The sequence below is a fragment of the Lampetra fluviatilis genome, chromosome 57, assembly GCF_964198595.1.
Source record: "Lampetra fluviatilis chromosome 57, kcLamFluv1.1, whole genome shotgun sequence".
NCBI classification, from domain to species: Eukaryota; Metazoa; Chordata; class Hyperoartia; order Petromyzontiformes; family Petromyzontidae; genus Lampetra; species Lampetra fluviatilis.
The window spans coordinates 1511652-1790758 of record NC_136331.1 but is presented as its reverse complement, the minus strand read 5'-3'; the positions used below and the strand labels follow the sequence as shown (position 1 = coordinate 1790758).

General features: G+C 54.4%; 4 protein-coding genes and 1 long non-coding RNA gene across 9 annotated transcripts; 3 read left to right on the top strand and 2 right to left on the bottom strand.

Annotated features, from left to right (window-relative positions):
- Positions 1-40175: 40175 nt before the first annotated feature.
- Positions 40176-45711, bottom strand: LOC144950393 (uncharacterized). Of its 2 annotated transcripts, XR_013640374.1 has the most exons (5): positions 45270-45711; positions 43626-43679; positions 42407-42474; positions 41063-41126; positions 40176-40550 (listed from the first exon to the last, which is right to left on the bottom strand). It is a non-coding gene; the product is annotated as an uncharacterized LOC144950393 (long non-coding RNA). The 2 variants fall into 2 exon arrangements; XR_013640373.1 differs by lacking the exon at positions 42407-42474 and having other exon boundaries at positions 43555-43679.
- An 805-nt stretch (positions 45712-46516) lies between these two features.
- UBXN11 (UBX domain protein 11) lies at positions 46517-103392 on the top strand. The gene is made up of 14 exons (XM_078880313.1): positions 46517-46607; positions 71153-71193; positions 71931-72050; positions 77400-77503; positions 78473-78521; positions 83155-83252; positions 83868-83976; positions 84538-84761; positions 90055-90132; positions 95206-95383; positions 100388-100491; positions 102081-102142; positions 102658-102804; positions 103090-103392. Exons 1-14 carry the CDS (start codon positions 46540-46542, stop codon positions 103259-103261), a joined length of 1554 nt encoding a protein of 517 aa, XP_078736439.1. The 5' UTR covers positions 46517-46539; the 3' UTR covers positions 103262-103392.
- Positions 103393-113069: 9677 nt separating this feature from the next.
- Positions 113070-199938, bottom strand: MAP3K4 (mitogen-activated protein kinase kinase kinase 4). The gene is given in 30 exon segments (XM_078880308.1): positions 113070-114487; positions 116860-117039; positions 120807-120913; positions 121613-121735; positions 122273-122432; positions 122618-122734; positions 124611-124681; positions 125168-125359; positions 125769-125864; positions 127462-127559; positions 128400-128505; positions 129419-129485; positions 131127-131205; positions 133423-133556; positions 134075-134236; positions 134686-134835; positions 135926-136918; positions 137873-137956; positions 138957-139056; positions 141010-141126; positions 142125-142282; positions 143522-143671; positions 144417-144725; positions 145915-146234; positions 146515-146654; positions 146656-146918; positions 150218-150818; positions 150820-151552; positions 164263-164495; positions 199669-199938. Coding segments are annotated over 30 exon segments (6111 nt in total). The 5' UTR covers positions 199710-199938; the 3' UTR covers positions 113070-114460.
- Positions 199939-207218: 7280 nt separating this feature from the next.
- On the top strand, positions 207219-218487 carry MRPS35 (mitochondrial ribosomal protein S35). The gene is made up of 8 exons (XM_078880314.1): positions 207219-207441; positions 208755-208813; positions 209562-209729; positions 210296-210356; positions 211211-211350; positions 214364-214473; positions 215853-215922; positions 217096-218487. Exons 1-8 carry the CDS (start codon positions 207243-207245, stop codon positions 217366-217368), a joined length of 1080 nt encoding a protein of 359 aa, XP_078736440.1. The 5' UTR covers positions 207219-207242; the 3' UTR covers positions 217369-218487.
- Positions 218488-222855: 4368 nt separating this feature from the next.
- Positions 222856-273214, top strand: LOC144950247 (uncharacterized). 4 transcript variants are annotated; one of them, XM_078880304.1, is made up of 27 exons: positions 222856-223060; positions 227452-227498; positions 230910-230994; positions 231201-231261; positions 231840-231891; positions 233925-234038; positions 236107-236204; positions 237284-237397; positions 242745-242866; positions 243617-243786; positions 245332-245649; positions 246513-246687; positions 249286-249531; positions 251294-251511; positions 252440-252655; positions 253809-253836; positions 260490-260666; positions 261028-261296; positions 261714-261841; positions 262313-262429; positions 263990-264112; positions 264685-264777; positions 267588-267918; positions 269231-269352; positions 270308-270376; positions 271567-271717; positions 272243-273214. In XM_078880304.1, exons 3-27 carry the CDS (start codon positions 230964-230966, stop codon positions 272777-272779), a joined length of 4080 nt encoding a protein of 1359 aa, XP_078736430.1. In that variant the 5' UTR covers positions 222856-223060; positions 227452-227498; positions 230910-230963; the 3' UTR covers positions 272780-273214. The 4 variants fall into 4 exon arrangements, with proteins under 4 accessions (XP_078736430.1, XP_078736432.1, XP_078736429.1 ...); XM_078880306.1 differs by lacking the exon at positions 227452-227498; XM_078880303.1 differs by lacking the exons at positions 222856-223060; positions 227452-227498 and having other exon boundaries at positions 230110-230994.
- Positions 273215-279107: the final 5893 nt, after the last annotated feature.

Here is a 279107-nt window from a genome sequence, read left to right as displayed (position 1 = left end):
GGAGGGTGGTGGGGCTTAGAGGGGGCGGGGCGGATGGGGGATTCAGGTGGGGGGGGTTAGAGGGGGCGGGGCGGGTTGGAGGGGGCGGGGCGGATGGGGGATTCGGGTGGGGGGGGGTAGAGGGGGAGGGGCGGATGGGGGATTCGGGTGGGGGGGGGTAGAGGGGGAGGGTGGGGGGGTAGAGGGGGCGGGGCGGATGGGAGATTCGGGTGGGGGGGGTAGAGGGGGAGGGTGGGGGGGTTAGAGGGGGCGGGGCGGATGGGAGATTCGGGTGGGGGGGTAGAGGGGGAGGGTGGGGGGTCTTAGAGGGGGCGGGGCGGATGGGGGATTCAGGTGGGGGGGGTTAGAGGGGGCGGGGCGGATGGGGGATTCGGGTGGGGGGGGGTAGAGGGGGAGGGGCGGATGGGGGATTCGGGTGGGGGGGGTAGAGGGGGCGGGTGGGGGGGTTAGAGGGGGCGGGGCGGATGGGAGATTCGGGTGGGGGGGTAGAGGGGGAGGGTGGGGGGGCTTAGAGGGGGCGGGGCGGATGGGGGATTCGGGTGGGGGTGGAATATGGGGGATTCGGGTGGGGGGGTAAGATGGGTGAGGGAGAGGAATGGGGGATTTGTGGGGAGGGGGGCGGTAAAAGGGGGTGGGGGGAATGGGGGGTTCGGGGAGGGGGAATGGGGTCCGCGCGCCACGTGACCCATCGCGTGACGTCACGACACTTGATAAAGTTTATTTATCAGCATACGTATTTATACTGGAGGAATCCGATGAGCTATGAAGCTCTTTTTCACAGATGTCCAGTTGGGTGAGATCGCGTCAATATAAAGGCGTCGTCAAACCCGCCACCACCCGACACAGCCAACCAGCAAGGTTTTAGTGGCACGTCAACAAAACGTGGCCGTCGTGGGACCTCATTTGCCAGTCCCAAAATATGCGAATAAGTTTTCCCATTTTTTCTGGCAACAAAACAGCTGTGTTAAGATTTCGATTTAAAGCTTTCGTGACTGCAGGGATTCATATTCTTGGTTCTTTCGGTAAAGTCACGTCGAAGGGAAATAATACAATAATAAAAATAAAAAACAAATTTTCTTGCTGTGGATTTCACACCTGATGATGATTGCTTATGTTGCAGTCGAAACGTGATAATTGTTATTGTTTTACATTTTTATTATTTATTATTTCCCTTCTACGTGACTTTACCGAAAGAACCAAGAACAGGTGTTCAGATGTTAAAACACCAAACTGAAACCTTTTACAAGGACTCATGTCTGCATTAACCACAATACTTGTGGTCAGAATGCAAACAAAAAACACACTCTGGTCTAACACGGTTCTGAGAGGAGGCTCAAAAGAAAGCTGTCTCTGGTGTGGACCAATCAGATTTAAAGAAAATGCATAGATTATTAGAGTGTTTTTTGTTTGCAATCTGACCACAAGTATTGTGGTTAAAACAGACATTATTCCTTGTAAAAGGTTTCAGTTTGGTGTTTTAACATCTTAACACCTTATAATAATACAAATATAAAACAATAACAATTCTCACGTTTCGACTGCAACACAAGCAATCATCATTAGGTGTGAAATCCACAGCAAGAAAATTTGTTTGATATTATTATTCTTTTATTTCCCTTCGACGTGACTTTACCGAAAGAACCAAGAATATGAATCCCTGCAGTCACGAAAGCTTTAAATCGAAATCTTAACAGCTGTGTGTTGGAGAAGTAAACCCACTAACAACATTTACCATTCGAGTTTACAACAACAGCAGCAGCCAGCTTCATTGCTTTGGCCATGTGTGTTTGTTGTAGTACGGAGTTAGAATGATGGCTTTAATCTAAGTTGTCTTGTGGTTGTTGTTGTTGTTTGACTTGTCTTGTGGTTGTTGTTGTTGTTTGAATTGCATCCCACTGGGATTTTTTCACAGCGTTGGTGAACGCTGCTTTTTTTCTATAAGTCTTTGCAGTTTTTCCCTGGATTTTTCTGTTTGCGCAAAGTCACTTTAAGATGTTTTCTTGTTCATGTTTTTTGTTTGTTGCGGTTGCACCCGATTCAAGAGCCGAATGGCTCACAGGGCTATACCAAATTAATGAAAATGAAACTGAATCAGGCGATTTGCTGGAATTGTGAAGAATGTCCTCCTCGAGGGCAGTGTAGAAGGTGCCAGTGTCATCACTGTGGCCCTATCGGGTGCGACAAGACCCGAGGGTTAATGGGATCGCGTCAACTTCGTCTCTCTGTGGTGGCTTTGTCCACAGCTCATGGGCGTACAGTGCGACGATTTCAATTTGTCGCGCCGGACATCGTGACGTCACGGCGGGGGTTGCCGTTGCTACGTGACGTCACCGTTGCAAGGTGTTGGGGTGGGTGGGGGGTGGAAGGCGATGCCAGCACTGAGGGTTTAATTCTGTATGTGTCAGTGATTCAATAGGATTTTTTTATTTTAGATTTGATAAAAAACGATGGCAAAATATTTCTCTATATGCCATGAGGAAATATGTAAGCCAAAAATAGCGATAATTATGTAATATGCAATAAAGATGTAAATAATTGGCACATTTTTTAAAGTATTTATTTATGCGTACGCTTGTCGTTCGTTTACATTTTAAGAATATCGATTAAGGATATTATTAGTATCCTCAAATAGCGATTCAAAATACAGCAATTACAGTGCATTATCCATAATAGAGTTTTTTTTGGGTTAGTACATTGGCTGAACACGTGGTATGCGGGTGACGTCATCGGGCAGAAGCGCGCGGTGACGTCACCGCCACGTGCTTTGCTCGGCCGCGTGCCAGCCAGGAAAACTTGTTTTTATTATAAACTAGCGGAAGTACCCGGCTTTGCCCGGGTGAAAAATATATTTCTTAAAAACCTTACATATATATACACAGATACTAAGGTATTGTCAAAGCCCGGTGGGCTGTTTGTACATTTCTCCACCAACAAATATATAAGAGGCTTTCACAAGTCCAAAAAGTTGTAGAAAGTGTGGGGTAGATAGTTGATGTCAGAAGGTTTCCGAAAATTGCGGTCTCCCCCCCCACCCCTCAAAAAATATCTTTACCCCTCGTAGGTATATATACTAACAACACCTTACATACAACGGAGGAAGTCGTATCTATTGACTCTGTAGTAGTATCTACCAGAGGTGGGACAAAGTCATTGTTATGCAAGTCCAAGTCGAGTCGCAAGTCATCAAATTCATGACTCGAGTCTGACTCGAGTCCAAGTCACATGACTCGAGTCCACATCTCATAGGTGGGACAAAGTCATTGTTATGCAAGTCCAAGTCGAGTCGCAAGTCATCAAATTCATGACTCGAGTCTGACTCGAGTCCAAGTCACATGACTCGAGTCCACACCTCTGGTATCTACTGACTGTACCGTAGTATCTACTGAGCCAGTAGTAGCTACTGACTGTGTAGTAGTATTTAGTGACTGTAATAACTACTGACCATAGTAGTATTTACTGGGCCTACAGTAGTATCTACCGACTATATACTCGTAACGACTAACTGTATAGTATCTGCTGACTCTATAGTTGTATCCACTGACTATAGTAGTAACTACAAAATCTATAGCAGTATCTACTCACTCTATAATAGTATCTACTGACTCTAGTAGCTACTCACCGTGGTAGTATGTACTGACTGTATAGTAGTATATACTATATACTGACTGTAGCAGTATTGACTGTAGCGGTATATACTGACTGTTTTAGTATTTACTATAGCGGTATCTACCAACTCGATAGCAGTATCTACTATCGCTACAGCAGTGTATACCGACTGAGGTCGTACCTGCTATCACTACAGCAGTGCATACTGCTGTGTTGGTACCTGTTATGATGACAGCAGTGCATATTGTGGTGGAACCTGCTATGATTACAGCAGTGCATACTGCTGTGGTGGTATCTGCTATGATGAGAGGAGTACATATTGTGGTGGTGGTACCTGGTATGATAACAGCAGTGCATATTGACTGTACTCATCATTCACCCTCACCATTCACCACTCACAACTCACCCTTACCACTCATCCTCACCACTCACCACTCCCACTCACTATTCACCATTCACCCTCACAACTCACCACTCACCAACCTCCCTCACCAATCTCCCTCACCACTCACCCTCACCACTCACCCTCACCACTCACCCTCACCACTCACCAATCACCACTCACCCTCACCACTCACTCTCACCACTAACCCTCACCACTAACCCTCACCACTCTCACTCACCACTCTCCCTCACCACTCACCACTCACTCTCACCATTCACCCTCACCATTCAGCCTCACCACTCACCCTCACCACTCACCCTCACCACTCACCGTCACAACCACCACTCACCCTCACCACTCAACTTCACCCTCACTACTCACCATTCATCCTCACCAATCACCACTGACCAATCACCACTCACCACTCTCCACTAACCCTCACCACTCAACCTCACCACTCACCCTCAAAACTAACCACTCTCTCACCACTCACCCTCACCACTCAGCACTCACCCTCACCACTCACCCTCACCACTCACCCTCACCACTCACCCCTCACCACTCACCACTCACCCATCACCACTCACAACCGCCACTCACCCTCACCACTCATCCTCACCACTCACCCTCACAACAACCACTCACCCTCACCACTCACCCTGACCACTCACCACTCATCCTCACCAATCACACCCTCACCAATCGCCACTCACCCGCACTGCTCACCCTCACCACTCACGCTCACCCTCACCACTCACCCCTCACTAATCACCACTCATAACCGCCACTCACCCTCACCGTCACCACTCACCCTCACTACTCACCACTCATCCTCACCAATCACACCCTCAACAATCACCACTCACCCTCACAACTCACCCTCACCACTCACTCTCACCACTCACCCTCACAACAACCACTCACCCTCACCGCTCAGCACTCACCCTCACTACTCACCCTCACCACTCACCACTAATCCTCACCAATCACACCCTCACCAATCACCACTCACCCTCACCACTTGCCACTCACCCTCACCACTCACCACTCACCCTCACCATTCACCCTCACCACTCTCCCTCACCACTCTCCCTCACCACTCACCAGTCACGCTCACCACTCACCCTCACTACTCACCACTCACCCTCAACACTCACCCTCACCTCTCACCACTCACCCTCACCACTCACCCTCACCACTCACCCTGACCACTCACCACTCATCCTCACCAATCACACCCTCAACAATCACCACTCACCCTCACCACTCACGCTCAACACTCACCCTCACCACTCATGCTCACCACTAACCCTCACCACTCACCCTCACCACTCACTAATCACCTCTCACAACCGTCACTCACCCTCACCACTCACTCTTACCACTCACCCTCATCACTCACCCTCACCACTCACCCTCACAACAACCACTCACCCTCACTACTCATCCTCACCAATCGCACCCTCACCAATCACCACTCACCCTCACTGCTCACCCTCACCGCTCACCACTCAACCTCACCCTCACCACTCACGCTCACCCTCACCACTCACCTCTCACTAATCACCACTCACAACTGCCACTCACCCTCCCCACTCACCCTCACCACTCACCCTCACCAATCACCACTCACCCTCACCACTCACCCTCACCATTCACCCTCACCACTCACCCTCACCATTCACCCTCACCACTTTCCCTCACCACTCACCAGTCACGCTCACCACTCACCCTCACTACTCACCACTCACCCTCAACACTCACCCTCACCGCTCACCACTCACCCTCAACACTCACCCTCACCGCTCACCACTCACCCTGACCACTCACCACTCATCCTCACCAATCACATCCTCACCAATCACCACTCACCCTCACTGCTCACCCTCACCGCTCACCCTCACCACTCACCCTCACCACTCACGCTCACCCTCACCCCTCACTAATCACCACTCACAACCGCCACTCACCCTCACCACTAACCCTCACCACTCACCCTCACCACTCACTAATCACCTCTCACAACCGTCACTCACCCTCACCACTCACTCTTACCACTCACCCTCACCACGCACCCTCACAACAACCACTCACCCTCACTACTCACCCTCACCACTCATCCTCACCAATCACCACTCACCCTCACTGCTCACCACTCAACCTCACCACTCACGCTCACCCTCACCACTCACCCCTCACTAATCACCACTAACAACCGCCACTCACCCTCCCCACTCACCCTCACCACTCACCCTCACCAATCACCACTCACCCTCACCACTTACCACTCACCCTCACCACTCACTACTCACCCTCACCACTCTCCCTCACCACTCTCCCTCACCACTCTCCCTCACCACTCTCCCTCACCAATCACCACTCACCCTCACCACTTACCACTCACCCTCACCACTCACTACTCTCCCTCACCACTCTCCCTCACCACTCTCCCTCACCACTCTCCCTCACCACTCACCACTCACGCTCACCACTCACCCTCACTACTCACCCTAACCACTCACCACTCACCCTCAACACTCACCCTCACCGCTCACCACTCACCCTCACCACTCACCCTGACCACTCACCACTCATCCTCACCAATCACACCCTCACCAATCACCACTCACCCTCACTGCTCACCCTCACCGCTCACCCTCACCACTCACCCTAACCACTCACGCTCACCCTCACCACTCACCCCTCACTAATCACCACTCACAACCGCCACTCACCCTCACCACTAACCCTCACCACTCACCCTCACCACTCACTAATCACCTCTCACAACCGTCACTCACCCTCACCACTCACTCTTACCACTCACCCTCACCACGCACCCTCACAACAACCACTCACCCTCACAACAACCACTCACCCTCACTACTCACCCTCACCACTCATCCTCACCAATCACCACTCACCCTCACTGCTCACCACTCAACCTCACCACTCACGCTCACCCTCACCACTCACCCCTCACTAATCACCACTAACAACCGCCACTCACCCTCCCCACTCACCCTCACCACTCACCCTCACCAATCACCACTCACCCTCACCACTTACCACTCACCCTCACCACTCACTACTCACCCTCACCACTCTCCCTCACCACTCTCCCTCACCACTCTCCCTCACCACTCTCCCTCACCAATCACCACTCACCCTCACCACTTACCACTCACCCTCACCACTCACTACTCTCCCTCACCACTCTCCCTCACCACTCTCCCTCACCACTCTCCCTCACCACTCACCACTCACGCTCACCACTCACCCTCACTACTCACCCTAACCACTCACCCTCAACACTCACCCTCACCGCTCACCACTCACCCTCACCACTCACCCTGACCACTCACCACTCATCCTCACCAATCACACCCTCACCAATCACCACTCACCCTCACTGCTCACCCTCACCGCTCACCCTCACCACTCACCCTAACCACTCACGCTCACCCTCACCACTCACCCCTCACTAATCACCACTCACAACCGCCACTCACCCTCACCACTCACCCTCACCACTCACCCTCACTACTCACCACTCATCCTCACCAATCACACCCTCAACAATCACCACTCACCCTCATCACTCACGCTCAACACTCACCCTCACCACTCATGCTCACCACTAACCCTCACCACTCACCCTCACCACTCACTAATCACCTCTCACAACCGTCACTCACCCTCACCACTCACTCTTACCACTCACCCTCACCACTCACCCTCACAACAACCACTCACCCTCACAACAACCACTCACCCTCACCACTCATCCTCACCAATTACACCCTCACCAATCACCACTCACCCTCACTGCTCACCACTCAAACTCACCCTCACCACTCACGCTCACCCTCACCACTCACCCCTCACTAATCACCACTAACAACCGCCACTCACCCTCCCCACTCAACCTCACCCTCACCAATCACCACTCACCCTCACCACTCAACCTCACCACTCACCCTCACCACTCACCCTCAACACTCACCCTCACCACTCACTCTCACCACTCACCCTCACCACTCACTCTCACCACTCACTCACCACTCACTCACCACTCACTCACCACTCACTCACCACTCTCCCTCATTCACCACTCTCCCTCACTCACCACTCTCCCTCACTCACCACTCTCCCTCACACACCACTCTCCCTCACTCACCACTCTCCCTCACTCACCACTCTCCCTCACTCACCACTCTCCCTCACTCACCACTCTCCCTCACACACCACTCTCCCTCACTCACCACTCTCCCTCACTCACCACTCTCCCTCACTCACCACTCTCCCTCACTCACCACTCTCCCTCACTCACCACTCTCCCTCACTCACCACTCTCACTCACTCACCACTCTCCCTCACTCACCACTCTCCCTCACTCACCACTCTCCCTCACTCACCACTCTCCCTCACTCACCACTCTCCCTCACTCACCACTCTCCCTCACTCACCACTCTCCCTCACCACATGTTAAGGGCGATCCTAAAGGAATCTACAACCTTCAATGATTCCTTTGCGCGATTCAAAGAATCGATTCCTGGCGCATAGGAGGTTTCCATTTTTAATTACAGAGTTTTATTTTCATTCGTATGTTATGTTTTAAAGTTTGCAGGAGTTTTTAATTATATTTTAGCCCCGGTCAACGCCGGATATTTCCCATTCGTAGCAGTTTATATCAACTCTATAACCAACTTATATTAAACGGAAATAAGGCGATTCTAAATGAATCTACAACCGTCGATTCCTTTTCGCGATTCAGAGAATCGATTCTTGGCGCGGTCGGGTTTATAATTTTAATTACACAGTTGTATTTTCATTGGAATGTTATGTTTTAAAGTTTTCAGAAGATTTAAATGTATTTTTCCCCCGGGCAACGCTGGGTATATCGAGTTTATACCACAAATTCGTCGCCTGACAGAGTTGCGTGTCGAGGCCTAGTACCGTGCAGAGCCTCCGGCCTCGCCTAGATTGCCCACCCGGCTGAGGCTGGGTGCTGGGGCCGTTACCCCACCCCCCCGCGCTACAATAATACTGTCTAATCGCTATATTTTTATTATCCACCGACCCTATAATAGTAATTGCACACATTGGGGTGGGGGGGAGTGAAGAGGACGTGAAACTTTGATGAATTTACCTCAGAGTCGCGTGTTAATGCGTGCGCATATTTTTAATGGTAATTCAAAATGGCGTCCACCCCGCAGCGAACGCGTTGCTATCCGTTGCCAGGGGCAACCGCCGTGGTCCGCGCCTGCCGGCAAGAGTAAATAAATAAAGCGTTAAATAAATAAATAAAGATAAATCGCACTACATCGATAATCGGTCCGATTTAAAGTTTAGAGACGAAAAATCGGAAATGCCTAAGTTTACCGCGGGGCCGGGGGCGTGCCCACCTGCAAAATTTTATCTCGCCGAACCCCACGGTCCGAGAGCTAAATCCCCCGGTAGGGAGCGTACGCAGACGGATGGACGGACGGACGGACGGACAGACAAAAAATGAATTATATAGGTTAGATGTTCTACTGAACTAAGGTTTCAGATTAGGATTTTTTATTATAAATGTTATACTGAACTAAGGTTTGAGATTAGGTTTTTTTTTATATATACATGTTATACTGAACTAAGGTTTGAGATTAGGTTTTTTTATATATACATGTTCTACTGAACTAAGGTTTGAGATTAGGGTTTTTTATTATAAATGTTATACTGAACTAAGGTTTGAGATTAGGGTTTTTTTATATATAAATGTTCTACTGAACTAAGGTTTGAGATTAGGGTTTTTTTTATTATAAATGTTATACTGAACTAAGGTTTGAGATTAGGTTTTTTTTTATATATATACATGTTCTACTGAACTAAGGTTTGAGATTAGGTTTTTTTTTATAAATGTTATACTGAACTAAGGTTTGAGATTAGGTTTTTTTTATATATACATGTTCTACTGAACTAAGGTTTGAGATTATGATTTTTTTTATTTATATATAAATGTTCTACTGAACTAAGGTTTGAGATTAGGTTTTTTGTTTTATATAAACAGAAGTGTGACGGCTATTCGTGAAAATGCAACGACTTTTACTGAGGTCTTGTTCCAGGAGGCAATCTCTAAGGGGCCGTCCATAAATGACGTCACGCACCTAGGGGGGGGGGGGTCAGACATTTGTGACGAGGGGGAGGTTTGAGAAATGTGACGTCACATAAAAATACTCAACTTTAATTAATTATATAATTATTATAACAATACTCCTACAACATCAGAGTGCAGCGCCACATTAAATACGCACTACAATGACAATAGTTTAAAGCGATTTGAAGCATGTTTTATTTCCAACTAAGGAAATATAGTTTTGGGGGGGGGGGGGGGGGCAGAGCTTTGTGACGTCATATTTGAGGGGGGGGGTCTGACTTTTTGTGACGCCGTGCGACGAGGAGGGGGGGGGGGTCAAAAATCGTCCAAAATCGCGTGACGTCATTTATGGACGGCCCCTAATTTAATCAACGACTTATCCAGATGACGCGGGCTGTCTCTCTCCCCCGTGCCGGACCGACTCAGGAGACGAGTCTCTGCTGGACATCTGAGAGAGAGAGGAGAGCTGAGAGAGATTAAGAAAAACCACAAGAGCTTTGCAGCTCATCAGATTCCTCGAGTTTATAAATCAACATTCAGATTCCCCGGCGCGTGGCTGTGCGGCTGTGGCCACTAGGGGGCGCAGCGGCACCGCGTTAGTCATCGCAGCAGCAGCAACAGCTTTTGGCGCTTTGTCCATCGAACAAAGACGGTGGTCACCGCATCATCATCATCGTCGTCATCATCATCATCATTGTCGTCACCGCATGATCATCCTCGTCGTCGTCACCACATCGTCGTCGTCGTCGTTGTCGTCATCGACGTCATCGTCATCACCAAGTCGTCATCGTCGTCGTCATCGTCGTCTTCGTCACCACGTCGTCATCATCGTCATCGTCGTCGTTGTCGTATCGACGTCATCGACGTCGTCGTCGTCACCAAGTGGTCATCATCGTCGTCGTCGTCACCACGTCGTCATCGTCGTCGTCGTTGTCGTCATCGACGTCATCGACGTCGTCGTCACCAAGTCGTCATCGACGTCGTCGTCGTCACCAAGTCGTCATCATCGTCGTCGTCGTCACCACGTCGTCATCGTCGTCGTCGTTGTCGTCATCGACGTCGTCGTCACCAAGTCGTCATCGTCGTCGTCACCACGTCGTCATCATCGTCGTCGTTGTCGTCATCGACGTCATCGACGTCGTCATCGTCGTCGTCACCACGTCGCCATCGTCGTCGTCATCGTCGTCGTCGTCACCACGTCGTCATCGTCGTCGTTGTCGTCATCAACGTCATCGACGTTATCGTCGTCGTCGTCACCAAGTCGTCATTGTCGTAGTCGTCACCACGTCGTCGTCGTCGTCGTCGTCATCATCGTCGTCACCACATCGTCATCGTCGTCATCACCGCATCATCATCGTCGTCGTCGCGCAGCGCTTTTCCAGATGCGCTTCTGCGGCCGTCTGGAACGCTCTTCCGATATCGGGAAGCCCACTGGGAGCTGTACACTTTTACATCCTAACTTGTTTATGACTTACATCGAGCGACTTGCTCTTACCCTCTTAATTCTACTTTGCGCGCCTGTCGTGTGTTTCTGTAGTCCATGATCTAGTTGTGTTTTGGGGGGGTTAGATCGCGTGAAAATAAATGTGTCGTTAAACCCGCCACCACCCGACACAGCCAGCCAGGAAGGTTTTTGCATCGTTCACCCTTGTTGCCTACTGACCCCGTGCACATATATAGTAGTCTAGTTGGAAGTAGTGTAGTGTATAATATTGTAGTGTATAGTAATGTAGTGTCTAGTAGTGTAGTGTATACTAGTGTATGTTATAGTGTATAGGAGCGCAATGTATAGTAATGTATAGTTGTGTATATTAATGTAGTGTATAGTGTAGTGTATATTTTAGTGTATAGTGTAGTGTATATTGTAGTGTATAGTAGTGTATAGTAATGTAGTGTATAGTAATGTAGTGTATAGTGTAGTGTATAGTAGTGTATAGTAATGTAGTGTATAGCAGTGGCGGCTCCTGCAAAATCTCTCAGGGGGGGCAAATGTCTGGATGATTGATAAGGTCCATCCATGCAATGAATACATTAACAGCTTAAGCATGTAAAGGCAACTTCACTTCTTTAATATTAATGAAAAATAAAGTGACTCTTACAATACATCTTGTTTGTTTATATACTCACTATTAAAACAAACCACTCAAGTTTATTTTATTAAAGATTCCACTAGGTGGCGATAAATTATATTGTTGGATGAAACGTGCTTACGTATGATGACGTTAGCACGTATGATGACGTAAGCACGTTAGGGCGAGCCCTCCCGGAAGCCATAGAGAATGCATTGCAGCGCCCCCGTTCGAAAAAAAGCATCTTTGAATGTAAGTCTATGGGGCCACTCGGGGCGATTCTCAGCCGTAGTGAAATCGCCCAAAAAGAGGCGGTACTCCACAGAACGTGACATGACGCTGATTGGACTATATCCAGAGGCTGACAGTGACGGCTAGCGTGACTCTGTGGTTGAATGACATTGGTGGTGCGTCGCCCAATCGCCCTAATGAAGAAACCGCCCCTGGTGTATAGTAGTGTATAGTAATGTAGTGTATAGTGTATATTGTATAGTAGTGTAGTATGTAGTGTATAGTAGTATGCATGTTGAACTTCTTTCGCACCGCACGTAGCCAACCGTGCTAATCGGAGGTGCGTTGGGTGCGACCTACGGATTAAATGCCGCACTCTGCAGCTGTAAATCAACCATCGCGACGACCGTGGTGCGTGCGATGTTGTTGTTGATGTTGTCGATGTTGTTGTTGTTGCATTGAGGCCAAGGCCGTTGAATGTCCCCACAGGAAGCGGCGAGCTCCCTTCAAGACGCGCAGCTCCCACGCAGGTACAGCACGCGAGACGGCGAGAGCGAGCGGGAGCCACGTGACATTTGTGCACCACGGATCCCGGTATAGTAATGTAGTGTATAATATTTTAGTGTATAGTAATGTAGTGTCTAGTAGTGTAGTGTATATTGTAGTGTATATTAATGTAGTGTGTAGTGTATAGTGTAGTGTATAGTAATGTAGTGTATAGTGTAGTGTATATTGCAGTGTATAGTAATGTAGTGTATAGTAATGTAGTGTATAGTAATGTAGTGTTTATTGTAGTGTATAGTAATGTAGTGTTTATTGTAGTGTATAGTAATGTAGTGTATAGTAATGTAGTGTATAGTAATGTAGTGTATATTGTAGTATATAGTAATGTAGTGTATATTGTAGTGTATAGTAATGTAGTGTTTATTGTAGTGTATAGTAATGTAGTGTATAGTAATGTAGTGTATATTGCAGTGTATAGTAATGTAGTGTATAGTAATGTAGTGTATAGTGTAGTGTATATTGTAGTGTATATTGTAGTATATAGTAATGTAGTGTATATTGTAGTGTATAGTAATGTAGTGTTTATTGTAGTGTATAGTAATGTAGTATATAGTGTAATGTATAGTGTAGTGTATATTGTAGTGTATAGTAATGTAGTGTATAGTGTAGTGTATATTGTAGTGTATAGTAATGTAGTGTATAGTAATGTAGTGTATAGTGTAGTGTATATTGTAGTACTGTATATAGTAATGTAGTGTTTATTGCAGTGTATAGTAATGTAGTGTATAGTGTAGTGTATAGTGTAGTGTATATTGTCGTGTATAGTAATGTAGTGTATAGTGTAAAGTATAGTGTTGTGTATATTGTAGTGTATAGTAATGTAGTGTATAGGGTAGTGTATAGTGTAGTGTATAGTGTAGTATATAGTGTAGTGTATTTTGTAGTGTATATTGTCGTGTATAGGTGGTGGAGTCTGCCGCCAGGGAAAGGGAGATGTCTCAACACGCTGCTGCCGTGATCCCCACCAGGACGTCACCAGGACAAGCGGACTGAGAAACGAACGAATCAGTGGCGACTGGGGTTGTGCTACGGGCACAGGAGGCGTTTGTGTGCTTCAGGAATATTTGTGAGTGTAATTCATCTCAGTGGCCCACCTCTAATTAGCCACGGTTGGCTACGCTCGTTTGCGGAATAAGTTCAACACAGTAACATACATGAACGCGTAAAGCACAATAAAATCCCCACCACGTGTTTATTACACATGCAAGGTTGATATGAACATTTTGTGTGAAGCACACAGAGAAAAAAAAAAGGAATTCATTTCAGTTTGCACCGGTGAAGCGTTGCACTCAAACATTCGCAACCCCGCGTGCCAATGGCGGAAATTCCACATTGCTATGGCGGGGGGCCAGTCGCCCCATCCAAGGGGCAACCACTGTCCCCTTATAATTACACCACACATATTCAAATAGTACACGCCTTTAAGGGACCGTGGATACATCATTTTTTTGTAAAATAGCATAAGGCACGCACTTAACACATTTTATTAATATATATATATTTTGTTGTATCGAGCGACATCGTGCAAATTTGGAGTCGAGGGTGGAACCACGGACGAGCGCGAAGACGGCAGCCACGCGACGAGCCAGCACTACCAACAATTGCCCGAGCTCTGGCGTCCCTTACGTGTATATATTAACTATATATATTAAGACGTTCTCAGCCAAATTGCACTCATTGTTGACACACGTGGGGGTGGGTGGAAGCCTGGACTTCCCAGACAAACCCCAGCTGGTGTGGGTTACACTCGATCCCAGCACGGATGGAACTGAACCTACTTGCTGTACTGCCCCGCCGTGCCCGTCGACGAAAGCCGGGAACACGGCGGCGACATCGACGCCCCGCAATGTCAGGGAGGGAGTTTCAAAGTGCACCTAGCCTGGCACAAGCGCCTTGGCGACATCGCTTCCACTTGGTGGTGGACGGCGTTTGCTGTTGTTGTTGTGATCCATCAACCGCCCCCCGCTGTTTCCAGGGGGGCTGGGTTACAGGCCACACGCGCGGCAGCATAGCCACCAGCGCCCGGATATTGTACGAGGTTACAAACCCTTTGCCCATCCACCGCTAGATGAAGGCCTCTCCGTGCCGTGAGGGTCACAAGCAGCAAAAGAGGTTAACACGACAACGCGATATTTAATCATTCATTTCAATACTGATGAGTTTTTTGTTTTGTTTGAGACGAGACACATCGTGGGTTAATGCAACAAACGAGTAGGACACCCCAAAAATAATAATAATAACACCTTTTCCATTGCCACATCCGAACCGAGCCAGCGCGGTACGGGTAGTTTTTTCCACAGCCTGTTTGCCAAGGTGAGCCGAAAAACTAAGCCGTGCTACGCTGCTAGCTTCACGGGCCCAAACTAAAGCTATAAACTATTTTGTAGTTTACCAGGTAAGGCCCACTGAGCTATGTAGCTCTTTTTCAGAAGCGACCTGGCCACAAATGATAGCTCGACGAAGTGGCTTATCATCATCATCATGATCACGTAGCAGCCAAATACTCCAAACGCGTGATGCTGATTCTAAATGTGGAGGGAACCCAGAGAAAACGCCACGCAACCACGGGGAGAGAGAGATAGACACCACAAAACTCCAAATATACAGCAGCAGGCATCGGGATCGAACCCACGACCTCCTACAAGCAGAGGCCAGGGGGAGAGCCAGGGTTGACCATGGCGTTCGTTGCGCGCGCAAAATCAGTCGGTAACGCCATGAGGACGCGGAGTCACCGCGTCGTCAACTACAGGGACTCCTCTACTTACGAACGAGTTAGGTTCCAGAGGTCTGTTCTTAAGTCGATTTGTTCGTAAGTCCAAATTTACTCCTGTCGATTCCAAGCACGTTGTACTAAACACGGGAAAAGGCTTTAAAGTTGTATCATCTCCTGTAGATGTAGATGCCACTGGTTCGTCATGTTCTGTAGATGTAGATGCCACTGGTTCTTCATGTTCCACAGATGGAGATGCCACCGCTGCCATCTATTGCGCGGGTCGGTTGAACGTACGACTCTTGGTCTGAACGGGCAACTGGATATCCGTGAAGGTTTGTTCGTATCTCTGAAAGTTCGAAAGTAGAGTCCCTGGACGCGCATCTTGACTCGTTCGATGCACGCGACGTCAGTGAGCACGGCACGGCTCGGCTTACGCAATGGAAAAACCCAACCCCCGGTGCCATTCCTGTGCCACGCCCGGCCGGCATGGGCTCTGGTATGGCTCGGTTTGCGCAGTGGAAAAGGGATGTTGGCCTCCTCTTCACTCATAAGTAAATACTGACGTGCGGGAGCGGTTGGCGTGCGTGTGTGAGTCACCAGGGTAATTGAATGTGTGTAGCCAGGATTAGGCAGCAGCGCACACACCTCAACATATCGGAGGGGGTTAATTGGTTTTCTAACCGGAGTGTATTACTGTTGTTATTATATATTTATTAAAGACGGTCACTGTATCGTGCGCTCTCAGATACGCTTCTATGGCCGTAATGAAAAGCTCTACTGTCCGATATTAGTAGGCCACTGGGAGCTATGCACTTTTAAATCATCATCTAGATTGTTGTGTTTATTTGTCCTTCCCCCACACATCCGATTAGCACGGTTGGCTATGTACGGTGCGAAAGAAGTTCAACATACATACGTGCATGTATAAGCAGCGATGGAAATGCCCCGGTATGATACCCATTCGTTATACAGTCCACGTTCACTGACACACCTCACTCACAAACACAAAGATCCCCCGTGTAGCCTTAACAGACTGTCGAGGCAAGTGCTGTGAGCGAGCACCGATGAAGGCCGGCAAAGCACACGAGGGGGTGGACGCCCAACCCCTCGCCTGGCCGCCTTTGTCTCCCCTGATGTTAACACACAGCACCAGCTACGCATTTAACACCGAGGAGGAGTTCCGGGACAAGGTTCAGATGTATTCGTGGTCGATGTCGGCTGCGAGCCGGAATCGAACTCGGGTCGCCGGGTCCGTAGTTGCGGCGCACCGACCACTCACCAATTGCCGTTTGCCCACCTCTGCGGACACACCGCAGCCGTACAGGAATAGGAATCGGTGTGAAATCGCCGGGGCACTTGACGGATGTGCTGGCATCCGTCGGCGAGTCCTCGCTTAACGCGCGGCCGGTGTTCGCCCGAACGACGCGGTCCTTTCATTCGGGAACACTTCCTCGCACAACGCCACCCGCCCCCCGTTGTAACGCCGTTTGCGACCATGGTGCGTCCGGGTACGGGTAGGCCGTGAGTCACTGGTGAGTCACCGTTTGTCACTCATTTCCCAACGTCTTGTCTATTCTCACAATTCAAGTTCCTAGAATCAACCCACCCGCACTTGCAACATGGCTTCATCCCAGAGGTCGCAATCGGGTACCCGTACCCTACCCGATACCCGGCCGGGAGCGGATAGCCGGGTATCGGGTAGGGTACGGGTAAGGAATCAAACCCCGTTTGCGACCTCTGCTTCTTCCTGTGCGCGCATAGTCGTAGTAGCGACACGGTATCTCGGCAAACTTGATGGTCGTTGCATAACTCACGGGGACGTTGTTTTCGCTTAACGAGGCACTGTTCAGGAACGCGTCTACCGTGTTAAACGAGGACTCGCTGGACTGTGCGTGCAAGCGATACCACGTGGCGCTGACGCAGCTGATGACAGTACGCGTCAACCCATATGGTTTACCCGTATTCTTGTGCACGGAAATTGAGTAAAAAGCGTTGGTTTTTTTGACGTATTGGTTTTGTGTTTCTCCCTTGTGATGGGACTTAGTAGGATGAACGTTAAGGTTGATAAGGGCACGGAGTGGCCAATAAGGTCTGAATTTGTCTGTAATAAGGTAGGACGATGCATATATTATCAGAGTGTGTTTTTTGTTTGCATTCTGACCACAAGCTTTGTGGTTAATGCAGACGTGATTACTCGTAACAGGTTTCAGTTTGGTGTTTTAACATCTTAACACACCTGTTTTGTTGCCAGAAAAAAGGGGAAAAACCTATTATCACATTTTGGTACTGGCAAAGGAGGTCCCATGAGGGTATGCACCGATAAGGGGTTGACAGGTATGTGATTACGCAACAACACCTTTTGAGATCTTGCACGACGACGACAAAATGAAGGCAACATTCGAATACCTCTGACAAAATAATGAAAAAACACCAACAACTAGTCTTAAGCACTGAGTTCCACCACCAACGTGACCACGTACAGTATGCGTACAGTATGCGCGCGGCCCGTTTGTCAATCCACTGCTAGATGAGGGACCTGACCACGCCGCACCTGAATTGGGCATGGCACCCCCCCCCCCCCCAACTTCACCAAACCCGCGCTGACCGGCGCGGTGAAGTATGGTCAATCCCCCTTTTGACTGACACGGCGTGGAGAGACCTTCATCCAACGGTAGGCTGACTAAAGGGCCGTGAAGGATTATCTTATTAAAAAATTCTGGCATTCATTCCGCTTTTCAATGACACCACATTTGTCACCCATTCTAAGTACTGTATGTGTACAAGACAAAGACACCCCGAGTAGCCACAACAGACTGTGGGGCCAAGTGCTGTGAGTGAGTGGCACCTTGGAAGGCCGGCACGGTACAGGAGGAGGTGGGTGGCCAGCACTACGCCCGGCCGCCATTATCTCCCTTGCGGCGATGTCTACACACGGCACCAGGTACTCATTTGAGACCGAGTTGACATAGGGGAGGCCCAAGAACCCGTTCAGATAATCGTCTCGGGTTTGTAGCACACTCCGCACCAGCCCCTACACTCCCGCTACCCATGTAAGTCTGTGTACAGACACGCGCACACAGAGGGATGTATGGATGGATGTACCTGCTTATCTATGGTGCTTACTCAATCTCATTGCCCCAACCTCTCGGTTTGCACTGCTCCTCAAAATACTTTTTCGACGCCACATTTTCAATGATACTGCTCAAGGTCACCGCGCCAGCTGGTGTTACTCGTTAGAAATCTCATCGCAGCCCGCTAGTCCTCGCGAGCGACTTGCTCCTCCGCGGAAGGCTTCTCCTCCAGATCTTCCGCACTGTCCAGCGATCGGGAGAAAGAGTAACCGTAATTCTGTCCCTTGGCCGTGGGTAACCTGCCAAACCCATCTTTGGATTGAAAATAAACCCCTTCCTTTGCGAAGCGGGACGGCCGCGCCTTGATCTTGGAGATCATGTCCATGTAGGACTGCTTGGAGTTGGACACGACTGCCGAGAAGTTCTCGTGTGGCCTGTACTTGTCAAAGGTTGGCGTTCGTGGCAGCAACGGTGAACCCACGGCGTTGGAAGCCAGCGCCGGCGGAATCGTAACCGGCGTCTTTTGCGCCGCCGCCGTCGCTGCCGTCAAGATGGTAGCCGCCGGAGGAGTAATGACGATCGGTGGCGGCCGCTTGCGAATCTCCACCTCCTCCTTGATGGGAGGGAGGAATTTGTAAAGCTGCCAATGCCTCTGGCGTGGGGGGCGGTCCCTTGAACTCCTTGGAAGGGGCAGGGGATTCGGAGAGGGGCCGATGCTCCTGAGCCAGTCCGGGAGATTCTCCAGGTCGTCCTCTGGGCCTTCGAAGAACCGCCCGGTGCACGGCTTGCCCCCGGCGAACAGGGCGCTCCAAATGCCGCGCCCGCCGCACCCGTCTGCATCCGCTTCCTGCGCGACGGCGTCGTGCACGAAGAGAAAGGGGTTCGTGCCATCGTCGCGCGGCGCCGCGTGGCCTCCGGGGGCAGGGCCGACAATCGGCACGTGCGCGAACGTGCCGTGAACGTCGTCGTAGTCTGGTGACCCGCTGTCTATGAAATAGTCCACCCACTGCGGGCTCGAGCCTCCGCTGGTCGAGCCGCTGTCGCCTCGGGACGCCGCATCTCCGTGAGCGGGCGACGTGCCGGGGGCGTCCGCCCCATTCGCTCTGGGCCCCGGCGCACGGTCGCTCACGTCGATGCCTCCCCTGCCTTCATCAGCAACCACCGTGCCATCAACGTCTTTAAAGGAGTCGAGGGTTTGCGGAAGGTTATCCGAGCCGGTGCCATTCACAGCTACAGTCCCTCCGTTCAGCCACACGGCATTATCGTTGACGGGTTCGGCCCTCCCGTGACTTTCACCGGACCTGATGAAATCATTCTCCCGTGAACCAATGCGGTTATTCATGGAATCCAAGCCTCTGGATTTATTGCCGACAGGCAGAGGCCGACCGTCATCCGAGTTTTCCAGCGCCGTGCGATCGTCATCTGCCAGACAGGGCTTTCTGAACACCGGAATGGAACCGGCGTTCGCCGAAGCCGACCCGACCACGCTGTGGCCCGCGTCGCTCTTCCCATCGTCGTCATCTCTCCCCTCACCGTCGGAATTCTCTCCCAGTGCTTCATAGCCGGAGCCACCGTTGTGAACATTCTCGGGCATCGCGTTATCGTCATCGCCGCCGTGCGGGTGTCTCCGTGGCGCGGCCGGGGGCACGCGTGCCGTGACATCTTCCCAATCATTGCCGCCATCAATTCCGAAGCCGTCTTCATCTTGGTGCGCAGGCTCCTCTTCTACAGAGGAGCTGTGCCGGAAACTCCTGCGCAGCATGCCGCTGCTTGTGCCGTCGCTCGTGCCGTCGTTGCTCGTGTCATTGATCTCGACTTTCACCTCACCGTGGTCTGCGCCACGCTTTGGTTCAAAGCCTCCATTTCCATCACTCGGGCCTTCGCCTATAAATGGCTCACCGCCCTCCTCTCGCAGCCATTCCCCGTCGTCTTCGCGGGGCTGTTGTGTGCCACGTGCCCAATCACTCTCGTGCCTTGGTCCAACATTGTGCGGATCGGTGAAATCCTCCCGGTCTCTTAGGTCGTCCCTTGTAGACTCTTGGAATGTGTAGCCATCGTCTAGACTTTGTGCCTTGCCCGTCAAATCACGATCTTCTGGATCGTGTGTCCAAACTTTGTTGTGGCTCAGTCCTAAATCATCTCCATCAATGGACCCTTCCTTCTCTGTTTGATTTTCCTTCGTTGAGGCTTGGTGTTTGTAATCAGAGTCTGGGCTGTGTGCGTTGTCAGCTGGACTATCTGTATCTTTCGTGGGCACCCACGCACTCTTGAGGCTGAGTTTTAAATCGTCCCCGTCAGTGAAACCTTCCTTCTCTCTCTGGTCTTCATACATTGATGCTTTGAATGTGTGGCCATCATCTGGGCTCCGTGCGTTGTCTGCTAGACTATTCGTATCTAGACCGTGCGCCCATGTGTTCTTACGGCTCACTCCTAAATCATCTCCATTAGTGGAACCTTCCTCCTCCATTTTATTTTTCTTCGGAGACACTTGGTGTTTAAAATCAGAGTCTGCGCTGTGTGCGTTGTCAGCTCGACTATTCATATCTACATCGTGCGCCCAAGCAGTCTTGTGACCCAGTCTCAAGTCATCTCCACCAGCGAAACCTTCCTCATCTCGTTGGTGTTCCTTTGTAGATGCTTGGAATGTGTGTCCATCGTCTTGGCTCTGTGCTTTGCCCGTCAAACCACGATTTTCTCCATCGCTTACCCAAACTTTGTTAAATCTCAGTCCTAAATCATCCCCACCAGTGAAACCTTCATTCGCTCTTTGCTCGTTATACACCGACGCTTTGAATGTATGGCCATCGTCTAAGCTCTGTGCTTTTCTCGTCAAACCACGATTTTCTCCATCGCTTACCCAAACTTTCTTAAATCTCAGTCCTAAATCATCCCCACCAGTGACACCTTCATTCACTCTCTGCTCATTATACACCGACGCTTTGAATGTATGGCCATCGTCTAGGCTCTGTGCTTTTCTCGTCAAACCACGATTTTCTCCATCGCTTACCCAAACTTTGTTAAATCTCAGTCCTAAATCATCCTCACCAGTGAAACCTTCATTCACTCTTTGCTCATTATACACCGACGCTTTGAATGTGTGCCCATCGTTCAGGCTCTGTGCCTTGTCTGCCAGACTTTCCTTATCTCTAGCGTGCGCCCACGCGTGCTTGTGGCTCAGTCCCACATCTTCCCCACCAGTGAAACCTTCCTTCTCCATTAGATTTTTCGTCGTGGACGGTCGCTGTTTGTAATCATCGCCCATGCCCTGTGCATCGCCTGTCAGGCCGCTGCTGTCGCCGGCACCATCCCTTTGACGGGCGTCATCTTCCCGTTCGTACGCAGGCCGCTGCTCCTCTTCCTCCTCTCCCTCCTCGCCCACTAGGCCGTAGCCTCGGCGGGATTCATCATCCCCCCCGCCGATGGCCTGATCTCGTTTGTCCCACCGGTCTCCGGGATCATCCCGCGGCTCGCCCTTCTCAGAGTCTGACCCCCCGTCCCGGTTCTCGTCCTGCTGCGTGAACTCTGGGTCTCTCCTGTCGATCGCGAGTTCACTCTTAGACAGGCCATCTCCTGTGTGCACCTGACCTCTGCTCTGCAGTTCGTCTTCTCTGTTGCACTCTGGTTGGACACGTACATGGACCAGGCTTGCCTTGTACCTTGAACTGTCCTTATCCTCGGCCTCCTCATCCGACAGGTCTTCCTTGGTTCCTACGTCTTCCGTTTGGTACCTTTGGCTCTTGGTGTCAACTTGAGCTTCCGGGTCACCTGCGTCTTTGACTTTATAATCGAGGTCATTGCTGGCGATGAGCTCTTCCCCATATCTCAATCTCCTCCTCACGGGTGCCACCAGACCCTCGTCATCTGCTTGGAGGCTCTTGACCCACGTTTTCCCCGTTCTGTAAACTTTTTCTCTCTCATTGTCCTTCAGGCTTCCCTGGTCGCTTAGGCCTTCCTGTTTAGACGTGGGACTTTCTGTCTTCAAATGTTCCTTCTTCAAGCCTTCCTTGTCTTCTGGTTGATAAGTTGATCCTTCCATGTTATAATCTCTGACCTCCTTGCGTTCACCACCATCCACGTGCCTTAGGCCTTCCTTCACATTTCCAAGGTCCTTCTTCTCCCTTAGGCCTACCTGAGGGAACGTCAACCCTTCCTTGTCGCTCAATGTTGGGCCTTTGAGGTGCCCTAACGCCGGGCCTTTAAGGTGCCCTAACGCCGGGCCTTTGAAGTGTCCCTTGCGGTACCCAAGCGCCTCCTCGTGTCCGACGCCCTCCTCTTGGCATCCCACTTCCTCCGTGCCGATCATTTGCCCGTGCCTCCATAGCCCCACCTTTCTGTACGGTGAACCCTGACCCTCCACGTGGCTCTCCTTTTTCGGGGCTGACGACCCCCTGCCGCCTATTTTGCCTTCCCGGCCGATCTTGCCCTCGCCCAACGAATCATCGGACGCGTCGGCCGGGCCTGCCGGGCCCACCTCGGACGCTGTCGCCATTCTCCCCGCCAAGCCATTGAGCGTGCCGCCCTCTCGCTCGCCACGGCTCGGGCTCGGCGTTTCACCGTTTCGGTAGCGACGCCTGGAATGCGCCGCCACCACCGTCGCCGCCGCCGAGCGATCATCTGTCGGCCGTGAAGTGCGACTCGCCGGGACGTCCACTTCCTCTGCCCGTCGGCCGTGCCAGGGCCCCCCCCCGCCGTTGTGAACACCCTCCTTCGATGTCGCCGCCGAGCCGCTACCGCTCTCGCCGGAGGGTCGTGCCTTCGCCTCCCGCGGCGCATCTTCTGGACCGCCTCCGTCATCGTTGGCGTGGAGCGGTTTGTGGACGGGCCGAGGCTGGGTCAGGTAGTCGCCGATGATGCGGCGGGCCGACTGCTTGACGATGTCCTCCGTGGGCGAACAGAGGTCGGCCGTGCGAGATCTAATGAAAGGTGCAACAACAACAACAAAAAAGGTTTGTCGTGAATCAGAACGTTCCGGTGCAACAATTCCCACTGATCGGGTAGCGACGTTCGTAAAGAAATGACTAAATATTTGCGCAACAACGTAAAAGGGTGGGGGGAGACATAAATGGGGGTGTTGCTGTACTCTATCCATGGGACCTTTATTTTACCAGTATCAAAAAAAAATGAAAAAGAGAATCGGTGTTTACCCATTCTGGCAATAAAACAGGAGTTGTGTTCAGATGCTCAAACACCAAACAGATGATACACCTACTGCAAGGCATCAAGTCTGCATTAGGCACACGTTGATTTTGGCAAAAAGTCCCGTAGATATAACTACTCAACCGGAGCTACTAATACTTTGATACTTACATTGCCTTTGTACTGTTCGCATTTTGGTGTTCGCCGGGCTAACACAGGTGGTGAGACAAGGCCATGAAAAAGGCGGTCTCTGGTGTAGGCCAATCAGTTTCAAATACAATGCGTACATTATTATCAGAGTATGTTCGCTTGCATGTTTTGCCACAAATATGTGTGGTTAATGTACACTTTATGACTTTCAAAAGGTGCATCATCTATTTTGGTGTTTGAACATCTTAATACAACCTGTTTTATTGCCAGATAGGGTAAAGCCGACTCTGGTTTTGTCAGCTGTACTGTACTCTTGTTTCCAAGCCTCGAGCTGTGGTTGTGGCCGCGATGGCTATGTTTGGCACTGTTTTGCTTTCGAAAGAGCCACGGCCGTCACCGTAATTGCGAAGGCGATGTTTCCAGCCTTTGAAATCGCTTTCGCCGCGAGGCACATACGCCGCGGAGATGTTAACTCCCTCGCCTGGTATGCAGGAGCTTGTGGGTTCGATCCCGACCCTGACGCCTGCGTGTTAAACTGTATATTTGTATTTTGCGTGTCTCTACATCTCTCCCCATGGTCGCATGGATTTTTCTCCCGGGTCATCCATTTTTTCCCCGCCACATTTAGAATCAACATGCGTTTAGACTTTAAGTATTCGTTTGCTGCTAGAAATGTCCACGTGATGAGCCACTTCGTTAAAGCCGTCGTTTGTGATGGAGAGGTCGCTTCTCAAGAAGTGCTACATAGCTCAGTGGCCCTCACATGGTAAGATAAAATATATAGTTTAAGTAGTTTCGTTTGCATATGTGCCATCTTGGCGTGCCCAATAATTAAATTCTGTCCATATTGGTAACTCGGCAGTGCAGCGAGTGCCTCTCGCAATGGGAAAGTTTGCGAGTTGGTGATTATTATAATTTTTCGTCATCATCATTATCATTATTGCCCTACGGAGTACGTAATGGAAAGCGGCCTACTGGACTAACACAGACTCGTTAAAACGCTTGCGCCGTTGTTAAAACAAATTTTGAATGTAATAAATAATACCGCAGCATGTGGGCGAGAATTAACTACGGGCGCATGCACGTGTGTTGAACGACTTTCGCACCGTACGCAGCCAACCGTGCTGGTGAAGATCAACAAACTAAAACACAAAAAGCAGTTCTAAAGAAATTCGTTTTCAATATAGATGATTTTAAAGTGCCTAGACCCATTACAGACGGCCGCAGAAGCACATCCGAAAGCGCCGCGCGATGCGGTGACCACCGATCTTTGTTCGATGGTCAGCCAAAAGCCGCTGCAAGGATGACCGGAATTCGCGTGATGGTTTATGTTCCTTGACGAGATTAGCAAGGCATTGTGGGTGACTTTGTGACAAGCACCTCATGTGTGTGATCAGTGCGACCTTGGTATGTGTTCGTTCGGCAAGCGAAAGCCAATGCAGCTCAGCGAGCACTGGACGGACACGGTCGGATCTTGCCGTGCCCCGCCACGACACGCGCCAGAGAATGTTGTACACAAGCTGCAGCTTTGTAATGCTCTTGGCAGACGACCCGTAACTTTGTAGAGTTGAGGGGGTGGGACCCTTCTTGGCTGTCACTCCGTCTCTAGTCTCGACCGTCTAAATTGACAAACTAATTTCTTTAAAGCTGCTTCTTCTTGTTGTTGTTGTTGCGTTGAGTTTGATGGACTTCCCCCACACCTCCGATTAGCGCGGTTGGCTACGTACGGTGAGAAAGAAGTTCAGCGCACACGCACGTACATAACACATACGTCGAACACGGATGCATTTACGGCTTACTGCACCTCAGTGGGGGACGCGGGGGGTGGGGGGACGTTAGGGGGGGGACGTTAGGGGGGGGACGTTAGGGGGGACGTTATGGGGGGGCGTTAGGGGGGGCGTTAGGGGGGAGCGTTAGGGGGGGGCGTTAGGGGGGGGCGTTAGGGGGGGGCGTTAGCGGGGGGCGTTAATGGGGGGCCTAAGCAAAACTAGCGCAGGACGTCCGAAAAATGAACGATTGAGTGGGGGGGGGGGGTTAAAAAATACCATTTGGACTCCGTGGCGCGGGTGAGGTCACTCGGGTTGACCTTCAGCGCCTACAGCTGCGCGCATGCCGCCCCCCATTGGCTGAGCCACCGCCCGCCCGCGTGGTAAACACACGTGGGGCGTTGCAAGGCAACGCACAACGACACAAAGGATCCCCCCGCCTCCCACAGACTTGGGGCGAGTGCTGCCCGTGTCGAGGAGCTGGCGAGCACCTGTGAAGGCCGGCACTGCTGTGGCTGGCCAGCAACCACCACGCCCGGCCGCCTTTGTCTCCCCAGTGGCGATGATTTTACAACACCGCGCGCCAGGTACTCATTTGAGGTTGAGTCGACCTAGGGGAGGCCCAGGACCGGTTTAGAATATCGTCAATGGTGGTGTTGGCTGCCGTGAGCGGAAATTGAACTCGGGCCGCCGGGTTCGGAGCGCGAACCACGGCACTAACCGCTCCCATAATTGCTTAGCACACACACAGATACACAAAGACAAAGACAGCCCCCGGGGTATAGCCTTCACAGAGTGTTGGGGCAAGTGCTGTTAGCGAGCACCTATCAAGGCCGGCACGGCACACGAAAGGGTGAGTGGCCAACACCATCACGCCCGGCCGTTATTGTGTCCCCAGTGCCGATGAATTTACAACGCCGCACCAGGTACTCATTTGAGGTTGAGTCGACCTAAGGGTGGCCCAGAGACCTGTTCATGTGATAATCGTCACCGGTGTTGGCCGTGAGCGGCAATCGAACTCGGGTCACCGGGTTCGTAGCGCAGCGTAGCGCTAACCACTGCACCACCGCTCCCTCCACACACAGCGTTGTACTGTATCTCAAACTGGCTTGTCGTGTCTCTGCCGACCCGATTTTTCTGTCATCTCCCTCCCTCCTGTTCCTCCCCCTGCTGCTGCTGCTGGGCGCCACGGTGGCCAGGAGATGTTAACTACCTCGCCTGGTATACAGGAGGTCGTGGGTTCGATCCCGACCCTGATGAGATGTTAACTACCTCGCCTGGTATACAGGAGGTCGTGGGTTCGATCCCGACCCTGGTGAGATGTTAACTACCTCGCCTGGTATACAGGAGGTCGTGGGTTCGATCCCGACCCTGATGAGATGTTAACTACCTCGCCTGGTATACAGGAGGTCGTGGGTTCGATCCCGACCCTGATGAGATGTTAACTACCTCGCCTGGTACACAGGAGGTCGTGGGTTCGATCCCGACCCTGATGAGATGTTAACTACCTCGCCTGGTACACAGGAGGTCGTGGGTTCGATCCCGACCCTGATGAGATGTTAACTACCTCGCCTGGTACACAGGAGGTCGTGGGTTCGATCCCGACCCTGATGAGATGTTAACTACCTCGCCTGGTACACAGGAGGTCGTGGGTTTGATCCCAACCCTGATGAGATGTTAACTACCTCGCCTGGTATACAGGAGGTCGTGGGTTCGATCCCGACCATGATGATATGTTAACTATCTCGCCTGGTATACAGGAGGTCGTGGGTTCGATCCCGACCCTGATGAGATGTTAACTACCTCGCCCTGTATACAGGAGGTCGTGGGTTCGATCCCGACCCTGATGAGATGTTAACTACCTCGCCTGGTACACAGGAGGTCGTGGGTTCGATCCCGACCCTGATGAGATGTTAATTACCTCGCCTGGTATACAGGAGGTCGTGGGTTCGATCCCGACCCTGATGAGATGTTAACTACCTCGCCTGGTATACAGGTGGTCGTGGGTTCGATCCCGACCCTGATGAGATGTTAACTATCTCGCCTGATATACAGGAGGTCGTGGGTTCGATCCCGACTCTGATGAGATGTTAACTATCTCGCCTGGTATACAGGAGGTCGTGGGTTCGATCCCGACCCTGATGAGATGTTAATTACCTCGCCTGGTATACAGGAGGTCGTGGGTTCGATCCCAACCCTGATGAGATGTTAACTACCTCGCCTGGTATACAGGAGGTCGTGGGTTCGATCCCGACCCTGATGAGATGTTAACTATCTCGCCTGGTATACAGGAGGTCGTGGGTTCGATCCCGACCCTGATGAGATGTTAACTATCTCGCCTGGTATACAGGAGGTCGTGGGTTCGATCCCGACCCTGATGAGATGTTAACTACCTCGCACAGTATACAGGAGGTCGTGGGATTTGATCCGGACCCTGATGCCTGCTGTTGTTTATTTGGAGTCTGCGCGTCTCTCTCTCCCCGGTTTTCCCCCCTCCAACGCCACGCGTTTGATAGACTCGGGTTGCCACCCAGTCCACTGCGGACCAAGCCCGGATGCTGTTTCTCCGTCAGCACTGCGGTCTATAATCAACACGGCACCATCTTCTTGGTTCTTTCGGTAAAGTCACGTAGAAGGGAAATAATAAAATATTATTATTATTTAATTATTTCCCTTCTACGTGACTTTACCGCAAGAACCAAGAAGATGAATCCCTGAAGTCACGAAGCTTTAAATTGAAACACCGCACCACTTATATGCAACTGCGACTGCACGCAAACAGCCCGCCACGCCGGACACGAATGCCCCAATTCCCCTGCAACTTTGTCCGGGTCCAACCCATAGAGGTGGCAACCCCTTGTGATAGACACAAGCAGGGCTGTCCATACGGGGGGGTGGTGGAGGCCCCCCCCCAATGCCTTCAAACGTTTTATTTGATTTTCGATTTAAAGCTTTTATTTTATGTTACCAGGTAAGGCTCCACTGACCTGTGACGTCGCTCTCAGAAGCGATCTGACCATCACAAATTTCAGAAGCGATCTGACCATCACAAATTATAGCTCAACGAATTGGTTTATAATCATCATCGTGTGGAATTTTATAATAGCAGCCGAATACTCTTTAAACGCGTGGTGTCATTGATTCTAAATGTGGAGGGTAATACCGGAGGACCCGGAGAAAAATCCACGCGACTATGGGGAGAGAAACACGCAGACTCCAAATATACAGCAGCAGGCGTCAGGTCGAGATCGAACCCACAACCTCCTGTATGCCAGGCGAGGTAGTTAACATCTCCTAGCCACCGTGACGTCGAAGCGCAGCCCCCACCCCCCAAAGCACGGGGCCCGGGGCAGTCACCCCCGATTCTCCGTGTAGATGTAGAGACGACGACCAACATTTCACATTCAGGTGGGGGTGTGAGAGTGTGAGACAGAGAGTGTGAGACAGAGAGTGTGATACAGACAGTGTGTGAGACAGAGTTTGTGAGACAGAGTGTGTGAGACAGAGTGTGTGAGACAGAGTGTGTGAGACAGACAGTGTGTGAGACAGTATGTGTGAGACAGAGTGTGTGAGACAGAGTGTGTGAGACAGACAGTGTGTGTGAGACAGTATGTGTGAGACAGAGTGTGTGAGACAGACAGTGTGCGAGACAGAGAGTGTGTGTGAATGTCTTTGTGTGTGTGGGGAGCGGTAGTGTAGTGGTTAGCGCTTCGCTGCGCTACGAACCTGGCTACCCGGGTTCGATTCCCACTCACGGCCAACACCAGTGACGATTATCTGAACCGGTCCCGGGCCTCCCCTAGGTCGACTCCGCTTCAAATGAGTACCTGGTGCGGTGTGTAAACATCGCCACTAGGGAGACAAAGGCGGCCGGTCGTGGTGCTGGCCACCCACTCCCTCGTGTGCCATGCCGGCCTTCATAGGTGCTCGCTAACGGCACTTGCCCCATCAGTCTGCTGAAGCTATACGGGGGGTCTTTGTGTGGCCCAGTGTTTGTGTGTGCAATCCAGAGAGACAGACAGAGAGAGAATTTCGCTTTGGGCTACGAAACACAAAACAATCCCAGAAATGTGTTTGTGTGCGTGTGGTGGGCGTTGCGCTGATTTAATTTCTTTTTTCCTTCAACTACAAATAAATGATCAATCATCGCAAACTAAGAAATTGGCCGACGACGTCTCCTGCTCCTTCGCACATTTTTAAGAGGGCCGTAGGAGGGGTGGGGGAACAACCCGATAACACCACTCCACCACCCCTCACGCGGGGCTCCTTGGAGCACGTGCTGTCAACAGGATTGTTTCAGCACGAGCCAAACTCTGGACTGGTTTCCGCATTCAGTGTTTCATCAGTAGCAGTCAGGCTTGTTTGAACAAAATGCTGTTGAACCGACAGCATGGCATTACCCCAGCAGTGGATAGACACTGGGTGGCACATGTATGCAAGTACTGACCCCAATGACCTTGGGGAGAGGAAACCGGGTACTCACGCGGTAGGGGCCGTTTCTTCACGAACTCCGACCCCGCGGTTTGACCTCTGGCCCCGATCGCGGTCTCCCTCCGACGCGAATCCGCTCCGCATCTTCACTCCACGTGGAAGCTCTACCTGGGCCTCGATAGCAGTCCCAGCTCTGGTCCCAGTCTTGGTCTCAGCCTTGGTCACAGTCTCGGGCCTTGTCTCTATGCTAGCCTTGGTGTCAGCCTTCGTCTCGGTCTCAGTGTCAGTTCTCGCTCTAGTCCTGGTCCCGGTCTCAGTCCTAGTCTCTATCTGAGTCTTGGTGTCAGCCTCGGTCCCGATCTTGGTAGCAGTCTCTGCCTCCTCACTCTCCTTGGCGCTTGGGCTATCCTGACCGGCCTGTACCCCAGTCCCAGGACTCTGGTTCCCATTGCCGGTCGAGACCGAGGATTTCCGCCTGAAGTTCTTCGAGTCCTGCAGGATCATTCCCTCCGACGCCAGCTTTTCTCGGAGCATCGCAAGCCTCATTCGCGCCGGCAGCATCCCCGGCCTGGGACTGCCCAACACCTCCGAGTCTCTCCGAGGAAATTTCTCCGGCGACCCTGGCTGATCGCCCATCGTCTGCGAGGGCCTCCTTATCGAGGGTTGGGCCACGCGGGCCCGGCCCACCGACTCCACGGAATTGTCCGTGCCCTTTCGAGACTCAGGAGAAGAGTCGGCTTCTGTCTCCCGTTGCCTGGACTTGTCGCGGACGGGACCCCAAGGTGATGCTTGCCTCTTCCACCGACTGGACTCCTCACGGAGGGAGCCCCCAGCTTCTACCCGTTTCTCCCACCTCCTGGGCTCTGCATGGAGAGGACTGTCAGAATCGAAGAGGCCCTCCTGGCTCCTGGACTTCTCGAGGACAGGAATCCTTGCTGCTGCTGTCCGACTCTCCCACCTCCTGGGTTCTTCGGAGAGGGAAATGGCGGATCCTCTCTTGCCCTGCATCGCGGGCTCCTCCTGCAGGAAGCTCTCAGTGGCTCCCGTTCTTCTCGAACTCCTGGATACTTCAGCGGGAGGGCCATCGGGATCTATTCGTCTCTCCCACTCCCTGGACTTCTCAACGAGGGGAACCCCAGCTGCCGCCTGCCTCTTCCACCTCCCGTAATCTTCGTGGAGAGAGCTCGACACCCCTCGCCTCTCGACACCCCTGAGCTCTTCAAGAGCATGGCCTGCTAATACTCTTTGTCCACGTGTCACGGGCTCGTCGTGAAGGACGGCCTCGAGCCCTCTCCTTGAACCGCTAGAGTCTTCACGGAGAGGACCGCCAGCTTCTGCCCGCCTTGCCCGCCCCTTGGCTTCCTCAGAGAGAAGACTTTTTTCCAAGTGCAGTCGTTTCTCATCGTCCCTGGGCTTCTCAATTAGGGGAACCCTGGCTGTCGCCTGTCTCTTCCACCTCCTGGAATCGTCGTGGAGGGAAGTTGAAGCCCCTTGCCTTTCAAGACCCCTGGGCTCGCCAAGACGGTGACCTGCCGATCCCCCAAGTCCCTGTGTCCCGGGTTCCTCTTTCTCTCGCAGGAAACGCTCGATGGCTATTCTTCCCCTCCATGTCCTGGATTCTTCGCGGGGGGAGCCGTTGACCTCTATCGGCCTGCTTTGACTCCTGGATTTCTCAAGGACGGGACTCTCGGCTTCGATTAGCCTCTCCCAAATCCTGGACTTCTCACGGACAGAACCTCCAGCTATGGCCTGCCTCTCCCACCTCCTGGAGCCTTCGCGGAGAGAACCCCCAACTTCTACCCGCTTCTCCCACTTTTTGGGCTCTGCACGGAGAGGAACATCAGAATCGAAGAATCCCTCTGGGCTCCTGGACTTCTCGAAGGCGGGAATCCCTGCTGCTGCTGCTGCCCGCCTCTCCCACCTCCTCGCGTCTTCATGGAGAGACTTCGCCGATCCTCTTCTCGCCTGAGCCGCGGGCTCCTCCTGCAGAGAGCCTTCAGTGCCCCTCCTTTGAAAACTCCTCGATCCTGCACGGGGAGGACTGTCGGCTTCCACCAGTGCGTCTTGACCCCTGGACTTCTCAAGCAGAGACAGGGCAGGTCTTCTTACCTCCCGCCTGCCGGCATCCTCCTGGGCAGGGCTCCCGGCCTCCCATCTCTTCCATTTTCTGGGCTCTCCCTCGTCTTCCCCCGGAGGCTGTGGCCTTCTTCCGCCGTTCTCCTGCCTCGCACCGCCGAGTCTCTGCCGACCTCCGGGCCGCTCCTCCCGCAGAACGTTGGCGCCGCCTCCTCCTCCGGCCCAATCGTCCCCTCCGGCCCGTTGCTCCGCTCGCCGTGGAGGCCCGGCCTCGGCTTCTCGCGACGCTCTGCGGTCTCCCCACGCCGCTCGCTCCCCGGCCGCTCCGTCGCCGCTACCGCCGCCACGGCAGCGGTCGCGGTCGTCGTCGTCATGCAGAGCTGGGGACGGACCCCGAACGGCGAGCGCCTCGACCGTGGGGCGAACGGGGCGCAGGAAGCGACCGCCGCCTGCGGTCACGGCAGCGGCGGCGGTGGCAGCGCGGCGCCGTGTCCACGAGGTCCCGGGCTCGCCCATTCCCCTCGCGCTGTCCCTCGCACCTCTTTAACCGCCTCCTGCAGTGGCTTCTTCCTCGATCTGGAGAGATGGGGAGTGTGTGTGAGTGTGGTACGTTCACATTTTTACCAGACCAGGTAAACAGGAAAATGTGCATGCCCCTGAAAGCGCTCGCTCACGCCACTAAACTATTTAAACTATTGTTTATTTTACCAGGTGCAAAGCCCCACTGAACTATGTAGCTCTTTTTCAGAATAGACCCGGCGATCACAATAGATAGCTTCATGGAAGTGACTCATCGTGTGGACATTCATTGCAGCCAAATACTCTAAACCAGTGGTTCTTCTTAACCTGGGGTGCACCACAAACGCCTGGGGCGTGCGAGACATGGCCACATTCTTTTAGAAGGTAAATCATCGAAACACAAATTAAGCACGGGGCAACGGAAGTGACAACTTACTTTGTTTCATCAAACCCTATGTAGCTATTAACATTGTACATTTATTAACGATTAAGGGTCCAGTACAGGTTAAGAACCGCTGGGCTAGACTGCGACGTCGAAACGAATCGCCGGGTTAACTGACTGCACTTTTTTTGAGTCGTCTCGTTTCGATGGAAATCGTGAATGCGCGCGAGCGATCTGAAACACGCGAAGTATTTTAATTTGCTCGTGATCGTGATCTCATCACGTATTTTAATTTGCCAGCGATCCTGATCTAGCGACGTGTTTTAATTTGCTCGTGATCGTGATCTAGCGAAGTATTTAAATTTGCCAGCGATCGTGATCTAGCGACGTGTTTTAATTTTCCAGCGATCGTGATCTAGCGACGTGTTTGAATTTGCTCGTGATCGTGATCTCGCGACGTGTTTTCATTTGCTCGTGATCGTGATCTAGTGACGTGTTTTAATTTACTCACGATCGTGATCTCACGACGTGTTTTAATTTGCCAGCGATCGTGATCTAGCGAAGTATTTTAATTTGCCAGCGATCGTGATCTAGCGACGTGTTTTAATTTGCGAGCGATCGTGATCTGGTGAAGTGTTTTAATTTGCGCGCGATCGTGATGCGATCTAGATGCGATCTAGATGCCCGCCCATCTCAACCGATTGCATGTTTGACCCTCCTCCTCCTCCTTGCCTAACTGCTGACCGATCGTAGAACAACTTCCTTCCCACCCACCCACCCAGTGGCGAATGATCCTCGTAGCAAAAGTAGCAGCGGAGGAATCAACGAGTGGCAGTGACCATGGCAGGAGCAGCAGCGGCGCTAGCAGAGCAACACGCAGGTGACCGACTGCCCGGTGAGTCAGGGGCTGCAGCGAATCGGCCGGTGCTGTGATCAGTGCCGGATTATCTTCGTAACAAAAGTAGCTACATCTGTAGTAGCTACATCTGTAGTAGCTACATCTGTAGTAGCTACACGTGTAGCACGTGTAGTAGCTGCACGTGTGGTAGCTGCACGTGTAGTAGCTGCACGTGTGGTAGCTGCACGTGTGGTAGCTGCACGTGTGGTAGCTGCACGTGTGGTAGCTGCACGTGTGGTAGCTGCACGTGTAGTAGCTGCACGTGTGGTAGCTGCACGTGTGGTAGCTGCACGTGTAGTAGCTACACGTGTAGTAGCTGCACGTGTAGTAGCTGCACGTGTAGTAGCTACACGTGTAGCAGCTGCACGTGTAGCAGCTACACGTGTGGTAGCTGCACGTGTGGTAGCTGCACGTGTGGTAGCTGCACGTGTGGTAGCTGCACGTGTAGTAGCTGCACGTGTGGTAGCTGCACGTGTGGTAGCTGCACGTGTAGTAGCTGCACGTGTGGTAGCTGCACGTGTAGCAGCTGCACGTGTAGTAGCTACACGTGTAGTAGCTGCACGTGTAGTAGCTGCACGTGTGGTAGCTGCACGTGTGGTAGCTGCACGTGTAGTAGCTGCACGTGTAGTAGCTGCACGTGTAGTAGCTACACGTGTAGTAGCTGCACGTGTAGTAGCTACACGTGTAGTAGCTGCACGTGTGGTAGCTGCACGTGTGGTAGCTGCACGTGTAGTAGCTGCACGTGTAGCAGCTGCACGTGTGGTAGCTGCACGTGTAGTAGCTACACGTGTAGTAGCTGCACGTGTGGTAGCTGCACGTGTGGTAGCTGCACGTGTAGTAGCTGCACGTGTAGCAGCTGCACGTGTGGTAGCTGCACGTGTGGTAGCTGCACGTGTAGTAGCTGCACGTGTAGTAGCTGCACGTGTAGTAGCTGCACGTGTAGTAGCTACACGTGTAGTAGCTGCACGTGTAGCACGTGTAGTAGCTGCACGTGTGGTAGCTGCACGTGTAGTAGCTGCACGTGTAGTAGCTGCACGTGTAGTAGCTGCACGTGTGGTAGCTGCACGTGTAGTAGCTGCACGTGTAGTAGCTGCACGTGTAGTAGCTGCACGTGTAGTAGCTGCACGTGTAGTAGCTGCACGTGTGGTAGCTGCACGTGTAGTAGCTGCACGTGTAGTAGCTGCACGTGTGGTAGCTGCACGTGTAGTAGCTGCACGTGTAGTAGCTGCACGTGTGGTAGCTGCACGTGTGGTAGCTGCACGTGTAGTAGCTGCACGTGTAGTAGCTGCACGTGTAGTAGCTGCACGTGTAGTAGCTGCACGTGTGGTAGCTGCACGTGTGGTAGCTGCACGTGTGGTAGCTGCACGTGTAGTAGCTGCACGTGTAGTAGCTGCACGTGTAGTAGCTGCACGTGTAGTAGCTGCACGTGCGGTAGCTGCACGTGTGGTAGCTGCACGTGTAGTAGCTGCACGTGTGGTAGCTGCACGTGTGGTAGCTGCACGTGTAGTAGCTGCACGTGTAGTAGCTGCACGTGTGGTAGCTGCACGTGTAGTAGCTACTTATGTAGTAGCTGCACGTGTAGTAGCTGCACGTGTGGTAGCTGCACGTGTGGTAGCTGCACGTGTAGTAGCTACTTATGTAGTAGCTGCACGTGTAGTAGCTGCACGTGTGGTAGCTGCACGTGTGGTAGCTGCACGTGTAGTAGCTGCACGTGTGGTAGCTGCACGTGTGGTAGCTGCACGTGTAGTAGCTGCACGTGTAGTAGCTGCACGTGTAGTAGCTGCACGTGTGGTAGCTGCACGTGTGGTAGCTGCACGTGTAGTAGCTACTTATGTAGTAGCTGCACGTGTAGTAGCTGCACGTGTGGTAGCTGCACGTGTGGTAGCTGCACGTGTAGTAGCTGCACGTGTGGTAGCTGCACGTGTGGTAGCTGCACGTGTGGTAGCTGCACGTGTAGTAGCTGCACGTGTGGTAGCTGCACGTGTGGTAGCTGCACGTGTAGTAGCTGCACGTGCGGTAGCTGCACGTGTGGTAGCTGCACGTGTAGTAGCTGCACGTGTGGTAGCTGCACGTGTGGTAGCTGCACGTGTAGTAGCTGCACGTGTAGTAGCTGCACGTGTGGTAGCTGCACGTGTGGTAGCTGCACGTGTAGTAGCTGCACGTGTGGTAGCTGCACGTGTGGTAGCTGCACGTGTAGTAGCTGCACGTGTAGTAGCTGCACGTGTAGTAGCTGCACGTGTGGTAGCTGCACGTGTGGTAGCTGCACGTGTGGTAGCTGCACGTGTAGTAGCTGCACGTGTAGTAGCTGCACGTGTAGTAGCTGCACGTGTGGTAGCTGCACGTGTAGTAGCTGCACGTGTGGTAGCTGCACGTGTAGTAGCTGCACGTGTAGTAGCTGCACGTGTGGTAGCTGCACGTGTAGTAGCTGCACGTGTAGTAGCTGCACGTGTAGTAGCTGCACGTGTAGTAGCTGCACGTGTAGTAGCTACGGGCCCCACGCTTTCAAGGGCTTCGCGCTAAATTATTTCAAGCTATCAATTCCGGTTCAGTGATTTTGCACTTGCCCTATTACTGTAGTACTATACTGCCTTCAACTTTTACGAACAACTGGGTGTTTAAAGTTAGCGATTTGTCCTATTATCTGGCCGTATAGCAAATGAAAAAATAGAATTAATTTACTGTGCAAGTTAAACATTTATGCGTTTTAATATTTGTGTTTTTTTCCTTCACTTAGGGTCCCTTTATAACATCATGCTACAGGCCCCGCACTTAGCTTCATCCGGCACTGCACCCACACATGCCTCCTCGCACGCTGCCCCCCTGGTTGGGTCATTCGTGCCGGTGACAACACCTCGCCCAAAGCGCGCGCACGCCGTGTTCCACCACCCCCCGATTCACCTGCTCATCGCTGTCAATTGGCTCTGCCTGCAATGCGCCACCATACCGCCTCATCACCTTGCCGGGTGTTCCTGGGCCTCCCCTAGGTCGACTCAGCCTCAAATGAGCAACCTGGAGCGGTGCGTAAAAACATCGCCTTGCACCTGGCGTGGTGCTGGCCACCCGCCCCCTCGTGTGCCGTGCCGGCCTTCATAGATGCTCACTAACAGCACTTGCCCCAAAAGTCTGTTAAAGGCTATACGGGGGATCTTTGTCTGTGTGTGGGTTGAAACATCGTCACTGGGGAGACAAAGGCGGCCGGGCGTGGTGCTGGCCACCCATCCCCCTCGCGTGCCGTGCCGACCTTCATAGGTGGTGCTGCTACTCGCTAACAGCACTTGCCCCTACAGTCTGTTAAGGCTACACGGGGGGGGGTGTCTCTTTGTTGTTCCTGTGAACGTCACCGTCACCTGTCACCTTACGCCGACGGCAAAATGAAACAACTCGTGGGGTCGCCACCGAAGTCTATCAACGAATCCGTGAACCCCCCCGGGTGGTTCCCTTCTGGCTGAAGCGTCCACCGCTGGTCCACCTCGCCCCGCTGTCGGCCTGCGTCGTCCCTTGCGAAGTCGCCCACGAAGTCGCCCCTCGCGCGACTCCCCGTCCACTCACTCCACCACCCACCCCAGCGGGGTCGTCACACCACTGGGTCGTCATCATCATCACACCGCTCACCTGTCGCTCTCTTCACCCGCTGCTCATGTCGCACACCCGTGGCCCGGTCCGGCGATGTCGCGAACTCGCCGTTGTCACCTGCAGCTCCAAAGCACCGCGACTCCACGTGTTGATTGAGACGAAGAGGAAGATGACGACGACGGTGACGATGAAGATGTCGACGCTTTAGCCGCAGCTCGCCTATCCCGCGGAGTTGCGTTGCGTGTTTAAAGTCTCCGCTCGAGCCCAGGTGCACCCCGGGGGGGAGGGGTGTGGGCGGGGTGTGGGCGGGGTTGTGTGATGGCGAGAGAGCGACTCCGTCGTCGTCGGCGGCTCTTGTTTGACGACGAGCGACGCGGAGACACCCGCAGCGGGAGAAGCAGCAGAAGCGAGTGAGCGCGGCGCTCAGAGAGAGACGCAGGCGGGGACACGGGAGCACCCCCCCCACCACACGCCTCCCACCACCCCCCACCACACGCCTCCCACCACACGCCCGAACCTGCACGGGGCCCTGTGCTGATCGAGACGCGGCAGACGGCACCCACGGAGAGAGGGGGAGGGGGGAGGAGGGGGAGGAGGGGGGGGAGGAGGGGGGGGAGGGAGGGGGGAGGGGGGAGGGGGGAGGGAGGGGGGAGGGGGGAGGGAGGGGGGAGGGAGGGGGGAGGGAGGGGTGTGACGGGGCTGGGCGGGGGAGGGGAGTTGGGGGGTGTGGTGCTGAGTTGGAGGCGAGGGAGGGGGGGCGAAGGGGGGGGGCGAGGGGGATGCGAGGTGCGGCGAGGGGGATGCCAATTGCGGCCCCCCCCACCACCCCACCCCCACCACCCACCCCAGACGCTCCGCGTGCATTCCGGGACGTGTTCACCTGCGCGGCGGGGTCGCCTCCAATCCTAATTAGAAGCGGCGGTCATGGACATGTGGGGCATTCCGTGTGTCCGTGTGTGTCTCTCTCTCTGTGTGTGTGTCTCTCTCTGTGTGTGTCCGTGTGTGTCTCTCTGTATGTGTGTGTCTCTGTGTGTGTGTGTGTGTCTCTGTGTGTGTCTCTCTGTGTGTGTCTCTCTCTGTGTGTGTCTCTCTGTGTGTGTGTCTCTCTGTGTGTGTATCTCTCTGTGTGTGTCTCTCTGTATGTGTCTCTGTGTGTGTGTGTGTGTCTCTCTCTGTGTGTGTCTCTCTCTCTGTGTGTGTGTCTCTCTGTGTGTGTCTCTCTGTGTGTGTCCGTGTGTGTCTCTCTCTGTGTGTCCGTGTGTCTCTCTCTGTGTGTTGTCCGTGTGTGTCTCTGTGTGTGTGTGTCTCTGTGTGTGTCTCTGTGTGTGTGTGTCTCTCTCTGTGTGTGTCTCTCTCTGTGTGTGTCTCTCTCTGTGTGTGTCTCTCTGTGTGTGTCCGTGTGTGTCTCTCTCTGTGTGTCCGTGTGTCTCTCTCTGTGTGTTGTCCGTGTGTGTCTCTCTGTGTGTGTGTCTCTCTGTGTGTGTCTCTCTCTGTGTGTGTCTCTGTGTGTGTGTGTCTCTCTCTGTGTGTGTCTCTCTCTCTGTGTGTGTGTGTCTCTCTCTGTGTGTGTTTCTCTGTGTGTGTCCGTGTGTGTCTCTCTCTGTATGTCCGTGTGTCTCTCTCTGTGTGTTATCCGTGTGTGTCTCTCTGTGTGTGTGTGTCTCTGTGTGTGTGTGTCTCTCTCTGTGTGTGTGTCTCTGTGTGTGTGTGTCTCTGTGTGTGTGTCTCTCTGTGTGTGTGTCTCTGTGTGTGTGTGTGTCTCTGTCTGTATGTTGTCCGTGTGTGTCTCTCTCTGTGTGTGTGTGGGGGGAGCGGTAGTGTAGTGGTCAGCGCGCTGCGTGACAAACCTGGCGACCCGGGTTCGATTCCCGCTCACGGCCAACATCAGTGACGATTATCTGAACCGGTCCTGGGCCTCCCCTAGGTCGACTCAGATTCAAATGAGTACCCGGTGCGATGTGTAAACATCGCCACTGGGGAGACAAATGCGGCCGGGCGTGGTGTTGGCCACCCACCCCCTCGTGTGCCGTGCCGGCCTTCATAGGCGCTCGCTAACAGCACTTGCCCCTACAGTCTGTTAAGGCTACACGGGGGATCTTTTTATCTTTGTGTGGTGCTGAACTTCTTTAGCACCGTACGTAGCCACCCGTGATAATCGGAGGTTCGGGGGGGGGAGGACAACAAACTGAACACGACACCGACACGCAGCAGTTCTGAAGCGAATGAGTGTTTCAATGGTGCTCTTTTATCGACCCCTTGAGGGTAGGAGGTATGATGGGGCGCTGTGGTCGACCACACTTGTACAGCTGCACGGGCGTCACTCAAGATCACAGCGACGTTTGTTTTGCTACAATGAGCATTGTTGAGACATCGCTGCTCAGGTACAGTTTACAGGACTGAGGCAGTTCTGGAAATTGCACATTCCTATGACAAGGGGGGAGGGTGTCTGTACGCGCGTCTGTTTCACAGAAGACGTGTCCGTTGGTACTAGTTTTATCGACCCCTCGCACATCGTGGTACTAGTTTTATCGACCCCCGAGGGAGGCAGGGTGGGACGGATGATGATGGGCCGAGCCAGCTATCACGAACAAACTTGAGTCGAACGCTGCTCGTGGGCTAACAAAGCGTCACATCCATGCTGGACTCTAGCCAACACGAGGGGCATGTCAACACCAATTACATGTAATAGCCGCTCGCTTTGTGGGCAGTAATTGAGGATGAAGGCGTGAGATCATCAACTCCGGATTCGCGGTGGCCGAGTCCCCGATTTGAACCCAGGCCCTCAGCGATGGCGGCTCGGAATCTTCTGACCTTTTGACCCCTCCCGACACTGGGACACATCTGTGGACAGCAGCAACAACAAGAACAAGGACAAGAGCTTTGAAGCTCTTCGGATTAAAGATTCGAAACGAGAAAAAAAAAGATTCTAAATGAAGATGAAAATAAAGATACAAAATAAAGACAAGATGAAAATAAAGATAAAATAAAGGCGAGAAAAAAAGAAAGATTCTAAATAAATATTCGAAATGAAGAAAAAAATAAGATTCTAAATAAAGATGAAAATTAAGATACAAAATAAAGATAAGATGAAAATAAAGATAAAATAAAGATGAGAAAAAAATAAAGATTCGAAATAAAAAAAATAAAGATTCCAAATCAAGATGAAAATAAAGATAAGAAAATATAGATAAGATGAAAATAAAGATACAATAAAGGCGAGAAAAATATTCTAAATAAAGATGAAAATAAAGATACAAAAATAAAGATAAGATGAAAAGAAAGATACAAATAAAGATGATCTCCCGCAGTGGAAATGAAGATAAAAATACATAAATATTCTGATGCCCTCTGACCTCCCACGGCCGCCTTCGCTTGCAGTGTTCATCGAAGCGCGTGTCCAGGGATGATGGCATCGCTCTGTTTATCAGGGTGGCCACACACACACAGACAAAGACAAAGATACCCCGTATAGCCTTAACAGACTGTTGGGGCAAGTGCTGTTAGCAAATACTTATGAAGGCCGGCACGGCGCACTAGGGGGTGGGTGGCCAACACCACGCCCGGCCGCCTTTGTCTCCCCAATGACGATGTTTACACCCACGCACACACAGAGAGACAAAGATACCCCGTATAGCCTTAACGGACTGTTGGGGCAAGTGCTGTTAGCGAGTACTTATGAAGGCCGGCACTGTGGCACACGAGGGGGTGGGTGGCCAACACCACGCCCGGCCGCCTTTGTCTCCCCTAGTGGCGTTGTTTTTTTACACACCGCACCGGAGTGCCCATTCGAGGCCGAGTCGACCTAGTGGAGACCCAGGAGCGTTTCTAACAATCGCCATCGCTGGGTGTTGGTGTACGGTGGTTTTTCTGCAATATTTTGCTGTCTTTTCTTGGATTTTCTGTTTGCACTTAGTCACTTTAAGATGTTTTCTTGTTCATATTTTTGTTTTTTGTTTGTTGCGGTTGCACCCGATTCAAGAGCCGAATGACTCACAGGGCTACACCAAATAAATGAACTTGAACTTGAGTTGGTGAATCGAACCTCGCGTCGGCGGTAGGGGGGGGGGGTCATGGTGCAGTGTGCTAACCGCTGCGCCACCGCTCCCTGCTGGTGACACAACACACAGACAGAGAGAGACACAGAGGGACAGAGAGAGAGAGACAGAGGGACAGAGAGAGACAGAGGGACAGAGACACAGAGAGACAGAGACAGAAAGACAGTGAGACACAGAGAGAGACAGAGACAGAGCGAGAGACAGAGGGACAGAGACACAGAGAGAGACAGAGACACAGAGAGACAGAGAGAGAGACAGAGAGAGACAGAGACACAGAGACACAGAGAGAGACAGAGAGACAGAGAGAGACACAGAGAGAGACAGTGACAGTGGCCAGGTAGCGTGGCCGAGCAGTCTAAGTTGCTGGATTAAGGCTCCAGTCTCTTTGGAAGCGTGGGCTCAGATCCCACCGCTGGCAAAGCTTGTTTTGCATTAAACACAACGTGCAAAATAGTCTTTAAATAAAGAGACAGAGTCAGAGGTCGGTCGGTTTGCTGCGCGTGGGATGCCACTGACGTGCAGCCAGGGGCCACGCCCGCGTGGATGAGGCCAATCGCGCTCAGACGTCACGGCAACACGCATCGGTGTGGATCGCCAGGTATTTGCACATCGTACAGTACAACCTGACTTCCCGGCACGTACGATTGGAGTTCGTTCGAGTCATCGCGGTGGCGGAGTTCAACGCGCCGAGTGGCCAGCAACAATCGGCACTGTCGTGAGACGAAGAATAAAACAAAAGGATACCCGATAAGGGCGTAGCAAGGTGGTAATGATTGCAAGAGTTTAATTATGACGGTGGTGGTGGCAGTGGTGGTGGTGGTGATGATGGGAGGAGGGAATTCCAGTGGCGCGGTGCGATCGGAAAAAGCAGAAAAGAGAAGTGGGGCGAGTGAGTCAGTGGGTAGGTGAGTGGGTGGGTAAGTGGGTGGGTAAGTGGGTGGATGGGTAAGTAAGTGGGTGGATGGGTGGATGGGTAAGTAAGTGGGTGGGTGGATGGATGGGTAAGTAAGTGGGTGGATGGATGGGTAAGTAAGTGGGTGGATGGATGGGTAAGTAAGTGGGTGGATGGATGGGTAAGTAAGTGGGTGGATGGGTAAGTAAGTGGCTGGATGGGTGGATGGGTAAGTAAGTGGGTGGATGGGTGGATGGGTAGGTAAGTGGGTGGATGGATGGGTAAGTAAGTGGGTGGATGGATGGGTAAGTAAGTGGGTGGATGGATGGGTAAGTAAGTGGGTGGATGGGTGGATGGGTAAGTAAGTGGGTGGATGGGTGGATGGGTAAGTAAGTGGGTGGATGGGTGGATGGGTAAATAAGTGGGTGGATGGGTGGATGGGTAAGTAAGTGGGTGGATGGATGGGTGGATGGGTGGATGGGTAAGTAAGTGGGTGGATGGATGGGTGGATGGGTAAGTAAGTGGGTGGATGGGTGGATGGGTAAGTAAGTGGGTGGATGGATGGATGGGTAAGTAAGTGGGTGGATGGGTGGATGGGTAAGTGGGTGGATGGGTAAGTAAGTGGATGGATGGGTGGATGGGTAAGTGGGTGGATGGGTGGATGGGTAAGTAAGTGGGTGGATGGGTGGATGGGTAAGTAAGTGGGTGGATGGGTAAGTAAGTGGGTGGATGGATGGATGGGTGAGTGGATGGGTGGGTGAGTGGGTGGGTGAGTCGGTGGGTGAGTCGGTGGTTGCGTGGGTGGATTGGTGAGTGAATGAGTGGGTGAGTCGGTGGTTGCGTGGGTGAGTTGGTGAGTGAGTGGGTGAGTGAGTGGGTGGGTGAGTGTTCTTATGACCCGCAGTGTCGTGGATAAACACATTCCGCTCAGTGACCAGCACATGGCAGTGAAGCCATGGATTTTTGCACCTCTCCGTACGAAGTTTCGAATGCCGCACCCAGACGTGGGTCACGTCCTCGTCGCTGTGAATGTGAAATTAGGGATCAATAAAGTCATATGAATACAAATCGATGCATTGTTACATGAAGGCAAGTCCAGATATTGTTTAGCAAATTGCTGTTTTCATTTACATAGCATAGCAATTATTAGTTTAAAATATTTTTCATAGCATATTTGAATATTGCATCTGCCTCGTCGTCGTAAAAACTAATTTTTGTTGTTGTTGTTACGTTCTGACCACGTGCTAAGCCCCCCACCCCATCCCTTCACTGGACGCGTGCGAAGCAAGAGCTTTATAGCTCATCGGATTCGTCCTGCAGTATCAATAAATATTCAGATTCTGAGTGAGCGAGTGACTGGGAGTGAATCAGGGATCTGAGTTCAGGCGAACGGTGACTGTGGCAGTAGAGGCGATAGTGGAGCGGTAAGGAGGGCGAGTGAGCGAGTGACTGTGGAGTGAATCAGGGAGCGCTTCGCAATTATCAATCAACAGCGACAGGAGGGTGTGCCCGGGGAAAACCGGGACAGGTTGTAAACCTAAGTGGTCCATGCATCGGCCCCCTCGTCCTCGTCGCTGTGAGTGTGAACTCGGGCACATTGCAGAGTCCGGTCACCTCTCCCCTCCACTCTGGCAGGTAACAGGTGACACGTCACGTGGCTCCAGGGCAGGTGTGGTCAGGTCAGGTGGGCGTGGCCAGGTAAGGTGGGCGTGGCCAGGCGAGGTGGGCGTAGTCGGTGGGCGTGGCCAGGCGAGGTGGGGGTGGCCAGGCGAGGTGGGCGTGACCAGGCGAGGTGGGCGTGGCCAGGCGAGGTGGGCGTGGTCAGGCGAGGCGGGCGTGGTCAGGCGAGGTGGGCGTGGTCAGGCGAGGCGGGCGTGGCCAGGCGAGGCGGGCGTGGTCAGGCGAGGTGGGCGTGGCCAGGCGAGGTGGGCGTGGCCAGGTGAGGTGGGCGTGGCCAGGCGAGGTGGGCGTGGTCAGGCGAGGTGGGCGTGGTCAGGCGAGGTGGGCGTGGCCGGGCGAGGTGGGCGTGGTCAGGCGAGGCGGGCGTGGTCAGGCGAGGTGGGTGTGGCCAGGCGAGGTGGGCGTGGCCAGGCGAGGTGGGCGTGGTCAGGCGAGGCAGGCGTGGTCAGGCGAGGTGGGCGTGGTCAGGCGAGGTGGGCGTGGTCAGTGAACGTGGCCAGGCGAGGGGGCGTGGCCAGTGGGCGTGGCCAGGCGAGGTGGGCGTGGTCCGGCGAGGTGGGCGTGGTCAGGCGAGGTGGGCGTGGCCGGGCGAGGTGGGCGTGGCCGGGCGAGGTGGGCGTGGTCAGGCGAGGTGGGCGTGGTCAGGCGAGGTGGGCGTGGCCGGGCGAGGTGGGCGTGGCTGGGCGAGGTGGGCGTGGTCAGGCGAGGTGGGCGTGGTCAGGCGAGGTGGGCGTGGTCAGTGAACGTGGCCAGGCGAGGGGGCGTGGCCAGTGGGCGTGGCCAGGCGAGGTGGGCGTGGTCCGGCGAGGTGGGCGTGGTTAGTGGGCGTGGCCAGGCGAGGGGGCGTGGCCAGTGGGCGTGGCCAGGCGAGGCGGGCGTGGTCAGGTAAGGCAGGGGTGGTCAGGTGATTCTGATCCCGATCGATGTTGGTACCTCGAGCGGAGGCGCCGAGTGGAGCAGTTTGCGTGGGGGCGGCTGCGCTGTACTCGAGCCATAAAATCCTACAACGCCATAAAATCATGAAATCGTAAAATCCCACAATGCCATAAAATCCTACAACGCCATAAAATCATGAAATCGTAAAATCCCACAATGCCATAAAATCCTGCACGCCATGAAATCATAAAATTCTACAACGCCATGAAATCCTATATAAAATCCCACTGCCATAAAATAAAAATCCTACAAAGCCATAAAATCAAATCCTACATAAAATCCGACAAGTCACGAAATCATAAAATCCTAAATAAAACCCACAATGCCATAAAATTAAATCTTACATAAACTCTTACACGCCACGAAATCATAAAATCCTACAACGCCATAAATCTTCGATAAAATGCTCACGCCATGAAACCACCGATCAGAGATTTGCCACCCCCACCCCCCATATATGGCCATCGTGGATCGATAATCGTGCTTAATCGTGATCGATTCCCGCTCGCTCGATCCACCCTCAACAAACGTGAAAAAAAACAAATCCGCTACCGGGTTCTTCGTCAAATTTCGCGGATTAATCGTCGCGCGTTTCGATTCATTTGCCAAATCGATCCGTGGATCGAGTCACGATGTCACGCCCCCCACACAAAGACAAAGGTTCCCCCCGACCCCCGTGTAGGCTCTAACAGTGTTGGGGGGCAAGTGCTTGTAGCCAGCAGTGCCAATGAAGGCCCGTGAGCTGGGATCCAACTTTTAGGGGCCGTCCATAAATGACGTCACGCACCTGGGGGGGAGGGGGTCAGACATTTGTGACGATGTGTGACGAGGGGGGGGGGGGGGGAGAAATGTGACGTCATATCAAAATGCGCAACTTTAAATAAATATAGACAACACTTCTACCTAATTAAATAGACTTTTTAATAAATGTTTTCTCCTACATCATCAGAGTGCAAAGCCACATTAAATACGCACTACAATGACGGCCCCTAACCACTGCACTCACCGCTCCCATCAACTCCCCCACCTCCTCCCCTCAGCAACCGTCGACCAATCGGCTCGCGGCTCGGATCCGCGTCCCGGTTGCTAGGGAGGCAATGTTGTCGGGAGCCGGGCCGCTCGCTCCGTGGACCGCGCCGCCGAGAGGAGGAGGAGACGGGGGGAGCGAGAGGCTCAGAGGGGCCCCAGAGAGAGAGGGGAGAGGGGGGCTGGGGGGCGGTTGGGACCCCCACGGGGCCGTCGAGACGGAGTGGAGGGCGACGGCGAGATGAGCTCTCCCTTGGCTCAGCTCGGACGGACGCGCAGAGCTCCGCTCCCGGATGGAGGAGACCTCGGGTGAGTGAGTGGGTGAGTGGTGAGTGGGTGAGTGGATGGGTGAGTGAGTGGGTGAGTGAGTGGGTGAGTGAGTGGGTGGGTGGGTGAGTGAGTGAGTGGGTGGGTGAGTGAGTGGGTGAGTGAATGGGTGAGTGAATGGGTGAGTGGGTGGGTGAGTGGGTGAGTGAATGGGTGGGTGAGTGGGTGGGTGAGTGGGTGGTGAGTGGGTGGGTGAGTGGGTGAGTGAGTGAGTGAGTGGGTGGGTGGGTGGGTGAGTGGGTGGGTGGGTGAGTGGGTGAGTGGGTGAGTGAGTGGGTGGGTGAGTGGGTGGGTGAGTGAGTGGGTGAGTGAATGGGTGAGTGGGTGAGTGAGTGGGTGGGTGAGTGGGTGGGTGAGTGGGTGGGTGAGTGGGTGGATGGGTGAGTGAGTGGGTGGGAGGTGGGTGAGTGGTTGGGTGAGTGGGTGGGTGAGTGAATGGGTGGGTGAGTGGGTGAGTGAGTGAGTGGTGAGTGAATGGGTGGGTGGGTGAGTGAGTGAGTGAGTGGGTGAGTGGGTGAGTGGGTGAGTGGTTGAGTGGGTGGGTGAGTGGGTGGGTGAGTGGGTTAATGGGTGGGTGAGTGAATGGGTGAGTGAATGGGTGGGTGAGTGGGTGAGTGGGTGGGTGAGTGGGTGGGTGAGTGAGTGAGTGAGTGAGTGGGTGGGTGAGTGGGTGAGTGGGTGGGTGAGTGAGTGGGTGGGTGGGTGAGTGGGTGGGTGGTGAGTGAGTGGTGAGTAGGTGAGTGGGTGGGTGGGTGGGTGAGTGAGTGGTGAGTGAGTGGGTGGGTGAGTGGGTGAGTGATTGAGTGGGTGAGTGTGTGGGTGAGTGGGTGAGTAAGTGGGTGAGTGGGTGGGTGAGTGGGTGGGTGAGTGGGTGAGTGATTGAGTGGGTGAGTGGGTGGGTGAGTGGGTGGGTGAGTGGGTGAGTGAATGATTGAATGGGTGAGTGTGTGGGTGAGTGGGTGAGTGAGTGGGTGAGTGAGTGGGTGAGTGAGGAGGTGAGTGAGTGGGTGAGTGAGTAGGTGAGTGGGTGAGTGAGTGAGTGAGTAGGTGAGTGGGTGAGTGAGTGAGTGGGTGAGTGAGGAGGTGAGTGGGTGAGTGAGAAGGTGAGTAGGTGAGTGGGTGGGTGAGTGAGTAAGTGAGTGGGTGAGTGTGTGAGTGGATGAGTGGGCAAGTGGGTGAATGAGTGGGTGAGTGCGTAGGTGAATGAGTGGGTGAGTGAGTGCTCGTCCAGAAGCTGCGTTTTTTAGATTACTGCTGCTGCTGCTATAAATATGTAATGCGGGCGTAAGCGACCTTCCGGATGTCACGTCACGGGGGGTGGAGTCATGTGACGTGGGGGGAAGGTTCGGGTCCTTAAGCGGGTAAACCGGAAGGGGAAGGCAGTCGGGGTGTGAGTGGAAAAGAGTGAGGCCACGCGGGCGAGTGTGGAGAGGGGGGGCGCCGACGGCCATCGGGAGCCAACCCCGAAGATAAGAGGAAGCTGCGGAGTGGTGTGCAGCTGCAGAGGAGACAGCCAGAAGGGCGGAGAGAGAGAGAGAGAGGGCTGCGTGTTAGAGGCAGCGGTGTGGCTGCCAGGAGGAGCTGCGGAGAGAGAGAGAGAGAGGGCTGCATGTTAGAGGCAGCGGTGTGGCTGCCAGGAGGAGCTGCGGAGAGAGAGAGAGACAGCAAGAGGCTGTCAGAGCTGCGGAGGGAGAGGAGTTGCAGCGAGTACAGCCAAGGGGGGCTGTGTGAGAGAAACAGCAGCGGAGCTGCTGTTGTGGATCGGGCCGACATTGGAGTCAGCACCGTGGAGAAGCTACAGAGTAAAGACAGCCGTGTGGGTGTACAGCACGAACCGAATAAAGGACACTGAGCCAGACATCGTGGTCCAGTCGTTTATTACACTGGTGTCGGAAGTGCAACGGCATGTCGAAACAAGTGAGGAAGAAAGTTAATCCGGCGCCTGCATCGGCTTCTTCGTCCGACGACGACGAACTCCCTCCAACCACGGATCCTGTTGGGGTGGTGGAGGAGAGCCCGGCTGAGGCGACCACGGGAACGGGAGTGGAGGATGTTGGCGCGGTGGCGGGTCCGTCGACATCATCAGACGCGGATCAACGATGGCAAGCGATGGCGGTACAACTGGAGGCACTTAAGGACGTCCTGGCGCATCTATGCCATCTCGTCGCGCCAGGGACGATGGATGATGCAAGTGGTGCTCCGCGGGCCGCCACGTTGCCTGTCCTGCCGCCGCCATTGCCCATGCGGCAAGAGGCCGCCATTTTGCGCGCTCCGTGGCGCCAAACCGCCATCTTGGCCACGCCGCGGGCCGATGCCATTTTGAATTTGCCATCACAACCACCACCATTGGAAGACGGCGGGAAGAGGAGTCGGAGTCGCCACCTTACAACGGTTAAGGAATTTTCCGTCGGTGGGGACTGGAGCGCGTTCGCCTGCCGCTTCTTGGCGGCGGTACGCACAGCAAGATGGACCGATGCGGAGGCTTTGGAGGTGTTGCCGACTCTCCTGGACGACGAATCTGTCCGATTCTTCCGTTCCATAACGACCGATAAGAAGGCAACTTTATGTGGTGTTTTTCAAGAAATGGCCGATGCTTATGAGCCACCAGATGATGCGCATCGGCGATTCGCTCAACGACAACGAGCACCAGAGGAGTCGCCCGTGGCGTTCAGGGGTGCGGTGCTGGAGCTGGCCATGGCAGCTTATCCTGAGACGCCACAGGACCTGCTCGAGCCTCTCATATTAGGGAAAATGTTGGAGCTGTCTCGGGATCTAGGGATCCCCATGCCTGTGTGTGGGCATGAGAAGCTAACTTCCCGGACGGCTGCTAAGTGTCTCGATGCGCAATTCAACCTCCGTCGCTGGAAACAAGTGACGGCGTGGACGGGGGGGCCCGTCAAAGAAGGGGATGCGCTGGGGTGGAACCCTGCGCAGGCTGTCTATGTTCCGGATGACCGGGGCCCTCAACAACTGACGGCCGCCTCCGCTCCATGGACGGGACGCGGCGGGCCGAGACCGCGCGCGGCGCTACCAGAACGGGGCCGTCAGGAGGCGAGGCCTGCGCTTCGGCGCAACGAGGCCGAATGTTTCCGCTGCGGGCGTAGGGGCCACTACGCCAGAGACTGCTGGGCCCGCTTCCCGGCTCCGCCGCAGCAGGAGGCCTCGGCACCGGTCAAGTCGGCTAAAGATCCTCCGAAACAGGCATGTCGGCACGCACCAGACACTCGGCAAGGCTTTACACCTCACCCATCACCGTCGTTGCGCCATCCTAACGTTGTGGTTAAAGCATGCCCTTCGACGGGGCCTTGTCGCTCGGTCACGCAATGGCGCAAGTTGGCACGGAGAGTCGTCGCGGCCGCTACGGGCTCGTCCACTGTACCGGGGTCTATACAAGGGGTGGACGTACGCATTTTGGTCGACTCCGGCGCGTCTGCGACTATTATTTCGGATGTCATTTTTCATCTGTTGGGCATCCCGCCGGGGGCTGTGCGTCCGGTTTATGGGTCGTGCGTCGCTGCCAACGGGGGTAGCATGGGTATCGTGGGTCAGGTGGATGCTAAGATATCTATTGGGGATGTGTCGGCCTCGGGTGTTGTGTTGATATCGAGATCTTTGGCGGTTCCTTGTTTGTTAGGCACCGATTTTTTGGCTAAGATGCCCATTTTGATCAAAATCAATGAGAATTGTATTGAACTGCCGGGGGGCCGTCAAATCTCGTTTCTGCCGTCGCCCTGGGGGCGACCTGCTTCGGCCGTACAAGTTCAGGCGCTGTCCGTCGCATCTGTGGACATCCCACCTGGTACACAGATGCTTATACCCTTGCGGTATCGGAAGCCCCTGCCTGATCGGCTAGGAGCAGTAGGGGTCTTGTTGTCACCGTCCGCCGCGATAACAACCGGGTTGGCGTTAGTGGGGGCACAGACCATCGTCCGGCCGGATCAATTACCGTTTTTACAGGTGCTTAATGCGGGGGGAGAAAACGTCCGTGTCCCGGCCGGTACGGTTGTGGCACATGCCACTACGGCGTTTGCGACCCATGATTGTCCACATAGCCGGGGAGTTGTTGCTGGGGTTTCCGAGCCAAGGAGTTCGGATGATCGTTGGGTTGCTCATTTATGTGACGAAAATTCTTCCCTGTCCATGGAGCAACGTGGTGCGCTGCGTAAATTGTTGTTGACATATTCCGATGTGTTCAGCTCCGATGATTTGGATTTGGGCCGCACTTCGTTGCTTTACCATCACATTGAGACGGGCGATGCTGCCCCTATTCGATTAAATTCGCATCGGATGAGTCCTGCGGAGCGAGAACACGTACGGGGGGCAGTGGAAGACATGTTGGCTGCGGACATTATATCGCCATCTAACAGCCCATGGGGCGCTCCAGTCGTCTTGGTTAAGAAGAAGGATGGCAAATTGCGATTTTGTGTTGATTTCCGCAAATTGAATAAGATATCGGTGGCAGATGCGTACCCCCTGCCGCGTATGGATGACTCCCTCGACGCATTGTCGGGGGCTAAGTTCTTTTCCACACTGGACCTCTCTTCGGGATTTTGGCAGCTTCCCCTTGACGAGTCCTCACGGGAGAAAACCGCATTCCGTACGCCGCAGGGGTTATTTCAATTCAACTGTCTCCCGATGGGATTGAATGCGGCCCCTGCTACATTTCAAAGATTGATGGAGCTCGTTTTGACGGGGTTGCAGTGGGAGACATGTCTTATATATTTGGACGATATCATTGTCTTCAGCCGCACATTTGATGAACATTTGACGCGGCTGGAGACAGTGTTCACGAGGATGCGTTCTGCCAAATTGAAATTCAAACCAAAGAAATGTCACCTACTGCAACGGTCCGTCCGCTATTTGGGGCACATTGTGAGTGCTGAGGGAGTGCCCACGGATCCGGAAAAGACGGCGTGCGTCCGGGATTGGCCGACTCCGGCCACCGTGGGGGATGTTCGGCGGTTTTTGGGATTTGCCTCGTATTACCGAAGATTTGTGCCGGGTTTTGCGACGATTGCGAGGCCCTTGCATCTCCTTACGGGTAAAGGACGGAAGTTTGTTTGGGGACAGCCGGAGGAGGCGGCCTTTCGGAGTCTGCGTGATCTATTGGCCACGGCCCCAACATTGGATTATCCCGATTTCGATCACCCATTCATTCTTGATACGGACGCGAGTGACACAGGTATTGGGGCGGTGTTATCACAGTCTAAAGGGGGTGTAGAGCGTGTCGTGGCGTATGGTAGCCGAGTCTTGTCTCCTGCGGAAACCCGCTACTGTGTCACTCGCAGAGAACTATTGGCGGTTGTTTTTTTCCTACGGCAATTTCGACCATACCTCTACGGTCGTTCTTTTATTGTGCGTACGGATCATGCGGCCTTGCAATATGCCCTTAAAATTGACCAGCCATCCGGACAGTTGGCACGTTGGTTGGACACGCTACAGGAATTTTCCTTCCAAATTCAACATCGGAAGGGAGTGCGCCATGCGAACGCTGACGCACTTTCCAGATTACCGCGGCGCGCCCCTTGTAAATGTGAGTCGGGGACGCATAGGTGTTCGCCGATTCCAAACCCCCCTCAGCCGCTTACGTTGGCCGTCGAGAAGTCGGACACTCCGATGGAACCGGGACCGGCTGACGGGGTTTTGAATCTGCCGCGGTCTGTCTGGATCCGGGAACAGATGATGGATGAGTCATTGGTGTCCTTGCGGAAGCGGTCTGCTAAGGACAATGGGAGTCCGAGTACGGCTGTGGGGCCGCAAACCGCTCTCCGAGATGGTCTGCTTATGTGGCGGGAGGGGTTCCAGGAACGTTGGCGCCTGGTGGTACCAACGTCCTTGCGATTCGAGTTGATTAGAACCCTCCATTGTGACACTCTCTTACATTTAGGGGTGCAGAAGACCTTGTTGACGTTGCAACGTCATTATTTTTGGCACGGCATGGCGACAGATGTCGTAGGGCACGTGCGCGCGTGCCCTGCGTGTGCACGACGTAAGCCGCCGAAACATCCTTACGTGCCGCCTCTCCAGTCGATTCAGGTGTCTCGAGTCAATGAATTGGTGCCACTGGACATATTGGGACCTTTTCCACCATCGGCGAGGGGTAATAAATATTTGCTGGTAGGGGTTGAGTACCTCTCCCGTTGGCCGATGGCCTGGCCGTTGCCCGATCAGTCGGCCGCGGCCATTACCGACGCCTTTTTGTTTGGGTATATTATGGATAAGGGGGCGCCTGAGAGACTCCTCACGGACCAGGGCAGGAATTTCTCTTCTAAATTATTGGCGGAAGTGTGCGCGGGCCTTGGGACTAAGAAAGTACGGACATCCCCATACCATCCGCAGACGGATGGTATGGTTGAACGGCTGAACAGGACATTGTCTGCCATGCTTTGCCATACCGTAAGTGAACAATAATCAGATTGGGATCTGCACATCCCCGGGGTGCTTTCGGCGTACAGGATGACGCCTCATGCGGCTACAGGATATTCGCCGTTTTACCTTATGTATGGTCGGGAAAACGTGCCGCCGGTGGATGTGCAATTGGGAACTGGGGTGAAGGGACCTCGTAAACCACTTCCTGAATACATTCAGGACACGGTTCGCCGAGTCACGGAGGCGCGGGAGAATGCCCGCGTGGCTACGGCCAAAGCCCAGGCCCGGAACGAGCGATATGCGCGACGGTCTGAGGGGGAGTGCCCTTGGAAGGTTGGGGACCTAGCCTGGCTTCATTGTCCACAGGTACGTCCGGGGACCTCGCCGAAATTGCACAAACCCTGGCATGGTCCCGTACGCCTCATTGCGGTTCCCAACCCACAGTCAGCACGCGTCCAGATTGGGTCTCGTCGCTGGGTTGTGCATACGTCGCGCTTGAAACCATATGTTGCTCCCTTACATGATGCGTCATCCCCCAATGTTGCCTTGCCGGGGTCTGTTGCTGCTGACTCTCCCCTGCCTGCGTCCATTGATCTTGCTAGAGCGCCTGTCGTACCTGTTCCAGACAGGCCGGCCGTGACATTGCGGGGGACGAGGGGCCCTGCTCGGAGGACGCCTGCCAGGTCTGCGGGACCTTCGAGCCCTGCAGCCCTTCCGACCCAGCTGCGGGCACGGTCACAGGACAAGCCCAAGACTAACTCTTTAGAGACACGGGACGGCGGTGGACTTCCAGCTGCGACAGGGGGATTACCCCCTGTCATTCCTCGACTTTCATCGCGTTCCCGTTCTGCGAGTGGGCCGCCGACCGTCCGGGACGGGCCGGCGACCCGCACACGTTCCAAATCGCTTACGTTTCGTTGATTGTTGCTGTCTTGTTATTTTTTTCTTACAGTTGTATTTATTGCATGCTTTTTGTACGTTCGTTGATGTTAATTGCGTTGTTGTTGTTGTTCTTGCTGTTACATTGTATGCTTAGTGTCCTTTAGGGGGGGAAGCTCGGTTCGCCGCATTACGATTTGCTATTGGTCAGCCGAGGTCGGCTGGGATTTTTCTACGGGGGAGGGTGGTGTAATGCGGGCGTAAGCGACCTTCCGGATGTGACGTCACGGGGGGTGGAGTCATGTGACGTGGGGGGAAGGTTCGGGTCCTTAAGCGGGTAAACCGGAAGGGGAAGGCAGTCGGGGTGTGAGTGGAAAAGAGTGAGGCCACGCGGGCGAGTGTGGAGAGGGGGGGAGCCGACGGCCATCGGGAGCCAACCCCGAAGATAAGAGGAAGCTGCGGAGTGGTGTGCAGCTGCAGAGGAGACAGCCAGAAGGGCGGAGAGAGAGAGAGAGAGGGCTGCGTGTTAGAGGCAGCGGTGTGGCTGCCAGGAGGAGCTGCGGAGAGAGAGAGAGAGAGGGCTGCATGTTAGAGGCAGCGGTGTGGCTGCCAGGAGGAGCTGCGGAGAGAGAGAGAGACAGCAAGAGGCTGTCAGAGCTGCGGAGGGAGAGGAGTTGCAGCGAGTACAGCCAAGGGGGGCTGTGTGAGAGAAACAGCAGCGGAGCTGCTGTTGTGGATCGGGCCGACATTGGAGTCAGCACCGTGGAGAAGCTACAGAGTAAAGACAGCCGTGTGGGTGTACAGCACGAACCGAATAAAGGACACTGAGCCAGACATCGTGGTCCAGTCGTTTATTACAAATATACCACGCATATACAGGAAGTCGTGGGTTCGATCCCCACCCTGACGCCTGCTGCTGTGTATTTGGAGTTTGCGTGTCTCTCATCATCATCACGGTGGCTAGGAGATGTTAACTACCTCGCCTGGTATGCAGGAGGTCGTGGGTTCGATCCCGACCCTGACGCCTGCTGCTGTATATTTGGAGTCTGAGTGTCTCTCTCCCCGTGGTCGCGTGGATTTTTCTCCGGGTCCTCCGGGTTCTCCCTCCACATTGAATATCAACGTCACCACGCGTTTAGAGTAGTTGGCTGCTGCTATACATTTCCACACGGTGATGATGACGACGATGATTAGAAAGAGAGCGACACGCAAACTCCACATATACAGCAGCAGGCGTCAGGGTTGGTGGCCAGGTCGCTTCTGATAGAGAGCTATAAATAGCTCAGTGCCCTTGTCTGGTCAAATAACATAAACATCGTAAAGTCTGGGCAATGTCAGTCTGGGAGAATGTCAATCTATGGGCTGTGTCAGTCCAGGGTGTCAACTGACGCAGCAAATGATTCTGACTCAATCCAGCTCTGTCATGGACCATCGTGTTATTTTTTACACGCTTTTATTTAACTCACTCTGTCAGTTGTTGTTGTTGTACCCTCAAATCTTGTAACCCAATTTTAACCCACTTCCCAATGTGGTATCGACTGCAAACTTGGTATACATATGTGATACTGATGACAATACTATATTCCAGAGGTGGGACAAAGTCATTGTTATGCAAGTCCAAGTCGAGTCGCAAGTCATCAAATTCATGACTCGAGTCTGACTCGAGTCCAAGTCACATGACTCGAGTCCACATCTCATAGGTGGGACAAAGTCATTGTTATGCAAGTCCAAGTCGAGTCGCAAGTAATCAAATTCATGACTCGAGTCTGACTCGAGTCCAAGTCACATGACTCGAGTCCACACCTCTGCTATATTCTATCATAAAAATAAAATAATTTTTTTTTAAACATTCTTTTTAATATGTTGTGTTTCGGCTTGGGTCTAATTGTCCACGCTCAACTAACGTTGGCTGTAATGGGCCACGGCCCCTTACGTTATGGCAAGCCTGATGGCCACTTCCTGGAGTCGTGGAGTTCTGCCATTACTCGTACATTTCATTAAAGCGTGTTTTAAAAAAGTGTTTTTAAATATTACTTTCTCTAAACCTTGCCAAGGGAGCGTTGATCCGAACAAAGCCGACACGCGCACAGTACTTTCTTTCTCTGCCTTCCTGCCAGTGGGAGACACATGTAGGCCGACATCTCCCAGGGCTTTCACGTGCAATCCTAACGCGCCGATGAGAAAAGAAAGAGCGAGATAAGAGAGAGATAATGCAGCGCTCTCCGATGACAAAGCTTTTGAAACGTGAACGTTCCATGACAGCTCAATGCCGACTGCGTGTGTGTGTGTCGTGTGTGTGTGTCGTGTGTGTGTGTCGTGTGTGTGTGTCGTGTGTGGGTGTGTGTCGTGTGTGGGTGTGTGTCGTGTGTGGGTGTGTGTCGTGTGTGGGTGTGTGTCGTGTGTGGGTGTGTGTGTGTCGCGTGCGTGTGTGTGTGGGTGTGTGTCGCGGGTGTGTGTGGGTGTGTGTGTGTCGTGTGTGGGTGTGTGTCGCATGTGGGTGTGGGTGTGTCGCATGCGTGTGTGTGTGTGTGGGTGTGTGTCGCGTGTGTGTGTGGGTGTGTGTGTGTCTTGTGTGGGTGTGTGTCGCATGTGGGTGTGGGTGTGTCGCGTGCGTGTGTGTGTGTGTGTGTCGTGTGTGGGTGTGTGTCGCATGTGGGTGTGTGTGTGTCGCGTGCGTGTGGGTGTGTGTGTGGGTGTGTGTCGTGTGTGGGTGTGTGTGTGTCGCGTGCGTGTGTGTGTGGGTGTGTGTGTGTGGGTGTGTGTCGCATGTGGATGTGTGTGCGTGTGTGTGTCGCGTGCGTGTGGGTGTGGGTGTGTGTGTGGGTGTGTGTGGGTGTGTGTCGCATGTGGATGTGTGTGCGTGTGTGTGTCGCGTGCGTGTGGGTGTGTGTGTGGGTGTGTGTGGGTGTGTGTCGCATGTGGATGTGTGTGCGTGTGTGTGTCGCGTGCGTGTGGGTGTGTGTGTGGGTGTGTGTCGCGGGTGTGGGGAACGGTGGCGTAGCGGTTAGCGCGCTGTTCAGCAAACCTGGCGACCCGAGTTCGATTCTCGCTCACGGCCAACACCAGCGATAGCGATTATCTGAACAGCTCCTGGGCCTCCCCTAGGTCGACTCAGCCTCAAATGTGCACCCGTCGAGGTGCGTAAAAACATCGCCACTGGGGAGACAAAGGCGGCCGGGCGTGGGGTGTTGGCCACCCACCCCCTCGTGTACCGTGCCGGCCTTCATAGGTGCTCGCTACTCGCTTAACAGAACTTTCCACGACAAGTCTGCGAAGGCTACTCGGGGCAACTTTGTGGCGTTGAGTCGTGAGCACGGCATGCGGTGAAACAGGCTCAGCACTTCACGTCAGCCGGGGTCTGTACGCCCACGCTTGGGGGCTGCGAATGTGAACCTTTAAAAAAAAGTTTAAAAAATTAACCCGTAAAAACAAAGTTTTTCACTATAAATCCTTTATATGCGTGGCACCGGTTTTATTTTATTATTCATTTCTGTTTTTCTTGAGTAAGAGTTTCATTTTTATCACATTGGTATTTTAAATAAAATATGAAAATTGTTTTTCCTAAAAAGTGGAAAATTGTGGAAAAAAAATTTCACCAAAATAAATTGTCACGCACAACGAGTCTGTGTGCAAAATGTCAGCTCGATTGGATCACGGGAAGTGGGTTAAAAAACGACCGAAAGATTTGCACGGTCGTAAGCGCGCAAGCAAGTGAACTTAATATAAAGGATTTAAAAAGCAATGAGATTTTCAATGCACGCACACAAACGCACTTTTATTTGCACTGAAAAGTAGAAAATATATTTATTCGACCCCAGAGTTAATCAATTGTTGCATCACAATGGGATTTTTGCACGGAGCATTGTATACGGTGCTTTTCTGGACCAGTTTTTTTTAAATGAAATCTCGAATTGCTACGCGCGGAGGCGAGACTGGGTAGAAAATTGCAGCTCGTTCGAGCTTCGTAGATCCGACGATATTGAGCGAACAAAGATTCCAAAAAATATAAACAGACAACCACGCGAGTTCAATAGAAGTGTGCAGTAATAATGAAAGTGTGTGGTGATAATGAAAGTTTGTGGTGATAATGAAAGTGTGTGGTGATAACTCCACGTGCCACACGACACGGCCCCCAGTGCAAACAACACCACCACCACAAACAACACCACCACCACCACCACAAACAACACCACCACCACAAACAACACCACCACCACAAACAACACCACCACCACAAACAACACCACCACCACCACCACCACAAAAAACACAACCACCACAAACAACACCACCACCACAAACACCACCACCACCACAAACAACACCACCACCACAAACAACACCACCACCACAAACAACACCACCACCACAAACAACACCACCACCACAAACAACACCACCACCACAAACAACACCACCACCACAAACAACACCACCACCACCACCACAAACAACACCACCACCACAAAAAACACAACCACCACAAACAACACCACCACCACAAACACCACCACCACCACAAACAACACCACCACCACAAACAACACCACCACCACAAACAACACCACCACCACAAACAACACCACCACCACAAACAACACCACCACCACAAACAACACCACCACCACAAACAACACCACCACCACCACCACAAACAACACCACCACCACAAAAAACACAACCACCACAAACAACACCACCACCACAAACAACACCACCACCACAAACAACACCACCACCACAAACAACACCACCACCACCACAAACAACACCACCACAACCAACACCACCACCACCACCACAAACAACACCACCACCACAAACAACACCACCACCACAAAAAACACAACCACCACAAACAACACCACCACCACAAACAACACCACCACCACAAACAACACCACCACCACAAACAACACCACCACCACAAACAACAACACCACCACAAACAACAACACCACCACCACCACCACAAAAAACACAACCACCACAAACAACACCACCACCACCACAACCAACACCACCACCACAAACAACACCACCACCACAAACAACACCACCACCACAAACAACACCACCACCACAAACAACACCACCACCACAAACACCACCACCACCACAAACAACACCACCACCACCACAAACAACACCACCACCACAAACAACACCACCACCACAAACAACACCACCACCACAAACAACACCACCACAACCAACACCACCACCACCACCACCACAAACAACACCACCACCACAAACAACACCACCACCACAAACAACACCACCACCACAAACAACAACACCACCACAAACAACAACACCACCACCACCACAAAAAACACAACCACCACAAACAACACCACCACCACAAACAACACCACCACCACAAACAACACCACCACAACCAACACCACCACCACCACCACAAACAACACCACCACCACAAACAACACCACCACCACAAACAACACCACCACCACAACCAACACCACCACCACAAACAACACCACCACCACAAACAACACCACCACCACCACAAACAACACCACCACCACAAACAACACCACCACCACCACAAACACCACCACCACCACAAACAACAACACCACCACAAATAACAACACCACCACAAAAAACACAACCACCACAAACAACACCACCACCACCACCACAACCAACACCACCACAAACAACAACAACACCACCACCACAAACAACACCATCACAACCAACACCACCACCACAAACAACAACACCACCACAAACAACACCACCACCACACCACCACCACCACAAACAACACCACCACCACAAACAACACCACCACCACCACCACAACCAACACCACCACCACAACCAACACCACCACCACAATCAACACCACCACAAACAACACCACCACCACAAACAACACCACCACAAACAACACCACCACCACAAACAACACCACCACCACAAACAACACCACCACAACCAACACCACCACCACCACCACAAACAACACCACCACCACAAACAACACCACCACCACAAACAACACCACCACCACAACCAACACCACCACCACAAACAACACCACCACCACAAACAACACCACCACCACCACAAACAACACCACCACCACAAACAACACCACCACCACCACAAACACCACCACCACCACAAACAACAACACCACCACAAATAACAACACCACCACAAAAAACACAACCACCACAAACAACACCACCACCACCACCACAACCAACACCACCACAAACAACAACAACACCACCACCACAAACAACACCATCACAACCAACACCACCACCACAAACAACAACACCACCACAAACAACACCACCACCACACCACCACCACCACAAACAACACCACCACCACAAACAACACCACCACCACCACCACAACCAACACCACCACCACAACCAACACCACCACCACAATCAACACCACCACAAACAACACCACCACCACAAACAACACCACCACAACCAACAACACCACCACAACCAACACCACAACCACAAACAACAACACCACCACCACAAACAACACCACCACCACCACCACGACCAACACCATCACCGCAAACAACACCACAACCATCATAACAAAGGTTTATAGGTTAGATCGCATAAGTATAACTGTGTCGTAACCCTCCACCACCCAACACAGCCATTCAGTAAGGGATTTGTCAAGTTAACAAAAGACAAATAGTTCACTACTTTAGCCCACCGGTGTGTTGGAGAGTAAATCCACAACATTCACAATCTGAGTAGTAAGACGTTCCGCTGGTAATTACATCAACCAGCATCATCGGGCGATTTGCCAGAATAGTGAAGCAATCCACCTGCTTCCGGTCCTAAATAGAGCAGCAGCATCTACAGCTTTAGTGCAGCCTGGAAGCGTATTATTAAGTTATACGTCTTACAACTGCATTCCTTATAGAGGTAAACGCATACTAATTAACTGATTACTAATCTATTATATAATGACAATACCCCCCCCCCCTCCTCTCCTCGGCCTCTGATCTCTGCACCTGATGGGTCCAGTGATGACGTCGTCCTGCTGCTGCTGCTGCTCTATCTAAGACCTGAAGCAGGTGGATTGCTTCACTATTCTGGCAAATCGCCCGATGATGCTGGTTGATGTAATTACCAGCGGAACGTCACGGTACTTAAGTCGTAAATGTCGTGGATTTACTCTCCAACACACCGGTTAGGCTAAAGTAGTGAACTATTTGTCTTTTGTCAACGTGACAAATCCCTTACTGAATGGCTGTGTCGGGTGGTGGAGGGTTACGACACATTTATACTTAGTCCAGTTCACCATAGGTGTCCAGTTCACCATGGGAGTCCACTTTACCATGGGAGTCCAGTTCACCATGGGAGTCCAGTTTACCATGGGAGAAGTCTGCAACCTGCGGCTCTTTAAGCGTCTTTTTTTTACTACCAAATTCGAACACAAAAAAGTATTCATGTTCTTAGGTTCTTGTTGTCGCCACGACGCTTGTGCCAGGCCATGTGCACCTTGAGGCCACGTGAAGTGTCGAACGCCCGCTGGCAGGAGGTCACGGGGCAGACCCAACAGGTGCCACGGGTCGACTGACCGAGATGACCGAGATGACTGGCTGATGCACCACCTGTGCCCCCTACTGTACCAACTTGCTGTGCTTTAGCCACCCGGTGCTCCGCTCATTGTTGTGATTGTCGCTCCTCTGCCCTCCGTTGTTGTTGGAGGGCGACTGCCTCCAACTGCTCAGTAGCGTCCTTCACGAGCCTCCTCCACAGAGGCCGATCTCGACACCGCTGGTACCAGTCATCGGCAAGTCCACTCAGCTCCACGTCCTCCTGTACCACATCACTCCATCTCTTCTCTAGCCCGTGCCGCGCCCGTTTAGCCCCCTCGATCCGGCCGAACAAAAGCTGTTTAGGCATGCGGTGGCTGGGCATGCGAGCTACATGACCCAGCCAACGCAGCCTTGCCTGCCGGAGGAGCTCACCGATGGGACTTTGCCCAGATCTTTCAAGGATTTGTGAGCTCCTCACACAATCCAGCCTGGTTAAACCCAGGATGGATCGTAGGCAGGCCAGCCTAAATGTTTCCAACCGGCGAAGATGCTCCATTAGGGGGGTCCACATTTCGCAAGCGTAGAGAAGGGAGGGAATGACTGTGGCCGAGAAGACCTGAAGCTTTGCACGGAGCGACAGACTAGGTAGCTTCCACACAGCGTTACGCAAACGATGAAAAGATATTGCCGTTCAACTGATTCGGAGTGAGACCTCTGCTGTTAAACTGGAGCCGGTCATAAGCACACTACCCAGGCATGGGAAACTCTCCACTCTCTCCACTACTGCCCCATCACTGATTGGGAGTTGTGGGGGTGGAGTGTCCGATGCTACAAAATACCCAGGCAGGTGCTTAGTTTTGGTGGGGCTGATGGTAAGGCCCCACCTCTTCGTGGCACCCTCCAGTCTCAGCAGCAGCATCTCCAACTCCTCCTTTGAATGACTAGCTATTCCAAATAATCAGCATACATAACGTGGTTGACCAATAGGGAGCCATCCCTTGATCGCACCCGGGCATCGATCAGCCTCCCATTATATCTGTACCAAATCGAAATTCCCCCGGTACAGCTATTGAAGGCTTCACGAACTACGTGGTCAAAATATATGTTAAATAATGTGGGAGCCAGAGGACATCCCTGTCGCACCCGAAGGTGTACAGGGAAAGGCTCTGACTCCCGGCCACGTAGTTTTACCCGGGCCCGCTCACCATCATGAAGGTCCTTAATGATCGTGAGCAGAGGGTCAGGGACTCCGAAAGCATGAAGAACAACCCAGAGCCCAGGCCTACTGAAGGTGTCTTCGGCCTTGACCAGGTCAATAAAGCAGAGATGTAGGTCTTGTTGGAATTCCCTACACCTCTGCTGTAGCAGACGGACAGAAAATATGGCATCTGTGCAGGACCGCCCTTTCCTAAAACCGCATTGGGGCTCTGCAAGCCTCTCCTCAGCGTGCCTAGCAAGGCGATGTTGAATAATCCTTGCCAGGACCTTTCCCGGCACACTGAGGAGTGAGATGCCCCTGTAGTTGTTACAGTCTGTGCGGTCCCCCTTCTTAAAGAGGGGGACCACCAGGGCATCCTTCCAATCCTGCGGAACCCATCCAGTGGTCCAGACTGTTGTTATGATGTCATATAGGGCAGTCCGTGCACAAACGCCACCCTCCCTCAGCATTTCGCTTGGGAGATCATCTCTGCCCGGTGCCTTTCCTGGTTTCAAACTCCGGATCGCCTTCAGTACTTCCTCAACAGATGGCAATTCAGCCAGCCACTCACAGGGGGTGACTTCTTCCAATATTTGAGGCACTGCAGCCTCAGCAGGGTTATCCCCACTTTGTGCCATGATGTTTTCCTGGCTGAGGGATTTCCCCTCTCCCAGGACCTCACAGAAATGCTCAGCAAAACTGCAAACCTTTTCCTGGGGTCGGAGATTGGATCACCGTTTTTTCCCCTAATGATGGTTATAGGTGTGGCGCTGCAGGTTACTTTTTTGATGGAGTTAAATAGTGATTTGTGATCGCGGGCCACTGAGGCAGACTCCATCTCCTCAGCAACCTGCGACCACCACCCATCCTTGCAGCACCTTACAACTCTCCGAACCTCCGAGCGAAGGCTGCGGTAAGCCTCCTTATTCTCTGACGTTGGATGCTGTAGCCGATGAGAGTGGGCCTGTCGCTTTTTCTCAACTATCCTGAACACCTCCTTTGTCAGCCAGGGTTTCTGGGGAGGTCTGGACCGCATACCCAAAGCAGCCATTGCAGCTGCATGAGTCACAGTCCTAAACCTCACCCATTTATCCTCGACATCAGGAGTGGGGGGCGATGCCAACCCCAGCTGCAAGCGATGATGAAATTCTCGCTTGCAACTTTCATCAGGTAACTGAGGGCAGGCCACTTTAGGTTGGAATGGGGTCCTGAGTGTACACCCACCACCAGAGTAGAATAATGGCAGGCGCATCTTACAGATGACTAGTCAATGGTCAGAGGGCAGATCAGCTCCATGGTAGGTCCTGGTGTCAAGGACATGGGCTCGCAACTGCTGGTCCGTCACTATGTAGTCCAGCAGATGTTCTTGCTTGGCCCCGGCATGCATTCATGATGTTGTGTGGATGCGCCGATGCCGGAAGAGCGTGTTGGTAATTACAAGCCCATGGGCTGCACAAAAATCTAGCAGCCTCCTACCGTTGTTATTGAGCTGATCTGGCCCATGCCTTCCAATCACTCCAGACCAGGTGCCAGCATCATGACCAACTCGGACATTGAAGTCACCCAACAAGATGACTCTGTCCCGAGTGGCCACTTTAGCCAGCACCTGTGACAGGAGGTCATTGAAGACATCTGGCTCATTGGCTTTTCCTGCATCCCTCCATGGATGTTCGTCTTCGGTGGGGACAGAAGTAACCACGACCACCACTCCTCGTCTCCGGTTGATGGGAAGGCGAGCCCAAAGTATCCTGGGGCTTACAGCTTCCCACACCTCACCGCCACGCTCCCACGCCCCCTTCATTATTTTGTTCAGCAGAAGAGCCACACCCTGTTTGGCAGTCTCTTGCCCCGAGTGGAGGACTGTCCACCCCTCATGGTGGCAGGAGTCAGAACTGGTCCACCGGACCTCCTGAATGCCACAGAGATCCAGGCGGTACCGGTCCAGCTCCCGACAAAGAAGTGGCAGCCTCTCCTCCGCAGTGAGCGTTCGAACATTCCATGTGGCCATCCGTAGTGGTTTTTCGTTGTTTCTGGAGGAGCCCCGAGGGTGAAGATTCAATCTCCTGGCTCCGCCAATTGGGGTTTGTCCAGGAGACGTCATAGACGCCTGTCCCCCCGGGGCCTCCGGAACAAGCTTATTTGTTACATTTTTACGTTTCATTCGTAGTTTAGTGGTAATGAATTGAATGTGGAGGGGTTACCAGCCCCTCGCACCCGTCCAGAGCCCCCGTTTAGCCACTGTCGTGGTCACAGATGCCATGAGGGGAGAGGCCAATGGGCATTGGCCCTCCCCCTATAGCACTGTTCACGACAGTGTTGCCTATCCGGCACCGTGAGGAGGTAGGGGGTTGTTTTGCCACTACAAACATCACCACCACCACAAACACCACCACCGCAAACAACACCACCACCACAAACAACACCACCACCACAAACAACACCACCACCACAAACAACACCACCACAAACACCACCACCGCAAACAACGCCACCACAAACAACACCACCACAAACAACATCACTACCGCAAACAACACCACAAACAACAACACCACCACAAAAAACACAACCACCACCGCAAACAACACCACCACAAACAACACCACAACCATCATAACAAAGGTTTATAGGTTAGATCGCGTAAGTATAAATGCGTCGTAACCCTCCACCACCCGACACAGCCATTCAGTAAGGGATTTGTCACGTTGACAAAAGACAAATAGTTCACTACTTTAGCCTAACCGGTGTGTTGGAGAGTAAATCCACAACATTCACAATCTGAGTAGTACGACGTTCCGCTGGTAATTACATCAACCAGCATCATCGGGCGATTTGCCAGAATAGTGAAGCAATCCATCTGCTTCCGGTCTTAAATCGAGCAGCAGCATCTACAGATTTAGTGCAGCCTGGAAGCGTATTATTAAGTTATACGTCTTACAACTGCATTCCTTATAGAGGTAAACGCATACTAATTAACTGATTACTAATCTATTATATAATGACAATACCCCCCCCTCTCTCCTCCGCCTCTGATCTCTGCACCTGATGGGTTCAGTGATGACGTCGTCCTGCTTCTGCTGCTGCTCTATCTAAGACCTGAAGCAGGTGGATTGCTTCACTTTGCTGGCATATCGCCCGATGATGCTGGTTGATGTAATTACCAACGTAACGTCGTACTACTCGTACTACTCAGATTGTAAATGTTGTGGATTTACTCTCCAACACACCGGTTAGGCTGTAGTAGTAAACTAAGTGGCGTTTTGTGCAGGTGACAAATCCCTTACTGAATGGCTGTGTCGGGTGGTGGAGGGTTTTGACACATTTATACTAACGCGATCTAACCAAAAAAACCTTCATTATGAATGATATTAATCAGGAAAGCCTGCCACGTGTTAAACAAACACCACCACCACAAACGACACCACCACGACCACGGGCCATGTGCACATCGTACTAAACAACAGACAAAGGTCCCCGTACAGCCTGTAACCTGTTGGTGGTGGTGGGGGGAAGTGCTGTTCGTGCCAGGGGTCGGCAACCATCGGAGTCCAATTTACCATGGGAGTCCAGTTTACCATGGGCAGGAGTCTGCAACCTGCGGCTCTTTAAGGGGCTGTTTTTTACTACCAAATTCGAACACAAAAAAAGTATCTTCTTGTTGTCGCCACTGACATCACCACGACGCTTGTGCCAGGCTATGTGCACCTTAAGGCCACGTGAAGTGTCGAACGCCCGCTGGCAGGTCACGGGGCAGACCCAGCAGGTGCCACGGGTCGACTTACCGAGATGACCGAGATGGCTGGCTGATGCACCACCTGTGCCCCCTACTGTACCAACTTGCTGTGCTTTAGCCACCCGGTGCTCCGCTCGTTGTTGTGAGCGTCGCTCCTCCGCCCTCCGTTGTTGTTGGAGGGCGACTGCCTCCAACTGCCCAGTAGCGTCCTTCACGAGCCTCCTCCACAGAGGCCGATCTTGAAACCGCTGGTACCAGTCATCGGCAAGTCCACTCAGCTCCACGTCCTCCTGTACCACATCACTCCATCTCCTCTCTAGCCCGTGCCGCGCCCGTTTAGCCCCCTCGATCCGGCCGAACAAAAGTTGTTTAGGCATGCGGTGGCTGGGCATGCGGGCTACATGACCCAGCCAATGCAGCCTTGCCTGCCGGAGGAGCTCACCGATGGAACTTTGCCCAGATCTTTCAAGGATTTGTGAGCTCCCCACACAATCCAGCCTGGTTAAACCCAGGATGGATCGTAGGCAGGCCAGCCTAAATGTTTCCAACCGGCGAAGATGCTCCATTACACACAGACACACACACTCACAGACACACACTCACTCACAGACACACACACGCACAGACACACACACGCACAGACACACACACGTACAGACACACACCCTCACAGACACACACACAGACACACACACACACGACACACACACACTCACAGTCACACACGCGCACGCACAGACACACACACACAGACACATACACACTCACACACTCACAGACACACACACTCACAGACACACACACGCACAGACACACACACGCACAGACACACACACGCACAGACACACACACGCACAGACACACGCACGCACAGACACACACACAGACACTCACACAGACAAAGATCCCCCATATAGCCTTAACAGACTGTAGGGGCAAGTGCTGTTAGCGAGCACCTATGAAGGCCGCAACGGTACACGAGGGGGTGGGTGGCCAGCACCACGCCCGACCGCCTTTGTCTCCCCAGTGGCGATGTTTACGGACCGCACCAGGTACTAATTTGAGGCTGAGTCGACCTAGGGGAGGCCCAGGACCGGTTCAGATAATCGTCACTGGTGTTGGCCGTGAGCGGGAATCGAACTCGGATCGCAGGGTTCATAGCGCAGCGCGCTAACCGCTACACTACCGCTCCCCACGAGGTGGGACACGTGACGAGGTGGGACACGTGACGAGGTGGGACACGTGACGAGGTGGGACACGTGACGAGGTGGGACACGTGACGAGGTGGGACACGTGACGAGGTGGGACACGTGACGAGGTGGGACACGTGACGAGGTGGGACACGTGACGAGGTGGGACACGTGACGAGGTGGGACACGTGACGAGGTGGGACACGTGACGAGGTGGGACACGTGACGAGGTGGGACACGTGACGAGGTACTGCAGTGTCCCAGCAGGATTCCGATCGGAGAGCAAACTCCGAGCCGGTTTGTGGCATTCACCGCCTCGTCAGCAGTGCAGGGTTCGCTTTCACCGGTCAGTGCTCATGAGCTGCTGCATGTTCGAAAGCGCTGCGCTACGAACCCGGCGAGCCGTCCTGGGCCTCCCCTAGGTCGACTCAGCCTCAAACGAGTACCTGGTGCGGTGTGTAAACATCGCCACGTAGGGAGACAAAGGCGGACGGGCGTGGTGCTGGCTACCCACCCCCTCGTGTGCCGTGCCGGCCTTCATAGGTACTACTCGCTAACAGCACTTGCCCCCACAGTCTGTTAAGGCTACCCGGGGGATCTTTGTCTTGTTTTGTGTGTGTAGGTTGGTGTCCTTCTTTCGCACCGTACGTAGTTGCGAGTCGCTGTGGGTTCTAGTTGAGTGTGGAGGATGGGTAATCATGTAAGGATAGCCTCAACTTTATAAACTTTATAATCATCTAAGAATAACCTCAACTTTATAAAGCGTCTTTCATCTTTAAGTATTGCAAAGCGCGGAGGACGGTCTTGTTGGCAATACTATTGTTGACACATGGGGGGGGGAAGAGAGACGCTTGGGGGAGTAGGAGGAGGAGGAGTTGGTGCCAGAACGATGCAACTTCGTTCCCGAGGCAGAATTACGCGTTCAATTACGAGGAAAGGTAAAATTTTCTTATTTGTATTACATTCCACGCTTTTTATTAAACTCACTGTCTGTTGTTGTTGTCGTTGTTGTTATATCCTCAAATCTTGCAACTCAATTTTAATAAATGTTTTCTCCTACAACATCAGAGTGCAGCGCCACATTAAATACGCACTACAATGACAATAGTTTAAGGCGATTTGAAGCATGTTTTATTATTTGGGGGGTAGGGGGGCAGAGCTTTGTGACGTCATATTTGAGGGGGGGGGGGTCTGACTTTTTGTGACGCCCTGTGATAAGGCGGGGGGGGGGCGTTCAAAAATTGTCCAAAATCGCGTGACGTCATTTATGGACAGCCCCTTTAAAAAAGAAAGTGGTGGGTGCGTGCCGCTCGGCAGAGGTGTCCCCCGCATGAGCGCCCGTCGCACACAACATTGGCCTCGTGAGAGGGCATCGAGATTTACGACTCGGCCATGACCGTGACATTCCACAGCGGCCCTCTGCGCGAGACGATCAGTAACAATCGTGGCCGCCACGATGTCACGTGAGAGGTCGAACGGCCTCTCCCGTTCACCACCACCACTCCCGTTCACCACCACGACTCACGTTCACCACCACCACTCCCGTTCACCACCACGTCTCCCGTTCACCACCACCACTCCCGTTCACCACCACGTCTCCCGTTCACCACCACCACTCCCGTTCACCACCACCACTCCCGTTCACCACCACGTCTCACGTTCACCACCACCACTCCCGTTCACCACCACCACTCCCGTTCACCACCACGTCTCCCGTTCACCACCACGTCTCACGTTCACCACCACCACTCCCGTTCACCACCACCACTCCCGTTCACCACCACGTCTCCCGTTCACCACCACCACCACTCCCGTTCACCACCACCACTCCCGTTCACCACCACGTCTCCCGTTCACCACCACCACCACTCCCGTTCACCACCACGACTCCCGTTCACCACCACCACTCACGTTCACCACCACTCCCGTTCACCACCACCACTCCCGTTCACCACCACGTCTCACGTTCACCACCACGTCTCACGTTCACCACCAACACTCCCGTTCACCACCACCACTCACGTTCACCACCACTCCCGTTCACCACCACCACCACGTCCACCACCACGTTCACCACCATGACTCACGTTCACCACCACGTCTTCCGTTCACCACCACCACTCACGTTCACCACCACCACTCCCGTTCACCACCACGACCATTACCACCACCACGACCACCACCACGACCACCACCACCACCACGACCACCACGAACACCACCACGACCACCACCACGACCACCACCACCACGACCACCACCACCACGACCACCACCACGACCACCACCACCACGACCACCACGAACACCACCACGACCACCACCACGACCACCACCACGACCACCACCACGACCACCACGACCACCACCACCACCACGACCACCACCACGACCACCACCACCACGACCACCAACACCACCACGACCACCACCACCACGACCACCACCACCACGACCACCACCACCACGACCACCACCACGACTATCACCACCACCACCACGACCACCACCACGACCACGACCACCACGACCACCACCACCACGACCACCACCACCAAGACCACCACCACGACCACCACCACCACGACCACCACCACGACCACCAACACCACCACCACGACCACCACCACGACCACCACGACCACCACCACAACCACCACCACGACCACCACCACCACGACCACCAACACCACGACCACCAACACCACCACCACGACCACCACCACCACGACCACCACCACGACCACCACGACCACCACGACCACCAACACCACCGCCACGACCACCACCACCACCACGAACACCACCACGACCACGACCACCACCACCACCACCACGACCACCACCATCACGACCACCACCACCACGACCACCACCACCACGACCACCACCACCACGACCACCACCACGACCACCACGACCACGACGACCACCACCACGACCACGACCACCACCACGACCACCACCACCACGACCACCACCACCACCACCACGACCACGACCACCACGACCACGACCACCACCAGGACCACCAACACGACCACCACCATCACGACCACCACCATTACGACCACCAACACCACCGCCACGACCACCACGACCACCACCACCACGACCACCACCATGACGACCACCAACACCACCGCCACGACCACCACCACGACCACCACCACCACGACCACCACCACGACCACCACCACCACGACTATATAGTATAGGAGTGTAGAATGTAGTGTATATATTGTACTCTATAGTAGTGTAGTATGTAGTGTAGCGTATAGTGTATTGTATAGGAGTGTAGTATGTAGTGTATAGTGTACTCTATAGTAGTGTAGTATGTAGTGTATAGTGTATTGTATAGTAGTGTAGTATGTAGTGTATAGTAGTATGCATGTTGAACTTCTTTCGCACCGCACGTAGCCAACCGTGCTAATCGGAGGTGCGTTGGGTGCGACCTACGGATTAAATGCCGCACTCTGCAGCTGTAAATCAACCATCGCGACGACCGTGGTGCGTGCGATGTTGTTGTTGATGTTGTCGATGTTGTTGTTGTTGCATTGAGGCCAAGGCCGTTGAATGTCCCCACAGGAAGCGGCGAGCTCCCTTCAAGACGCGCAGCTCCCACGCAGGTACAGCACGCGAGACGGCGAGAGCGAGCGGGAGCCACGTGACATTTGTGCACCACGGATCCCGGCTGCCCGAGTTTGATTGCCCACTCACGGCCTCCCGTCTCACCCACCCGCTCACTTGCTCACCCACTCACTCACTCACCCATCCACTCACCCACTCACCCACCCACCCCCTCACCCACTCACCCACTCACCCGCTCACCCGCTCACCCACCCACCCACCCACTCACCCACTCACCCGCTCACTTGCTCACTCACTCACTCACCCACTCATTCACTCACCCACTCACCCACTCACTCACTCACTCACTCACCCACTCACCCACTTACCAACTCACACCCCCACTCACCCACTCACTCATTCACCCACTCACCCACCCGCTCACTTGCTCACCCGCTCACCCGCTCACTCGCTCACGCGCTCACCCGCTCACTTGCTCACTCACTCACTCACTTACTCACCCACCCACTCACTCACTCACCCACTCACCCACTCACTCACCCACTCACTCACCTACTCACTCACCCACCCGCTCACCCACCCACCCACCCACTCATTCACCCACTCACTCATTTGCTCACTCACCCGCTCACTCATCCACTTACCAACTCACCCCCCCCCCCCCTCCCCGTCGACGCTGGGTGGCCGGCACGTGGCCTTCATAGGTGCCCGATAACAGCACTTGCCCCAACAGCTGCTCCAGGCTATACGGGGGACTTTGTCTTTGTGCGAGCAGCCCCGGAGGAGGCTCTGGTCTCGGGGCGTCTGGCATCCCCAGCGGACAGGTCGCCGCTGCTGCTGCCGCCGCCTGGGGGGGCCCTCGTGGCACGGAGCAAGCTCGGCAAGCCTCCCAGAGGTGCGTGTGTCAGTGTGTGTGTCAGTGTGTGTGTCAGTGCGTGTGTCAGTGCGTGTGTCAGTGCGTGTGTCAGTGTGTGTGTCAGTGCGTGTGTCAGTGCGTGTGTCAGTGCGTGTGTCAGTGCGTGTGTCAGTGTGTGTGTCAGTGTGTGTGTGGGGAGCGGTAGTGTAGCGGTTAGCGCGCTGCGCTATGAACCCAGCGACACAGGTTCGATTCCCGCTCACGGCCAACACCAGTGACGATTATCTGAACTGGTCCCGGGCCTCCCCTAGGTCGACTCAGCCTCAAATGAGTACCTGGTGCGGTGTGTAAACATTGCCACTAGGGAGACAAAGGCGGTCGGGCGTGGTGCTGGCCACCCACCCCCTCGTGTACCGTTCTGGCCTTCATAGGTGCTCGCTAACAGCACTTGCCCCTACAGTCTGTTAAGGCTATACAGGGGATCTTTGTCTTTTTGTTTGTGTCAGTGTGTGTGTCAGCGTGTGTGTGTGTGTCAGTGTGTGTGTCAGTGTGTGTTTCAGCGTGTGTGTCAGTGTGTGTGTGTGTGTCAGTGTGTGTGTCAGTGGGTGTGTCACTGTGTGTGTGTGTGTCAGTGCGTGTGTGTGTGTCAGTGTGTGTGTCAGTGTGTGTGTCAGTGTGTGTGTCAGTGTGTGTGCGTGTCAGTGTGTGTGTCAGTGTGTGTGTCAGTGCGTGTGTCAGTGTGTGCGTGTGTCAGTGTGTGTGTGTCAGTGTGTGTCAGTGTGTGTGTGTCAGTGTGTGTCAGTGTGTGTGTCAGTGTGTGTGTCAGTGCGTGTGTCAGTGTGTGCGTGTGTCAGTGTGTGTGTGTCAGTGTGTGTGTCAGTGTGTGTCAGTGTGTGTGTCAGTGTGTGTGTCAGTGTGTGTGTCAGTGTGTGTGCGTGTCAGTGTGTGTGTCAGTGTGTGTGTCAGTGCGTGTGTCAGTGTGTGCGTGTGTCAGTGTGTGTGTGTCAGTGTGTGTCAGTGTGTGTGTGTCAGTGTGTGTGTCAGTGTGTGTGTCAGTGTGTGTGTCAGTGCGTGTGTCAGTGTGTGCGTGTGTCAGTGTGTGTGTGTCAGTGTGTGTCAGTGTGTGTGTGTCAGTGCTTGTGTCAGTGTGTGTGTCAGTGTGTGTGTCAGTGCGTGTTTCAGTGTGTGTGTCAGTGCGTGTGTCAGTGCGTGTGTCTGTGTGTGTGTGTGTCAGTGCGTGTGTCATCTCGGTCATCTCGGTCAGTCGACCCGTGGCACCTGCTGGGCTGCCCCGTGACCTCCTGCGTTCGACACTTCACGTGGCCTCAAGATGCACTTGGCCTGGCACAAGCGTCGTGGTGACGTCACCGCCACTTAGTGGCGAATGGCGGTTGTTGTTGTTGTTGTGTCAGTGTTGTGCGTCAGTGCGTGTGTGTGTGTCAATTTATTAGCACAAAACTACGAATTAAACGTAAATCTGTAACAAATAAGCTTGTGCCGGAGGCCCCGGGGGGACAGGCGTCTATGACGTCTCCTGAACAAACCCCAATTGGCGGAGCCAGGAGATTGAATCTTCACCCTCGGGGCTCCTCCAGAAACAACGAAAAGCCACTACAGATGGCCACGTGGAATGTTTGAACGCTCACTGTGGAGGAGAGGCTGCCACTCCTTTGTCGGGAGCTGGACCGGTACCGCCTGGATCTCTGTGGCATTCAGGAGGTCCGGTGGACCAGTTCTGGCTCCTGCTACCATGAGCGGTGGACAGTCCTCTACTCGGGGCAGGAGACTGCCAAACAACAGGGTGTGGCTCTTCTTTTGAACAAAATAATGAAGGGGGCGTGGGAGGTGTGGGAAGCTGTAAGCCCCAGGATACTTTGGGCTCGCCTTCCCATCAACCGGAGTCGAGGAGTGGTGGTCGTGGTTACTTATGCCCCCACCGAAGATGAACATCCGTGGAGGGATGCAGGCAAAGCCGATGAGTCAGATGCCTTCTATGACCTGTCACAGGTGCTGGCTAAAGTGGCCACTCGGGACAGAGTCATCTTGTTGGGTGACTTCAATGCCCGAGTTGGTCATGATGCTGGCACCTGGTCTGGAGTGATTGGAAGGCATGGGCCAGATCAGCTCAATAACAACGGTAGGAGGCTGCTAGATTTTTGTGCAGCCCATGGGCTTGTAATTACCAACACGCTCTTCCGGCATCGGCGCATCCACACAACATCATGGATGCATGCCGGGTCCAAGCAAGAACATCTGCTGGACTACATAGTGACGGACCAGCGGATGCGAGCCCATGTCCTTGACACCAAGACCTACCGTGGAGCTGATCTGCCCTCTGACCATCGACTAGTCATCTGTAAGATGCGCCTGTCATTCTTCCACTCCGGTGGTGGGTGTACACCCAGGACCCCAATCCAACCAAAAGTGGCCTGGTCTCAGTTAGCTGATGAAAGTTGCAAGCGAGAATTTCATCATCGCTTGCAGCTGGGGTTGGCATCGTCCCCCACTCCTCCTGATGTCGAGGGTAAATGGGCGAGGTTTAGGAATGTGACTCATGCAGCTTCAATGGCTGCTTTGGGTACGCGGTCCAGACCTCCCCAGAAACCTTGGCTGACAGAGGAGGTGTTCAGATTAGTTGAGAAAAAGCGACAGGCCCACTGTCATCGGCTAAAGCATCCCACGTCAGAGAATGAGGAGGTTTACCGCAGCCTTCGCTCGGAGGTTCGGAGAGCCGTAAGGCGCTGCAAGGATGGGTGGTGGTCGCAGGTTGCTGAGGAGATGGAGTCTGCCTCAGTGGCCCGCGATCACAAATCACTATTTAACGCCATCAAAAAAGTAACCTGCAGCGCCACACCTATTACCATCATTAGTGGAAAGAACGGTGCTCCAATCTCCGACCCCCAGGAACAGGTTTGCAGATTTGCTGAGCATTTCTGTGAGGTCCTGGGGGAGGGGATATCTCTCAGCCAGGAAAACATCATGGCACAAAGTGGGGATAACCCTGCTGAGGCTGCGGTGCCTCAAATATTGGAAGAGGTCACTCCCTGTGAGTGGCTGGCTGAGGTGCCACCTGTTGAGGAAGTACTGAGGGCGATCCGGAGTCTAAGACCAGGAAAGGCACCGGACAGAGATGATCTCCCAAGCGAAATACTGAGGGAGGGTGGCGTTTGTGCACAGACTGCCCTACATGACATCATAACAACAGTCTGGACCACTGGACGGGTTCCGCAGGATTGGAAGGATGCCCTGGTGGTCGCCCTCTTTAAGAAGGGGGACCGCACAGACTGTAACAACTACAGGGGCATCTCACTCCTCAGTGTGCCGGGAAAGGTCCTGGCAAGGATTATTCAACATCGCCTTGCTAGGCACGCTGAGGAGAGGCTTGCGGAGCCCCAATGCAATTTCAGGAAAGGGCGGTCCTGCACAGATGCCATATTTTCTGTCCGTCTGCTACAGCAGAGGTGTAGGGAATTCCAACAAGACCTACATCTCTGCTTTATTGACCTGGTCAAGGCCTATGATACCATCAGTAGGCCTGGGCTCTGGGCTGTACTTTGTGCTTTCGGAGTCCCTGACCCTCTGCTCACGATCATTAAGGACCTTCATGATGGTGAGCGGGCCCGGGTAAAACTACGTGGCCGGGAGTCAGAGCCTTTCCCTGTACACCTTGGGGTGCGACAGGGATGTCCGCTGGCTCCCACATTATTTAACATCTATTTTGATCACGTAGTTCGTGAAGCCTTCAATAGCTGTACCGGGGGAATTTCCATTTGGTACATATATAATGGGAGGCTGATCGATGCCCGGGTGCGATCAAGGGATGGCTCCCTATTGGTCAACCACGTTATGTATGCCGATCATTTGGTAATAGCTGCTCATTCAGAAGAGGAGTTGGAGACGCTGCTGCTGAGACTGGAGCGTGTCACTAAGAGGTGGGGCCTTACCATCAGCCCCACCAAAACTAAGCACCTGCCTGGGTATTTTGTTCCATCGGACACTCCAACCCCACAACTCCCAATCGGTGATGGGGCAGTAGTGGAGAGAGTGGAGAGTTTCCCATACCTGGGCAGTGTGCTTATGACCGGCTCCAGTTTAACACCAGAAGTCTCACTCCGAATCAGTCGAGTGGCAATATCTTTTCATTGGTTGCGTAACGCTGTGTGGAAGCTACCTGGTCTGTCGCTCCGCACAAAGCTTCAGGTCTTCTCGGCCACAGTCATTCCCTCCCTTCTCTACGCTTGCGAAACGTGGACCCCCCTAATGGAGCATCTTCGCCGGTTGGAAACATTTAGGCTGGCCTGCCTACGATCCATCCTGGGTTTAACCAGGCTGGATTGTGTGAGGAGCTCACAAATCCTTGAAATATCTGGTCAAAGTCCCATCGGTGAGCTCCTCCGGCAGGCAAGGCTGCGTTGGCTGGGTCATGTAGCCTGCATGCCCAGCCACCGCATGCCTAAACAGCTTTCGTTTGGCCGGATCGAGGGGGCTAAACGGGCGCGGCACGGGCTAGAGAAGAGATGGAGTGATGTGGTACAGGAGGACGTGGAGCTGAGTGGACTTGCCGATGACTGGTACCAGCGGTGTCAAGATCGGCCTCAGTGGAGGAGGCTCGTGAAGGACGCTACTGAGCAGTTGGAGTCAGTCGCCCTCCAACAACAACGGAGGGCGGAGGAGCGACGCTCACAACAACGAGCAGAGCGCCGGGTGGCTAAAACACAGCAAGTTGGTACAGTAGGGGGCACAGGTGGTGCATCAGCCAGTCATCTCGGTCATCTCGGTCAGTTGACCCGTGGCACCTGCTGGGTCTGCCCCGTGACCTCCTGCCAGCGGGTGTTCGACACTTCACGTGGCCTCAAGGTGCACATGGCCTGGCACAAGCGTCGTGGTGACGTCACCGCCACTTCGTGGCGAATGGCGGTTGTTGTTGTTGTCAGCACGTGTGTCAGTGTGTGTGTCAGTGTGTGTGTCAGTGCGTGTGTCCGTGCGTGTGTCAGTGCGTGCGTGTGTCATTACGTGTGTCAGTGTGTGTGTGTCAGTGTGTGTGTCAGTGTGTGTCAGTGCTTGTGTCCGTGCGTGTGTCAGTGCGTGTGTCAGTGCGTGTGTCAGTGCGTGTGTCAGTGCGTGTGTCAGTGCGTGTGTCATTGCGTGTGTCAGTGCGTGTGTCAGTGCGTGTGTCAGTGCGTGTGTCCGTGCGTGCACGTGCGCGTATGGGGTAGCGGTAAACATCGCCACGAAGGGAGACAAAGGCGGCCGGGCGTGGTGTTGTGCCACCCACCTATCCCCTCGTGCCGTGCCGGCCTTCGTAGGTGCAACTCGCTCTCAGCACTTGCCCCAACAATATGTTAAGCCTATACGGGGGATCTTTGTCTTGTGTGTGTGTGTGTCTAGGGGTGCCGGTGCCCAGCGATGGGGAGCTGCTGTCGGTAATGAGCGCGCGCCTCGCTCAGCTGGAGCAGCGAGTGAAGCTCTACGCTCACGAGGTTCACGACAAGGTGAAGCAAGCACAAACACAGCACCTCTCTGTGTGTGTGCGTGTGCCTCTCTCTCTCTCTGCGAGTGCTGCTCGCTGACAGCACTTGCCCCAACAGTCTGCTGAGGCTATACGGGGGATCTTTTTCTTTCGTGCTGAGCACTTGCCCCAACAGTCTGCTGAGGCTATACGGGGTATCTTTGTCTTTGGTGCTGAGCACCTGCCCCAGCAGTCTGTCCAGGCTATACGGGGGATCTTTGTATTTGGTGCTGAGCACTTGCCCCAACAATCTGTTGAGGCTATACGGGGGATCTTTGTCTTTGGTGCTCAACACTTGCCCCAACAATCTATTCAGGCTATACGGGGGATCTTTGTCTTTGGCGGAGGCACGCCTTCCGCCTCCCCACTGCTGATATTTACTCACCCAGGTGCTTATCGAAGGCTAAGCGGACCTAGGGGAGGCCCAGAACCGGTTCAGTATATTCGTCACCGATGTTAGCCGTGAGCGGGAATCGAAGCCGGGTCGCCGGGTTCATAGCTGAGCGCGCTAACCACTGCACCACCGCTCCCCGCTGCTGGGGCAAGTGCTGTTAGCGAGCACCTATGAAGGCCGGCACTGTGGCACACGAGGGGGTGGGTGGCCAGCACCACGCCCGGCCGCCTTTGTCTCCCACGTTGACGATGTTCACACACCGCACCAGGATCTCATTTGAGGCTGAGTCGACCTAGGGGGAGGCCCAGGACCGGTTCAGATAATCGTCACCGGCGTCGGCCGTGAGCGACAATCGAACTCGGGTCGCCGGGTTCGAAGCGCGGCCGCCGCTCCCCACCAGCACGGCACCCACGCACGCGCCACCGCGGTATTAACCAGGGCCGCCCACTGGAGTCGGAGCCGCGCACCTCTGCAACAGCAAAGCAGCGAACGTCGCTGCTGCTGCTGCATCCACGGTGCCGTGTGACTTACGGCATCGTGCCGCGCTCTGCCCCGCAGGACCAGAAGCTGAGGAGCGCGCAGGAGAAGATGAGGTCCCTGGAGATGAGTGAGTTGTTGAACTTCTTTTTGAAAACTCGTTTTCTTTATCACTGCCTTGTTGCGTTTCGTTTGTTGTCCTTCCCACCCCGCACCTCCGATTAGCACGGTTGGCTATGTACGATGATGAAGAATTTCAACGTACCCACACACTACACTATACACTACACTACTATACACTACACTACTATACAGTACACTACTATACAACAACAACAACAACCGCCATTCGCCACTAAGTGGCTGTGATGTCACCACGACGTTTGTGCCAGGCTATGTGCACCTTGAGGCCAAGTGAAGTGTCGAACGCCCGCTGGCAGGAGGTCACGGGGCAGACCCAGATGCCATGAGTCGACTGACTGAGATGACTGAGATGACTGGCTGATGCACCACCTGTGCCCCCTACTGTGCCAACTTGCTGTGCTTTAGCCACCCAGCGCTCGGCTCGTTGTTGTGAGCGTTGCTCCTCCGCCCTCCGTTGTTCTTGGAGGGCGACTGCCTCCAACTGCCCAGTAGCGTCCTTCATAAGCCTCCTCCACTGAGGCCGATCTTGACACCGCTGGTACCAGTCATCGGCAAGTCCACTCAGCTCCACATCCTCCTGTACCACATCACTCCATCTCTTCTCTAGCCCGTGATGCGCCCGTTTAGTCCCCTCTATTCGGCCGAACAAAAGCTGCCTTGCCTGCCGGAGGAGCTCACCGATGGGACTTTGCCCAGATCTTTCAAGGATTTGTGAGCTCCTCACACAATCCAGCCTGGTTAAACCCAGGATGGATCGTAGGCAGGCCAGCCTAAATGTTTCTTACCTGCAAAGATGCTTCATTAGGGGGGTCCACGTTTCGCAAGCATAGAGAAGGGAGGGAATGACCGTGGCCGAGAAGACCTGAAGCTTCGTGTGGAGCGACAGACCAGGTAGCTTCCACACAGCGTTACACAACCGATGAAAATATTTTGCCGCTCGACTGATTCGGAGTGAGACCTCTGCTGTTAAACCGGAGCCGGTCATGAGCACACTGCCCAGGTATGGGAAACTCTCCACTCTTTCCACAACTGCCCATCAGCGATTGGGAGTTGTGGGGGTGGAGTGTCCGATGGTACAAAATACCCAGGCAGGTGCTTTGTTTTGGCGGAGCTGATGGTAAGGCCCCACCTCTTAGTGGCACGCTCCAGTTTCAGCAGCAGCGTCTCCAACTCCTCCTCCTCTGAATGAGCAGCAATTTCCAAATCATCGGCATACATAATGTGGTTGACCAATAGGGAGCCATCCCTTGACCGCACCCAGGCATCGATCAGGCTCCCATTATATCTGTACCAAATGGAAATTCCCCCGGTACAGCTATTGAAGGCTTCACGAACTACGTGGTCAAAATAGATGTTAAATAATGTTGGAGCCAGAGGACATCCCTGTCGCACCCCAAAGTGTACAGGGAATGGCTCTGACTCCTGGCCACGTAGTTTTACCCGGGCCCGCTCACCATCATAAAGGTCCTTATTGATCGTGAGCAGAGGGTCAGAGACTCCGAAAGCACGAACAACCCAGAGCCAGGCCTACTGATGGTATCATAGGCCTTGACCAGGTCAAAAAAGCAGAGATGTAGGTCCTGTGGGAATTCCCTACACCTCTGTTGTAGCAGACGGACAGAAAATATAGCATCTGCGCAGGACCGCCCTTTCCTGAAAACGCATTGGGGCTCCGCAAGCCTCTCCTCAGCGTGCCTAGCAAGGCGATGTTGAATATTGGTTGCTAGGACCTTTCCCGGCACACTGAGGAGTGAGATGCCCCTGTAGTTGTTACAGTCTGTGCAGTCCCCCTTCTTAAAGAGGGGGACCACCAGGGCATCCTTCCAATCCTGCGGAACCCGTCCAGTGGTCCAGACTGTTGTTATGATGTCATGTAGGGCAGTCTGTTCACAAACGCCACCCTCCCTCAGCATTTCACTTGGGAGATCATCTCTGCGTAGTAGGTTCAATGAGACGTAGACGACGTAGTTGGAGGCACACTTATTTATTATAACGTTTCACTCAGCACAGGCCAATGTATACAATACTCGAAGGGGTAACGGCCCCTTCACCCGTTTAACAGGGAGACCCCAGTAACTTTAACCGGCTAGCCTACTACCAGGTCCTCCACTCGAGAGCTAGGGGAGGCTTGCTGATCCAGCTCTGGTCAAGCTAGGATCACGGCACCCTTAGCCACCAGACCTGCTCTTACAAGAGCATCGGCTCTGGGCTCTCGGGGCCACGCCACTGGCTTGCCCTGGTCGGTCCTTAGAAGGACAGCGATCCAGGATAGTCCCAGGGCCTATCTAGCCGGTCTTCTCTCTTCACTGGTTTAAGCTGAACACTGAGGTCTGGACCGCGTACCCAAAGCAGCCATTGCAGCTGCATGAGTCACAGTCCTAAACCTCGCCCATTTACCCTCGACATCAGGAGGAGTGGACGATGATGCCAACCCCAGCCGCAAGTAATGATGAAATTCTCGCTTGCAACTTTCATCAGCTAACTGAGACCAGGCCACTTTAGGTCGGAATGCGGTCCTGGGTGTACACCCACCACCGGTGTGGAATAATGGCAGGCGCATCTTACAGATGACTAGTCAATGGTCAGAGGGCAGATCAGCTCCACGGTAGGTCCTGGTGTCAAGGACATGGGCTCGCATCCGCTAGTCCATCACTATGTAGTCCAGCAGATGTTCTTGCTTGGACCCGGCATGCATCCATGATGTTGTGTGGATGCGCCGATGCCGGAAGAGCGTGTTGGTAATTACAAGCCCAAGGGCTGCACAAAAATCTAGCAGCCTTCTACCGTTGTTATTGAGCTGATCTGACACATGCCCTCCAATCACTCTAGAACAGGTGCCAGCATCATGATCAACTCGGGCATTGAAGTGACCCAACTAGATTAAAATATCACGAGTGGCCACTTGAGCCAGCACCTGTGACAGGAGGTCATAGAAGGCATCTGATTCATCGGCTTTGCCTGCATCCCTCCACGGATGTTCGTCTTTGGTGGGGGCATTTGTAACCACGACCACCACTCCTCGCCTCCGGTTGATGGGAAGGTGAGCCCAAAGTAGCCTGGGGCTTACATCTTCCCACACCTCACCGCCACGCTCCCACGCCCCCTTCATTCTTTTGTTCAGAAGAAGAGCCACACCCTGTTGTTTGGCAGTCTCCTGCCCCGAGTAGAGGACTGTCCACCCCTCATGGTGGTAGGAGCCAGAACCGGTCCACCGGACCTCCTGAATGCTACAGAGATCGAGGCGGTACCGGTCTAGCTCCCGACAGAGGAGTGGCAGCCTCTCCTCCGCAGTGAGCATTCGAACATTCCATGTGGCCACACGAAGTGGCTTTTCGTTGTTTCTGGAGGCTCACCGAGGGTAAAGATTCAATCTCCTGGCTCCGCCAATTGGGGTTTGGCCAGGAGACGTCATAGACGCCTGTCCCCCCGGGGCCTCCGGCACAAGCTTATTAATTAGTGGTCATTAATTGAAGGTGGAGGGGTTACCAGCCCCTCGCACCCGTCCAGAGCCCCCTTTTAGCCACTGTGGTGGTCACAGACGCCTTGAGGGGAGAGGCCAATCTGCATTGGCCCTCCCCTAATGGCACTGTCCACGACAACGTTGCCCGTCTGGCACCGCGAGGAGGTAGAGGGTTGTTTTGCCGGACTATACAGTACACTACTATACACTATACTACTATACAGTACACTACTATACACGGCACTACTATACACTACACTACTATACACTACACTACTATACACACTAATATACAGTACGCTACTATACACTACACTATACACTACTATACAGTACACTATACACTACTATACAGTACTCTACTATACACTACACTATACACTACACTACTATACAGTACACTATATACTGCACCACTATTCTACATTGATAACGAATTTCTTTAGAACTGACTGTTTTCTTTAGTTTGTTGTCCCTCCCCCCACACCTCCGAAGATCAACGTGCACACACACAGCGCGTTCCCTCGTCATTCACGAAGTTCAACGCGCACACACACACATCGCGTTCCCTCGTCATTCACGAACTCGCTATCCGCAAGTTTGGCGATCTGCGAATCGCGTCTGGAACTCTGCACGACTGCTGCATCGAGAGAGAGATAAAGCGATGAGATATAAAGTGATGAGAGATAAAGTGATGAGAGATAAAGCAATGAGATGTGAAGTAATAAGAGAGATAAAGTGATGAGAGATAAAGCGATGAGATATAAAGTGATGAGAGATAAAGTGATGAGAGATAAAGCAATGAGATGTGAAGTAATAAGAGAGATAAAGTGATGAGAGATAAAGCGATGAGATATAAAGTGATGAGAGATAAAGTGATGAGAGATAAAGTGATGAGAGATAAAGTGGTGAGAGATAAAGCGATGAGATATAAAGTAATAAGAGAGATAAAGTGATGAGAGATAAAACGATGAGAGATAAAGCGATGAGAGATAAAGTGATGAGAGATAAAGCGACGAGAGATAAAGCGACGAGAGATAAAGCGATGACGGCGATGGCGGCGCGTGCTGCAGTGCATCCCGTGGAGAGCGACGGCTTGAACTACGATCGATCCACGATGACGACGATGGGGCGATGTGGACGGTGACTTGTGCCGCAGTGCGTGACGCGGAGCGCGACGGCGGGACAACGGACCAGGCCACGAGGGCTCTGCGGGACAGATGCTCTCAGCTGCAGGAGCAGGTCGAGCAGATGGAGGTGCCGCGCGCAACAACCGGGCACCGTCGCGCACTCACCGCCGATGCTCGTTGCGAGCCGAGTCACCTTGCGCCGCACGGGGACGGCTGACACCGGGGGTGCCCTAGGCCGCGCCCGCATCATCGTCCCCCTGCTGGCGGGATCATTTCCCCGATCGCTCCGGGAGAGTCGGCGGGAGAGGCCTCGCTGCCGGATGGGAAGTCCCGGCGGAGGCGAGAGGAATTCACTGGAGTTATATTCCTCGCAAATGTGTGGCCAGTGCTTATAGATGACTGTATATACAGCTCGAGTGGCTCCAGCATGTCAGCTGTATTTACTCTCCAACAATGATTAGGGATAGTGCTTTTACACTTCCTCGTCTTAATAAGCACACCTGAGATTTCCTGCACAATGTATACATCGGGCGTTGCACCTTATCTCACTGCATTGCAGCTTAGATAATTGGAATATTTAAAAAGGTCTCCATTGTTGTGGTAAAATTTCTGGCTTACCCGAATCCAAATCTTTTCTGACTTACCCGAATCCAACTCTTCTCTGGCTTACCCGAATCCAACTCTTTTCTGGCTTATCTGAATCCAACTCCTCTGCGTGACACTGTGGCGTGGGTGTGCGCAGGCGTTCCTGCGGGACTACGGACTCGTCTGGGTGGGAGACGCCGGCGGGCGAGGGGCGGAGGGTCGCGAGCCGGCCGCCGACGCCGGTGGTGAAACCCACGGGGGCTCACGTACGCACGTGCACACGCACTCACGCGCGTACGCATGTGCACACGGACTCACGTGCACACGTACGGATGTGTACACGCACGCATGCACGCGCACGACAAAGATCCCCCGTGTAGCCTTAACAGACTGTAGGGACAAGTGCTGTTAGCGAGCGTCTACGAAGGCCGGAACGGCACACGAGGGGGTGGGTGGCCAGCACCACGCCCGGCCGCCTTTGTCTCTGAGCAGCGATGTTTTCACACCGCACCAGGTGCTCATTTGAGGCCGAGTCGACTTAGGGGAGGCCCAGGACGGCTTGCCGGGTTCGCAGCGCAGCACTCACCGCTACGCCCAAGAAGGGCGCTCGCCTACGAGCATGCAGCAGCTCATCAGCACTGACCGGTTAAAGCGAAACCTGCACTGCTGATGAGGCGGTGAATGCCAAAAACCGGGTCGAACTAGGGGAGGGCCCGTGGCCGGTTCAGATGATCACCGTGATCGGTGTCGCGGGCCGTGAGCGGGAATCAAACTCGGGTCGCCGGGATTCACAGCGCCGCGCTAACCGCTGCACCGCCGCTCCCCAGGGACGACCGCCGACGCCGCCGCGGGCCTCCGCGTGGACTTGGACGCGGTGCTGCGGCACGTGCGGGAGCTGAACCTGGTGGCCGGCGAGGGGGAGTCCCAGGTGGAGCGCACGGCCGGAGGGGCGCGCCTGAGGCCCCCGCAGAGCGTGCCGCTCACCCTCTACCGCAACGGCATGCTCATGTTCGGCGGGCCCTTTCGGCCCTACACCGACCCCGCCACGCAGGTGAAGCGGGGACCCCCCCCCCCCCCGTTGCCTGCCACAGCAGCAGCGGCAGGCGACGGTGGCCGAGGGTTTATGATTATTTCTATTACGTACTCGACGACAAAAAACGATTACAACTATTTTTTATTTACGCGCTTTTATTTAACTCACTCTGTCTGTTGTTGTTGTATCCTCAAATCTTGTAACTCAATTGTAACCTACTTACCAATGTGGTATCGACTGCAAACTTGGTATACTTGTGTCATACTGATGACAATACTATATTCCATCATAATAAAAAAAATTCTAATAAATATTTTTAAACCATCTTTTTTACATGTTTCGGCTTGGGTCTAATTGTCCACGCTCAACTGACGTTGGCTGTAAATCACCACGGCCCCTCACGTTATGGCAAGCCTCGGGGCCACATCCTGGAGTCGTGGAGTTCTGCCATTACTAGTGTAGTGCTCGACTTGACACGACAGCTTCTTGTCTTTCCTCTTTCACTTTATTTCGCGTATACCGATCAACACTCCTCCAGCTAACACCGATCAACGCTTCTCCTCCGCGCTCTCCGCTCGCTCGCCGCGTTCCGCCGGCCTCACTCGCTCCCCTTCACTCCTCCATCGACTCTCCTCTCCACTCTCTCCGCCACAGTTCGGCTGCTCTTTATCAGCTCCGCCGTCACACTCTGTCGTAACTCTATCAGCTTCTCTTCCCACACTCCAGCCGCTTACTACTGGCTTCGTCGTCTCACTGCTACCCTACGCTTCTCCACTGCTACCCTACGCTTCTCCACTGCTACCCTACACTTCTCCACTGCTACCCTACGCTTCTCCACTGCTACCCTACGCTTCTCCACTGCTACCCTACACTTCTCCACTGCTACCCTACACTTCTCCACTGCTACCCTATGCTTCTCCACTGCTACCCTACACTTCTCCACTGCTACCCTACGCTTCTCCACTGCTACCCTACGCTTCTCCACTGCTACCCTACACTTCTCCACTGCTACCCTACGCTTCTCCACTGCTACCCTACACTTCTCCACTGCTACCCTACGCTTCTCCACTGCTACCCTACGCTTCTCCACTGCTACCCTACACTTCTCCACTGCTACCCTACGCTTCTCCACTGCTACCCTACACTTCTCCACTGCTACCCTACACTTCTCCACTGCTACCCTACGCTTCTCCACTGCTACCCTACGCTTCTCCACTGCTACCCTACACTTCTCCACTGCCACCCTACGCTTCTCCACTGCTACCCTACACTTCTCCACTGCCACCCTACGCTTCTCCACTGCTACCCTACACTTCTCCACTGCCACCCTACGCTTCTCCACTGCTACCCTACACTTCTCCACTGCCACCCTACGCTTCTCCACTGCTACCCTACACCTCTTTACTGCTATTAGCTCTGCTGCTTCGACTCCTCCATCCTCTGTCTCCTCCCAGGCGCAAACTCCCGCCTCCTCCAATAACCCCCTCTCTTTATCCCCGAGCCAATTAATCCCCAATTAATCTGGGGCATCCCCCGCGACGCCACTCGCCCCCAGCCCCCGCTGGCACCTGGCATGTTTTTCCCGACAATGCGGCGCCACTCAGCGACAACAACAACCTCTCGGCCAATCAGCGCCCTGCGTCCTTCATTACTCCCTGCCACCTGCTACCGTCCTCAGACAGCGCGGCCCCACATCTCGACAACAACAACAAGCAGCCAATCAGCGCCCCGTGTCCTTATTTGCTCCCTACTCGTCTCCGGCCCTCTACTCATGCCAAGCAACAGCAACACCTCGATCTCGGCTGCTCCCACTGTACGCCGTGTGCGCGTACACCGACTTCAGCGTGTGACGCGTACTTTCAGGCACTACATTAGTACAGTACATTTCATTAAAGCGTGTTTCAAAAAAAGTGTTTTTAAACATTACTTATTTAGTTATTCTATTGTCACCAGCTGTACGGCCCCACTGAGCTGCTACGTAGCCCTTTCTGCCGAGGCGGACCTGGCGATCACAAATGGTAGCCCCATTTGGCCACATGGCCTCCCAGCATTGAACCACTTCTTGGACCACATCAATTCCAGACACCCATCCATCAGATTCACCATGGAAGTGGAGAAAGATGGTAAACTACCATTCTTAGATATTCTGTTTGAGAGGAGACCTGACGGATCCTTGGGACATTCTGTCTACAGGAAAGCCACCCACACAGATTCCTACTTGAAACCTGATTCCCACCACCACCCATCTCAAAAGAATTCTCTCATCAAAACGCTATACCACAGAGCTCATGGCATTTCTGACCAACACCACCTGGCCAGTGAATTAAGACATGTACATCGGGCCCTCAGGATGAACGGATATTCTGACCGCACCATCCGCCAAGCTGTTTCTCCCACCATACAGAAACAGCCACATGAAACTCTGATCAAAACTATCACGTTGCCATACATAGCAGGTGTGACCAAAAGATCTCCAAAATTCTAAACAAACATAAGATCCATGTCCGATTCAGTACAGTACATAAAATCCGTGATCTAATTCCATCTGTGAAAGATGTCATTCCTGACTTACAATACCCTGGAGTCTACAAACTGAGTTGCAGTTGTGGTGATTGCTACATTGGAGAAACGAAACGTCATATCTCTGATCGTGTCCGTGAGCACAAGTCAGATCTGAAACACGGCAAAACTGATTCTTCCGCCATTGCCGATCATTGCTACAACGCTGTGGGCTCTCATGAAATTGTCTTTTCCGAGACCAAGGTGCTCTGCAAACCTCCTGGATATCATCAAAGGTTTGTACACGAAGCCATCCAAATATACAAACACAGACATAATTTCAACCGTGATGATGGGTACAAACTTAGTAATCATTGGAAAGATGTTATTAACCATGCAATAAAGATTTAACTACACATATTTGGACCATCTTATTTGACAGGCACTATTCTTCAGTTACCGTATAGTTTCTTCTTCTTTTTTCACACACTGGTTTTCCTACTTTAAGTTTTACCGCACATTTTTGGCAAATCTAGAATTAATCCCAGCAACGTAGCAAAAGTGCTGTTTCATCTACATAACAAAGGCTCAGTCCCATTGACAGCAGCCGCACCTTTACATCAGCCGCACCTTAACAACTCTTGGAACCTCCCAGTTCAACCAGTCTACACAACAAAGACTCATTCCTGGCAGCGGTTTCAGCCGCACCACCTCTACATAACAAAAGGCTTAGTCCCATTTACACGCACCTTTACATCAGCTGCACCTTAACAACTCTTGGAACCTCCCAGTTCAACCAGTCTACACAACAAAGGCTCATTCCTAACAGCGTGCTTCAGCCGCACCGAACCTCACAAAAATAATATTCAGGGCCTACCTTGGCTCCTCCCACCCTCAACCAGTATATATACAAGGACTGTTTTCTTGGAATTTCTCTCACTTGATACAGCAATCGTGCTGTGACGGTTCCACCTGAAGACGGAAGCTTGTGTTGCCTCCGAAACGTCGTGATTTTTATTTTATTTTTATTTTACTTTTATTAATTTTAATTTTAATTTTTTACCTACGTGACTTCACCAAAAAAACCTAAGAATCCAAATATACAGCAGCAGGCGTCAGGGTTGGTATCAGACCCACGACCTCCTGCATACCAGGCGAGGTAGTTAACATCTCCTAGTCACCGCGTATTTATGTTGAACTTCTTTCGCACCGTACGTAGCCAACCGTGCCAATCGGAGGTGCGCTCTTCAACGTATCTCTCTGTATGTCTGTGGGTTTCTACCAGGGACATGCGGTCAGGGGAGGCAGGGGAGGCAGAGCCTCACCTGTTACTAAAAGTAAAAAAAATAATCAAATCAAATAGAAATTAAGATTTTTCCATTGATCTGTGTTATAAATGTCATTTCTGTACGAGTCCAATCATTTTTATAGTCAAAATCGCCAAATTTGCGGAGCTCCGACGCAAATACAGGAAGAGATGAGAGGTGAGGCAGCAACGAGCTCAGCCTCACCTCTAATTGCGCAACCCCTCAGTAACTGGATGTAGCGCGGGCAATAAGCGCGTGCCTGTTACTATCTCAGTGTGTCACCAATGTAATGTTTGTAGACCCCTTCATTTCATGTCCTCGCCTTCCATGCTCCAGGTAACTTATGTCACGTGCGTGTATAAAAATATTTAGGCTCGCTGGTCTCGTCATGAAACTGCAATGAAAAAGCACCAGGGGAGGCAGCTATCACATCTGCCTCACAGTGAGGCCACGCCCCGTCAGTGAAGCCACGCCCCCCTCAGTATGTGAATCTGGCTCTGACACGAGCCAGTGCCTCCCCAGCCAGACCTCACCGCACGTCACTGGTCTCTATGTATCTCTGTATCTCTGTGTATCTCTATGGGTCTCTATGTATCTCTATGGGTCTCTCTGTATCTGTGCATCTCTATGGGTTTCTATGTATCTCTATGCATATCTATGGGTCTCTGTATCTCTATGGGTCTCTGTGTATCTCTATGGGTCTCTGTGTATCTCTGTGTGTCTCTATTGGTCTCTATGTATCTCTATGGGTCTCTGTGGGTCTCTATGTATCTCTGTATCTCTATTGGTCTCTATGGGTCTCTGTGTATCTCTGTGTATCTCTATGGGTCTCTATGGGTCTCTATGGGTCTCTCTGTATCTCTATGGGTTCTATGTATGTGTAATAAAGGACTCTTTCTCAATGTCGATCTCCGTTGTCCTTTATTTGGGTTCGTAGAATCTCGCTCACACGGCGTCCTTGCTCAGGCCCGCGTCTCCTCCGACGATCACTCCACAGCCACTCTGCTGCTCCGCTCTGCAGCCTCACTGCTGCTCCGCCCTGCAGCCACCCTGCTGCTCCGCTCTGCAGCCTCACTGCTGCTCCGCCCTGCAGCCACCCTGCTGCTCCGCTCTGCAGCCACCCTGCTGCTCCGCCCTGCAGCCTCACTGCTGCTCCGCTCTGCAGCCACACTGCTGCTCCGCTCTGCAGCTAGCCTTCCACAGCCCGCTAGCCCTCTGCGTCCTGACACCGATGGCTGACGGTGCCGACGTCTTCCCACGCGCAGCGATCGCGCCACCCTCCCCGTACTGCCCAGCGTGGCCTCCTCCCGTTTCACTCCGTCTCAACTCCCCGATCCCCTTCCGGTTCTCTCCCTATATCCTCTCCCCTACGTGACCCTAACTCCTCCCTCTCCTCACGTGACCCAGACTCCGCCCCCCTCAATCCTTGCTCGCATTACATATGTCTATGGGTCTCTGTGTATCTCCGTGAGCCTCCCCGTGACGGAGCGCTTGTCTTGTCTCAGGAGTGTCTGCAGGACATCGTGGACGGATACTTCCCCTCCGAGCTGCAAGGTCGATACCCGGACGGCGTCCCCTTCCAGGTGCCCTCCAACATCCCCGTGCTGGAACTCGACTCACTAACTCGCTAAAACTCATATAACTAACGAGCTAAAACTCATCTCACTAACGAGCTAAAACTCAACTAACTCGCTAAAACTCATCTCACTAACGAGCTAAAACTCAACTAACTCGCTAAAACTCATCTAACTAACGAGCTAAAACTCAACTCACTCACTCGCTAAAACTCGTCTAACTAACGAGCTAAAACTCAACTCACTCACTCGCTAAAACTCATCTAACTAACGAGCTATGACTCATCTAACTCACTCGCTAAAACTCATCTAACTAACGAGCTAAAACTCATCTAACTAACTCGCTAAAACTCATCAAACTAACTCGCTAAAACTCATCTAACTAACGAGCTAAAACTCATGTAACTAACTCGCTAAAACTCATCAAACTAACTCGCTAGAACTCATCTAACTAACTCGCTAAAACTCATCTAACTAACGAGCTACAACTCAACTAACTAACGAGCTAAAACTCATCTAACTAACGAGCTAAAACTCATCAAACTAACTCGCTAAAACTCATCTAACTAACGAGCTAAAACTCAACTAACTAGCTAGCTAAAACTCAACTCACTCACTCGCTAAAACTCAACTAACTAATGAGCTAAAACTCATCTAACTAACGAGCTAAAACTCATCTAACTAACTCGCTAAAACTCAACTAACGAGCTAAAACTCAAGTAACGAGCTAAAACTCAACTAACTAACGAGCTAAAACTCATCTAACTAACGAGCTACAACTCAACTAACTAACTCGCTAAAACTCATCTAACTAACTCGCTAAAACTCATCTAACTAACTCGCTAAAACTCAACTAACTAACTCGCTAAAACTCAACTCACTCACTCGCTAAAACTCATCTAACTAACTCGCTAAAACTCAACTAACTAACGAGCTAAAACTCATCTAACTAACTCGCTAAAACTCATCTAACTAACTCGCTAAAACTCATCTAACTAACTCGCTAAAACTCAACTCACTCACTCGCTAAAACTCATCTAACTAACGAGCTAAAACTCAACTAACTAACTCGCTAAAACTCATCTAACTAACTCGCTAAAACTCAACTAACTAACTCGCTAAAACTCATCTAACTAACTCGCTAAAACTCAACTAACTAACTCGCTAAAACTCATCTAACTAACTCGCTAAAACTCATCTAACTAACTCGCTAAAACTCAACTAACTAACTCGCTAAAACTCAACTAACTAACTCGCTAAAACTAAACTAACGAGCTTAAACTCATCTAACTAACGAGCTAAAACTAAACTAACTAACTCGCTAAAACTCATCTAACTAACTCGCTAAAACTCATCTAACTAACTCGCTAAAACTCAACTCACTCACTCGCTAAAACTCATCTAACTAACTCGCTAAAACTCAACAAACTAACTCGCTAAAACTCATCTAACTAACTCGCTAAAACTCAACTAACTAACTCGCTAAAACTCATCTAACTAACTCGCTAAAACTCAACTAACTAACTCGCTAAAACTCATCTAACTAACTCGCTAAAACTCATCTAACTAACTCGCTAAAACTCAACTAACTAACTCGCTAAAACTCAACTAACTAACTCGCTAAAACTAAACTAACGAGCTTAAACTCATCTAACTAACGAGCTAAAACTAAACTAACGAGCTTAAACTCATCTAACTAACGAGCTAAAACTCAACTAACTAACTCACTCAAACTCATCTAACTAACTCGCTAAAACTCAACTAACTAACTCGCTAAAACTCAACTAACTAACTCGCTAAAACTCATCTAACTAACTCGCTAAAACTCATCTAACTATTGAGCTAAAACTCAACTAACTAACGAGCTAAAACTCAACTAACTAACGAGCTTAAACTCATCTAACTAACGAGCTAAAACTAAACTAACGAGCTTAAACTCATCTAACTAACGAGCTAAAACTCAACTAACTAACTCACTCAAACTCATCTAACTAACTCGCTAAAACTCAACTAACTAACTCGCTAAAACTCAATTAACTAACTCGCTAAAACTCATCTAACTAACTCGCTAAAACTCATCTAACTATTGAGCTAAAACTCAACTAACTAACGAGCTAAAACTCAACTAACTAACGAGCTAAAACTCAACTAACTAACGAGATAAAACTCAACTAACTAGCTAGCTAAAACTCAACTAACTAGCTAGCTAAAACTCATCTAACTAACTCGCTAAAACTCAACTAACTGAGATAAAACTCAACTAACTAGCTAGCTAAAACTCATCTAACTAACTCGCTAAAACTCAACTAACTAACTCGCTAAAACTCAACTAACTAGCTAGCTAAAACTCAACTAACTAACGAGCTAAAACTCATCTAACTAACTCGCTAAAACTAATCTAACTAACGAGCTACAACTCATCTAACTAATGAGCTAAAATTAAATTAACGAGCTAAAACTCAACTAACTAACGAGCTAGAATTCAATTAACTAACGAGCTAAAACTCAACTAACTAACGAGCTAAAACTCAACTAACTAACGAGCTAAAACTCAACTCACTCACTCGCTAAAACTCATCTAACTAACGAGCTAAAACTCATCTAACTAACTCGCTAAAACTCAACTAACTAACTCGCTAAAACTCATATAACTATTGAGCTAAAACTCAACTAACTCGCTAAAACTCAACTAACTAACGAGCTAAAACTCAACTAACTAACTCGCTAAAACTCAACTAACTAACTCGCTAAAACTAAACTAACGAGCTTAAACTCATCTAACTAACGAGCTAAAACTAAACTAACTAACTCGCTAAAACTCAACTAACTAACGAGCTAAAACTAAACTAACGAGCTTAAACTCATCTAACTAACGAGCTAAAACTCAACTAACTAACTCACTCAAACTCATCTAACTAACTCGCTAAAACTCAACTAACTCGCTAAAACTCAACTAACTAACTCGCTAAAACTCAACTAACTAACTCGCTAAAACTCATCTAACTAACTCGCTAAAACTCATCTAACTATTGAGCTAAAACTCAACTAACTAACGAGCTAAAACTCAACTAACTGAGATAAAACTCAACTAACTAGCTAGCTAAAACTCAACTAACTAGCTAGCTAAAACTCATCTAACTAACTCGCTAAAACTCATCTAACTAACTCGCTAAAACTCATCTAACTAACTCGCTAAAACTCATATAACTATTGAGCTAAAACGCAACTAACTAACGAGCTAAAACTCAACTAACTAACGAGATAAAACTCAACTAACTAGCTAGCTAAAACTCAACTAACTAACGAGCTAAAACTTATCTAACTAACTCGCTAAAACTAATCTAACTAACGAGCTACAACTCATCTAACTAATGAGCTAAAATTAAATTAACGAGCTAAAACTCAACTAACTAACGAGCTAAAACGCAACTAACTAACGAGCTAAAACTCAACTAACTAACGAGATAAAACTCAACTAACTAGCTAGCTAAAACTCAACTAACTAACGAGCTAAAACTTATCTAACTAACTCGCTAAAACTAATCTAACTAACGAGCTACAACTCATCTAACTAATGAGCTAAAATTAAATTAACGAGCTAAAACTCAACTAACTAACGAGCTAAAACTCAATTAACTAACGAGCTAAAACTCAACTAACTAACGAGCTAAAATTCAACTAACTAACGAGCTAAAACTCAACTAACGAGTTAAAACTCAACTAACTAGCTAGCTAAAACTCAACTAACTAACGAGCTAAAACTCATCTAACTAACTCGCTAAAACTCATCTAACTAACTCGCTAAAACTCATCTAACTAACGAGCTAAAACTCAACTAACTAACGAGCTAAAACTCAACTAACTAACGAGCTAAAACTCAACAAACTTAAAACATTTTTTTACTTTGACCAGGCAAGGCCTGCTGAGCTGTGAGGCTCTTTTTCAGAAGCGACTTGGCCACGAATGATCGCTCAACGAAGTGGCTCATCATCATCATCACCACGTGGACATTCATCACAGCCAAACAACTCTGAACGCGTGACGTTGATTCTAAATGTGGAGGGAATAACTGGAGGAGCCCGGAGAGAAATCCATAGCATCACAACAAAGGCATTGGGATGCTGCTGGATTCTTCTAGACGCTATCTAGCTTCACAACAAAGGCATTGGCATGCTGCTGGATTCTTCTAGATGCTACCTAGCGTCACAACAAGGCATTGGGATGCTGCTGGATGCTACCTAGCGTCACAACAAAGACATTGGGATGCTGCTGGATGCTGCTGGATGCTACCTAGCATCACAACAAGACATTGGGATGCTGCTGGATGCTTCTAGACGCTACCCACAGCTTTCCCTCAGTCTTCTTTGGGCCCTGCGTACGCATCTCGCGCGTCTTCGCGGGCCGTGCCTTACCCTACAATATAAATGATTTATCACGTGGCGTCATGGTGGCTAGGAGATGTTAACTACCTCACCTGGTACACAGGAGGTCGTGGGTTTGATCCCGACCCTGACGCCTGCTGCTGTGTATTTGAAGTTTGCGTGCCTCTCTCTCTCTCCCTGTGTTCGTGTGCATTTTTCTCCCGGCCCTCCGGTTTTTCCCTCCACATTTAGAATCAACATCACGCGTTCACAGTTATTTGGCTGCAATACATTTCCAAGTGATGGTCAGCCCCTTCTTTGAGCTACCATTCGTGATCGGCAGGTCGCTTCTGAAAAAAGAGCTATGCAGCTCAGGTGGGCTTTAACTGGTAAAATAAAACATAGTTTAGTTTAACACGTAGTAGGGGCTTTCGCGACCAATATTATTCACACACCGGTGGGCCGAAGTAGTAAACAATTTGCTTACATGACGAACTTTTCCTGGCTGGAGGGTTACGACGCATTTATACTTTACGCGATCTAACCCACAAACCTTTATTGTGAGTGTATAGTTTAGTTTAGCCACTGCCGCCGCGTTACGGGAGAACAGCTCCGTTGGTCGGCATCTCCTGGCCACCGTGGCGAGCGGAGCAGCAGCCGCGGCCGCTTCCGAGCCAACAACTGGAATTGATTATTGGCTCCCGTGGGCGCCGGCGGGCAGGTGACGGACCGGCGGGGCGAGGTGTTCCACGAGCGCCGGCTCGGAGACGACTTCCCTGGCCACGGGGAGACGCTGGGGGGGGGACGAGGAGGAGGAGGCGGTGGCGGGGTGGAGACGTCGCGACTCGTGGAGCCGCACGCCGAGGAGCGGAGCGAGCGGAGTGGGCGAGCAACGGCTGGTGCGCAGACACACACACGGACACACACACGGACACACACTCATTCCCCGTTTAGCCTGTAACAGATCGTTGGGGCAAGTGCTGTTAGCGAGTAGCACCCGTGAAGGCCAGCACAGCACACAAGGGGGTGGATGGTTGGCACCAAGTCCGGCCGCTTTTGTCTCCCCAGTGGCGATGATTTTTACACACCGCACTAGGTACTCGTTTGAGTACCTAGGGGAGGCCCAGGACCGGTTCAGATAATCGTCACTGGGTGTTGAGCATCAGCGGGAATCCAACTCGGGTTGCCGGGTTCGTAGCGCAGTGGGCGAACCGCTACACTACCGCTCCCCACTACACTACCACTTACACACAACAACAACAACCGCCATTCGCCACTAAGTGGCGGTGACGTCACCACGATGCTTGTGCCAGGCTATGTGCATGTTGAGGCCACGTGAAGTGTCGAACGCCCGCTGGCAGGAAGTCACAGGGCAAACCCAGATGCCACAGGTCGACTGACTGAGATGACTGGCTGATGCACCACCTGTGCCCCCTACAGTGATAACTTGCTGTGCTTTAGCCACCCGGCGTTCCGCTCGTTGTGAGCGTCGCTCCTCCCCCCTCCGTTGTTGCTGGAGGGTGACTGCCTCCAACTGCCCAGGAGCGTCCTTCATGAGCCTCCTCCCCAGAGGGCGATCTTGATACCGCTGGTACCATCATCGGCAAGTCCAATCAGCTCCACATCCTCTTGTATCAAATCACTCCATCTCTTCTTTAGGCCATGCCGTGCCCTTTTAGCCCCCTCTATCCAGCTGAATATAAGCTGTTTAGGCATGCGGTGACTGGGCATGCGGGCTACATGACCCAGCCAATGCAGCCTTGCCTGCTGGAGGAGCTCACCGATAGGACTGTCCAGATCTTTCAAGGATTTGTGAGCTCCTCACACAATCCAGCCTGGTTAAACCCAGGATGGATCGTAGGCAGGCCAGCGTAAATGTTTCTCACCGGCGAAGATGCTCCATTTGGGGGGTCCACGTTTCGCAAACGTAGAGAAGGGATGGAATGACTGTGGCCGAGAAAGCCTGAAGCTTCGGGCGGAGTGATAGACCAGATAGCTTCCACACAGCGTTACGCAACCGATGAAAATATATTGCCGCTCGACTGATTCGGAGTGAGACCTCTGCTATTAAACTGGAGCCAGTCATAAGCGCACTGCCCAGGTATGGCAAACTCTCCACTCTCTTCACTACTGCCCCATCACCAATTGGGAGTTGTGGGGGTGGAGTGTCCAATGGTACAAAATACCCAGGCAGTTGCTTAGTTTTGGTGGGGCTGATTGTAAGGCCCCACCTCTTAGTGGCAAGCTTCAGGTTCAGCAGCAGCGCTTCCAACTCCTCCTCTGAGTGAGCAGCAATTACCAGATCATCAGCATACATAACATGGTTGATCAATAGGGAGCCATCCCTTCACCGCATCCAGGTGTAGTATGGTTTCAGGGAGACTTGACACGTAGTTGGAGGCACACGCTTATTTATTAACACCAGCACGTAACTCGGAAGCTTACAGTAACTGAAGGGGTATCGGCCCCTTCACCCGTCTAGCTACGGAACACAACAGCCTAGCTCACAGCTAGCTTACCCTAGGTTACGGCACCCCGAATACCCAGAGCCCGCTCTTAGAAGAGCGTCGGTTCTGGGCTCTGGGGGCCACGCCGCTGGCTTGCCTGGTCGGTCCTTAAAAGGACAGCGATCCCAGGGAGTTCCAGGGCCGGTCTAGCTGGTCTTCTTTCTTCACTGGTTACAGCTTAACACTCGACCCAGAGCCCTTCGGCTCACCGCCTTAAATAGCCATCTCCCCCCGAGGGGAGGGGCTGTGGGGGATCACAGCGTACGGCGAGGACGTCGCTGCGAGCACCTGCTCCGCGTACCGACGTAGCCACGCCCATTGTGTTTGTTTGCCACCCGCGGCAAGTCTAAATCAGGCCGTCTACAACGGCCACAACGGCTCTACACAGGCATCGATCAGCCTCCCATTGTATCTGTACCAGATGGAAATTCCTCTGATACAGCAATCGAAGGCTTCATGAACTACGTGGTCGAAATAGATGTTAAATAATGTTGGAGCCAGAGGACATCCCTGTCGCACCCCAAGGTGAACAGGGAATGGCTCCGACTCTCAGCCATGTAGTTTTACCCGGGCCTGCTCACCATCATGAAGGTCCTTAATGATCGTGAGCAGAATCAGGGACTCCGAAAGCACGAAGAACAACCCAGAGCCAAGACCTATTGATGGTATCATAGGCCTTGAACAGGTCAATAAAGCAGAGATGTAGGTCTTGTTGGAATTCCCTACATCTCTGCTGTAGCAGACGGACATAAAATATGGCATCTGTGCAGGACCGCCCTTTTCTGAAACCACATTGGGGCTCCGCAAGCCTCTCCTCAGCGTGCCTGGCAAGGTGATGTTAAATAATCCTTACCAGGACCTTTCACGGCACACTGAGGAGTGAAATGCCCCTGTAGTTGTTACAGTCTGTGCGGTCCCCCTTCTTAAAGAGGGGGAGCACCAGGGCATCCTTGAAATCCTGCGGAACCCTTCCAGTGGTCCAGACTGTTATTATGATGTCATGTAGGGCAGTCTGTGCACAAACGCCACCCTCCCTCAGCATTTCGCTTGGGAGATCATCTATACCCGGTGCCTTTCCTGGCCTCAGATTCTGGATCACCTTCAGTACTTCCTCAACAGATGGCACCTCAGCCAGCCACTCACAGGGGGTGACTTCTTCCAATATTGAGGCACCGCAGCCTCAGCAGGGTCATCATCCCCACTTTGCTCCAAGATGTTTTCCAGACTGAGGGATTTAGCCTCCTCCAGGACCTCACAGAAATGCTCAGCAAATCTGCTAACCTGTTCCTGGGGGTCGGAGATTGGATCACCATTCTTTCCCCTAATGATGGTAATAGGTGTGGTGCTGGAAGTTATGTTTTTGATCGAATTAAGGAGCGATTTGTGATCATGGGCCACTGAGACAGATTCCATCTCCTCAGCAACCCACGACCACCACCCATCCTTGCAGCACCTCACGGCTCTTCGAACCTCCGAGCGAAGGCTGCGGTAAGCATCCTCATGTTCTGATGTGGGATGCTTAGAGTGGGCCTGTCGCTTTTTGTCAGCCAGCCTGAACACCTCCTCTGTCAGCCAGGGTCTCTGGGGAGGTCTGGACCGCGTACCCAAAGCAGCCATTGTAGCTGCACGAGTCACAGTCCTAAACCTCGCCCATTTACCCTCGACTTCATGAGGAGTGGGGAACGATGCCAACCCCAGCCACAAGCGATGATGAAATTCTCGCTTGCAACTTTCATAATATAGCAGAGACCAGGCCACTATGGGTTTGAATGGGGTCCTGGGTGTACACCCACCACCAGAGTGGAAGAATGGCAGGCAGATCTTGCAGATGACAAGTCGATGGTCAGTGGGCAAATCAGCTCCACGGTGGGTCCTGGTGTCAAGGATATGGTCCCGTATCCGCTGTTCTGTTACTATATAGTCCAGCAGATGTTCTTGTTAGGACCCAGTATGCATTCATGATGTTGTGTGGATGTGCCGATGCCGGAACAACGTGTTGGTAATTACAAGCCCATGGGCTGCACAAAAATCTAGTTGTTATTGAGCTGATCTGGCCCATGCCTTCCAATCACTCCAGACCAGGTGCCAGCATCATGACCAACTCGGGCATTAAAGTCACCCAACAGGATTACTCTATCCCGAGGTGATAGAAGGCATTTGACTCATCGGTCTTGCCTGCATCCCTCCACGGATGTTCGTCTTCGGTTGGGGCATAAGTAACCACGACCACCACTCCTCACCTCTGGTTGATGGGAAGACGAGCCCAAAGTAGCCTGGGGATTACAGCTTCCCACACCTCACCGCCATGCTCCCACGCCCCCTTCATTATTTTGTTCATAAGAAGAGCCACACCCTGTTGTTTGGCAGTCTCCTGCCTCAAGTAGAGGACTGTCCACCCCTCATGGTCGCAGCAGCCAGAGCCGGTCCACTGGACCTCCTTAATACCACAGAGATCCAGGCGGTACCGGTCCAGCTCCCGACAGAGGAGTGGCAGCCTCTCATCCGCAGTGAGCCTTCGACCATTCCACGTGGCCACCCACAGTGGCTTTTTTCTATTTCTGGAGGAACCCCGAGGGTAAAGATTCAGTCTCCTGGCTCCGCCAAATGGGCTTTGGCCAGGAGACGTCATGGATGCCTGTCCACCGGGGCCTCCGGCACAGGCTTAGTTAGATTTTTATTCCGTGGTTTAGTGGTACTTGGATTGAAGGTGGAGGGGTTACCAGCCCCTCGCACCCGTCCAGAGCCCCCTTTGGCCGCTGTGGTGGCTACAATCGCCATGAGGGGAATGGCCAATCTAAATTTTCCCTCCCCCCATGGCACTGCTGCTCATCACAGCGTTACCGTCCGGCACCAACGAGGAGGTAGGGGGTTGTTTTGCCGCTAACCCACACACACAAAGAACAAAGAACCCCCGTATAGCCTTTAACAGACTGTTTGGGCAAGTGCTGTTAGCGCGCACCTATGAAGGCCGGAATGGTACACGAGGGGGTGGGTGGCCAGCACCACGCCCGACCGCCTTTGTCTCCCTAGTGGCAATGTTTTACACACTGCACCAGGTACTCATTTGAGGCTGAGTCGACCTAGGGGAGGCCCGGGACCGGTTCAGATAATCGTCACTGGTGTTGGCCGTGAGCGGGAATCGAACTTGTGTCGCCGGGTTCATAGCGCAGCGCGCTAACCGCTGCAGTATCGCTCCCCACACACACACACGTTTGTGCACGCACACCTACACAAGACAACGATCCTCCGTATAGCCTAAACAGACTGTTGGGGAAAGTGCCGTTAGCGAGCACTACCTACACACCACGCAGCGAACACGCACCCATTCACACACTTGCCCCAACAGTCCGTCAAGGCTGTACACGGGTGATCTCTGTCTCTGTGTTTCGTGAGAAGAGGGTGGTGTGAGCGTGGAGGAGTTCGTCAGCAAGCTTCCCGCGTGCGTCATCAAGCGAGGCAGCGTCGTGTCCGTCCGTGCGTCTGTACGGAGCCTGCTCATGGTGTGTATCGACAGAGACACGCACACAAAGACAAAGATACCCCCCTCCCCCGTATAGCCTCAACACACTGTTGGGGCAAGTGCTGTTCGCGAATTGCACCGATGAAGGCCGGCACGGCACCACATGTTGAGGGGGCGGGTGGCCAACACCACCACGCCCGGACGCCTTTGTCTCCCCAGTGGCGATGTTTACGCACCGCTACACCAGGTACTCATTTGAGGCTGAGTCGACCTAGGGGAAGCCCAGGACCGGTTCAGATAATCGTCACTGGTGTTGGCCGTGTGCGGGAATCGAATTCGAGATACTGGGTTCATAGCGAAGTGCCCTAACCGCTGCGCTACACACACAACATATAAAGATCCCCCATATAGCCTCAACAGACTGTTGGGGCAAGTGCTGTTAGCGAATTGCACCGATGAAGGCCCGCACGGCACACGAGGGGGTGGGTGCCCAGCAACAAACCCCACCACGACCGGTGCAGAGAATCGTCACCGGTGCTGGTGGCTGTGAGCTGGAATCGAACTCGGGTAGGCAGGTTCATCGCGCAGCACGCGAACCGCTACGCTACGTCTCCCCACGATAGATACATACAGATACATAGATACACATACATACAGACACATAGATACATAGAGATACATACAGACGCATAGATACATACAGATGCACAGATACATAAAGACACATAGATACATACAGATACATAGATACACATAGATACATATAGATGTATAGCCACATAGATATACATTAATACATATAGACACATAGATACATACGATACATACAGACGTAAAGATCATCCAGACACATAGATATGTACAGATACATAACAACAACTGCCATTCGCCACTAAGTGGCGGTGACGTCACCACGACGCTTGTGCCAGGTAATGTGCACGTTGAGGCCACGTGAAGTGTCGAACGCCCGCTGGCAGGAAGTCACGGGGCAGACCCAGGTGCCACGGGTCGACTGACTGAGATGACTGGCTGATGCACCACCTGTGCCCCCTACTTGTGCCAACTTGCTGTGCTAATGCCACCCGGCGCTCCACTCGTTGTTGTGAGCGTCGCTCCTCCCCCCTTCGTTGTTGTTGGAGGGCGACTGCCTCCAACTCCCCAGTAGCGTCCTTCACGAGCCTCCTCCACTGAGGCCGATCTTGACACCGCTGGTACCAGTCATCGGCAAGTCCACTCAGCTCCACGTCCTCCTGTACCACATCACTCCATCTCTTCTCTAGCCCGTGCCGCGCCCGTTTAGCCCCCTCGATCCGGCCAAACAAAATCTGTTTAGGCATGCGGTGGCTGGGCATGCGGGCTACATGACCCAGCCAACGCAGCCTTGCCTGCTGGATGAGCTCACCGATGGGACTTTGCCCAGATCTTTCAAGAATTTGTGAGCTCCTCACACAATCCAGCCTGGTTAAACCCAGGATGGATCGTAGGCAGGCCAGCCTAAATGTTTCTAACCGGCGAAGATGCTCCATTAGGGGGGTCCACGCTTCGCAAGCGTAGAGAAGGGAGGGAATGACCGTGGCCGAGAAGACCTGAAGCTTCGTGCTGGTCTCACTCTGCTGGTCTCACTCACAGGGTGACGACGATCCGGGGACTCGCACCAGAGGACTCATCACGGTGGAGACCAGCGTGGACAGGCGAGACAGCGGCGGCGTCGTCACCATCGTCGTTGTCATCGTCATCGTCGTTGTCGTCACTATGATCACCATGACGACGACCTTCATCATTGTCACCCATCTCTTCACCCCTAGCCCATCACGCCCCAGCTACGACCACGCCTACCCCAACCCCTACCCCTACCACTACCAATACCCCTACCACTACCCCAACCCCTACCCCAACTCCTACCCCGATCACTACCCGAACCCCTACCACTACCCCAACTCCTATAACTATTCCAACCACTACCATTACCCCTAACACTACCCCTCGTCATTATGCGTTGTTATAATAACGACGTGGTGTGACTGTGTGTTGTGGTGTGTTGTGACGCGGAGTGACGCGGTGTGACGCGGTGTGTTGTGACGCGGTGTGACGTGGTGTGACTCTGTGTGTTGTGACGCGGTGTGACGTGGTGTGACTCTGTGTGTTGTGATTGTGTTGTGACGTGGTGTGTTGTGATTGTGATGTGACTCTGTGCGCTTCCGTGCAGGGCTGAGCGGGAGGGAGTGGGGGGGTTGGAGTTTGGCCGCATCGCGACCCTGAGAGTGAGGTCGGAGAGCGGAGAGGAGCGCTACCTCCTCCGGATGGAGGCCACCCACACCATCACTCACCTACGGGCTTACCTGGACTCTCACAGGTACACAAACACCGTCACTCACCTACATGCTCACATGGACTCTCACAGGTACACACACACACACCATCACTCACCTACAGGCTTACCTGGACTCTCACAGGTTCACACGCACACCATCACTCACCTACGTGCTTACCTGGACTCTCACAGGCACACACCGTTACTCACCTACGCGCTTACCTGGACACGCACAGGTATCCATGCTATGTTCGTCACGTGACCCGTGCTATGTTCGTCACGTGACCCGTTCTGTGTCCGTCACCTGACCCGTGCTGTGTCCGCCAGCTCCAGGCTGGGGCGGTCTCCAGGCTACGAGCTGCTCGCCGGCTTCCCTCCGCGCGTCTGCGACGACGCCGCGGCCTCGCTGGACAGCCTCGGCCTGGCGCCCAGCGGCACGCTGCTCATGCGAGTCGCCCTGGCAGCCCGGGCTACAGCGCAGACACCTGCAGTGCCGTGACCTACAGCACAGAGACCTACAGCGCAGAGACCTACAGCGCAGGGACCTACAGCGCAGACACCTACAGCACAGAGACCTACAGCGCCGTGACCTACAGCGCAGACACCTGCAGCGCCGTGACCTACAGCACAGAGACCTACAGCACAGACACCTACAGCACAGACACCTACAGCACAGACACCTGCAGCGCCGTGACCTACAGCGCAGACACCTACAGCACAGACACCTACAGCACAGAGACCTACAGCACAGACACCTACAGCACAGAGACCTACAACACAGACACCTACAGCGCAGAGACCTACAGAACAGAGACCTACAGCACAGAGACCTACAGCACAGAGACCTACAGCACAGACACCTACAGCACAGACACCTACAGCACAGAGACCTACAGCACAGAGACCTACAGCACAGAGACCTACAGCGCAGAGACCTACAGCACAGAGACCTACAGCACAGAGACCTACAGCACAGAGACCTACAGCACAGAGACCTACAGCGCAGAGACCTACAGCACAGAGACCTACAGCACAGAGACCTACAGCACAGAGACCTACAGAACAGAGACCTACAGCACAGAGACCTACAGCACAGAGACCTACAGCACAGAGACCTACAGCGCAGAGACCTACAGCACAGAGACCTACAGCACAGAGACCTACAGCGCAGAGACCTACAGCACAGAGACCTACAGCACAGACACCTACAGCGCAGACACCTACAGCGCAGACACCTACAGCACAGACACCTACAGCACAGAGACCTACAGCGCAGACACCTACAGCACAGACACCTACAGCGCAGACACCTACAGCGCAGACACCTACAGCACAGACACCTACAGCACAGAGACCTACAGCACAGACACCTACAGCACAGACACCTACAGCGCAGAGACCTACAGCGCAGACACCTACAGCGCAGACACCTACAGCGCAGACACCTACAGCGCAGACACCTACAGCACAGACACCTACAGCGCAGACACCTACAGCGCAGACACCTACAGCGCAGAGACCTACAGCACAGACACCTACAGCACAGACACCTACAGCGCAGACACCTACAGCACAGACACCTACAGCGCAGAGACCTACAGCGCAGACACCTACAGCGCAGAGACCTACAGCACAGACACCTACAGCGCAGACACCTACAGCGCAGACACCTACAGCGCAGAGAGCTACAGCGCAGACACCTACAGCACAGACACCTACAGCACAGACACCTACAGCGCAGACACCTACAGCGCAGACACCTACAGCGCAGACACCTACAGCACAGACACCTACAGCGCAGACACCTACAGCGCAGACACCTACAGCGCAGAGACCTACAGCGCAGACACCTACAGCACAGACACCTACAGCACAGACACCTACAGCGCAGAGACCTACAGCGCAGAGACCTACAGCGCAGACACCTACAGCACAGACACCTACAGCACAGACACCTACAGCGCAGACACCTACAGCGCAGAGACCTACAGCGCAGACACCTACAGCACAGACACCTACAGCGCAGAGACCTACAGCGCAGACACCTACAGCGCAGACACCTACAGCGCAGACACCTACAGCGCAGACACCTACAGCGCAGACACCTACAGCACAGACACCTACAGCACAGAGACCTACAGCACAGACACCTACAGCGCAGACACCTACAGCGCAGACACCTACAGCGCAGAGACCTACAGCACAGACACCTACAGCGCAGAGACCTACAGCGCAGACACCTACAGCGCAGAGAGCTACAGCACAGACACCTACAGCACAGACACCTACAGCACAGAGACCTACAGCGCAGACACCTACAGCACAGAGACCTACAGCACAGACACCTACAGCGCAGAGACCTACAGCGCAGACACCTACAGCGCAGAGAGCTACAGCACAGACACCTACAGCACAGACACCTACAGCGCAGACACCTACAGCGCAGAGACCTACAGCACAGACACCTACAGCACAGACACCTACAGCGCAGAGAGCTACAGCACAGACACCTACAGCGCAGAGACCTACAGCGCAGACACCTACAGCGCAGAGAGCTACAGCACAGACACCTACAGCGCAGACACCTACAGCGCAGACACCTACAGCGCAGAGACCTACAGCACAGACACCTACAGCACAGACACCTACAGCACAGAGACCTACAGCACAGAGACCTACAGCACAGAGACCTACAGCACAGACACCTACAGCACAGACACCTACAGCACACACGTCTGTAGAATATGGGTGTACAGCATAACGGGTCTCTCCGATGTGTCTTTCGGATCGTGCCGCCATGTCATTCGGCACATTGTCCCGACGTTTCGCGCCCCCCCCCCCCGCCCCCTACGCACCCGGGAATCTTCTGTTGAGCTTATCTCAAGCCACCCGCAGAAAGTTCCGCGTGGAGAATGGAGCACGAAACATCCGGGACATCATTCCGGGCAAGGCGGCGCTACGAGGCGAGCGCACGTCGCAGAGTTGAAGCCGCGTCGGTGCGATCGCCCTCCACCTGCCCGTGGGTCAAAGCAGGGAGGTCGGGGGGAGGGGGATATACGTACGGCAATGTTGAGTCTCAAAGTAAAAAGTGAAATAAACGAAGGTGTCTTCTCCCACCTCGGATGCGCGGCGTCGCGTACCGTTTCACCCGGCGGCTTTGCTCACGTAGATCACAGGGAGCGCTAAACCTCTTCGTCTTGTCCAGAGAGAGTGGTGACCTTTCGCTGAGGTGGTCCAGGAACCGTGTTCTTCCAAGGGGTGCCACGGTGGCTAGGAGATGTTAACTACCTCGCCTGGTCTACAGGAGGTCGTGGGTTCGATCCAGACCCTGACGCCTGCTGCTGTATATTTGGAGTTTGCGTGTCTCTCTCTCATCATCATCATGGTGGCTAGGAGATGTTAACTACCTCGCCTGGTCTACAGGAGGTCGTGGGTTCGATCCCGTCCCTGACGCCTGCTGCTGTATATTTGGGGATTGCTCTCTATGTGGCCGCGTGGATTTTTCTCCAAGTCCTCCGATTTTTCCCTCCACATTAAGAATCGACGTCACGCGTTCAAGTGGTTTGGCTGCTGTGAAGATCCCCGTGACGATGGGCCACTTCGTCGAGCTATCATTCGTGATGGGCCAGGCCGCTTCTGAAAGAAGAGGAGCTACATATATAGCTCAGTGGGGCCTTTACTTTGCAAAATAAAAATATAGTTTATAGTTTTAATCTGGATTTGAAGCTTTCGTGACTGCAGGAATCCCATACTCTTTGGTTCTTTCGGTAAAGTCACGTAGAAGAATAATAATAGATCACGACGTTTCGATCGCCACACAAGCAACCGTCATCAGGTGAGATCAACACAGCAGGGGAAATTCTGAAGGAGAAAGAGCTGCTGCAACAAGAGGTCATACAGGTAGGAACAGTTCCACACAGCCCACCAGGGATTACACTGGTCAACACACTTTTTCTGGCATAAGGTATTCCAGCGGGTTTAATGTAATTTTGGGGTGCTGATTCCAAATCTGGCATCAGTTTTTGTCTATCACATCAGGTTTTTGAGATATCAAATATTGCATTTTTAATAAAAATTGCAGAAGAAAAATATTAAATAAATGTGGATATCTACATAAAATTATATTGTAAACACACTATCCTAAAAATACAGCACCATATTTTAACACTAAAGCAGTCACTGACTCGCAACAACTTGCAATCATAAGTGACAGAGTTAATTTCGGGTAAAATCAATGAAAATGGGGTATGCCGATAGCATAAAATGAGATGTGATAGAATCAGCACCCTGCAATTAGTCTAAAACAGCTGCAAAAGTCCAGGCCAAAATTTTTTTTTTTGTTGTTGACCAGTGTTATTTGTCTGTCGTGCATAGCCCCTCCCAAACATGTAGTACGCTCCCGGATTGGTTGAAGTGCGTCACGTGGCCGCGAGCTTTCTGTCGTGCACGAATGCGCTGTCCAACCAAGTTCCTACCTGCCCACTCCGAAGGAACGTGTTAAAAGGTAGGAGGCAAGTTGCTGGTGCAGGCTGCTTCTAAAGGGTAGAAATGGGCATAGCCCAAGAGTCATAAACGACTGCTGAGCGTGAGACAAGGCGGAGATCGGAGGCAGGGGGAGAAAGAGGGGGGCATAGATAATCGGAGGCAGGGGGAGAGAGAGAAGCTGTGTTCGTGAATGTGACTCAGAGAGTCGAGAATAGCTGCTAACGACAGGTAGGAAGGGGGGGGGGCATCATAGCCAGTTATGACCTAAACTGGTTAATAACATCTTTCCAATGATTGCTCAGTTTGTACCCATCTTCTCGGTTGAAATTGTGTTTATATATCTGGATGGCTTCATGGACACATCTTTGGTGGTAGCTCGATGATTTGCAGAGTACCTTGGTCTCGGGAAAAAACAATATCGTGTGAGCCCACTGCGTTATAACGATGATCAGCCACGGCAGAAGTATTGGTTCTGCCGTGTTTCAAATCTGCCTTGTGTGCGCGAACACGGTCCGAGACATGTCGCTTAGTTTCCCCAATGTAACTGCTGCCGCAGACACAGCTTGGTTTGTAGACACCAGGGTATTGCATGTCAGGAATCACCAGAGGTGTGGACTCGAGTCATGTGACTTGGACTCGAGTCAGACTCGAGTCATGAATTTGATGACTTGCGACTCGACTTGGACTTGCATAACAATGACTTTGTCCCACCTATGAGATGTGGACTCGAGTCATGTGACTTGGACTCGAGTCAGACTCGAGTCATGAATTTGATGACTTGCGACTCGACTTGGACTTGCATAACAATGACTTTGTCCCACCTCTGGGAATCACATCCTTCACAGATGGGATCAAATCACGGATTGTGTGTACTGTGTTGAATCGAACCTGGATCTTGTTTGTTCAAGATTTTGGAAATCTTTTTGGTAACACCTGCTATGTATGGCAAGGTGATGGTTTTGATTGGGTCCTCAGACGGTTCTCTCCCCATGGTTGGGAATACAGCTTTGCGGATTGTGCGGTTTGAATATCCATTGATTTTGAGGGCCTGGTGTACGTGCTCAAGCTCACTGGCTAGGTGGTGCTGGTCGGAGATGCAACGGGCCCTATGGTGCAGTGTTTTGATGAGGGAATTCTTCTGGGCTGGATGGTGGTGGGAATCAGGCTTTAGATAGGAATCCGTGTGGGTGGCTTTCCTGTAGACAGTGTCCCAACGAGCCATCAGGTCTCTTCTCGATCAAAACATCCAGGAATGGTAGCTTGCCATCCTTTTCCACTTCCATGGGGAATTTTATGGATGGGTGTATGGAATTGATGTGGTTGAAAAATTGGTTCAGTGCTGGCTGGCCATGTGGCCAGATGACGAACGTGTCATCCACGTATCTCTTCCACAAGGAAGGACGTAGGGTGGATGTCAGGATGGCATCTGTCTCAAATTTCTCCATGAAAACATTCGCTACCACTGGCGATAAGGGAGAACCCATAGGGGTTCCCTCATTTTGTTTGTAGAAAGTACCATTCCAGGTGAAGTAAGTGTTGGTAAGGCAGTGCCTCACCAAACTTGGTACATCAGGATTCAGTCCCTGTTGGACCAAGTCTTCAATGATTGCAATGGTGCCAGGCACAGCTACCTTGGTGAACAGAGTGACGACATCGAAACTGTTAAGCAAATCATCCGGAGACAAGTGAGATGTCCCTGATTAGAGAAACCAAGTGAGCTGAGTTAAGTACAGCGGAGGTAGTCTACCGTTTAGAAGCAGCCTGCATCAGCTGCTTGCCTCATTCGTTATATAACCTCTTGTTGCGGCTGTTCTTTCTCCTTCATAATCAACGTTTTTGGGTTTTGATCGCGTTATTTATAAATGTGTCGTAACCCTCCACCACCCGGCACGGCCAATCAGTAAAAAAAGTGTCACGTTGACAAAAGACAAATAGTTCACTGCTTTAGCCCACCGGTGTGGCGAATTGCCCGATGATGCTGGATGCAATTACCAGCGAAACGTCGTACTCAAATTGTAAATGTTGTGGTTTCACGCTTCAACACACCGGTGGGCTAAAGCAGTGAACTATTTGTCTTTTGTCAACGTGGCACTTTTTTACTGATTGACCGTGTCGGGTGGTGGAGGGTTATGACACATTTATAAATAACGCGATCTAAACCCAAAAACGTTGATTATGAATAATATTGGTCGCGAAAGCCTACGTGTTAATCTTTCTCCTTCGTCAGCAGTTCCCCTGTTGTGTTGATCGCACCTGATGACGGTTGCTTGCATTGCGATCGAAACGCCGTGATCTATTATTGTTTCTACCGACGTGACTTGATAGTTTTAGTTTGGCGGCCTCGGCCAACTTGAGCAGGACGGGGCGTCGCTCCGCGTAGTCACAGCAACGATCGGCCCGCATGCGGAGACGCGGGTCGGCATTCGGACGCGCCGCGTGGCGGCTCGCAGACGCCCGACCCGCCCGACTCGCTCGCTCGACCGACGACGACGACGCGGCAGGCAAAAGAGCGAGTCCACGAGGGCGGGGAGAAAACAACGACTTGTAGCTTTTATCATGAATTGCACTTGAATTGTGGTAATACAGAGAGGCATGGAAGCTTCCCCGACCCCTCATCCGCTGCCGGCATCGGCCCATTCCGCCGCACGACGCTCGGCGCGGTGGCGCGCCCCCCGGCTAAAGCGGCGTCGGCGACCGCGTGACGCCGCGCGGAGTACCCTGCAGAGTCTAACAATGAACACTTAGTCACGAACTTCCTGTACACACGACGGTGTCGACGTCGGACCCCCCCCCCCCCCCCACGGGTCCCAGGCGTTTGGCCGTCACCGCCGCGGTCGCTCGAACCGCGGCGGTGACGGGGGAACCGGGGCGCGGTCACGCGCGGCAGCCCGTGGCGAGCGGGTGAGCTGCCCCGCGCGGGGCTCGCCGGGGGGGGGGGGGGGGGCGTGGAGGGGGGGGGCCTCGTGTCTGCGGACGCCGTGGCCTGGGTCGCGACGTTCCAGCGCGGGCGCTTGCCCGACGCGAATAATCGCGGCGGCCGCGGTAAATAAAACAACAAAAAACGAGAATAGATTGAGGAGGTTCTTTACACGCGGCTGGGTAACCGGGCGTGGGTTTGGTTGTGAAGGCACGATCGCTGGGAGGTATTTTATATATTTAGATTTTTTTTGTCCTCTGAGATAAAGCTTTCGGGGGGGGGAGGGAGATCAGAAAACAAAACAACGGAACTAAAACAACCCCCCCCCTGCCCCCGCCAAAATAAAAGTGAAACGCCGAGAGAGAGACGTCGCGCTGCTTAGTCGCTCGCTCGCCCGCAGCCGGTGCGCGTGCCGCCAGCCTTGCCTAGACCACCAGCTCACGGGAGCTGAACGCATGGCCGTCCAGCGTCGTTCAGAGTACGAGACACCTAAGTTCTATATCTTACACAACAACAACAATCATTGTCATCATCCGCTATATATTTATCTTCTTGGTTATGCTTCTTATTTTAAATCTTTTTTTACATTACCAATCGAAGGTATCATTCTTGTTGTAAAAATTTATCTGGCCATTACAAACGGCACCCCCCCCACCCCCCCGCCCTGTAAAATTATTCTCGCGATGCGTCGACCGACAGCTCCAAACTCTACGACCATTTTAAAACGAACGCCTTTACACCACCACAACTAAAGTCAGCGCAGTGCGCGCGGGAGGGAGGGAGGGAGGAACGGGTGTCGGGAATGGACGGCCGATCCCAGGCAGTGGATTGATATTTGACTTCACGCTTGTCTACCTCGGAAACTTCGCCACCATTTTGGGCATTTCGCCACGGCGGCATCTTCTTGCCGACGGCGGTGTCACCGGCGATGCCGTGCGACGACGCTTCTGGCGGGGGGCCCTGCTAAGATTTCGCAGTGGGGGGGAGACGATGATGTTGCTGCTGCTGTGTGCGAGATCCTAGCCGAGTCATTTGCGGGTAATTTTTGCAGCACTGCGAGATTTGTTTGGCCAATAGCGGTTACACCGTTGCGGTTCCAACTAAATAGATTTCCGTAGCTCAGAGTGGACGCCGGTTCAAGCTCGCGGCCCAACACAGTCCACCACACCCCGTCTCCGCACCGCGCGAGCAGCCACACAGCGGTCGCAGCAGCAGCAGCAGCAGTAGCGGCAGCAGCGCCCATCGATTCAAGTTTCATCGCGAAAACGCAGACAGTGATTCCGACGTCGCAGCGCGCACGCGGGGGGAGGGGGGGGCTCGCTTAGTAACCGCGCGGTAATCGGACTTCGTGAGCCCACGTCGCCGTCGAACCTTCCGGGGTTAGGGACGCGTGACGACGTGGACCCTCGTGTGACGACGTGGACCCACGCGACGACGTGGACCCTCGTGACGACGTGGGTCCACAAGTGACGACGTGGACCCACGTGACGACGTGGACCCACATGTGACGTGGACCCACATGTGACGTAGACCCACGTGTGACGTGGACCCTCGTGTGACGACGAGGACCCACGTGACGACGTGGACCCTCGTGACGACGTGGGTCCACAAGTGGCGACGTGGACCCACGTGACGACGTGGACCCACATGTGACGTGGACCCACGTGTGACGTGGACCCACGTGTGACGTGGACCCACGCGACGACGTGGACCCACGCGACGACGTGGACCCACGCGTGTCGTCAAATCGCCGACTAACGGATCGCTCGAAGGGCTTCGTCGCCTACACGGTCGTCAAGAGTCTCGATCTGTAGAGGGGGGGGGGTGGTGGAGACGACAGCCCTCGTGCACACAGCGGGAGGGAGAGACTCGGGGTGGCTCCTCCACAGACGGGGGGTCCACACGCCCGTCCCCACGAGGAGCGCAAACCGAGTCGCTCGCGGAACCGCGCGGCTCAAAATCCGCGCCGCGCCCACTGCTCCGTCCGCCCGCCCGGCGCACGCAAACAAGGACGGTTGCATAAAAGATCCAAAGTACAAACGAACCAATCCACCGGCTCCTATTTACATCGTTGGGTTCATCACGGGAACATTTCTGACTTCAGGTTTGTCCGCAATAGGCCACGGATCTGTTTAGCGGCAGCGGCGGCGGCAGGAGCAGCAGCAGCAGCAGCTGCAGCAGCAGCAGCAGCTGCAGCTGCAGCTGGCGCTCCTGGGGGTCACCTCGTGGGGGACCATTGACATCCGTTTTTCTTGTGCCCACCGGACCCCGCCCGACAACATCTGGACCTTCGGTTTCATTCGTCGCCAAGTCGCGGAGCGGCGGTCGCGAACCGTCACTCGGTAAAATAAAAACGAGTTGCTAAAATGCGATCCGAGGCCTGGTCTGGCACCGACCACTTTGTGCACTCCTCACGGCACGACGCTTCGGCGCGCCGCGCGGTCAAACAAACCCGCGCGGCTGGTAAACGTCGTCAGCAGCAGCATCAACAACAACAAACAACAACAAACAACAACAACAAACACCGCCACGAGTCATCATTTACAGGCGTGGAGGTTGTGCAGCGATGGAACCGAGTGGCTGAAGAAAGGAGAGAGGGGAGGGGCGCCTCAGTGTGGGAGTGACGTTCTGTGGGCAACAGCTGGGATGGTAGACACTGGGAGGCAGCATCGACCAAACGTCCCCACACCCCCCCCCCCCCACCAGCAGTTCAGGTGGGGGGCTAAGTCTAAGTAGCACGGAGGGAGAGGAGGGAGGGAGGGAGGGAGGGAGAGGAGGGAGGGAGGAAGGGAGGGAGGGAGGGAGGGAGGGAGGGAGGGAGGGAGGGAGGGAGGGAGGGAGGGAGGGAGGGAGGGAGGGAGGGAGGGGAGGGGAGAGCTTTACGAGGGGGCGGGGGGCACGTTGAGGTAGAGAACGGGGAGATGATGGGGGGGGGGGGGCTGGGTAGGTGACGTAATACTTCCCTTTGAGGGGGGCTAGGGTGTGGAGTGTGCGTGTGTCTTCATGTGTGCGTGTGTGCGCGTGTGTGTGTACGCGTGTGTATGCATGTTTGTGTGTATGCGTGTGTACGTGTGTGTGCGTGCGTGTATGTGCGTTCACGTGTGTGTACTTGTGTGTTCGTGTGCATGTGCGTGCGTGTGCATGTGCGTGCGTGTGCATGTGCGTGCGTGCACGTGCGTGCGTGCGCGTGCATGTGCGTGCGTGCGCGTGCATGTGCGTGCGTGCGTGCAGGTGCGTGCGTGCATGTGCGTGCATGTGCGTGCATGTGCGTGCGTGCACGTGCGTGCGTGCATGTGCGTGCGTGCATGTGCGTGCGTGTGCGTGCATGTGCGTGCGTGCATGTGCGTGCGTGCACGTGCGTGCGTGCATGCATGTGCGTGCGTGCATGTGCGTGCGGCCCGCCCGATGGCTTGCCCCGTTACGACTGTGGCAACGGCGCCGCGAGCCACTTGGGCACAACCGTGTCGACATCGAGAGAGAGGGGCGACCGGAACACGCAACGACTATTTACAATTCACGCTGCACGAGGGACGGGGGCGGGGGGTGGAGAGAGACAGCGGTGGCGAAGGGCGGCTCGCCCCGACGCACTCCGCCACCTCGGGCCAAGAATCGATTCCCCGGGCCGACGATTGACGAGAGCGACGTACGTTTGGGTCGGTGGCCACAGCGGGCCCGGCAACCTCCCGGCCCCCCCCCCCCTACCCACGGGTCCCGGTGGCGTCTACAGCCGACGAGAGCGATCGCTTTGCCGGGCTCGGCGGCCGCGAGGACGTCGCCCCCCCCACCAACCGCCGCCGACGACGAGGAGCCCCGGGGGGAACGCGCTTCCCGTCGCGGCAACGCTCGGCATCGCCGCGCTCTCACGTAGGCACCGTGCGCCGCGGCGGTCGGCACTGCCGCGCCCCGGCGCGGTGATGCGCACCCCCTCCCAGCTCTCCCTTGCGTCACCGTCGCCATCGCCGTCGTCGTCAGCTCGCGGCGGCGGCGTGGGGCAGACGAACGCCGCTCAAGAGTCCGGTGCCGGGTCCCATACCCCCCCCCCCCCCCCGTGTCTCACCGCCGCCCCCGGCGACGCTCGTCGGCGCTGCGCTCGCGAACCGCCGCGGGAGACGCGACCCGCGCCACGGTCCGGTCGGGGGGGTGAGAGACCCCTCCCCCCGTAGCGCCGCCGGGCGCCGGTGGAGCAGCCGGCGATGACGGAGGGGGGGGGGCAATCTGTCCGGCGGTGGCGCCGCGTGCCGGAGGTCGCCGGAGGTCGCGCGGGGTTAAGGCCACGGTTGGCGTCGACCGATCCGCTCAGATTTCATCCTGATCCAAGCAGACCTGGGGTGAGGGGGTGAGGGTGAGGCAGGGTGAGGGAGTGAGGGTGAGTGAGTGAGGGTGAGCGGGTGAGTGAGGGTGAGGGAGTGAGAGTGAGGGAGGGTGAGGGAGGGTGTGGGAGTGAGAGTGAGGGAGTGAGGGTGAGTGAGTGAGGGTGAGTGAGGGTGAGGGTGAGTGAGGGTGAGTGAGGGTGAGCGGGTGAGTGAGGGTGAGTGAGGGTGAGTGAGTGAGTGAGTGTGCAGGAAGACTGTGACCACAGCGGTGCCCAGCGGCTGGCCGTGTGTGTGTGCCTCTCTCTGTGTAGTAAGGTCCTGGCAAGGATTATTCAACATCGCCTTGCTAGGCATGCTGAGGAGAGGCTTGCGGAGCCCCAATGTGGTTTCAGGAAAGGGCGGTCCTGCACAGATGCCATATTTTCTGTCCGTCTGCTACAGCAGAGGTGTAGGGAATTCCAAAAAGACCTACATCTCTGCTTTATTGACCTGGTCAAGGCCTATGATACCATCAGTAGGACTGGGCTCTGGGTTGTTCTTCGTGCTTTCGGAGTCCCTGACCCTCTGCTCACGATCATTAAGGACCTTCATGATGGTGAGCGGGCCCGGGTAAAACTACGTGGCCGGGAGTCGGAGCCTTTCCCTGTACACCTTGGGGTGCGACAGGGATGTCCTCTGGCTCCCACATTATTTAACATCTATTTCGACTGCGTAGTTCGTGAAGCCTTCAATAGCTGTACCGGGGGAATTACCATTTGGTACAGATATAATGGGAGGCTGATCGACGCCCGGGTGCGATCAAGGGATGGCTCCCTATTGGTCAACCACGTTATGTATGCCGATGATTTGGTAATAGCTGCTCATTCAGAAGAGGAGTTGGAGACGCTGCTGCTGAGACTGGAGTGTGCCACTAAGAGGTGGGGCCTTACCATCAGCCCCACCAAAACTAAACACCTGCCTGGGTATTTTGTACCATCGGGCACTCCGCCCCCACAACTCCCAATCGGTGATGGGGCAGTTGTGGAGAGAGTAGAGAGTTTCCCATACCTGGGCAGTGTGCTCATGACCGGCTCCAGTTTATCAGCAGAGGTCTCACTCCGAATCAGTCGAGCGGCAATATCTTTTCATCGGTTGCGTAACGCTGTGTGGAAGCTACCTGGTCTGTCGCTCCGCACGAAGCTTCAGGTCTTCTCGGCCACGGTCATTCCCTCCCTTCTCTACGCTTGCGAAACGTGGACCCCCCTAGTGGAGCATCTTCGCCGGTTGGAAACATTTAGGCTGGCCTGCCTACGATCCATCCTGGGTTTAACCAGGCTGGATTGTGTGAGGAGCTCACAAGTCCTTGAAAGATCTGGGCAAAGTCCCATCAGTGAGCTCCTCCGGCAGGCAAGGCTGCGTTGGCTGGGTCATGTAGCCCGCATGCCCAGCCACCGCATGCCTAAACAGCTTTTGTTCGGCCGGATCGAGGGGGCTAAACGGGCGCGGCACGGGCTAGAGAAGAGATGGAGTGATGTGGTACAGGAGGACGTGGAGCTGAGTGGACTTGCCGATGACTGGTACCAGCGGTGTCAAGATCGGCCTCAGTGGAGGAGGCTCGTGAAGGACGCTACTGGGCAGTTGGAGGCAGTCGCCTTCCAACAACAACGGAGGGCGGAGGAGCGACGCTCACAACAACGAGCGGAGCGCCGGGTGGCTAAAGCACAGCAAGTTGGCACAGTAGGGGGCACAGGTGGTGCATCAGCCAGTCATCTCGGTCATCTCGGTCAGTCGACCCGTGGCACCTGGGTCTGCCCCGTGACCTCCTGCCAGCGGGCGTTCGACACTTCACGTGGCCTCAGGGTGCACATGGCCTGGCACAAGCGTCGTGGTGACGTCACCGCCACTTAGTGGCGAATGGCGGTTGTTGTTGTTGTAGTGGTAGTAGTGGTAGTAGTTGTAGTAGTTGTAGTGGTAGTAGTATTATGATCCACAGTGGGGAGCGGCGGCAGGGTCGTGGTTAGCGTGCGCACCTTGACAAAGGCGTGGTCCAGCAGCAGCTGTGTGTGTGTGTGTGCCTCTCTCTGCGTAGTGGTAGTAGTAGTGGTAGTAGTTGTAGTGGTAGTAGTAGTTGTAGTGGTAGTAGTAGTAGTGGTAGTAGTAGTGGTAGTAGTTGTAGTGGTAGTAGTAGTTGTAGTGGTAGTAGTAGTAGTGGTAGTAGTTGTAGTGGTAGTAGTAGTTGTAGTGGTAGTAGTAGTAGTGGTAGTAGTAGTGGTAGTAGTTGTAGCGGTAGTAGTAGTTGTAGTGGTAGTAGTAGTAGTGGTAGTAGTTGTAGTGGTAGTAGTTGTAGTAGTTACTATCCATAGTGGAGGGGAGCGGCGGCCGTGTCGTGGTGAGCGTGCGCACCTTGACAAAGGCGTGGTCCAGCAGCTGGCTGGCCGTGCAGCGGTCGCTGGGGTCGCTCTCGAGGCAGAGAGCCAGGAAGTCGCGCCCCTCGGGGCTCAGCCGCTCGGGCAGCGGCGGCTTGTGGCCCATGCCCACGCGGTACATGATCTGGAAGTTGTGCTCGTACTCGTGCCAAGGCCGCTGCGCACACACACACGCGCACGCACACACACGCACACACACACGCACGCACACACACACACGCACACACACGCACACGCAAGCACACACACACCACATCGTCCAACGTCGTCACCACCGTCTGTCACGGCATCATCGTCATCCCTTCCTTCACCTCATTCTGTTCCTCGCTCAAAGCCTCATCCCTTCTCCGTTGTCCATGTACTCAACACTGCACCATAGACTCAACACTGCCCATAGACTCAACACTGCCCACAGACTCAACACTGCACCATAGACTCAACACTGCACCATACACTCAACACTGCCCATAGACTCAACACTGCCCATAGACTCAACACTGCCCACAGACTCAACACTGCACCATAGACTCAACACTGCACCATACACTCAACACTGCCCATAGACTCAACACTGCCCATAGACTCAACACTGTCCATAGACTCAACACTGCCCATAGACTCAACACTGCCCATAGACTCAACACTACACCATAGACTCAACACTGCCCATAGACTCAACACTGCCCATAGACTCAACACTGCACCATAGACTAAACACTGCCCATAGACTCAACACTGCCCACAGACTCAACACTACCCACAGACTCAACATTGCCCATAGACTCAACACTGCCCATAGACTCAACACTGTCCATAGACTCAACACTGCCCATAGACTCAACACTGCACCATAGACTCAACACTGCACCATACACTCAACACTGCCCATAGACTCAACACTGCCCATAGACTCAACACTGTCCATAGACTCAACACTGCCCATAGACTCAACACTGCCCATAGACTCAACACTACACCATAGACTCAACACTGCCCATAGACTCAACACTGCCCATAGACTCAACACTGCACCATAGACTAAACACTGCCCATAGACTCAACACTGCCCACAGACTCAACACTACCCACAGACTCAACATTGCCCATAGACTCAACACTGCCCATAGACTCAACACTGTCCATAGACTCAACACTGCCCATAGACTCAACACTGCCCATAGACTCAACACTACACCATAGACTCAACACTGCCCATAGACTCAACACTGCCCATAGACTCAACACTGCACCATAGACTCAACACTGCCCATAGACTCAACACTGCACCATAGACACAACACTGCACCATAGACTCAACACTGCACCATAGACTCAACACTGCACCATAGACTCACCACTGCACCATAGACTCAACACTGCCCGTAGACTCAACACTGCACCATAGACTCAACACTGCACCATAAACTCAACGCTGCCCATAGACTCAACATTTCCCATAGACTCAACACTGCCCATAGACTCAACACTGCACCATAGACTCAACACTGCCCGTAGACTCAACACTACACCATAGACTCAACACTGCCCGTAGACTCAACACTGCACCATAGACTCAACACTGCACCATAAACTCAACGCTGCCCATAGACTCAACATTTCCCATAGACTCAACACTGCCCATAGACTCAACACTGCACCATAGACTCAACACTGCCCGTAGACTCAACACTACACCATAGACTCAACACTGCCCATAGACTCAACACTGCACCATAGACTCAACGCTGCCCATAGACTCAACACTGCACTATAGACTCAACACTGCACCATAGACTCAACACTGCACCATAGACTCAACACTGCACCATAGACTCAACACTGCACCATAGACTCAACACTGCACCATAGACTCAACACTGCACCATAGACTCAACACTGCACCAGACTCAACACTGCACCATAGACTCAACACTGCACCATAGACTCAACACTACCCGTAGACTCAACGCTGCCCATGGACTGAACGCTGCTCATAGACTCAACATTTCCCATAGACTCAACACTGCCCATAGACTCAACACTGCATCATGGACTCAACACTACCCATAGACTCAAAGTTTCCCATAGAATCAACACTGCCCATAGACTCAACGCTGCCCATAGACTCAACGCTGCCCACACATTTATATATTTACGCGATCTAACCCAAAAAAACCTGTATTATGGACATTCATGTGTAATCGGTCAATTAATTAATGTTTAACATGTGGGATCAAACCTACGCATACGAGGGGGAAACAATCGATCCGTGCAGACGGAGTAGGTGGAGGCCACATTTCCCCTGTACCGCCTTCTCCTGTTACAGCCGACTGCGTGTTAAACCGACACCTCAAAACCTCGCCCATCTCGTCACGCAGCATGAACCGTCATCACGCAAACTCGTGATGATGGTTCATGGAGGCGCCTTTTGCTTCGGCCATCGAATCAAGACGGCCACCACATCGCGCACTTTCAGATGCACTCATGCGGCCGTCTGGAACGCTCTACCTTCCCATGTCAGGAAGCTACTCAAGCTACGCACTTTTAAATCATCATCGAGGTTGACAAAGAAATTTCTTTAAAACTGCTTTTTGTCTTTAGTTTGTTGTCCGTCCCCCCGTACACACACCAGAGGTCGCAAACGGGTTTTGATTCCTTACCCGGCTACCCGTACCCGGCCGCACCAGGGTCGCAAACGGGTAGCCGGGTATCGGGTAGGGTACGGGTACCCGATTGCGACCTCTGGGATGAAGCCATGTTGCAGGCGCGGGTGGGTTGATTCTAGGAACTTGAATTGTGAGAAGAGACAAGACGTTGGGAAATGAGTGACAAACGGTGACTCACCAGTGACTCACGGCCTTCTCACTCATTGGTGGGGGTAAGTCACGTGTGACTACCCGTACCCGGCCGCACCAGGGTCGCAAACGGGTAGCCGGGTATCGGGTAGGGTACGGGTATGGGGTACCCGATTGCGACACACACGCAACGGGGAAACACACGGGCGGGCGAGGCGCTGGCCGTCGACCCGCTCACGCGCTCACATCCGCACTTGTCCCCGACCGCCGTGCGCGTAGGCCACGTAGGCCGCGTAGGCCACGTAGGCCGTGTAGGCCGTGTAGGCCGGGTAGGCCGCGTAGGCCGCGTAGGCCGCATAGGCCACGTAGGCCGTGTAGGCCGTGTAGGCCACGTAGGCCGCGTAGGCCACGTAGGCCGCTTAGGCCACGTAGGCCGCATAGGCCACGTAGGCCGCATAGGCCGCATAGGCCACGTAGGCCGCGTAGGCCGCGTACGCCGCGTAGGCCACGTAGGCCACGTAGGCCGCATAGGCCGCGTAGGCCACGTAGGCCGCATAGGCCGCATAGGCCACGTAGGCCACGTAGGCCGCATAGGCCACGTAGGCCACGTAGGCCGCATAGGCCGCGTAGGCCACGTAGGCCGCATAGGCCGCGTAGGCCACGTAGGCCACGTAGGCCGCATAGGCCACGTAGGCCACGTAGGCCGCATAGGCCGCGTAGGCCGCATAGGCCGCATAGGCCACGTAGGCCACGTAGGCCGCATAGGCCGCGTAGGCCACGTAGGCCACGTAGGCCGCATAGGCCACGTAGGCCACGTAGGCCGCATAAGCCACGTAGGCCGCATAGGCCGCATAGGCCACGTAGGCCACGTAGGCCGCGTAGGCCACGTAGGCCGCGTAGGCGGCGTAGGCCGCGTAGGCCACGTAGGCCGCGTAGGCCGCGTAGGCCGCGTAGGCCGCGTAGGCCGCGTAGGCCGCGTAGGCCGCGTAGGCCGCGTAGGCCGCGTAGGCCGCGTAGGCCGCGTAGGCCGTGTAGGCCGCATAAGCCACGTAGGCCGCGTAGGCTGCGTAGGCCACGTAGGCCACGTAGGCCGACGCGGGGGACCTGGTCGCCTTGGTCTCGGCCTCACCTTCCCTGTCGCCATCTCGATGAGGACGCAGCCCAGGCTCCAGATGTCGGCCGCCCGGCCGTGCCCTTCGCCCCGTGCCCGCGTGATCACTTCCGGGGCCATGTACGCTGCACAAGGAGCAAAGATCCCCCGTTTAGCCTTTAACAGACTGTTGGGGCAAGTGCTGTTCGCGAGTAGCAACGATGAAGGCCGGCACGGCACACGAGGGGGCGGGTGGCTAACACAAAGTCCGGCCGCCTATGTCTCCCCAGTGGCGATGCTTACGCACCGTAGCAGGTACCCAATAATCGTCGGCTGGTGTTGGCCGTGATCGGGAATCGGAACTCGGGGCGCCGCCGAGTTCGTAGCGCAGCGCGCTAACCGCCACGCTACACGCACACGGGGCAGCAGCGTCGTCATCATCATCGTCAGCCGTGGTCTCTCCACTGCTGGATGAAAGCCTCACCCCCCCCTCCCCCACTGCTCCGTATGGATGGCGGACGTCGTTTCGGGCCAGCTGCCACTGCGTCGCTGCGTGCGTGTATGCGTGCGTGTATGCGTGTGTGCGTGTGTGCGTGCGTGTATGTATGTGTGCGTGCGTGTATGTATGTGTGCGTGCGTGCATGTATGTGTGCGTGCGTATATGTATGTGTGTGTGCGTGTATGTATGTGTGCGTGCGTATATGTATGTATGTGTGCGTGCGTGTATATATGTGTGCGTGCGTGTATGCGTGTGTGCGTGTATGTATGCGTGCGTCGGTGTGACCCATCCCCGTGGTTTGACGGGCGCCGCCGATCGGCGGGCGTCGTTGTGGTCGCCCGCTCACCGGCTGTGCCGAGCGTGCTGTTCACCTCCCCGGGCATGGTCTGCGAGATGTTCTTCAGCTTCACCGAGCACCCAAAGTCTCCCAGCTTGATGTGCCCCGTCGACGTCAGGAAGATGTTCGCTCCTAGCGACGGAGGGGGAATGAAAAAAGACATCCGGCGCTCGGCTGCACGGTAAAGAAAGGCAAAGGCGCAGCCCTTGCAAGTGCTCGCTCACGCCGCTGCCGCCGGAAGGGGCCTCCGGGAGAGGAGCGCCAGCGAGAGACCCCCGCCGAGAGAGGGCGTCCGGGCAACTCTCTCATGTTGGTCAGGTGCTTTGAGGAGGTACCAGCGATTAATATGATACAAAATATATATAAGTAAATATATAAACTATTTTGTATTTTGCCAGGTCAGGGCCCCGCTGAGCTGGGCAGCTCTTTCAGAAGTGACCTGGCCACCACAAATGACAGCTCAACGAAGTGGACAATTTCATCATCGTCATCGTAGACACTTATAGTAGCAGTCAAATACTCTAAGCGCGTGCGATGTCGCGCTGGAATGACGTCACTACAGCGTCTGAATGACGTCACTACAGCGTCTGAATGACGTCACTACGGCGTCTGAATGATGTCACTACGGCGTCGGAACGGCGTCGCGACGACGGTGGCGGCGGGCGCTACCCTTGATGTCGCGGTGCACGATGCCGCGCTCGTGCAGCTCCGTGATGGCCGTGCAGATCTGCTTGGTGTAGTGGCGGATGACGGGCTCCTGGAGGCCCAGGCGGGACACCTCCTCCAGCGTGCCCTCGTCGCAGTACTCCATGAAGATGTACATCTCCTCCTGCGCGCAGAGGCAAGACGCGGCGAGCGGTGAGCGCAGAGAAACACGTGGAGATAAACGGAGCTATGGACAGAAAGATGGACACAGATATATATATATACACACACACGGCACTGTCCACCCACTATTGTCGCTCAACATTGTCCACCCAGCATTGTCCACCCAGCAGAGGTGCGTGCACCCACCCGGTGGAGCTCCACGCCGTAGTAGCGGACCAGGTTGGAGTGGTTGATGCCTTCGAAGATCTTGATCTCGTCCGCCGTCTCCTTGATGGTCTTGTGGTCGTTGGGCTGGAACCGAATCTACAGGGCCAGCGAGAACGCACGCACACACGCGCACACGCGCACACGCATTCACACAAAGACAAAGATCCACCATGTAGTCTCAGCAGGCTGTTGGGGCAACCCCTGTTAGCGAGCACCTACGAAGGCCGGCACGGCACACGAGGGGGTGGGTGGCCAGCACCACGCCCGGCCGCCTTTGTCTTCCCAGTGGCGATGTTTACACACCGCACCAGGTACTCATTTGAGGCTGAGTCGACCTAATCGTCACTGGTGTTGGGCGTGAGCGGGAATCGAACTCGGGCCGCCGGGTTCGTAGCGCAGCGCACCGACCGCTACGCCGCCGTTCTCCACGTGTGAGTACGTGCATCATCGGAACGGAACTAAAACAGAATGACTTCATCGGTACCGAGGCTCCCACAAGGCCACGCGGGAGGGCGCCGGGCACAGTTTGGCGCCGGCCACCAGAGCGGCGGCGGCGGTCGTGTCGCTTCGCTTCTCCGCGGCGAGTAACGACGTCTTTAAAAACAAGCGGCGCTGCTGCTGCTGCTGCTGTTGCTGCTGCTGCGCCTCTCGAAATAAAACGAACGCCGAGCCGCTAGCGCGCTCCGAGATTTGGCGGTGAACGCGATCCACAGCCTGCACACTTTGCAGGCGTCGTCCGAACGGGAAAGGATTTAAAAAGGTCGTCACGGCGCACGATGGGAAGGCGGAGAGAGCACCACGCCCCACCGCCACCACCTGTGTCTCACTAGTGCTGATGTTTACTTGCGCACCAAGGTAGACAATAATGTGGGGCCGAGTCGACCTAGGGGAAGCCCTCGACTGGTTCAGATAATACAGCGTGTTTCAAAAAGATGGACCCAATTTCAAAGCAGTATATTTCACGATGGCTACATGTTACAATTACACAAAAAGTTACGAACGGTTTAATGAGTTATCAAGTTTTTTTAACCATTTTATAAATGCTCTCTATGTGCCCTCCACCTGCTGTACGGACAACATCGAGACGATAGTTGAATTCGTCCCAAACGCCTCTCTTCTCACGTTTTCCTCTGAGGTGCGTGGTCACCCTGTGCTATTCCCCTTACATCAACAGCAGCCTGCTTCCTCAAATTGTCGGCACCAACGACGAATGCTCTTTGACATTGGCGGATCAATGCCAAAACGCCGTAGAAACGCACGCTGCACCGCAATCACGGATTCAGTCTCGCTGAACTGCAGAACGCAAAACGCCCCTTGTGTGTTGCGGGGTCACCGTCTCGCGAGTGACTGAGGCTAGGGGCTGTTTGTGCGCTGGGAGAGGCATGGAGCGGTAATCATTTGAAACTCTATGCCCCGCCCTCTCTATGCCCCGCCCTCTCTATGCCCCGCCCTCTCTATGCCCCGCCCTCTCTATGCCCCGCCCTCTCTATGCCCCTCCCTCTCTATGCCCCTCCCTCTCTATGCCCCGCCCTCTCTCTGCCCCTCCCTCTCTATGCCCCGCCCTCTCTATGCCCCGCCCTCTCTATGCCCCGCCCTCTCTATGCCCCGCCCTCTCTATGCCCCGCCCTCTCTATGCCCCGCCCTCTCTATGCCCCGCCCTTTCAAGTGGTAAGAGTTTCATTCATGAGCGGTTCGTGGCTGCAGAGATATAGCGATTTCAAATCGGGTCCATCGCTTTGAAACACCCTGTATTATCGCCGATGTCGCTCCGCAAGCGGGAATCGAACTCGGGCCGCCGGGTTCGCAGCGCCAACCGCGGCACCGCTCGCTCGGCGAACCCACAGCGGCCGCGTCCGTGCCGTGGGCCCGTGCCGCCGGCGAGGGAGCCTGCGGCGCTTCGTGCGACGGCCTCTAGGCGCACCTAGCCTGGCACATGCGCACTGGCGGCTGCCCTCTGTGCCGCTGTCGTTACCTCCTTCATGGCCATGAGTTCTCCTGTGTCCACGTTGACGCACGTGTACACCTTTCCGTACTGCCCCTCACCTGGAGATGCACGCACACAGGTACGCACGCGCATAAAGACAAAGTTTCCCCGTATAGCCTTACCAAACTATTAGGGCAAGTGCTGTTAGCGAGCAGGCCCGAAGGCCGGCACGGCACACAAACGCGTGGGTGCCCAGCACCACGCCCGGCCGCCTTTGTCTTTCCAGTGCTGATGTTTACACACCGTACCAGGCACTCATTTAAGGCTGAGTCGACCTAGAGAAAGCCCCGGACCGGTTCAGATAATCGTCACCGGTGTTGGTGGCCGTGAGCGGCAATCGAACTCGGCTCGCCGGGTCTGTGGCTCAGCGGAGCGCTAACCACTGCGCCACCGCTCCCCTACACGGCCAATCACAGGCGCACGCAAACACACAGGGGAAGGGTGGGCGGAGGGAGGGGAGGGGAAGGAGGGGGGAGGAGGGAGGGGGGGTAGGAGGGAGGGGGGAGGAGGAGGGAGGGGGTAGGATGGAGGGTGGCATCCCTCACCGATCTTGTTGCCCCTCTGCCACTTGAAGGTGACCTTGCGGAGGCCCACGTGCATGAGGTTGTTGATGGCGTGCGGCGTGCTGCACACGCGGCCCACCACGCGGCGCCGCTGGCTCTGCGCGTCCAGCTTCTGCTCGAAGCGCGCCATCGCCTTGCGCACGCGCTCCATACGCCCGCAACGCGAGCTCTCCTCTGCACACGCACACACACACATGAACGCACACGCACATGAACGCACACGCACATGAACGCACACGCACATACACACATGAACGCACACGCACATGAACGCACACGCACATACACACATGAACGCACACGCACATGAACGCACACGCACATGAACGCACACGCACATACACACATGAACGCACACACATGAACGCAGCAGTGTTACAAACAAAGATTCTCGCCCCACCTCCTATAGCCTGAACAGACTGTAGGAGCTCCCCCCTCGACACGCGCACGCACAGACCGGCGAGTATAGGGGGGGAGTACGCGCGGACAGGCACGCGCAACATCACAAGCGCACGTGCAGACCGCCGTGCTTGCGCACGCGGGCGGGCGCGTGAGCACCGGTGCTGACCACGAGGGCCCTGACCTTTGGCCTCGTTGACGAAGCCCGTCAGCTCCCAGCTGCGGCGCACGGGGGTGGACGTGGCCACGACGAGCGGCTCCCCCCGCGGGAAACTCGGCTCTGGGTAGAGACAACAGTGGGAGACACGGGAAGACACGTGGAGACAAGGGGAGACGCGGGGAGACGCGGGGAGACACGGGGAGACGCGGGGAGACGCGGGGAGATACGGGGAGACACGGGGAGACACGGGGAGACACGGGGAGACAAGGGGAGACGCGGGGAGACACGTGGAGACGCGGGGAGACACAAGGGGAACACGGGGAGACGCGGGGAGACACGGGGAGACACGGGGGGGGGGATTGAGAACAGAGACAGTGGAGAGGAGGGAACAGGAGACACAGGGTCACAATTCAACTCAAGAATCAATATTACGCTTATTCATTTAGCATTGTGCCGATATAGTGGTAGCGACCTCTAGTGGCTGGAGTAGGGGGTAATCACGTGCACTCGTTAGGTGCGATGCTCACAGGACCGAGAGGCGACGGTCATCAACGAATCGACGCCTCGAGGCACACCACGTCCAGTATGCCCTCCTGCGATGGCCACCTCTCCTGGCGTGCAGGAGATGTCAACTACCTCGCCTGGTCTACAGGAGGCCTTGGGTTCGATTCTCACTCTGACGCCTGCTGCTGTATATTTAAAGTTTGCGTGTCTCTCTCTCTCTCCCCGTGGTCGCGTGGATTTTTCTCAGGGTACTCCGGTTTTTGCCTCCACATTTAAAATCAACGACACCACGCGTTTAAGAGTATTTGACTGCTGCTATGCATTTCCACGTGGTGATGATGATGATGATGAGCCCACTTCGTTAAGCTATCATTCGTGATGGCCTGGTCGCTTCTGAAAAGATCTACATAGCTCAGTGGGCCTTCCCTGGTCAAATATAAGTTTTTTTTGAGTCACGGTGCAGCCTACCAGCGACCGGAGGAGATATAATCAGAAAAATAATAATACTTCAGATATAATAATACAAATAATGATGACGTCAACTTGTAACGCGACGCCGCTACCGCCACGCCGTGTTCACTCACCATCAAAGAGAGACAATCCACGGAGGACCAGCAGAGAGAGACATCTCACGGACAAGCAGAGAAAATGTGCGGCATCCAAATGTCCTCTGAAACGTGTGACGTCGAATCGAAATGTGGTTGGAAAAATCGGGAGGACCCGGAGAAAAATCCACGGGACCATATTAAGGCGTTATCGGCCAATAATCATCGAGTGCCTGGGAGGAAATCGGAGCACCGCCACCACCGCCGCCACCACCGCCACCACCGCCGCCACCACCACCCCCGCCGCCACCACCACCGTCACCACCATCGCCACCGCCACCACCATCGCCACCGCCACCACCATCGCCACCGCCACCACCATCGCCACCACCACCGCCGCCACCACCGCCACCGTCACCACCACCGCCGCCACCACCGCCACCACCGCCACCACCACCACCACCGCCACCACCACCGCCGCCACCGCTGCCACCGCCGCCACCACCGCCACTACCACCATCGCTACTCGGCTTGATCGATGGAAACCCTGGCTGGGCCCTAACCGGGCACAGCCCTGACTAAGCGTGGCTCGGACATCACCCCCCGCCACCCCCCGCCACCTCCCGCCACCCCCCGCCACCCCCCGCCACCCCCCGCCACCCCCTCACCTTCGCGCTCCTCCGTGGGGCTGGAGTGGCGGCTCAGCGACTTGAAGGGCTCGCAGCTGAGGGAGGAGAGGCGGTCGCCCTCCGACAGGCTCAGCACCCTGGGGCACGCGGCGCACGCAACGTCACGGTCGTCACACTACCGGCGTTCGTGTCTCTGTACGCACCCCTACGTGTTCACGTGGGTCTCTGTGTGTTCACGTGGGTCTCTATGTGTCTCTGTGTGTTCACGTGGGTCTCTATGTGTCTCTGTGTTCACGTGGGTCTCTATGTGTCTCTGTGTGTTCACGTGGGTCTCTATGTATCTCTGTGTGTTCACGTGGGTCTCTATGTGTCTCTGTGTGTTCACGTGGGTCTCTATGTGTCTCTGTGTGTTCACGTGGGTCTCTATGTATCTCTGTGTGTTCACGTGGGTCTCTATGTGTCTCTGTGTGTTCACGTGGGTCTCTATGTGTCTCTGTGTGTTCACGTGGGTCTCTACGTATCTCTTTGAGTCTCTCTGTGTCTCTATGGGTCTACTGCATGGCCCACGGTTTTGGATGCACGGTGACTACTGTGGCTTGTCTTTAATGTATCTCCATGGGTCTCTACGAGTCTCTATGCATCTCTAAGGGTCTCCATGCATCTCTATGCATATGTACGTGTCCCTGTGGGTTCACTACATGGTCCACACTTTGGGTTAGATGGATAAAATTGTCTTTCATGTATCTCCATGTATTTAGAAGGGTCTCTACATAGCTCTGCATCTCTTTGAGTCCCCATGGGTTCTACTACACTGTCACTTGCATCTTAATCACGCAGCGTCGGCCTGGTGTTGATACTCTGATGTCGTTGAGGGTCACACCGGCCGTCTCTTACGAATGCCAAAGCCAGGAGGTGAGCGATGTATGGGTCTCGTACGTGGCGCCTCCTATTCTGGAGAGGGGGCTCGGGTTGGATACCTGATCGGGTCCTGGCTGGAAGAGATGGGCACCGAGACGCTGAACACGGGCGGGTCGCTGTGACAGCGCGGCACGCTGATGGGGCGTGGGCTGTTCCTGTGGATCGCTGGCACGGGGAAACACATGGAGCACACACGGGGCAGACACGGGGTAGACACGGGGTAGACACGGGGTAGACACGGGGTAGACACGGGGCAGACACGGGGTAGACATGGAACATGCACGGGGTAGATACAGGACACACACGGGACACACAGCGCACACACACAGGACAGATACAGGACACACATGGGACAGACACGCGATGAACATGGGCCACACACGTGTCACACATGGAGGTGGGGACGGGAGTCGAGAAGGACACGGGAACACACAGAGACACAAAGATTAGAAAAACAGAGACACACCACACACACCACACACGGACCGCCACAGACACACACCACACGCTGTGACACGTGTATACGCTTTCTTACGTGCCGGTGCGTGCGTGGCTCTTCGCTAGGTCGACTCAGTCGTAAACGATGACCCTGGCGCGGTGTGTAAACGTCGCTACTAGGGGAGAAAAGGCGGCCGGGTGCGGTGCTGACCACCCACCCCCTCGTGCGCCGTGCCGGCCTTCACAGGTGCTACTCGCTAACAGCACAGCAACTGTTAAAGTCTGTACTGGGGATCTTTGATATGTGTGCGTGTGGGGAACGGTGGCGCAGCGGTGAGCACGCGCTGCGTTATGAACCCGGCGATCCGGGTTCAATTCCTCCTCAAGGTCGACGCCAGTGACGATTATCTGAACCGGTGGTGGGCCACCACCGAGTACCCAATGTGGTGTGTAAACATCACCACTGGGGAGACAAAGGCGGCCGGGCGTGGTGCTGGCCACCCACCCCCTCGTGTGCCACAGTGCCGGCCTTCACCGGTGCTACTCGCTAACAGCACTTGCCCCAACAGTCTGCTAAGGCTACACGGGGGCTCTTTGTGTCGGTGTGGGGCTGCAGCAGCGTCGCAGCGTGGGTCCGTACCGACGCCGGGGCTGTGCGGTTTCCCGATCACGTGCAGGATGCAGCTGTTGATGAGCGTCTGCAGACTCTGCGGGGCACAAACAGCGCGGCGCTCATCACCGCCGGGCGGGGGCGTACCAAGGCGGCGCCGGCAGTGCCAAGGCGGCAGAGGTTCGTGGTTCGAATCCGGCGGGCCGCCCCCGTTAGTACTGCGGTCATGGGTATGACTACTGCGTGTTTTCACCGCAAATACCGCCCACCCAGTCACTCACACACACACCCACTCAATCACACACACAGCCACTCAATCACACACACACCCACTCACTCAATCACACACACACACCCACCCACCCACTCACCCAGTCACTCACACACACACCCACCCACTCAATAAGACACACACACCCACCCACTCAATCACACACACACACCCACCCACTCAATCAGACACACACCCACTCAATCACACACACACACCCACTCAATCACAACAATAACCACCATTCGCCACTAAGTGGCGGTGACGTCACCACGACTCTTGTGCCAGGCCATGTGCACCTTGAGGCCACGCACACACACACTCAGTCACACACCCACCCACTCAATCACACACACACCCACCCACTCAATCACACACACATTCACTCAATCACACACATACACCCACCCACTCAATCACACACACACACACCCACTCAATCAGACACACACCCACTCAATCACACACCCACCCACTTAATCACACACACACACATCCACCCACCCACTCAATCACACACACACCAACTAAATCACACACACCCAACCACCCACTCAATCACACACAGCCACCCACCTACTCAATCACACACACCACTCGAAAAGAGGAGGCCCGTGTGTGTGCCAGAATCACGGTCAACTGCATATCACTAAATCGGGATCATGCAGATCACCCGATCCTCCTACTACTGCGACGATAGACTCGCACGATAAGCACAACACCAAATCTACCCAGGTACCATTACTATAATATTTCACACGTGGCAGGCTTTCGCGACCAATATTATCAATAATGAAAGGATTTTTCGTTGTTGTGGGTTCGATCGCGTAAATATAAATGTGTCGTTAAACCCGCCACCACCCGACCACAGCCTAATTATTATTAGGGTTTGTTTTGTTTACGTGACAAACCTTACTAATTGGCCGTGTCGGTTCAAGTTCAAGTTAATTTATTTGGTGTAGCCCCGTGAGCCATTCGGCTCTTGAATGGGGTGCAACCGCAACAAACAAAAAACAAAAACATGAACAAGAAAACATCTTAAAGTGAATATGTGACTATGCGCAAACAAAGAATCCAAGAAAAGACAGCAAAATATTGCAGAACAAGCACCGTACACCAACACTGTGTGCAAAAATCCCAGTGGGATGCAAGTCAAACAACAACAACAACCACAAGACAACTTAGATTAAGGCCATCAGTCTAACTCCGTACTACAACAAACAAACATGGCGGTGGTGGCGGGTTAAACGACACATTCATATTAATATTTACGTGATCTCACCCAAAAAGAAACCTTTATTATGGATGTTATATTATTATAATTATTATAATAATAATAATCAGCGCAGCCGCAGCGCACGATCGTCTCAAAGTGCAACTTCCACCCGCTGACCGCTCGGCCCCAATCCCAGTGTGCTCCGGGAATCGGGGTCACGGGGTCAAAAGGTCGAGGGGAGGTGGACTCACCACAAAGTCCTCCTCGGGCAGAGCGGAGATGAAGGCCGGCTCGATGGCCGTGATGAACTCAAATCCCTGCGTCGCCCACCTGCAAAGATAAAGATCCCCCGTGTAGCCTTTGACAGACGTTAGTGGCAAATGCGGTTCAGCGAGCAGCACCTATGAAGGCCGGCATGGCGCACGAGGGGGTGGGTGGCCAGCACCACGCCCGGCCGCCTTTGTCTCCCCTGGTGGCGATGTTTACACAGCGCACCAGGAACACATTTGAGGCTGAGCCGACCTAGGGGAGGGCACAGGACCGGTCCAGATATTCACCACGGATGTTGGCTGGCCATCAGTGGGAATCGAACTCGGGTTCCCCTGGTTCATAGCATGGTGTTGCACCACTACAACTCATAAAGACAAAGATCCCCCGTATAGGCTTTAGCAGACAGTTGGGGCAAGTGTTGTTAGCGAGCACCCATGCAGGCCTTGACGGCGCACGAGGGGGTGGTTGGCCAGCACCACGCTTGGCAGCCACTGTCTGCCTGAGTGGCGATGTTTACAGGTAAAGTCGACCGAGGTTAGGGCCCAAGACCGATTCAGATCATCGTCCCCAGTGTTGGTGGCCGTGAGCGGGAATCCAACTCGGGTCGCCGGGTGCACAACCACTAAGCGCACAGGCTGAGTGTGTGGCTGTCCTCAAGTGAGAAATGTATGCTGTGACCCGGCACCAAAAGCAACAAACAAAAACCACAATAACTATTTTCCCGTACTGATCAAACACGCGACACTGCCACCATCACCGCACCGTCAACAACCGCGGGCGCCACCACAAGGGAATCACAGAGCGGGATTAGTCGCACCACATGGCCTCATTTCCACCAATCACAGCACGCCAACCCGACCACAAGACGCGGTTACGACCAATTGCGCAGAATGGTCGAGATCACATGACCACAATCAGGGCTTAATTTCGCGGCCGGGTCTGTCCGCCAAAATATTGAACATCGCCGGATCACCACGTTCATCATCTCACTCGCTGTGCCTGCGGCTACCGGTTACCTAACATCAGATGACATCTCGGTGGCGAGGAGATGTTACCTGCCTCGCCTGGTATACAGGAGGTCGCGGGTACGATCGCGACCCCGACACCTGCATATATTTAGAATTTGCGTGTCTCTCTCTCTCTTCCTGTGGTCACGTGGATTTTCCTCCGGGTCCTCCAGTTTTTCCCTCCACATTCAGAATCAATGTGCTCGGCTGCTGTACATTCCCAGTTGATAAGCCACTAAGTTGAGCTATCATTTGTGGCCAGGTGACTTCTGAAAAAGAGCTACGTGGCTCAGTGGGCCTTCGTTGGTAAAATAAAAATAGTTGAGTGGTTTAGTTTCACGTTAATACCAGCGGTACGGAAAATATATCCGCGCCTGGCACACCACCACATCCAGCATATATAACCGAATGCAGTCATCCAGTGACCTGCGAAAATTTTCCGTGAGAAATTAAGCCCTGATAACAATACAAGACGGACAAGACGGAGGCACGGACGGACAGAGGGAAGGGTCAGGCTTGTGATTGGACAGCTAAGCCGCGGTCGGCACCACCTTACACAAGCGCGGCTCCTCACCTCGGTACGACCACCGGCCGCGCGGTCGGCAGCGGTAGCTCGTGCCACAAGCGCCGCTCCCCCCTCGATCCGGCGCGTCACATAAGAGCGTCAACAGAGGTCGTCGCAAAACGTCGCGCGGATTCAACGACGGGCAAAGCCATCACGAGGCAACGTGCGATGCGGGGGACCGCGGGGGCCTCCCATCGCCGCGCGAAAACCGGTTCGCAGGAACGCGGTCGCTCGCTCGTTGTCACGGCTCTCTCATCACACGCGCACGCACACACCACGCACGGGCGGACGCACCAGGCAGGAAGAAAGTCTGGCAAACTGGCACGGACGGTGACACGGACAGACGGGGAAAGGGACGCGCCAAAACTACAGAAGCACACGACGGACAGCGATGCAGCGCGTCTTGTCTCTCGGGTCAGGCAGTTGGTTGAGAATATCGGCTCTCAAGCTTCCTGCATGTAAATATGTGGTGCCGTGTCAGGTGGGCGGGCGAGCGAGTGAGCGGGCAGGCGAGCGAGTGAGCGAGCGGGCAGATGAGTGAGTGAGTGAGCGAGCGAGTGGGCGAACGACTGTGCGGGCGAGCGAGTGGGCGAGTGAGTGAGTGAGTGAGCGAGCGAGTGGGCGAACGGCTGTGCGGGCGAGCGAGTGAGTGAGTGGGCAAGTAAATGGGCAAGCGAGTGGGAGAGCAGGCGAGCGGGTGAGTACCTGGGCCGCGTGCCTCGTCCGCTCTCACACTTGCTCAGCACGTACTCCATCCACTTGCGGGCGAAGCTGATGAAGTGGTCGCCCACGCGTTGCCGCGACTCGCCCGACATGAGCCGCACCACCTCCTTGTGGTACTGGGGGGTGGTATGGGGGGGGGGGGCACGCGGGAGAGAGCCGGGTGAGAGAGTGGAGAGAGTGAGTGTTGGAGAGTGTATTCAGGCGAGTGGGTCGGTGGTTGTGTTGTCGAGTGTATTAGTTTAGTGCCAACCCACATGCATGCACATGCACAAGAAGACACAAAGACAAAGAATCCCCCTAAACAGACCGCTGGGGCAAGTGCCGTTAGCGAGTAGCACCTATGAAGGTCGGCACGGCAACACGTGCGGGTGTGGGTAGCCAGCACCACGCCCGGCCGCCTTTGTTACCGCAACCGCACGTGGGCACGTGGGCACGTGGGCACGTGGGCACGTGGGCACGCGCGTGTCCCGTCGCGTGCTCGACTCGGCCGAGCGGCAGCGCTCGGTGGTTCCAATCCGGCAGGCCGCCCCGGCCGTCACCGCATGTGTGTCGACAACACAACGCGCACACGCGCGTGCAAACGCACGGTGGCAACCGTACCCACGCCCCGCTCCGTCCCGCTGCCGCCGCGCACCTCAAATCCGAAGTTGAACGCCTGTATCATGGTCTCCTTGTAGTACTGCTGCATGCTGTAGCGCTCCACCTCCTCCATGTCGCCCTCGGCCTCCTGCACGAAGCGTGCGTTCACCTCCTCGATGGAGCCGCTGATCGTGTCGCACAAGCCCAGGGCCTCCACCTGCGCGGCAACGGGCACGAGGGTGCGCAGCGACGGTGAGGGGCGGCGCAACAACATCAGAGACTCCGTGACCGTCATCACTGTTTGTACTTCTCATCTCAACATCCGATCTTCGCTCGCCGGCCCTTTTACACGTATAAAGCGTCAGCAATTTTATTCTGGTTTCGATCGTGCAGCGCTTCGCGAGGTTCGCTTCTGTGAAGGGCGCAGCACAAAATAAACACGACTATTCCTATCATCATCCTTCATTATTACTCTGGCGACTTGCCGCTTTGTACAGGCCACGTGATTGGTAGCAGTGCGGTCACCGTGCACGGCTCCCCACGGGTAAATGCGCAGCCCCCGCAGCCGCTCGCTCACGCCACCGCCGTCGCAAGGGGCCTCCCCCCGCGAGAGGTATTTGTTTGGTCTACTCTTCCACGCCCGGACGGACGTGTCGCGCGACCTGCCTTGAGCGCCTCCAGGGCGTGCGCGATGGCGGGCCGTGTGGACGTCTGCTCGCTGTGCAGCCGCACGGCGTAGCAGGCGACGCGCTGGAACGCCTTGCGCTGCTCCTGCAGCACGCCCGAGTGCAGCGCCACCAGCAGCAGGCTGCACACCTGGGGGGGGTCCCGCACCGCACGCGGTCAGGGGTCGCGAGGTCAGGGGTCGCGAGGTCGGGTCGCGAGGTCGGGTCGAGAGGTCGGGTCACGAGGTCAGTTTCCTTGCTGTGGTTGTCCCACCTGATGACGATTGCTTGTGTTGCAATCGAAACGTCGTGATCGATTATTTTTGTTTCTACCTACTGTTCGCATTTTGGCGTTCTCTGGCCTAACTCGGGTGGTGACACAAGGCCATGAAGCAGGTGGTCTCTGGTGTAGGCCAATCAGTTTCAAAGACAATGCAAACGATGTTAACAGACGCATGTTCGCTTGCATGTTTTGCCACAAGCATGCAGACTTGATTCCTCGCAATAGGTGCGTTATTTGGCTCTTGAGCATCGTAACACAGCTCATGTTTTATTGCCAGAAAAGGGTAGCAGCCTATTCTGTCTTTTTCATCATTTTGATCCTGGCAAAAAGGTCCCAGACACATGCCGGGCTGTTGGAAGAGGTGGGGGGAGTCACCCACACTTTACCCCGCCAATCACACGAGAAACCTATTCTATGGTTCACGTAAATATAAAGAATAAAAATAAAGTGATGAAAAATATCACGGCGTTTCGATCGCAACACAAGCAATCGTCAACAGGTGAAAAAATATAGTGGGAGAGCTACTGAGGCAGGAACAACATATTCTTTCTCTCCCGCTAGATTTGCTTGTGTTGCGATCGAAACCTCGTGAAATTTTTCTATCTACGTGGCTTTACCGAAAGACCCAAAGAATATGAATTCCTGCAGTCACGAAAGCTTCAAGTCAAAATTTACACGAAAAACCTGCCAATCACAGACTGTGGTGAACCCATCCGTGAGCCCATTTGTATTATCCCGCTGTTGGGTGGACAGAGGTCGGAGGTCAGAGATCGGAGGTCAGAGATCGGAGGTCATAGGTCGGAGGTCATAGTCGTGGAGGTGGTCGTGGAGGTGGTGACAGCGGTGGTAATAAGGCAGCAACCAACGAGAGGCTATCGCGGGCACGAACCAACGGAGAGCGACGATGACGACGGCGGCGACGACAGAGCTGTCGCTGCTGCGGCCGCGAGCCTCTCACCTGCACGTCCTGCAGCGTGTTGATGGTCTCCGTGGTGAGGCTGACCCTCATCGTCCGGCCGCACCACTCCGCTCGGCCGCTTCCCCCGCACCCCCCGGCCCCCCCGGCCTCGCCGCCCCGGGGTCCCACGCCGCTCGGCTCCTCACCCACGGCGCTCCCCTCCTCACCCACGGCGCTCACCTCCTCACCCACGGCGCTCCCCTCCTCACCCACGGCGCTCCCCTCCTCACCCACGGCGCTCCCCTCCTCACCCACGGCGCTCCCCTCCTCACCCACGGCGCTCCCCTCCTCACCCACGGCGCTCCCCTCCTCACCCACGGCGCTCCCCTCCTCACCCACGGCGCTCCCCTCCTCACCCACGGCGCTCCCCTCCTCACCCACGGCGCTCCCCTCTTCCCTCCTCCTCGTCCTCGCTTCTTCGCCGAGTCTCATCCCCTTTTCCGTCCGGTCGCCCTCTTCTCTCCACCGTCTCCTCTCCTCCTCGAGGCTTCTCGCCTCTTCACCCCGGTCTCGTCGTTCCTCCTCGCAACCGTCACCAACGCCACCGTCACCGTCGTCACCGCCACGGTCACCACCGCCACCGCCACCAATGCCGCCGTCACCACCGTCACCACCGTCACCGCCACCAACGCCACCGCCGCCACCATCACCGCCCTCGTCGCCCTCGTCGTACGCGGCCAGAAAGTCCTCTCCGCTTGCGCCGGGCTCCTCCACAGCGCCGCTGCCATTTCCACGTCCGGGCTGCTCCTGCTGCAGCTCCTGCTGCTGCTGCTCGTGGTGCCCGTGGTGACGGTGGTGTCGGCAGCCGGCGGCACCGCCCGCCCCGCCCCGCGGCCGCAGCAGCAGCAGGTAGCCGCCGGCAGCCGCGGGGCCCTCCAGGCCCGAGCAGTCGCGCCCGCAGGCGGCGCTGAGCAGCTGCAGCACCAGCGGCCGGTGCTCGCCGAGCGGCGCCGGCACGAACACCTGCACGGGCTCCAGGTCCTCCAGCAGCACCTGCGGGAGCGCGAGAAGGGTGGGGGGGAGCGCACGGTCACACTGCGCTGAGGATCCCCGATAAAGCGGAAACCGCTACGGGGGGCGGTAGAGGTGTAGCAGGAAGCTCGGGGGAAGCGGAAAGCGCCGAGCTGGCACCGCTGGGCTCCTGCTCGGTGTGGGGTGGCTGGTGCGTTGTGGGGGTGGCGTGCGCCGAGTGGTGCATTGTGTCGGCGTGGCGTGGTGAACTTGAGTGTGGGTGGCTGGTTTGTTTACATGATGTGTATGTAGGACAGGTAGGTGAGCGCGTGTGGGAGCGCGTGTGTGAATGCGTGCGGGTGACAGTGTGGAGGTGAGCGTGCGTGTGTGGGTGAGGGTGTGGGGTGAGCTCGTGTGTGGGTGAGCTCGTGTATGGGTGAGGGCGTGTGGGTGAGCTCGTGTGTGTGTGTGTATGGGTGTGTGTGGGTGAGCTTGTGTGTGTGGGTGAGGGTGTGTGGGTGAGGGTGTGTGTGGGTGAGGGTGTGTGTGGGTGAGGGTGTGTGTGTGAGGGTGTGTGTGTGTGTGGGTGTGTGAGGGTGTGTGTGTGTGGGTGAGGGTGTGTGGGTGAGGGTGTGTGTGTGTGTGGGTGTGTGATGGTGTGTGTGTGAGGGTGTGTGGGTGAGGGTGTGTGAGGGTGTGTGTGTGTGTGTGTGTGGGTGAGGGTGTGTGAGGGTGTGTGTGTGTGGGTGTGTGGGTGAGGGTGTGTGAGGGTGTGTGTGTGTGTGGGTGAGGGTGTGTGTGTGTGTGGGTGAGGGTGTGTGTGTGTGTGGGTGTGTGTGGGTGTGTGGGTGAGGGTGTGTGTGGGTGTGTGTGGGTGTGTGGGTGAGGGTGTGTGTGTGTGTGGGTGTGTGAGGGTGTGTGGGTGAGGGTGTGTGGGTGAGCTCGCGTGTGGGTCAGCGTGCCACGTGTGTGGCGAGGGCTGGCTGTGCCGCGTACCTTGACGTGGCCGCTTGTCGCCAGGAGATGGAGCAGCTCATCCACCGACGACGATAAAACAAACTCGGCAGCCAGGCCCAGATCCTGACGCACAGACACACAGACACACACAGACACACACAGACACACAGACACACACAGACACACAGACACACAGACACACAGACACACAGACACACAGACACACACACACAGACACACACACAGACACACACATACACACACAGACACACAGACACACACACACACAGACAGACACACACAGACACACACATACACACACAGACACACACACACACAGACAAACATGCACACACAGACACACACAGACACACAAACACAGACACACACAAACACACACAGACACACATACACACACAGACACACACAGAATCAGAATCTGTATCTATCCTGTAGGAATCTTACGAACTATGAAGCTCTTTTTAACAAATGGCCAGAACACAAAGACAAAGATCCCCCGTGTAGCCTTAATAGACTTTTGGGGCAAGCGCTGTTAGCGAGCACCTATGAAGGTCGGCACGGCACACGAGGGGGTGGGTGGCCAGCACCACGCCCGGCCGCCTTTGTCTCCCCAGTGGCGATGTTTACACACCGCACCAGGTTCTCATTTGAGGCTGAGTCGAACTAGGGGAGGCCCAGGGCCGGTTCAGATATTCGTCACCGGTGTTGGCCGTGAGCGGGAATCGAACCCCGGGAGGCCTGGATCTTTGCGAAGCGCAGCGCTCAGCGCTGCGCTCACTCTGCACGTGCACACCCACACACGTCGTCACCAGACACACGCGCTTGGCACTCCCATTGACACCCGGACGGACGCACTCACGTGCACAAAGACAAATATCCCCCGTGTGGCCTTCACAAACTTTTGGGACAAGTGCCGTTTTGCGAACGCCTGTCAAGGCCAAAAAGGCGCGCAAAAGAGGGGTGGGTGGCCAGCAGCACCCCCGGCCGCCTTTGTCTCCCCCAGGCTGACTCCCACGCGCACTCCAGGCTCTCACGGAGCGCACGCCGGGGCGCGCCTACGTCACGGCAAGGTGGCAGCACAGAGAGGAGTGAGCGGCGGGACCTTCTTGAGCATCTTGGCGAAGCCGAGAGCCTTGGAGGCTCGCTCGCGCGCCTCGTGGAAGAGCTCCTTCACGGCTCGGCACGTCTCGATCACGGAGCGCCTGCAGCGCAGGCCACACCCGGGGAGACGACGCCGGGGAAACACGCGTGACGTGGGGAGAGACACAGACACGTGACGCGGGCAGAGACACACACACACACGCAGAGGGAGGGGAGTGAGACACACACAGGGTGAGACACACACACACGCAGGAAGAGACACACACACGCAGGGAGAGGGGAATGATACACACACAGGGTGAGACACACACGCAGGGAGAGACACACACACACGCAGGGAGAGGGGAGTGACACACACACAGGGTGAGACACACACACACAGAGAGGGGAGTGACACACACACAGGGTGAGACACACACACACACGCAGGAAGAGACACACACACACACACAGGGAGAGGGGAGTGATACACACACAGGGAGAGACACACACGCAGGGAGAGACACACACACACACGCAGGAAGAGACACACACACACACACAGGGAGAGGGGAGTGACACACACACAGGGTGAGACACACACACACACACAGGGAGAGGGGAGTGACACACACACAGGGTGAGACACACACACAGAGAGAGGGGAGTGACACACACACAGGGTGAGACACACACACACGCAGGGAGAGACACACACACACGCAGGGAGAGACACACACAGAGTAACACACACAGAGTAACACACACACAGAGTAACACACACACAGAGTATCACACACAGAGTAACACACACACAGAGTATCACACACAGAGTAACACACACAGAGTAACACACACAGAGTATCACACACAGAGTAACACACACAGAGTAACACACACACAGAGTAACACACACAGAGTAACACACACAGAGTAACACACACAGAGTATCACACACAGAGTAACACACACAGAGTATCACACACAGAGTATCACACACAGAGTAACACACATAGAGTCACACAAAGATGAAAAAAGATCCCCCATATAGCCTTAACAGACTGTAGGGGCAAGTGCTGTTAGCGAGCACCTATGAAGGCCGGAACGGTACACGAGGGGGTGGGTGGCTAGCACCACGCCCTACCGCCTTTGGTGCGGTGTGTAAGCATCCCCAGTGGCGATGCTTACACACCGCACCAGGTACTCATTTAAGGCTGAGTCGACCTAGGGGAGGCCCAGGACCTGTTCAGATAATCGTCACTGGTGTTGGCCGTGAGCGGGAATCGAACCCGGGTCGCCAGGTTCATAGCGCAGCGCGTTAACCGCTACACTACCGCTCCCCACTAGAGTCACACACACAGTACACACAGTACACACAGTCACACACACAGTACACACACACACAGAGTAACACACACAGAGTAACACACACACACGAGAGACAGAGAGATATGTGGCTGACCGGATGCCGTCGGACTACACGCTGTGCAGCTCGGAGCACAGTACACACACACACACAGTACACACACAGTACACATACAGTACACGCACATAGTACACACACAGTACACACAGTACACACACAGTACACACACACAGTACACACACACAGTACACACACAGTACACACACACACAGAGTAACACACACACACAGTACACACACACAGAGTAACACACAGTACACACACACAGTACACACACAGTACACATACAGTACACGCACATAGTACACACACAGTACACACAGTACACACACAGTACACACACACAGTACACACACAGTACACATACAGTACACGCACATAGTACACACACAGTACACACAGTACACACACAGTACACACACACAGTACACACACAGTACACATACAGTACACACACACAGTACACACACAGTACACACACACACAGAGTAACACACACACACAGTACACACACACAGTACACACACAGAGTAACACACACAGAGTAACACACACAGTACACACACACAGTACACACACAGTACACACACATACACACAGAGTAACACACACACACGAGAGACAGAGAGATATTGGCGGTGTGGCTGACCGGATGCCGTCGGACTGCACGCTGTCGTTGGGGCTCACGTGCAGCTCCGAGCACAGGCGGCGCGCCCCGTGGCGCAGGAAGTCGCCCGTGGACTGCAGCAGCTCGCGAGCGATGTCACTGCGGCGACGAGAGCGGGGAACGGACGTCGACGCGGGCCCACGTCAACACCACGGGGTGGGCCAGCGGGTGGGTGGGTGAGAGGGTGGGCCAGTGGGTGGGCGAGCGGGTGAGTGGGTGGGTGAGCGAGCGGGTGGGTGAGAGGGTGAGAGGGTGAGCGAGCGGGTGGGCCAGTGGGTGGGCCAGCGGGTGAGTGGGTGGGTGAGCGAGCGGGTGGGCCAGTGGGTGGGCGAGCGGGTGAGTGGGTGGGTGAGCGAGCGGGTGGGTGGGTGAGAGGGTGAGCGAGCGGGTGGGCCAGTGGGTGGGCGAGCGGGTGAGTGGGTGGGTGAGCGAGCGGGTGGGTGAGCAGGTGGGTGAGAGGGTGGGTGAGGGGGTAGGTGATGGATTAGCCGAGCGGGTGGGCGCGCGGGTAGGTGAGTGGGTGGGCGCGCAGGTAGGTGAGCGGGTTGGTGAGCGGGTGGGTGAGCGGGTGGGCCAGCGGGTGGGTGGGTGGGTGAGTGAGCGAGCGGGTGGGTGAGTGGGTGAGTGGGTGAGCGAGCGGGTGGGCCAGTGGGTGGGCGAGCGGGTGAGTGGGTGGGTGAGCGAGCGGGTGGGTGAGCAGGTGGGTGAGAGGGTGGGTGAGGGGGTAGGTGAGGGGGTAGGTGATGGATTAGCCGAGCGGGTGGGCGCGCGGGTAGGTGAGTGGGTGGGCGTGCAGGTAGGTGAGCGGGTTGGTGAGCGGGTGGGTGAGCGGGTGGGTGAGCGGGTGGGTGGGCGGGTGGGTGAGCGGGTGGGTGAGCGGGTGGGTGGGTGAGCGGGTGGGTGAGAGGGTGGGCGAGCGGGTGGGTGAGTGGGTGGGCACGCAGGTGGGTGAGCAGGTGGGTGAGCGAGCGGGTGGGCGAGCGGGTGGGTGAGCGGGTGGGTGAGTGGGTGGGTGAGCGGGTGGGTGAGAGGGTGGGTGAGCGGGTGAGCGAGCGGGTGGGTGAGCGTGTGGGTGAGGGGGTAGGTGAATGCCGCACCAGAAGAGGGTGCCGGCCTGCGCCTCTCCCCCGCGCACGAGTGGCACCACCTGCTTGCTGAAGCCCCACTCCTCCTCCAGCAGGTTCTTGAGGCCATACGAGGCCTGGGGCAGGTGCTGCAGCATGCTGATCCAGCTCTGGATGTACTCGTAGTACACCTGCATAGAGACAAAGGTCCCCCGTATAGCCTTCACCGACTGTTGGGGAAAGTGCCGCGAGCGAGTAGCACCACCTACGGAGGCCCAGGCATGTCGCACCAGGGGGTGGGTGGCCAGCAATCACGTCTGGCCGGCCAGACGCGATGCGAGTTGCGATGTTTGAGGCTCGTTTGAGGCTGAGTCGACGTCGGGGAGAACCAGGAGCAGGTTGAGATAATCGTCACTGGTGTTGGTGGCCGTGAGAGAGAATCGAACTCGGCTGGCCGGGTAAGTGGCGCAGCGCACTACCTGCTACACTCCATGCAGACAACAAGAACCGCCGCCATCCGCCACTAAGTGGCGGTGACGTCACCACGGCGCTTGTGCCAGGCCAGCTGCTCTTTAAGGCCACGTGAAGTGTCACAACTTGCACTTGGCAGGAGGTCACGGGACATAAACAGATGCCATGGGTCGACTGACTGAGATGACCGAAAGATGCACCACCTGTGCCCCCCTACTGTACCAACTTGCGGACACACAGACACGTGCACACACGCACACACGCACACACACACACACGCACACACGCTCACGTCCCTTTTCCACTGGTCCATGCGAGCCGAGCCGTGACGGCACCGTGGTGCGCTGCCGGCCTCACTCGGTGCCAAAACCTGCCCCGGGGCCAAGCAGGGCCGGGCTGTCCTCTGCGCGAGACGACCTGGCGACTCCGCTTCGCTTGTAGGTGGTTGTGGTGGTTGTGGTGGCGGTGGTGGTGGGGGTCAGAGTGGTGTTGATAGTGGTGGTGGCGATGGTGGCAGTGGTGGTGGTAATAGTGGTGTTGATGACAGTGGTGATTTAAATGGTGGTGGTAGTGGTGGTAGTGACAGCGGTGGTGGTGATAGCGGTGTTGATAGTGGTGGTGGTGATAGTGGTAGCGGGGATAGTGGTGGTGGTGGTGTTGACAGCAGTGGAGGCGGTGGCGTTGTTGTTGTCGACGCTCGCGCTCTCACGGTGATGGTGGTGGTGATGGTGGTGATAGTGGTGGTGATGGTGGTGATGGTGGTGATAGTGGTGGTGGTGATGGTGGTGGTGGTGATGGTGGTGATGGTGGTAGTGATGGTGGTGATGGTGGTGATGGTGGTGGTGGTGTTGTTGTCGACGCCCTCACGGTGATAGTGGTGGTGATGGTGGTGATGGTGGTGATAGTGGTGGTGGTGATGGTGGTGGTGATGGTGGTGGTGTTGTTGTCGACGCTCTCACGGTGAGCATCTTCTGGAGGTCGTCCTCGAACTCGTCGATGTCCTGCTCGGGCTCGGGCTGCTCCCCCTCGAGCACCGAGTGCGTCATCAGCTGGTAGTACTGCTTCACGATGAGGCCGCCCTTGATCACCTCCTTGCACTCTCGCACGAGCTGCACACGCACGGAGAGACGCACGGAGAGACGCACGGAGAGACGCACGGAGAGACGCACGGAGAGACGCGCGTCCCCAAATGGGGCCTTCAACAGGCTGTGGGGGGCAGGTGCTGTTGGCGAGCAGCACTTGTCAACATTTTCACGGCGCACCACGGGATGTTGTGGCAAGCGCCACGCCCGGCCAACGCACACACGCGCGCGGGCACACAAAGACAAAGATCCCCCGTATAGCCTTAACAGACTGTAGAGGCAAGTGCTGTTAGCGAGCACCTACGAAGGCCGGAACGGTACACGAGGGGGTGGGTGGCCAGCACCACGCCCGACCGCCTTTGTCCCCCTAGTCGTGATGTTTGCACATCGCACCAGGTACTCATTTGAGGCTGAGTCGACCTAGGGGAGGCCTGGGACCGGTTCAGATAATCGTCACTGATATTGGCCGTGAGCGGGAATCGAACCCGTGTCGCCGGGTTCATAGCGCAGCGTAGCGCTAACCGCTACACCACCGCTCCCCACGGGCACACACACACACGGGCACACACACGCGCGCGGGCACACACACACACACACGCGCATGGGCACACACACACGCGCGCGGGCACACATACACGCGCGCGCGGGCACACATACACGCGCGCACGGGCACACACACACACACACGCACGGACACACACACGCAGGGCACACTCACACACGCACGGGCACACACACACACACACACGCACGCGTGCGTGCGAGCGTGCACCTGCTTGACGCTGAGCAGCGAGGGCTCGCCCGCGGGCCTCTGCTCGAGGCGCAGCTTGAGACACTCGTGGACGACGTTGAGGAGGATGCGGCACAGCACGAGATACGCGGGCCGGAACGACGGCAGGCCCATGCGCTCCAGCTCGGCCAGCAGCTGGCGCCCGGCCTCCCCTCCCCCATCCCCCTCCTCCCCCTCCTCCCCCTCCCCCCCCTCGCCCGGAGGGGCAGCGGCGCACTCCTGCAGGGTGAGCCGCTCCAGCAGCTCGGGGAGGTAGTCCTGGGGGCTGCCGCCCAGCGCCAGCTCGCTGTCCTGTGGGACACGGCGGCCATGGTCTATCCGCCGCTGGGTCAAGGTCGTCCTGGCTGGGTGGGTGGTTCGCCGGGTTGGTGGCCGGGTCGGTAGGAGGGTGTGTGGGTGGGTACGTGTGTGGGTTGGTCGGTGAGCAGGTGTGTCGGTCGACTCAGCCTCAAACGAGTACCTGGTGCAGTGTCCAATCATCACTATTGGGGAGACAAAGGCGGCCGAGCGTGGTGCTAACCACCCCACTGGGCCTTCAGAGGTGCGACTCGCTAACAGCACTTTCCCCGCCAGTCTGTGAAGGCTACACGGTGGACTGTTGAGGCAAGCGCTGTTAGCGAGTTGCCGGCACTGTGGCACACAAAGGGGTGGTTGGCCAGCACCACGCCTGGCCACCTTTGCACGAGGTACTTATTTGAGGCCGAGTTGACCTAGAGGAGGCCCAGGACCAGTTCAAATTATCGTCACTGTGGTGTTAGTCGTGAGCGGGAATCGAACTCGGGTCGCCGGATTCATAGCGCAGCGTGCTAACCTCTCCACTACCGAACACACGCACAGATACAAGCACACACATAGATACACACGCACACTCACACACAGAAACACACGCACACTCACACGGAGACACGCACGTATATACACACATGCACAAAGAAACACCCGCACATAGACACACCCACACATATGCACATAGACACACACGCAAGCAGACGACACACACACACATAGATGCAAAACACACGTACACACGCACATAGACACACACACACACGCACGTAGACACACGCACACAGACACACACACAAGCACACAGATACACACACACGGGCACAGAGACACATACACACGGGCACAGAGACACACACACATGGGCACAGAGACACACACACACGCACATAGACACACACGCGCACATAGACACACACACACGCATAGACACACACATGCACATAGATAAAGACACACACGGAGACAGAGACACACACGCACACAGACAAACACACGCACACAGACCCACACACACGCACACAGACACACACACGCGCACATAGACACACACACACAGACACACACACGCACGCACATAAACAAAGACACATACACACGGAGACAGAGACACACACACACGCACACACACACACACACACACATTGACACACACACACGCGCACACAGACACACAAGACACACACACACGCACCTGCTCGCCGTGCACCTCCGGCATGAGAGCGTCCCTGGCGCGGCGGAGCGAGCCGTCCAGCAGCCGGTGGAGCCGCATGATCAACTTGCGCAGCCCCATCTGCTTGAGCGCCTTGTCCACGAAGGGGCGGTAGATGGCCGTGTGGCGCGCCGCGGGGGGCGGCCGCGACCCCTCGGACGACCCCTCCGTGTCCGGGGTCCCGGGCGACTCCTCTCCCTCGCTGTCGGCTCGACCGCCCCGGAAGAACGACTCCTGGAAACGGACGTGCGGCCTCGTGCCCGCCGTGGCGGCGGCGGCGGTGCAGCGGGGCGCTGCCGATGCTGCGTGCGTCGGAGCGCAGAGACAAGAGACTGCTCTGTAGCTGTACGTATGTCGGACTTCTTCCGCGCAGTACGTAGCCAACCGTGCTAAACGGAGGTGCGGGGGAAGGATGACACACTCAAGACGGAAAGGAGCTCTAAACAAACGAGCTTTCAATACAAGCGACCACAGACGCCGAGACTCCACGACGCACCGGGGTGGGGGGGTGGGTAGCGGGGGGGCGGGGGAGAGGGTCGGGGGGGTGCAGGGGGGTGGGTGGGGGGCGGCAACACCGCTCACCTCCTCCCCGAGTCGCCACATCGCCATCCACCTCCTCCTCTTCCACCACCACCACCATCTCGTCCTCCTCCTCCTCGTCCTCATCGTCAGTCTCTGAGCCAGACGAGGCTCCCCCGTCGCCCGACGCGGAGTGACGGGCGGCCCCCCCCCCCTCCGGAGGCCCAGTGCGGCGACGTGACCTCGAAGACGGGCCACTCCATGCCGGGGACGTCGCGGATGGCCAGGATGGTTCCCATGAGGCCCAGCTTGTGGTTGAGGTCGCGCGTCACGTTCAGCCACAGGCACAGCGCCTTGACGCGCCGCTGGAAGTCGGCGGCGGCGTAGCGCGGGAACTCGCGCTGCAGCGCGTGCAGCGAAGGGAACAGCGCCTCCAGCGAGTCCAGCTGCTCCAGCAGGGCCTTCACCTGGCGGAGGCGGGGGGGGCGGCACGGGCGGCACGGACGTCACGCGGGATTGTCCCGCGGTTGCGTGCGGGCGCCGGCGGGGAGCGTGGCGCGGCGGTGACGTCCGCTGCCTTGCGGCCGAAAGGCCCTGGGTTGGATTCCCCACTCGGAAGCCACTTTCAGTGAATGTATTGTCTGTTCCTCCCCCTGTTCTGTAGAGTGAGTGGAGTTTGTGTGATCTCCCCCTGTTCTGTAGAGAGTGAGTGGAGTTTGTGTGATCTCCCCCTGTTCTGTAGAGTGAGTGGAGTTTGTATGATCCCCCCCCGGTTCTGTAGAGTGAGTGAGTGGAGTTTGTATGATCTCCCCCTGTTCTGTAGAGAGTGAGTGAGTGGAGTTTGTGTGATCTCCCCCTGTTCTACAGAGTGAGTGAGTGGAGTTTGTGTGATCTCCCCCTGTTCTACAGAGTGAGTGAGTGGAGTTTGTGTGATCTCCCCCTGTTCTACAGAGTGAGTGAGTGGAGTTTGTGTGATCTCCCCCTGTTCTACAGAGTGAGTGAGTGGAGTTAGTGTGATCTCCCCCTGTTCTGTAGAGAGTGAGTGGAGTTTGTGTGATCTCCCCCTGTTCTGTAGAGAGTGAGTGGAGTTTGTGTGATCTCCCCCTGTTCTGTAGAGAGTGAGTGGAGTTTGTGTGATCTCCCCCTGTTCTACAGAGTGAGTGAGTGGAGTTTGTGTGATCTCCCCCTGTTCTACAGAGTGAGTGAGTGGAGTTAGTGTGATCTCCCCCTGTTCTGTAGAGAGTGAGTGGACTTTGTGTGATCTCCCCCTGTTCTGTAGAGAGTGAGTGGAGTTTGTGTGTTCTCCCCCTGTTCTACAGAGTGAGTGAGTGGAGTTTGTGTGATCTCCCCTCTGTTCTGTAGAGAGTGAGTGGAGTTTGTGTGATCTCCCCTCTGTTCTGTAGAGTGAGTGGAGTTTGTATGATCTCTCCCTGTTCTGTAGAGAGTGAGTGGAGTTTGTGTGATCTCCCTCTGTTCTGTAGAGAATGAGTGGAGTTTGTATGATCTCTCCCTGTTCTACAGAGAGTGAGTGGAGTTTGTATGATCTCCCCCCGTTCTGTAAAAAGTGAGTGGAGTGTGTATGATCTCCCCCCGTTCTGTAGAGTGAGTGGATTTTGTATGATCTCCCCCTGTTCTACAGAGTGAGTGAGTGGAGTTTGTATGATCTCCCCCCCGTTCTGTAGAGTGAGTGAGTGGAGTTTGAATGATCTCCCCCTGTTCTACAGAGTGAGTGAGTGGAGTTTGTGTGATCTCCCCCTGTTCTACAGAGTGAGTGAGTGGAGTTTGTGTGATCTCCCCCTGTTATACAGAGTGAGTGAGTGGAGTTTGTATGATCTCCCCGTTCTGAAGAGAGTGAGTGGAGTTTGTATGATCTCCCCCTGTTCTACAGTGAGTGAGTGGAGTTTGTATGATCTCCCTCTGTTCTGCAGAGTGAGTGGAGTTTGTATGATCTCCCCCTGTTCTGTAGAGAGTGAGTGAGTGGAGTTTGTATGATCTCCCCCTGTTATACAGAGTGAGTGAGTGGAGTGTGTATGATCTCCCCCTGTTCTACAGTGAGTGAGTGGAGTTTGTATGATCTCCCCGTTCTGTAGAGAGTGAGTGGAGTTTGTATGATCTCCCCCTGTTCTACAGTGAGTGAGTGGAGTTTGTATGATCTCCCCCTGTTCTACAGAGTGAGTGGAGTTTGTATGATCTCCCCGTTCTGTAGAGAGTGAGTGGAGTTTGTATGATCTCCCCGTTCTGTAGAGAGTGAGTGGAGTTTGTATGATCTCCCCCTGTTCTACAGTGAGTGAGTGGAGTTTGTATGATCTCCCCCTGTTCTACAGAGTGGAGTTTGTATGATCTCCCCGTTCTGTAGAGAGTGAGTGGAGTTTGTATGATCTCCCCCTGTTCTACAGTGAGTGAGTGGAGTTTGTATGATCTCCCTCTGTTCTGCAGAGTGAGTGGAGTTTGTATGATCTCCCCCTGTTCTGTAGAGAGTGAGTGAGTGGAGTTTGTATGATCTCTCCCTGTTCTACAGAGAGTGAGTGGAGTTTGTACGATCTCCCCCCGTTCTGTAGAAAGTGAGTGGAGTTTGTATGATCTCCCCCCGTTCTGTAGAGAGTGAGTGGAGTTTGTGTGATCTCCCCCCGTTCTGTAGAAAGTGAGTGGAGTTTGTATGATCTCCCCCTGTTCTACAGAGTGAGTGAGTGGAGTTTGTATGATCTCCCCCTGTTCTACAGAGTGAGTGAGTGGAGTTTGTGTGATCTCCCCCTCTTCTACAGAGTGAGTGAGTGGAGTTTGTATGATCTCCCTCTGTTCTGTACAGAGTGAGTGGAGTTTGTATGATCTCCATCCGTTCTGTAGAGAGTGAGTGGAGTTTGTGTGAGCTCCCCCTGTTCTGTAGAGAGTGAGTGTAGTTTGTATGATCTCCCCCTGTTCTCTAGAGTGAGTGAGACACCAGTGACTACTATCTAAATCGGTGCTGGGCCTCCCCTAGGTCGACTCAGCCTCAAATGACCTGGTGCGGCGTGTAGTAAGCATCGCCACTGGGGAGACAAAGGCCACCCACCCCCTCGTGTGCCGTGCCGGCCTTCATCGGTGCTTGCTAGCAGCACTTGCCCCAACAGTCTGTTCAGGCTACAGGGGGGATCTGTGTCCTTGTGTATGGAGTTTGCATGTTCTCCCCCTAGGTCGACTCAGCCTCAAAAGAGTGCCCAGTGAGGTAGACAAACATCGCCCATCTCCCTACTGCACAAAACCTGATTGGAAACAGAGTCTTGAAATTCATACCAAAAGATTAGCGCGGTTGGCTACGTACGGTGCAAAACAAGTTAGACACACAGTAAAACCTCATTGTTTCGGCATCTGATAATTCGAAATTGGGAAATTAAGGTGCGTGACGAGTTTGGAAAACAAATTTGGAAGAAAAAAATGCATTGGGGCAGGAGGCACTGGGGTGTAGCACTGAACATCATTGGGAACATTGGATAACTCGGCAAGGCCGGAGCCCCGCATGTGCCGACTTAACAACAAGGGCTTACTCGCCAAACAGACGTCTTTCCGCATCTCATCTTCAAACAATCGGAGGGACACCCCCAGCGACAGCTGTCCCTGTGCCGTGCGACTCGGCAGCCGGCCTGAAATCTGGCACCAGTCTGCCGGTAGGGGTAGGGGGCTTGGTGGTGGGGGGGGGGAATGACCGCTGCTAGATGCACCATGTGCGTGCGTGTGTATGTGTATGTATGCGTCACGGGTGAACTGCGCCTGGCACGGGGAACCCGCTCACCTGCTGGCACGCCTCCTTCTGCAGCTCCAGGTGGGCGGGCTCGATGAGCCGGAACCCGAGCGAGCAGCGCGGCCGGTCGCCCGCACCGTGGTGCAGACTACAGACGGGGTGCGGCGCCGGCGGCGGCGGCGAGGCCGATAACGACGCCGGCGGCGGTTTCGGCAACGGCGGCGGCGGCGGCTGCGGCGGAGGTTGCGGCCGCTCCTCCGCTTCGCTCACGAGCGGCGACTCGCGGCGCCGCCGCGCCGGCGCCGTCTCCGCCGCCTCCGTTCCCTCGCCGTCACCGACGGCCGCCGGCGGGGCCGCGAGTCGGCGCGGCGCCGATTGCGAAATTCCCGCGTCGCTTCCGAGTCCGCCGCCGTCATCGGCGCCGCGTTCCGTCGCGGCCTTTGTCCAGGTCCCTCGCTGCTGCTGCTGCTGCTGCCGCCTCCCCGACGCGGCGTCGCCGCTCTGCGCCATCGCCAACCGCGCCTCTGCCTTGGTGTCCGCGCGACCCGCCCCCGTCTCCGGCAAGCTTTGGCCGCGGGCCGCCGATAAGCCCTCCTCCTCCACCGCGACGCCGCCGCCGCCCGGCGCCACCGCCGCCGCCGCCGCCGCCGCGGCGGAAGGCCGGAGGCGGCGGTCGGCACGACACGTGTCGGAGCGCGACGCGGAAGTGCAGCACGTCCTGCATGACCTCGGGGATGGCGTGCCGCGCCGTGTACAGGTACATGTCCTGCTCCGTCATGCTGCGGTTGGCGTGCCAGGCCTGCAGCTCCAGCCAGATCAGCTCGTTCCACTGGTTCTGCCACAGCAGCTGCGGCCCGCCGGCGGACGACGTGGCGGATGACGGCGCGCCCGACAGGAGGCCCGCGGCGCCCGCGAGGCCCGCGCCGGCGGGCGAGGTCCCGGGCAGGCGCCCCGGCGTCACCGGGTCCTTCTCCTTGCGCTTGTTGAGCATCAGCAGCAGCTTGAGCGTCTCGAAGAAGCGCAGGCGGTCGGCCGGCATGTCGGTGCGCGAGCTCTGGCGCTGCGGGCGCAGCACGAGGCTGGGGCGCGGCGCCGCCAGCTTGCTCGAGCCCAGCGACAGGAACGGCTTGGGCAGGTCCACGTTGGGGATGTTGGCTGGGCCGGGCGGCGCCGGCGCTTGCGGAGGCGCCGGCGAGGACGCCGACCCCGGGTCGCGTTCGAGGTCACCGTGGCCCAGCTGCTTGCGGTCGCGGTCCACGCTGCGCGCCATGGACAGCTGCTTCTTCTTGAGCTCGTAGCCGGCGCCGGGGTCGTCGCGCTCGCCCGACGGGAACCGGCGCCGCCCGCCAAAGTCCTGCGCCGGCGAGGGGCTCATCGTTCCCTTGCCTGCGAGCACGCCGGGGGGGGGGGGGCGGGGGGGGGGGGAGGAGAAGCACGGGGTTAGTGGGGGAGGGGAAGGATTTGTCGATTTCTGGCCGCGTCGACGGCCTGCGGAGGAGCGACGGCTGGAACGGGTCCCCGCAGCTGTCCAACGACTTGAGTTCGACTCCCGAACGTGGCCAACGTCGGTGGCGAGAGTGAAGACCATTCACGGAGCCCGGGGCGGACAGCGACATTCAAACGCGGCGAGATGAACCCTCGTCGCACGGTGACCAGTGGCACTTCAACGGCGGTCCAATGCAATTCCACAAAATCCCATGAGGGGTGGCCCTGCCGAACGCAATCGCAGCGATGCTGGTTGAGAAGGGAATGTTGCAGTCTGTGAAGCTACGGCAGCCCCCACACCACCACCACCACCCAGTCGCATTGAACGCAAAAGCCAAAATCAGAATAATTTACTTACACTGGAGGAATCCAATGAGCACTCAGATTAGCGCGGTTGGCTACGTACGCTGCGAAAGAAGCTCAACGTACATAAACAACACGCCGTTGCTGAAGGAGTCACTAACACGCATCACGTTTTGTCTACGCGACAAACCTTACAACCCGGCGGTGTCGGGTGGTGCTGGGCGAACGACACATTCATACTCACGCCATCTCACCCATAAGAACTCAGAGTCCTCCGGTTTTTCCACTCCGCATTTAGAATCGACGTCACGCGTTTAGGGTGTTTTGGCTGCGATTGATTCCCACGTGATGAGTCACTTCGTCGGAGCCATCGTTTGGAACAGCCAGGTCACTTCTAGGCCCTTACCTGGTAAAGATTCCGTTTCTAGTTTTCTCGTCCTTTGCTCCACGGGGTCACGCGGTGCCCCACGTGGTCCCGGCGATGCATCGAGGCCGCCGCGGTGCGATGGCTCGCACGCTCCACTCGCACTCATAGAGACAAAGACCCCCCCACCCACCTCCCCCGTGTAGCCTTGAACAGACTGTTTGGGGCCGGGAGCTGTTAACGAACACATATTTAAGGCCGGCGTTGTGGCACACGAAGAGGTGAGTGGCCTGCACCACGCCCGGCGGTGTTTACACAACGCACCACGTACTCATTTGAGGCCGAGCCAACCCAGGAGAGGCCCGGGACCGGCTCAGATAATCATCGCCGGTGTTGGCCGCCAGTGGGAATCGAACCCGGGTCGCCGGGGCCCCACTCCCCCTGTCGCCCTTCCTCCCCCCCTCTCACTACTGTCCACCCAGCGGTAAGAGTAAGCAACATCCAATCTTGATGTGAAGCTTTCGTGACTGCAGGAATCCAAACTCTTTGGTTCTTCCGGTAAAGTCACGGAGGTAGAAAAAATAATAGATCGCGACGTTTCGATCGCCACACAAGCAATCGTCTTCAGGTGGGAGAGAGAGAAACAAACTGTTTCTCTCTCCCCCACCAAAGAGTAAGCAACAACATCCGTTCGGCAGGTCACGCGTGGCGGCGTAAAGAGTGGACATCGGGGAAGAGTAGACCAAACAGCACCTCCAGATCCCGCTCCTAGCGCAGCCTAGGAGGGTCGCGTTCACCGCCGTGACCTTTAAAAGCAAAAGTTTGGGTGGGGGAGGGAGCTGCGTCCGACATCCCGAGAGCGCACTGTGTCGTCGGGAAGACGCGGTTCTTCTTCATCTCGCCGTTCGGACTCGTCACTCAGGATATCGGTTTCCCGCGAGCGCGACGGCGATACACGTCCACCCCGGGGAGGGGAGAGGGGAGACCCCGCGACGCCGCTCACAATCTTCCACGAGGCGCCTCCCGCCAACACGAGACGCCCCCCGGCACGCAAACAGCGGCACACGTGCAACACACAGGCAACACATGCGCAGCACATGCGCAGCACACGTGCAACACACAGGCAACACATGCGCAGCACATGCGCAGCACATGCGCAGCACATGCGCAGCACATGCGCAGCCAGGCGCAGCACACGCGCAGCCCACGCGCAGCACACGCGCAGCACACAGGCAACACATGCACAGCACACGTGCAACACATGCGCAGCACATGCGCAGCACACGCGCAACACACGTGCAGCACATGCGCAGCACACGTGCAACACACGTGCAGCACATGCGCAGCACACGCGCAACACAAGCGCAACACACGTGCAACACATGCGCAACACACGCGCAGCACACGCGCAACACACGTGCAGCACACAGGCAACACACGTGCAGCACATGCGCAGCACACGCGCAACACAAGGCGCAGCACACGCGCAACACATGTGCAGCACACAGGCAACACACGTGCAGCACACGCGCAACACACGTGCAGCACACAGGCAACACACGTGCAGCACACGCGCAACACATGTGCAGCACACAGGCAACACACGTGCAGCACACGCGCAACACATGTGCAGCACACAGGCAACACACGTGCAGCACACGCGCAACACACGTGCAGCACACAGGCAACACACGTGCAGCACACGCGCAACACATGTGCAGCACACAGGCAACACACGTGCAACACACGCGCAACACATGTGCAGCACACAGGCAACACACGTGCAGCACACGCGCAACACATGTGCAGCACACAGGCAACACACGTGCAGCACACGCGCAACACATGCGCAGCACACGTGCAACACATGCGCAGCACACGTGCAACACATGCGCAACACACGTGCAACACACGTGCAACACACGCGCAGCACACGCGCAACACACGTGCAACACATGCGCAGCACACGTGCAACACACGCGCAACACATGCGAAGCACACGTGCAGCACATGCGCAGCACATGCGCAGCACACGTGCAACACATGCGCAACACACGTGCAACACATGCGCAGCACACGCGCAACACACGTGCAACACATGCGCAGCACACGTGCAGCACACGCGCAACACATGCGAAGCACACGTGCAGCACACGCGCAACACATGCGCAGCACACGTGCAACACATGCGCAGCACACGTGCAACACATGCGCAACACACGTGCAACACACGCGCAACACATGCGAAGCACACGTGCAGCACACGCGCAACACATGCGCAGCACACGTGCAACACATGCGCAACACACGCGCAACACACGTGCAGCAAACGCGCAACACAGGCGCAGCACACGTGCAGCACACGCGCAACACATGCGCAGCACACGTGCAACACATGCGCAACACACGTGCAACACATGCGCAGCACACGCGCAACACACGTGCAACACATGCGCAGCACACGTGCAGCACACGCGCAACACATGCGAAGTACACGTGCAGCACACGCGCAACACATGCGCAGCACACGTGCAGCACACGTGCAACACATGCGCAGCACACGTGCAGCACATGCGCAGCACACGTGCAACACATGCGCAGCACACGTGCAACACATGCGCAGCACACGTGCAACACATGCGCAGCACACGTGCAGCACATGCGCAGCACACGTGCAGCACATGCGCAGCACACGTGCAACACATGCGCAGCACACGTGCAACACATGCGCAGCACACGTGCAACACACGCGCAGCACACGCGCAACACACGTGCAACACATGCGCAGCACACGTGCAACACATGCGCAGCACACGTGCAACACATGCGCAGCACACGTGCAACAGCGCTCTCGCCTGCGCAGGAATTCGCATTTAAAAATGTAAAAAGGGATATCGCAGGTCGCTCTGTGATATCCGCTCCTGCGGGCCGTTCTGTGTGTGGAAGTGTCATTTGAACAGGGGACATCAGATCGGACGTAGCTCTGTGATATCCGCTCCTGCGGGCCGTTCTGTGTGTGGAAGTGTCATTTGAACAGGGGACATCAGATCGGACGTAGCTCTGTGATATCCGCTCCTGCGGGCCGTTCTGTGTGTGGAAGTGTCATTTGAACAGGGGACATCAGATCGGACGTAGCTCTGTGATATCCGCTCCTGCGGGCCGTTCTGTGTGTGGAAGTGTCATTTGAACAGGGGACATCAGATCGGACGTAGCTCTGTGATATCCGCTCCTGCGGGCCGTTCTGTGTGTGGAAGTGTCATTTGAACAGGGGACATCAGATCGGACGTAGCTCTGTGATATCCGCTCCTGCGGGCCGTTTTGTGTGTGGAAGTGTCATTTGAACAGGGGACATCAGATCGGACGTAGCTCTGTGATATCCGCTCCTGCGGGCCGTTCTGTGTGTGGAAGTGTCATTTGAACAGGGGACATCAGATCGGACGTAGCTCTGTGATATCCGCTCCTGCGGGCCGTTCTGCGTGTGGAAGTGTCATTTGAACAGGGGACATCAGATCGGACGTAGCTCTGTGATATCCGCTCCTGCGGGCCGTTCTGTGTGTGGAAGTGTCATTTGAACAGGGGACATCAGATCGGACGTAGCTCTGTGATATCCGCTCCTGCGGGCCGTTCTGTGTGTGGAAGTGTCATTTGAACAGGGGACATCAGATCGGACGTAGCTCTGTGATATCCGCTCCTGCGGGCCGTTCTGTGTGTGGAAGTGTCATTTGAACAGGGGACATCAGATCGGACGTAGCTCTGTGATATCCGCTCCTGCGGGCCGTTCTGTGTGTGGAAGTGTCATTTGAACAGGGGACATCAGATCGGACGTAGCTCTGTGATATCCGCTCCTGCGGGCCGTTCTGTGTGTGGAAGTGTCATTTGAACAGGGGACATCAGATCGGACGTAGCTCTGTGATATCCGCTCCTGCGGGCCGTTCTGTGTGTGGAAGTGTCATTTGAACAGGGGACATCAGATCGGACGTAGCTCTGTGATATCCGCTCCTGCGGGCCGTTCTGTGTGTGGAAGTGTCATTTGAACAGGGGACATCAGATCGGACGTAGCTCTGTGATATCCGCTCCTGCGGGCCGTTCTGTGTGTGGAAGTGTCATTTGAACAGGGGACATCAGATCGGACGTAGCTCTGTGATATCCGCTCCTGCGGGCCGTTCTGTGTGTGGAAGTGTCATTTGAACAGGGGACATCAGATCGGACGTAGCTCTGTGATATCCGCTCCTGCGGGCCGTTCTGTGTGTGGAAGTGTCATTTGAACAGGGGACATCAGATCGGACGTAGCTCTGTGATATCCGCTCCTGCGGGCCGTTCTGTGTGTGGAAGTGTCATTTGAACAGGGGACATCAGATCGGACGTAGCTCTGTGATATCCGCTCCTGCGGGCCGTTCTGTGTGTGGAAGTGTCATTTGAACAGGGGACATCAGATCGGACGTAGCTCTGTGATATCCGCTCCTGCGGGCCGTTCTGTGTGTGGAAGTGTCATTTGAACAGGGGACATCAGATCGGACGTAGCTCTGTGATATCCGCTTCCGTGGATTCCGTTCTCCAACAAAACGCAGAGGGGCGGCCGCACCGCTCTGCAAGGTTTCCCAACGAATCCTTCATCTCGTGACGCCGATAGCAACATCCGGGACCGACTGGGGGGGGGGGGGCATTTTGTTGTTGTTGTTGCAACAATGATCCAGCCCAAAACCCAGCTCGGGCTGTAGCATTCATTCGTAGAGAGGAATTAAGACAGGCACACACACACACGCATGCACGCACATGCACGCGCATGCACGCACACGCATGCACCAACAAAAATCAGGCAGCTCCAGCTGCAGCAATCATTAGTAGAGAGGAATTAAGATAGGCACACACACACAACAACCGCCATTCGCCACTAAGTGGTGGTGACATCACCACGGCGCTTGCGCCAGGCTAGGTGCACGTTAAGGCCACGAGAAGTGTCGAAGGGCCGCTGGCAGGAGGTCACAGGACAGACCCAGCAGGTGCCGCGGGTCGACTGACTGAGATGACTGGCCGATGCACCGCCTGTGCCCCCTACTGTGCCACACACATGGGCACGTGCACACACAGGCACGCACACATGCACGCACCAAAACAAAACTCCAACAACCCAGCTCTCGCTGTCGCATTCATTAGTAGGGGGAAATTATGTCAGGCGCACACGCACAGGCACATGCACACACGCACAGGCACATGCACGCACACAGCACGTGTACCTGGGCCCACTCTGATCACAGGAATCCTGAGAGCGCGGCGTTTGCCCTCCAGGGGCCGTCCTAGGCCACAGCAAACGGCACGGGGGAGGGCGAGAGCTGTCTCAGAACGCAACTGCAGGGGGCTTGTGAATATCCACGAGTGTAAACGTCGTGGGTTTACTCTCCAACACACAACCGGTGGTACTGAAGTAGTAACCAATTGGCACGTTTAGTTACTACCGAGGAAGATATGGGTCCTCCTTGAATAGGATCCGGGCACTCCATGGAAGATGTGGAACACTGTCGCCAGAAATGTCAAAGTGACGAGAGTCCAGTTTGTGGCTGTGGGTGCAGTGACAACTCAAAGATATCGCAAACGACTGCCCCAATCGGATCATTCAACGGAGATCCACGCGGCTACTCCTGAAGCCGTCGAATGGGATGTCAAATCTCGACATCAATTTGTAATTATGTTGCAAGCCCCAAAAATTCCATGTGAAAGAAGAAGATTGCCACGTTTTGTTGACGTGACAAACCTTACTTATTGGCTGCGTCGGGTGGTGGTGGCGGGTTTAACCACACATTTATATTTACGCAATCTAACCAAAAAAAGCCCTCGATTATGGCTAATATTGGTCGCGAATGCCTACCACATTTTAAACTCAATATCCATCATGACGACGACGATGCCGTATTTGAACACGGCTGAATTCGTGCAGATCGCAGGTCAAAATAAAACGGCGGCGTGGAATTTGGAACGCACGCAAAATTTGTGCGGCGAGGGGGGCCGCGGTAAACGTTTATACTTGAACGCACTTCAACGTTTAATTTGACACAGCGTCGTTCCTGCACCCCGATCGCTGCGGAACCGCAGACGCACGAGCTGGAAGACAGCAGCAGCAGCACGGCGGTGAGGAGCAGCCGTCGCGACCAACAGTTTCCCAAGCTCTGCAGTCCTCTCTATACGTGTTAAGACGAATTTAGGGTTGAGACCGCAGTATGAAAAAAGTTGGAGCACCCGGAGAAACGCCACACTTGCGAGGGCGCAACGCTCTATCCCACGCAGAAGGCAAAGGTGGAGACCAGTCCACGCTTTTGGCGCACCGCCCTCTCCTGGCGAGCCATGATACGGCTCCTCCTCGACCGCCCACGACGTCCGCGTGTGATCCACCAACACACGCCGCCTCCACAGTGCCGGATCGCTGGCCACGAGGCGTAGCGATTTGGGCCCGTGCTCAAAAAACACCTGGATATATATATATTTTAATCCACACTCCTCGTACATTCTGACCTTCACCAGACCCTTCGAGAATGCGCCGGCGAGTTTACGTTCACAACTCAGCCGCTCGCGACGCACACAAATGCGGGGGGCAATGACCGACGGATGAAAGCCGACACGGAGAGCCCTTCCAGACGTCACCACACGCATCAGCCGGATTGTGACAGCTTGGCCGACAATAACCGCTACCGGTCTGCCGCCCGTGTACGCCGGGCGCAGATTCCACTGCGGCGGTAACCGCGGTGACGAGATGTTAACTACCTCGCCTGGTATACAGGAGGTCGTGGGTTCGATCCTCGCCCCGACACCGCCTGCAGTATAGTTTAAGTTTGCGCGTCTCTCTCTCATCATCATCATCACGGTGGCTAGGAGATGTTAACTACCTCGCCCGGTACACAGGAGGTCGTGGGTTCAATCCCGACCCTGATGCCTGCTGCTGTAAATTTGGAGTTTGTGGTGTCTCTCTCTCCCCGTAGTCGCTTAGATTTTTCTCCGGGCCCTCCGGTTTTCCCCTCCACATTTAGAATCGACGTCACGCGCTGAGAGCATTTGGCTGCTGCTCTAAATTTCCCCGCGATAAGCCACTTCGTCGAGCTATCATGTCTGACAGCCACGTGACTTCTGAAAAGGAGTTACACAGCTCAGCGGACCTTACCTTGTAAAATATAAACTAGTTTCGTTTACCGTTAATCATCGCACGCACCAGGACGGAGCAGGCGTCAGCGTGAGCAGCACGGTTAGCGGCGGTGGCGCCGGCGGTGGCGGCTGCTGCGTTCGCGAGGAAGCACTTAGGGCTCGACGCTCCTGCGCACGACCACGGCAGGGGACCCATGGCCGCCAACGACGCCGCCAATGGCAACGCGTCACTGCGCCGTCGTGCGCGCTGAGACTGAACCACGGCGGCGGTGCAGGGAGCCCAATTCTTCCCCTTCCTTAAACCCCGGAGCGCCGAGCCCGGGGTTTTGTCCGCAGAGTTTCTGTTCCCCTCCCCCGACCCCCCTCCCCCTACATTGCGTTTCCGTCGGCACTTTGTACTGGGCTCGCATTGAGTTGTAATATTAAAACAAAATCAATATCGTCTCTGCCCGGTGCTTTTAAATATTAATTGAAAACTAATTTCTTCTGAACTGCCTTTTGTGCTTAGTTTGTGGTCCTTGGGTAAGAAGTTCAACATATACACATAGCAGGGTTGGCTACGTAAGGGGCAAAATAAGTTAAACATACATACATAGCAAGGTTGGCAACGTAAGGGGTAAATCAAGTTAAACATACACACATAGCACGGTTGGCAACATACGGTACTAAAGAAGTTCAACACGCACACATAGCAGGGTTGGCAACGTACGGTGCTAAAGAAGTTCAACACGCACACATAGCAGGGTTGGCAACGTACGGTGCTAAAGAAGTTCAACACGCATGCATACATACAAGATGGTTCTGCGTGGAGCTAGGGTGCGTCTCTAATGGCGCGCCACGGTCACCGCCCACTGACACACTCCCCGACGGCCGCGCGACGCCGCCAACGCTGACCCAAATTCGCCGGCGAGCGTAATTGGACCGCGGATAATTTGAGGCGCCGCTCGGCGTGGAACGCGCGAGCGGAGGGGACGCGACAGCTCCACCGGTTTAAGCTGCTAATTGCATCCAACGCGGTAAACAACTGCGCAGGGAGGCGGGCGTGGTGCAGTGTGGTGTGGTGCAGTGCGGTGTGGTGCAGTGTGGTGTGGTGCAGTGTGGTGTGGTGCAGTGCGGTGTGGTGCAGTGTGGTGTGGCGCAGTGTGGTGTGGTGCAGTGTGGCGTGGTGCAGTGTGGTGTGGTGCAGTGTGGCATGGTGCAGTGCGGTGTGGTGCAGTGCAGTGTGGCGCGGTGTGACGTGGTGCAGTGTGGTGCGGTGTGGCGTGGTGCAGTGTGGTGTGGCGTGGTGCGGTGTGGCGAAGTGCAGTGTAGCGTGGGGAGCTCACAAGGATTTGTGAGCTCCCCACACAATGCAGCCTGGTTAAACCGAGGATGCATCGTAGGCAGGCCAACCTAAATGTTTCTAACCGGCGAAGATGTTCCAACTCGGGGGTCCACGTTTCGCAAGCGTAGAGAAGGGAGAGAATGACCGTGGCCGAGAAGACCTGAAGCTTCGTGTGGAGTGAAAGACCAGGTAGCTTCAACACAGCGTTACGCAACCGATGAAAATATAATGCCTCTCGACTGATTTGGAGTGAGACCTCTGCTGCTAAACCGCAGCCGGTCATGAACACACTACCAAGGTATGGGAAACTTTCCACTCTCTCCACAACTGCCCCATCACCAATTGGGAGTTGTGGGGGTGGAGTGTGCGATGGTACAAAATACCCAGGCAGGTGCTTAGTTTTGGTGGGGCTGATGGTAAGGCCCCACCTCTTGGTGGCAAGCTCCAGGTTCAGCAGCAGCGCCTCCAACTCCCTCCTCTGAGTGAGCAGCAATTACCAGATTATCGGCATACATAACATGTTTGACTAACAGGGAGCCATCCCTTGACCGCACCTAGGCATCGATCAGCCTCCCATTGTATCTGTACCAGATGGAAATTCCTCCGGTACAGCCATCAAAGGCTTCACGAACTATGTGGTCGAAATAGATGTTAAATAATGTGGGAGCCAGAGGACATCCCTGTCACAATCCAAGGTGAACAGGGAATGGCTCCGACTCCCAGCCAAGTAGTTTTACCCGGGCCTGCTCACCATCATGATAATCTTAATGTTTGTAAGCAGAGTCAGGGACTCCAAAAGCACGACAAACAACCCAGAGCCCAGGCCTATGGATTATATCATAGGCCTTAAACCGGGTCAATAAAGCAGAAATGTACTCCCAGGGGATGACTACTTCTTCCAATATTTGAGGCACCGCAGCCTCAGCAGGGTTATCCCCACTTTGTGCCATGATGTTTTCAAGGCTGAGGGATTTCCCCTCCCCCAGGACCTCACAAAAATGCTCAGCAAATCTGCAAACCTGTTCCTGGGGGTCGGAGATTGGATCACCGTTTTTTCCCCTAATGATGGTGATAGGTGTGGCACTGCAAGTTACTTTTTGATGGAGTTAAAGAGTCATTTGTGATCGCAGGCCACTGAGGCAGACTCCATCTCCTCAGCAACCCGCGACCACCACCCATCCTTGCAATCAGGTGGAGTGGGGGACGATGCCAACCCCAACCGCAAGCGATGATGAAATTCTCGCTTGCAACTTTCATCAACTAGCTGAGACCATGCCACTAAGGGTTTGAATCGGGTCCTGGGTGTACACCCACCACCAGAGTGGAAGAATGGTCAATGGGCAGATCAGCTCCACGGTAGGTCCTGGTGTCAAGGACATGGGCTCGCATCCGCTGTTCTGTCACTATGTAGTCCAGCAGATGTTCTTGCTTGGACCGGGCATGCATCCATGATGTGGTGTGGATGCGCCAATGCCGGAACAGCGTGTTGGTAGTTACAAGCCCATGGGGCTGCACAAAAGTCTAGCAGCGTCCTACCATTGTTATTGTGCTGATCTGGCCCAGACACACACAGACAAAAAAGACAAAGATCCCCCGTATAGCCATAACAGACTGTAGGGGCAAGTGCACAGACACACAGACACACAGTCACCTCGCTCCCTGACGTACGGCCGACCTCCCTCTGTGCGTCCATCGTCGAGTTTCAATTTGGATTTTTTTTAATAGTTATTATTTTTTGTATTATAAAAGAACTGCACTAAATTTATAAAAAGATTAACTGTTAGAAAAAAAAATAATTATTATTTGTTTTATAAAATAACTGCACTAAATACTTTGTATAAATACTATTATATAAATAATAGTATTTATACAAAACAATAATTATTAAAAGAAATGTATCAATAACATTAATTAGTATTATTTGCACGGTTGGTAACGTTCGGCGCGAAATAGGTTCAACATACATCAGCACATTAAATTATCATATAAATAATCTTTATTACCATTGGAACCTCATTTCCCAGTAAAAAATATGATAATTGTTTTTTTACCCTTCTATCTGGAAACAAAACTGACACCTTTTTTACGAGGAGTCATGTTTGCATAGACCACAATACCTGCAGTCATAATGCAAACAAAAAACATAACTCTGATGATATGCACTGTCCTTGAAGTTGATTGGTCCACACCCGAGACAGCTTTCCTTAGAGCCTAGTCATATTTTCTACTGGCAAATGAGGTTCCAATGGTGTAAATGCTTACCCCGAGCTCTCATACTCTGATGTTGCATTGTCTTTGAGTTGTGCGCCTTTTGGCGACATCTGGTCCAACACCAATGGAGACTAGGCTCTAAGGAAAGCTGTCTCGGGTGTGGACCAATCAACTTCAAGGACAGTGCATATATTATCAGAGTTATGTTTTTTGTTTGCATTATGGCTGCAGGTATTGTGGTCTATGCAAACATGACTCCTCGTAAAAAAAAGTGTAAGTTTTGTTGCCAGATAGAAGGGTAAAAAAACAATTATCATCTTTATTAATTTATCTTGAGAAATTTTAACAAGAATAATAAGAAAAGTTTTATTATTTAGTCCAGTTAATCCGACCAGGTGGCTCCGCTATAGAGCAAGCAGCTGGCAAATCACCAGGCCGCAAGTTCACATCCTGGAGGGGGAACTGTCGACTCGGCCCATCATCCTCCCATAACGGGGGTCGTTAAAACAAGTACAAATTTGTTGAGGCAGTCGGCGGCAGTTCCCACCCACAACCGCAGCCCTCCCGTCAAAGGAATGTGGAATTTCCACCGCTAGTTCAGGGCTCTAAGGGGGGGAGACGGTGTGCCGCTCATCCCAAGCGGGGATTTGCTCGAATCCGTTCGACCGTTTGGGGACGTGCGGTCCCCGGGTCAGCGCCGGCGTGGCCGTCCGTGTCGCCGGAGGCAGCGTCGGTCGCGTGCGGGCTAAATGGAGTTTGCCTGAGCAGCGGCAGTACGTGCCGTGGCACGGTGGAATCTGTCGCCGATCTAGCCGTAAGTATTTGAAGCAGGTGGCATGTTTGCACCTGCAGTAGCAGATCTCGCGTGAGTAGCAGCCGGTGTCAGTGGCACAAGCGTCAGTAGGAGGCCCCCTCTTGTGTCGGCCAATCAGAGCACGTGTGTTTGCAGGATCACCACGCGTACTGCGCGGCTAATGCAGACTCGAGTCCTTGAAAAAGGTGTTTGAACATCTTAAAACCTGTTGCATTGCCAGAAAGGGTAAAACCTATTCTTATTTGTCATTATTTGATAGATGTCATGTGAGTAGCAGCAATAGCAGCTGTCACGTGAGTAGCAGAAGATGTCACGTGAGTGGCAGCAGCTGTCACGTGACTAGTAGCAGCTGTCACGTGAGTGGTAACAGCTGTCACGTGAGTGGCAGCAGCGGTGTTGCTCTCGTCAGCGGCTGCGCTGCAGTGGCGCCACCGGCCGAAACCCTCCGTCACCGCCGCTCAACTCACCTCGGGCTCCCTTGCCGGACCCCGTGGCGGCGGCGGCGGCACCTCCTCCGGCGCCGGTGGCCGTGGCCGGGCGCCGGCCCTCGCGGCCGCTCTTGTGGTTGAGCGCGTTGAGGCGCGCGTGCCGCTGACGCAGCGGCGGCGTGCTCTTGTAGTAGTAGCTGGAGTCGGACTCAAATTCCTCCTCCTCCTCCGAGCTCATCTTGCCATCGCTGTCCGACGCAAAATCGCCCGAGCTGCGGGGGGGGGGGTCAAGCGGAGGGGGCACGGGGATCGTGAGCGTCGGGGGTCGGTGGATCACGGAGGGACTTGATCGGCACGCGCGCACACGGTATTCGTGTGTGGGGAACGGCAGTGTAGCGGTTAGCGCACTACGTCACGAACCCAACGACCCAAGTTCGATTCCCGATCACGGCCAGCACCAGTGACGCATATTTGAATCGGTCCTGGGTATCCCCTAGGTCGACTCAGCCTCAAATGAGAAGGTGGGGCGGTGTGTAAACATCACCACTGGGGAGAAACAAAGGCGGCCGGGCGTGGTGCTGGCCACCCACGCCCTCGTGTGCCGTGCGAACCTTCATAGCTGCTCGCTAACAGCACTTGCCCCAACAGTCTGTTCAGGCTACACGGGGGATCTTTGTGGTCGTGCTACAAACCCGGTGACCTGAGCTCAATTCCCGCTCACGGCCAACACCAGTGACGATCATCTGAACCGGTCCTGGGCCTCCCCTAGGTCGACTCAGCCTCAAATTAGTACCTGGTGCGGTGTGTAAAGTAAACATTGCCACGAGGGAGACAAAGGCGGTCGGGCGTGCTGCTGGCCACCCACCCCCTGGTGTGCCGTTCCGGCCTTCACCGGTGCTACTCGCTAACAGCACTTGCCCCAAAAAGTCTGTTCAGGCCCTAGCGGAGAACTTTTGCCTTTGTGTGAAACACTCGCTCCTTCTTACATCAGCGTCACTGTGCAACATGTTAATAACTAGCTAGGCAGACATCTGCGATCGCCTGCATGCCAAGTATTGTGCGTCTCATCACCAATCCATAGTCCATTCAAACTTAATTTGGAGCTTTCGTGACTGCAGGAATTATTCTTAGGTTCTTTCGGTAAAGTCACGTATAAAGACAAAATAATAAATTAAATATAAATTAAATACTAGCATACGACGTTTTTTGCAGTCCCCCCGATGGTGCCCTCTATCGTGGGCACCATCGGCAATCCACGTCATCTTCACCGCGTCGCCAACCGCGCCTCGTCTATTCCCGCGCGTCTCGCTCTCGCCTGCGCCGCCGTCAGATCGTCGAGGATTGGATTCCGCCGTGGGCAGATAAATATCCCGATTCTCAAGCGACGACGCTTCCTTTGGCTCAACTCGCGAAAAACGCCGCTTGCTCCGGTGCGAGATCTGGTCCCGTGAACGACGCGGCCCCCACGTCTCCCACTTATATTAAACCCCGCCGCGTGTCAGCCGCGGGGGGAACATGTTTTCGCGCTAAATTCTTCGACGGTGTCGTAAGGCGTGAGAGGCGCGTTTGCCGGGCGGTCGCGCACCGCGCGGATTGCTGCCGACACCCCGCGGAGCGGCCGCCGCGGTTGGCGGTAGCGGTGCCACGGCCTCGGGCCAATGACATTTCGGCAGCGCCAGACAGTGTTGCTGCTTCATTACATATGGCAACATCTCTATAATCCGCCCAGTAACCACTGAGCCCGCCCTAGCGGCGAGGGGTTCATCATGAAAGTAATGTGGTTGTTTGGTGTTGGCGCTATCGTTTCTCAATAGCGCGAGGCCATTGTGAGGGCAGACCGCTGTTGTGTTACACAGGTCAGTCTGCAGTGGGTACACAGTAGGGGCACGCCGATTGGCACGTGTAATCCCAATCGAGTAATTGGCCACCTTGCCAATCTTGATCAATGGCCTGCTCTTGTTGAATGACATCACGGGATCTTTGACGTTCGCTGTGAGCGCGCAGCATTTTAATGGTTCATCCTCATCGCAGTGTTGACCAGGGCGGTCCATCGGGTTCAAACCACGAACCTCCACAACAAGTGGAGAACACGCGACCGTGGGGCCACGCCAGGGCAGTAATAACCAGGGCGGCCCACTGGGTTCGAACCGCGAACCTCTGCAACAAGTGGGGACCGCTGGGCCATGCCACGGCAGTAATAACCAGGGCGGCCCACTGGGTTCGAACCGCGAATCTCTGCAACAAGTGGGGACCGCTGGGCCATGCCACGGCAGTAATAACCAGGGCGGCCCACTGGGTTCGAACCGCGAACCTCTACAACAAGTGGGGACCGCTGGGCCATGCCACGGCAGTAATAACCAGGGCGGCCCACTGGGTTCGAACCGCGAACCTCTACAACAAGTGGGGACCGTGCCAGCGCTGGCGGGCGCCAGATGCACGTCGCCCTGGTTACCGGCCGCATCTCAAATGCTGGTCGCAAAACGCGACTCGGGGAGAATGACGGATCGGTACGGACAGAACAACCCAATCATTGGACTCACCCACCCACCACAACCACCAACGCAACCACCACAAACACCACAACCACCACCAACGCAACCGCAAAGACGACAACCACTACCACCACCGCCGCAAACAACAACAACCACCAACGCAGCCACCATAACCAACAACCGCCAACACCACAAACAACCAACACCACCACCAACGCAACCGCCACAACTAACAACCACCAACGCAACCACCACGGCAACCACTCCCACCACCAGGACCACCACGACCAGCAAGCTCACGACTTGAGTGACCGATCGGGAGTTTCAGACACCCGCAAAACCGTACGGTGTGGGGGAGGCCCTCATCCAGCAGCGGAGCGACCAAGTGCGGCGCGCGTGCCCACGCTCGCACCCGTCGCGTTCCAAGCGGCAGCGGGGGAGGTGACACATCGGGGGGCAGTTTCTGCGTTACCGGTAAAGACATCGTGAGAAAAAAACCGGTTGGTAACCGGTTTGAACGCAGAAATGTCTCACGCAATAAACACAAAGCCGCCGGTTCGGCTGTTGAACCGAGAAACGAAGGCGACCTGCTGCTGCTGCCGCTGCCGCGGTGGCGTCCCGGTCGGTTCACCGCACCGGACCGTACGGGGGGGGGGGGGCTGGGGCCGCTATCTCCGGCCCGATCGTTGTCAGTGGCCCGATCGGCGAGCCCCAGCGGAGCTGATGCGGCAAGACGGCAGCCGCCGGTTGTGGACGTGTGATGCCCCGACTGAGAATGCGTGCAGCCCTCAAACCACCCACCCACCACCCCTCAACCCACCAGCCACTCCCCCCCCAACCCACCCACCACTCCCCTACCCAACCCACCCACCACTCACCCCCCAACCCACCCACCACTCACCCCCCAACCCACCCACCACTCACCCCCCCAACCCACCCACCACTCCCCCCCCAAACCACCCACCACCACCCCCCCAAACCACCCACCACCACCCCCCCAAACCACCCACCACCACCCCCCCAAACCACCCACCACCACCCCCCAAATCACCCACCACCACCCCCCCAAACCACCCACCACCACCACCCCAACCCACCCACCACCACCCCCCCAAACCACCCACCACCACCCCCCCAAACCACCCACCACCACCCCTCCAACCCACCCACCACCACCCCTCCAAACCACCCACCACCACCCCTCCAACCCACCCACCACCACCCCTCCAAACCACCCACCACCACCCCCCCAACCCACCCACCACCACCCCCCCCAAACCACCCACCCCCACCCCCCCCAAACCACCCACCACCACCCCCCCCAACCACCCACCACCACCCCCCCAAACCACCCACCACCACCCCCCAAATCACCCACCACCACCCCCCAAACCACCCACCACCACCCCCCAAATCACCCACCACCACCCCCCAAAACACCCACCACCACCCCCCCAAACCACCCACCACCACCCCCCCCAAACCACCGACCACCACCCCCCCCAAACCACCCACCACCACCCCCCCAAACCACCCACCACCACCCCCCCCAAACCACCCACCACCACCACCCCCAACCCACCCACCACCACCCCCCCCAAACCACCCACCACCACCCCCCCAAACCACCCACCACCACCCCTCCAACCCACCCACCACCACCCATCCAAACCACCCACCACCACCCCCCAAATCACCCACCACCACCCCCCAAACCACCCACCACCACCCCCCAAATCACCCACCACCACCCCCCAAAACACCCACCACCACCCCCCCAAAACCACCCACCACCACCCCCCCAAACCACCGACCACCACCCCCCCAAACCACCCACCACCACCCCCCCAAACCACCCACCACCACCCCCCCAAACCACCCACCACCACCACCCCAACCCACCCACCACCACCCCCCCAAACCACCCACCACCACCCCCCCAAACCACCCACCACCACCCCTCCAACCCACCCACCACCACCCATCCAAACCACCCACCACCACCCCCCAAACCACCCACCACCACCCCTCCAACCCACCCACCACCACCCCCCCCAAACCACCCACCACCACCCCCCCAAACCACCCACCACCACCCCCCCAAACCACCCACCACCACCCCCCCAAACCACCCACCACCACCCCCCCAAACCACCCACCACCATCCCCCAAATCACCCACCACCACCCCCCAAACCACCCACCACCACCCCCCAAATCACCCACCACCACCCCCCAAAACACCCACCACCACCCCCCAAAACCACCCACCACCACCCCCCCAAACCACCGACCACCACCCCCCCAAACCACCCACCACCACCCCCCCAAACCACCCACCACCACCCCCCCAAACCACCCACCACCACCACCCCAACCCACCCACCACCACCCCCCCCAAACCACCCACCACCACCCCCCCAAACCACCCACCACCACCCCTCCAACCCACCCACCACCACCCCTCCAAACCACCCACCACCACCCCCCCAAACCACCCACCACCACCCCTCCAACCCACCCACCACCACCCCCCCCAAACCACCCACCACCACCCCCCCAAACCACCCACCACCACCCCTCCAACCCACCCACCACCACCCCCCCAAACCACCCACCACCACCCCCCCAAACCACCCACCACCACCCCTCCAACCCACCCACCACCACCCCCCCCAAACCACCCACCACCACCCCTCCAACCCACCCACCACCACCCCCCCCAAACCACCCACCACCACCCCTCCAACCCACCCACCACCACCCCCCCAAACCACCCACCACCACCCCCCCCAAACCACCCACCACCACCCCTCCAACCCACCCACCACCACCCCCCCAAACCACTCACCACCACCCCCCCAAACCACCCACCACCACCCCTCCAACCCACCCACCACCACCCCCCCCAAACCACCCACCACCACCCCCCCAACCCACCCACCACCACCCCCCCAAACCACCCACCACCACCCCCCCAACCCACCCACCACCACCCCCCCAAACCACCCACCACCACCCCTCCAACCCACCCACCACCACCCCCCCAAACCACCCACCACCACCCCCCCAAACCACCCACCACCACCCCTCCAACCCACCCACCACCACCCCCCCAAACCACCCACCACCACCCCCCCAAACCACTCACCACCACCCCCCCAAACCACCCACCACCACCCCTCCAACCCACCCACCACCACCCCCCCAAACCACCCACCACCACCCCCCCAAACCACCCACCACCACCCCCCCAACCCACCCACCACCTCTCCTGGGCTCAAGAGTCGGTTTGGCAGCCGGGGCAAGCGCCCTGCCAGGCGGAGGCTTGCCGCCAGGACGGTGCCACGCAGCGACTCGCCGTCTCGATACAAGACTCGTTTCTTCACGACTGAGTTCGTGTGTTCAGTTTGTTCTCCTGCACCCCTCACCCGCCCACCTCCGATCGCACGGCTGGCTACATGCGGTGCAACAAAGGTTCTACATACATACGTGCTACTAGACACTACTATGCACTACACTATACACTATTATACACTACACTACAATGCATTATACTATACACTACAATGCATTATACACTACACTACAATGCATTATACACTACACTATACACTATTATACACTACACTACAATGCATTATACACTACACTACAATGCATTATACACTACACTACAATGCATTACACCATACACTACAATGCATTATACACTACACTATACACTAGTATACACTACACTACAATGCATTATACACTACACTATACACTAGTATACACTACACTACAATGCATACCATACACTACAATGCATTATACACTACACTACAATGCATTACACCATACACTACAATGCATTATACACTACACTATACACTAGTATACACTACACTACAATGCATACCATACACTACAATGCATTATACTATACACTACTATGCACTACACTATACACTAGTATACACTACACTACAATGCATTATACCATACACTACAATGCATTATACTATACACACTACAATGCATTATACTATACACACTACAATGCATTATACACTACACTACAATGCATTATACACTACACTACAATGCATTATACAATACACTACAATGCATTATACACTACACTACAATGCATTATACCATACACTACACTTTAATGCATTATACACTACACTACAATGCATTATACCATACACTACACTACAATGCATTATACACTACACTTTAATGCATTATACAATACACTACAATGCATTATACACTACACTACAATGCATTATACAATACACTACAATGCATTATACCATACACTACACTTTAATGCATTATACACTACACTACAATGCATTATACAATACACTACAATGCATTATACACTACACTACAATGCATACTACACTACAATGCATTATACACTACACTACAATGCATTATACAATACACTACAATGCATACTACACTACACTACAATGCATACTACACTACAATGCATTATACACTACACTTTAATGCATTATACACTACACTACAATGCATTATACACTACACTACAATGCATACTACACTACAATGCATTATACACTACACTACAATGCATTATACACTACACTACAATGCATTATACTATACACTACACTACAATGCATTATAATTTACACTACACCACTATGCTAAATTGAACACCAATTCCTTGAGAACTGCTGTTTGTGTTCAGTTTGTTGTCCTCTCCCCTCGCACCTCCAATGAGCACGGTTGGCTACGTACGGTGCGAAAGAAGTTCAGAGTACGTACGTACACACAATCCCACTTCAATGTTGCTGTCTCCCATAGCTGGCACTGAGGAGCGATGTTGTTGCGCTGCAGTTGCGTTGGTGTATGTGTGTGTGTGTGAGACGCCACGAAGCTTCAGGTCTTCTCGGCCACGGTCATTCCCTCCCTTCTCTACGCTTGCGAAATGTGGACCCCCCTAATGGAACATCTTCTCCGGTTAGAAACATTTAGGCTGGCCTGCCTACGATCCATCCAGGGTTTAACCAGGCTGGATTGTGTGAGCAGCTCATCAATCTTTGAAAGATCTGGACCAAGTCCCATCGGTGAGCTCCTCCGGCAGGCAAGGCTGTATTGGCTGAGTCATGTAGCCCGCATGCCCAGCCACCGCATGCCTAAACAGCTTTTGTTTGGCTGGATAGAGGGGGTTAAACGGGCGTGATGTGGTACAGGAGGACGTGGAGCTGAGTGGACTTGCCGATGACTGGTACCAGCGGTGTCAAGATCGGCCTCTGTGGAGGAGGCTCGTGAAGGACGCTGCTACTGGGCAGTTGGAGGCAGTCGCCCTCCAACAACAACTGAGGGCGGAGGAGGGACGCTCACAACAACGAGCGGATTGCCGGGTGGCTAAAGCACAGCAAGTTGGCACAGTAGGGGGCACAGGTGGTGCATCAGCCAGTCATCTCAGTCAGTCGACCCGTGGCACCTGGGTCTGCCCCGTGACCTCCTGCAGCGGGCGTTCGACACTTCACGTCACCGCCACTTAGTGGCGAATGGCGGTTGTTGTTGTTGTGTGAGACGCTAATTGAGTGATCTGCAGGTCATATTTTCAGCAGTGGGATGTTTCGGGCAGCACCAGTCACACTGCGTGTGGGGAGACCATGGGCGAGTACCAGTGAGGGAGGGTTATCTGAACCGGTCGTAGGCCTCCCCTAGATCGACTCAGCCTCAAACGAGTACCTAGAGCGATGTGTAAAAACATCGCCACTCAGGAGACAAAGGTGGCCGGGCGTGGTGCTGGCCACCCACCCCCTCGTGTGCCGTGCCGGCCTTCACAGGTGCTACTTGCGAACAGCACTTGCCCCAACTGTCTGTTAAGGCTACGTTAGCTGGGGCGGCAAACCCAAGAACCCAGAGAAGACCCGTGCATAACAGCGGGGGCAGGAGAGAGAGAGACAGAGAGAGACAGAGAGAGACAGAGAGAGAGACAGCGAGAGACAGAGAGAGACAGAGAGAGACAGAGAGAGGCAGACAGAGAGAGACAGAGCCAGAGAGACAGAGAGAGAGAGAGACAACGTGCAAACGCCACACAGAGAGGAGAATGGCCGAGTCTGGAATCGAACCCAGGCCATCCGTGCTGCGAGGAGGAACGAGCGCTACCGCCGCGTGCCGCACACCGCTGCCAGAATATCACCATCACCGCTGCTGCTGCTGCTGCTGTTGCCTGGTGGGACGCGGGTATCGGTGGTTGGGTAACATTGGGGGGGGGGGGCGGCGGGATGACGCTCGTCCACTGTTGATGGCTTTGGTCGTTCCTATGGCAACAAAAGGCTTTTGTAACCCGGGTCATGAAGCAGAAACATCAGCAGCAGCAGCGGTAGCGGTGGCAGGTAGGAGACGCACCGGCACGGACGCACACAACCCCCCCCACTCCCACCGCCTGCCTTGCCCGAGCGCGACAGGAAGAAGTAAAAGGCGCAGCACTGCAACTGTCTTCCCACGTGACTGCTGGCGGACAGTGCCTCTGCAAATGGAAGTTCGAGACAGAAGCCACCCCCACCCCCCCATCACCCCACCCCCCCACTCACTCACCCACCCACCAACCCCCCCACTCACTCACTCACTCACCCTCCCACCAACCCCCCCAGTCACCCACCCACCAACCCCCCCACTCACCCACCCACCAACCCCCCCACTCACTCACCCACCCACCCACCAACCCCCCCACCCACCAACCCCCCCACCCACACCACCAACCCCCCCACCCACCAACCCCCCCATCCCAACTTACCTACCCACCCCCCCACTCACCCCACCCACCCCTCCACTCACCCCCCCACCCACCCCCCACTCACCCCCCCACCCCACCTTCTTCTGCCGCACCGAAAAAAAAGTGTTGGGGGGGGGCAAAAAACAAATTGCGAGTACCCACACTCTGCCCCACCGCACGCGACCTGCCGATGGGCTCTGGTGAAGCCGTTTACTCTGCCGGATGGACAGAGCCCCCCTCGGAGGGGTTTGCGTGCGGTGTTGGGGGCGGGGGGGCTGGTAACCGAACAAACTCGCAGTGTCGCTGCAATTGCCGCGTCGGGAGATTGAGTCCAAGTGGGGCCGACCTCTGGAATGCAAGCACGGTGCCGCTGCTCGCCCCTGGCGGGAGAGACGTGCGTGCCACTCGCCCACCTCACCCCCTCGCCCACTCACGTGTGCACCCCCTCACCCGCTCACCCCCTCACCCCCTCACCCGCTCACCTACTCACCCGCTCACCTACTCACCCGCTCACCCCCTCACCCGTGCACCCGCTCACCCCAGCAAGCACCACTCCTACCCACCCCAGCAAATGCCATGAAAGTGAATCCTTCCCACTCCTCCTCCTCTTCGTCTTGGGAGACCACGGCGACCTGCGCAAGGAACACAGACGGCAATTACGGCGCTCAAGGGGCCAGACGCAGTGATTCCGATATCGTAATCGTCGTCGTAAGCCATGGTCAATCCACGGTTGGATGAAGACTTCCCCCCCCCATCAAGCTGCCGCCGCCGCCACCTCCCAAACCCAGCACCCGCTGCCTCTGCACAGGAGCCGGCCTCACCGCTCCATCTCGTCCCGTGGGGGGTGGGTGCGTTGCCATTGCTTGGCTACCCGGCATCACGCTCGACTCTGGGGCCCTGCGTGACCCTGCAACAGACTGTTGGGCCAAGTGCTGTGAGCTGAGCAGCACCTACGAAGGCCGACACGGCACACGAGGGGGTGGTGGGGTGGCCGGCACCACGGGTGTTTACGCACCGGCGTTCGAAAGCTTTACGTAAGCGCCGGGGACGCGTCAAACATGCGAGCGGTGGCAACGTGACGTAAGAGAGAGAGGGAGGGAGAGACGCAGCGTGAAGACAGGAGCGGGGTTCGGGGGGGGCCTGGTTGTGGGCATCACGGTGGCGAGGAGATGGTAACTACCTCGCCTGGTATGCAGGAGGTCGTGGGTTCGATCCCGACCCTGACGATGCCTGCTGCTGTATATTTGGAGTTTGCGTGTCTCTCTCATCATCATCACGGTGGCTAGGAGATGTTAACTACCTCGCCTGGTATGCAGGAGGTCGTGGGTTCGATCCCGACCCTGACGCCTGCTGCTGTATATTTGGAGTTTGCGTGTCTCTCTCATCATCATCACGGTGGCTAGGAGATGTTAACTACCTCGCCTGGTATGCAGGAGGTCGTGGGTTCGATCCCGACCCTGACGATGCCTGCTACTGTATATTTGGAGTTTGCGGTGTCTCTCTCCCCGTAGTTGCGTCGCTTTTCTTCGGGTCCTCCGGTTTTCCCCACCACATTTCGAATCGACGGCACGCGTGTTAAGAGTATTTGGCTGTTTTGAATGCCTACATCACAATCTACGTCGTTGAGCTATAATTTGTGACAGCCAGGTCGCTTCTCGAAAAGAAAGCTACACATAGCTCAGTGGGGGGGGGGGGGGCGGTGGGGGTCTTACCTGGTAAAAAATAAAAAAGAATCTTAAAAATAAATTTTCATCGTTAAAAAAAATTAAGTCATCGCCGCACTCCGGCCAAGGCAAGCGAGGGCGGCGCATCGGCAAGGAGAAGCTGTGGAGTGGCGATGTCACACGACATCAACGCAACAACATGTTGACAACTATTGTGTGTTTACTGGGTTCTGAACGTTCGGGGCAGGGGGGGGCGAGTAATCAATCCTTCGCACGGACATACCAACAAGTGCAAATACAATAGGCCACGATCCCCCGAGTAGCCTTACACACTTGGCTTTGGGGCAAGTGCTGTTATCGAGGTGGTGGTCGTGTGGAGAGGTAGTAGCGGTGAGCACGATGCGCTACGGCGACTCGAGTTCGATTCCCGCTCATGGCCAACACCAGTGACGAATATCCGAACCGGTCCTGGGCCTTCCCTAGGCCCACTCAGCTTTCATGGTTTTATTTTGGTGATTTCGAAAAGTGTATTGGTTTAGCCATGTTTGTTTGTTGTAGTACAGAGTTAGACTGATGGCCTTAATCTAAGTTGTCTTGTGGTTGTTGTTGGTTGTTTGACTTGCATCCCACTGGGATTTTTGCACACAGCGTTGGTGTACAGTGATTTTTTTCTTCAATATTTTGCTGTCTTTTCTTGGATTTTCTGTTTGCACTTAGTCACATATTCACTTTAAGATGTTTTTTGTTCGTGTTTTTGTTTTTTGTTTTCTGTTTGTTGCAGTTGCACCCGATTCAAGAGCCGAATGGCTCACAGGGCTAGACCTAATAAATGAACTTGAAACTTGAAAACTTGGTGCTGTGTGTAAAATCATCGCCACTGGGAAGACAAAGGCGGCCGGATGTGGTGCTTGCCACCCACCCCATCGTGTACCGTGTGGGCCTTAATAGGCGCTGCTCGCTAACAGCACTTGCCCCAACAATCTGTTTGGGTTATACGGGGGATCTGTGTCATTGTACCATGCTCGCATTGCTGATGTTTACAAACACTGCACAAGCGTCCCCTGCACAAGGTTCAAATGTCCACCGGCGATGTAAGAAACAGCCGGAAAATGATGTCCGTGAGTCAACGCACACACGCACAGAAACACTCGCAGCATCAAACATGAGTTTGCATTCGAGAGAGGGGACACACACGAGACTTTTTTGCTGGCAAAATGCCCACTCTGCATGAGTTGAAATCGCAGCTGGGCTGGGTGCAAACCGTGACGCCGGTCTTCTCCTGTCTGCGGCTCGTGACGTCGCCGGCACGCAGTCACGCACGAGAGACAAAGATCAACCCCCACCCACCCCGACTCTTTGGTTCTTTCGGTAAAGTCACGTCGGTAGAAAAATGACAGATCACGACGTTTCGATCGCAACACAAGCAATCGTCATCGGGTGGGACAACCACAGCAAGACAAAACTGCTGACTTTAGCAGTTTTTCCTGCAGTCACGAAAGCTTCAAATCAAGATCCCCCCCCCCTCTCGTATCGACTTCACAGACTGTAGGGGCAAGTGCTGTTAGCGAGCACCTATGAAGGCCGTCACGGCACACGAGGGGGTGGGTGGCCAGCACCACGCCCGGCCGCATTTGTCTCCCTCGTGGCGATGTTTACACACCGCCGCACCCGGTACTCATTTAAGGCTGAGTGGACCTAAGGGAGGCCCAGGACCGGTTGAGATATTCATCACCGCACGTTGGCGTAGTGCGCGTACCACCGGCAATCGAACTCGGGACGCACCACGCCCAGCGCATTTGTCTCCCTCGCGGCGATGTTTACGCACCGCCGCACCAGGGGAACTCACTTGTCGACGTAGGAGCGAGGACTCAGGCGACTAAACAAGTACCTGGTGCACGCTCGGCCTCGGTTCAACTCCCGGCCCACCGCCGCCACCGCCACCTGCAGTGTTGCACAGCAGCTCCCGTGACCGCAACATCAAAGCCGGGGTAGGCGACGAGAACGGCGGCCCAGCCGGCGGCGTCGGTGCGTTCACCGCGCGTCAGAGGTCGCAATCGGGTACCCGATACCCGTACCCTACCCGATACCCAGCTACCCGTACCCGGCCGGGTATCGGGTAAGGGTAACCCGTACCCTACCGGGTATCGGGTACGGGTAACCCGTACCCTACCCGGCCAGGTACGGGTACCCGTTTGCGACCCTGGTGCGGCCGGGTACGGGTAGCCTGTACCCTACCCGGCCAGGTACGGGTACGGGTAAGGAATCAAAACCCGTTTGCGAACTGTGCCGCGCGTTGCAGAGGTTTCGCGGTTTGTAATCCGGTGGGCTGCCCCGGTTAATACCGCGGGTGGGTCGTCAACACGACGTTCACGGGGGACGTTTAAAAAAAAAATATATCCCACGACGTCACCACTCGCGAGACCAGGCCGTTCGTGCGACACCCCTCACGGCTCACATTTGCCAAATTCGAAAACATTACACCGCAAATTACTCGAGAGATTACACCACGTGCCAATCCCCCCCCCTCCCCACCGCCAACAGAAAACGTAGCAGGGCCCTCTTGAGGCTTACCCTGGGTAAGCGTGCGCAGTAGCCACAACAAGCTGGACTTTTATTTTTGACCAGGAAAAACCCACCAAACTATTATCTCTTGTTCAGAGGTGTGATGACGGCTCCTCGTCATCGCAGTGGCTGACGACATCATCGTCGTCATCGTCGTCGTCGTCATCGCGCGTGGGGATTTGAAGTAGCGGCCAAATAATCTAAACGCGAGTTGACTCGAAATGTGCAGCAGTGGGGGTCAACACCGGAAGAACCCGGAGATCGATGCATGCTGTGACCACCACCACCACGGACTCCACTCACTCACACAGACTAACTGCAGAACAGCAGGAAGAACGTGTGAACTCCAAATGACACAGGCTTCGATCGTCAGGGTCTGGGATCGAACCCAGGGACTTCTGCTTACCAGGCGAGAAAGATGACATCACGCGGAGATTTTAAGGTTGCACGGTTGGATGTACGCACCGTGACACTACAGCTGGCCGCGTGTGTGTCTGTGTGTGTGTCTGTGTGTGTGTGAATGTGTGTGTCTGTGTGTGTGTGAATGTGTGTCTGTGTGTGTGTGAATGTGTGTGTCTGCATGGGGAGCGGTAATGTAGTGGTTAGCGCGCTGCGCTATGAACCCGGCCACCCGAGTTCGATTCCCGCTCACGGCCAACACCAGTGACGATTATCTGAACCGGTCCTGGGCCTCCCCTAGGTCGACTCAGCCTCAAATGAGTATCTGGTGCGGTGTGTAAACATCACCACTAGGGAGACAAAGGCGGTCGGGCGTGGTGCTGGCCACCCACCCCCTCGTGTACCGTTGCGGACTTCATAGGTGCTCGCTAACAGCACTTGCCCCTACAGTCTGTTAAGGCTATATGGGGGATCTTTATCTTTTATCTTTGTCTGCATACCTGGCGAGGTAGTGGGGAGTGGTGGTGTAGCGGTTAGCGCTATGCTGCGCTACAAACCTTGGCGAACACGGGGTTCGATTCCCGCTCACGGCCAACACCAGTGACGATTATTTGAACTGGTCCTGGGCCTCCCCCTAGGTCGACTCAGCCTCAAATGAGAACCTGGTGCCATGTGTAAACATGGCCACTAGGGAGACAAAGGCGGTCGGGCGTGGTGTTGGCCACCCACCCCCTCGTGTCTTGTGCCGGCCTTCATAGGTGCCCGCTAACAGAACTTGCCCCGGTAGTCTGTTAAGGCTATACGGGGATGTTTGTCTTTGTGCGTGGAGGAGGCTCGTGAAGGACGCTACTGGGCAGTTGGAGGCGGTCGCCCCAACTGAGGACAGAGGAGCGACGCTCCCAACAACGAGCAGAGCGCTGAGCAGCTAAAACGTAGCAAGTTGACATAGTAGGGGGTGCAGCTGGTGGTGCATCTACCAGTCATCTCAGTCAGCCAACCCATGGCACCTGCTGGGTCTGTCCCGTGACCTCCTGTCAGCGAGCCTTCGACACTTCACGTAGCCTCAAAGTGCACCTGGCCTGTCACAGGCGCCGTGGTGACACCACCGTCACTTAGTGGCGAATGGTGGTGTATTGATATTGGTGTGTCTGTGCGAGTGTGTGCATGTGAGTGTGTGCCTGTGTGTGTGTGCCGGTACAAATCCTTGAAAGATCTGGGCAAAGTCCCATCGGTGAGCACCTCCGGCAGGCAAGGCTACGTTGGCTGGGTCATGTAGCCCACATGCCCAGCCACCGCATGCCTAAAAAGCTTTTGTTCAGCCGGATCGAGTGGGCTAAACAGGCGCGGCATGGGCTAGAGAAGAGATAGAGTGATGTGGTACGGGAGGATGTGGAGCTGAGTGGACTTGCCGAAGACTGGTACCAGCGGTGTCAAGATCGGCCTCTGTGGAGGAGGCTTGTGAAGGACGCTGCTACTGGGCAGTTGGAGGCAGTCGCCCTCCAACAACAACGGAGGGCGGAGAAGCGATGCTCACAACAACGAGCGGAGCACCGGGTGGCTAAAGCACAGCAAGTTGGCACAGTAGGGGGCACAGTTGGTGCATCAGCCAGTCATCTCAGTCATCTCAGTCAGTCGACCCGTGGCACCTGAGTCTGCCCCGTGACCTCCTGCCAACGGGCGTTCGACACTTCACGTGGCCTCAAGGTGCACATGGCCTGGCACAAGCGTCGTGGTGATGTCACCGCCACTTAGTGGCGAATGGCGGTTGTTGTTGTTGTGTGCCGGTAGTGTAGCGGTTAGCACAATGTGCTAGGAACGCGGCGGCCCGAGTTCGATTCCCGCTCACGGTCAACGCTAGTAACGACTATCTGAATTGCTCCTGGGCCTCCCCTAGGTCGACTCAACCTCAAATGAGTACCTGGCGCAGTGTGTAAACATCGTCACTGGGGAGACAAAGGCGGCCGGGCGTGGTGCTGGCCACCCACCCCCCTCGTGTGCTGTGCCAGCCTTCTCGCTAACAGCACTTGCCCCTACAGTCTGTTAGGGCTGTACGGGTGAACTCTGTCTTTGTGGCGATATAAAAAGTAAACAGTGCGACTGGGGAACAGCTGATGCGCGCGCGAGTGGACTGGGCGCAGTGTCCCCTGCGTTCACACCAACTCAGCAACGTGCGGCGAGTCATCTGAGTGCACCGAAGAGGAGGGGTGGCGCAACGGTTGGCGCACCGCACTGGCGCTGTGAACCCGGCCACTGGGTTCTTGAACATCTCACTTCCTTGAGAGTCAACGGGGTGGGGGGGGGCTAAAGAGGGCACCACGGTGGCTAGGAGATGTTAACTACCTCGCCTGGTATGTAAGAGGACGTGGGTTCGATCCCGATCCCGACCCTGACACCTGCTGCTGTATATTTATAGTCTGCGTGTTTCTCGCTCTCATCATCATCACGGTGGCTAGGAGAAGTTAACTACCTCGCCTGGTATACAGGAGGACGTGGGTTCAATCCCGACCCTGACGCCTGCTGCTGTATATTTGGAGTCTGCGTGTCTCTCGCTCTCATCATCATCATCATCATGGTGGCTAGGAAATGTTAACTACCTCGCCTGGTATGCAGGAGGTCTTGGGTTTGATCCCGACCCTGACGCCTGCTGCTGTATATTTGGAGTTTGCGGGTCTCTCTCCCCGTGGTCGCGTGGATTTTTCTCCAGGCCCTCCGGTTTTTGTCCTCCACGTTTAGAAACACGCGTTTAGAGTATTTGGCTGCTGTAAATTTCCACGCGATAAGCCACATTCGATGTACAGCTCAGTGGGCCTCACCTGACGAAATAAAAATCATTTAGCTTAGTTTAGACTGCACACACCTCAAAGTGAAGACAACATCTGCTCCGCTCCATATATGGCATCGAACCTGCAGCTAAAACACACAGCAGTAAAATCACCGAGTGTCAGCGTAGAGAATATGAGCAAGGAAATAAAAACGTCGACAGCACCGCACGCCTCATTCCCATATTTGCATCTTCACATTAATATAAGGAAGTGTTTTTGTATTGACAGATCACATGAGCCACACGGCCTCCTGGAGAGGAGACATGCGTGCCGTGTGCGTGCTCAGGAGGCCAATAGTCTGCGCATTTGTTGAGTGAGAGTTGGAGGAGTCGCGGTTACGCATCGCTCACTTCTCACCCGGGCATCGGGGTGAGGGAGAGGGCACACGCGTCACTCCCCATCATAAACCCCCCCCACCTCCCATCCCCCACTTCCCCCCCACCTCCCATCCCCCACTTCCCCCCCACCTCCCATCCCCCATACCCCACTTGCCCCCCACCTCCCACCCCCCCACCCCCCATCCCCCACCTCCCATCCCCCCCACCTCATCCCCCACCTCCCACCCCCCACCTCATCCCCCACCCACCCCCATCCCCCACCTCCCACCCCCCACCGTGGGTTGGAGTCGATCTGTGCACGCGGCGGCCACACAACGCGACCCGCAGCTCGCACAGCAAAGACAAAGACCCCCCCCCTCCCCGTGTAGCCTTTAAAGACTGCTGGGGCAAGTGCTGTTGGCGAGCACCTATGAAGGCCGAAACGGCAACACGAGGGGGTAGGTGGCCAACACCGCGCCCGGCCGCCTTTGTCTCCCCGGTGGCGATGCTCACACACCACACCGGGTACTCATTTGAGGCCGAGTCGACCTAGGGGAGGCCCAGGACCGGTTCAGATAATCATCACCGGTGTTGGCCGTGAGCGGGAATGGAACCCGGGTCGCTGGGTTCGGAGCGCAGCATAGCGCTAACCACTGCGCCACCGCTCCCCATAGAAACACACAAACACGCGTGCGTGAATGACAATTGAGAGAGGCAAGCTGGACAGTTGCCCAAGGGGCCAAAACGTTTAGGGTCCAGCGCTGTTGCCAAAGTTGTAACAGACAAGAGTGCAGTAGTGCAGCGCGGCCTCTTGAATTGAGCGAGACGATGATGGGAGGGAAATGGAGAGGGGAGTAGAAATGCCGAGAAGCAGAAAGATGAATGTTGTGACCTACAGCGTTATGGCCGTGTGGGTAGGTGGGTGAGTGAGTGTGTTAGGTGGGTGAGTGAGTGAGTGGGGGAGCGGTACTGTAGTGGTTAGCGCTACGCTGCGCTATGAACCTGGCGACCCGGGTTCAATTCCCGCTCACGGCCAACACCGGTGACGATTATTTGAATCAGTCCCGGGCCAGATCGACTCAGCCTCAAACGAGTTCCTGGTGCGGTGTGTAAACATCGCCACTGGGGAGACAAAGGCGGCCGGGCGCGGTGTTGGCCACCCACCCCCTCGTGTGCCGCGCCGGCCTTCATAGGTGCTACTCGCAAAGAGCACTTGCCCAGACAGTTTGTTAAGGCTACACAGGGGAACTTTATCTTTGGGTGGGTGGTTGAGTGATTGAGTGGTTGTGTGATTGAGTGGGTGAGTGAGTGATTGAGTGGGTGAGTGAGTGATTGAGTGGGTGAGTGAGTGGGTGAGTGAGTGGGTGACTGAGTGGGTAAGTGAGTGGGTGAGTGAGTGAGTGATTGAGTGAGTGGGTGATTGAGTGAGTGAGTGATTGAATGGGTGAGTGAGTGGGTGGGTGAGTGAGTGATTGAGTGGGTGGGTGATTGAGTGGGTGACTGAGTGGGTGAGTGAGTGAGTGATTGAGTGGGTGAGTGACTGAGTGGGTGAGTGACTGAGTGGGTGAGTGACTGAGTGGGTGAGTGATTGAGTGGGTGAGTGATTGAGTGGGTGAGTGGGTGGGTGAGTGATTGAGTGGGTGAGTGAGTGGGTGAGTGAGTGGGTGAGTGAGTGGGTGAGTGAGTGGGTGAGTGAGTGGGTGAGTGAGTGTGGTTGTGACCGCAGCGTGGTGGTTGAACAGTGTGTTTGCTGGATGAGACAAAACAGTGTCTGGTTGAACCGAGTTCTCGGGTAGAGGAATGAACGAGCTTAAGTTTACGGGAACAGAACATGGTAGTAGTAGTAGCGATAAGAGAGTGATTCGGAGGTGACTGACCGCCTGCAAGTGAGCGAGTGATTGGAGTGAGTGCTGGATCAATCAATCACCCCAACTGCGAGATTGAAACTCACTTCTTGAGAACTGCTTGTTGTGTTCAGTTTGTTGTCCTTCCCCCCCCCCCACACCTCCGATCAGCACGGTTGGCTACGTACGGTGCGAAAGAAGGTCAACGTACGTAAACATCTGCAGTGAGTGGGTGACTGAGTGGGTAAGTGAGTGGGTGAGTGAGTGATTGAGTGGGTGAGTGAGTGGGTGATTGAGTGGGTGAGTGATTGAATGGTGAGTGAGTGGGTGATTGAGTGGGTGAGTGATTGAATGGTGAGTGAGTGGGTGAGTGAGTGAGTGAGTGATTGAGTGGGTGACTGAGTGGGTGAGTGGGTGAGTGGGCGCAGGGAGGTCGGAACTGGATGCCCATGCTGCACCCCCTCCCTCGACCCCACCCCGGGACCCCCCCCCCCCCAATCCGGGACCCCCCGATGAGATGAGCTCCTCCGCAAGCTGCTCCCCCATGCCACTCCCACTCCTGGCAGCTTCTGCTTCTGCTGCTGCTGTGTGTGTGGGGGGGGGGAGCCGCTGTCCGCTTGCGCTGTGGAACAATCGACCTGGACCGCACATCTTCCCCCACTCACGAGCTGCCCCCAACACTGCCCCCGCCCCCCAGAGCCCCCCTCACCCACCCCCCACTGCCCCCACCCCCAGCCCACTCACTCCCCGTGACCCCTGCTCAGTAACACATGGATACTAAATAAGCAGACAATGGTACCTCCTTCGCATATCAATGACGGGCATGGTGGTGGTGGCAGTGGGTTAACACGTGTGCCCCACGGCAAGAAGCGTCCAGGTTGGATTACCGGCCAGGGCTCCTTTCTGCGTGGAGTTTGTATTCTATCCTCCTGTTCTGCAGAGTGAGTGAGTGGAGTTTGTATGATCTCCCCCTGTTCTACAGAGTGAGTGAGTGGAGTTTGTATGATCTCCCCCTGTTCTACAGAGTGAGTGTGAGTGGAGTTTGTGTGATCTCCCCCTGTTCTACAGAGTGAGTGTGAGTGGAGTTTGTGTGATTTCCCCTGTTCTACAGAGTGAGTGAGTGGAGTTTGTATGATCTTCCCCTGTTCTACAGAGTGAGAGTGAGTGGAGTTTGTATGATCTCCCCCTGCTCTACAAAGTGAGTGGAGTTTGTATGATCTCCCACTGTTCTACAGAGTGAGTGAGTGGAGTTTGTATGATCTCCCCCTGTTCTGCAGAGTGAGTGGAGTTTGTATGATCTCCCCCTGTTCTACAGAGTGAGTGAGTGGAGTTTGTATGATCTCCCCCTGTTCTACAGAGTGAGTGGAGTTTGTATGATCTCCCCCTGTTCTACAGAGTGAGTGGAGTTTGTATGATCTTCCCCTGTTCTGCAGAGTGAGTGGAGTTTGTATGATCTCCCCCTGTTCTGCAGAGTGAGTGGAATTTGTGTGATCTCCCTCTGTTCTACAGAGTGAGTGAGTGGAGTTTGTGTGATCTCCCCCTGTTCTACAGAGTGAGTGAGTGGAGTTTGTGTGATCTTCCCCTGTTCTACAGAGTGAGTGGAGTTTGTACGATCTCCCCCTGTTCTACAGAGTGAGTGAGTGGAGTTTGTGTGATCTCCCCGTTCTACAGAGTGAGTGGAGTGTGTATGATCGCCCCCTGTTCTGCAAAGTGAGTGGAGTTTGTGTGATCTCCCCCTGTTCTACAGAGTGAGTGAGTGGAGTTTGTATGATATCCCCCTGTTCTGCAGAGTGAGTGAGTGGAGTTTGTACGATATCCCCCTGTTCTACAGAGTGAGTGGAGTTTGTATGATCTCCCCCCGTTCTACAGAGTGAGTGAGTGGAGTTTGTACGATATCCCCCTGTTCTACAGAGTGAGTGGAGTGTGTATGATCTCCCCCTGTTCTGCAGAGTGAGTGGAGTTTGTATGATCTCCCCCTGTTCTACAGAATGAGTGAGTGGAGTTTGTGCGATATCCCCCTGTTCTACAGAGTGAGTGGAGTTTGTATGATCTCCCCCCGTTCTACAGAGTGAGTGAGTGGAGTTTGTATGATCTCCCCCTGTTCTGCAGAGTGAGTGAGTGGAGTTTGTATGATCTCCCCGTGTTCTACAGAGTGAGTGAGTGGAGTTTGTATAATCTCCCCCTGTTCTGCAGAGTGAGTGAGTGGAGTTTGTATGATCTCCCCGTGTTCTACAGAGTGAGTGAGTGGAGTTTGTATGATCTCCCCCTGTTCTGCAGAGTGAGTGGAGTTTGTATGATCTCCCCCCGTTCTACAGAGTGAGTGAGTGGAGTTTGTGTGATCTCCCCCTGTTCTGCAGAGTGAGTGAGTGGAGTTTGTATGATCTCCCCGTGTTCTACAGAGTGAGTGAGTGGAGTTTGTATGATCTCCCCCTGTTCTGCAGAGTGAGTGAGTGGAGTTTGTACAATATCCTCCGTTCAACTACGAACTACGATCCGTGTCTAACAGAGTTGGCCCTTGCTGAGAAAGATCCGGCAGCTCCACCGCCATTGATTGGTTCAAGCGAGGAGCCTGACTCTGCTGAAGGGTCCAGAGATTTGCCGGTCCAGAGATTTGCTTGCGCCGAACAAACTGCGCTGAAATTAAGCACGCACGTTCAACTCTTCCACAGCGTACGTAGCCAACCGCGCTAATTGGAGGTGTCTAAGACGCTGATAGGATGTGTAAAAAAAAACACCCCAAAACGTTTATATATATGTATTACAAGGGGGTGGGTGACAGCACCACGCCCGGCCGCCTTTGTCTCCCCAGTGGCGATGTTCACACACCACACCAGTTACTCGTTTGAGGCTGAGTCGACCTAGGGGAGGCCCAGGACCGGTTGAAATAATCGTCACCGGTGGTGGCCGTGAGCGGGAATCGAACTCGGGTCGCCGGGTTCGTAGCGCGGCGTAGCGCTACCCGCTACACTACAATGCGTTACGCTTCCACGTGCGCGGGTCACGTGACAGATTTCACGTCACAGTTTACTTGCCGTGCAAAAAATCTCTACATTATTGAGCTCCCCCCCCCCCAAAAAAAGTCTATTTTTTTATAATTTTTGCACGGTGTACAGTCTGGAAGGTACCCACATGCCAAATTTCAAGTTTGTTGCATGTCGGGAAGTACGCTAAACATTTTGAACAGACACACATAATCACAACTTTGCCTTTTTAATATATATGTGGAGATGGAGATTACGTGGCGAGAAAGGGAGGGGGGCAGCAGTGTTTCCCTACTTCGTTGTTTTGTGCTTCACGTGCAGATGCTGCTCCAGCCCCGCGTCCGCGCTTTTACTCCCCGCCACCAGTTAATAATTAGAAGGTCATTAGCTGCAATAAAACGAGGCTGTCCACCAACAACAAAGTTTACAGGCGGTGTGATTAACGCTTTGATTAGTCAGCCCGGGGTTTCTCTTCTCGAGTCCGTCCTTTGTAGCTGTACACACACACACACGCGCACAACCTTGTACTAAAGTTTCTGGCCTATATTATCTTCATTACGCGACCTATCGTGATCCCACCTCTGTTGGAAAGCATGAAGCCGAAGAAGAAATCGATTCGTAAATACAAATCGTGGTCAGGAATCGCAAGAATTCCTCGAATCGCCCGAGTGGCCCGGTGACTAAGTTACACAGATGCTATAAATACACTGACACACACACGCACACACACACACACGCACGCACACACACACACACACGCACGCACACGCACACACACGCAAGCGCATACTCTCACACACACACACGCATACTCACAACAACAACAACAACCGCCATTCGCCACTAAGTGGCGGTGACGTCACCACGACGCTTGTGCCAGGCCATGTGCACCTTGAGGCCACGTGAAGTGTCGAACGCCCGCTGGCAGGAGGTCACGGGGCAGACCCAGGTGCCACGGGTCGACTGACCGAGATGACCGAGATGACTGGCTGATGCACCACCTGTGCCCCCTACTGTGCCAACTTGCTGTGCTTTAGCCACCCGGCGCTCCGCTCGTTGTTGTGAGCGTCGCTCCTCCGCCCTCCGTTGTTGTTGGAGGGCGACTGCCTCCAACTGCCCAGTAGCGTCCTTCACGAGCCTCCTCCACTGAGGCCGATCTTGACACCGCTGGTACCAGTCATCGGCAAGTCCACTCAGCTCCACGTCCTCCTGTACCACATCACTCCATCTCTTCTCTAGCCCGTGCCGCGCCCGTTTAGCCCCCTCGATCCGGCCGAACAAAAGCTGTTTAGGCATGCGGTGGCTGGGCATGCGGGCTACATGACCCAGCCAACGCAGCCTTGCCTGCCGGAGGAGCTCACTGATGGGACTTTGCCCAGATCTTTCAAGGACTTGTGAGCTCCTCACACAATCCAGCCTGGTCAAACCCAGGATGGATCGTAGGCAGGCCAGCCTAAATGTTTCCAACCGGCGAAGATGCTCCACTAGGGGGGTCCACGTTTCGCAAGCGTAGAGAAGGGAGGGAATGACCGTGGCCGAGAAGACCTGAAGCTTCGTGCGGAGCGACAGACCAGGTAGCTTCCACACAGCGTTACGCAACCGATGAAAAGATATTGCCGCTCGACTGATTCGGAGTGAGACCTCTGCTGATAAACTGGAGCTGGTCATGAGCACACTGCCCAGGTATGAGAAACTCTCTACTCTCCCCACAACTGCCCCATCACCGATTGGGAGTTGTGGGGGCGGAGTGCCCGATGGTACAAAATACCCAGGCAGGTGCTTAGTTTTGGTGGGGCTGATGGTAAGGCCCCACCTCTTAGTGGCACACTCCAGCCTCAGCAGCAGCGTCTCCAACTCCTCTTCTGAATGAGCAGCTATTACCAAATCATCGGCATACATAACGTGGTTGACCAATAGGGAGCCATCCCTTGATCGCACCCGGGCGTCGATCAGCCTCCCATTATATCTGTACCAAATGGTAATTCCCCCGGTACAGCTATTGAAGGCTTCACGAACTACGCAGTCGAAATAGATGTTAAATAATGTGGGAGCCAGAGGACATCCCTGTCGCACCCCAAGGTGTACAGGGAAAGGCTCCGACTCCCGGCCACGTAGTTTTACCCGGGCCCGCTCACCATCATGAAGGTCCTTAATGATCGTGAGCAGAGGGTCAGGGACTCCGAAAGCACGAAGAACAACCCAGAGCCCAGTCCTACTGATGGTATCATAGGCCTTGACCAGGTCAATAAAGCAGAGATGTAGGTCTTTTTGGAATTCCCTACACCTCTGCTGTAGCAGACGGACAGAAAATATGGCATCTGTGCAGGACCGCCCTTTCCTGAAACCACATTGGGGCTCCGCAAGCCTCTCCTCAGCATGCCTAGCAAGGCGATGTTGAATAATCCTTGCCAGGACCTTACCCGGCACACTGAGGAGTGAGATGCCCCTGTAGTTGTTACAGTCTGTGCGGTCCCCCTTCTTAAAGAGGGGGACCACCAGGGCATCCTTCCAGTCCTGCGGAACCCGTCCAGTGGTCCAGACTGTTGTTATGATGTCATATAGGGCAGTCTGTGCACAAACGCCACCCTCCCTCAGCATTTCGCCTGGGAGATCATCTCTGCCCGGTGCCTTCCCTGGTCTCAGACTCCGGATCGCCCTCAGTACTTCCTCAACAGCCGGTACCTCAGCCAGCCACTCACAGGGGGTGACCTCTTCCAATATTTGAGGCACCGCAGCCTCAGCAGGGTTATCCCCACTTTGTGCCATGATGTTTTCCTGGCTGAGAGATTTTCCCTCCCCCAGGACCTCACAGAAATGCTCAGCAAATCTGCAAACCTGTTCCTGGGGGTCGGAGATTGGATCACCGTTTTTTCCTCTAATGATGGTAATAGGTGTGGCGCTGCAGGTTACTTTTTTGATGGAGTTAAATAGTGATTTGTGATCGCGGGCCACTGAGGCAGACTCCATCTCCTCAGCAACCCGCGACCACCACCCATCCTTACAGCGCCTTACGGCTCTCCGAACCTCCGAGCGAAGGCTGCGGTAAACCTCCTCATTCTCTGACGTGGGATGCTGTAGGCGATGAGAGTGGGCCTGTCGCTTTTTCTCAATTAACCTGAACACCTCCTCCGTCAGCCAGGGTTCCCGGGGAGGTCTGGACCGCGTACCCAAAGCAGCCATTGCAGCTGCATGAGTCACAGTCTTAAACCTCGCCCATTTACCCTCGACATCAGGTGGAGTGGGGGACGATGCCAACCCCAGCTGCAAGCGATGATGAAATTCTCGCTTGCAACTTTCATCAGCTAACTTAGACCAGGCCACTTTTGGTTGGAATGGGATCCTGGGTGTACACCCACCACCGGAGTGGAAGAATGGCAGGCGCATCTTACAGATGACTAGTCGATGGTCAGAGGGCAGATCAGCTCCACGGTAGGTCCTGGTGTCAAGGACATGGGCTCGCATCCGCTGGTCCGTCACTACGTAGTCCAGCAGATGTTCTTGCTTGGACCCGGCATGCATCCATGATGTTGTGTGGATGCGCCGATGCCGGAAGAGCGTGTTGGTAATTACAAGCCCATGGGCTGCACAGAAATCTAGCAGCCTCCTACCGTTGTTATTGAGCTGATCTGGCCCATGCCTTCCAATCACTCCAGACCAGGTGCCAGCATCATGACCAACTCGGGCATTGAAGTCACCCAACAAGATGACTCTGTCCCGAGTGGCCACTTTAGCCAGCACCTGTGACAGTAGGTCATAGAAAGCGTCTGACTCATCGGCTTTGCCTGCATCCCTCCACGGATGTTCGTCTTCGGTGGGGGCGTAAGTAACCACGACCACCACTCCTCGCCTCTGGTTGATGGGAAGGCGAGCCCAAAGTATCCTGGGGCTTACAGCTTCCCACACCTCACCGCCACGCTCCCACGCCCCCTTCATTCTTTTGTTCAGAAGAAGAGCCACACCCTGTTGTTTGGCAGTCTCCTGCCCCGAGTAGAGGACTGTCCACCCCTCATGGTGGCAGGAGCCAGAACCGGTCCACCGGACCTCCTGAATGCCACAGAGATCCAGGCGGTACCGGTCCAGCTCCCGACAGAGGAGTGGCAGCCTCTCCTCCGCAGTGAGCGTTCGAACATTCCACGTGGCCATCCGCAATGGTTTTTCGTTGTTACTGGAGGAGCCCCGAGGGTTAAAATTCAATCTCCTGGCTCCGCCAAATGGGGTTTGGCCAGGAGACGTCATAAAAGCCTGACCCCCCGGGGCCTCCGGCACAAGCTTATTAATTACAGGCATACTCACACACACGCACACACACACACGCACGCACACACTGGCACACGCACACACTGGCACACACACACACGCACGCACGCACACACACACGCACGCACACACACACACTGGCACATGCACACACACACACGCACGCACACACGCACACACACACACGCACGCGCATACTCTCACACACACACACACGCACACACACACGCACGCACACGCACACACTGGCACACGCACACACACACACGCACGCACACACGCACACACACGCACACACACACGCACGCGCATACTCTCACACACACACGCACGCGCATACTCTCACACACACACGCACGCGCATACTCTCACACACACACACACGCACGCGCATACTCTCACACACACACACACGCATACTCACACACGCACACACACACACGCACGCACACGCACACACTGGCACACGCACACACTGGCACACACACACACACGCACGCACACGCACACACACGCACACACACCCACACACACACACTGGCACACACACACGCGCGCATACTCACGTACGTGCACACACGTGCCGCGCGTGTGTTAAGAATGACGACGGCGGTGGTGGTGATGATGGTGATGATGCAGGCAGGAGATTTTCCTGGGGGGAGGTTGGTTTCGCTACAGAGGAATGCAAAGCAGTTCTGATGACAGGATTCCCAAAAATCCCGGAATTTAACAAACACACTCACACGTGTCTGAGGCTCACAGGCACAGGCAAACACAAACCACACACACACCAGTGTAGCCACACACCAGTGGAACCACACACAACCACACACAACCACACACACAACACAAACCACACTCACACCAGCGTGACCACACAACCACACAAACCACACTCACACCAGTGTAGCCACACACACAACCACACAAACCACACTCACATCAGTGTGACCACACACAACCACACAAACCACACTCACACCAGCGTGACCACACAACCACACAAACCACACTCACACCAGTGTAGCCACACACACAACCACACAAACCACACTCACACCAGCGTGACCACACAACCACACAAACCACACTCACACCAGTGTAGCCACACACACAACCACACAAACCACACTCACATCAGTGTGACCACACACAACTACACACAACACAAACCACACACAAATCACACAAACCACACTCACACCAGCGTGACCACACACAACCACACAAACCACACTCACACCAGCGTGACCACACACCAATGGAGCCACACACAAACCACAAATGCCCGAGGCTAAAAAACAAAGATGCCCGTAATAGCCTCAACAGAATGTTGGAGAAAATGCTGTTAGCGAGCGCCTATTAAGGCCGGCACAGCGCACGAGGGGGTGTGTGGCCAGCACCACGCCCGACCACCGTTGCCTTCCCAGTGGCGATGTTCACACAGCGCACCAGGTACTAATTTGAGGCCCAGTCTACCTAGGGGGAGGCCCAGGACCGATTCAGATATTCGCCACCGCAGCAACACACCGATCCGCCGCGCTCTGGCGCCCTGGCGAGGCAGAGGGAGGAGGCTGAGCGCCCCACGCAGCTCCAGTGTCACCGGGCGGCAGCCAACACGCGCCGCCCGGCGAGACCCCCCCCCCCACACGCGCACGCCGCGTGCGTCTGTGCGTGTGAGGGCCGCGCGTGTGAGGGCCGCGTGCACGCCGCGTGGCCACGATCCGTCGTCATCCGCGGCAGCGGCACGTTGGGGTTGGTGGCGTCGTGCTGCGTCGTCGTCGTCGGAGGCCGTGGTGTTTGGCGGCGAGGTCTCGTCGCGTCGGAGGAGGCCGGGTTAAAGGGTCGAGGGGCTAACCCCGCGTCAAGATGCACCGATGAGCGAGCCGGGGAACTGCTGAGAGGCTGGGTTCACGTCCGCCATGAGGCGGGGTGCTCGTGTGCAGCGAGCACGCCCGGCGGTGGTGGTCTCAGGCCGGACCCCCACGACTGACCGCACACCACCAACACCCCCGTCACACGATACACCCGCTTTAAGAATTACAATCGTCCCGATTCCACCTCCAAAATTCATGTGCGGCGAGTGTCACGCACGATTTATGCGGTGGTGTGGTGCAGCGCGTGCAGCGGTGTGCTGTATGCATAGCATTGTGCTGTGCGGAGTGCAGCAGTATGCTTTACACGCAGCGGTGTGCTGTACTGCGGGTGCAGTAGTGTGCTTTACACGCAGCGGTGTGCAGAGTGCACACCGTATTGGCTTGGCCGAGTTCTGGCTGGGACTTGTTGCAGAACGCGTGTCCGCGCGGCAAGCACACGCAAGCCGTGTTCCCCGAGTATGCACGAAGAGGCGAGTGAAGTGTGCTGTACACGCAGCGGTGCGACGTTGTCGAACGGGGGAGCGGAGGGAATCACCATCGTCTCGACGGGAGACCTGGCACGGGGCGAAACCGCTCCTTACGCAGCAGCGGGGAGCGTCGCCAAGCATTGCACGAGGAGACCGTGGGGACAGGCGACCGGGGCACGAGCTGCGGTCAGAGCCACGAGCGCTCAGAGCGCTCAGAGCCAGTGAGCGGCCGGCAATCGGAAGGCGAGCCGAGTTTAATTTGTCGTCTTGCGGTGACTCAGCCGCACGGCTTGCAAAACGTACGGTGCAAAAGAAGTTCAACACACATACTCGCAGCGAGGTTGGCTACGTGTGGTGCGAAAGGAGTTCGGCATACGAACACACAGCCCACCGTTCCTGCAGAGGGGCGATAAAGTAAGTAACGCTTCGCGGGGAAGTTAACAGCGGGTGTCCCATGGAGAGGCTTGCCCTCCGCCATAGAAACGTGGAATTTCCACGACTGGTTGAGGGCTGAAAAAGATGGGATGAGCAGCATCCCCCCCCCCTCCTGATGCCCATTTGAGCAGGAAATCGCGTTAACTTTTGGGAGCAGTGGCTCCAGAATGAATTCACGTCACTTAATTCACAACCACAACTGCACTAATTTTAACTATTTTCTATTTTACCAGCTGAGGCCCACTGAGCTGTGGAGCTCTTTTTGAGAAGCGACCTGGGCAACAAACGACATCTCAACCGAGTGGCTTATCACGTGGAAATGTACATCAGCCAAATACACTAAACGCACGTCGCTTCTAGATGTGGAGGGAAAATCACGAGGACCTGGAGAGAAATCCACGCAACCACGAGGAGAACACGCAAACTCCAAATATACCGTCGTCAGGGTCGGCATCGAGCCCACGACCTCCTGTATACCAGGCGAGGTAGTTAACATCTCCTAGCCACCGTGATGATGATGAGAGAGAGATACGCAAACTCCAAATTTACAGCAGCAGGCGTCAGGGTCGGGATCGAACCCACGACCTCCTGTATACCAGGCGAGGTAGTTAACATCTCCTAGCCACCGTGATGATGATGATGAGAGAGAGATATGCAAACTCCAAATTTACAGCAGCAGGCGTCAGGATCGGGATCGAGCCCACGACCTCCTGTACACCAGGCGAGGTAGTTAACATCTCCTGGCCACCATGGCGTCCTGCCGAATTCAATCAATCGGCGAACACTGCTGCTGCTGCTGGATCATAACACCGCCAAATGTAAACGTCTGAGCGAAGGGACGGACACGCCGCTGAGACCGAGCAGATTGGCAGCGTCAAAAAAAAAGTCACGGCGGTGAGAGAGAGAGATGCCCAATCAGGTGAAAGCTCATTACGCAAGAACTAATCGACTAAGAGGGAGGCCGGGTGGCTCAGAGGAAGGAGACGATGAGCCGGTGTCGCTGAGATCCCTCCCTGGGTTTGAATCCCGAGTTGTTGTCACTGCCCGTGATTGAACCGGGCTTCTCGATTCAAGTGAGTGGGAGGGGTCATCGGCCAAAGTCGCCGACGACCGCGCTTCAAAAGCGTCGCCTTTAGTTTACTTTCGGACTTGGTCTGGTTACTAAAACTAAACTATTTTTATTTTACCAGCTAGGGCCCACTCAGCTTCATAGATTTTTTTCAGAAGCGACCTCGCTATCACAAATGACGGCACAACGAAGTGGCTTACCACGCGGAAAGTTACAGTAGCCAAATACTCTAAACGAAGTGTTGTTTCTAAATGTGGAGGGGGAGAACCGGAGGACGCGAGGAAAAATCCACGCGACCATGGGGAGAACACACAAACTCCATAAATACAGGTGTCAGGGTCGGGATAGAACCCACGACTTCCTGTAGACCAGGCGAGGTAGTTAACATCTCCCAGCCACCGTGATGATGATGAGAGAAAGACACGCAAACTCCAAAAATACAGCAGCAGGCGTCAGCGTCGGGATCGAACCCGTGACCTTCTGCGTACCAGGCGAGGTAGTTAACATCTCCTAGCCACTGTGATGATGATGATGATGAGAGAGAGACACGCAAACTCCAAATATACAGCAGCAGGTGTCAGGGTCTGGATCGAACGCACGACATCCTGTAGACCAGGCCAGGTAGTTAACATCTCGCCACCACACGCGACCTGCCGATTCGACTGTGGTGAAAACTTGCACAGCTGCTTTCGACTCGAACTGGCAACCTCTGGATCGCAAGCTCCAGCGTTGCTAACCGTTGCATCGCGGCAGCGTGTACATGTTGCATATGGAAGGGCTGCGTCTTGCAAGCAGGGAGGAACACGCTTCTGCGAGCGTGAGCAGCCCAGTGTTCCGAGATGCAGCGCGTGTGAGCACTGATCGGGAACCCTGTCTGCTCCTTTGCCCGCCCTACGTGGACGAGTCGCGGGCAGTAGCAGCAGCAGCACCACGTGTGACCTCTCGCGTGTCCTCGTGAAACGCTTCTCACACAAAGCCAAAGATCCCCCCGCCCCCCCCACCCGTATGTAGCCTGAACAGACTTTTGGGGGCAAGTGCTGTTAGCGAGTAGCACCTACAAAGGCCGGCATGGCACGCGAGCGGGTGGGTGGCCAGCACCACGCCCGACCGCCTTTGTCTCCCTCGTGGCGATGTACTCATTTGAAGCCGAGTCGGCCTAAGGGAGGTCCAGGGCCGATTTAGATAATCGTCACTGGTGCTGGTGGTGGCCGTGAGCGGGAAATGAACTCGGCTCGTCGAGTTAGCAGCGCAGCGCGCTTACCGCTACACAACCGCTCCCCACAATACAGACATAATAAAGACAACGATCCCTGTAAAGCCTTTAACAGACTGTTGGGGCAAGTGCTGTTCACGAGCACCTATAAAAGCCGGCGCGGCACACGAGCGGGTGGGTGGCCAGCACCACGCCCGACCACCTTTGTCTCCCACGTGACAATATTTACACACTGCACCAGGCAATGACTTGAGGCCGAGTCGACCTGGGGGAGTCCCAGGACCGATTCCGCTAATCCTCACCGGTGTCGGTGAGCCGGGAACTGAACTGGGCTCGCCGCGCCAGTAAAGCCGAGCGCGCTCACCCGCTGCACCACCGCTCCCCACAACACACACGCGTCCCGGCACACGCGCGCGATGTCCCGGCACACGCAGCAGCAGCAGCAGCAGCCCGCGTGACCTGGCTCTCATCCCGCACACATCGGGCACAGAGATTCGGAGTAAAGTGCACCGACGATGTGTGGCGGCGCTGGCGTTCGAGTGCAGCGGTGTGGGTCGGTGGATTGCAGTGGTTTGGTTGGTGCCCAGCGTGTGTCGTTGATGGTGTGGCGAGGTTTGGTGGTGGCGGTGGTGGTTGCCAGCCTTTGATGGTGTCGGGGTCTCCGTGCTGTGCACGTTACGACGGTCGCGTAGCGGTGAGCGCACTGCCCTACGAACCCGGCGGCCCGAGTTCCATTCCAGCTCGCTCACGGCCAACACCGGTGGCGATTACCTGAACCGGTCATGGGCCTCCCCTAGGCCGACTCAGCCTTAAATGAGTACTCGGTGCGGCGTTGTAAACGCCCGCCACTGGGGAGACAAAGGCGGCCGGGCGTGGTGGTGTTGGCCACCCAGTGCCGGCCTTCGGAGGCGCGACTCGCTGGCAGCACTTGCCCCGACAGTGTGGTCACGTGCGTGCGGATACAGTGCACGGTGGTGGTATGCAGTCAGTGTGTGGTGGTGTCACGAGTTCCGTGCTGGTAGCGGTGTGCGTGCAGTCCGCGTGGTGGTGGTGGTTGGCCGGGCGACACTGGGAGTTGCTGCTGCAGCTGCTGCACGGACGCTGCACGTAGGCCGTGCTTGCTTGTCCCCAGTGTTTGCTGCCCGTTTGACTTTCGCGTTCGTGCTGTTCCTCGCTTGACCGGCACCGCCTGCGTGCCCACCGTGGCTTCCTCTCCTTTGTCTGCGCAAAAAGTCTTGACGCTTTCAAAGAAGCGCTCGCCCCCAATGAGCTCTCGGGCTGCTCGTAAACTAAGTTCACGAGGGCAGCACATGGGAGCAGTGCACTGATGATGCACACCAGAGACAAACACATGAGTATCTGTGTGTTTTTAAAGATCACAATCGAGATAATACACGGACTCCCCCTGCCTCGCTATCCCCTCTCATCTCACTCTACTCCCCTCCACACTCTCCCCTCTCAACTCACTCCCCTCCACACTCTCCCTCTCAACTCACTCCCCTCCACGCACTCTCCTACCTCTCCCCTCTCATCCCACTCTACCTCCCCTCCGTGCACTCGTGCACAATTCGTCAAGTGGAAGCCTAATGCAGCACGGTTCGTATAACACGCACTGACTGTAGCACACACGTGTGTGCTGTGTGGTGCACTGACTGTAGCACACACGTGTGTGTGTGTGCGTGCGTGTTCACGGCAAAGCGAGCACAAAGTGTGCCGAGAATTCGCGACCTGGGCAATTGTGTCCAGCGCGTTCTGGTGCGGTGTTCGTGGACAACATCCTCATTATTATTACTAGAACATTTGTTTATTAGCAGGTAAGGGCCATTGAGTTATGAAGCTCTCTTTCAGACGCAACTTGGCTATCACAAGTGATGTGGAAATGTATAGCAGCCAAAAACTCTAAACGCATGGAGGACTTGAAGAAAAATCCACGCGACCACGGAGAGAGAGACACGCAAACTCCACATATACAGCAGCAGCAGGAGTCAGGGTTGGGATCGGACCCACGACCTCCTGTATACCAGGCGAGGTATTTAACATATCCTAGCCACCGTGATGATGATGAGAGAGACGCAAACTCCAAATATACAGCAGCAGGAGTCAGGGTTGGGATCGGACCCACGACCTCCTGTATTCCAGGCGAGGTAGTTAACGTCTCCTAGCCACCGTGATGAGAGACACGCAAACTCCAAATATACAGCAGCAACAGGCGTCAGGGTCGGAATCGAACCCACGACCTCCTCCATACCAGGCGAGGTAGTTAACATCTCCTAGCCACCGTGATGAGAGAGACACGCAAACTCCAAATATACATATTCTTAGGTTTTTTCCGGTAAAGTCACGTAGGTAAAAGTGGGCCATTCCTGCCCCCCCCCTCAACCATTATATATACGGAGTGGTATCTCCTGTAATCTCTCATTTACTTGATACAGCTGTCGGGCTGTGACGGTTCCACCTGAAGACGGAAGCTTGTGTTGCCTCCGAAACGTCGTGATTTTTATTTTATTTTACTTTATTAATTTAATTTTTTTACCTACGTGACTTTACCGGAAAAAACCTAAGAATATGAATCATTGCAGTCACGAAAGCTTCAAATCCAAATATACAGCAGCAGCAGGCGGCAGGGTCGGGATCGAACCCACGACCTCCTGCACACCAGGCGAGGTAGTTAACATCTCCTAGCCACCGTGATGATGATGAGAGACACGAAAACTCCAAATATACAGCAGCAGCAGGCGTCAGGGTCGGGATCGACCCCACGACCTCCTGCACACCAGGCGAGGTAGTCAACATCTCCTAGCCACCGTGATGATGATGAGAGAGACAAGCAAACTCCAAATATACAGCAGCAGGCGTCAGGGTCGGGATCGACTCCACGACCTCCTGCACACCAGGCGAGGTAGTCAACATCTCCTAGCCACCGTGATGATGATGAGAGAGAGAGACACGCAAACTCCAAATATACAGCAGCAGGCGTCAGGGTCGGGATCGACCCCACGACCTCCTGCACACCACGCGAGGTAGTCAACATCTCCTAGCCACCGTGATGATGATGAGAGAGACAAGCAAACTCCAAATATACAGCAGCAGGCGTCAGGGTCGGGATCGACCCCACGACCTCCTGCACACCAGGCGAGGTAGTCAACATCTCCTAGCCACCGTGATGATGATGAGAGAGAGAGACACGCAAACTCCAAATATACAGCAGCAGCAGGCGTCAGGGTCGGGATCGACCCCACGACCTCCTGCACACCACGCGAGGTAGTCAACATCTCCTAGCCACCGTGTCTGGAGACATTTTCCAGGGGGCTTTTGCCAAATTTCCGCAGTCGTGGGAGGCTGGACGATGTCGCGACTTCCGCTATGAGCGATCGCTCATGGAGTAGTTTGCAGGTGCAATGTTCGGGATTGGGGATGTTTTGGGCCAATACCGGTGACATTGCACGGAGTCTTGTTTCAAAACGCACCGGTGCAATGCACCAGCGTGCAAGTGCAAGATGCACGCGATCACTCCCTGCATGGAGCCCGGTGTGTGTATGTGTTGTGTGTGTGTGTAGCACGTGTGTGTGCGTGTTGCACGTGTGTGTAGTGTATGTACTGCACGTGTGTGTGTGTAGTGTGTGTGTGCGGCACGTGTGTGTGTAGCACGTGTGTGAGTGTGTGTGTACAGCACGTGTGTGTGTGACACGTGTGTGTAGTGTGTGTGTGCGGTGTGTGTGTGTAGTGTGTGTGTGTAACACGTGTGTGTGTGTGTGTGCACAGCACACGCGTGCGCGCTGTGCATCGGCGCAACGCACCAGCGGCGCATTCACTCACAAGGGCGCGCAGGGCAATGCGTTCACTCACAAGGGCGTGCACTGGGCACCGCGTGCAGTACACGCCGCTGTCTCTATACAGTCCTCTGCCTGCAGCGCACACGCACGCCGGTGCACACGCACGCACGCGAACCGCGGCAGTGCGCGCACACGAGGGCACGCGGGGGCGCGCTCAGGCGCCGAGGCGACGCGTCCCTCTGCAGCGCGCTCGCTCGCCGTGCAGACGCGCGCGGTGCAATCGCGTACAGTGCGTGCAGAGCGATAACCCCTCCGCGCGTACAGTTCGCGGAGCCTCGGCCTAGGCCCCCGCGCGCGGCGGCCTGGTCTCGGCTCGCCGAGCCCGGGCTGGCCCAGGCAGACGCAGAGCCGCCGCCCGCCGCCGTCACCGCCACTACCCCCCCTCTCACCCGCACCTCTCGCGGCAACTCCGACACGCGCACGCACCGAATGGCGCCTCGCCCAGCGCGCTCACCCGTGCAGAGGCGGAGGTCTCTGCAGTCCCGCAGCGTCCATGGTCGTCACTGGGCCATTGCAGACGCGCGCGTGGTGGGGGCGGGGGGGGGACACGGGAGCCTGAGCGCGGGGGAGGTGACCACCCCCCCCCTACACACAGACACCACCCGCCCACTCCTCACTGCTCCTCCTCACTGCTCACCACCTCCTCCTCCTCCTGCAGCAGCAACAGCAGCAGCAGCAGGCGGCGACCCGCGGACATGCCGGGTCACGTGATCGTGTGGGTTGGGGGTCGATGGTGGGGGGGGGGCAGGTGTGAGACGGGGGCGGGGCTATAATGATGAGAGGTCGGAATGGGCGGGGGGAGGAGCTACGTGGCGTGACGTCACCGTGGGGTGGGGCGAGTGGAGACAATGGGGAGGGGACGCGGGGTGGTCACGCGCTGGGCGGGAAGGAACCCGCTGAGGGAAGTGGGCGGGAAGAAAAGTAGGAGGGGCAAGTGGGGGGAGGGCGGGGCGAGGAGGTGGGACCAGCCAGGGGGAGGGGGAAATGGGAAGGATCAAATCGAGTCGTGTCAGCATCGGGGGGGCAAGAGCGAGGGGGGGGGGTTACGAGGGGGGGGGGGACGCGTGATGAGTCACGTGATCGCGGCGTGGGAAAACATGGGGGGGTGGGAGAGGGGAACTGGGGGGCAGCTGTGCTGGGTCACGTGATCGCTCTTCAGCGGGGGGGCGGGGTGTGTTTTAAATCACGTGATCAGGGGCATTTTGGTCACGAGACTTTGCCGAGTAGGGGGCGTGGCAGCAAATCACGTGTTAGGATAGGCCGGCCATTTTAGGTGGGGGCGGGGAAGGTTTGTCGGCCATCTTAGGTAGGGGGTGTAATTTTGCAGGATCAAGTCACGATCTTGTTCAACAAGTGGCGCTTCTAGACACGTGCTCGCTACTACCACTTGCCCAAACAGTCTGAAGGCGATACGGGGGGGGGTGGGAAATGTGGCTGTACCCTGGAAATACTTGATAAACCGGAATCAGTTAATTAGGTAGATTATGGGGATTACATCTTTTATTTAAAAAACACGTGCGGCTACATAAAATATTAAGTGGATTACAATGTTAGCCAATGAAGCTGGTAAAAACCTATGGTAAAAAAAAAATCAGGATTATTTTGTTTAACCAAGTGGGAATTCAGACCAGGGTCGCGTTTCCATTGGAAGGTGTGATCTGGTCCCTAACCAAATAACAGCATTCTAATATAAATACAAGCAACTTAAAATATTTTACTTTGTACATGGTGGGTGAAAGTTTAGCCAGTAAAATATAAACGCTTAATAAGTTAATGCACAAGCAACAAGTAAAATAAGTTATTTTATTAAATCACAAAAAAGGTGCAATTGGGATTTCACACCAACATGGAAAAAGACAAAACTTTAAAGTAAAAATGTACAAGAGACGGCAGATTGTGGTGCGCCGAATGCACCAAAATGTCAGGTGAACAAATTGGGCAATTTAGGGCCAACCGCTTCAAAATACCACGATACTAAAAAAACTTTTAAAAGTGTTGAGTATTTTAAAAATGGCGATGGCTTAGCAAAACCGAATGCATCACACAAAAAACACCAGCGTAGATGAAAGGCCACGTTGTTTTCAGAGTCCGTTGGACACCATCGAACATGAAGAATCTCCCTCGCCAAGAAAATGCACACATGTCATTTCAATTAGTCGTAGCTGGTTGACAAGACCACGCACCACCTATAAAACCCATCCACGGGAGCACAGCTATGGCCCAGCTAAACGCCGTCAAAGTTAACCTGCCAAGCTTCTGGAGATTGGGCACATGCTGGGGTGTTCTTGGTAGCAAATTAAGCACAAATGCAAAACACCTTGACAATGCACATCACCCCCATGTGGAACCTCTAATACATTTTAAAATTGCAGAATGAAAAACAGACGGCCACAAAACCACGTGTCCCATGGGTGACAAATGCCATTGCTAGGGACTTTTAACAGATTCATGCGTAAAGGCCAGCTGACCCAGCACATCGTCCGTCGCCACCATCGCACGATTCGGCGTGGAGGAAGCACTCGTCACAGAGGTGGTGGAGGGGCCCATCATGGAGGGGCCCTGTAGAGAGGAGAAAGCGGCGTGTCCCAACACGGAGGTGGTGGCCGTGAGGTCCAGCATGGAGCATGTGGCAGCGACGCTTTGCAGCAGCATGCGTTTTCTCCTCCGTGACCGCATCAGAAGAATCTTGTGCAGGGACTGGTACCGCAGTGCAGCCTGCGAACACTTCAAAAACAAAGAAAATTAAACAATGGGAAGTCTCCCCCTCACATCCGGTATGCATTTGCAACAGTGTTAAAATAAAAAAAGGTAATTGATCCACCTAAGGGGGACACGAGGATTGAACCCTCCTGCAAACTCATATTCAAATAGGTCTCCATAAAAAAAAAGTAGAAAGTGCTGTAGAATTTCAAGAGGAAACTTTCAAGAGACGCAGGCCTTTGCGAGCAATAGTCAAGCGGTTAGGTTAAATACGCGTAAATGTGTCGTTTAAACCACCGCCAACAGCAAAAGGTCATGGTGCTGTAATCAATTTTAAACGTTGTGGGTTCCACTTTCAAACACCGGCTAGGGCCGAACCAGATCTATGTTGATCTGGCCAAGGCGATCAAACCACCACGAGCGCTACGCCATCCTGGGGAGCAGCAGTTTTTGCCATCCAGCAAACAAAGCTAGTTATACCGTATGGACTTTCGCAGCCGTCTGGAATGCTTTTCCTTCCGACATTAGGAAGCCACGCACTTTTAAAGCGTTATCTAGGAGATTGAAAATCGCATTTCTTTGGAACCGCTTTGCGTTTAGTTTGTGGTCTCCTTTCACCGGCGCTTCCGATTAAGTTAAAATGCATTGGTGGGGACAGACCAGTGTCAAGGCATCGCACAGTAGCCAATCTTTGGTCGTCGGTGTAGAATAAAAAAAACACCCAGCAGTTCAACAGCATTGGGTCACACAAGCCCGATTCTATTAGGACAAAACAGAATATTGAAAAGCATCCCATCGGCAGTGTGACCGATGGGATGTAAAACACAAATAGAAATATTTTACTTTGGCGAGACAGATATGTACATACAAGTATATACAAGTAGTATATACAAGTACATGCGTGGGTTGATTATGCGTCGCTTCGTGTTCAGTAAATCGTCGTTTATGGAACGTCCCGACCCGCTACAAATAGAATCCGAGTCTGAAAATACCCGACCCGCCGATGTGGATTTTGCCCTCTGGCGGCCATACCGAGGAACCAGTCACAGCCCCGAGCTGTGAATGGTCAATAATGACAAGATTTCTTGACGAACGGTGCCAACGAAATAACTAAAACGTTGCTTATGTTGTGAAGGCATGTTGAACTTATTCCGCACCGTACGTACCCAACCGTGCTAATCGAACAATGTGTAAAAAAACAATGTAAAAAAAAAAGTGTAGCGAGAGATTTTAGGTTTGAGCAATTTACCTCGAGTGGGAAACTATGTATGTTATAGATAAAAAACGAATACGCTTAAAAACCACTTTGTTTTGTAAAATTTAAATTAGGCTATATACTGTGGCTCTTGCTCTCCTACCAGCCTTAGGACCATCAACCTTGACCGAACTCTACCAACAGGTTCTAGAGTTTAGATCCGTGGTTCTCGGTGTGGGGCCAGGACCACCAAATGGGGTACGTGATGGCTCCCTCAGACGCAAACGCAGCTCGAGCCGGACTACGATGACATCACGTATTATATACATCTTTCTGCAGTGTCGGACAATAAATTCATATTTTCACGGAGGATATTTAACGTCGAAATGAAGTTGGGTAATCTACCCCAATTAAACCAACCCCAAGATGTTAATACAACCGCGTTGAAAAAAAAAAGTCGTTCAGATAAATAAGAATCTTTTCGAATTGGTGGTATGGAGATGGGCGAATGCGTTTCGTCACCAGGGGGTGATCCGCCAGAAACGTTGGCGTCGGTCGAGTGGTCCGCAGGCAAACAACAACCAAACAACAACAACACAATGTTTGGAGCAACGTCGTTCTAGGACAACCCCGCTGTAGGCTCGTCTCACCGAGGCACACAGCCGTCCAGCACATCCTCCTCCTCCCTTCTTGCGTCTCAGCATCATCTTCCTCGTCCACGGCAGAGCCAGACCTGGACACTGCGGGAAGACGGAGGAGCTCCCCCCGCCACCAATCGATGACGACGACGATAGGGCGGCAGACGAAGGAAGCACCATTGACCATAGTCGCGATGATGATATCGGTCGCGCTCTCCGAGTAGACGGCGCCATGGTTGTCGTTGTTGTTGTCAGGGCGAGGTTGACCAATGGAGATCGACACGACAAGAGGCGACACAGAAGCGGACGTCTGAATGAGTTGATTGAGTTGTTTGGTGGCCGAGGGGCTCTTCTTATAGCCCCCCCCCCCGCGGCCTCACGCAAGCCGTGCCAGCCGGCGAAGAGATTGTTTGGGAGATTGTCGTATCATTGATTGGGTGTTGAGCGATTTCACGAATGGATGATTTGCGTGATTGGGTGAGTTTGTGAGAGAGTGAGTGATTGGATAAGTGGGTGGTTGGAAGATTGGGTGGTTGAATTATTTGATCATTGGATGAATTAGTGATTGCATTATTGCGTCATTGAGCAATCATTGGCATACGGTGGCTTTACATCCTCATTGGCATATAATTAATAAATGCGTATAATAGAATGCAGACTTAATTAAACATTGTTGGCTCCATTTGAATCGTTATCAATACACCAACACACACCGCGTGACCAGTAACCATAACGCAGCACAAACTTGATAATTGACGGCGCCTGGCCGGTCCCCCTGCTGATAGAAGGTTTTGTGTGGCCATACTTCTCCACGCTGGTCAGTGCGGGTTGGTGGAGGCGGCAATTTGCCACATGGGAGCACCAAGATTTGGGTTGCGCCCAGGGCCAATGGAGCATCGTGGCCTCCCCCTGACCCCATGGGGTCATCGTGACGCTCGCGGTCTCCGATTTGGCGACAATAATAATAATAATAGTTCAATTTGTAACGCGCGCAAATTTGCAGACGTAGTGGCCGCAACTCAGAGGCGAGGAGCCAAGCTCAGAGTCGCTCGAAAGCACGTGATTGTAGAGGTGAGTTTTTAAGTGTCTCTTGAAGGAGGCGATTGAGGTGATGCTGCGAATGTGCAGAGGGATTGCGTTCCAGACTGTTGGGGCTGCCACCGAGAAGCGGCGCATAGACACGATGACCATCCTGGATCTTGGTATCAAGCGGAGGTCGTGAGTCGCGCTGCGCAGGCATCTGCCGTGTGCTGAGCTGCAAGTTGTCACAATGTTTCTACAAACTGGAGGGTGCAGCCACTCGACAGCTCTTCGCAGCGCAATTGACGCGTATCGAACGAAATTCATGTCCCAGAAACGGAGGCTCTACGTCCAATGTTGTGTTACTCACGTTACCGTCATTCAAAAGCATTCCGTTACGTGGCATTTACATTTCTTTACGACCGATTGTGTCGCGATCGAAACGTCGTAGTTTTTGTTGTTATTTTTTGTTATTTTCTTTGAACCTATCTACGTGACTTTACCAAAAGGCCCAAGGATATGAATTCCTGCAGTCACGAAAGCTTTAAGTCAAGATTTAGAAACGGTATTACTTCCAATGCTTAAACTGTTGAAAACAAATCTCATAGTGGTTATCACGGGGGAGGGGGGGGGGAGCCCCCCAACTCGTAGCTTTGGCCACTGCCACGCCACTGATGTTAGTCGTGCTCGAACGACGGTAGCGCCGCGCCGCCTGCACACCCAACATGGTTAGTACTGGTAGGAACCACATGGTTCCACCAGCCCACAGGGGATTATTGTGTCCGTCTGTCCGTCGTGCATCCAAAAATGGGAGGGGTCGGGCTGGGTGGAGAGGGGAGGGTGGGGAGGGGCTGGGTGGGGATGGTGGGGAGGGTGGGGAGGGAGGGTGGGGAGGGGCTGGGATGGGCTGGGTGGGAGGGGTGGGGCTGGGTGGGGTGGGGAGGGGCTGGTCACCCCGTGGTGTCCTTATAAAACTCAACGTTTAACCTACTCACGCCGGCTTGTGCCCGACCTCACAGTCGGCCATATTTGCGGAATACACCACGCCGCCGTTGACCCTGCAGGCCATTGACCGAGCAACCCAACGTTCCTACCAGCTCCCTCCACAGGAATGTGTTTAACAAGGCCATCCATTGTCTTCTCCGCAGCGGTGATGTTTCACAGCTGCCAACCCATCACGGTTTACCCCGTCTGTATTCTTGTACAGGGAAATCGAGTTTTGAGGTTCATACGGCGTACAGCCGTTTGTGATGGGACGTTGTAGGATGAACGTTGAGATGTATAGGGGGCACGGGGTGACCAATATAGTATGAATTGGTCCGTAATAAGGTAGGCACTTAATTTTGATTTAAAGCTTTTGTAACTGCAGGGATTCATATTCTTGGTTCTTTCGGTAACGTCACGTAGAAGGGAAATAATAAAGTAATAAAAATATAAAACAATAACAAAATTATCACGACGTTTCGACTGCAACACAAGCAATCATCATCAGGTGTGAAATCCACAGCAAAAAAATGTTCTTTCACACCTGATGATGATTGCTTGTGTTGCAGTCGAAACGTCGTGATAATTTTTTATTTTTTATGTTTTTATTGCTTTATTATTTCCCTTCTACGTGACTTTACCGAAAGAACCACGAATAAGGTAGGCACTGATAATGGGTTGACAGGTATGGGGCCGTCCATAAATGACGTCACGCACCTGGGGGGGGGGGGGGTCAGACATTTCTGACGATGTGTGACGAGGGGGGGGGGGGGGTGAGAAAGAAATGTGACGTCACATAAAAATGCGCAACTTTACATAAATATAAACAACACGTTCTACTTAATTAAATATACTTTTAAAGAAATGCCATTTCTTTGTCAGTGGGCAAACGTACAAAATCAGCAGGGGATCAAATACTTTTTTCCCTCACTGTAGATAAGTTGAAAGAAAAGAACAAAAAACTACAACGTTTCCATCGCAACACAAGCGGTCGTCTTCAGGAATAGGGGGGTTAGCTTCCAAAGGCAAACTATTTATAAGGGTTTCGATTTAAAGCTTTCGTGACTGCAGGGATTCATCTTCTTGGTTCTTTCAATAAAGTCACGTAGAATGGAAATAATTAAATAATAAAAATACAACATAATAAAATAATTCTCACGACGTTTCGGCCACAACGCAAGCAGCCGTCCTCAGGTGGAAATCAGGTCTGTCGACGCTGTCTCCTCGACAGACCTGTTCTTCACCTGAGGACGGCTTCTTGCGTTGTGGCCGAAACGTCCTGAGAGTTATTTTATTATGTTTTATTTTTATTATTTTATTATTTCCATTCTACGCGACTTTTACCGAAAGAACCAAGAAGATGTTGGAGAATTTTTGCTTCCGTCAGAGTGGAACGATTCAAGCGGTGACGTCACAACGGGGGGGGGGGGGGCGTAGAGGAACCGGATCCGCGAGGAGGCCCGAGGATCCGGTTCCGGCGTAGTCGTGACAATGGCGGCCTCCATGCTGAGGCGTGCGGACCGCGCTTCGCCCAGACATCTCCTCCTCCGCCTCTCTCCTCCTCCTCCTCCTCACGCCGACATCTCCCTGCCCCTGCGGCTCCTCGCGCGGGGTCTCGCGGCCTCCTCCTCCCCCTCCTCGAGTACCGGCAGTAGCAGCAGCAGCAAGAGGAAGTCGCCCTTTCGTAAAGGTGACAGTCGCTCGCCGCTAGGCCGTCACGATCACAATCGTTTATTGTAATTGTTATTATTGTTATTTGCAAACTAAATAAGCGCATTGCAGTGCACACCTTCCCATAGTTGCCCCCAAACACGAACAATTAAAATTGAATTTTTACACATCCCATCAGCGGCAAATCAAGTTTAAAGAGATGTATAACGCATCGGATTCCTCCACGACAGAGATTCTGCAATGAGCGTATTACAGCCCTACTAAGCATGCGAACAATTAACATTTCTTTTTACGCATCCCATCAGCGGCACGGCCCGTCTGAGTGAATTGCTAAATTTCAGCAGCATTGGTTCAAATGCAAAAACATCTGCTGACCGGAGGTTGTTCACAATCGCCACCTTCATCAGCAGTGATGCTGCCTGTGTAGCTTCAGTGTAGGTGATGATGATATAGACCGTGCGTGGTTCACCCATGAAAGAATCGGTCGCTATGGTTTTCAAAGGAAGGTTTGCAACGATTGCCGTGAGTGATGGCTGGGCGTGACTGCTGTGCGTTTCCCAATTTCGTTGTTTAACGGGAATTTTAAGAAGAAAAAGTTGGTGAATTTTGACCGTGACACCGATACGCAATGGCTTACTCTTTTGCAATTACTGTCACGCGTAGTTATGGAACGCCTTGCCACGTGCAATCAGGGAAATCAGAGTCTGTAGATATATTTCAGTCTCCTTTGAAACCCCAACTCTTTAAAGTGACCTTCCCTCGTTAGTTTCGTCGGGTGCCCTGGTTCTGTTTTTGTTTTATCTGATTCCATGCAGGATGGAATGCGCATTATACATTTTAATTAGTATTCCGTCTGTTATGGCCATTACCCACCGCAGTATTAACCAGGGCAGCCGCGGGACTAGAACCTCTGAAGCAAGTGGCAAGCGCTCTTTCGCTGGGTTTATATCAACGCCCCAAATGCTTAGTGCCTCTATTATTGGGGAGGTTGTAGCTGTCATAGGTGACTTGCTGTTCATGTTGTTTACGTGTGTTTATGTTGAACTTCTCTCGCACCGTACTTTGCCAACCGTGCTAATTGGAGGTGCGGGGGAAGGACAGCAAACTGTGGGCGCCACGGTGGCTAGGAGATGTTAACTACCTCGCCTGGTATGCAGGAGGTCGTGCGTTCAATCCCGACCCTGATTCCTGTATATTTGGAGTTTGCGTGTCTCTCTCCCCGTGGTCGTGTGGATTGTACTCCGCATCCTCCGGTTTTTCCCCTCCACATTGAGAAACGTGCGTTCAGAGTATTTTGCTGATGATGCTGTTGTTGTTGATGTGTGCGAGCAGGTGGGGAGGGATTTTCCAAAGGAGCACGCCAGCCAGAGAAATGGAGGCTCAGGCTAGAGGTGCGGTATACCGAGCACGGATCCTTTTACACCACTGTTCTTCATTGCAAGGCCCTGAAGTGCGGTCCCTGACGTGCGGTCAGGGAAAGAGAGAAAACACCCCCCCCCCGTCATCATCGTGCTGTCCAATCACCCAATGGTTTAGAATGGTAATGTCTTATCGGCGAAAGTGGCCCCCCCATCCCACTGGGGTTTTTGCAGAGCGTTGGTGTACGGTGCTTTTTTCTGGAAGACTTTGCAGTTTTTTCCTGGATTTTTCTGTTTGCGCATAGTCACTTCAAGATGTTTTCTTGTTCATGTTTTATTTTTTTGCGGTTGCACCCAATTCAAGAGCCGAATGGCTCACACGGTTATACCAAATAAATGAAACTGAAGAACTGAAACTCTGAAAATGAGTGAAGAACACAGTGTTACACTGTCCATCATCACAAGCCAGCGGTGAGGCAAAAAAATGATAAGTAGAGCCGTTTTTTTCGAATTCGGTAAAAAAAACCCCTCAATGTTTCAAGAGCCGCAATGCAACATGAATAACATAACGAAGCATGCCTTAGAGAGCCGCAATGCAACGTGAATAACGTCACGAAACATGTCTTAGAGAGCCGCAATGTAACGTGAATAACGTCACGAAACATGTCTTAGAAAGCCGCAATGCAACGTGAATAACGTCATTAAGCATGTCTTAGAGAGCCGCAATTTGTAATGTCCTGGCGGGAGTCTTTAATAGCTTTGCGCAATGTCCGCGTGGCAGAATGCTACGCTGCGGAGCGAGAGAATGAAGCCAGACCAGGACTGGAGCAATGTCTACGCCACGGCCGCCTCCTTCAAACCGGCCGCCGTGCCGCTGCCTCTCCGCATGGGATACCCGCTGCGGAACGCGGCTCCCCCAGACAAGTGGGGAAACCTGGAGCTCATTAAGGTGAGAAATTGAGTGACTGAGTGAGAACTCGTGGCTTTCAAGCTGCTTTTTGTGTGTTTGGTTTGCCGTCCTTCCCCCGCACCTCCGATTAGCCCGGTTGTCTACGTATGGTGCAAAAGAAGTTCAACATACATACACTTTGACAGTGCATTGTCTTTGAGCTGTACGCCTTTTGGCGTCCTCTGGTCTAGCACCAATTGAGACGAGGCTCAAAAGAAAGCCATCTCTGGTGTGGACCAATCGGTTTCAAGGGCAATGCATATATTTTCAGGGTGTGTTTTTAGTTTGCATTTTGACCACAAGTATTGTGGTTATTGCACACATGATTCCTTGTAAAAAGGTTTCAGTTTTGTTGCCAGAAAAAGGGGAAAACCCTATTAATATATTTTGGTACTGGCAAAGGAGGTCTAATGAAACAGAATTTTTTTACATGATTAACCGTTCAAGTTTGGGTTAGCATTTAGTTATCATTATGTGTATATCTTTGAAGAACTGTACACATGGTTAAATGTATGCAATGTTATCTAAGCTCAAAATGACTACAAATCCTTACCCATGTGTTACAGGTCGCAAATTTTTTGCATCTTACCCCACCGGCCATCGAGAAACATTGTGCCGCCCTGAAAGGTAAAGTGTGGGTTAGTCGACGTCATCATCATCAGCCGTCATCATCATCAGTCAATTCGCTGGTAGATGAATGCTTTTTTAAGTCGTCACCATGACACTACGGTGGTGCTGCTGAAGCGGTAATAAATCGGCCACGTTTTTTTCCACCACGTGACACCCTTATTAACCCACTCCCGTTCACGTACGTCATCGGAAAGGAACCGGAATAAAAACTTAATTAAAATAACTTTATTGATACCGAGGCTCCCGCAAGGCCATGCGGGAGGGCGTGTGGCACAGTTTGGCGCCGGCTATCATCGAGTGCGGCGGTTGTCCCGCTGCAGTTCTCTGTCGTGGGTACAACATCTTTAAAAACAACGACGGCGCTACGACTCCCTGAACAAAACTTGATGGCGAGCCGCTGGCGAGTTCCGAGATTCGGCAGTGACCGGAACACCGACGATGTAAAACTAGCGGACGTCTCGGAACGAGTTAATTGGCTGTGTCGGGCAGACGAGGGGTGTACGACAAAACGTTTCACTTCCGCGGGCGATCTGACCCAAAAAAAATGGACCGCGATCTACAATCGCTATATTTGGCGGTGGGAATCGATCGCTCTTTGGCTTAACGGCGAGCCGAAACAATAACGGCCGGTGCGTTAGACAGCTCGTACGCGCGGCGATCGCTTTGGTCGCGTCGGGCGGGGGGGGGTCTTGACCCGAATTGGCTCGGACCGCTGCTATGTGGCCTAACCCAAAACAATAATTGTGATATTGTCCTGTGGAAACTCGCTGCCTGTTCCGAGTAAATTTTGGCAAAACGTTCCCGTGTGTTTCATCCTTCCCCTCCTCCTCTTCCATTGTCACCCATGGCAGAGTTTTGCACGGAGTGGCCGGCCGGGCTCGACTCGGACGAGAAGTGTGAGGAGCACTTCCCCCTGGAGGTGAAGAGCACGGACTACGTGTCAGCGGGGCCCTCCATACGCAACGCCAACGCCCGCATCGTCACCCTCTCCGTGAGTCCCCGCAAGTCGTGCATTTTAACACCTCGCTCCTCGCGGCAACAAGCGCCTCGGGTTCGATTTCCTGACTCCCTACGCCTTTCCGTGCGGAGTTTGTGTGTTCTCCTGTTCTTAGTCGATTCCCCCCCTCTCCGTTTTACTCCCATAGCTTAAAACTCTTTCTCACTCGTTTTTTCTTCCGATTCCATCTCGATGGCGTAACCCGTACACATCACCGGAGTGGAATCGGAAGTAGAAGTCCGTGCGGGAGCGCGCGTGGCACAGATTGGCGCCAGGAGAGTGCGGTCGCGTCGCTACGGTACCCACCGCAGAGTCTTTAGAAACAGCGGCGCTACGCCTCTCCGAATAGAATGAACGCTGAACCGCTCGTGTGTTCCTCCGTTCAGCGGTCAACGGGACCCCCCCCCCCCACCAGAGGTCGCAAACGGGTTTTGATTCCTTACCCGTACCCGTACCCGGCCGCACCAGGTTCGCAAATGGCCGGGTATCGGGTAGGGTACGGGTATCGGGTACCCGGTTGCGACCTCTGCCACCCACCCTGCGACTTGGAGACGTCTCGTAACTGGAAAAGGTTTCAGCTGAGGGTGGCGGCACACGAGAGCGAATCTGAGAGGAGATCGTTCCACGCTGAAGCAGCAGCAGCAGATCTGTGTCTGCGCGAGAGTGCGTGCGTGTGTTCTACCTGTGGGGAGCGGTGGTGCAGCGGTTAGCGTGCTGCGCTACGAACCTGGCGACCCGGGTTCGATTCCCGCTCACGGCCAACACCGGTGACGATTATCCTGGGCCTCCCCTAGGTCGACTCAGCCTCAAATGAGTACCTTGTGCGGTGTGTAAATATCGCCACTGGGGAGACAAAGGCAGTCGGGCGTGGTGCTGTCCACCCCCTCGTGTACCGTTCCGGCCTTCATAGGTGCTCGCTAACAGCACTTGCCCCTACAGTCTGTTAAGGCTACACGGGGGGTCTTTGTCTTCGTCTACCTTCGAGACACCGAAACTCTTTTGATTTTGGGACTGAAGAGCAGAGCTATTGCTGGAGTAATTTTTATTTTAAATAATCGTAAAAAAAAATTAGTTTTTTTTAGTAGAACCCCTCTTAACGAGCAGCCTTGTTAACGACTAATCGCTTAACGACTGGCCTCTATAGAGCCCGATGTGTTCACTTACCGACCATTCTCCTTTTCACGACAGGCTGTTTTCGGTATATATTAATTAATGCGTTTATTACGACTACAATGAGCCAAGAATCTCTGTGTTTGTGTGTAATGTGCGTGACGGCACTCCCCCCCCCCGCTCATGAATATTCATGAGCAGGTGGATTTTTACACTCACGCAGAAGAAGGTCGAGTGGAATGTAATGTAATTTTTTCGCAAATTTGCTTGAAGTTTGACGTTTCTTTATTTAAAGTGAATCTAATAAATAAGTATATGCAGGGACAAAGTGGATTTGGTGTCTTTATTTATTTCTTCAGCACTTGAGACAAAATGTAAGTCTAATGTATGCTTCTACATTATGGTAAAATAGACATTTCTCAGTGATTTTCCAGATATTGTATCGAATTCCTATTTATTTCAACCCCAGCGACCGAAAGCAGAAGAGAATAAAGTATCGGAGCAGTGAATTTTAACAAATTGAAGGTCAAATTTCGATTTAAAGCTTTCGTGACGGCAGGGATTCATATTATTGGTTCTTTCAGTAACGTCACGTAGAAGGGAAATCATTAAATAATAATAATATCAAACAAATTTTCTTACTGTGGATTTCACACCTGATGATGATTGATTGTGTTGCAATCGAAACGTCGTGATAATTTTTTTTTATAGTTTTATTTTTATTATTTCCCTTCTACGTGACTTTACCGAAAGAACCAAGAATATAAATTGAAGGTCAGTTATATGCAGTGCTACCGTGAAATGCAGTGAAGTGTTTGATGACATACTTCTGTGCAAGATTCACTGCCATTAAATTTACACAAGATACAATTGTTACTCTGCCCAATTTATTCGTAAATATTACAGCTTCCGTCCTAGGACGGGCAAACAAGCTAGTTAATTAATATTTACCTATAATAGCATGTGTTTATAATGTTGTTAGTATATTCACGTATTAACATCCATTGTTCAAATATTATAAGGTTCATTTTTGGGTGAAAAAGGATAACTTTCGATGCTATCGGAAGGAATTAAGCCATTAACGTGCATTTCCTATACTCGCTTAACGACCAAATCACTTAACGGCCGGTTTCGTGGAATCAATCACCGTCGTTAAGAGGGGTTCCACTGTATTTATATACAGTGGTGCCCCGGAGATCGAACTTAATTCGATCCAGAAGGCAATTCGAACACCGATTTGTTCGAACACCGAATACATTTTCCCCATAAGATGAATGTAAATGACATTAATTGGTTCCAGACACAAGAAATCTCTCATTATAAAGCATTTTGCACGAAGTTTACAGTAATTACATGCATAGAATCACACAAAAAAACAAGAAACACAATCAATAAATGCAATAAATGAATATATATATGGAATAAATGAAATAAATGAACATTTAACTTTACTTGTAGTAAGGAGAGTTGTTGGCTTGAGTGGAAGGTGGTGAGGAGGAGGAGGAGGAGGTGGTGGTGTTATTGTTTGGAAAGGGAGTCCCCTTTGTCTGGGCAAGCGTCATGCACGCTGCCCATACGCGTCTCATCCGTACAGGTTCTTTCAAGTCGCGATTGCCCGTTCGACCTCCGAATTTCGTTCGGTTTCCGGGGCAAAAAAATGTTCGGAAATATCGTTCGAACACCGATTTGTTGGAGTTCTGGTGCGTTCGATCTCCAAGGTTCCACTGTATATTTTAAATATTTTACTTTAAACACGCCCGTGTGTTGTGCTGCCGCACTCACTTCGCTCGGTACGCCTGCAGCTGGCTCGGACGTCTGCAACGTCTGCGTGTCGTTTCCTTGTGCCCTTTGCCCCCCTGTTGATTTAAATTCCCCGCGCCGCCGATCCGCCCCGCAGGTCCGGCTGTCCAGCCTCAAGTTGGACGAGCACGCGAGAAAGAAGCTCGTCAAGCTGGTGGGAGACCGCTACGACAGAGCGACCGACGTTCTCACCATCAGGACGGAGAGGTTCGTGGCGCCGACACCGAGCCCGACCGCCGCTGTGATGTGACGCGCGCGCTCTCTCTGTCCGGGTGTTTATTTCTTCCGCAGCAGGAATCCGATGAGCTATGAAGCTGTTTTTTTCTCACATGTCCACTAGGGGCAAGGAGTCGGAACGTTTCAAAAACCAACAGCGCAGAAAACACGATTGGAGTGCTCAGAATAGGAGTAAGGAAATCACAAAAAATATATACAGATAGTCCTCTACTTACGATGGAGATGTGTTACGACGACCCCATCATAAGTCAAAAATATCGTAAGTCGAAGATGGCCTAGCCTACCCAGGAGTCTTAAAGAATGGTGATAATTTAGCAAAACAGAGCAATTTACAGTACCGTACTGTATAAACTATATGCTGTATGTATTTATTAATTACAATACTGTATTGCACAGTAAAATGTTAAATAAAAAACGAGGTAAATTCTTCGCCTACCTATATGAACTGCAATTTAATAGAAAGTCTTTTCAGGAAACAATCCTATCTGCATCACACAAGGCGGGAGATGCGTACATCCCGGCAGCGTCCCAACGTACAGCATCGTACCTCGTACGCTGCTGCGTTTGCCTGCCGCGCGAAATTTAAAATATGTTACAATTTTGTCGTATCGCCATTGTAAGATCAAAATATCATAGGTCAGACCATCGTAACTCGGGGACTATCTGTATATAAGAATAGGAGAGGTAAGCTAAAGCACAATGAGCTATTAGCTTCATTGTTTAGAAACGACCTGGCTATCACAAATGATAGTTCAACGAACTGGCTTATCTTCACGTGGAAATTTATAGCAGCAGCCAAATCCTCTAGACACCTGATATTGATTCTAAATGTGGAGGGAAAAACCTGAGGACCAAATATACAGCAGCAGGCCTCGTGGTCGTGGTCCAACCCACGACCTCCTGCATACCAGGCGAGGTAGTGAACATCTCACTCTTGCAAACGAGATTCCCCCCCCCACTCTCTGTTGAGCCTGGTGACTTCTCGCCTGCTGCAACAAAAATAAAGCTGACGAAACTGCTGACGCCCGTGCGTCAGAAGTTTCGTCGGTCCAAACCCACACGACCGCGCGTGTCCGTGCGTCGCCAGCCCGCGGTGAGGGAGGCTCAGCAGGGTGGCAGCAGCGCAGCGGAAGCAGCAAGATGGTAGGAATTTGACGAAAGGATTGGGTAAGCAACTTGCAGGTTAGGAATAGAATGTCGGTGTCATTTAGGAAGAGGTTGTGATGGGTGGGACACTGACTTAGCTGTACAATCAATATGATGTCTGTAACATGCAAGCACTGCTTAATAATTTGGACTTGCAAGCGTGCGTAATCACGTCCATACCCCCCCCTGTTGTTGTTTTTTAGGTGTCCTGTTCGGAAACAGAACCACGACTACGCAATGTATCTTTTGACCATCCTCTACTACGAATCTTGTGTAAGTATTCAGGCGACAGGGCTTCTACGTTGGATTATTACCCGCTGGGCAAAACAATTAAATCAATTGCGAATCGTAACATTGGCTGCAAAATCATGCGCATGCAGTGATGATAATTGTGCTCATTATTTAACTTTGAATGCCCGCGCGGTCTTCAATTTACTCAGCCGGGTTTGCGCGTAGCGATCATCTCCCCCTACGGGCATCTTTTACCGATTTTACAGGATACGTACCGAATCACCGTGTCCCGCACAGGGACAGCTGACACTGGGGGTGCTCGAGACTAGACACCGTAGCAGCAATCATCGCCCCCTACTGGCAGCGTAATGTACTGATTGCAGGCCAAGTTGCCGAGTCACCGTGTGCCGCACAGGGACGGCTGCCACGCTGGGGCTGCCCTTTGAAACGCGTTGAGATGGTGATGTGATAGTGATAGGTTTTTACCCTTTCAACTGGTACAAAAACTGACACCTTTATGCAGGGCATCATGTTTGCAATAACCACAACACAAGCAGTCATCATGCAAACACAAAACATAACTCTGATAATGATAAGCACTGTCCTTGAAGTTGATTGGTCCACACCCGAGACAGCTTTTCTTAGAGCCTAGTCTCACATGGTGTTGGACCAGATGACGCCAAAAGGCGTACAACTCAAAAACAGCGCACTATCAGAGTGATGGTGATGTGAGTTGCTTCTCCACTTCCCCGAGACGCCACTTTGATGTAAACAAGGGCGGCTCTATCAGAATCACTTGGAGCTGTGCTCTTTTGAATATTAATTGAAAACTCGCCTCTTTCGAACTGCGTTTTGTATTTAGTTGTTCCCCTCACAATGCCGATGAGCACAGTTGGTTATGTACGGTGCGAAAGACGTTCAACATACATAATATACCATCACCACCTCATCATCACCATCACCACCTCATCATCACCATCACCACCTCATCATCACCATCACCACCTCATCATCACCATCACCACCTCATCATCAAGCCACTGGAGCTATGCACTTCTAAATCTAGATCGAAACCTTTTCTTTAGAACTGCTTTTTGTGTTTAGTTGGTTGTCCTTCCCCCTGCACCACCAATTAGCACGGTTGGCTGTGTAGTGTTCAACACCTGCGTACGTACGTACGTACATACGCACGTGGCCGCTTATTCTCACCTTCAGAAAGTGGAGCTGTGGGAGGCCGAGAAGACGGATGCCGACCAGGAGGAGTACGTGTGGGAGAAGAGCCCTTCCGAGCGCAACCTGGCCCAACTGCTGTCGCGAATTCGTCAGTCGCGTGGCAATGCGGAGGAGGAGGAGGCGGCGGCGGCGCCGGACGACGTGGAGAGCTACAGGAGAACGGTGACGGAGCTCAAGAACCTGGGCGACACGGAGGACAGGATCGCGGCCTACAAGGATTCCGTGAAGAGGCTCCTGCGGCTGAGGGCTCGGTAGTCGCGAGTGACGGTCTGTCCTCCTGCAACGCGGCAGCGTTTGCGTTCCTGAAAGAACGGCGCGTGATTGGAAAGAATCGCGTCGTGATGAAAAACACTGGTCAACACACTTTTTCTGGCATAAGGTTTTCCAACGGTTTTAAGGTAATTTTGGGGGGTGCTGATTCCAAATCTGGCATCAGTTTTTGTCTATCACATCAGGTTTTTGAGATATCAAATGTTGAATTTTCAAAAAAACTGCAGAAGAAAAATATTAAATAAATGTGGATATCTACATAAAATGATATTATAAACACACTCCTAAAAATACAGCACCTTATTTTAACACTAAAGCAGTCACTGACTCGCAACAACTTGCAATCATAAGTGACAGAGTTAATTTCGGGTAAAATCAATGAAAATGGGGTATGCCGATAGCATAAAAATGAGATGTGATAGAGCAAATCTGAGATCAGATTTGGAATCAGCACCCTGAAATTAGTCTAAAACAGCTGCAAAAGTCCAGGTCAGAAAAAATGTGTTTTTTTTGTTGACCATTGTAATAATATATATTGTAGGGTAAGGCACGGGTCCGCGAGAACACGTGATACCCGTACGCAGGCCGAACAAAGACTTGAGGGCGCGTGGGTAGCATCTAGAAGTATCCAGCAGCATCCCGATGTGTGCGATGCTACGCCGAGGCGGCCGTACAACTCCTTACTCCATACTCGTGCGACTTAGTTCCGTTCACTCAATCGCGTTATAAAAAAAATGTGTTCCCTAATACAATCATCGCGTTATGTATCCCAATTCGCGTTATGAATGCAGCGGCCTCTGATGGCTTCAGGGGTCACGTAAAACCTTGACAACGTGTACCAATGGAAAACGTTTGATTCTTATGCATGCGATTCCAGTCCCGTGTAACGAGCGCTTAACAATTGATATCAACTGGCGGCTTCCTAGCTACACCTCTGCTACGCGTACCACGTTGTGTACGTGAATGGTTTATTGTCACTTTGTACAAGATGATGATTGCAATTGAAAGGTAGAAAATGCATTTACATTCGCTGGAGCGATTAAACTTTTGACTGAAGACGTTTGATTCATTTCCTTGGCGTTCATCTGTGGTTCACTCTGAATGGCCTCCAATCCAAAACAAACCTCTCCCTTTCAACACAGTTGGCATTGGCAGGAATCGAGGCTTGAAGATAAATACGAATGTTTTAAGGGGATCGGACAACAGCAAAAAACACGACAATCATAACCCAATCTTTGGGTGTTTAGGTAAAGTCACGTAGATAGGTTCAAATAAAATAAAAAATAACAAAAAACTATGACGTTTCGATCGCAACACAAGCGTTCGTCACCAGGAACGCTTGGGTTGCGATTGAAACGTAGTTTTTTGTTATTTTATTTGAACCTATGTGATTTTAGCGAAAGACCCAAATGATATCAGTTCCTGCAGTGACGAAAGCTTCAAGTCAACCATGACTTATTGGAAGTCAGAAGTAGTTGTATGATATCTTCTTAATTCGATTATAGCGACGTCGCTTTTTTTCCTTTAAAATGTGGGTAAACAAACCCCCTCCCATCGCTGCTGTATTTCTGTGACACGATTGAACGTCTCTCTAAGGAAGATGGCTGCTGTCTCGTTCCTTTCCCTAAGGAAGATGGCCACATGATAATTGGTTCTTTACCCTTCTATCTGGCAACAAAACTGACACCTTTTTACAAGGAGTCATGTTTGCATAGACCGCAATACCTGCAGTCATAATACAAACAAAAGAACATAACTGACTGCAGGTATTGCGGTCTATGCAAACATGACTCCTTGTAAAAAGGTGTCAGTTTTGTTGCCAGATAGAAGGGTAAAGAACCAATTATATTTTTACTGGCAAATGAGGTTCCCATAGTGAAGATGGCCAGTCTCGCTCTGTCCTAAGTAAGATGGCCACCGCCTGACTCTTCCTAAGTAAGATGGTCACGTCTCATTCTCTTCCCCAAGTAAGATGGCCACTGTTTCACTCTCCCTTAGTAAGATGGCCACATTCTTAGAGTATTTCGGTAAAGTCACGTAGAGAGAACAATAAAATAATAAAAATAAAGTGAATAAAAAATAAATCAAATATCACGATGTTTCGATCGCAACACAAGCAATCGTCATCAGGAGAAAAAAGGGGGGGAAAGCTGCTGAGCCAGGCTGTTTTAAAGGTTAGAAATGGGTGTAGCCCAAGGATCATAAACGAAGTGGGCGGGGTTAGTGATGTTAAAGTGAGAGAGATTAGCATGTCAATGTAAACGGCGGCTGTGTTAGTGTGAACCTGTTAATGTAAAATCAGTCGAAAATAATTGCTAACATCGGAAGGTAGGATGTAAACATCACAGTCAGTTATTACTTTAACTGGTTAATAACGTCCTTCCAATGATTGCTCAGTTTGTACCCATCTTCTCGATTGAAATTGTGTGTGTGTCTATATATCTGGATGTCTTCATGAACAAATCTTTGTTGATCGCCAGTGGGTTTGCAGAGTACCTTCGTCTTGGAGAAATCAATTTCGTGTCAGCCCACCGCATTAAAACAATGATCAGCCACGGATGAGGTATTGGTCCTTCGATCTGCCTTATGTTCACGAACACGGTCCGAGACATGTCACTTAGTTTCCCCAATGTAACTGCTACTGCAGGCACAGCTTAGTTTATAGACGCCATACAATCTGGGTGGTCGAGCAGCAGAGGGTTTTAAGGAAACCCGCTTGGTTGGTTCGATTAAAGATGTCTAATCAGTGATATTGTTGGTTTTCATAACCATTTTCAAAATCATGAGCGAACACAAGATCCAGGTTCGATTGAACACATTTCATAAAATTCGTGATCTGATCCCATCTGTGAAGAATGTGATCCCTGACATGCAATACCCCGGCGTCTACAAACTAACCTGTGCCTGCGGCAGTAGTTACATTGGGGAAACTAAGCGGCGTGTCTCGGACCGTGTTCGTGGACATAAGGCAGATCTGAAACACGGCAGGACCAATACGAGAAGGCACACCACTTCGTCCTATCGTCTCCACCATTGACTCACCCACCGATAAACTTGCACGATATCTGTCTGAGACCTTGCAACCATTCACTGGTAAGACCACCTCAGCTGTACTTAGCTCACTTGGTATCGTGAATTAAGGACATCTCACTATCTCCAGGTGATTTGCTCGTTAGTTTCGATGTAGTATTTTTGTTTACCAAAGTTCCTGTGCCTGACACCATTGCAACCATTGAAGATTTGGTCCAACAAGGACTGAATGCTGATGTACCGGCCCTGGTTAGACACTGCCTCACCAACACTTCACCTGGAATGGAACATTCTACAAACAAGTTGAAGGTACCCCAATGGGTTCTCCCTTATCTCCAGTTGTAGCCAATGTTTTCATGGAATAATTTGAGATAGATGCCATCCAAGCATCCACTCTACGTCCGTCCTTGTGGAAGAGGTACGTAGATGACACGTTCGTCATCTGGCCACATGGCCTACCAGCTCTGAATCAATTACTCAACCACATCAATTCCATATACTCAGCCATCAAACTCACCGTGGAGGTGGAAAAGGATGGCAAGTTGCCATTCTTGAATGTTTTAATCGAAAAGAGCCAGGATGGCTCAATGGGACACTGTCTACAGGAAAGCCACCCATACGGATGCCTACCTAAAACCTGACTCCCACCACCATCCATCCCAGAAGAATTCCCTCATAAAAAACTCTACACCATAGAGCTCGTATTTCCGACCACCACCTAGCCAGTGAACTGGAACACGTACACCAATCCCTCAAGATGAATGGATATTCAGACTACACAGTCTGTAAAGCTATCACCCCAACCGTTGGAAAAGAATCATCTGAGCACCCAATCAAAACCTTCACCTTGCCATACATAGCAGGGGTTACCAAAAATATTTTCAAAATCATGGGGAAACTAAGCGACATGTCTCGGACCGTGTTCGTGAACACAAGGCAGATCTGAAACACGGTAGGACCAACACCTCAGCCGTGGCTGATCATTGTTTTAATGCGGTGGGCTGACACGAAATTGATTTCTCTAAGACGAAGGTACTCTGCAAACCCACTGGCTATCAACAAAGATTCGTTCATGAAGCCATCCAGATATATAGACACAGACACAATTTCAACCGAGAAGATGGGTACAAACTAAACAATCATTGGAAGGACGTTATTAACCAGTTTAAGTCATAACTGGCTGTGATGTTTCCATCCTACCTTCTGATGTAAGCAGTTATTTTCGACTCTCTGATTTTACATTAGGGGCCGTCCATAAATGACGTCACGCACTTAGGGGGGGGCGGGAGGGTCAGACATTTGTGACGATGTGTGACGAGGGGGGGGGGGGTGAGAAATGTGACGTCACATCAAATTGCGCAACTTTAAATATAGACAACACGTTCTACTTAATTAAATAGACTTTGTAATACATGCTTTCTCCTACAACATCAGAGTGCAGCGCCACATTAAATACGCTCTACAATGAGAATAGTTTAAAGCGATTTGAAGCATGTTTTATTTGGGGGGGGGCAGAGCTTTGTGACGTCATATTTTAGGGGAGGTCTGACTTTTTGTGACGCCGTGTGACGAGGGGGGGGGTCAAAAATCGTCCAAAATCTCGTGACGTCATTTATGGACGGCCCCTTAACAGGTTCACATTAACACAGCCGCCGTTTACATTGACACGCTAATCTCTCTCACTTTAACATCACTAACCCCGCCCACTTCGTTTATGACCCTTGGGCTACACCCATTTGAAACCTTTAAAACAGCCTGGCTCAGCAGCTTTCCCCTCTTTTTAAATCCTTTATATTAAGTTCACTTGCTTGCTTGCTTGCTTACGACCGTGCAAATCTTTCGGTCGTTTTTTAACCCACTTCCCGTGATCCAATCGAGCTGACATTTTGCACACAGACTCGTTGTGCGTGACAATGTATTTTCGTGAAAATGTTTTCCTAAATTTTACACTTTTAGGAAAAAATTAATTATATTTAATTACCAATTGCTTAATGCTGGCAGACAATCATCTGACCCATAGGTGGCAGCCATCTCAAGCCAGAGGACGAGAGGACTCTAGCCGCCACGCATATAAAGGATTTATAGTGAAAACTTTGTTTTTACGGGTTAATTTTTTTTTGTTGTTCTATCTACGTGACTTTACCGAAAGACCCAAATAATCTGAATTCCAGCAGTCACGAAAATTTTAAATCAAGATGGCCAGTCTCCCTCTCCCCTAAGTAAGATGGCCACCATCTCACTCTACCCCGAGTAAGATGGCCACCATATCACTTTTCCATGAGTAAGATGGCCGCCGTCTCGATCTCCTCCCCAAGTAAGATGGCCGCCGTCTTGGATGTTGCTTCATTTGCCCGCGGTGACGCAATCAATGTCATTCGAAGTGACGTCAGTCAAGAGGTTCATCACGCGTAAGCTCTGTTGACGTCGTGTGTTGGCTTTCGTCATCAAGTTACGTCACGTCTCCCTCCATACAGACCCCTCGACTAGGCTCTGATTCCCCCCCGGTCTCTGCTGCTCCCATTGCAGCGACTGCTGCTGCGTTCCACACAAAGTGCGGTGCCTGGAACCTGGGCCTCGTCAAAGCGACCGGCCCTTTCCCCCGCCAACCCTCCCCGGCTGAGAGACACCGGACCCCGCCGTGGCTCAGGCAAGAGATGGGGGCCCGAGGCAGTCCAGGCCGCAGCTTCCATTGCTGCGAAACTTGAATTCTGAGTTATTGGGTCTCTTGTGGCCTGTGTCTCCCATGTCTTCTGTTCGTTCCCCCCTGTTTTCTCCTCAGGTTTTCGTGTCTCCCGGCCCCCGTGTCTCCTGTCTCCCTGTATCTCTTTCCCCTCGTCTCCTGTGTCTCTCTGTGTCTACTGCCCCCTGTGTCTTCTGTCTCCTCTCCCCGTGTCTCTCTGTCTCCTGTTAACCTTGTCTCCTGTCGCCTGTCTTCTGTCTCCCCGTGTCTCCCGTTCCCCATGTCTCTCTGTCTCTCCGTGTCTCCTACCCCCTTGTCTCATGTGCATCTTGTCCCCTGCGTATCCTGTCTCCCCGTGTCTCCTCTCCCCCTTGTCCCTCTGTGTCTTCTGTGTCTCCTGTCACCCCATGTCTCCATTCTCCCTGTGTCTCCTCTTTCCCCTCGTCTCCTGTGTCTCTCTGTGTCTACTGACCCGTGTGTCTTCTGTCCCCCATGTTTCTCTGTCTCCTGTCAACCTTGTCTCTCTGTGTCTACTGACCCCTGTGTCTCCCGTCCCCCATGTTTCTCTGTCTCCTGTCAACCTTGTCTCCTGTGTCTCCTGTCTCCCCGTGTCTTCTCTTCCCCTTGTCCCTCTGTGTGTTCTGTGTCTCCTGTCCCCCCATGTCTCCATTCTCCCTGTGTCTCCTCTTTCCCCTCGTCTCTCTGTCTCCCGTCCCCAGTGTCTTCTGTGTAGCCTGTGTGTTTTGTCCCCCGTGTCTCTCTGTCTCCTGTCAACCTTGTCCCCTGTGTCTCTCTGTCCCATGTGTCTCTCTATCTCCCGTGTCTCTCTGTGTCTCCTGTCCCCCCGTGTCTCGCTGTGTCTCCCACGTCTCTACCCACCCCCCCACCGTATCTCCTGTCCTGTGTCTCCTCTTCTCCTTGTCCCCCGTGTCTCTCTGTCCCCCGAGTCTCTCTATCTCCTGTGTCTCTGTGTCTCCTGTCAACCTTGTCTCCTGTCCCCCCGTGTCTCTATCTCCTGTGTCTCTCTGTGTCTCCTGTCCCCCCCGTGTCTCCGTGTCTCGCTGTGTCTCCCACGTCTCTACCCCCCACCCCCCACCGTATGTCCTGTCCTGTGTCTCCTGTTCCTTTGTGTCCCCTCGTCCCCAGTGGCTTGTGTGTCGCGCCTGCTTAGCCTCTTGAGATGTGGGTGAACGGAGACGTTCAATGTTGCTTCTAGTTGTGTTTGAGACGGCTAAGAACCTGGCTGGGGGAGAGCTGTGGCCGCTTTGGTTGGCGCACTTCACCGCGAATCCAGTCGCGATTGATATCTGCAGTGATCTTCCCTGGTCCACCCGGTACTCAGCAGACACTTGACCATGGTGGTGAAGTATGATCTAACATCCCATGGCCAATACGGCCTTCATCCAGCTGTGGATTGTCAAAGGGCTGTCAATCATAGTTACGTTTTGATTATGAAAACGCCTTCTTGAATCCAGAAGGATATTTTTCAAGCGAGACCTGGATGGCGTATAAATACATTGTAACGGCGCGGATTATCGTGCAACACACAGGATTCAAGAGGATGACAGCAAACAGCTTCCAAGTCTACAGATTGAAACGCACGGTGCATATGTGTATAGGGGTCCCTCTGAGGTTCATTTACCAATACCGCCTTGCCACCATCCATCCATTCAACCTCACTCGAATTCCCTTCACTCACGTTGAGGACTCGCTGTATCAGACGTAAATGTTTAATCTCATTCACAATGTGCACAATCGCCACCACCAACACTGCATCTCACAACCACCCACTCACTTGCCCACTTAAGCAAAAAGACAAAGATCCCCCCTATAGGCTGAACAGACTGTTGGGGCAAATTCTGTTAGCAAGCAGCTATGAAGGCCGATACAGCACATGAGGGTGTGGGTGGCCAGCAGCATGCCAGACCGCCTTTGTCTCTCCACTGGCGATGTTTACACACCGCACCAGTTACTAATTTGAGGCTGAGTCAACCTAGGGGGGTCCCAGGACCAGTTGAGATAATCGTCACTGGTGTTAACCGTGAGAATAAATTGAACTCGGGTCGCCGGATTCGTAGAGCGGCGCGCTAACCACTAAACCGCCGGTCCCCATTGCACCCAAACACACACACTCATCCACTCCCCCACTACCTACACACCCACTGTTATTTGACCAGGTAAGGTCCGCTTGAGCAACGTAGCTCTTTTTCAGAAGCGACGTGGCCACAAATGACAGCTCAACGAAGTGGCTAATCGTGTGGGACATTCATAGCAGGAGACAGAATACTCGAAACGCGTGATGCTGAATGTGGACGGAAATAAAACCGGAAGACCCGGAGAAACATTAACTCTACCACGGGAAGAACATGCAAACTCAATATATACAGGGGCTTTAGGGTCGGGATCGAACCCACGACCTGCTGCATACCAGGCAGTTAACGTCTCACCACCACTGCGCCCATAACTCAACCACCACAAGACAAATATCCCCCATACAGCTGTAACAGATTCGAGATTTGAAGCTTTCGTGACTGCAGGAAACCATACTCTCTGGTTCTTTCGGTAAAGTCACGTAGGTAGAAAAAATTACTTATTTTATTTTATACCTACGTGACTTTACCGAAAGCTCTAATAGAGTTTTGAGGCACATGCTGTTAGCGAGCACAACACACTCTTTTATCACGCACACACCCGCCCGATGACAACTCACAAACTCACCCACCCAGCCACCACACCTGCAGATCAGAGCAAAAGACACAAACACTTCTCTCCAGCTTCCAACCTCGTACTGCTTTGACTCGGGAATTCGCTCCGGGTCTTTCTCTTCCCCAAGCTGTTATAAACCTTGCTCAACTCAGGAGACACGTTCACGGCCACCTATTGTTACATCTATCCGTCTGCCTGATGCAGAAGGGTGGACTTAATAGAGGAGCAGTTTGAGCGAAACGTCTCGCAGGGCGATGTCAAATTTAGCCACGAAAAGTCTCAGGCCCCCACCGTTGAGTAGAGAGGAGCTTTATTGGTCAGAATATGATCAATATATTGGCACGCGTGAATTATGTCTTTGTATGCGTGACAAGGTTGTGGAGAGTTGAGTTGACAACAATTTTGGTGTAGGACTGTTACTCGCCCTACACCGGAACACACTCCCACTGCTCAGAAAACAATCATCTTCGCTATAACCTCCTTCTGTTACTCCCTTAAAACAACCTCCATCTCTTCACCCCTAGCCCATCATTCTGCTGCTACTGCTGCTCCCTGCCCCCGCTCGCCGGCTATGACCAGGCCTACCGTATCCCCTATCACTACTCCTATTACTATCCCATCCGATATCACTACCCCCATCACTACCCCTATCACTACCCCTATCACTACCCCAACCCATATCACTACCCCATATCACTACCACAACCCCTATCACTACCCCTATCACTACCCCTATCACTACCCCAACCCATATCACTACCCCATATCACTACCACAACCCCCATCACTACCCCTATCACTACCCCTATCACTACCCCAACCCATATCACTACCCCATATCACTACCACAACCCCTATCACTACCCCTATCACTACCCCTATCACTACCCCTATCACTACCCCTATCACTACCCCTATCACTACCCCTATCACTACCCCTATCACTACCCCTATCACTACCCCTATCACTACCCCTATCACTACTCCTATCACTACCCCTATCACTACCCCTATCACTACCCCTATCACTACCCCTATCACTACCCCTATCACTACCCCTATCACTACCCCTATCACTACCCCTATCACTACCCCTATCACTACCCCTATCACTACCCCTATCACTACTCCTATCACTACCCCTATCACTACTGCTATCACTACCCCAACCAATATCACTACCCCTATCAATATCACTACCCCTATCACTGCATCAACCTCTGTTCACTACCCCTATCACTACTCCCACCCCTATCACTACCCCAACCCCTTTCACTTCTCCAACCCCTATCACTACCCCAACCCATCCTTAACCACTCCCACCTGTTCTTCTAACTGTCACCACCTCTACACCACCACCTTTTTCTTTAATAACAATCCCACTCTTTATTTCAACCACTGTCATCTTACGTACAATGTTACGATTGTTGTGAAGCGCCTTGGGTTTAAGGCGCTATGTAAACCTATGTAAGGTAAATAGACTTGGCCTGACCCAAAAGACAAATACTGAATGGATCTTTGATCGTGCTGTTTGTTGCTGGTCTCTTGACGTGTTTGCCGCCTTTGGGCTCCTGTGGCGGCCAAGGTTGCTGAGAAATTAATAACAGTGGGATGGGTTGTGTTTATTTACTTCCGTGTATGTGGGAGTGCAGTTAACCGATAAGCTGTGCGGGGTCACCGCCACCGCCTCCTGAACAGCGTGAGAAGCTGCTTACCGTTGTGTGATCCGCGTCACACCACGCGGGGTCGATTCTGCCAAGACACACGCACGCCTGTGTGGCATGGGAGATCGTTCCATGTTGAAGCGGCAGTTGTGTGTCTGAGCTAGAGTGCGCATGGTTTTGCTATGGGGACGATTCAAAAGTTTTGATTTTGGGTCCAAAGAGCAGCGTTATTACTGGAGTAATATCACCGTCACGATCCATGGGCAGATTGCCCGTAGGTGTCCGCTGTACACTTGAACATTTGTTTCCACTTTCCTCCGTCTTGTGCCAACTTGCTCAAGGAGTGCGTCACCAGGCTACTGGCACCAATCTCTTGTGATGTAGTCGTCAAGCCATTCTCTGTGAGGTCTTTCTCTCTTTCCGGTTCCTTTAAATTTTTCCCGAACAACAACACGCTGTTAATTTCCCTGTTGTTGTCCATCCTGCATGTGTGTCCCAATAGTGCCAGTTTCATCCTCATCACTGCCTGCATCATCAGGTTGTCTTCTATGTGCTACTTTTTTCTTACTTCTACGCTGCTCACTCTTTGGGTGCAACTTAGATGCAGTATCCTTCTGTAGCACTCCATTTCGAGTGCCAATATGTGATCTGATAAGTGTTATATAATAGATGCCCAGTGAGACAGACTTCCATTGCGCAGCGCGTGGTGGCAAGTGACGTGGATTTGATTGTGTGCGTGTATGGTTATGGCAAGTAGCTGTTGATGTGTTTGTGCGTCGGTATGGGGAGCGGTGGCGCAGTGGCCAGGAGTGCATCGACAAGCAATTGAGTGAGTCCTTTAGGGAGTGAACGGGTGTGTGAATGAATAAGTGAATGAGTGTGTTGCATGAGCGAGTGCGTAACTGAAGGAATCTTGCTGGCTATAAACTAAACAAAACTATAAACTATTTTCATTTTACCAGGTAAGGTCCCCTGAGCCATATAGCTCTTCTTCAGAAGTGACTTGGCCATAAATGATAGCTCAACGATGTGGCTTATGTGGAAATATAAAGCAGCCAAATACTCTTAAACGCATGTTTCTAAATGTGGACTGAAAAACCGGAAGACCCAGAAAAAAAATCCGCGCGACCACGGAGAGCGAGACACGCACACTCCAAATACACAGCAGCAGCGAGACACGCACACTCCAAATACACAGCAGCAGCGAGACACGCACACTCCAAATACACAGCAGCAGCGAGACACGCACACTCCAAATACACAGCAGCAGCGAGACACGCACACTCCAAATGCACAGCAGCAGCGAGACACGCACACTCCAAATACACAGCAGCAGCGAGACACACACACTCCAAATACACAGCAGCAGCGAGACACGCACACTCCAAATACACAGCAGCAGCGAGACACGCACACTCCAAATACACAGCAGCAGCGAGACACACACACTCCAAATACACAGCAGCAGCGAGACACGCACACTCCAAATACACAGCAGCAGCGAGACACCGCACACTCCAAATACAAAGCAGCAGCGAGACACGCACACTCCAAATACACAGCAGCAGCGAGACACGCACACTCCAAATACACAGCAGCAGCGAGACACCGCACACTCCAAATACACAGCAGCAGCGAGACACGCACACTCCAAATACACAGCAGCAGCGAGACACACACACTCCAAATACACAGCAGCAGCGAGACACGCACACTCCAAATACACAGCAGCAGCGAGACACACACACTCCAAATACACAGCAGCAGCGAGACACGCACACTCCAAATACACAGCAGCAGCGAGACACCGCACACTCCAAATACACAGCAGCAGCGAGACACGCACACTCCAAATACACAGCAGCAGCGAGACACGCACACTCCAAATACACAGCAGCAGCGAGACACACACACTCCAAATACACAGCAGCAGCGAGACACGCACACTCCAAATACACAGCAGCAGCGAGATACGCACACTCCAAATACACAGCAGCAGCGAGACACGCACAACTCCAAATACACAGCAGCAGCGAGACACGCACACTCCAAATACACAGCAGCAGCGAGACACCGCACACTCCAAATACACAGCAGCAGCGAGACACGCACACTCCAAATGCACAGCAGCAGCGAGACACGCACACTCCAAATACACAGCAGCAGCGAGACACGCACACTCCAAATACACAGCAGCAGCGAGACACGCACACTCCAAATACACAGCAGCAGCGAGACACCGCACACTCCAAATACACAGCAGCAGCGAGACACGCACACTCCAAATACACAGCAGCAGCGAGACACGCACACTCCAAATACACAGCAGCAGCGAGACACGCACACTCCAAATACACAGCAGCAGCGAGACACGCACACTCCAAATACACAGCAGCAGCGAGACACGCACACTCCAAATACACAGCAGCAGCGAGACACCGCACACTCCAAATACACAGCAGCAGCGAGACACCGCACACTCCAAATACACAGCAGCAGCGAGACACGCACACTCCAAATACACAGCAGCAGCGAGACACCGCACACTCCAAATACACAGCAGCAGCGAGACACCGCACACTCCAAATACACAGCAGCAGCGAGACACGCACACTCCAAATACACAGCAGCAGCGAGACACCGCACACTCCAAATATACAACGGACCGCCCGGCTTGGGTTTGATCTTCAGCGCTGTGACCCCGGACCCTCCTCAAGCAGGGTCCGAACTCGCCAAGGCTGCCTCCTGTGTGTGTAGCAGAGGTCGCAACCGGGTACCCAATACCCGTACCCTACCCGATACCCGGCTACCCGGCCGGGTACGGGTACCCGTTTGCGACCTCTGGTGTGTAGCAAGGCCTAGGGCGGGTAGGGGCTCGTTACGCTGCAACCCGAACTGTAGCCGTGGCACAAGACAAACGATGACATCGTTGACGACTGCGTAGATTGTGAAGCTGCTGCCTGGCTCGCTTCTAAAGCACCACGCTCAATGTGTGAATGGTCAATGAGTTGAGTGTGCGAGCGAGTGAGTGAGTTAACGAGTGAGCGAGTGAGTGAATGAGTGAGTTAACGAGTGAGCGAGTGAGTGAATGAGTGAGTTAACGAGTGAGCGAGTGAGTGAATGAGTGAGTTAACGAGTGAGCGAGTGAGTGAATGAGTGAGTTAACGAGTGAGCGAGTGAGTGAATGAGTGAGTTAACGAGTGAGCGAGTGAGTGAATGAGTGAGTTAACGAGTGAGCGAGTGAGTGAATGAGTGAGTTAACGAGTGAGCGAGTGAGTGAATGAGTGAGTTAACGAGTGAGCGAGTGAGTGAATGAGTGAGTTAACGAGTGAGCGAGTGAGTGAATGAGTGAGTTAACGAGTGAGCGAGTGAGTGAATGAGTGAGTTAACGAGTGAATGAGTGGATGAGCAAGCTCGTGGTTACTGAGCGTTGTGTTCCGCCGCAGGAGGAGAGGCACGGGGCGGTCAGCAGACCCAGTGGGATCGACGCTCCCTCGACCATGTCGGAGCGGAGGTCTAAACTCTTAAAAGGTACGTCGCTCGCCGCTCACCGTCACAAATATCTGAACCGGTCGTGGATCTCCCTCAGGTCCACTCAGCCCTTAAATGATTACCAGGTGTGGTCTGTCAACATCACCACTAGGGAGATAAGGACAGCCGGGTGTGGTGCCGGATACCCACTCCCTCGTGTGCCATGCCGGTCTTCATAAGCCTTGTGTACGTGTGTGTGTGTACAGCTCTGGATGCAGTGGAACGCATACAGGAAACATCAAGTGACGAAGAGAAACCTCGACACGAGTGAGACACGGAACTCACCCCATTCACCTCACTCGCCTCGCCTCACTCACCACACTCACCACACACACACAACAGCACACCACACACACACAACAGCACACCACACACACACAACACCATGCTAACCACACCACTCACAGTACAACACATTCGCCTCGCCACACTCGCCACACTGCACTGACCGCAACACTCACCACACCACATTCGCCACACTCCCAACCCTCGCACAACATACACCGTTATCATATGCCCCCAACACACACTCTCAAACCCACTCTCGCCACACACGCACTGCGCTTCAAACCCCGCGACCTGAGTTTGATTCCCACTCACGGCCACCAACACCAGTTCACTATTATCTGAACTGGTCCCGGGGCCCTTCCCTAGGTCGACTCGGCCTCAAATGAGTACCCGGTGCGGTGTGTAAACATCGCCACTAGGGAGACAAAGACGGCCAGGCGTGGTGTTGGCCACCCACCACCTCGTGTACCGTGCCGGCCTTCATAGGTGTTGCTACTCGCTAACGGCACTTGCTCCAACATTTGTCTTTTGTGTCCTGTGTGCGTGTGTGTGCACAGTGAGATAATTCTGTTGAACGAGGAGGACAGCGAGTCTCCAGATGACAAGCAGGTATTTGTTGACGCCAGTTGTAATGACGACTGGACACACTTCTCTTGAGATGGCACTTTATTGCGGACACGTTCACTTGACATCGGCGGAGACCCCCACTGCAACAGCCCCGGGTCTCCCACGCATCTCCCCCTTTTATACCAACACGAGGCCACGCCCCCCTTCTCGAACCGTCTCGTTGACTCTGGACGCTCGCTCCACCGGCAGACTCCACGGCCTCTTCCATCACCTGACCACGCTCCCTTCTAGAACATTCCCGTAGCCACCAGTCCCTTCACACTCACAACTGACTCTCCTGTCATTACCTCCCATAGCCACCAGTCCCTTCGCACTCACAACTGACTCTCCTGTCATTACCTCCCATAGCCACCAGTCCCTTCGCACTCACAACTGACTCCCCTGTCATTACCTCCCATAGCCACCAGTCCCTTCACACTCACAACTGACTCTCCTGTCATTACCTCCCATAGCCACCAGTCCCTTCGCACTCACAACTGACTCTCCTGTCATTACCTCCCATAGCCACCAGTCCCTTCGCACTCACAACTGATACCCGTGTCATTACCTCCCGTGGCCACCAGTCTCTTCAAACAACTGATACCCCTGTCATTACCTCCCATAGCCACCAGTCCCTTCTCACTCACAACTGACTCCCCTGTCATTACCTCCCGTGGCCACCAGTCCCTTCGCACTCACAACTGACTCTCCTGTCATTACCTCCCATGGCCACCAGTCCCTTCGCACTCACAACTGATACCCGTGTCATTACCTCCCGTGGCCACCAGTCCCTTCACACTCACAACTGACTCCCCTGTCATTACCTCCCGTAGCCACCAGTCCCTTCGCACTCACAACTGATACCCCTGTCATTACCTCCCATAGCCACTAGTCCCTTCACACTCACAACTGACTCCCCTGTCATTACCTCCCGTAGCCACCAGTCCCTTCGCACTCACAACTGACTCCCCTTTCATTACCTCCCGTGGCCACTAGTCCACTCACACCGCATGTAGGCTCTACTGTCAATACAATAATACTAATTATTACTATTGCACCGATTTACCTCGGAAAGCATCACTGAGACTCTTATTCAGGAGGGTTCTACCAAGTTTTCGCAGTATGTGGGAGATATTGCCGCTGTGTGTAATCCCCCGCACCTCTGATTAGCACGGTTGGCTACGTACAGAGCGAAAGAAATACGTACAGTTGAGTCATTTGCAGGTAAACTGCCAGCATTTTTTTTTGCCAATACCGGTTACGCTGTGGATTTATTTTTAAACAATGGGAGGAGGAAACCGGAGAAACCCAAGGAAACCCATGCAGGACAGCAGGCGACAGAGAGAGAGAGAGAGATGATGTACCAACTCCACTCGGTGAGGGCGGCCTTAGTGGGGAGTCGAACCCAGGCGACGAGTGCCACCACGAGCTCTCTCCCGCCGCTCCAACCTAAACTCTTCAACTAAACTATTTTTATTTGACCAGGTAAGGCCTATGGAGCTCCATAGCTCGTTTTCAGAAGCGACCTGGCGATCAGAAATGATAGCCCAACAAAGTGGGTTTCCATCGCGTGGAAATGTATCCCAGCAGGCAAATACTCTCTACACGCATGGCGTCGATTCTAAATGTGGAGGAGAAAACTGGAGGACCCGCAACAAAATCCATGCGACCACGGGGAGAGAGACACGCAAACTCGAAATATACAGCAGCAGGTAACACAAGTCTCCGTCATCAGGTGGGACCGTCACAGCCAGATTAGCTGCATCAAATTGAACCCATGACCTCCTGTAGGCCAGGCGAGGTAGTTAACATCTCCTAGCCACCGTTGACTGTCACTGTTCACCTCTGATGCTGCGGCGGCCAGCCACGGGACTCGTGGTTCTTCTGGGCGTGCCGCTGGTGATGGACGTGGCGATGAACCCACGACCTCCTGTAGACCAGGCGAGGTAGTTAACATCTCCTAGCCACCGCGGCGTCCCGCTGCTGCCGCATTTTGCCACACGGCTGAATCTGCGTGCCGCTTTTTATGTCCCAAGGAGGTGAAGAGCGTGGCGTTCACCATCCCGCTGAGGACGGATCTGACCAAGGACGTGTCCATGGTTCAGCTGTCTCCGCTGAGGCACCTCAATACGGAATGCGGTGATGTCAAGGTGGGTTCTGCCACGGTGGCTAGGAGATGTTAACTACCTCGCCTGGTATACAGGAGGTCGTGGGTTCGATCCCGACCCTGACGCCTGCGGCTGTATATTTGGAGTCTGCGTGTCTCTCTCTCATTATCATCACAGTGGCTAGGAGATGTTAACTACCTCGCCTGGTATACAGGAGGTCGTGGGTTCGATCCTGACCCTGATGCTTGCTGCTGTATATTTGGAGTTGCGTGTCTCTCTCTCTTTCACCGTGGTCTTGTGAATTTTTCCCGGGGTCCTCCGGTTTTTCCCTCCACACTGAGCGTTTAAGAGTATTTGGCTGAATCTTGATTTGACGCTTTCGTGACTGCAGGAATCCATACTCTTTGGTTCTTTCGGTGAAGTCACGTAGGTAGAAATAAAATAAAACAAATCACGACGTTTCGATCGCAACACAAGCGGTTGTCTTCATGACGACCGCTTGTGTTGCGATCGAAACGAATTTGGCTGCTTTAAATTTCCAAGTGACAAGCCGCTTCGTTGAGCTGTCGGTAAGGCCCACCGAGCTACATAGCTCGGTGGGCCTTACCGGGTTAAATACAAAATTGTTTAGTTTAGGTTGGGGTCGGCGTCGTGCGGATTTCAGCAGCGGTCACAGTCAGTAGGTAACGCGCCACGGTTGGTCGATCGTCAGGTCGCGTGCGGTGGGGTAAAGTGTGGGTACCCCACCTCTTCCGAAGACATCTGGCCGGCGTGGGGTCAAGGGGAGAAATATCTTCCCAGAGGGGCTCTCCAGAGCTCCCACTCTTGGGGGGTCTTTCCGTCAACAGCGGTGCGAGTAAGACGTTGCAGGGCTGCGCCTCTTTATCCTTTGTGCGTACATATGTTGAACTTCTTTCGCACCGTACGTTGCCAACCGTGCTCATCGGAGTTGCAGGGAGAAGGACACAAGAAGCACTTCTCAAGAAATTAGTTTGTCAATTCTAGTGCTTGTGACGTGGCGGTGGTGACGATGTGGCGGTGGTGACGATGTGGCGGTGGTGACGATGTGGCGGTGGTGACGATGTGGCGGTGGTGACGATGTGGCGGTGGTGACGATGTGGCGGTGGTGACGATGTGGCAGTGACGATGTGGCGGTGGTGACGATGTGGCGGTGGTGACGATGCGGCGGTGACGATGCGGCGGTGGTGATGATGCGGCGGTGGTGACGATGTGGCGGTGGTGACGATGCGGCGGTGGTGACGATGCGGCGGTGGTGACGATGCGGCGGTGGTGACGATGCGGCGGTGGTGACGATGCGGCGGTGGTGACGATGTGGCAGTGACGATGTGGCGGTGGTGACGATGTGGCGGTGGTGACGATGCGGCGGTGGTGATGCGGTGGTGGTGACGATGCGGCGGTGACGATGCGGCGGTGGTGATGATGCGGCGGTGGTGACGATGCGGCGGTGGTGACGATGCGGCGGTGGTGACGATGCGGCGGTGGTGACGATGCGGCGGTGGTGACGATGCGGCGGTGGTGACGATGTGGCGGTGACGATGCGGCGGTGGTGACGATGTGGCGGTGGTGACGATGTGGCGGTGGTGACGATACGGCGGTGGTGACGATGCGGCGGTGGTGACGATGCGGCGGTGGTGACGATGTGGCGGTGACGATGCGGCGGTGGTGACGATGCGGCGGTGGTGACGATGCGGCGGTGGTGATGCGGTGGTGGTGACGATGCGGCGGTGACGATGCGGCGGTGGTGATGATGCGGCGGTGGTGACGATGCGGCGGTGGTGACGATGCGGCGGTGGTGACGCGGTGGTGGTGGTGACGTGGTGGTGGTGACGATGCGGCGGTGGTGACGCGGTGGTGGTGGTGACGCGGTGGCGGTGGTGACGCGGTGGTGGTGGTGACGCGGTGGCGGTGGTGACGCGGTGGTGGTGGTGACGCGGTGGTGGTGACGTGGTGGTGGTGACGCGGTGGTGGTGGTGGTGACGCGGTGGCGGTGGTGACGCGGTGGTGGTGGTGACGCGGTGGCGGTGGTGGTGACGCGGTGGTGGTGGTGGTGACGCGGTGGCTGTGATGACGCGGTGTGTGTTGTGCGCAGAAGTCTACGAGCTCGTACTTCGCCAAAGGAGGACGCGGGATACGAACGTCGCCCACCCAGACCAGGGCCCGGTTGCCCTCCACGGAAAACTCGTCCAGGTAGAGAACTCGGCAAGGTCGCTTCCGGGGTTCCACAATCTGTAGCCCATTACGCTTCCGTTGAACATCTTTCGAATCGTACGTAGCCAGCCGTGCCAATCGGAGGCGCGGAGGGGGGAAGGGCGGCAAATGTGGCAGGGTGGTGACAGCGCAGTGCCGACGCTCCTGCCTCGAAAATCAAGAAAGCACCTGGGTTCGTTTCCCAACTCCTGACGCCTCTCTGTGTGGAGTTTGTACGCTCTCCCCCTGTTCTGCGTGTCTTGCCTCCTGCCATACGCTGGAAAATAGGCATTTGCATTATTGTCCAACTGACTCGTAACTTTTTGGCCACTGCACCACCTCTCCAGTGAAAGTTCTCCAGAATCCGGCAAAATGTTGGGATTGTGGTGTGGGGTATGGAGAGCGAACGGATTTATTTAAATACATTTTGTCTGCGATTATTTTTTGCTTGTCATGTGCATTTTTTCTTGTTATTTATGTATTCATATTGTTTTAAATTTGCTAAGTAGTGGGGAACTTTTTTGTACGGAACTGAATAATTGATGTGCAATTGCATGAATGACGCTCTATAAAATTAAATTATTATTATTAATGATGATGAGTAAACAGCCATTATTATTAATAACCGAGTTGGCCAAAACATCCCAACATAGGACCCCAGAGCTCAGGCAGTCGTTGTTGGCTCCGGTTCTGGCCGCCTTGCCTCCCGTCCGTCTGTGGTTTACGCGACAACCTCGCAGCTCTTACAGATTCAGCAGCAGCGGTTCGTGCTTTCGCTGCGCGACGAACCAGGCAAATTAACCGAGTTCGATTCCCGCTCACGGCCACCAACAGCGGTGACGATTATCTTGAACTGGTCCTGGGGCCCTCCCCTAGGTCGACTCGGCCTCAAATGAGTACCCGGTGCTGTGTGTAAACATCGCCGGGCGTGGTGTTGGCCACCCACCCCCTCGTGCGCCGTGCCGGCCTTCCTTTACAGGTGCTGCTCGCAAACGGCACTTGCCCCGGCGGTCGTGTGAAGGCTATACGGGGAGGATCCTTTGTCTTGTCTTGTTGTGCCACTGCACCGTCTGGCCTAGGGAGCAGCTGCGCCCGCTGCGCAGCAGCCCGCAGGCGTCCACGGCGGGCGGCACGCTGGTGGGAGGGCGCTGGTTCCTGCACGCCAACGCCCAGAGCAAGGAGCCATCCCCGCGGTGAGCGCAGCCAGGCGCCTCCGGCGGGAGTCGCTCTTCACGCGGATTTCTCGTTGTTCATTGTTACGGTGCCGGCGCCGGTGCCAGCGTGCCGTGGCTGCTGCTGCCGCCAGGCCGCTGTGTTTTGCAGAGGGGAGGGGCGGGCAGGGGGGGGCGTAGGTTGCGGGAGTTTCGAAGTTGGTGAATGTGTAATATTTATTTACGTATGTTGAAATAAGTCTAGTGTCGTCATGTATAGTAGTTTAGTGTATAATGAAGTGTATTGCGTAGTGTGTGTAGTGTATAGTGTAATGTATTGTAGTGTATAGTGTATTCTAGTGTATAGCGTAGTGTATAGTGTATTGTATTCTAGTGTATAGCGTAGTGTATAGTGTATTGTATTCTAGTGTATAGCGTAGTGTATAGTGTAGTGTGTATGTATGTTGAACTTCCTTTGCACCGTACATAGCCAACCGTGCTAACCGGAGGACAACAAACTAAACGCACAAAGCAGTTTTAAAGAAGTCAGTTTTCACTCTAGACGATATCAAAGTGCTTAGCTCCAGTGGCTTCCTAATATCGGAGGGGAGAGCGTTCCAGACGGCCGCAGAAGTGCATCTGAAAGTGCCCGCCATCTTGTGACCATCTTTGTTGGATGGCCAGCCTAAAGCCGTTGCTTGTTCATTACGAGTGTGTGTGTTGCGGATGTGTGTGTTGTGAGTGTGTGTTACGGATGTGTGTGTTGTGAGTGTGTGTTGTGAGTGTGTGTTGCGGATGTGTGTGTTGTGAGTGTGTGTTACGGATGTGTGTGTTGTGAGTGTGTGTTGTGAGTGTGTGTGTTGTGAGTGTGTGTTGTGAGTGTGTGTTACGGATGTGTGTGTTGTGAGTGTGTGTTACGGATGTGTGTGTTGTGAGTGTGTGTTGTGAGTGTGTGTGTTGTGAGTGTGTGTTGTGAGTGTGTGTTACGGATGTGTGTGTTGTGAGTGTGTGTTACGGATGTGTGTGTTGTGAGTGTGTGTTGTGAGTGTGTGTGTTGTGAGTGTGTGTTGTGAGTGTGTGTTACGGATGTGTGTGTTGTGAGTGTGTGTTGTGAGTGTGTGTGTTGTGAGTGTGTGTTGTGAGTGTGTGTTGTGAGTGTGTGTGTTACGGATGTGTGTGTTGTGAGTGTGTGTGTTACGGATGTGTGTGTTGTGAGTGTGTGTGTTGTGAGTGTGTGTGTTGTGAGTGTGTGTTACGGATGTGTGTGTTGTGAGTGTGTGTTACGGATGTGTGTGTTGTGAGTGTGTGTGTTGTGAGTGTGTGTTGTGAGTGTGTGTGTTGTGAGTGTGTGTTACGGATGTGTGTGTTGTGAGTGTGTGTGTTGTGAGTGTGTGTTGTGAGTGTGTGTGTTGTGAGTGTGTGTTACGGATGTGTGTGTTGTGAGTGTGTGTGTTGTGAGTGTGTGTTGTGAGTGTGTGTTGTGAGTGTGTGTTACGGATGTGTGTGTTGTGAGTGTGTGTGTTGTGAGTGTGTGTTGTGAGTGTGTGTTACGGATGTGTGTGTTGTGAGTGTGTGTTGTGAGTGTGTGTGTTGTGAGTGTGTGTTACGGATGTGTGTGTTGTGAGTGTGTGTTGTGAGTGTGTGTGTTGTGAGTGTGTGTTACGGATGTGTGTGTTGTGAGTGTGTGTGTTGTGAGTGTGTGTTGTGAGTGTGTGTGTTGTGAGTGTGTGTTGTGAGTGTGTGTTACGGATGTGTGTGTTGTGAGTGTGTGTGTTGTGAGTGTGTGTTGTGAGTGTGTGTGTGTTGTGAGTGTGTGTGTTGTGAGTGTGTGTGTTGTGAGTGTGTGTTGTGAGAGTGTGTGTTGTGAGTGTGTGTTGTGTGTTTGTTGTGAGAGTGTGTTTGTTGTGAGAGTGTGTGTGTTGTGAGTGTGTGTTGTGAGTGTGTGTTACGGATGTGTGTGTTACGGATGTGTGTGTTGTGAGCGTGTGTGTTGTGAGTGTGTGTTGTGAGAGTGTGTGTTGTGAGTGTGTGTGTTGTGAGTGTGTGTTGTGTGTTTGTTGTGAGAGTGTGTTTGTTGTGAGAGTGTGTGTTGTGAGTGTGTGTGTTGTGAGTGTGTGTTGTGTGTTTGTTGTGAGAGTGTGTTTGTTGTGAGAGTGTGTGTGTTGTGAGTGTGTGTGTTGTGAGTGTGTGTGTTGTGAGTGTGTGTTACGGATGTGTGTGTTGTGAGTGTGTGTGTTGTGAGTGTGTGTTGTGTGTTTGTTGTGAGAGTGTGTTTGTTGTGAGAGTGTGTTTGTTGTGAGTGTGTGTGTTGTGAGTGTGTGTTACGGATGTGTGTGTTGTGAGTGTGTGTTGTGTGTTTGTTGTGAGAGTGTGTGTTGTGAGTGTGTGTGTTGTGAGTGTGTGTTACGGATGTGTGTGTTGTGAGTGTGTGTGTTGTGAGTGTGTGTGTTGTGAGTGTGTGTGTTGTGAGTGTGTGTGTTGTGAGTGTGTGTTGTGAGTGTGTGTTACGGATGTGTGTGTTGTGAGTGTGTGTGTTGTGAGTGTGTGTTGTGAGTGTGTGTGTGTTGTGAGTGTGTGTGTTGTGAGTGTGTGTGTTGTGAGTGTGTGTTGTGAGTGTGTGTTGTGAGAGTGTGTGTTGTGAGTGTGTGTTGTGTGTTTGTTGTGAGAGTGTGTTTGTTGTGAGAGTGTGTGTGTTGTGAGTGTGTGTTTGTTGTGAGAGTGTGTGTTGTGAGTGTGTGTTGTGAGTGTGTGTTACGGATGTGTGTGTTGTGAGCGTGTGTGTTGTGAGTGTGTGTTGTGAGAGTGTGTGTTGTGAGTGTGTGTGTTGTGAGTGTGTGTTGTGTGTTTGTTGTGAGAGTGTGTTTGTTGTGAGAGTGTGTTTGTTGTGAGAGTGTGTGTTGTGAGTGTGTGTGTTGTGAGTGTGTGTTGTGTGTTTGTTGTGAGAGTGTGTTTGTTGTGAGAGTGTGTGTGTTGTGAGTGTGTGTGTTGTGAGTGTGTGTGTTGTGAGTGTGTGTTACGGATGTGTGTGTTGTGAGTGTGTGTGTTGTGAGTGTGTGTGTTGTGAGTGTGTGTTGTGTGTTTGTTGTGAGAGTGTGTTTGTTGTGAGAGTGTGTTTGTTGTGAGTGTGTGTGTTGTGAGTGTGTGTTACGGATGTGTGTGTTGTGAGTGTGTGTGTTGTGAGTGTGTGTGTTGTGAGTGTGTGTGTTGTGAGTGTGTGTGTTGTGAGTGTGTGTTGTGTGTTTGTTGTGAGAGTGTGTGTTGTGAGTGTGTGTGTTGTGAGTGTGTGTTGTGAGTGTGTGTTACGGATGTGTGTGTTGTGAGTGTGTGTGTTGTGAGTGTGTGTTGTGAGTGTGTGTTGTGAGTGTGTGTTACGGATGTGTGTGTTGTGAGTGTGTGTGTTGTGTGTGTGTGTTGTGTGTGTGTTGTGAGTGTGTGTTACGGATGTGTGTGTTGTGAGTGTGTGTGTTGTGAGTGTGTTGTGAGTGTGTGTTACGGATGTGTGTGTTGTGAGTGTGTGTGTTGTGAGTGTGTGTGTTGTGAGTGTGTGTGTTGTGTGTGTGTTACGGATGTGTGTGTTGTGTGAGTGTGTGTTGTGAGTGTGTGTGTTGTGAGTGTGTGTGTTGTGAGTGTGTGTGTTGTGAGTGTGTGTGTTGTGTGTGTGTTGTGAGTGTGTGTGTTGTGAGTGTGTGTTGTGAGTGTGTGTTACGGATGTGTGTGTTGTGAGAGTGTGTGTTGTGAGTGTGTGTGTTGTGAGTGTGTGTGTTGTGTGTGTGTTGTGAGTGTGTGTGTTGTGTGTGTGTTGTGAGTCTGTGTGTTGTGTGTGTGTTGTGAGTCTGTGTGTTGTGAGTGTGTGTTGTGAGCGTGTGTGTGTTGTGAGTGTGTGTGTTGTGAGTGTGTGTGTGTTGTGAGCGTGTGTGTTGTGAGCGTGTGTGTTGTGAGTGTGTGTGTTGTGAGCGTGTGTGTTGTGAGTGTGTGTTGTGAGAGTGTGTGTTGTGAGTGTGTGTGTTGTGAGTGTGTGTTGTGAGTGTGTGTTACGGATGTGTGTGTTGTGAGTGTGTGTGTTGTGAGTGTGTGTGTTGTGAGTGTGTGTTGTGAGTGTGTGTTGTGAGAGTGTGTGTTGTGAGTGTGTGTGTTGTGAGTGTGTGTTGTGTGTTTGTTGTGAGAGTGTGTTTGTTGTGAGAGTGTGTGTGTTGTGAGTGTGTGTGTTGTGAGTGTGTGTTGTGAGTGTGTGTTACGGATGTGTGTGTTGTGAGCGTGTGTGTTGTGAGTGTGTGTTGTGAGAGTGTGTGTTGTGAGTGTGTGTGTTGTGAGTGTGTGTTGTGTGTTTGTTGTGAGAGTGTGTTTGTTGTGAGAGTGTGTTTGTTGTGAGAGTGTGTGTGTTGTGAGTGTGTGTGTTGTGAGTGTGTGTTACGGATGTGTGTGTTGTGAGTGTGTGTGTTGTGAGTGTGTGTGTTGTGAGTGTGTGTTGTGTGTTTGTTGTGAGAGTGTGTTTGTTGTGAGAGTGTGTTTGTTGTGAGAGTGTGTGTTGTGAGTGTGTGTGTTGTGAGTGTGTGTTGTGTGTTTGTTGTGAGAGTGTGTTTGTTGTGAGAGTGTGTGTGTTGTGAGTGTGTGTGTTGTGTGTGTGTTGTGAGTGTGTGTTACGGATGTGTGTGTTGTGAGTGTGTGTGTTGTGAGTGTGTGTGTTGTGAGTGTGTGTTGTGAGTGTGTGTTACGGATGTGTGTGTTGTGAGTGTGTGTGTTGTGAGTGTGTGTTGTGTGTTTGTTGTGAGAGTGTGTTTGTTGTGAGAGTGTGTTTGTTGTGAGAGTGTGTGTTGTGAGTGTGTGTGTTGTGAGTGTGTGTTGTGTGTTTTTTGTGAGAGTGTGTTTGTTGTGAGAGTGTGTTTGTTGTGAGAGTGTGTTTGTTGTGAGAGTGTGTGTTGTGAGTGTGTGTGTTGTGAGTGTGTGTGTTGTGTGTGTGTTGTGAGTCTGTGTGTTGTGTGTGTGTTGTGAGTCTGTGTGTTGTGAGTGTGTGTTGTGAGCGTGTGTGTGTTGTGAGCGTGTGTGTGTTGTGAGTGTGTGTGTGTTGTGAGTGTGTGTGTGTTGTGAGCGTGTGTGTTGTGAGCGTGTGTGTTGTGAGCGTGTGTGTTGTGAGCGTGTGTGTTGTGAGCGTGTGTGTTGTGAGCGTGTGTGTTGTGAGCGTGTGTGTTATGGGTGTGTGTGTGTTGTGGGTGTGTGTGTTATGGGTGTGTGTGTGTGTTGTGAGTGTGTGTGTTGTGAGTGTGTGTTGTGAGTGTGTATTACGAGCGTGTGAGCAGAGTGTTCGTTGCGAGCGAGTGTGTAATGAGCATGTGTGGTGAGAGACGCGAATAAGAACAACCCCCGCCCCCGCCCCGCTGTGTTTGTCTAACAGCAAGGATGGTGACACGACTGTGAGGCCGCAGCTCTACCCCGTGGTGGTGCTGGGAGTGAAGGACAGACTCGGCAATGGCAGTGACTCCGTGACCCGGGTGACCTCCGCTGCTGATGCAGCAGGTAACTGCGCTCAAGTCCTTGTGAACCACAGCAAGCGCGCTCCTCTGGGCAGCGCGGCAGCGGAGGCCGACCCCGGTTTGAAATTCGAACGTGTCTGAAAAATAAGAGCCGATGAGCAAAGCCGCCCGGAATGCCGTCGGTTCTCGGCCGTCTGATTTGGCATCGGTTTGTGTTTTGTGCACCATTTTGGATTTCATCTGCAATGCGGTTGTTGTTTTTCGCGCTCCTAGATTTCTATTCGGCTGCCGCTGTTGTTGTTTTCGTCGTTGTCGTTGCTCCGGTAGCGGTTTGCGTCGTCGCTCGACTCGCTTCGATGCTATCGCTCGAGTCTAGTTCTATTTTACCAGGCCTAAGGCCCTCTGAGCTATGTAGCTCCTTTTTCAGAAGTCACCTGGCCATAAATGATGGCTCAACAAAGTGGCTTATCTCGTGGAAATTTATGATTCTAAATGTGGAGGGAAAAACCGGAGGGCCAAATATACAGCAGCAGGCCTCATGGTCGGTGTCCAACCCACAACCTCCTGCATACCAGGCGAGGTAGTGAACATCTCACTCTTGCAAACGAGATTCCCCCCCCCCCCACTCTCTCTTGAGCCTCGTGACTTCTCGCCTGCTGCAACAAAAATAAAGCTGACGAAACTCCTGACGCCCGTGCGTGCGTCTTCCCCCCACCCCACCCACCCCCCTGCCCCACCCACCCCCCCACCCCCCCTCCCCCCGGCGCGTCGTGACGCCCGCTGGTGCACGCAGACGACGACGCCCTGGACGCCGCCGCCGCCAACGTGGAGAAGGCGTCGGAGTTTTGCCGCAAGGTGATTTTCAAGCGGGGCGGCAGGGACGTGACGGCGGGCGGCCTCCTGCTCTCCCCCGGCACGCCCACGGAGCCGGCCTCCGCCAACGTTACCGCCCATCGCTCGGCGGTGAGAGGGACGCGCCACCCCTTGCCCCTTGCCCCACGTTTCGGCCTAGCACGGGGCGTCAATCCCCGCGCACCTGTAGCCGCGTCGGTTGCTGCCGCACCCTCCGTGTGTGTGTGTGTACGTTGAACTTCTTTTGCGCCGTACGTAGCCAACCGCGCTCATCGGAGGTGCGGGGGGGGGTAGAAGGACAACAAACTAAGCACAAAAATCAGTGCACAGCTCCCAATGGCTTCCTCATATTGGAAGAGACCCACAAAAATCCTCATATAGAACCATAGACAACCCAGAGAGCCCATAGAGAACTAACAGAAACCCATAGAGACCCACACTCATGTGTATGTACGTATCGAACTGTAGAGAACCCACAGAGACCCATAGAGACCCACACTCATGTGTATGTACGTATCGAACCGTAGAGAACCCACAGAGACCCATAGAGACCCACACTCATGTGTATGTACGTATCGAACCGTAGAGAACCCACAGAGACCCATAGAGACCCACACTCATGTGTATGTACGTATCGAACTGTAGAAAACTAACAGAGACCCATAGAGACCCACACTCATGTGCATGTACGTATCGAACTGTAGAGAACCCACAGAGACCCATAGACACCCACACTCATGTGTATGTACGTATCGAACTGTAGAGAACCCACAGAGACCCATAGAGACCCACACTCATGTGTATGTACGTATAGAACTGTAGAGAACTAACAGAGACCCATAGAGACCCACACTCATGTGCATGTACGTATCGAAGTGTAGAGAACCCACCGAGACCCATAGAGACCCACACTCGTGTGCATGTACGTATCGAACTGTAGAGAACTAACAGAGACCCATAGAGACCCACACTCATGTGCATGTACGTATCGAACTGTAGAGAACCCACCGAGACCCATAGAGACCCACACTCGTGTGCATGTACGTAGGCATCTGGTTGAACTTCTTTCGCGCCGTGCGTAGCCGACCGTGCTCATCGGAGGTGCAGGGGGAAGAACAATGGCGGCAGTGCGGTCAGGGGCTCGATGTCGAGGAGGGCTGCTGCTGCTGGTCGTGACGAGAGCGCTTCAGCAGAGAGAGAGTTTGTGTGGCCCTCCCCCCTGCCTCCGCCTCCATTGAAGGAGTGTAGATAACAGCGGTGTTTACTGTGTGGTTCTGTAGTGTTGGTTGCATGGCCACAATCCCACTCCTGTGGCTTGTCTTTAACGTATCTCGATGAGTATGTGTCTCTGAGTCTCTGAGCGCCTCAATTGGTTGACTATACGGTCCATGGTTTGCATTGCATGGCCACAATTGCGTTACTGTGGCTTGTGATTAATGTATCTACTTGTTTCTGTGTCTCCGTGAGTATCTATGTATCTCTATAGGTCTCTGTGTGTCTCTATGTGTCTCAATGGGTTTACTAGACATAGCCAAGCGTGCTAATCGGAGGTGCGAGATCGGTTTCTCCGTGTGTCCGTGTCGAGACGAGGTCGTGGGCCGTGCCGAGTCGAGGTCACCGCAGTATGTTAATGCGCTCGCTCGCTCGCTCTCTCAGTTGCGCCCGTCCCTCGACGGCGCTGACAAACAGTTCTGGGCGGTCTGCAACAACTGTGGCAAGAAGAGCGAGAACCTCACGACGTGCGACTCGTGCCACAAGGTGATCCCCGACACGGCGCGCAAGCGCCTCAAGGAAGCAGCCGAGGGCGGCGGCGGAACCGGCGCCGCCAGCGGTGCCGGCGGGACGGGGAGCGGCACGTCTAGCAACTACCAGCACCTGACGGCGATCGGCAAGAGGTCGCCGCTGCTGCTGACGCTGAGCCTGCGGGCGCAGAATGCGTACAGGTCGCCGGAGGAGCGCCTGCAGGCCGTAGAGGTGGGTGGACAACCTCCCCTCGCCCCGTTGTGAGCCGACGTTGCGGCGATTTCGGGAGAATGTGGCCGGCTTGCTCGTGCGGTCGTGACCGCGGTTGGGGTGTTGTTGTGACTGTGGTTGTGGTGTAGTTGTGACTGTGGTTGTGGTGTAGTTGTGACTGTGGTGTAGTTGTGAGTGGTTGCACTGTGGTCGCGACTGTGGTTGTGGTGTAGTTGTGAGTGGTTGCACTGTGGTCGCGACTGTGGTTGTGGTGTAGTTGTGAGTGGTTGCACTGTGGTCGCGACTGTGGTTGTGGTGTAGTTGTGAGTGGTTGCACTGGGGTCGCGACTGTGGTTGTGGTGTAGTTGTGAGTGGTTGCACTGTGGTTGTGGCTGTGGTTGTGGTGTAGTTGTGGCTGGTTGCACTGTAGTTGTGACTGTGGTTGTGGTGTAGTTGTGACTGTGGTTGTGGTGTAGTTGTGACTGGTTGTGGTGTAGTTGTGAGTGGTTGCACTGTAGTTGTGACTGTGGTTGTGGTGTAGTTGTGAGTGGTTGCACTGTAGTTGTGACTGTGGTTGTGGTGTAGTTGTGACTGTGGTTGTGGTGTAGTTGTGACTGTGGTTGTGGTGTAGTTGCGACTGTGGTTGTGGTGTAGTTGCGACTGTGGTTGTGGTGTAGTTGCGACTGTGGTTGTGGTGTAGTTGTGAGTGGTTGCACTGTGCTTGCGACTGTGGTTGCGTGTGCGGTCTTAACCGTGGTTGTGCGCGTGCAGTTGGAACTGGTTGCGCGCGCGCTTAAGAATTGGCCGCTCGCTAACGGCACTCGCCCCGCCGCGTCCTGCAAAAGCTACGAGGGAGGTATCTTTGTCTCTGCTTGCGAGTGCAGTCGGCTGCCTTGAGGCTGAGATCGAACGACTTCAGCGGAGTGTCGCCGCTGGGCAGACCCGACCACGTCAGACTCGCCCACAGCGGAAGCAGCACCGTCCCTCGCACGTCCGTGCGGGGCAGAGGGAGGGGGAGGGGTCGTGGGGCGCGGAAGCCTCAGCTGCCCACGGAGCCGAGTGAGTGACCTCTGGACGAGCCGCGCGACCTCCGGGCCTGGTAGTCGAGTCGTCAGCGACGTGTTTACAATCACGGGGTGGAAACCCCCGGTGAGCCGGACTCCGGATGGCCGGGGCTTGTCAACAAAAACAACACCTGTCTGTGAAATAAAGTGGACTGTAGATTGTCCGCGTGCGGATTGTCCAATTTTCAGATGAACCGCGCGCACCTGAGATTTTGACGTAAATTAATAACTCATGGATTTTCCCTGAAGCGGAAATTCACGTTCAAAAATCATTTCTACATCGTTATTCTCGGAAATGTTCATTACTAGTCACGTGCTTCGATCGAACAAATATGTTGCTCCGGTGAATTTGATATCCACGTGATCGCTCCTTCAGTACAGTAGTTGCAATATCTTTACAACAGTGGGCTGAGTTGTATTGATTTTGATTGGCGTGGCTCTACTGCTGTCCACCTCGTGGGTCGAGTGTTCTGCGCGGGAACAGGAAAGTTCTTGCTCTTTGGTTTTTTCGGTAAAGTCACGTAGGTAAAACAATTAATAAAATAAAATAAATGGAAACAACTAAATTAAATCACGACGTTTCGGAGGCAACACAAGCCTCCCTCATCAGCTGTAAAAAGGCACGGCAAAATAACTAGCCAGAGTTATTTGTGATGAGACATTTAGTTTTCATTTATTTTATTTTATTAATTGTTTTACCTACGTGACTTTACCGAAAAAACCAAAGAGTACGATTCCTTGCAGTCACGAAAGCTTCAAATCTAGAAGGAAAGTTGTTATCACTGAGCCACGCGCGCATCCATCGGTCGATCGTTTTTGGAATAGAGATCCGCGGAAAATGTATCTTTATAGATTATACGCGATTTTGAATTTTCCGCGGTCGTCCTCGCCTTCATTAGCGCGGATAATCGAGAGTCTACTGTACTTGAAATGTAAAAACGATAGCAGAAGTAATATAACATGGGACCTTTTTTGGCAGAATCAAAGTATGAAAAATAAGAATAGGTTTCACCCTCTGTGGCAAGAAAACAATCGGTGCTAAGATTCAGTTTCATTTATTGGCGACAGCCCTGTGAGCCGTGTGGATCTTGACTCGGGTGCAACCGCAACAAACAAAAACACGAACATGTTCAATCGCCAAACAGAAACCCCTTTAGCAAGGAATAAAGTCTGCATTAACCACACTTGCTGGTGGCGGATATGCAAACAAAGCATGCTCCGATAATTAAAAATTCATTTTTTCTCCTTGAAAAAGCTTTTTATTTGGTGTTTGAACATCCTAACACCTGTATTGTTGCCACAAAGAGAAAACCCTAATCTTTTGTTTCTCAAGTCATGAAATAATTAAATGCAATATGTTACATAATATAATATGTAAGCATGAGAGGTTTTTTGCGTTAGATCGCGTAAATATATAAATGTGGCGTTAAAACCCGACACAGCCAACTAGTAAGGGTTGTCACGTAAACAGAACGTGGCCAATTCGTCACCAGTACAGCACTAGTGTGTAGTGTATAGTGCAGTGTATAGTAGTGTAGTGTATAGTGTATAGTGCAGTGTATAGTAGTGTAGTGTATAGTGTAGTGTATAGTGCAGTGTATAGTAGTGTAGTGTATAGTGTAGTGTATAGTGCAGTGTATAGTAGTGTAGTATATAGTGTAGTGTATAGTGCAGTGTATAGTAGTGTAGTATATAGTGTAGTGTATAGTGCAGTGTATAGTAGTGTAGTATATAGTGTAGTGTATTGTGTAGTGTATAGTAGTGTAGTATATAGTGTAATATACTAGTACATCACACCGGTGTGTTGGAGAGCAAAGCCACAACATTTACAATCTGAGTGCTGTGACATTTCGCCACTAATTACAACCAGCTTCATCAGGCGACAGCCAGGTTTGCGGAGAAGTCCACCTGTTTCGTTCCTTATGTAGCGGCGCAGATGTGGTGACCACGCTTCTGCGCTCTTACGCAAAGTGGTGGGGGGGGGAGGATTAATGAGTCAACGTACATTATGCATGCGCATTATGCGAGCCCTTTGATCTTGTCCTTCCTCTCCATTGTATGTATTTAAATAGCTGTACCAACGGTAATTCCTATTGAAGTATGGTGCCGTGTATAGGTTCGCATTTAAACATTTGATTATTTGACGATTTGCTTCCACGCAGCACTAAGTCAGTCGCTATCCGAACGGTAAAATTTTGTTTAATTTCTTTAGTCGCTAGTGTTGCACAGAATTTCAACATTATCAAAATCAATTGAGTGTCCTTGTTGGCACGCGTGTTTTGCTACTGCTGACAGTTGCATTTGGGAGTATTTCATATTTCTCTGATGTTCTTGTAGTCTCGTGCTGATCATTCGGCTCTCCAACACACCGGTGTGCTGTACTAGTGACGAATTGGCACGTTCTGTTTACGTGACAACCCTTACTCATTGGCTGTGTCGGGTGGTGGCGGATTTTAACGACACATTTACACATTTACGCTATCCAACCCCAAAATAACCTCTTATGGATGACATTGGTTTGCGAAAGTCTACGTGTTAAACTAATATATAAGCACAATAATGGTTTCTCCCTCCCACGCTCCCTCCCCTCCAGTCGTGCTGTCGAGTGACGATGAGGACGAGGAGAACGAGACTCGGAGCTCCGGCACCACCACCCCGACCTCGACGCCGCTGTTGGTGTCTGAGCTCGACACGGGCTGGTGTGCCACCCCCACCAGCACCGCCAGCACCGCCAGCGCCGCCAACTCCTCGGCCTGCGCTTCCCCCATCGCCACGTCCATCACCAGCGGCACGCCCAGGGGGACCACGAGTCCCGTGGCCGGCCGCCGCAGCATCAGAGGTGAGCAGTGGCAGTCAACGGTGGCTAGGAGATGTTAACTACCTCGCCAGCTTTGCAGAAGGTTGTGGGTTCGATCCCGATCCTGACGCCTGCTGCTGTATATTTGGAGTTTGCGTGTCTCTCATCATCATCACGGTGGCGAGGAGATGTTAACTACCTCGCCAGGTATACAGGAGGTCGTGGGTTCGATCCCGACCCCGACGCCTGCTGCTGTATATTTGGAGTTTGCGGTGTCTCTCTCCCCGTGGTCTCGTGGATTTTTCTCCGGGTCCTCCGGTTTTTCCCACCACATTTAGAATCGACTTCACGCGTTTACAGTATTTGGCTACTATAAATTTACACGTGAAAAGCCACTTCGTCGAGCTATCATTTGTGGCCAGGTCGCTTCTGTAAAAATAACGACGTTAGTTAACGGGGTTGTCCTCTGGATAAGACTTTGCCCTCGCCATGGGAATGAGGACTTTCCACCGCTGGCTCAGCAGGGTGGTAAACAAGAGATGACCACCAATGCCTCAAAGTACTCGCATAGCTGCTACTCGTATTCTTGTGCAGGGAAATTGCGTTCTCAGGTCCATACAGCATACCGCTGTTTCAATACGGGCAAAAATTTTTTTTTTGCGTTTTAGTTTCTCCCTTGTGATGGGACTTGGAGATCTATAAGGGCACGGGGTCACCAATCGGGTCTAATTTGGTCTGTAATAAAGTAGGCACTGATAAGGGGTTGACAGGTATGTACTCGTGAGCAGCAGGAAATCATCTTCTTGGTTCTTTCGGTAAAGTCACGTAGAAGGGAAGTAATTAAATAATAAAAAAATAATAAAAATTATTACTTCCCTTCTACGTGACTTTACCGAAAGAACCAAGAAGATGAATCCCTGCAGTCACGAAAGCTTTAAATCGAAATCAGCAGGAAATCATTCTGACGTCCACCGCAGTTTCCAGTTTGCTCTGGCGTGCCGTGGTGAGGAGATTTTATCTCTTTTGCCTGCTGCGCAGGAATTCGTGGGTTCGATCCGAAGCCCTGACGAGGCCTCTTCTTATATGTTTGGAGTCCGCTTTGTTCTCTCGCTCTCTCTCTCAATGGGTGGTCTTGTGGATCGTTCTGCCAGTTCCTCCGGTGTTTTCCCTCGACTCGAGTCTAGATTATTTGGCTCCCACGCTGTGATTGTGATATCGGCCACTTTGCTGAGCTATTATCACGTGTGGCCAGATCGCCTCTGATAAAATAGCGAATCCCTCGGTGGGCTCGAGCTCGTGGATAATAGAATCATCGAGTAAAGTAGAGCAGCAGACCACGACGTTGTCATCGAGCCCCTGAGCACACCTTGTCATCATACGCAAGAGCAGATATGTCGAATTAAAAATTGACAATAAAAACAAATACACGTCCCGCAACGACAGTCCACACAAAACGACTATTTGCAAAAACAAGCCCGTGATAAATTATTAAAGGATGTGGAAAGTAACTCGCGTCCGACAGACCGTCCTTCCGTTTGTCCGACTCTCCATCCATCCTACCGGCCGATGGACCATCTGTCCAACCGACCGATGGTCCATCAGCCGTCCATCCGACCGACCAACCGTCCGTCCGTCGGACCATCCATCCGTCCGACCGACCGGCTGGGCATCCGTCGGACTGTCCGTCCGACCGGCCAACCGTCCATCGGACCGTCTGTCGGACCATCCATCCATCCGGCCGGCCATCCGTCGGACTGTCCGTCCATCAGACCGACCGTCTGACCGTCCGTCCCTGTCCCCGTAGAGCCGAGCGACCGTCGCGAGACCTCGTCGCCCGTCTCGGGCCCGTGCTCGGCCGACGAGCGTCCCGCGCTGCTGAGCGACGACGCGGCGTCGGTGGACGAACAGCCCGCGGCCGGCGACCAGCCCGCGGGAGGAGACGACGACGACGGAGACTTTGGGAGCCTCTTCCAGATGTCCACGAAATCCACCATGAGCATCAAGGCCAGGATGAAGAACAAGGTGGGGGAGCTCGCCCCGCTGGGCCTGTGAGGGCCTGGCTCGCCGGAATGTATAAATATATACGATTAGACATTCACCACTTTTCCCGTTCACCGCCGAATCTCGGAACGCGCCAGCGGCTCGCCGTCAACTTTTGTTCGGGGAGTCGTCGTAGCATCGTCGTTTTTAAAGACGTTGCTGCTCACCACACAGAACCGTAGCGGCACGACCGCCGCCACTCTACGATAGCTGGCACCAAACTGTGCCACGCGCCCTTCCCAAATGGCCTTGCGGGAGCCTTAGTACCGATTAAGTTATTTTATCTTGATAATTGGTTTTTTACCCTTTTATCTGGCAACAAAACTGGCACATTTTTTTTTTACAAGGAGTCATTTTTGGTTTAAAGCTTTCGTGACTGCAGGGATTCATCTTCTTGGTTCTTTCGGTAAAGTCACGTAGAAGGGAAGTAATAAAATAATAAAAATAAAACATAACAAAATAATTCTCACGACGTTTAGGCCACAACGCAAGCAGCCGTCCTCAGGTGAAGAACAGGTCTGTCGAGAAGGCTGCCACAGAGGGTTTAGCAACCCCGGCGACGGTCGCGCCAGTCGCTCGTCGTGGTCGCGCCGCCGCTGCTGCTGCCACCGCTGCGTAGCTCTCCGGCGTGTGTCTCTGGTTGTCGCGCGATTTCCGACGTTTTGCCCCCCCCCCTTCCCCCCCACCCCGTTCCCCTCAACCCCCTCCCCCCTTACACGGTGCCGGAAGCTTCTTCAGGGAACGGATATGGAAGCTCCCCCACCTTGGTAGCTGGCCGCTCGCTAACAGCACGGTTGGCTACGCACGGTGCGGAAGAAGTTCAGTGTGCGTGCGTACAGCAGTCTGTTAGAGGGATGCGGTGTGGTGAGGAGGTGTCTCCTTTTCTCTGCTTGTGCGTGCGACCTCGCAGTTTGGTCAAAGCCCGGTGCCGGTGAAACGGCCGCGTCTCGCGGTGGGGAGGAGGGGGTCCCGCGGCGGCAGCAGCGGCGCCAGCACGGCCGCCAGGCCGGCGGCAACGGCCGCCCCCAGCAGGCTGGCGGGGCTTGACGAGTCAGCCGCCATCAGCCTGGTGTGCCGCATGTTCCGTGTGGGGACGCTCAAGATCAGGGAGCCGTGCCTCGCCGTGGTGACAACGCACGCGGCTTCACACAACCTGCCACCGCTACCACAGCCACCGCCAACACCACCGCAGCCACCACCGCCGGCACCGCCACAGCCACAGCCACCGCTACGACATCCACCGCTACCACAGCCACCGCCAACAGCACCGCAGCCACTGCTACGACATCCACCGCTACCACAGCCACTGCTACCAACAGCCACCGCCAACAGCACCGCAGCCACCACCACAGCCACTGCTACGACATCCACCGCTACGACATCCACCGCTACCACAGCCACCGCTACCACAGCCACCGTCACAACCGCAGCAGGCACCACCACCGCCACCACAGCCACCGCTACGACATCCACCACTACCACAGCCACCGTCACAACCACCGCCGGCACCGCCGGCACCGCCACAACTGCCACCACCACAGCCACAGCCACCGTCACAACCACCGCAGCCACCACCGCCGGCACCGCCACCACCGCCACCACCGCCACCACAGCCACCGCTACGACATCCACCGCTACCACAGCCACCGTCACAACCACAGCAGGCACCACCGCCGGCACCGCCACAACTGCCACCACAAACACCACCACAGCCACCACCACCGCAGGCACCACCGCCGGCGCCACCACCACCGCCACCCCAGCCACCACGGAACAGCGGCAGGGCGTGGTCGGTGCGGGATGGAGTTGGACCCCAGAGGGTTTCGCTCGTACGGCGGGGGGGGGGGGAAGGGGAAATCTCTGCTCTGCCATTTGTTTACCCCGGGAATGTCTCGCTGAGCTGCTTGAGACTCGTTGGGTCAGGGAGGGTCTTGCATTGGGACCTTTGGGCAATTTTTTTTCTTTCGTTAACATTGTTCATTTTTTTTCTTTCCGCATTTTCCTTGGCCGTATCAAAGATTGCGTTCTCTTCCTCCGCACGGATCACTCTGATGCCTGTTCCTCCGCACGGATCACTCTGATGCCTGTTCCTCTGCACCACGGATCTGCCTTGCAAACCTAGCTGGGTAACGGGCTACACGGGACTTTCCATGTAACAAATACATCTTGATTTGATTGAATGATTTTGCATTTGGGAGGAGAAAACCCATGCGTACGAGGAAAGCATCCAAATTCTGTGTATGTGTTTAAATATTTTTTTTACTTTGTTTATCTTTCAGTTTTCGGAGGACGGATTGCGGTTTGAAGGTGAGTCGCACGCTCGCCAGCGGGAAGAGACGATCGCAAGGCGACATTCACACCGATTCATCTTCTTGGTTCTTTTGGTAAAGTCACGTAGATGGGAAGTAATAAAATAATAAATATGCTGAATTCCTCTTGATATGCAAATTATTTTGTCAAGGCGCCCTTTCCCCCCCTTCCAACCCAGCTTAAATATATGCTCCAAGCATGGTGCTGTTTCATTAAGACGCTGTTACCTCGACAGACCTGGTTTTCACATGAGGACGGCTGCTTGCGTTGTGGCCGAAACGTCGTGAGAATAATTTTATTATGTTTTATTTTTATTATTTAATATTTCCCTTCTACGTGACTTTACCGAAAGAACCAAGAAGATTCACACCGATACTAATACAAATAAGTATTATCACTACTACTGTCCACCCAGGAAAGTCTCCACAAGTCTCAATCAAGACTCTTATTCAGGAGGGTCCTGCAACGTTGTCACAGTGGGGGGGGGGGGGGCAATGCTGCTGCTGCGTGATCCCCATTGAGTGACTTAGCCGGACAAACCCCGTGAAGAACAGGGGGAGAATGTACAAAACTACACGCGGGAAGGCGCCTGGTTCGGGAATCAACCCCAGGCACTTGTACAGAATAGCTGTAAGCATAGCTGCCCCCTGCGGTGCCCGTGGCTAGACCACATGGCAATCATCGCCCCCAATACCGGCAGACTTGTGCCCGATTGCAGGCCAGGTGCTGGTTTACCTTGTGCCACTAATTACACAAATGAAGCGCAATACCTCGCTCATCTTGGCAAGGAGCATGAACCATCACGTGAACTCCGGTCGTCTTTGCAGCGGCTTTTGGCGAGCCATCGAACAAAGACGCTCACCGCATCGCGCTTTTCCCAAAAGCGTCTGCGGCCATCTGGAACTCTCTTCCTTCCGATATTAGGTGGCCACTGGAGCCACGCACTTTTACGTCTAGATTGAAAACTAATTTCTTTAGAACGGCTTATTCGTGTTTAGATTGATGTCCCCCCCCGCACCTCCGATTAGCACAGTTGGCTACGTACGGTGTGAAAGAAGTTCAACAAAAACAAAGATTGCCCGTATAGTCTCAACAGACTGTTGGGGCATTTGCTGTTAGCAAACACCTGTGAAGGTCAGAACGGGGCACAAAGGGGTGAGTAACCAACACCACACAAAGACAAAGATTCCCCGCCCCCCGTGTAGCCTTAGCGGACTGTTGGGGCAAGTGTTGTGCAGCATCTATGAAGGCCGGCACGGCTCAAGAGGGGGGTGGGTGGCCAGCACCACGCCCGGCCGCCTTTGTCTCCCCAGTGGCGATGTTTACACACCCGCACCAGGTACTCATTTGAGGCGGAGTCGACCTAGGGGAGGCACAGGCCCGGTTCAGATAATCGTCACTGGTGTTGGCCGTGTGCAGGAATCGATCTCGGGTTGCCGGGTTCGTAGTGCAGTGCGCTAACCCCTGCACTGCCGCTCCACACACACACTGACACACACACTGACACACACACTGACACACGCACACTGACACACGCACTGACACACTGCCGCTCCGCACACACACTGACACACACACTGACACACACACTGACACACGCACACTGACACACACACTGACACACTGCCGCTCCGCACACACACTGACACACACACTGACACGCGCACTGACACGCGTGCACTGACACGCGCACTGACGACGCACACTGACACGCGCACTGACACGCGCACTGACACGCACACTGACACGTGCACTGACAAGAGCACTGACACGCGCACTGACACGCACACTGACACGCGCACTGACAAGAGCACTGACACGCACACTGACACGTGCACTGACAAGAGCACTGACACGCACACTGACACGCACACTGACACGCGCACTGACACGCACACTGACACGCGCACTGACACGTGCACTGACAAGAGCACTGACACGCGCACTGACACGTGCACTGACAAGAGCACTGACACGCGCACTGACACGCGCACTGACAAGAGCACTGACACGCGCACTGACACGCGCACTGACACGCGCACTTACACGTGCACTGACAAGAGCACTGACACGCGCACTGACAAGAGCACTGACACGTGCACTGACACGTGCACTGACAAGAGCACTGACACGTGCACTGACACGCGCACTGACACGTGCACTGACACGTGCACTGACAAGAGCACTGACACGTGCACTGACACGCGCACTGACACGCGCACTGACACGCGCACTGACACGCGCACTGACACGTGCACTGACACGTGCACTGACAAGAGCACTGACACGCGCACTGACACGTGCACTGACACGCGCACTGACACACGCACTGACACGCGCACTGACACGCGCACTGACACGCGCACTGACACGCGCACTGACAAGCGCACTGACACGTGCACTGACACGTGCACTGACACGCGCACTGATGACACGCACTGACACGCGCACTGACACGCGCACTGACAAGAGCACTGACACGTGCACTGACAAGAGCACTGACACGCACACTGACACGCGCACTGACACGCGCACTGACACGCACACTGACACGCGCACTGACACGCGCACTGACAAGAGCACTGACACGCGCACTGACACGCGCACTGACACGCGCACTTACACGTGCACTGACAAGAGCACTGACACGCGCACTGACAAGAGCACTGACACGCGCACTGACACGTGCACTGACAAGAGCACTGACACGCGCACTGACACGTGCACTGACAAGAGCACTGACACGCGCACTGACACGCGCACTGACACGCGCACTGACAAGAGCACTGACACGCGCACTGACACGTGCACTGACACGCGCACTGACACACGCACTGACACGCGCACTGACACGCGCACTGACACGCGCACTGACACGTGCACTGACACGCGCACTGACACGCGCACTGACACGTGCACTGACACGCGCACTGACACGCGCACTGACACGTGCACTGACAAGAGCACTGACACGTGCACTGACACGTGCACTGACAAGAGCACTGACACGTGCACTGACACACGCACTGACAAGAGCACTGACACGTGCACTGACACGTGCACTGACAAGAGCACTGACACGTGCACTGACAAGAGCACTGACACGCGCACTGACACGTGCACTGACAAGAGCACTGACACGCGCACTGACACGTGCACTGACAAGAGCACTGACACGCGCACTGACAAGAGCACTGACACGTGCACTGACAAGAGCACTGACACGTGCACTGACAAGAGCACTGACACGCGCACTGACACGTGCACTGACAAGAGCACTGACACGCGCACTGACACGCGCACTGACACGTGCACTGACAAGAGCACTGACACGCGCACTGACACGTGCACTGACACGCGCACTGACACACGCACTGACACGCGCACTGACACGCGCACTGACACGCGCACTGACACGCGCACTGACACGCGCACTGACACGTGCACTGACACGCGCACTGATGACACGCACTGACACGCGCACTGACACGCGCACTGACACGCGCACTGACACGCGCACTGACACGCGCACTGACACGCGCACTGACAAGAGCACTGACACGCGCACTGACACGCGCACTGACACGCGCACTGACAAGAGCACTGACGACAGGCACTGACACGCGCACTGACACGCGCACTGACACGTGCACTGACACGCGCACTGACACGCGCACTGACAAGCGCACTGACACGCGCACTGACACGCGCACTGACACGCGCACTGACACGCGCACTGACACGCGCACTGACACGCGCACTGACACGCGCACTGACACGCGCACTGACACGCGCACTGACACGCGCACTGACACGCGCACTGACACGCGCACTGACACGCGCACTGACACGCGCACTGACACGCGCACTGACGACACGCACTGACGACACGCACTGACACGCGCACTGACACGCGCACTGACACGCGCACTGACACGCGCACTGACACGCGCACTGACACGCGCACTGACGACACGCACTGACGACACGCACTGACACGCGCACTGACAAGAGCACTGACGACACGCACTGACGACGCGCACTGACACGCGCACTGACACGCGCACTGACACGCGCACTGACACGCGCACTGACACGCGCACTGACACGCGCACTGACACGCGCACTGACAAGAGCACTGACGACACGCACTGACACGTGCACTGACACGCGCACTGACACGCGCACTGACACGCGCACTGACACGTGCACTGACGACAGGCACTGACACGCGCACTGACACGCGCACTGACACGCGCACTGACACGCGCACTGACACGCGCACTGACACGCGCACTGACACGTGCACTGACACGTGCACTGACACGCGCACTGACACGCGCACTGACAAGAGCACTGACACGCGCACTGACACGCGCACTGACACGCGCACTTACACGTGCACTGACAAGAGCACTGACACGCGCACTGACAAGAGCACTGACACGCGCACTGACACGTGCACTGACAAGAGCACTGACACGCGCACTGACACGTGCACTGACACGCGCACTGACACACACACTGACAAGAGCACTGACACGCGCACTGACACGTGCACTGACACGTGCACTGACAAGAGCACTGACACGTGCACTGACAAGAGCACTGACACGCGCACTGACAAGAGCACTGACACGCGCACTGACACGTGCACTGACAAGAGCACTGACACGCGCACTGACACGTGCACTGACAAGAGCACTGACACGCGCACTGACACGCGCACTGACGACACGCACTGACGACACGCACTGACACGCGCACTGACACGCGCACTGACACGCGCACTGACACGCGCACTGACACGCGCACTGACACGCGCACTGACGACACGCACTGACGACACGCACTGACACGCGCACTGACAAGAGCACTGACGACACGCACTGACGACGCGCACTGACACGCGCACTGACACGCGCACTGACACGCGCACTGACACGCGCACTGACACGCGCACTGACACGCGCACTGACACGCGCACTGACAAGAGCACTGACGACACGCACTGACACGTGCACTGACACGCGCACTGACACGCGCACTGACACGCGCACTGACACGTGCACTGACGACAGGCACTGACACGCGCACTGACACGCGCACTGACACGCGCACTGACACGCGCACTGACACGCGCACTGACACGCGCACTGACACGTGCACTGACACGTGCACTGACGACAGGCACTGACACGCGCACTGACACGCGCACTGACACGTGCACTGACAAGAGCACTGACGACACGCGCACTGACACGCGCACTGACACGCGCACTGACACGTGCACTGACAAGAGCACTGACGACACGCGCACTGACACGCGCACTGACACGCGCACTGACACGTGCACTGACAAGAGCACTGACGACACGCACTGACACGCGCACTGACACGTGCACTGACACGTGCACTGACACGCGCACTGACACGCGCACTGACACGTGCACTGACACGCGCACTGACACGCGCACTGACACGTGCACTGACACGCGCACTGACACGTGCACTGACACGCGCACTGACACGCGCACTGACACGCGCACTGACACGCGCACTGACACGCGCACTGACACGCGCACTGACACGCGCACTGACACGGGCACTGACACGCGCACTGACACGCGCACTGACACGCGCACTGACACGCGCACTGACGACAGGCACTGACGACACGCACTGACACGCGCACTGACAAGAGCACTGACGACACGCACTGACGCGCACTGACACGCGCACTGACACGCGCACTGACACGCGCACTGACACGCGCACTGACACGCGCACTGACACGCGCACTGACACGCGCACTGACACGCGCACTGACAAGAGCACTGACGACACGCACTGACACGTGCACTGACACGCGCACTGACACGCGCACTGACACGTGCACTGACACGTGCACTGACGACAGGCACTGACACGCGCACTGACACGCGCACTGACGCGCACTGACACGTGCACTGACACGCGCACTGACACGTGCACTGACACGTGCACTGACACGTGCACTGACGACAGGCACTGACACGCGCACTGACACGTGCACTGACACGTGCACTGACAAGAGCACTGACGACACGCGCACTGACACGCGCACTGACACGCGCACTGACACGCGCACTGACACGCGCACTGACACGCGCACTGACACGCGCACTGACAAGAGCACTGACGACACGCACTGACACGCGCACTGACACGTGCACTGACACGTGCACTGACACACGCACTGACACGTGCACTGACACGTGCACTGACACGCGCACTGACACGCGCACTGACACGTGCACTGACACGCGCACTGACACGTGCACTGACACGCGCACTGACACGCGCACTGACACGCGCACTGACACGCGCACTGACACGCGCACTGACACGTGCACTGACACGCGCACTGACGCGCACTGACACGTGCACTGACACGCGCACTGACACGCGCACTGACACGCGCACTGACACGTGCACTGACGACAGGCACTGACACGCGCACTGACACGCGCACTGACACGCGCACTGACACGCGCACTGACACGCGCGCACACTGACACGCACGCACACTGACACGCACACACACTGACACACACACACTGACACACACACTGACACACACACTGACACACATGGTTCTCGTTCCACAGACATGAAGGCGGAGGCCCTGACGTTGGCCGCCAGGGAGCTCACGTCGTTCGAGATGGCATTCAGCCGCACGTGCTCCATGCTCTTCATCCAGACCACATCCGTCGCCGCGCACCGCTTCTGCCACCAGCTGAACATGAGCCGCGACAAGCAGGAATGGTTCAACCCGGCGGGCAACGGTGAGTGAAGGCGGAGACGTGTGTGTGTAGAGCCCGGTGAGCAGTGGGTCAGCGGTTGGCGCCCTGCACTTTGTACCTGGTGACCCGAGTTTTATTCCCATTCACGAGTAACACCTTCGACAAATGATAGTCCCGGGCCTCGCCAAGGTCGACTCAACCTTAAATGAGTACCCGGCGCGATATGTGAACGTTGCCACTGGGGAGACAAATTTGGCCCGGCGTGACGCTGACCCACCCAACCCGCGCCGGCCTTGCCAAGTGCCGGCACTCGCTAACAGCGCTCGTCCCAACAGTCCGTGAAGGGTTTACGGATTGTCGTGGTGATGGTGGTGATGGTGGTGGGGGGTCTGTGTCTTTGTAGACCCCAGGGAGATGTACATCATCCTGGTGCTGGACAGCTACCCCGAGTATCCGGCCCAGAAGGAGCTGAAAACCCTCATGGAAGCCGTCGGATGCCGCAACAGCATCCGGGGATTCTGCCGGCAGATCAAGACCATCGAGGCTAACCAGAGGCTCATCCTGAGCACCGCCGGCACCGCCGAGCCGGCGGGCCCCGCCGCGGCCGACGAGGGCCTCGCCTCCTCGTCGCCCGCCGACGACGGAGCCCCGTCGCCCGCCGCTGGTCGCAAGGTGCGGGGGGGGGGCCTGCGGAGCGAGAGCGGGGTTTGGGCGACGCTGTGCCCACTCACCTCCCCACCCCTCCCCACCTTCCTCCAATGGCCACAGTACCCTGTGCCAGGCTAGGTGCACTGCCTTAGGTCAACATTCCCTGTGCCCCCCACCCCCTCTTTTACCGAGTGCCTGGCGCAGCATGTAAAATCGGTTCTGGGCCTCCCCTAGGTCGACTCGGCTTCAAATGAGCAGCTGGCACGGCGATGCAAAACGTCGTCATTGGGGAGACGAAGGCGGCCGCGGCCCGGACGCGGTGCCGATCAACCCCACCCCCTCGTGTGCCGTTGCCGGCATTCTCACCGGCGCTCGCCAATGGCACTTTTGCCCCCCTCCCCCGGGGGGGGTCTTTCTCCGTCTCTTTTGCCGCGTACGCAGGCGCCCGTCTGCACGCTCCCGTCGTACCAGCTGCGCACCACGCGGAGGATCGCCGTCAGCACGAGCAGCGCGAGCAGCGCGAGCGCCTCGCCGACCGGCGCCGACGGCTTCTCGGTGACCGTGGAGAAGTCAGTTTCACCGCCGAGCACGGCCGCACGCGACCCGACACAGAACGACGAACACCGACGTGGCACCGCCACCGCCAAAATCATCGCCACCAGGGCCGGCCCTAGGAGGGGGTGTTTCGGGCCTGGGGAAAATCACACCGTGTGGGTCCCCCGCCCCCATCTCCCCCGAGAGACGCCTTCAAACTACCCGGAATTATTCCGTCCGACACCGTGACGTCGAAGCGCGGGGCCCGGAGCGGTCGCCCCCGATCCGCCGAGTGCCCCCCTAGGGGCGGCTCCGACCACACCGCACCGCAACCAGTGCGGTGCCGCACCGCCACCAGTGCGGTGCCGCACCGCCGATTGCGACGGTTGGCAACGTGTGCGGTGAGACGGAAGTTCAACGTACGTACTTACAAACACCGCGACGGCACTAACACGGAGGCACGTGCGTCGCCCCGCGTGCTCTACCCCGCCCCGTTTGCTCTCCAGGCTCGTGGTGTTCCCTCCGCCACCCGCCAAGGGCGCCATCAGTGTGACGAGCGAGGACCTCTCCTGCCTCAACCCGGGAGAGTTCCTCAACGACGTCATCATCGATTTCTATCTCAAGTGAGCGGCACGGCAGCGGCAGAAGCTGCAGAAGCAGCTGTAGAAGTAGCAGCAGTGGTAGTAGCAGAAGCAGCAGCAGTAGTAGCAGCAGAAGCAGCAGTAGTAGCAGCAGTAGTAGCAGCAGTAGCAGCAGCAGTAGCAGCAGTAGTAGCAGCAGCAGCAGCAGCAGTAGCAGCAGTAGTAGCAGCAGCAGGAGTAGCAGCAGTCGCAGATGCTGCAGGGGCAGCGGATGTAGCAGAAGCTGCAGCAGTAAAAGCAGCAGCAGCAGAAGAAGTGTCGGCAGAAGCGGCAGCAGAATCAGCAGCGGCGGAGTGAGCGTCAAGACCTCGGCCTATGCAGGAGGGCCGGCAGCTCAGGGATCACAGCGCCGAGATCGCGGGCGATGAACCACCCGGGTTCCACGGGCAGTGCAGCGTTGATGGTCTCTGCTGTGTGCGGCGTGCGTCACGTTTGTCGTGTTGTGTGTGCTGTGTGTGTGTGGCGTGCGTCACGTTTGGCGTGCTGCGTGTGCTGTGTGTGCTGTGTGTGCTGTGTGTGCTGTGTGTGTGCGGCGTGCGTCACGTTTGTCGTGCTGTGTGTGTGCGGCGTGCGTCACGTTTGGCGTGCTGCGTGTGCTGTGTGTGTGCGGCGTGCGTCACGTTTGTCGTGTTGTGTGTGCTGCGTGTGCTGTGTGTGCTGTGTGTGCTGTGTGTGTGCGGCGTGCGTCACGTTTGTCGTGTTGTGTGTGCTGTGTGTGCTGTGTGTGCTGTGTGTGTGCGGCGTGCGTCACGTTTGTCGTGCTGTGTGTGCTGTGTGTGTGTGGCGTGCGTCACGTTTGTCGTGCTGTGTGTGCTGTGTGTGTGCGGCGTGCGTCACGTTTGTCGTGCTGTGTGTGCTGTGTGTGTGTGGCGTGCGTCACATTTGTCGTGTTGTGTGTGCTGCGTGTGTGTGGCGTGCGTCACGTTTGTCGTGTTGTGTGTGCTGTGTGTGTGTGGCGTGCGTCACGTTTGTCGTGCTGTGTGTGCTGTGTGTGTGTGGCGTGCGTCACGTTTGTCGTGCTGTGTGTGCTGTGTGTGTGTGGCGTGCGTCACGTTTGTCGTGTTGTGTGTGCTGCGTGTGTGTGGCGTGCGTCACGTTTGTCGTGTTGTGTGTGCTGCGTGTGTGTGGCGTGCGTCACGTTTGTCGTGCTGTGTGTGTGCGGCGTGCGTCACGTTTGTCGTGCTGTGTGTGCTGTGTGTGTGTGGCGTGCGTCACGTTTGTCGTGTTGTGTGTGCTGCGTGTGTGTGGCGTGCGTCACGTTTGTCGTGTTGTGTGTGCTGTGTGTGTGTGGCGTGCGTCACGTTTGTCGTGTTGTGTGTGCTGTGTGTGTGTGGCGTGCGTCACGTTTGTCGTGCTGTGTGTGCTGTGTGTGTGTGGCGTGCGTCACGTTTGTCGTGTTGTGTGTGCTGCGTGTGTGTGGCGTGCGTCACGTTTGTCGTGTTGTGTGTGCTGCGTGTGTGTGGCGTGCGTCACGTTTGTTGTGCTGCGTCTGCTGTGTGTGTGTGGCGTACGTCACGTTTCCTGTGCGCGCCGCCGACCCAGGTACCTGGTGATGGAGAAGTTGGCCAAGGCCGACTCTGAAAAGATCCATATCTTCAGCTCCTTCTTTTACAAGCGACTCAACCAGCGCGACAAGAGCCACTCAGAGGAGGCGGCCGGCCTCACGTGAGCTTCTCCCCCCCCCCCGACCGACCCTCAGGCCTTCTCACACCCCGAGACGGAGTGTGCGGTAGCGTGTGTGTGTGTGCTCTGCGCGGCAGTGTTTGACTTCGACATTTTCGATCGCGACACAAGCGGCGATCGAAACGTCGTAGTTTTTTGTTATTTTCTTTGAACCTATCTATGTGACTTTACCGAAAGACCCAAATAATATGAATTCCTGCAGTCACGAAAGCTACAAGTCAAGATTTAGTGTAGCGGTTAGCGCTGCGCTACAAACCCGGTGGCCCGAGTTCGATTCTCGCTTATCTGAACCGGTCCTGGACCTTGCCTAGGTCGACTCAGCCTCAAATGAGTACCCGGTGCATTATGTAAAACAACACTAGGGAGACAAAGGCGGCCGGGCGTGGTCGTGGCCACCCACCCCCTCGTGTGCCGTGCAGGCTGTCCGCGAGTCTTATTGACCTTCTGCGTGCACGCCCCCCCCCCCCGACGTGCTCGCCCCCCCTCCCACGTGCTCGTCCCCCCCCCCCCCCCCGACGTGCTTGCCCCCCCCCCCCCCCACGTGCTCGTCCCAGGCTGCCTCAGCGGAGGCACCGGCGCGTGCGAACCTGGACGCGCCACGTAGACATCTTCGCCAAGGACTTCGTCTTCGTACCGATCAACGAGACGTGAGTGGTGGGGACGAGCGTGTGGACGAGCGTGGGGACGAGCGTGGGGACGGGCGTGGGGACGGGCGTGGGGACGGGCGTGGGGACGAGTAGTGGGGACGGGCGTGGGGACGAGTAGTGGGGACGGGCGTGGGGACGGGCGGTGGGACGAGTGGTGGGGACGGGCGTGGGGACGGGCGGTGGGACGAGTGGTGGGGACGAGTGGTGGGGACGGGCGTGGGGACGAGTGGTGGGGACGGGCGTGGGGACGGGCGTGGGGACGAGTGGTGGGGACGGGCGTGGGGACGGGCGTGGGGACGAGTGGTGGGGACGAGTGGTGGGGACGGGCGTGGGGACGAGTGGTGGGGACGAGTGGTGGGGACGAGTGGTGGGGACGGGCGTGGGGACGAGTGGTGGGGACGGGCGTGGGGACGGGCGTGGGGACGGGCGTGGGGACGAGTGGTGGGGACGGGCGTGGGGACGGGCGTGGGGACGAGTGGTGGGGACGGGCGTGGGGACGGGCGTGGGGACGAGTGGTGGGGACGAGTGGTGGGGACGGGCGTGGGGACGAGTGGTGGGGACGGGCGTGGGGACGAGTGGTGGGGACGGGCGTGGGGACGAGTGGTGGGGACGGGCGTGGGGACGGGCGTGGGGACGAGTGGTGGGGACGAGTGGTGGGGACGGGCGTGGGGACGAGTGGTGGGGACGGGCGTGGGGACGGGCGTGGGGACGGGCGTGGGGACGAGTGGTGGGGACGAGTGGTGGGGACGGGCGGTGGGACGAGTGGTGGGGACGGGCGTGGGGACGAGTGGTGGGGACGGGCGTGGGGACGGGCGTGGGGACGGGCGTGGGGACGAGTGGTGGGGACGAGTGGTGGGGACGGGCGGTGGGACGAGTGGTGGGGACGGGCGTGGGACGAGTGGTGGGGACGGGCGTGGGGACGAGTGGTGGGGACGAGTGGTGGGGACGGGCGGTGGGACGAGTGGTGGGGACGGGCGTGGGGACGGGCGTGGGGACGAGTGGTGGGGACGAGTGGTGGGGACGGGCGGTGGGACGAGTGGTGGGGACGGGCGTGGGGACGAGTGGTGGGGACGGGCGTGGGGACGGGCGTGGGGACGGGCGTGGGGACGAGTGGTGGGGACGAGTGGTGGGACGAGTGGTGGGGACGGGCGTGGGGACGAGTGGTGGGGACGGGCGTGGGGACGGGCGTGGGGACGGGCGTGGGGACGAGTGGTGGGGACGGGCGGTGGGACGAGTGGTGGGGACGGGCGTGGGGACGGGCGTGGGGACGGGCGGTGGGACGAGTGGTGGGGACGGGCGTGGGGACGGGCGTGGGGACGAGTGGTGGGGACGAGTGGTGGGGACGGGCGTGGGGACGGGCGTGGGGACGAGTGGTGGGGACGAGTGGTGGGGACGGGCGTGGGGACGGGCGTGGGGACGAGTGGTGGGGACGAGTGGTGGGGACGGGCGTGGGGACGGGCGTGGGGACGAGTGGTGGGGACGAGTGGTGGGGACGGGCGTGGGGACGGGCGTGGGGACGAGTGGTGGGGACGGGCGTGGGGACGGGCGTGGGGACGAGTGGTGGGGACGGGCGTGGGGACGAGTGGTGGGGACGAGTGGTGGGGACGGGCGTGGGGACGAGTGGTGGGGACGAGTGGTGGGGACGGGCGTGGGGACGAGCGTGGGGACGAGTGGTGGGGACGGGCGTGGGGACGAGTGGTGGGGACGGGCGTGGGGACGAGTGGTGGGGACGGGCGTGGGGACGAGCGTGGGGACGAGTGGTGGGGACGGGCGTGGGGACGAGTGGTGGGGACGGGCGTGGGACGAGTGGTGGGGACGGGCGTGGGGACGGGCGGTGGGACGAGTGGTGGGGACGGGCGTGGGGACGGGCGTGGGGACGAGTGGTGGGGACGAGTGGTGGGGACGGGCGTGGGGACGGGCGTGGGGACGAGTGGTGGGGACGAGTGGTGGGGACGGGCGTGGGGACGGGCGTGGGGACGAGTGGTGGGGACGAGTGGTGGGGACGGGCGTGGGGACGGGCGTGGGGACGAGTGGTGGGGACGGGCGTGGGGACGGGCGTGGGGACGAGTGGTGGGGACGGGCGTGGGGACGAGTGGTGGGGACGAGTGGTGGGGACGGGCGTGGGGACGAGTGGTGGGGACGAGTGGTGGGGACGGGCGTGGGGACGAGCGTGGGGACGAGTGGTGGGGACGGGCGTGGGGACGAGTGGTGGGGACGGGCGTGGGGACGAGTGGTGGGGACGAGTGGTGGGGACGGGCGTGGGGACGAGCGTGGGGACGAGTGGTGGGGACGGGCGTGGGGACGAGTGGTGGGGACGAGTGGTGGGGACGAGTGGTGGGGACGGGCGTGGGGACGAGTGGTGGGGACGAGTGGTGGGGACGGGCGTGGGGACGGGCGTGGGGACGAGTGGTGGGGACGGGCGTGGGGACGAGCGTGGGGACGAGTGGTGGGGACGGGCGTGGGGACGGGCGGTGGGACGAGTGGTGGGGACGGGCGTGGGGACGGGCGTGGGGACGAGTGGTGGGGACGAGTGGTGGGGACGGGCGTGGGGACGGGCGTGGGGACGAGTGGTGGGGACGGGCGTGGGGACGAGCGTGGGGACGAGTGGTGGGGACGGGCGTGGGGACGGGCGGTGGGACGAGTGGTGGGGACGAGTGGTGGGGACGGGCGTGGGGACGGGCGTGGGGACGAGTGGTGGGGACGAGTGGTGGGGACGGGCGTGGGGACGAGCGTGGGGACGAGTGGTGGGGACGGGCGTGGGGACGGGCGTGGGGACGAGCTTGTTTGTGTGTCTGTGTGTCTCTGTACAGTTCCCACTGGTTCCTGGCCATCATTTGCTTCCCTGGGCTCCAGGGAAAGTGCTACGTCCCAAAGGCTAAGAGCCTCGCCTTCGCAGCCAGCAACAGCAGCGGCAAGCAGGGCGGCACCACCATCACCCCCACCAACAACAACGGCAGCAACAGCAGCAGCAGCAACAGCAGCAGCAACAGCAGCAATGCTGCCCCCACCAGGGTGGAGGTGTTTGATGGGTCGAAGGTCGCAGAGGAGGAGGACGGAGAGACGGAGAGCCAGGCCGGGTCGGATGACACCACAGAGCAGCTGATGCAGCAGACGATAAGCCTGGAGCACTCGCCCAACAACGTGAGTCGCTCGCCTTCACCGCATCGCTCACCTTCACCGCATCGCTCACCTTCACCGCATCGCTCACCTTCACCGAGTCGCTCGCCTTCACCGCATCGCTCACCTTTACCGCATCGCTCACCTTCACCGCATCGCTCACCTTCACCGCATCGCTCACCTTTACCGCATCGCTCACCTTCACCGCATCGCTCACCTTCACCAAGCCGCTCGCCTTCACCGAGCCGCTCGCCTTCACCGCATCGCTCACCTTCACCGCGTCGCTCGCCTTCACCGAGCCGCTCGCCTTCACCGCATCGCTCACCTTCACCGCATCGCTCACCTTCACCGAGCCGCTCACCTTCACCGAGCCGCTCACCTTCACCGCATCGCTCGCCTTCACCGAGCCGCTCGCCTTCACCGCATCGCTCACCTTCACCGCATCGCTCACCTTCACCGCATCGCTCACCTTCACCGCATCGCTCACCTTCACCGCGTCGCTCGCCTTCACCGAGCCGCTCGCCTTCACCGCATCGCTCACCTTCACCGAGCCGCTCACCTTCACCAAGCCGCTCGCCTTCACCGCATCGCTCACCTTCACCGAGCCGCTCACCTTCACCGAGCCGCTCACCTTCACCGAGCCGCTCACCTTCACCGCATCGCTCGCCTTCACCGCATCGCTCACCTTCACCGCATCGCTCACCTTTACCGCATCGCTCACCTTCACCGCATCGCTCACCTTCACCGCATCGCTCACCTTTACCGCATCGCTCACCTTCACCGCATCGCTCACCTTCACCAAGCCGCTCGCCTTCACCGAGCCGCTCGCCTTCACCGCATCGCTCACCTTCACCGCGTCGCTCGCCTTCACCGAGCCGCTCGCCTTCACCGCATCGCTCACCTTCACCGAGCCGCTCACCTTCACCGCATCGCTCGCCTTCACCGCATCGCTCACCTTCACCGCATCGCTCACCTTCACCGCGTCGCTCGCCTTCACCGCATCGCTCGCCTTCACCGCATCGCTCACCTTCACCGCGTCGCTCGCCTTCACCGCATCGCTCGCCTTCACCGCATCGCTCACCTTCACCGAGCCGCTCACCTTCACCGCATCGCTCACCTTCACCGCATCGCTCACCTTCACCGCGTCGCTCGCCTTCACCGCATCGCTCGCCTTCACCGCATCGCTCACCTTCACCGAGCCGCTCACCTTCACCGCATCGCTCACCTTCACCGCATCGCTCTTCTCCACCACGTCGCCCACAATGCTGCGAGTCACACTTCTCTGCCCTGGGCCAGTGACGACGACGATGACGTGGGCGTGTCGCCCCCTGTCCAGGACTCGGGCGAGGAGGTGGGGGAGAGCGAGGAGGGGGGGCAGCGTCCCGCGCGTAACGGCGTCGTCCCAGCGGCACGCACCTCGGGACGCTGCCAGCGCGACGCGGACACCGTCTGCAAGCAGTGAGTGACGCCGGTGCCGCGATGGTCGTGCGGCCCGCGACGAGCTCGCCGAGCGCACCGCGTCGACCCGGCTAACCCTTCGCCATTCCGACGACTCGCGTGTACGTCGCCGAGCAGAACGACTTTATCGGTACCGAGGCTCTATGAGACATCTCCTTTACCAGTGGCAAAATATAGTAGTAGGTTTTTACCCTTTCAACTGGTACTAAACTGACACCTTTATACAAGGGATCATGTTTGCAATAACCACAGCACAAGCAGTCAAAATGCAAACAAAAAGAAACAACTCTGATAATGATAATAATATGGACAGTGCATATCATTATCAGAGTTGTTTCTTTTTGTTTGCATTTTGACTGCTTGTGTTGTGGTTATTGTCAGTTTTGTACCAGTTGAAAGTGTAAAAACCTACTACAACAACTGCGCTGCTGCTACTGCTGCTACTGCTGCTACTGCTACTACTACGCCTCCTGTAAATGAAATGAACGCCAAGCCGCTCGCGCGTTCGGAGATTCGTCAGTGAGCGGAGACGCCCACCCTGCAACTTGCAGACGTCTCGGAACGGGGAGAGGGTGGTCAGGGGTTGCCCAGTGGTAACACCCGTGGGCTCACAGCAATAAGGGTTCGGCCTGGGTTCGATTCCAAACTCGGGCGTCCTCGCTGTGCGTGCGGAGTTACAAACCCGGCGACCCCAGTTCGATTCCCGCTCACAGCCAACACCAGTGACAATTATCTGAAGCGGTCCTGTGTCTCCCCTAGGTCGACTCCGCCTCAAATGAGTACCTGATGCGGTGTGTAAACATCGCCACTGGGGAGACAAAGGAGGCCGGGCGTGGTGCTGGCCACCCACCCCCTCGTGAGCCGTGCCGGCCTTCATAGATGCTGCACAACACTTGCCCCAGCAGTCCGCTAAGGCTACACGGGGGGCGGGGAATCTTTGTCTTTGTGTGCGCAGGCCCTGCATCGTCATCATGGACTCCCTCAAGGGCTCGTGTCGCAACGCGGTCGCCAAGACGCTGCGCGAGTGAGTGGCGCTCGGGCGGCCGCGGGTCTCTTCCCCCACCGCGCCGCACCACGCCGTGCCATGCCGCGCCGTCGGCGGCTCGGCAGCGCTCGGCGGGAGAGCGGGTGGTTGACCCGGACCCGTCGTTTGCAGCGACAGGGTGGTGGCACGGTGGTAACACACACACGAGAGAGGGTGCCGCGGCGGCGAGATGTTAACTACCTCGCCTGGTCTACAGGAGGTCGTGGGTTCGATCCCGACCCTGACACCTGCTGCTGTATATTTGGGGTTTGCGTCTCTCTCATCATCATCACGGTGGCTAGGAGATGTTAACTACCTCGCCTGGTCTACAGGAGGTCGTGGGTTCGATCCCGACCCTGACGCCTGCTGCTGTATATTCGGAGTCTGCGTGTCTCTCTCTCTCCCCGTGGTCGCGTGGATTTTTCTCCAGGTTCTCCAGTCTTTCCCTCCACGTTTAGAATCGACGTATTTGGCTGCTGCTGTTAATGTCCACGTGATAACCCACTTCGCTTCTGAAAAAGCTGTTACAGCTCAATGGGCCTCACCTGGTAAACAAAAAAAAGTTTATTTTTAGTTTAGTTTAGGAATCTCCTGGGTTCCATTACAGACTCGGGCGCATCTCTGTCTGTGTGTTCTGTGTCTCTCCCACTGTTCTGTGTGCGTTCCCTCCGGGTTCTCCGGTTTCCTCCCACGGCTAAACACACACACACACAATATGACTGTATTGGCCGAAACATTCCAATGCTGAAATATTACCCGCAAATTACTCAATTGAGATGCAGCAGCAGCAGGAAGCATCAACGCCTCCCAACTCTTGGCAGGACCCTCCTGAAAACGAGTCGCTATAGCTCAGTGAAGGGTTGTCCTTTGCATGGACTTTTCCCCCGCCATAGGAATGAGGAATTTCCAGCACTGGCCTTGCACGGCCGGCTACGTACGATGCGAAAGAAGTTGAACACACGTACGTACGTACGTACATACAACGTACATACGTAAACAGGAGGATGCGCACGTCAATGCCTCGTTGTGGAATTTCCACCACTGGCTTTGCAGCAGTCGGCTACGTACGGTGCTAAAGAGGTTCGACGCACGTGCGTGCGTACGCACAGCTTACGTACGTAGACACGGGGATGCGCACACCAATGACCCGGCACTCGGTTGAGCGGGAACTCGCTTTGGCTTCTGGGCAGGTACCTTGAGGTGGAGTGGTTCGTCCGCCGAGGGGAATCTCGGCCCTTCACCAAGGACTCCATGAGATACTGCTGCCCCAAGGTGCCGCAGCAGGACAATTTCAGCGACTGCGGCGTGTACCTGCTGCAGTACGTGGAAAGCTTCTTTGAGGTACTGCTACCCCACGTGGTGGTGGTGGTGAGGGTGGTGTGTCGGGTGTGGTGAGATGGATGTGATGTTGTGAGTGTGGTGAGTTGAGTGTGGTGAATGGTGAGATGAAGGTGTTGTTGTTAGTGTGATGAGTTGAGTGTGATGTAGTGAATGCGGTCAGTGTGGTCAGCGTGGTGAGTTGAGTGTGGCGAGTGCTGTGAGTGTCGTGCCTTCCGTGTCTCACTCATATTGAAGTTTGCCATCGTCACTTGATGAATCTTGCGTGCGCTCCATCACATCCAGCTCTGTACCCGCTCTGTACACGCACAAACACACACGAGACAAAGATCCCATCTATAGCCTTAACAGACTGTCTCGTAAGACCCTCCACCACCCGACCCAGCCCAGCCAATTGTTCTTGTTTCATCGCACCGAGTGGCGAGTTGCGGAACGATCCTCGCAGCCAACACAAAAGTAGTCGATTATAGTTGCACGAGTGGCTCTTAATCGACCCTTCTCCTCCCGCACCGCGTCCCTCTCCCCCAGAGCCCCGTCACGTCCTTCGAGCTGCCGCTGCAGCTGGAGAACTGGTTTCCGCAGGAGCGCGTCAAGCGCAAACGCGAGGAGTTGCAGCAGCTCATCCTGCTGCTTCACCACCAGCTGCGGCGTGCACCCCGCACGGTGCCGCGCGACCGCTCACCTCGGCACGCCACCCCCAACTCCTCCGGCGCTCCGAGCCCCGAGGCCAACGGGGACGCGTGCGGGGCGCCCCGGAGGGAGGGAGACTCGGGCGAGGGGCAGCAGCAGCAGCCCGCGGGGGACTCGCGGCGGAGGAGAAGTGGGGAAGAGAGAGGGGATCGGGAGGAGGAGGAGGCCGATGAGGAGATGACGATGTCGGAGCCCGAGGAGCGGGAGGACGAGGAGGAGGAGAAGGAGGAGGAGGAGCGGGTGGTGGAGTCGTCCAACGACTGTGAGCTGGAGTTCATGATGGAGGAGGAGGAGGGGGGGCTGGTTCGAGGTTCGGATTCCTCGTCGTCGACGACGGACGAGTCGGAGCACAAAAAGTTCGGCGTCGAGACGTGACGGCGGTTGTGCGGTGTGCGTGGTTGCGCGTCGGCGCGCGTGCGAGAGTGTGACTGCGCGCGCGCGTGCGAGAGTATGAATGCACGCGCGCGTGCGAGAGTATGAATGCACGCGCGCGTGCGAGAGTATGAATGCACGCGCGCGTGCGAGAGTGTGAATGCGCGCGTGCGTGCGAGAGTATGAATGCACGCGCGCGTGCGAGAGTGTGAATGCGCGCGTGCGTGCGTGCGTGCGAGGGTATGAATGCGCGTGTGAGTGGGGAGCGGTGGCGCAGCAGTCGGCGCGCCGTGCTAGGAACACGACGAACCGAGCTTCATTCCAACTGAACCAGTCCTGTGCCTCCCATAGGTTGACTCAGCCTCAAATGAGCACCTGGTGCAGTGTGTGAATATCAGCACTGGGGAGACGAAGGCGGCCCGGCATGGTATTGTTGGCCCCCCCGCCCCCTTGCGTGCCATCAGGTGCTTGCAGCACTTGCCCGACAGTCTGGTCACGTCGACACGGCGGGGTCTTTGCGTGTGCAAGGCGTGCACCTCCTTTGCTTGCCGTCATTAGTTAAGCCTCGCTCTGCTTGCACGCGGATGAGAAGCGGATTCTCATGTCATTGGCGGGGCCCACTTGGCCCATCGCCCCTCCACCGTTGATCAATAACGAGCTCAGGAGAGCGAAACCCAACGTGCTCTTGCGTTCTCCAATCCAGGGGTCGAGGGTCCACTCGGCCATCATCCCTCCATAGTCACGATGACGATTGCAACTGTGTGGAATGTCAACTGTTGTTAGTCCCGGCCATAGTAATGTGGAATTTGGTGGCGAGGGGGCGGGTGGCTGCTGTGTGTATTGCCCTGCAATCGGCAGGAACGTCGATGGGGACCGAGGCGTCCCGTCGTGTAAGAAGCAATCGCCCCTCGGGCCGACGCACGCGCCGCCAAGTTCAACGCGAGCGGCCTTCTTGCCGCCTCGGCTCTCGAGCGCAGGCTACCGCCGCGTTCACCCGCGCGTCACCCCCCCCCCCCCGCTCCCCCCCCCCCACACACGGCCCCCGCGTCCGCTCACGTTGCGCGCGAGCGATGTTTATAAGAGGATTGTAAATAGTGAAGTACCGGTATTTTTGTTGTTCTTTTTTTTTTCTTTGATTCTTTTCCGTACCCGTCGTGCGTCCGTTTAAATAAGCGAAAAAGGGTTTGCCGCGCCAGTTCGACTCCTGCGCGAGCAAGCGCACCCGCACGCGCACGAACGCACTCGCACGCACACATGCGGGCGGGCAATCGGTCCGCGCGATTTCGTGATGACGCACGATTCGGAGGTGCAAACGATGACATCCATGTTATCGTGTCGATCCCCTTCTGCTCGCGCCGTGAACATTGTACATCCCGGGTTCGCTTGACCCCCCTCCCCGCCCTCCCCCGCAGCCACTAGAGGCCGCTGCATTAAACCACAGTGTTATAAAGTAATAAGTGGATCGTGACCGCCCCCTCCCCTCCCTCCAACCAACTGGTGTCGACCTAGGGAGGGAGGGAGTGAATCGTTGCGCCTCTACGCACGGGAGAGACACGGCCTTACATTTCCACCACACGACGCACACACGCGCGCAGTGCATCTTTGTCTGCTTTTTTAACGCACAAGGATGGCCGGCGTGTAAATATCGTTCTGGGAAAATCCGTACGGTGTAATAAAAGCGCGAGTGTGTCCCCGAGACCAGCGGCGATTGTAACGATTGTAACGCAAGCTTGTGCCCGTGCGGGGATATGCACGAACGCGGCAGGTTGCACAGACTTGAGGCTCGCACGTCGCTTGAAGTCGCAGGTTTGTCTCGGGCTTCCCTCTTGCTTTCAGGTGAGCCAGCAGCCACGCGCTTTAACTGGAGCTGGCTCGGGAGCAGTGGTGGGTGGGGGGTCCCAGCCGCACTTCAGGATTTTCCACCAGCTGAGCCACGGCGGAGCCCAATCGTTCATCAGGCTGAGCGGCTCAAAGCTTGAGCCGCGATTGATCCAATCCAGAGCCGAGCTGCGACTTGGAATACAGCAATTGTGTGTATGAATTAGAGATGTAAAAACATTTTTTATAACAAGTAAACGAGACGGGCAAGTGATCTTTTGATTTGAGTCACAAACACGAATTGTTGATATTTATCGAATCGATGTTGGTGGTGGTGATGGGGTTTGAAGGATTTAATGTATTACTAAATTACTTTTCCACACAAACCGTATTCGATAAAGGTACGTAGAAATAAAATAAGTAATTGAATACGACGTTTCGATTGCAACACAAGCAACCGTCATCAGGTGTTAATGAATGCAAGCCCGGAGAGAGAGACACGGACACGGAGAGAGACACCGAGAGGGAGAGAGACAGAGAGAGAGAGAGAGACAGACAAACAAACACAGACACGGAGAGAGACAGAGAGAGAAAAAAACGGTGAGAGACACAGAGAGGGAGACACATGGGGGAGAGAGAGAGACACAGAGAGAGACAAACAGACACAGAGAGAGACCGAGAGAGACAGAGAGACACACATGGGGGGAGAGACAGAGAGAGAGACACATGGGGGAGAGACACAGACACACGCAGAGAGAGACACAGAGAAACAACGCATCTGTGACGAGGCATTATATATAGAGAGAGCAGTAGGGGAAGAGAAATTGGAAGTTGACAAATCTAGTAAAATTTAGAGAGCGGTAGGGGGAGAGAAATTGGAAGTTTGAAAAAACAAACTTCGTAAACTTAGAAATGTAATGCAATGCAACACGGAGAGTCTGCTAACACAACAGTTAACACTTTACTTGGTTGATTACGTTCTGCCAAAGATTGATAAATTTTAAGTTTAAGTGTGATTTAATAATAACCATTATTAATCGGCCTTTTAAAAGCAAAAGTTGGAGGGAGGGAGGGAGGGGGGGAGGAGGGTGCATTTTTTTTATCCGTAAGTTATGTGTGTGTGTGTGACCAGGCCCCAATAGTCTGTTCAGGCTCTACAGGGGGATCTTTGATCCCACTGGTACCGGGCCAGCGCCTTATATTCCCAAGAGAATACAGAAATGCGGTCATTCTGCCGTAGAAATACAATATTTCTAAGCCCTCTCAATGTCCCCCCCCCAACCCTCGGAGTGGTGGTGCGGGGGTCATGCTTGGTGCCTCACAGCAAGAAGTGCCTGGGTTCGATTCGTGACTCGGTCATCCCTCTCTCAGTGGAGTTGTGTTACGTTCTCTCTCTCTCGCCCCCGATGTTCTGCATGGGGTTCCTCCGGGTTCTCTGTTTTCCTCAATCATCTTAACAAAACCAACCCCCCCTCCCCCCCATACAACGTGGCCAGTATTGGCCAAAACATCCCAATGCCGATGGATAACCTGCAAATCGGCGAGGCGTCTCTGGGTGAATACGCATCATAATAATAATAACGATAACCCAAAGAGCAGGAACGATGGTTCTCCTTTTTTTTACTTTTTGCACAAATGTTGGACCCTGTGCTGAAATACAAATAGAATGTTTATTTTTTATTGCTTCGTGGTTGGCAGGATTTTTTTAAAGTGGATTAAACATCGTGAAGGCAAGCAGCCCCAAGTGTGCGTCCTACATTCTTGCAGGCTCGTCCGAACTTCGTGAACGGCCGAGATGCCCGTTTTTGTCGTGGTTTTATCATTTGAACACACGCAGCCGCTTGGCGCAGTTGCCCAGAGGCCTAAAATGCCAAGCGGCCAGCGACAAACAGCACTGTTTATCAAAGGGTTAATTTGGTAAGACTGTATAACACGCGTGTCTTGAATTTGTGAGCCCAAGGTTATTAGTACTAGTCCGAATAAGCAGGAGCTTTGGTGGTGCGATCAGAGACGACGATGGGGATGAGAGGGAGGGAGGGAATTCCAAAAGTGCAGCTGTGCGAACGGGAAGAAGGCGGAGGAGGTGCGAGGTGGATGTGATGGTTGACCTCGGCGTTTGGAAGCCCGCTGGGTGGACACGGGCGATGCTGATGGTTGTATTCGCATTCCAAGAAACGGCGGCGGCGGATTTGAAAACGTCTCTCGCAAACAGAAATGATTTCAGAGCCGTCGGCTGCCTGCGCGTGCGGTCTAGCTTGGTTTTGAGCGCAGTACGGCCCACGAGTTTATTTTGAATGTGAAGCGGTGTTAGCGGCGTGGTGGTGGTGGCGTGGGAGGGGGTGGGCAACACGGAGAGAGAATGAATTCGTTGCCCTCGGATTGGTCACCCCGGGTCGAAGGCGTCGGCCTTTTGGACGGCCACTTGGTTTGTGTTGCTTCTGTGCGTTGACGATTTTTGTGTTGTTGTTGTTCGGCCCCCTTTGTGTGTGTGTGTATCATATACCTCAGCTTTACAACAAGGCCAACAGCAATGTGTACACTGTTTTCGTTTAGAACTTGTTGCATAATAAAAAAAAATCCAACGTTGAAAAACGTCGCTAAGTTGCCTCCTCCCCCCGTGGTAACTTCTTGACCCTGGCACCGTGTGAACGTCGAGTCGTGTAAATTAATTTATTATTTAATTTATAATGTAATTATTCACTGCTGGATGGACGCTCCGCCCCGAAAACGGCCTTTAGCAGTTGGTCACCATCCAACTCCTCCACACGAGGTGACATCATTGATCCCCTCCGCTCGCTCCAATTATACACGTACCCGGTGTTGTTGCTCGGTCACAACAACATCGCGTTCTGTGTCGCGTGTGTAGATGTGTGTAATGCAGGCGTAAACGGCCTCGCGGATATGACGTAACGGGGGGAGGGGTTAGGTCACGTGGGGGAGAGGGGTAAGCTCTTAAGGGCGGTAACCGGAAGAGACGGGAGAAGGCCACGCAGGGCAGAGAGTGGAGAGTGGCGCGATCGCCACAGGACGGGACTCGGCACCGTTGGCCAGCGGTGTCCGGGCACGGGGGAGACGGAGAGCAGCGGTGGGGCTGCAGAGAGAGCAGCTGGGAGACTGCACAAAGGCGGAGAGGCTAAGAGGGAAGCCAGCAGCGGAGCTGCATCGGGAGCGGGGAGAAAAGGCTACGGGAGCGACGGCAGCTGTCAAGCTGCCAAGCGGAAGGCTCTGAGCGAGGGCCGTGTGGGGCAAAGTCGTAAGAACCCAAATAAAGGACAACAGAGACAGGCAGTGAAAGAGTACTTTATTACAGATGTACAGGCACTCCTCTACTTACGAACGAGTTCGGTTCCAGAGGTCTGTTCGTAAATCGATTTGTTCGTAAGTACAACTTTACTCCTGTCGATTCCAAACATGTTGTACGGAATGTACACCAAACACGGGGAAGGGCTTTAAAGTTGTATAATCTCCTGTAGATACCACTGGTTCTTCACGTTCTGCAGATGTAGATGCCACTGGGTCACGTTCTGCAGATGTAGATGCCACTGGTTCTTAACGTTCAGCAGATGTAGATGCCACTGGTTCTTAACGTTCTGCAGATGTAGATGCCACTGGTTCTTAACGTTCTGCAGATGGAGATGCCACTGGTTCTTAACGTTCTGCAGATGTAGATGTCACTGGTTCTTAACGTTCAGCAGATGTAGATGCCACTGGTTCTTAACGTTCTGCAGATGTAGATGCCACTGGTTCTTAACGTTCTGCAGATGGAGATGCCACTGGTTCTCCACGTTCTGCAGATGGAGATGCCACTGGTTCTTCACGTCTGCAGATGTAGATGCCACTGGTTCTTAACGTTCTGCAGATATAGATGCCACTGGTTCTTAACGTTCTGCAGATGTAGATGCCACTGGTTCTTAATGTTCTGCAGATGTAGATGCCATTGGTTCTTCATGTTCTGTAGATGTATATTCCACTGGTTCTTCACGTTCTGCAGATGGAGATGCCACTGGTTCTTCACGTTCTGCAGATGTAGATGCCACTCGTTCTTCATGTTCTATAGATGTAGATGCCACTGGTTTTTCACGTTCTGCAGATGTAGATGCCACTCGTTCTTCAAGTTCTGCAGATGTAGATGCCACTCGTTCTTCACGTTCGGCAGATGTAGATGCCACTGGTTCTTCACGTTCTGCAGATGTAGATGCCACTGGTTCTTCGCGTTCTGCAGATGTAGATGCCACTGGTTCTTAACGTTCTGCAGATGTAGATGCCACTGGTTCTTCACGTTCTGCAGATGTAGATGCCACTGGTTCTTCACGTTCTGCAGATGTAGATGCCACTGGTTCTTCACGTTCTGCAGATGTAGATGCCACTGGTTCTTCACGTTCTGCAGATGTAGATGCCACTGGTTCTTCACGTTCTGCAGATGTAGATGCCACTGGTTCTTCACGTTCTGCAGATTTAGATATCACTGGTTCTTCACGTTCTGCAGATGTAGATGCCACTGGTTCTTCACGTT

What these genes read in the sequence shown, in the direction of transcription:
- MRPS35 (XM_078880314.1), top strand. Translation starts at nt 207,243, where the DNA reads ATGGCGGCCTCCATGCTGAGGCGTGCGGACCGCGCTTCGCCCAGACAT. An exon ending in GAAGTCGCCCTTTCGTAAAG is followed by an intron (nt 207,442 to 208,754) that starts GTGACAGTCGCT and finishes GTGTGCGAGCAG; the next exon opens with GTGGGGAGGGATTTTCCAAA. An exon ending in TCCTCTACTACGAATCTTGT is followed by an intron (nt 215,923 to 217,095) that starts GTAAGTATTCAG and finishes TCTCACCTTCAG; the next exon opens with AAAGTGGAGCTGTGGGAGGC.
- LOC144950247 (XM_078880303.1), top strand. Translation starts at nt 230,868, where the DNA reads ATGAGCAAGCTCGTGGTTACTGAGCGTTGTGTTCCGCCGCAGGAGGAG. An exon ending in CTCCGCTGCTGATGCAGCAG is followed by an intron (nt 242,867 to 243,616) that starts GTAACTGCGCTC and finishes TGGTGCACGCAG; the next exon opens with ACGACGACGCCCTGGACGCC. An exon ending in GCGGACACCGTCTGCAAGCA is followed by an intron (nt 269,353 to 270,307) that starts GTGAGTGACGCC and finishes TTGTGTGCGCAG; the next exon opens with GCCCTGCATCGTCATCATGG.
- UBXN11 (XM_078880313.1), top strand. Translation starts at nt 46,540, where the DNA reads ATGAGCTCTCCCTTGGCTCAGCTCGGACGGACGCGCAGAGCTCCGCTC. An exon ending in CCGGATGGAGGAGACCTCGG is followed by an intron (nt 46,608 to 71,152) that starts GTGAGTGAGTGG and finishes ATGTCCCCACAG; the next exon opens with GAAGCGGCGAGCTCCCTTCA. An exon ending in GATGAGGTCCCTGGAGATGA is followed by an intron (nt 78,522 to 83,154) that starts GTGAGTTGTTGA and finishes CTTGTGCCGCAG; the next exon opens with TGCGTGACGCGGAGCGCGAC.